The sequence below is a fragment of the Dromiciops gliroides genome, chromosome 1 (assembly GCF_019393635.1).
Source record: "Dromiciops gliroides isolate mDroGli1 chromosome 1, mDroGli1.pri, whole genome shotgun sequence".
NCBI lineage: Eukaryota > Metazoa > Chordata > Mammalia > Microbiotheria > Microbiotheriidae > Dromiciops > Dromiciops gliroides.
This window is the reverse complement of record NC_057861.1, coordinates 664,177,657-664,466,014: the sequence shown is the minus strand read 5'-3', so window position 1 is coordinate 664,466,014 and position 288,358 is coordinate 664,177,657. Positions and strand designations below refer to the sequence as shown.

The following is a 288,358-nucleotide window of genomic DNA, read 5'->3' as shown; positions in this document are numbered from 1 at the left end:
TTTTTATGTGACCCTGGGTAGATAGGCATATAAAATAGGTATACATAACCTTTTACTGTTGCCAATTTTTTGTGACCCCCACATTCAGTTATGTGACCCACAGTTTAAGAAGCCTTGGACTGGATGACCTCTAAGATTTCTTTCAGAACTAAGACTTTCATTCTATGATCCTGTCAATTAATAAATTAAGCATTTATTAAGTCAATCCTCTATGCCAGGCACCATTTTAGGTGTCAGAGATACAGAGACAAAAGTGAAATAACTCCTGCTTTCTAGGAGCCTACAGTCCTTTGGGTGAAAAAGCATGAACACATAGAAGTATAGAATGCATACATACACAGATATACAAAGAAACACACAAGATAGTGGTAAGAACAGGTAGAAAGGTAGAAAGTGAGGTTAGCTTTGAAAGACGCTATAGATTCTAAGAGGTAGACATGAAGAGGGAGTTCATTCCATGCATGAGGAAAACTCCATGTAAAGGTAGAGAGATAGGAGCTGGGATACTAAGTATGAGGGACAGCAAGGAGGCCAGTTTGGAAGTGGCATAGAGAATGTGAAGGATAATAATGCTGAATAAACCAAGAAAGAGAGGATGAAGATGGATTGTGAAGGATGTTTAATGCCTCAAATTGATCTTAGATTGAATAAAGAGCCACTGAAGATACTGTTGCAGAAGAGAGACATAGTCAGACCTATTCTTTATGAATATCATTTTAGTAGTTTTGTTGAGAATGGATTAGAGAGGAGAGAATCTAGAAGCTTTCATAATAGTCCAGGCAAGAGACTAGAGAATGCATGGGTATTTAGGGTGAAGAAGAGTTGAGTTGAGGATAATTCCAGGGTTGCAAGTCTGGATAGCATGAAGGATAGTGGTGTTCTCAACAGAAATAGGGGAAGACAAAAAGTTCTGTTTTGTATAATTTAGTTTGACATATCCATGGAAATTTCAGTTGGAAACATCCAATAGATCATTGGAATTTGGCTCTGACCTTATCACTCACTCAGCCAGAACTGTTCTCTTCAATGTTATGTGGAAGTACCCCTGAGATAAATGTCTGTTTTCTATGAGTTACCTTACCAATGAACACAGTAAGCCTGTTTGCTGAAAGGAACCAATCTGGAGCCTGCCGCAAGCCAACGTCTTGCTCACTCTCAGATGCCTTTGCCAGTGTTCATTGTCTGTCCTTGCTTAGCCGTACTCTACCTCTCCCCACCCCAAACTGGCTGAAACCAGCCTTTTGGTTAACTGTTCCTGCAAAACATCCAGTTTCTATATTTTATGTTCACCTGTTCCTGGGAAAGATTGTCCATTATTTTCCCCAGCCCCTCCTTAAGCCTCCCTTTCATGGTTTTCAACTATAAATCTCCTCTGCCTCTCCTGCGGTATGGGCTCCTTTGTACTTTGTACTGGGGGTACAAATTAGACATTAGTGTCTAATTTTCCTCCTAATAAAACTTTTATGCTTTCAACCCAGATTGGACTCCTCTGCATTTTGAAGGGTAGGCTTCGCTCATTCATGGTCACTAATGATAAGTAGAGAGCTAGAGCATTTGTTAAGTAGGGTACTATGTACCAGATACTCTGTTAAGTGCAGGGGATAAAAATAAATACAAAGTGGATCTCGACCTCAAGTAGCTCATATTCTAATGGGGGAAAACAACACATAAAATGGAATTGGAAAGTGACCATTGAGATAGGAGGATGGACACAGAGCAGTATACCTGAAAATGCCTAGGAAGGATGGCGGAGGCCTGGAGCTGAGCAATACAAAGCCAAAAATGGTTTATTGGAGCCCAAGGTGGCTCCAGGGGTGGAAAATTATTCTCAATAGTGATAGAATGGATATCATGACACTTAGTGAATTACAAGTTGCATGGCTGGAGATGTCAGGGAAGTTAAGTCTGAAATGCCACATCTGATGGTCTTCTCCCCTCTCTTCAGCATTCACCTCTGTTGTGGTAAATATACAAAGGAATACAGAGATCTTTCTAACATGCTTACTTGGAGGCCCAGATTTTTTTCACCCATTTTTCCTGGATGCATTTTTTTTCCAGGTTTATATAACACTGCTTTTCTCTCTTGGTTTTCCATCTTATCGGCCTGACCACTCCTCAGACACTTTTTTTTTCCTGGCTCATAATCTATATAAGACCCCTAAATTGTTGTCTAAATTTGCTTCTTTATAATTTCTAGCTCTTGCTCCCAATTCTGCTTTCTTGGGTCAAATATATACTGAGACTACAGTTATAGGGAGAGAAATGGAGGCAGTGAGTGCCAAACACTTTTTATGAGTTTATCAGTGAAGAGAAGGAGAAATATAAAGCAATAGTTTAATGGGGTTGTGTCAGTGGCTGGAGCCAACTCATAGGGATGACGATCTTTTTTTTGCATGAACATTTACACCTCAGAAATTGGCAAAATGCAAATAAGGGCTTAGTTTATTTTTTTTGTTGAATGTCTAAACCTAGGAAGATGATGGGGAATATGTTAATATTCATATGTACTTTGTCTCCCAGAGAGGTAGTTGTTAAGAGTTGGGGAGACCTGAGTGTATTTTTAGGTAGCAGGGAAGGACCAGATTGAAAATTAGTAAAAGGGGATAATTCTTTGAACAATCTATTTAAGAAGAATGTAGGGAGTGGGATCAAGGGTATGAGTAGAAATGTTGGTCTTGGTGAGGCACATAATTGACCTATATGGTGAAGAAAGAGATAACCACTTTATTAGAGATTTTAGTAAAGGAGGAGAGAAAGTGAAAAGTTAAGGAGCTTGGAGTTACAAAGTAGAAGATAAGAAGTATCATGAGGAAATTGTTCTCTGTTTTTTCCAGTGAAGTATGAGACTGAGGCCCTGTGTTGAGAGAGAAGAGAGTGGAGGTATAAGGCTTGATGAAAACATTCCTTTTGCACACAAATTTTTAGGAATACAACTACTATGGCAAGGTGTCACATGCGTGTAAGTATCAATGGAGCCCTGCAGAGAGAACCTACAAGAAGAGAACCTTTTTTGACTAGGGAGTTCTTTTCATTTTTTATTTACAGAAAAGCACAGAGCTCTTTCTAAAATGCTTACTTGGAGGCCCAGATATTTTTTCCTTGAAGAAATGAACAAAAACCCCACTCACATAACTGCATGTACTGTTATATTGGAAGCAATTTCCTCTCGACTGTATTATAACCCGACCCAAGCCTAGGCTAATCTTTCCCCATGATTCTAATGGCAGGAAACCAGACTACCAATTTCATGCAGATGTCATGAAAGGCAGCCTTGCAAGCAGCTGGAAGAAACAGGTGCATGGCATTCTAGAGACAATTAACATATATAATTGAATAAATGTTGGTAGTTACAAAAGTGATTAAGAATAAAAGAAGCCCTCTGCTAAACTCCCAACAAAAGCACTGATGGTAATCACCACCAATTTGAGCACACTTTGTGAAGATTTCTTAAAGTGGGGAAGATTTCTATTGAATATTACCTTTTGCCATGTAATTTGCATAGGTATCTTCAATGCTCAAGTTGTTTATAGTTTCCTGGAGTCTCCCTGCATGGGTCGCAGACATCATTGCAATAGTAGTATCAGCAGTTTTGAATCAGTGGGATTCCTCTTGAATATTTATAGACAGATTTCAAAAGTATATGTACCAACTTTCTCTCTCTCTCTGTCAAGGCCCAAACTGCCTTTTAAAATGACTAGATTTACTCATGTGCTAATGGTATCCCTATTTTATGTAGAAGAATTGACTTTTTGTCAAAAATCGACTCTTTGTTATTGTAAATTTCAAATTTGCCATCACGATTGGAAACAAATTGTTATGGAATCAATGTGGACTGTAGCAGTCATGCATCATCGCATGCAATCAGATTGTTTTTCTGCTTGATATTATCTCCTAGCTGCCTTCCTCACATCTGCCTCCCCAGTACTGATGGCCAATTTCATGTCATGGCTATCCTCATGCAGTGATTAGTTCCATATTTGGGGCCTGGCAAATCCAGCAGCAAAAGTGAAAGTAATGAAATACATGACTGACTTTCATCTTTCTTGCCTCTGTTGGAGAGACAGCATGATGTGGTAGGAAAAGCGCTGGATATGGGGTTTGAAAAGACCTATGCTCAAATTTTGCTTCTGACAGTTACTGGTTGTGTGACTGTGAACAAGTTACTCAACTACTTTGAGTTTCATTTCTTTAACTTCAGCAAAATGAGCATGATACTAGCCCTCTCACTGAATTTTAAGGATTAAATGAGATAAGAAATGTAAAATGCTTTGAGTACTATACAGTTTCTATGTCTTAGTCAGAAGGTTCTTTTCATTGCATGCCAAGGCTAACAAAAGATAGTACTTTTTGTTGGTAGTGCCCTGTAATATTCCTTTCATTTTGGGGGGTGGGGCAATGAGGGTTAAATGACTTGCCCAAGGTCACACAGCTAGTAAGTGTCAAGTGTCTGAGGCCGCATTTGAACTCAAGACCTCCTGAATCCAGGGCTGGTGCTTTATGCACTGCACCACCTAGCTGCCCTATTCCTTTCATTTTTAATATAAAAGGCTTGTGTGTGGATGTGTGTGTGTGTTCTATCTTGAATTGGTTTGTACCAATGAAAATAATAATAATGATGATGATAAATGATATTAATATAGTCCTTTTAGGATTGCAAATCACTTTACATATATGCAAGCTGACTTGCAGATGAAATAACCTATACACACATATACATAATGTATATCTCTATATCTCTTTATTTATCTCTACTTACAGGCTTCTTTTAGAATATGACCTTTTTGAGAGTAAAGACTGTTTTACTTTTCTATCTATATTCCTCAATAAGTGTTTCTTTATTATCTTATCTGAATCTAATAAGTTTTCAACTTATTATCTTATCTTATTTATTGTGTTTATTAATTATCTTATCTGAATCTAAAACATCTGAATCTAATCCTATGAGGTGAGCACTATTTTCATCTCCATTTTACAGCTGAGAAAACTGAGACTTAGCTAAAATGACTTGCTTAAGGTCACACAGCCAGTAGGTTTCTGAAGTAGGATTGAAACTACAGACTTCATGACTCCTATCACAGAACTCTTTCTACTTGTGTCTACTAATTAGAATACTGTCACAAAAATGGTTACTTTTGTTATTCTTAGTTCAGAGTTCCAGGACTCATAGGGGATATATAGCTCAATTCAGTTATTGATGCTACAATTTAGATATGTTACCAAAAGGTAGCAGTAGATTTTCATAATGGCACATGTCCCAAGTGAGAATTCACAAATGGATCATGAGTTATGAATACATTTATATGTGTATTTGTATATGTACACATACATGTGTATATACATACATGCATACATACATACATTTATTTGTGTGTCGCTATCATCTATCTGTCTATCACTAATTATACATCTAGACCTTGAGTAATGTTTCAACTAAATGTAAGACTTTCAGGATGTTTATTGAGGTTTGTAGAAACAGTATTGATCTGACTTTGAGCATTGAGTTCTGGATCATTCATTATAAGGCCTCTTCCATGAGATCCACTCTTCCACAAAAGAGATTGGTCTAGCCATTCACAAGGGAAAAGAAAGACGATAAAATCCCATATTGATCAGATCATGGCATGCAGTTCTATAGGCTCACCACAGCATAGCATTGAGTTAATCTGTCCGTATATAGATCTTAGATGAATACTGCAGGTGGACAATGATTTGGACCCAGAATCAAACAGGACAAAGAGGTCAAACCGATTGATATTTGGAAAACTGTGTGGTGCTTTCAATGATCCCAAGCAGCTGATCCATTTTCTTAACACCAATACTCTCCTGATGATGGTATATTGTTATTATGATGGTATATGGTTATAATGATATTGAATCATGGTAGGCATGACTGACACTTAGAAGGGCAGTATGAAGGTACTTAGTTTTGTAAACAGGCTGTAATTTCAATACCAATGATAACTTGCACTAGAGAAAAAGTATAAAAGGCATCTTCAAAGACATGCAGAGTATGATTGTAGATTTAAAATTCAGAGGCTATGTTCTGTTCTAAGGTATGCAATTTGCCAGCTGGGTGACCCTCCTGGGGAAGTAACTTAGTATTTCTGGGCCTCAGTTTCCCCATTTGTAAAATGATTACCTCTATGATTCTGTCCCACTCTCAAATTTAGGGTATATGGATGGCTGGAGAAGGATGTGAGGCAGTCATATATCGAGAGTAAGGTAGAACTTCTAGATAGACCTAGAACCACACCACTACTACCCCAATATTAAAAGAAAAGAAAGATCAGCATGGTGCAGTGGAAAGGGGATTGGATTTGGAGTCAGGGAGTCTGGGTTCAAATGCTGGTCCTGCCTCTTGCTACCTGGGACCTTAGGCAAGTCAGGAAACCTTTCTAGGTCCCCATTTCCTCATCTGTAAAGTGCGGTGTTTGGAGCAGATAATCTTTAAGGTCCCTTCCAGCTTTAAATCTAGGTTTTGGTGACAATAGTCCAGAATATTGGATGGATCCATCCTGGGGGTTTTAAGTAAAGGCATCAACTAGGATGAGAAAACATAAGGGATGGTGAGAAGAATCTATCTTGATGAGATCATAGGTCCAGCAAAGTCTCATAGCATGAAAATAATTAGAAATACAAGGATGCACATTTCCCTCAAGTTCTTGTTTTTGTTTCTGTTCTTCTTGTCATTTGTGTTGTTCCATAATAAATTTATATATTGTGTTGAGGTTATTAAAGAACTTTACGTGGATTAGTTATCTCACCTAAGAAAATTAGACATAATTTTCCCTTTTTCCTCTTTTACATAATATACTTAGGTTAAAGAGTTGAGAATCCCAAACCTAAAGAGTACCACTTGAGGGGCTAGGAGAGTTAAGAATACAACTGAAATTGTGTGTGACAGCAACCAGGGAGGAAATGGCCTGGGGCCAGAGAAAGGGAGCAGTGAGGAGAGAGGGAGAAAAAAAATAAAGGAGGAAGGAAGCGTGGGAGGCAGTGAGAGATGTGGGTTAGTGACTGACATTAAGGAGACCATATTATCAGAAAGACAGAACATTGCAATTTCTAAAACTGCTTTCCTCATTATAATTTTTATGTCTAGGTTTCTTCAGGTTTAGCCAGAACTAACACCCTTAATATCTGATTATTGTGGTCTGGGAGGAAGGAGTTATGCCTACCTATTCTACCCTGCCCTTTAAATTCAGGCATGAGAAGCTGTGTAAAATATGTCTCCTTGACTCTTCCCTATAGATAAAGTTCTTGCCCTCTTTATCTTGAATTTATACAGGATCATGGGGCAGCCAGGTGGTGCTGTGGATAGAGCATTGACTCTGAAGTTGGGAGGACCTGAATTCAAACCTCACCTCAGATACTTACTAGCTGTGTGACTGTGGGCAAGTCACTTAACTCTAATAGCCTTAAATATCTGGGGCCATCTCCAGTTGTCCTGAGATATATCTTGCCATTGGACCCAGATGGCTCTGGAGGAGAAAGTGAGGCTGGTGACTTTGTACAGCCCTCCCTCACTTAAATCCAATTCACTGCAAGTCATGGCATCACCTCCCAATGTCATGGTCTTCTTTGAGATTGAAGGGCAAACAAAGACAAGAAGTTAAGTTAAAAGAGAGATTTTCCTCCCTCTTTGCTCATATATCTAATTAATCTTTTTAAAAATTAAAATATATTTTATTGGTACCTTTTGTTTTTTTATATCACCTACATTTCCCACTGTATCCTTACCCACTTTCCCTTCCAGGGAGCCATGCCTTTTAAAAAAGAAGTAAAAAAAGAGGGGAAAAATAATTTTTAGTAAAACTAACAAAAACATCAAAAGCCTGACATATGTAGGGTTCTGAAGCCACAGTCTTCCACCTTGGCAAAGAACAGGGTGCTTCCTTCTAATAGGTCTGCTATGGGGGACCAAGCTTAGACATTCTAATTTTTCAACATTCAGTTTCTATTGCTTTATTGTTGTTCTTTTCATTTATATCATTGTAGTAATTGTGCATATTGTTTTCCTGGTTCTGTGTACTTCATTCTGGCTCAGTATCTATAAGTGCTCCCATGCCTTTCCATATTCATTATATATTCATTGTTTCATACAGCACTGTAATGTTCTATTACATTCATGTACCAGAACTTGTTTAGCTGTTCTTCAATGGGCATCCACTTTGTTTCCAACTCTTTTCTAGTAAAAAAAATGCTGCTATAAATATTTTGATGTGCATGGAGCCTTTCTTTTTGTTATTAATCTCCTTGGTCACTTACTTATTCTTTATTTCAATGCCCACACACATGTGTACCTTGCCTCATCCCATAAGCCTGGCCCTACTTCTTCCTCTGTCTAATTTCTTTTATCATAAGGGAAACTATTGGCCATGAGGGTTAAGTGACTTGCTCAGGGTCACACGGCTAGTAAGTGTCAAGTGTCTGAGACCAGATTTGAACTCAGGTCCTCCTGAATCCAGGATGAATCTAGGGCCGGTGCTTTATTCACTGCGCCACCTAGCTGCCCCCTACAAGGAAAACTATTGCTAGTGTTTATAGCATTCCCTCCTTAGATTGATAAATTTGAACCTCTTCCCTTTTCTTGCTAATGAAAATCTGTTTTTGGCTTAATTATATGATTTAGAGCTCAAGGGGTCCTTACAGATAATTTAATCCCAAACTTTTATTTCACTGATGAAAACAAGGCCAAGAGAAGCCAAAGTTGCCCCAAATCACACAGGTAGAAAGTAGCATTGCTAAGATTTGAACTCGGCTTCTTTGGCACCCAATCCCAATCCCCTTTCTACAAGAAGAAACATAGTAAGATTAGGGATGGGCTGGTTTACAGGGTTAGAACCATAACTCTCTTCCTCGGTTAGAATGATGATTTTCTTATGTCATCATTGCCTTTTTTTTCTTTGGTAAAGTAACTCTCTTGGGTCTAATGCTCATAGACCCTGCCTTAGCTATTTATCACAATCAGAAGATATAGGATACTAATCAATTCTCACTAAGGTGTTAGCTGATAAGAACTTAGGAGATCATCCTCATTTGCATTTTAATAGGAGATGTGGGAAGAGGGAAAAAAATCTTCAAAAGCCAAAGTCAAGAATAAGTATCCTTCAGATTCTCCTCAGGTTATGTCAGGTGTTGACTGCCAATTTTTCTGACTACTCATGCCTGGCCATACCTCTCTGGAGATGGACCTGGTGTTTCACACAATCACTCTTTCCCTCTGGTTTTATCCTTGTTTGTTCTTGGATATATGACCTTCCCAATGTGATAGCTTGGGATTGCTGCTTTCTAACTCCTCTGACTAGCAGCAGCAGTCATATTTTTTTCTTTTAGTGTTTTTTCAACTCTACTTAGAATCTAAGTATTCTGGATTTATCTGTCCTGGTGAGACATTTTCTTTCCACTTACTCCCTCCATCTCTCCCTCTCTCCTTCCCTTCATTCCTTTCCCTCCTTCCTTTCCTTTGCTTTTCTTCCTTCCTTCCTTCCTTCCTTCCTTCCTTCCTTCCTGCCTGCCTACCTGCCTGCCTTCCTACCTTCCTTTCTTCCCTCCCCCTCTTTCCTTCCTTCCTCCTTGCCTTTTTCCCTCCCTTCCATCTTCCCTTTCTCCCTCCCTTCTTCTCCCCTCCCTTTTCCCCTTCTTTTGTTTATTAATTCATTCCTTATTTCTTTCCTCCCCCTTCCTCCCTTTCTTCCCTCTCACATCTATATATCTTTCTGTCTTTTTCTGTATTTCTTCTACAATTCTTATCTGATTTGCTGCTATGGCAAAGTATCTGAACCTCCTCCAAGAGGAGTTCAATGAAAACATTGGTTTTCCCCTTAAAACCCTGAAGACCTAGTTATAGTTATAGTTATAGTTATAGATTCTTCTTCAGGCATAATAATCTATCATTCAATTCAATACAATATTTATTAATGCCTATTATGTGTAAGTCACTGAGTTAAGTATTGGACATATGAAGACAAATAAGACATAACATTTTAACTAGGAATTTTTGGACCTGGGGCAAGAACCACAAATCAAACAAAGGTCAAATTAAATAGGCATCCTCTAAGGGATGGATGCACAAGCCATACCATGAGAGAGATGGAGATGCCAGGATCATCATAAAATCAAGGCTAGGGAGGCTGTTTCCTTTCACCCACCATCTAGATCAAGAGGACCTCTAAGTAGCTTCTTATTGAAACCAATCTTAAGATCTAGACATAAATCCTAATTAGTTTTTTTTTTCTTCCCTCTCTGTAGGAGGGGTGTTGTAGGGTTGATTTCTACAAGAGAAAGCTAGAAGAATGCTTGAATGTCACTTTTTTCCTCCATAACCCATTAAAACACCTTCAAAGTATCAGGTTAGATCTGGAAGGTACACTAGGGTTTATCTAGCCCAATTTATTTATTTGACAAAAAAGCAAACTTAGGCCCCAAGAGAATGACTCTTTCAAACCTCCATAGGAAGGCTAATTTAACTCATTGAAACTGAGACTCAGCTGAGTTGCATGGAACCTTTAGAATCTAAGACTGTCTGAGTTGGATGGGATTTTAGAGATGTCATTTTCCTCCCAGCTCAGCTTTTGACTTTCTTAGTTCTTGGGGCCAAGCCACCTTGAAACATCCATCTTCTTCTTTGACCTTCTCACCTATTAATATCACTCTTCCATGCCAGCCCCCTTTTCCCATTGATGAGTTCCTGGGCCTCTTTTTTGGAAGAGGGCATATATTGGCCAAACTGCATTTACCTTCTGCTTTTGATTTATGGATTTTGAGATTAATCCTCTTCTTGGATACTCCTATCATGCTTCCTCCCCACTGCTTTTCAACTGCCATTTATATGTTATCTCCCCATATTAGAATATAAGTTTCTTATAGTCAGGACCTGTCTTTCTTCTTATATGTATATCCTTAGCTCTCAGAATGGTGACTGGCATATAGTAAGCCCTTAATAAATGTGTGTTGCCTCATTTTGCCTTACTTTGCTGAGAGGACATATAGGCCAACCACCTTTATTTTGCAGAGAAGAAATCAAAATCTAAAGTTAGTGTCAGAGCAATATCTAAATTACAGTTCTCTGTAATACCCTTTTATCCTGTCTCAAAGGTAGGAATTTACTGGCTTATACTGAGCAGTGATCCCTAGTTTTGTGATTCCTGACAAGCAAGTCATGCAGAACGGGGGTCTCTCAATCCTTTTGGTATACTCTGATCCCAAGCTAACTATCACCACCACCACAGGCAGCCAGATGGTGCAGTGGCAATGGACCCTGGAGTCAGGAAGACTTGATCTCAAATCCTGCCTCAGACACTAGCTATGTGATCCTGGGCAAATCACTGAACCTCTGTTTGCCTCAGTTTTCTCATTTCTACAATGAGGATAACATCTACCCCCTGCACATAGTATCTACCTCTCAGAATTGTTCTGAGGCTCAAATGAGATAATATTTGTAAAGTGTTTAGCACAGTGCCTGGTGCATAGCAGGTACAATATAAAAATGCTATTATGATTATTATTAATTGATAATAGAATAAACAGGAAATGATTAATAGAGGGAAGAGATTAGAATTAAGAGGGGTTGAGTAAGGCTTCCAGTAAAATATGAAGTTTTAATTATTACTTATAGGAAGCAAGGGAGGTCAATAGGTAGAGCAAAGTAGGGAGAGCCTTCCAGGTATAGAATACAGTCAGAGAAAATGCCCAGAGCATTATTTGTGCCATCATCATTGTCATCGTTATCACCACTACCACCACTCCTGGAAATTTTAAACAACTAGGGAGGGCAAATTTTCTATGAAAATAAAAGTGCCCCAGGCACAGAAGCAGTAGAGATATTCCTTGTTTTGCTTGATGGTGTCACATTATTTCATTTGAGTTTTTTGAATTCTGCTTTTTCAAATAAATCATTTGAAATGATTCTATCATGTTTACATATGATAGTTTATTCAGCAAATGTCCAATTGCTGAACATTATGTATACATATAATGTCATATTATGTTACATATGTGTATAATCAACAATTGGACATTTGCTGAATAAACTATAGTGTCTAAACATTATATCTATATGTATATATGCATATACATACACACATCTATCTATCTATCTCCCTCCCTTTTCCCCTTTAGGACTATACTCATGATTACTTTAGTGATTCTTTTACTCTTACATATCATCCTCCAGAACCCAACCAATTTGCTATTATTTCTGAAATATATAGGCATACCTATTTTATGCTATCCCTTACCTTTGAGTGTTAACACCTTTTAGTTGTTTCTCAGTTGTTTTAATTTTCATAGCTTGATTACAGTGAAGCTGAGCTTTTTTAAAGTAGATATTTACAATATATAAATACTAAAGTCTCTGGTTATATGCTTTGTTCATTTATTCAATGTGGATCAAATAGTCTTGAATATTTGTATTAGTGCCATGTAGATATATGGTGCGGAATTTTTATCTTTAACAGAACACAATATAATCAAGATTAAAAGAAAAATAACAGATTGGGGGAAAAGATTTGCAGCAAATGAGCAAGCCAATCTATTTGCTGCAAACATATCTTCCCAATCTGTTATTTTTCTTTTTATCTTGTGTGGCTCAGGAGAATTTGCCTTGTCCCTCTATCACTTTGAATTATTGTTTTCCCTTGAGATTAAGTAGATGATTCAGTGAGAGACAGGCAAAACAATGTCTAATGATCCTGGCATAAGAGCATGATTGCTCCTCCCCTTCTTCCTCTGGGATTTCAATCAGCTTTTCTTTGCATTGGAGCAGAAGCCATGGAATAAAATTAAAGGGCATTATCCCGCTGTATGTTGTAGCAACCTCTTTTCACTTACTCCTTTCCTTTTCCTCTTTTACAATTCAAGTTTGTGGAAAAGAAATGTGACTGGTGACTGTGAACCACATAGTGAGTCAAGGACACCATCACCACTGGCAGCCATTGTCAATGACAGCCTGGAATAGTGGTGGTAACAGGTAGTCATGAAGAGAAAAAATATAAAGGTCTTCTGAGACTTCCAACTAATGTGACTTTTGTTGAGCTGATGAGATAGAAAATTTTTAGTCTTTAAGTCAATGGTGAAGAGTGGAAGACTCTCTCATCCATGCTTCACTTTTTTTGCCCATGATGCTGAGATAGGGAGTAAGCTCACTCTTATATTCCATTTCCATGAGCTTTAGGTTTATGTCTTTGGGATTTCCCCCAGTTTAATGATCTGAGTGAGCAACAAGGAAGAATACTTTTTGATCTGGTTTCTTATTTTTAAATTAATCTATGGACAATAAACTATGTGGTCAAAGTATGTTAAGTCTATGAATGCAATTAGAAGTCAAGTGAGAGAGAGGAATCCAGAGGTAGGGTGGAAGCTATGGCATAGTTGCAGACTACAGATGTCATTATTTAAAAGATTTTTTTTGCAATGATCCACTTAATCCCCAGATTCAATTTAGACCTGACTAGTAAGGGGTCAATCCAAGCTACTTTAGCTCTGGTCTTGGGAAAGTACCATAGATGTTTGTAGGGTGATTATTTTCTTTTGGCTAGTGTGGATACTGGAGTCTATTAGGAAAGGGCTGTCATGTACATGCATTGCATAGTAAATGACAAGTTTGGTTTAGTGGTTTAAATGGAGCGAGGCACCCATAGGGTGGATAATTTAGTTATTTTATTCCCTCATATGATAATTAATAAAGTGACATAATATCCTTCTGTAGGTCCAAGGAATAGTGCAGCTAAAGTGGTCCAGGTTAGGGGGTCAGTGTTACTCTTGATTTTACTGACCTCTGTTATGTAGAACTTAAAGCCAACAACAACCTTTCTTCAACTGTTTGAACCAAAAATAATTCAACTTTTATTCTATCTTACTCAGATTAATTTTATCCTGTTTCATTGAGAAAATGCATCTACCCTCCATAATTATATTATTTTCTTCTAAATTTTATAGTTTATTATGTTTAATTATATCTGGAATATATTATATGTGAGATATAGATCTAATTTTTTTATAATTTTCCTGAAAAGAGGTTATTAAATAATTTCCAAGAGTTTATTAGACAATGAATTCTTTCCCCAAATTTTTCCATGGGCTTATTTAACACTAATCTTTTGTTTTTATTTAATTCTATTTTGGGATTTACTTTTCTTTCTCTCTCTCTCTCTCTCTCTCTCTCTCTCTCCACTATAAGATAACCAGATAATTTTTTAATCTAAAATACTTTGTAACCCTGTTTCTTAACCTAGAGTCCATGAAAATATATTTAATAACTCCATGTCAATATAATTGCTTTTATTTATGATTGTATGTATTTTATCATGCATTTGAAATATTATTTTTTTAAGGTGCCCATAGAGTTTACCAGACTGCCAAAGCTGTCCATGATACAAAAACATTAAGAAGTCATTTAAAATCAGGGAGAGCAAGAACATCCTCAACTACTATTTCTTTTTCAAATTAACTATTGTCTGTTATTAAATATACATGTTTCTAGTTTTAGGTTCTATAAAATAACTAATTTTATTTTTATTGGTTTTATTTTAAATCTATAAACTAACTATGAATTTTTTCCTATTTTTTTACCATGTTGATCTGACCTCTTTGACCTATTATATGTCTCACAAATTCTTTTGATATTTTTGGTTTCTTTCAGGATATATTTTTATAGTTAAATTCATAAAGGTCTCATATGTGTCTACTCTGATATTTGATTTTCTTTTTTAATAAACATTTTTATTTATAATTTTGAGTTCCAATTTTTATCACTCTTTCCCTCCCTCCCCTCACCCTTCCCCAAGGTATGGGTTATACATATATGATATACGTACATATACATATATGACTATGGAAAACATTACCGGATTTGTCATTTTGTATAAGAAAATTTGATTAAAAGAAAAAAATGAAAGAAAGTGAAAAATAGCATCCTTCAGTCTGTTCCATCAATATCACTTCTTTCCTTGGAGGTGGATAGTATGTCTCATCAATAGTCCTTTGGGATTGTCTTGGGTCATTGTGTTGTTGAGAACAGTCAAGTCATTCACAGTTCTTCATCAAACTATATTGCTACCTCTGTGCACAATGTTCTCTTGGTTCAGCTAATTTCATTATACATCATTTCATACATGTCTTTCCAGGCCTTCCTGAAGTCATCCTGCTTGTCATTTCTTATAGCACAAAAATATTCCATCACCATCATATAACACAGTTTGTTTAGCCATTCCCCAATTGATGGGCATTCATTTGGTTACCAATTCTTAGCTACCACAAAAAGAGCTGCTATAAATATTTTTGTACAAATAGGTTTTTTTCTCTTTTGGGGGACTGATTTTGTTTTCATAAATAAATTTTCTTTTTTGTAATATTTTATTGGATTTTATTGATAATAAATAAAATACAAATTATTTCTAGTTTTATTTTATAGCCTGAAACATGCTAAACTCATTTATTATCTCAATTAATTTAGTTATTGCTGAACTTGATGGAATTTCTAGGTCATTAATTATATATCAATACTTCATGGATCTATCTTACTATCGCATATTCCTTCAGTGAATGCAGCCCTTAATTCCTTTACAATTTACAAACATTATTCAAGAAACACTAGGATCAAACAATTTATTGGTTAATTTGGTAATGAGCCTTTATAACTTTATCTAGACTAGCCCTTGAATATCAAGCACACAGTTCATAACTAGGCCCATATTTGAAACTTTTCTAGCTTACTAGAATGTTCCTGGGACTAGATTCTGCTGAGATATCCTCCAAGACCCCTTACATACAGCATTAAAAAATTAGAGTAGGACATTAGTGGAGGAAACAATCATGTAATTTACAAATAATGATATTTCATCACATTTATTTTCTATATTACTTTTTTTTTTGGTGAGGCAATTGGAGTTAAGTGACTTGCCCAGGGTCACACAGCTAGTAAGTGCTATATTACTTTTAAAATTTATTTTTTTCCTATTTTATTGTCATTGCTAGAATTTCTAATACCGAATAAAGTAGAAGTGCTGAAAATGAACACCATTATACTTTTTAAATAATTGGCTTTGGACTTCAAGGAGAAACATTCAATTACTTTGAGGGGAAAGTATCCCCCTGTTCCTATCTTTTTGGTCTCTGAGGGTAGAGGTAGAAGCAATGGGTGGAAATTGCCAAACATTAAATTTTGTCTTGAAGTAACTCCATAATAGAAAAACTTCATAATAGTCAGTTTTCCACAGTAGACTGAGCTGTTTGTGGAACTGGCACATCCTCTATTATTAGAAGTCTGTTAGCAGGGACTGCATGATAATATATATTGAGGACATAGTATGAAGGATTTTTGGTCAGTCATAGGTTGGCACAAAGGGCTCCTGAGGTTCCTTCAGTTCTAAGTTCGTGTGATTCTTATGGTGTCATTAGCTTTTCTGTTATGCATGGAACTACCAAATAACTTAGTGTCTACAAATTAAATATTGATATGTATTCCTTATTTACAATTCCTTTCAAAATCATATAATATCTTTATCTCTTGTAATATTTTCTGATAAACTCACAGTTGCAAGATATATGTTAGATTAACCTTTGAATTTTAACCATCGCTTTCTGTACTAAATGAGTTTCCTATAAGAAGCATATTGATAGATTATCTTTTCTAATTCATTCCATAACTCTTTTTAATAAGGAAACTGACTCTATTTGTAATTATAATATGCTTTAAATCTAATTTTTCTTCTGGGCATTTTTATGTTGTCCATTTTTGTTCTTAATGTTAAGGGAATGGAATAAATTTCATTTTTATATAACTTTTTATGGGTAAAACTAATTGATGAAAATGTATTACTTTAAAAATAGCAAATCTGTGTAATTCTCTGTAGCCTGACACTTTATTTTTGGTTAAAGATGGGAGGAATTTGTTTTTGGAATATTGACTATTCTTTTCTCTTTCCCCACCCCCATTTCTTTCTTTTTATCTGTTTCCCTCTATTATTTCTTATCAGTTGTTAATCATTTCTTGAGTATAACCCTTAGTACATTTTAATTCTTTAAAAACCATGATATACAGTAAATTGTATGCTAATTTGATTCTCTTTTATTTTACAAAAATATATACTAAACTGCTTATTTTCTTCATCAGAGATGAAAGACTTCCCTCACTGTAACTACTTTATATGATAGCTAGCTAGGTCCCTATATATAGAGGGCTGAACAGGAAAATCTGGTCAACTTGAGTAACTTTAAAAATGTTATTTGGGTCCTTGACTATGAGTGAATGACTCTGCCTTCTAGATAGCTGGAAAATATCCCCATGTTTTAGCATTGGAGTTATTTTGTTATCTCAGGTTATTTCAATTCAGAGCTGTCCCTTTGTACTGATCTACAAAAAGAGAAAGACAGATCAGCTATAGCCAGTAGGGACACACCCAGAGAAATATGGGTACAGAGTAGTGAGCATAAGCCTGAGAAAGAGAACAAAGAAAAGACTTGAGTCCCTGGAAAGGTGTGATACATGTCCTTTAGCAGAGTATGCATAGTACTGCCCTCCCTAGCCTATGGTGGAATGTTAAGAATTCCTGTTCATCTCTATGTCAAAGCATTGGCAACATCTTTTAGTTCATGGACCTAAGAGAAAGCCTGATATAAAAGTTAGTTGGTTGACCTTGAAGTTCAAAAGACTGGAGTTCAAATCCTGTCTAAGATGGTTACTAGCTCTTTGACTCTGGGAAAGTCATGACACTTCTTTTGGCCTCAGTATCCTTATTTTTAAAATGAAGAGATTGGATTAGATGGTTTCTGAGGTACATTACAGCACTAAATTTATGATACTATTACCTCGATTCCAATCCTAACTCTGCTAGTTACTACCTATGTGGTTTGGGGCAGGTCACTTGTCATCTCTGGACCTCAATCTTTTTATCTGCAAAATGACAGAAGGGAAAACAGACTTGAAGGTTTCCAAGGTCCATTTCAGTTCTAAATCTATGATCCTATGATTTTGCTTGCCCTATCTCCATCAGAATGGAAAGTTTATTGAACTTGGTGTTAGGAGACATCTAGTTTAGAATTTCACCACCAATCATTATTAGGTATATAACTAGTGGAAAGTGATTTAACCCCTCTAATCAATTCTTAGTTTACTTATCTATAAAATTAAAAAACCTATCAGTTATTGTGAGGATCAAAAGAAATAATGCAGGTAAAGAACTTTGCAAATCTTAAAATTTATGGAAATGCCAATTATTATAATGGAGTAGGCAATATTTGTAAGAATTAATAGGATTATTAATCTACAGCTGGAAGGGACCTCAGAAGTTATTTACTCCAACCCTTTCATTTTACAGAAAAGAAAAAGGCCTGGGAGGTTGTGACTTATCCGAAGTCATATAGATAGTAAGTGTTAGAGGCAGGATTTGAACCCAAGTCCTGTGATTCCAGAACTAATCCTTTTTCCCCCCTACAAAACTGCTGCACTGTGAAAATATGTGAAGAGGACTTTGTAGCTATAAAATATGAATGCTATTGCTATTATTATAAAGAATGAAGAGAGAAGTGAAAGCTTTGTCTAGAAATTTTCATTTTTTAAAAGTTTTTATTTTTTTCTAAACTGAAAAGGCTGCCCTCTGGCATATCTCTCAGCAAAGATTTTTTAAAAATAAGATTATGTCTAGGGGATCTGTTATGTAGCAATGCATTAGGTCAAAAGGGTAGCCCAATAAGAGAGGAACTTTGTTGAAAAAGGTGCCCCTGAATAGTTTTGTTCTTTGTACTGTGCCTATGATAGAAAACATAAAGTCACTTTAAGAGGGGCAGTTGCTCATAGCCCAAATGAGGCTTAAAAAATAGACAGGAATAGAAGATCTATAGTCCAGAGATCTCAGGAGATAGGCCACCTTGTGTCCATGCATCTTGCAAATTGTCTGATGTGCTTAGAGGAGATAGCCCAAGTGGAGTCATGGCTCTAGCTTTATTTTTGTGGTCAAAGGAATGGGCTCTGGCAGAGCTCAGGGAAGAGTTACAAAATGGGAAGTAAAGTTTGTTCCTTCAAAGCAGAAAAAAAATGACTTCAGAAAGGTTATAATGCAATGGTTCAATAGGATTTTACTTCCCAGTGAAGCACATATAGCATAATAGTATCCCAAGGAAGCCAAATGAATCAGATAAATATTAGAAGATAGTTGAAGATTGGAATGGAAATAGTGTTTTTCTTGCCAGAGGTTGCCTCAGTTCTGACACAATTTTTGTTTTAAGATTTATTCTTGATTCTTACTTTTCCTTCCCCTGACCTCCTACCTCATTCATTGCCACATTTTGTTTATTAACTGCAGTAGCATATATCACATCGCTCCATTTGTATTTGTTCACAGTGTCACTACTTTAGTGCAGGACCTTATCACTTCTTCCCTAGAAATTACAAGTCTCTTAACTGAACTTTAGGTTTCTATTTTTTCACTTTTCAAATTCAGTTATCTTCAAAGTAGGGTATATGTATTCCAAAGGGGTGCTCAAGATGATCCATTGTTGTGTAGGAAGAACATATTAGAACATCTATTTTATTTTAAAATGAAAAAAAATGCTTTACTAATATTTAATAAGTGGATTGACACTGGCAACCCTACTCAGTTCATATGTGAGATGATGACATACAGTAACTGAGATACTCTTAGGAAAGAGTGAGAATTCTACAATGAAAAGGGATTGATAATAGTACCTTCATTCATTCACTTAAAAAAATCATTCAGAAATTACACACCAAAAGGGGTTAAATATAGCAGTTAGAATGGACAAAATAATTATGTTATAATGATCATTAATTATATTATGAATTATAATTATACATTGTAATTAATTATAACATATCTAAAATTCTGCTATAATTAGCAAAACAGGAAAAGGGTCATATGTGAAACTGTAGATATCTATAATGTACAGCTTACTTTTCTTTAAAGTCTATAATGAGTTCAACCTATATTGTTTAAAGTCATCTTGTTTATTTGTGCTTCTTTTTGAATGTCATCATATTCTTTTCTCTTTGTTTTTAATGAAGAAAAGTCAATGTCCTTCTTTTCTTTTTCTTTTACTACCTCCTTTTTATCCCAACTCACCCTCCCAACTATCATTTGGGAATGAAGGAAAAACAAAATCCTTATAACAAATATTCTTATTCATATTAAACCAATTGTCACATTGATTGTGTCATTTAAATTTATGTCTTATATTATGTATTTTAAATACATCATCTTCTTGTCAAGAGGTGAGTAACATGCTCTAGTTTAAAAATGCTGGAATTGTGGTTTCTCATTACATTGATCAGTCTTTTACGTTGATTTTCTTCATAATGTCATTGTACCAATTGTTCCCTTGGTTCTGTTAATTTCATTCTACATCAGTTCATCAGGTTTTTCTAGTTTCTTTTCAAATCATCATTTCTTATGTTAAAATAATATTCCATTAAGAGTTCACATGGGAGGGGGAAGCTAGGTGGCACAGTGAATAAAGCACTGGCCCTGGATTCAGGAGGACCTGAGTTCAAATCTGGCCTCAGACACTTGACACTTACTAGTTGTTTGACCCTAGGCAAGTGACTTAACCCTCATTGCCCTGCACACACACACACACACACACACACACACACACACACACACACACACACACACACACGAGTTCACATGGGAAAGGAGCTGGATGGGTAACTGGGACAATAAATAAAACAGAAAGGAGAAAAGAGTAGGCAATAGTAAGAGAGTGGCAGCAACCAGCAGAGGAGAAGTACTGGAAAATATTTTTGTTTTCCACCTCCTTTACATCTCTGGAACTATAAGTAAGTAAATGAATGAATGAATATATATATATATATATATGTATATATATATGTATATATATGTATATATATACACACATATACATATATATACACACACATATATGATACATACATATGTTTATATGTATATATATATACATACATGTATGTGTGTATGCATCTATCTATCTATTTATATCTATATCTATATATCTATCTATATTGCCATTACAGAGGGAAGGGGGCATATCGATAAACTCCTCTGTGGCTCCAAAAAAAAAAGAGTTCACATGCCATCATTTGTTTAGCACTTCCCCAGTTGATGAGCATGCCCTTAGTTTCTAGGGTTTTTTGGGGGTTTTTTTTGGTACTACAAAAAGTTCTGCTATAAATATCTCTTACACATGTGTATTTTTTCCCTTTTTCTTTGATCTTTTTAAGGAATAGGCCTAGTAGTGGCATAGTGGTAAAGCTATATGTGCAGTTTAATGATTTTTTTCAGCATAGTTCCAAATTACTTTTCAAAATTGTTGGATTAACTTAATAACAATGCATTGGTATTCCTCTTTCCCCATAGCACCTTTAATAGTTGTTTTTTACTTTCTTGTTATCTTTACTAACCTGATTGCTATGGGATGAAATTCAGAGTTGTTTTACTTTCCATTTTTCTAATTATTAGTGATTTGACAAATTTTTCTGTTTATCAGTAACCTCAATTTCTTTCTTTGAAAAGTTAGAGTTCACATCTATTGATCATTTGTCAAATGGAGAATGCCTTTTGTACATATAAGTTCCTTATATATTGTGTCATGTCCTAAGTTTTAGGGAACTTAGCTGGGGTTTCTAATGTATTGCTACTTTTAAATTAGAAGCTATAGCACCAGTCTTTGTCATTAAGCATTTATTAAAGCATATTAAATGTTAGTAAAGAGAGAGCACATGGCTCCGAAAGTTCAGAAGCCCTACATTACCTAGGAGAGAGAGAGAGAGAGAGAAAGAGAGAGAGAGAGAGAGAGAGAGAGAGAGAGAGAGAGAGAGAGAGAGAGAGAGCGCGCGCCACATGGTTGCCTCCTCCAGCATCCCAGGCCAAGAGAACAAATTCAAGAGTGTAAGCTCCCTGTGGTCCAGAGGAGAGGAGGCCCTTACACACTGCTCAAAGCTAATTGGCTAGCATCATTCAAATATATTGTTTTACTGGACTTAAGGGTGGTTCATATTAAAATGAGCAATAACTGCTGAGGTTAGAGTCCAGAGGACAGACCCTTTTAGGGGAAAGGCTTTCAGGTAGGTGTGGTTTTAATCTCTATTATCTCTATTCACATTTTGAAGACCAACTTTACTGACTCTGGGCTAGCTCTGAAACAGATCTGGCAAGGCTCCAAATGGGGGCCTCTGGGACACCCATTATTTTCTCACAATATTTTGAATCTGAGATATTTATCCTGAGGAACTTGCTGAAAAGTTTTCCCAATTAGCCACTTTTCTTCTAATTTTGACTGGATGGTTTTTATTTGTGCAAACCTTTAATTTTATGTATTCAACTTTATCCATTGTATCTTTCTTTTATTTATCTATCTCTTTAACATTCTTTAAATTTTTTTGAGTTCCAAATGCTCTCCCTCTCTTCTGCCCCTCCCACACCAATTGAGAAACCAAGCAATGTGATATCAATCATACATGTGAAGTTATGCAAAACATTTCCATATTAGTCATGTTGCAAAAACAAACAAGCAAGCAAGCAAACAAACAACAACAAACCAACCCACCAACAATAAAAAGGAAGAAACATAAAAAAGTGAAAAAAGTATGCTTTAATCTATACCCAGATTTCATTAGTTGTGTCTGGAAGTGGATAGCATTTTTCTTCATTAGTCCTTTGGAACTGTCTTGGATCATTTTTTTCATCACAGTATCTAAATCTTTTACAATTGATCATTTTTACAATACTGCTGTTACTATATAGCTCTCTTGGTTCTGCTCATTCACTTTGCTTCAGTTCATTTAAGTCTTCCCAGGTTTTTCTGAAATCATTCTATGCGTTATTTCTTACAGCACAATAATATTCCATCACAATAATATACTGCAACTGGTTTAGCCATTCCCTAATTGATGAGTAGCTGCTCAATTTCTAATTCTTTACCACCATAAAAGAACTGCTATAAACATTTTTGTATGTGTAGGTCCTTTTCCCTTTTCTTCGATCTCTTTGGGATAACAACAAAGTAATGGTATTGCTGGGTCAGTGAGTATGGGCAGTTTTATAACTTTTTGGACATAGTTCCAGAATAATTGGACCATTTCACAACTCCACCAATAGTGCCTTAATGTCCCTATTTTTTCACATCTCTTCCAGAATTTATCATTTTCCTTTTCTGTCATGTTAGCCAATCTGATAAGTGTGAGGTCTTATCTCAGTTTCTCTGATCAGTAGAGATTTAGAACATTTTTTCAAGTGACTATTGATTGTTTTGATTTCTTTTTCTGAAAACTGTTCCTATCATATTTATCAATTGGAGAATACTTTAAAAATATGTATATAAATTAGGTTCAGTTCCTTATATATTTGGGAAATGAATGCTTTATCAGAGAAACCGGATGTATATTCCACCCCTCCCCAGTTTCCTGCTTTTCTTTTAATTTTGGCTGCATTGTTTTTGTTTGTGCAAAACCTGTTTAATTTCATGTAATCAAAACTACTCATTTTACATTCCATGATCTTCTCTATCTTTTATTTGATCACAAACTCTTCCCTTATTTACAGGTTTGACAGGCAAACTTTTTATGCTCTCCTAATTTACTTAAGATATCACCCATTATGTCTAAATAATTGACCCATTTTGACCTTATTTTGGTATGCAGTGTGAAATGTTGGTCTATGCTTAGTTTTTCCCAAACCAATTTCCAGTCTTCCCAACAATTTTTTTAAAAAATCAAATGGTGATTTTTTGAATTTATCAAACAATAAATTACTATGGTCATTTACTCCTGTGTATTGTGCACTTAATCTATTCTACTGATTCACCACTCTATTTCTTAGCCAGTACAGATTGTTTTTATAATTGCCACTTTGTAATATAGTTTGAAATTTGGTACTGTCAGACCTCTTTCCTTAACATTTTTTCCCATTGATTTCCCTGGAATTCATCACTTTTGTTCTCCCAAATTAGTTATTATTTTTTTTCTAGCTCTATAAAATATTTTTTGGTTGTTTGATTGATATGGCCCTGAATAAATAAATTAGCTTAGGTAGAATTGTCATTTTTATTATATTAGCTTGGCCTAACCATGAGCAGTTAACATTTCTCCAATTGTTTATGTCAGGGGTTCTTAAAATTTTTCCTCTTGTGACTTCTTTCTTTCTTTCTTTTTTTGTTGGCTTTATTTATTTATTTAAAATTTTCAGTTCCAAATTCTATCCCCCTCTCATTACCCCCCCCCAAGGTTGCAAGCAATCAATATAGGTTATACATGTGCAATTATGTAAAACATCAAATTAGTCATTTTACATCAAAACAAGAGAAAGCACAAAATAGCATGCTTCAATCTGTGTTCAATCAATATCATTTCTTTCTCTGGAGGTGGATAGTATGCTTCATCATTAGTCCTTTGGGATTGTCTTAGATCATTGTATTGCTGAGAGGAGTTTAGTCATTTAATTGTTCATAGAGATAAAATGCTGTCATTGTTCACAATGTTCTCCTGGTTCTGCTCACTTCACTATACATCAGTTCATATGAGTCTTTCCAGGTTTTTCCGAAATCATTTTGCTTGTCATTTCTTATAGCATAATAATATTCCATTAAAATCATATACCACAGCTTGTTCAGTTGTTCCCCAATTGATGGGAATTCCTTTGATTTCCAATTCTTAGCCACCACAAAGAGTTGTAAATATTTTCGGTACAATTTTTTCCCCTTTTTCTCTTTTTCACAGTTAACTGTTTACCACCTTTCTATTCCCCATTATATTTACTCTATTATCTGTCTTCTTTCAACCTGTCCCTCCTCAAAAGGGATGTGCTTTTGACTGCCCCCTCCTCAAATCTGCCCTCCCTTCTTTTATCCATCCCTCCTTAATCCCCTCCTACTTTTCTGCAGGGTTAAATAGATTACTTTAACCAATTGAGTATGTATGATATTCCCTCCTTGAGCCAACTCTGATGAGATTAAGGTCTTTGAGCCAATTCTGATGAACAAAATGTTCATTCACTGCCCTTCACCTCCCCCATCTCTCTACCCTTTCCTTTTTCTTTCATGAGGGATTTCACCCCATTCTAACTCTCCCCTTTCCTCTTCCCCAGTGCATTCCTCTCACACCTCAATTTTACCCTAAAGATGTCATCATAGGGCAGCTAGGTCACACAGTGGACTCAGGAGGATCCCAGCCCAAATCCAGCCTCAGACACAAGACACCTATTGCATGACCCCAAGCATGCCACCCAACTCCAACCACCCCACAAACAAAAGGTAAACAAAAAATAAATACAGATATCATCCCTTAATAATCAATTCCCACCTGTGCCCTCTGTCTAAATGTATTTATATCATCTGCCCTAACACTAAGAAAGTTCTTATGAGTTAGACATATCATCTTCCCATGTAGGAATGTAAACACATTATCCTATTAACATCCCTTATGATTTCCTTTTCCTGTTTACCTTTTTATACTTCTCTAGGGTCTTGTATTTGAAAGTCAAATTTTCCATTCAGTTCAGGTCTTTTCATCACAAATATCTGAAAGTTGTCTTTTTTTATTGAAGTCCCATTTCCCCCATGAAAGATTATACTCAGTTTGGCTGGATATGTGATTCTTGGTTGTAATTCCAGTTCCTTTGCCCTCTGGAATATCATATTCTAATCCCTCTGATCCTTTACTGTAGAAGCTGCTAGATCTTGTGCTATCCTCACTGTGGCTCCACAGTACTTGAATTCTTTCTTTTTGGCAGCATGCAATATTTTCTCCTTGACCTGGGAGCTCTGGAATTTGGCTATAATATTCCCGGGAGTTTTCCTTTTGGGATCTCTTTCAGGAGGTGATTGGTGGATTCTTTCAATGTCTATTTTACCTTTTGCTTTGCTTTTAGAATATCAGGGCAATTTTCCCTGACAATTTCCTGGAAGATGATGTCTAAGCTCTTTCCTTGATCATAGTTTTCAGGTAGTCAATAATTTTCAAATTATCCCCCCCTGGATCTATTTTCCAGATCAGCTGTTTTTCCAAGGAGATATTTCACATTTCCCTTTATTTTTTAATTCATTTGGATTTGTTTTAATGTGTATTGATTTCTCATAAAATCATTAGCTTCTATTTGCTCATTCCTAATTTTTAAGCAATGATTTTCTTCAGAGAGATTCTGTACCTCCTCCTTTTCCATTTGGTCAATTTGGCTTTTCAAGCTGCTGACTTCTTTTCATGACCCCCCGCATCACTCTCATTTCTCTTTCCATTTTTTCCTCTATCTCTCGTACTTTATCTTCAAAGCTGTTGACTTTTTTTTTCATGACCCTCCTACATCATTCTCCTTTTTCTTTCCATTTTTTTCCTCTACCTTTCTTACTTTATCTTCAAAGTCCTTTGTGAGTGTCTCTATGTCCTGAGACCAATTCATATTGTTCTTGGAAGCTTTGGATGTAGGGGTCCTCATGTTGCTATCCTCTTCTGAGGGTACACCTCGATCTTCCTTGTCACTAAAGAAACTTTCTATGGTCCTCACCTTTCTCTGTCTGTTCATCTTGCCTGTCATTTAATTGACTTTTAACTCCTTAAAGTGGGGAACTGTTTCCAGGGTATACTGTCCCAAACTTGGGGGCGGGTACCAGGTGGTATGATTTAAAGAGGGACAGGTTCTTCACTTACCTGGCCTGTTCCCTGGTCCGTAGATAACCCCAGGCCAACTTGTTAATTAACCAGGCAGCAAAACTTTGTGTGCTGTGGTGCTTAGCTCCGACAAGCCTTTGCCCCTCCCCCACTGGGCCACCTCTATTCAATTCTATTTCCTGGTTCCCAGCAGGGTTGAAAAAGCCAAGTTCCACCTCAGCATAAGCAGAGACCCCTGTAATCTCCCCCCTTCCAACTGCTTAGCCTTCTACCCAGACTGTGACCTTAGTTCTAGACATTACTGGTGTTGCAGCTGATTCAGAGGCTCTGGGGGGTCTCTTTCCCTGGCTTGCCCTGCCTGGAATGAGACCTCTGTCAGTGTGAATGTGGGGTTGGGCTCCACTCTGCCATTGCTCAGCAGCCCCCTTCTTCTGCCCTTCTAAGTCATCTTTGGCTGGAAAATGAACTCAGCCCATTCTTTTGTGGGTTTTGCTGCTCCAGGAATTCTCCTATGGCATTATTTGGAGTTTTTTTGGAGTGATTGTGTTGTGAGTTTCTGAGAGCTTATTGCCTTTCCTCCACCATCTTGGCTCTGTCCCAGAAAATTCTGCGACCTCCTTTTACCTGAGAAATTTGTACATGACCCTATATATACAGGTATATAAAATACGTATACATAACATTTTACTGTTGCCAAATTTTTCACTACCCTCACATTCGGTGACATGACTCCATATGGGGTCATGACCCACTCTTTAAGAAGTTAGGTTTATATCCATCTTTATTTGCATTAAAAGTATTTTATAATTGTGTTCCTATAAACTCTGGGTTTATCTTGTCAGGTAAACTCCTAAGTATTTTAGAATGTCTGCAGTTATTTTAAGTGGAATTTGTCCATATTATCTTTTTCAATTCTTTCTTTACCTTTTTTGGTCATGAGATCTTCCCATATACATAAATATAAAAAGTAATGTAGGGGCAGCTAGGTGGTACAGTGGATAAAGCACTGGCCCTGGATTCAGGAAGACCTGAGTTCAAATCTGGCCTCAGACACTTGACACTTACTAGCTGTGTGACCCTGGGCAAGTCACTTAACCCTCTTTGCCCTGAAAAAAAAAAGTAATGTATTCCTTGATTCTCTACTTTAATATCAATTAATATTATAATGCCTTTATGCATAGTTTTGCTACTTTTCATGTCTAAAATCTGGATTGTTAGCCTTTTTCAGTTGATCTGAAACATGATAGAATCTGCTTCAGCCCTTCATTTTAATTCCTTGTGAACTTCCATGCTTCAAGTGTATAAACAACTTATTGTTGGATTCTGCTTTAAAATCCACTTTCCTACTCTCTCTTGGTGGGTTCATCCCTTGCCTGTCCTTTTATAGTTTTTCATCTATTTGTTCCTGACAACTTCTTTACAAAGAAAAAAAAATGGTTTGCCTGATATTTGAAGAGGAGTTTGTCTAAAACTTATTATCTATAAATTATATAATATGACTCAGTTCTGTTTCCCCTTGCTTTCTCCCCAAATAACAGATTTTTAGTCTTTCTTGCTTTTTGATATCGCAATGACCACTTTACCCCCTCTGACATTGGAGTTTGATGTGCTTATGATTGTTTCATCACCTATCCTGCCCTCCTCTTAAATTTCCTTCTACATGTCCTCTCTTATTTCTCTGTTCAGTTTAATTTCCCCCTCCAGTTTTTGGTAGTTATTTTCTGGCCTTGTCTTCTGCTCTGGTTTTGGCCAAGGCTACTTAGATTATGGGTCATGTGTGGGCTGCCTGGACAGTAGTATAGTCCTGTCTCCTCCTTTGTATTGTATCCCAGGCTAGATGCTGCTTTGTTCCTGTCTCCCCCCTCATATGGCACCCTTGGATCACCCCACTTTTGGCACCGTTTCTTTAGTGCTATGTCCTGCCTTGGATAAACACACTTGGTTGTCTGCCCTTTGACCCTGTCTCTTTTCTTAGAAAAGGCCCTATAGTCACCCCTACACTGGGTAGTGATGCAGCAGTTTATGGACTGAGCTATTTTCCCACTTCTTCCACCTACCCTAGCTTGTTTCCATTCCCCTTTTCCACAGGGTTCTGGTAATCTTTTTGTATGGTACTCTACTGGATGGAGGAGTTTATAGCTGGTTCTCTTTGGTTTTCTTATTGTTACTCTTGGTGAACTTTGACATCTTTATTGAGGGATCTTCATGGAAGAATCTTGGAGGTTTATGAGGGGAGCTTGGATATTTTAGTTCCTAACACACTGCCATTTACCCACAATCCCTTCTTTCACTTCTAGAATATTGTAACATATTGTACTGTGGATCTATAGATTATATTATCTAGATTTAACTAAACTAACGTTCAGAATATGGACAATTGCTTATACAGATTCCAATAAAGAAACCTGGTATTGAAGATAATATAGGAAAGAGGAATGTTTGTGAACAATAAAAAAAATGGAAGACCTCTGTTTTATTTCTTGTACAATGATAAAAATGATAAAAACAATGATGATCTAATAGATCTGACAAAAAATTGGCCCAACAAATTCAACATTTTCCTGAATATTATTAGAAACATGGGTTTATATCCACTGTCATTAACAATGAACCTTGCCCTGAGTGGATATTGTGCTATGGGATATTATCTAATGCTAGGACAAATCCATTATGATTTGTAAGACATTGTAAAACCAAGCTTTTGTTGTCAAAAATTCTGTGTATGTCACCCACTAGAGCTTTCATATATGTACACGTTAGAAAGTGAATTTTCTAAGCTGCTTAAAAATTTCTTAACAAAGAGGTTTAGTAGTTTTCAAAACAATTTATTGTAAATATAAAAGCTCAACTCTTTCCAAATATTTTGTTAGAACAACTGGTTGACATGAAGGCAGATGGAAATTTAGTAGCCAAATTTCACCAAAACCCTTTGCTTAATTATTGGGTAGGATTGAAAAATCAATATTATGATTTAGCAAATGTAGCCAGTGATGCACTTCTTTCACTTGGAGTCATATATTTTTGTGAAATCTCTTTTTCAGCCATGATAGCCATGTAGACTTAATATAAAAGTTGAACATAGAAAATTTAAATAGTAGTACCAAAAAGTGTAAAACTAAGATTTTTTAAAAGAAGCATATTCAATCAAATTATTCTGACTAAAATATCTTAATAACATCATGTTAATGAAAACCAAAAGGTTTTTATTCTGTTAACAAAATAAAACTTACTTTTAAATATTTTTCACCTTTATCTCTTCTTGTAAAATATTTTTGTGTATTTTTTATGATGTACATCATAAACAAGTATACATAAGTAATGTGAATAGTTAGGAGATGTTTTAAAATTGTATTATTTCTCGTCTCCCTGACCATTTCCCTGTTTTAGTCAAACTAGTAAGTTTATAAAGAGCCAGTATAAAGGGGCAATAGCAGAAAATAAAATTGTAAAGAGGAACCTGGAAGTTGCATATAAACCATCCCAAAGATTCAAGAAGCCTAATTTACAAACTGTATTATATATAAATCAAAATTCACGTCCTCATAATATGTACTGGACCAGGGGGGGAGCCATCTAGGCACTGCTATAAGGGTTCTAGTCTTACATAAATTCCAGACAAATCCCAGACTTCCACAGCTCCAGGCCCTCCAACTATCAAAAACATGCTGATGATTTTGAGATATTGACTTTTAAGTTTTACCAATAATGTTGAGATGATTTGGATATGTCAATAAACTAACCCTAAGGTGTCACTTACAGGAGTTAGTCTATTTCCTCCCCAAACCTTGTAAAAATGAAACCTCAAACACTTGTCCCCCAACCCCTCTTCCTTCTACATCTGGTCCATGCTGTCCATGCTCCTAATTCTAATCCATGCTTACATGAGTGATATTATCTGCCTCTCTCCCTCTCTGTCCCCTTCCCCATATTGCCTCCTTTTCTTTACCATTCTGTCCCCTGTCCCTAGGTTGCTTCCCTCTGAACTTCCCTTACCACCTGTCTCTGTACTCTTTGTAGCTATCAAAGTGATTCCTTCCTTGTTTCCTGCTGCCATTCATGGTCTTTCCTGTCTGCCACAGTTTCCTAATTTCACAGTTTTATAACATAATTATTAATTTAGGATAACTCTCTCTGACTGGGACTAAAGTATTTCTCATGGAGTGTGCTTGGAGATTAGGCCCTTTCCAGTGACACATTTGTCCTGGCCCATTCCAATGGGTCATAGATTCTGTGTGCTTAAAGACTTGCTGCTTTGGGATGACTCAAAAAGCCATGTAGAATAAAGAGAACCTTTGGTTCAGTTAGGTTGGGGGTGGTGTCCTGAGTAAACCCACATTTCATATTCTTATAGAGATGCTCTAGAGTCAATGGAGACTTCAATTGGAATTTACACTTCAATTGTGTGAATGATCTCTTTTGATAAGATATGGGTTGGGGGCAGGGTTTGTGAATACTGGGTCAATTGCATTTGTCTCTCTCCTGCCCCTGCCATTAGCTTCCCAGAAAAATGGGATCTTAGAGTTAGAAGGGATTGCTGAAGTCATCTGAAGTTTGACTTGTACTTCAGACAATATATTGACATCAGTTCAGAGGATTATAGATTTAGGGCTTGAAAGGACCTTAGAGGTAATTGAATCAACTCCCTCATTTTACAGATGAGGAAACTGTTAAGCAACTTGCCCAGGGTCACATAGTGCCAGAGAAAGGAATGGAACCCAGGTCTTCATGAGAACAGTTTCAGCACTCCATCCATTATGCCATGATGCTTTTATGGGTTCCATTGGATGACTTGCAACAAAGGGGAACCCAGCATGTCTCAAGACAGCCAACACAACCTGTAGACTAATAAACTTCTATGACCAAGCAAGTTAAGAGACAAGGCCTTGTTTACATTCAAGAGAAATCCCTTTATCAGATAACATGTGACTTAAGCAGGAATCTAGTTCATTTTTAATGTCTAGAATGTCTCTCAAATCTATTTTTGGGGGGATTGTCCCTGCAGTTTTACATACTGGGCTCACTCCAGGTTTCTTTAGAGTCTCTGAGAAGCTACTGCAGTCAGGCTCCAGGTCCCTCAGACCATGACTCAACTAGAATGGGGGTTACTGTTCCTGAGCCTCATGGCCATGGCTGAAGGGCTTCGGAAGGGGAATGATGTGCTCAATGTCTGCAGGGGTGCTAAGCACCACAAGTTCCAGCCTGGCCAAGAAGATAACCTTCATAACCAGTGTAGCCCATGGAAGAAAAGAGCCTGCTGCACAGCAAACACCAGCGTTGCCACACATGAAGACACCTCCTACCTGTACTGCTTCAACTATAACCACTGTGGGATGATGACCCCAGCCTGCAAACACCACTTTATCCAGGACATGTGTCTCTATGAGTGCTCCCCGAACCTAGGACCCTGGATCCAGCTGGTGACCTCATGTCGTAGGAAGGAACAGATCCTGAATGTTCCCCTGTGCAGGGACGATTGTAATCAGTGGTGCCAAACCTCCTTTCCTGCAAAGAGAACTGGAACAAAGGTTGGAATTGGACATCAGGGATTAACGAGTGCCCAGTTAAGGCTGCCTGCCACCCTTACACCTTTTACTTCCCAACACCAGCCTCCCTATTTGAGAATATTTGGAGTCATTCTTATAAAGCAAGCTCTTTTGCCCGGGGCAGTGGCAAATGTATCCAGATGTGGTTTGACCCAGCCCAGGGAAACCCCAATGAAGCTGTGGCTAAATACTATGCTTTTGGCTCTGCCCCAGGCATCTTCAGTTGGAAGACCAGTTTGCCCTTCTTGATTTTGATACTACTATTGCTTCTCTGGGCTTAACCCTCATCAGGAAAGAAATCTCACCAATCTACATGTAAAACCATAGCCAAAATTACTCCCAGTGTGAGACCCTTGGACTCCAGCTTCCTGCCTGACACAGCCTGGCTCTCCTGAAACCCTGGCTTCCTCCCAATCTGGATTCTTCCCCCTCAAACCTGATCTGGAAACCTCCAACCCCCTACACATTGGATTTCACAGACCCCACACCACTACTGAGTGGGGCAGGGAGAGGGAGTGCCTTCCTTTCTCCCCACTTTTAAGTGACTCCAGGTCCAGTCTCCTACCTTTTTCTCTGCATAGCAAAATCCACCCTTTCCTTCTTCCTTCTTTTCTTTAGGGGAAATTAAATATGGTTTCTGCCCTCTCTAAAGTGAAATCCTCCTTAATACTATTCCTTTCAAGTAGGGATTATTTCATTGATTATATTTGTATCCCTAGTACCTGGTACTACATATGTTCATACCTGGTCCATATGTGTTTAATAAGTTTAATAAATGTTGATTGATCAAAAAAAAATACATACTGGGCTCAAAATCCCAAAAGGAAGTTACATGAAAATCAAGCTCCTGAGAGATGAAAGATAATTAGGCTGAACATCAGGTGACCTACAGTTATTTTTGCTGAATCATGTTTGACCTCCATCAAGGCACTTATTCCTGAAACCTTATCTATATAAGGGTAATCTTTGGTCTTCATCTCTGGAGCCTGCCTGCCTTTCTAGAGTCTAGCAGTAGATTAGATAATACTGGCAAAAAGGTTTCTAACTGCTAGGATGTTAGAATACCCTTGACTCCCCACTTAGAATAGGCCTGAAAATTGTTCCATAATAGCTGCTATTAAAGTGTCTTAATATGACCATTCCTAATGAAAAGTATGAAATATCAGCTGAAGATTATAATGAGCAACTAATAGGTTGGGAAGGGAAGATGGAAGATGTGGGAGGTAGAGGGGAAAGGAAAGAGTATAATAGGAAGGGAAGGGAAACATTACTGAACCATTTTTCTTTTAACAAATTTTTGTTAGGGACATGACCATATTTAACTTTTTTGTCTCGTTGTTGGCTTATCTTTTTGTCTATCTGTGACTCTATTTTTCTTCCCTTCCCCACCCCACTGTCCACCCTAGAAGCGGCTACTATTAGATAAACACACACACACACACACACACACACACACACACACGTAAAATCATTCCATACATATTTCTACTTATCAGTTCTTCCTCTGGATGCACATAGCATCTTTGTAAGTCCTTTGTAGTTAATTTGTGCATTTATAATAGTCAAAATGACTTAGTTGCCCAAAATTGTTCTTAAACTAATATTGCTGTTACTGTATACCATGTTCTTTTAGTTCTGCTCATTATTTAGTGCAAGTCTATCCATGTTTTTCTCAAATCATTAAGATCATCATTTATTATAGCACAGTAGTATTCCATCATGATTATATACAACAACTTCTTTAGCCATTTCCCAATTGATGGGCATCCCTGAATTTCCAGTTCTTTGCCACCACAAAGAGAATGATATTTTAGCACATATGGGTTTTTTCCCTTCTTCCCTAATCATTTCTTTTTGTCAGGGCAATGAGGGTTAAGTGACTTGCCCAGGGTCACACAGCTAGTAAGTGTCAAGTGTCTGAGGCTGGATTTGAACTCCGTTCCTTCTGAATCCAGGGCTGGTGCTTTATCCATTGCACCACCTAGCTGCACCCCCAATCATCTTTTAAAATAGACCTAGTAGTGGTATTACTGTGCCTCTATTTTTCTCTCTTAATTGTTTTGTTGAAATGAAATAGGACCCCTGAGGGAATGGACTCTTCCCTAGGAAGGAATAAATTCAAGGGTACAGGCTGACTTTGGGAGTGTCTAAGGCCAAGAAAGATTAATGACTAATGATACCAAAGCTTAGACATGCTGAGGGAGTTATCAGAGGTGGTGGTAGTGAGGAAGATATGGACCAATGAGGTTGAATTCTGCAAAGAAGGAGTGGCTACATTCTTGAACTTCTTGAGGTACAAAATGGTGTTCCTACTATTCACAACATGCCAAGTTCTATAGACTCCTTGCTAATCCTAGAACACAATTCTCCATCTTCTAACCAAGAGAATTTTGACTGGTTCTCTCCAATGCCTGGAACTTTTTCCTTCTTTACCTCTGCTTCCTGGAATTCCTGGCTTCTATTCAAGTCACCATTAGAGTCTCAACTTTTGAAAAAAAAGCTTTTCTTAGTCTTCCATAATATTAGTACCTTCCCTTTGAAACTATCTTCCATTTATCCTGAATATATCTTGGTTGTACATGGTTCTTTGAATTTTGTCCCCCCCCCCCCCGCCCACTAGATTGTGAGCTCTTGGAAGGCAGATGCTGTTTTTGCCTTTATTTGTATCTCCAACACTTGCTGTATAACATTTGCTTAATAAATGTTTGTGGACTTGACTTCTGGGTGCCACACATTAGCAGACATACATTTTAGTGAGTCAAGAGGAAAGGTAACCCACATGATGAAGAATCTGTAATTAAAGTGATACAAGGATCAGCTGAAGGACCTAGAATTGTTTAGCCTGGAGATATTAAATAGAAAATCATGATAGTTCAACTTGACAACCTATTTCCAGGTGTAGTAACCACCATCAGTATTCCCTACATGTAATCTGACTGCTTTAATCTGAATTTACATACTTCCTCTTGCTTTATCTCATCGGAAAGGGAAAACAGCTGATTATCATACTCTGTAAAGGGACTATGTAAATTTTACTAGAGTAATATTATAGGTGTGCTCTGCTTTATGAAAAATGAGGTATACAAAATTCAAATGAAAAAACCATGCATTGAACACCCACTTAAGTTTAACACTGTGCTTACTTACAATAGTTTGGGAATTTTTCTGTATCCACATATATATGTATGTGTATATATACACATACATACACAAATATGTATCTGTCTTTTTTGTACATTGTATATTCTCTCTCATTAGATCATCATGAATTCTTTGAGGGCAAGGATTTTTTTTTTTGCCATTCTTTGTATCCCCACTGTTTAAGATAGTGCCTGGCATATAGTAGGCACATGATAAAAACATGTTGACTTGAGAGCTGATCACCCCAATTTTCATGTATTTTTAAAGTGTAGGGATAATTAGAATTTTGTTAAGATTTGGGGTATTTGAACACAAAACCTTAGGAACCATTGAAGTCTTTTACTATCTTTGAGTGAAGTAAGCAGAACCAGGAGAACATTGTACACAGTGACAGAAAGATTGTACAATGAAGAACTGTGAATGACTTAGCTATTCTCAGCAATGTAATGATAATAGACCATCCCAAAGCACTAGTGATGAAGCATACTATCTGTTTCCAGAGAAAGAACTGATATTGTTTGAATACATTCTGAAGTATGTTATTCTTTCACTTTATTTCTTTTATTATTTTTCTTTTATTCAAGTCTTCCCATACAAAATGACTAATATAGAGATGTTTTACATGATTGCACATCTATAACCTAAATATGATTGATTACCTCTTCTGGGAGGAGGGAGGGGAGGAAGAGAGAGAATTTGAAACTCAAAATTTAAAGAAAAACAAATGTTAAAAATTGTTTTAACATGTAATTGGGGGGAAAAGAATACACACACACTATATATATATATACATATATGTATATAATATATATATATAATTTTGCAGTGCAAAAATATTTTGAAAATTCAGTTCAGCATACATTTAATGGTCACCTCTATTGTTCAATACTAGATATATACTGCCACTTATCAATGCAAATAGGATATCAGAATGGTGGTTGTGCTTTTCCCTGCTCCAGATATCAAAGGGTTGTGGCAAGTTGACCATGGTTTAGACATGTCATTCCCCTCCTTGATAAGGTTCAGTGGCTCCTTATTACATCTAGGATAAAAATACAAGCTCGGGGGGCAGCTAGGTGGCACAGTGGATAAAGCACTGGCCCTGGATTCAGGAGTACCTGAGTTCAAATCTGGCCTCAGACACTTGACACTTACTAGCTGTGTGACCCTGGGCAAGTCACTTAACCCCCTTTGCCCCACAAAAAACCCCACAAAAACCAAAAACCAAAACAAAACAAGCTCATCTGTTTGGTATTTCTAGACCTTCACAGTCTGGCTCCTACCTATCTTTCAAAATCGATTTCCTTCTCCTCCTCTTCCTCTCCCTCCTCCTCCTCCTGCTCCTTCCTCTTCCTCCTCTTCTTCATCCTCTTCCTCTTCCTCCTCCTCTTTCTTCTTCCCCTCTACATTTCAGTCAAGCTTCATAACTTGCATTGATAGCATTCCATCTCACACCTCTGTACCTTTGTACTGGTTTTCCTTCATGCTTCAAATGCCCTTTCCTGGTTGCTCTAGTTGTTAGTTTTTCACCTTTGAAATTACTTTGCTTTCATTTTTATTTTGTAAATATTTTCTGTTTACTTGTCTGCTTATATGTTGCATGCCCCTGTTCCCCCCAATCTCCTGAAAGTAGAATGGAAAATCCTTCTGTACAGGGACTGTTCCATGCTTGGCTTTGTGTTCTCAGTGTCTGGCACAGTATCTGCTGCATAAGAAACACTTAATGATGTTTGTTGAATTGAATCCAACTAAAGCTATACGTGAATGTGTCTTCCTTGGTGTAGTAAAGCTCCAAGGGAAAGACAGGAGAAGCCTCTGGACAAGGGAGAAATAGGAAAGAGATAGAGGTCAGTGGGTAGAGACAGTGGTCTAGGAAGCTGCTGGGAGGGAAGCAAGGGCTGATGAAGGTTAGGTTTTTTCTGTCACATAGGAGATTGGTGGAGGCTTGTGACACATGGTAGAAACCAAGAGTGAGTTTCTTATGAACACTCTGCCAGAACAATGTCTAGGGGTTTATTACATGTTAGGGAGAGAAATCCCCAATAGACAGATAAGAGCTCTGGGAACACTCTCCTCCCTCCAAGAGAAATCATCATTACCAGGAGAGATACTGGTGGTAAGAAAAGTGGGAGAAGACAATGGGAAGATGGGAATTTAGCCAGAAGAAGCTGCAGCATAGCTCTGACCCCAGGAGGATATTGGGCACAGCCCATTAGAATTCAAAGAGAGTAGCACTAATGCGCTCTTCATTCCAGCTTACTTGTCATTCTATATACCTTCCATTCCATCTCCTGCTTCTTTGTCTTTGTTCAGGCTGCCCTTCCTCTTAATTTCAACCTCTTGGGTTCTCAGATTTTCCTCGAGCTCAGCCTCAGCTTTTTTTTGATCTCTCCAGCTATTAGTGCTCTACCCCACATCCCCCTACTCCAGAAATAACTTAGTATATAATTTGGATTTGCTTATTTATGTACATTTCTTTAACAAAATTTGAGCTCCTTGGGGTTAGGGGCTGTTTTGTCCTTGTATTTGTATCCTCAGACTGTATAGAGTGCTTTTTAGAGATGGGGAGAGTTTAACAAATATTTTTCAGATGGAATTGAATTGAATGTTGTGGATAATGTGACAAAGCCAAAAGAATGTTCTTTTCTCTGGGAAAGGCTTTGTTGTGAACTCCTTGAGATCAGGGACTGTCTTTTGCCCTTTTATCTATCTTCAACACTTAGCATAGTGCTTGGCACATAGTCAACACAAATAAATATGTATTGATTTATTTACTGACAAGTACTATTATCCTTTGGTGCTTGAATGTGGGTTGTAGTTATTTTCATTGAAGCATAAATAAAAGTCTTCTCTCTTGGAGTCTTGTGACAACATGTGGGTTGACATCAAACAGGATGTCAAAAGGTTATAGGGGTGGGGTGAAAGAAATGTACAAATGAAAAGCTCGTTCAAGTGTGCCAAGGCCCTTCTTGACAGGAAAAAACCTATTGCAGAAGGATTTTCACTTTTATTACCTAGTGTTTTATTGTTTACACAGTATTTTCACATCCACTGTCTCTTTTGGTCTTCACAACAATCCAGTGAGAGGAGTTGGACAAATATTATTTGTATTTAACAAACAAAGAACAGAGCCCTAGAGAGTTTGTGATATCTGAACTCATATGCTCAAATAAGTGGTGAGATTAGTATATAGATCACAAAGATCTGCTTCATATTTTATGATCTGTTTAGGGAACTTGCAAAGGTAATGATAGATATATCACTCTGTTAAATAAAATAATAAATATAAACAGTTTATATGTATACTTTAAAAACTAGTCTTATCCTTGGGTACCATGTCTTCCTTCTTGGCCAGGAGATGAAATATTTATCTTTAATTATTTTGGTAAAATTATGTTTGCTTTAATGAAACAAGCAGTCATGCAAGGCCTATGTAACAAATATGCATAGTCAAGCAAAGTAAATAACCACAATGGCTATGTCCAAAAATATATGCCTCATACTGCTCCTTGCACAAAAATATTTTGTTTATATTCTTGGGGTATAAGAACTGTAAATGATCTGTTCCTTTTTTCAGAATCTTTTATTCTTTAAGATATCTTGAGAATCAATTCCTGAGCCCTTTTAAAGGAGCATTACTTGAAACAAGTATTTCCTCTGAATGAATTTATTCAGATCAAACTGCTCTACCCAGTTTCATATTGTTAAGTGCCATTACCATTTCCCAATATGACACTGAGCTAGGAAATAAGGTGGCAGGGTCCAAATGTAGTGGATTCATTATCATCGCAGCCTCATCTATAAATAATTTTGGGATAATCTTGCTTAGTTGGTTCTGTAATTAAAATTTCTATAGGTTCTATTTCTTCAACTCCCGTTGGCTATTTTGTGAAAGGATATTCTTTGTAATGTTCTGATATTGTCCTTATTTAACCTTTTCCAAAAAGTTTACACATTAAAGCAGAATTTCCCTCACTTGCCAAGTTTATCAACTTGGGAAGGAAATAAAGTTTATGCTATCTGTGGTAGTTTCTGGGCTCTTTTAGCAAATGTTTTATATCCATTAAATTTTGTTTTACCGTCATTCTTTTATAAACACCCCCTTTTTAGCTAGTAATATTGTTTGGATTTTGAAGAATTGCTTGAACTGAGTATGTTTTTTTTTTGAGGGGGGGCAGTGAGGGTTAAGTGACTTGCCCAGGGTCACACAGCTAGTTAAGTGTCAAGTGTCTGAGGCCAGATTTGAACTGAGGTCCTCCTGCATCCAAGGCCAGTGCTTTACTCATTGTGCCACCTAGCTGCCCTCTGAATATGTCTTTAGTCTTATACATTTCCTATTTTTCAGAGCCACAGCTTTTTAAGATAGCTTAGGTTGAAACTTCTATGCACTCTTTTCTTGTGTTTAGTCTTCTACTAATTTTGTGTTTATTTTGTCTATTCTGCCTGCAGATAATTTAGCTGTACATGCACAAATGATTCTAACATTAGTGATATATTGGCATTCAGTTGATTGCTATACCCCAGCCTTCTAATTCATACTTTATTCCTTTATTATTCTTTAAGTACTACCAAAAGAACATGCTACCACAATTGACTGTGAGGCTTCTTAAATGCCTCACAAAAGCACCAAAAAATAATAGAAATACCAAAGAAGAGAAGAATGTCTAAAAAACCCTAAGAAAATAAAAACCAACCAAAATTTTAAAAAAGGAACAAAGGAAAAAGTGCTTACATGATTTTTAAGATTGTAGAGTAATTAAGTCAATTAAAGAACCACCTGCAATTGAGACAGGAACTGAAATAATTTGACATTCTAAGAGATTTCTGAAAATAGATAAATTCCATGAAATTAAGGAAAGATTGGAATTGCAAAGAAAATCTTGAGAACCAACAAGAGAATAGTTTTAAGAAAGTTTAAAAAATTCACAAGGTAATTATTCATGTTTTTCAAAATCATTAAAAAAGAATGTGAGTTAATTAAGAAAATAATTTGTATGGAATATAGAATAGAATGACTGAAAAACAACAACATACAGTTAACAGTCATCAGACTAACTATAGTAGAGAATGGAATTATACATAATGAAGATCTGTGAGAAATGTAGGGTCAACAAATCACTGAATCAGCTAAACTATTGGAAAACATATGGAATCAATTAACACAACAGATGGAATGATTATAATATGGTACTGTCCGAATTGCTGTCATACAAAGAACTTAGATAAAAATAATATGGATTCTATATTTACTGAAATCATCAGAATAATTTCCCCAGAAATGTGAAATAACTGGAAAGAATATCACGCTTATAGTAAAAATAAAGAATTCATAAGATCTGAACAAGGAATACCCCCACATTTTAACACGCCTAGATACTTCATAGTTAAATCTCAACACTACAATTATGAAGAAAGAGTACCAGAAGCTACCTGAAGTAATAAATAAATCACAATTAATGAGTAAGTTGCTTGTTGAAGACTAATACCTACATGCCCAGTAGGGGAACTTTCCATGGAAGACAAGAGATGACTGAATTTCTTGAAATTTTAAACTACAAGCATTTGGATTTGAACACCAAATTATCTGTCTAGAAAAAAAAACACTAATCAGCATACTATTATGAAAAGAGAAAAATATTTGAGAAAGAAAAAAAAATTAAATTTTAAAAGGAGACATATCCTCTTTAAGTAATTGTTCAAACAACAAACAAATCTCTTAGCCAAAAAGGTGTTTAAAATAAACAATATAAAGCAGTTACTAATGAAATGGGAAGACCCTCAAATTATTGTTTTGACTAGATTCCTTAGTGGATTTATAAAGGTATTTTGAAGAAATAGGGGAAAACAATAGGGAAAAGTGAGAAAGAAGTTAAGGGAAATACAAGAACAAAGGTTTTGCTTTTGGCAAAGGGGAATTTCAAATTGAAATTACCAACAGAATAATTAATCTAAGAGAGACTAAGTTTTTTTTTTTAGAGTGGCTTTGTTTAATTTAGTAATATAAATAATATGAATAAGTGAGCATGTATTTTCACTTAAATAATCAAAATATTTGAAACAAGAAAATTATAAAAAATACAAAAGTAATACTCATCTTGACAATTTAATATTTATAAGTAAAATGCAAAAGTTGTTTAGTATCTGTAACAAGGTAACATAATCTCAAAAGAGAAAATAAAGAATAATAGTTAATTTTTAAATGTTTTGAATTTTACTAAGTCATTTATATCTGTAAATCAGACAATAAAATTTTAGACACTGAGCTAAGAACTGGGGATACAAAGAAAATAAAAAGATTATCCCTGCTCTCAAGGAGCTGACAATCTAATGGGGGAGACAATATGCAAATTACTATGTACAAACAAGCTACATACAGGATAATTTGGAAATAATTAAAGGAAAGGCACCAGAATTAAGGAGGAAGGCATTGAGAAGAATTTCCTTTAGAAGGTGGGATTTTAGCTGAACCTTGATGGAAACTAGAGTAACCAGGAGGCAGAAATGAGGAGCAAGAATATTCCAGGCATGGATGATAGCCATTCTGGTGACTCATCTCTATTGGGACATCCTTTCCACTACTCTTCCTGAACATTTCTTCATTGTAAAGCATTGCAGCCTACACATGCTTTCCTTGTACCTCTTCATTGTCCTTTGGAGGACCTTCAACTTTAATTCTTTGGGTAATGTAGTATAATATGACTTATAACCTCAAATACTACTGGAAGAATACTGCTGTTAAAAAGAGGGACATTAGTTTCTGGGAGATGGCTAGAATTGTTGAAGAACTGCAACTTTCACCCAACCATATTTGCTTTCTTTACTTGTATTCAGTTCTGGGTAATGCTGATTGTGTATTTGCATCTTTAAGTATAAGATATACATTGCAGCTAGAGGGTTTACTGCACAGAATAAAAAAGAGCTAAGTTCAAATTTCGCCCCAGATACCTACTAGTTGTATGACCCTGGGGAAGTCAATTAACCTCTCTCAGCCTCACCCTCCTTATCTGTAAAATGAGGATAATAATGGCCTCTACCTCACAGGGTTGTTGTGAGAATCAAATGGGATAATGCATTTAAGAGTGCTTTGAAAACTGTCATGTGCCCTATATGTGCCAACTATTATTATTTATGGGGTTAATGCTATGGGTCTTCCATCTAATGGTCCATTAGTCCATAATAATAGTCCATAATAATAATAATAATCCACTAATAGTCCATAATAGACATTCTTCATACACTTGCATTTTTCTGCATGGATAGTTTGGTTGGATTCTTTTGAGTCATTATATATGTCATTTAGGGGGTTCTGTATTTTTCTAGGTCTTTCACATAATTCATACAATGTTTTCAGCAGATAGGAACATCTGGAGGACATCATTTCTCTTAGGGATTCCTTCTATGATTTGGAATCTTCACTGGATATTCTATAGCAAGCATATTACTATATTTTGTGCATTTATTAATATTAATAAGAGGATCATTAAATGAATTAATGAATAACATTAATTAAGCACTTATAATGTGCAAGTCACTGTGCAAAGCATTTGATATATAAATAGAACAGGAAGATAATCTTGAAGGATTGCCTCTCAGAGCTCACATAGGGGAGACTGAATATTAAACAGTTATGACTGTTGCTAAATCTTTCAAGGAATCTAATATTATTTTGACATATGAATATACAATGCCTCAATGGATATGAACCTTTTAAGTGGCACCTTTGTTTTACTGAATTAAAGGCTTTAAAAGAAAAAAACACAACACAATACACAAAAAGACCAATTGCATCTTGCATTCTTGACATCTTTCAGTCAAAAGAATTCACGAAAATATAATCTGCTACAGAATATCATTTGTAAAAGTCTTCCTCTACCCCTATACTTTGATTAAGTAAACCCTTGATGGCTGTGTAGATTATTCTTAAGAAACAAATGATAATCAATCATCATAACTATAATGGCAAAATGTATGGTACCTACTTTGCTGGGCTATTATGAAGAAAATTCTCTGTCAAGTTTAAGGTACTATATACAGGTTATGATGAACAGGATACTATCAGAAAAACCTGGAAAGACCTATGTGAATTGAAGCAGAGTGAAATGTACTATATACAAAATAACAGCAATAGTGTAAGATGATCTGCTGGGAAGCATATGGTTATTATCAGCAAGGCAATGATCCAATATAACTCTGAAGGATTTATGAAAATTGCAACCCATCTACAGAGAAAGAACTGATAGTATCTGAAAACAGATGGAAACACATTTAAAAAAATGTTTTTCCTCTTTGACAATTCCTTAATCTGAAGTTTTGGGTTTTTTTTTTTTTTACTGTTTTCTCTCACAACCTAACTAATGTGGGAATGTTTTCCATGACTACTCATGTATAACTTATTTTGAATTGCTTGAGTTCTTGTGTGTGGGGGGGGTGGGAATGGAGGGAGGAAGAGAAGTTGGAACACAAAGCTTTAAAAAATTGATGTTAAAATTTGTTTTTGCATATATTTTGGAAAATAAAATTCTATTCAAAAATAATGGAAAAAATGATAAAATTGGAAATAAACATATAGGCTGGAAGTTATTGATTCTCTACTAATTCTATGCTACCACAAAAAAGGTGCTATCATATTTTGGTATATATTATAATTTTCTTCTTTATTTGATATCTTTGATGAATGAATCCAGTAGTAGTATCAATGGGTCAAAGGGAATTCACAATTTAATTGTTTTTAGGGCATAAATTGCTTCCCAGAATGGCTAGACCAGTTCACATTTCTACCGAATATACCTGTTTTCCCATAACCCTCTGGCATTTGTCATTTTCCATTTTTTTTCCAACCTTGACAATGTTATGGAGGTGAAGTAGAACTTCAGAGTAATTTTAGTTTTCATTTATCTAATTAGTAGAATTAGAGAATTTTTCACATACCTATTGATAGCTTGTATTTCTTCCTCTGAAAACTTCATGTTCATATCTGTTGACTATCATTTGGGAAATGACTATTATTCTTATAAATTCAAATCAATTATCTATATGTACATATATTAGAAATGAGACTTTTATCAGAGAAACTTGCTAAAAAGATTTTTCTCATTTACTTGATTCTCATCTAATTTTAACTGCATTAGTTTTATTTGTACAAAAGCTTTTTAATTTTATGTAGCTGAAACTTTCCATTTTACCTTTCATGGTCCTATCTCTTCTATGGTCATGAATTCTTTCTTTATCTATAGCTTTGACATATAATTTCTTCCATGCTTTGCTAATTTAGGAGAATTTATTTTATGTCTAACTTTGGCACACATTTGGAGCTTATCTTGGTATAAGCTATGAGATGATGTTCTACACCTACTTTTTGCCAGATTACTTTTCATTTTTTTCCAACAGTTTTTTCTAATAGTGAGTTATTGCCACAATAGATGTGTATGTAAATACAGCCATTTTTGCCTATGGCCACCATTACATTAATTGAGTATTAAAGTATATATTGATTTAAATTCAAGAGATATATGAAGTTCTCAGTAGAATTTTTCTGACTTCTCATATTCAGGACCAGATATTGGTATATTAGCTGTGATTTTTTTATAGCAACCTTTTCACATACTTATCATGAACACTGCAAATTAAGACTACCAAGTGTCCTGTAAAATGATATTTCATTGTTGTTGTTGCTGCCTTTGGCTGTGATACAAATAATTCTATTAACTCTTTAATTTACTTGATCATCTCTGTGCTGCTACTTTCTTTTCTCTTTTGGCTTTATTATGTGAGGATATAGAGGAAAACCTAATTTAATTGTCATAGTGGTATGTCCACTAGGTAAATGGACAATGATTTCACATAAATTTATAGATATTCTAAAAATGGCGTGATTCTCAGCATCCTCCTGATCTCTTTTTTGTCACTCTGTCATTATCACTATAAAAGTCAAAAGAGGTCATGCAGAACCAAACATCATTTAATATGCTTGATTTCATTGTATATCAACATTAAAGAATTTGCATAAAGCAGTTTACCTATTAATGAAAGATTCTATGTAATTAACTAGGTTAGTTTTGATAAAGTATAGTAGTCTATTGCCAGAACTGTGATTAAAGTGTTCCTGGCATATTAGCACCTGCCAGAGATTTTGGCCTGCCGATGTTAATCTTCAAGAATCTAGGATAACCTCAATACCATGATGGGAACTCAAATTAGGATAATTATTAATTTTATTTTTTAATTCTTATTTATTTTTGTGGAGCAATGAGGGTTAAGTGACTTGCCCAGGGTCACACAGCTAGTTAGTGTCATGTGTCTGAAGCTGGATTTGAACTCAGGTCCTCCTGAATCCAGGGCCAATGCTTTATCCACTGTGCCACCAAGATGCCCCCAAATTAGGATAATTAAAAGAAATTATTTTAAACATAATCCATGAGTTTGATTATACATGAAAAGCTTGATATCTCTAAAATTAAAAGAAATAGAAATGGGGGCATTTCTCCCAATAAATATATCAAATAAACATCTCACATTCTGTATCTATAATAAACTGATGTATAAAATAATACACTCTCCTTAAGAGTAATTATCATAGAACATGAATACACAATTTAAAAAGGAGAAAATGTACTTACTAACCACATGTAAAAATTCTCAGATTCTTCATTTATAAGAGTCAACATTTAGGTACGGTTAGATTTTCTTTTCGAAAGAGAAGATTATCAATATTGATGGGCTTTGGGGAAAACAGGAATTCTGATACGCTGTGGATGGGACTGTAGCCTAGTCCAAGTTTTTTGATGTCATTGTTCAGTGAGTCACAGGACTGATTATGTACTTTGACTTAGCTATTCCATTGCAAGGACCTTATTCAATCAAAAATATCAGAAACAGCTGAAAATGATCTATCTGTATAGAAATATTCATAACTATTCTATTTCTTATAGCAAAAAGGAAACAACTTTGATATCTAATAATTGGAAAGTGGATGAATAAATTATGGCATATGAAAGTAATGGAATATTAGGAGGCCATCAAAATGATAAATATCTAACATTCAAGAAAATATGGAAAGATCTTTACAAGGTGAAGCAGAGCAAAATCAGTAGAGCCAGCATTACATACACACTATTACAACTGTAGTGATTTTCTAAAAAACATTTTAAAAAATTATAAAAAAAAAGAAAATAGAAGAAAGAAGTGAACTAGGGTCAAAAGTAGCAGAACAAGTAATTCTAGAAGGGAACACAGAAAAAAGCATGTTATTTTCTTGTTTTAATTTGTTAATTCATTTGGTTCCATTTAGTTTATGGCTAAGGATTTCAGATAAACTTTTTGCCTCCTACTTTGTAAGTTTATTGAGCCTTTTATTTTGTTAATGGATCTAAAGTTTATAACATGAAATATTAATTTGAATTCAAATATACATGTATAGATTTTTTTCTATGTGCAGAATATTGAGGATATGAAGGAAAACAAAAAGAATCCCTGATGTTAAAGATCTTGCGTTTGTAATAAGGGTGAGGGGGAGTTGCTATTAGATTTTTATGCAAAAATCTGCAAAGCCACATAGAGAAATGTGGTCATGGGATGTAGTTCTTGGTCATGAAGAACTTGAAGACAAGAAGAGATAGAGGAGTTAAAGGACACAGAGAAATGGAGAAGGCACCATGATCAGTGCAGTCTCTCTCCATAAGTGGCCTGCCCTTGACTACATGCCACTACTCCACTAATTATCACAGTGCCTGGTGCATAGTGGTTGGTGAATAAGTTCCTGATGACTCATTGACAGTGAACAAGCTTTATTGGAACAAAATTTATTGGAGCCAATCTAGATGAGTAGTTGAATCTGCAGGAAGTCAGAGAGAAGATTAGAGATCTTCACTGCCTGTGGCAGTGGAAGTGGAAAGTGCATTCAAGGTAATGAGTATTTATATAGCACCTAGTATGTGGCAGGCACTCTACTTTTTTCTTTTTTAACAATATATTTTATATGTTTTATTAAATATTTCCCAATTATATGTCCATTTTAAACATTCATTTAAAAAATGTTGAGTTCCAAATTTTCTTCTTCCCTCCCACTCCTGCCACACCTCCTGAAAAAGCAAGCAATATGCTATCAATTATACATGTGAAGTCAGGCAAAATATACTTCCATATTAGCCATGTTGCAAAATAAAACACATACACACAATGTGTCCAACTCCAGAGAAAACTAGTGGAGTCTGAATGCAAATAGAAGCATACTATTTTCCTATTTTTTTGGGGGGGTTGTTTTCTTTCACACCATGACTAATATGGAAATATATTTTGCATGACTGTACATGTACAACCTATATCTAATTACTCACCTTCTCAGTGAGCGGGGAGGAGAAGGAAGGAGGAAGAGAATTTAGAACTCAAAATTTTTTTTAAAATGAATGTTAAAATTGTTTTTTATGTAATTGAGAAAATATTAAATGTTAAAACACAGACAAAACCAAAGAAAAATAAAGTAAAAAAGTATGTTTCAATCTGTACTCAGAGTCTATCAATTCTCTTTCTGGAGACAGATAGCAATTTTAATCTTGGATCCTTTGAAATTGTCTTAGATCATTGTCTTTATCAGAGTAGCTAAGTCTTTCACAGTTGATCATTTTTACAATATTACTGTTACTATGTATAATAGTTTCTGTGTTCTGCTCTCTTCACTATACATTAGTTCATATAAGTCTTCTCAGGTTTTCTGAAACCATCCTGCTTGTCATTTCTTATAGCACAATAGTATTCCATCACAACCATATATCACAATTTATTCAGCCATTCCCCAATTGATGGGCATTCCTTTCATTTCCAATTCTTTTCTACTACAAAAAGTTGCTATAAGTATTTTTTTTTTTTTACAGATATGCCCTTTTTGCTTTCCTTTGATTTCTTTGGGATACTCACCTGGTAGTGGTATTGCTGGGTCCAAATTTTTTAGCTCTTTAGACATAGCTCCAAATTGTTCTCTCAGATGGTCAGACTAGTTCACAATTCCACAAAGTGTACATTAGTATTTTGATTTTTTCACATCTCCTCAAACATTTGTCATTTTCCTTTTCTGTCATTTTAACCAATTTGATAGGTATGAGATTGTCTATCAGATTTATTTTCACTTGCATTTTTTTTTTGTGGGGCAATGGGGTTAAGTGACTTGCCCAAGGTCACACAGCTAGTAAGTGTCAAGTGTCTGAGGCCGGATTTGAACTCAGGTACTCCTGAATCCAGGGCCAGTGATTTATCCACTGTGCCATCTAGCTGCCCCCTGAATTTTTAAATTAATAGTGATTAAGAGCTTTTTTTCTCCAAGTGACTAGTGATGGCTTACGTTTTTTTTTTTTCTGAAAACTGCTTGTTCACATTCTTTGACTATCAGTGGGGAATGACATTTATTTTTATAAATCATACATTTTACTTTCTGCAACCCTCTCTATCTTTTGTTTGGTGATAAATATTTCCCTTAACCATTTATCTAACGAGTAAATTTTCTCATGCTCTCTTAATTTACTTATGATATTATCCTTTGTGTCTAATTTATCAGTTTTGACCTTATCTTGGTATACAGTGTGGGATATTGGTCTATAACTACTTCTTGCCAAACTGCTTTCCAGTATTTTCAGAACTTTTTGTCAAATGGTGAGTTTGGAAGGTGGAAGGTGAAATGGAGTTTGTTTGTTTGTTTGTTTGTTTTTTTGGTGAGGCAATTGGGGTTAAGTGACTTGCCCAGGGTCACATAGCTAGTAAGTGTTAAGTGTCTGAGGCCGGATTTGAACTCAGGTCCTCCTGACTCCAGAGCTGGTGCTCTATCCAGTGTGCCACCTAGCTGTCCCAAAATGAAGTTTCTAACCCCAAAGCTTGGGTTTACCAAACAATAGATTACTATGTTCATTTATTCTTATGTGTTGTGTACCTAATCTATTCCACTGATCCACTACCATATTTCTAAGCCTGTATCAGATAATTGTCACTTTTAAATGTAGTTTGCAATTGATATCCTTCATATTCTTGACCTTTTATATTACAGATGAAATTTATTATTTTTTCTAGCTCTATAAAATAATTCATTGGTAAATTGATTGGTATAGCACTAAATAAGGAAATTAATTTAGGTAAAATCGTCATTTTTATTATATTGAGCCAGCCTACCCAAGAGCAATGAATAATTCTCTTATTATTTAGAACTGTATTTGTGTGAAAAGTGTTTGTAATTGTGTTCATATCATGCCTGGGTTTGTCTTGGCAGGAAGACTCCCAAGTATTTTCTATTTTCTACTGTTATTTTAATTGAAATTTTCTATCTCTTCCTGCTAGGTTTTGTTGGTAGTATATAGAAATGCTGAGGACTTATGTGGGTTTATTTTATATCCTGAAACTTTATTAAAGTTGTTAATTGTTTCAACTAGTTTTTTTTTGGGGGGGGAAATGAAGCAATTGGGTTTAAGTGACCTGCCCAGGGTCAAACAGCTAGTAAGTGCCAAGTGTCTGAGGCCACATTTGAACTCTGGTCTTCCTGACTCCAGGGCTGGTGCTCAATCTACTGTGCCACCTAGCTTCCCTTCAACTAGTTTTAAAATTAATTCTTTAGGGTTCTCTAAGTATACCACCAAACCATTTACATTCCATATACAATAGGATATCTCTCTCCCTCTGATTCTAGGATTTTCCATTACAGTTTATTGATTATGGCTTTCAGGTAGGCCAATCATTTACAATTTTTCTTTTCTCCATCTTTTTAAGGTCAATTATTTTTCCAATAAGACATTTCGCATTTTTTTCTATTTCTTCATTCTTTTGATTTTAATTGTTTCTTGATTGTTCATGGAGTCATTAGCTTTCACTTGTCCAAATTTAATTTTTAAGGAATTATTTTCTTCAGTGACTTTTTTTGTACCTTTTCCTCCAATAAACCATAAGCCTTTGTACCTCTCTTCTCTCTCTCTTTTTTTGGTAGCAATTTTGGTCAAGGAGTTATTTTTATCAATGAAGTTTTTTTTTTAATCTTTTTCCATTGGCAAATTCTGGTTTTTAAGGTATTATTTTCTTTAGTATCTTTGTGCCTCTTTTGCCCAACTTTTAATTGTGTTCTCATAATTTTCTTCCCTCACTTTCATTACATTACTTTATTTTCCCTCTATTATTTGATTTTGAAAATCATTTTTCTCTCTTCTAGTAAGTCTTGTTGGGTTTACGTTCAATTCACAGCAAGTTTTTTCTTTGAAGCTTTGCTTGTAGCTAGTTTCATTTCATTGTCTTCTTTTGAGTTTGTGTCTTGATCTCCCTTCTCACCACAGTAGACTTTATGGGCAGGTTCTTTTGTTGTTGTTGTTGTTGTCTGCTCATATTTCCACCATATGTTTTTGCTTTAAACTTTATGTTAAAGTTGGGCTCTGTTCCTGGTATATGTGTGGGAAGAAGGGACACTGTTTGAAGGTTTAGGGTTTGTTTGTTTTTGCACTGCTATTTTCAGAGCTAGTTATGGGGCTTTGGAAGTTTTTGGTGCTTCCAACATGGTGTGATCTAGGGAGATGTGTGGTCCTGGCTATCCTGGTCTGTATTCTGGTCCTTACCTAGTAAGGGCCCTGAGCCTTTGGGATTGTAGTCAGTACTGCTTCTCAGGGTCTCTGCTCTCAGATATCCAACTCCCTTTTGTTAAAACCAGTTGAAACCAGGTGAAATACTGCTCTAAAGAGACCCCACTCCCTTGGGCCTAGAGGCAATACTGCATTTCAAGTCTTTTGCTCCCTTGGGCCAGGAAGCAACAGTTCCTGTTACTCATGGCCCCTGCTCCCTCTTTACCAAAAGCACTCTTCTATGTTCTTGAACTATGACACAGAAGTGGGTATAAGCAATGGATTTTTTTCAAATAACACTTGGTCCCATGCTCAGTGCTGACATAGGGGTCCCATGTAATTTCTTTCTGACCAGTTGCCAGGATCCCTTACTCTCTCTGGCTTGAGAGTTGCTGCTCCTTTTGTTGCCACCACTTAGTCTCACCACTGGTATTGTCTCCACATGAGCTCTGGGTCAGCTTCCACCCCTGTGTCATAGATCTTTCCTTCCAAACTCCTAAATTGTTTTGGCCTGGAAGAATGTCTCATCCTGACCTTTTGTTGGCTCTGCCACTCCAGAATTTGATTTGAGGCATTGTTTTAAAGTTGCTTGGAGGGAAATAGTAAGAGTGCAGCTAAGTGTTTCCTCTACTCAGCCATCTTGGCTCTACCCCCAGAAGTCAGCCTTGTACATTTTATAAATATTTTCTCCTGGCTGTTCTATGAACCAGACACTCCATTTCTTGGCTCTGGGTATTGTCTCTGACTGTCCTCCATGCCTGGAATGTTCTCCTTCCTCTGCTCTACCTACTGACCTCCCTGGCTTTCTTTAGGTGCCAAATATAATCCTGTCTCCTCCAGGAAGCATTCCCCAACACCACTTTACTCCAGTATTTCCCCTCTGTTAAAGATTCAATATATAACTTACTTTGTATATATTTGTTTACATGTTGTCTCCCCCAATAGAATTTTAACTCTCTGAGGGCAAAGACTGTCTTTTACTTCTATTTGTATCCTCAGCACTTAGCACAGTGCCTGACACATAGTAGGTGCTTAATAAATATTGATTGATTGATTCTTATAGTTGCAAGACATGAACCAGACTATTGGGACACCAGCAAGTGCCATTGCCAAATTCTTCATCGTGTTAACTAAAAAGGGATGATGTAATAGTCTTTCACACTGGAGTCATATTGCAAATAGATAATTATGGTAGTATTGATTAGTAAAACCAATGAGGATATTTTAGAGTTAGATAGGATTGGATCACTGTGGGAAATAAGTAACTTATTATAAGATATGGCTACACCTAGATAAATAGGCTTAAAGTTTCACATAGAAAAGTAAATTTCTCATACTTCATCAGTGTAGCAATGTCTCACCTACGTAATATCCTTTGCAGCAATGCCAAACTCTCTAAAATTACAATAGATTATAGAATCCTCTTATCACATATGTAGTTCCCTCTGATGTTGGGTGGGGCTTATAACCAGTAGTGATGAGTGTGGGATTTCCCATAAGCAGTTTTTTTTTTTTTGATGAGCAGGGTCAGGTTCATGACTAGCCCTAGGGCAGATATATAGGAACCAACAGATGCATTAGAGAAGAAAATGGGAAACCACTTCAGTATCTTTGCCAAGAAAACCCCATACAGGGTCTTGACAAGTCAGACATAACTGAACAACTGAACAATAAGAAGAGCAACAATTTAGACTAAGATCCTCTGACTTCATTGCCAGCATTCATGTTTACTACAGCAATCTCCATGTTCTATACCAGTATCTAAAACTAACTATAACAAGCCTTACCTAGATATTCTACTAGCACCTCAAACTCAACATATTCCAAACTGAGCTTATTATCTTTCCCTTTAAAATTGATCTTCCTTTAGCTTAATTATATCTATCTACATCATGTTTATTATCTTGATTTTATCTTTAACTCTTTCCTCTCTTTTTTCACCACATATGTACAACAGGTTATGATATTATGCCAATTACATCTCTGTAATGTTTCTCACAGCTGTTTCATCCTGTTTATCCCACTCACAACAACCTATTATAGGCTGTCATTGCCACACACAGAGACTACTGCAATAGAATTTTAATGGCTTCCATTATTTCCATTTTCCTCCCATATCCAAATTCTTCCATCATACCACTACAAGAATAACTCATATATTTTTTGTTTGTTTGTTGTTGTTGTTGGTTTTCTTTTTTGCAGGGCAATGAGGGTTAAGTGACTTGCCCAAGGTCACACAGCTAGTGAGTGTCAAGTATCTGAGGCCAGATTTGAACTCAGGTCCTCCTGAATCCAGGGCCAGTGCTTTATCCTCTGTGCCACCTAGCTGCCCCCAAGAATAACTTACCTTAACCATAGATTAACTGACATTCAAGTCAAACAATTTTCAGAGGCACTCTGTTGCTTCCTGAATAAAATTAAAACTCTTCTGCCTAGGAATAGAGTATTTCTATAATCTGGCATTGCCTAATTTTTCTAATTTCATATAATACTGCTTTCTAACACACACTGTTTTTGTTAAGTGTAAGTGCTCACTGCCCCATCCTTTCCTGTATTTATTCTTATGTCCTATTCCTACAATATCATCAATTCTTCACTTTGCTTATTGAATTCCTACCTATACTTTTAAGCCTAATTAATATGTTTCCATTAAGAAGTCTTCCCTGATCCCCCTGTTTGATACTAATCATTGCTCATAGCATTTTGTTGTGAATCCCTTCTCATGTCTAGATTCCCCTAACACAGTCTAAGATGCCACCATACTCCCAATGGCCAAGGTTGAAATCTAGATATCATTCTCAAAACTTAGATTATTTCCAATTTATCCTGTGTATAACTTATTTATAAATAGTTGTTTTCATATTGTCTCCCTCATTAGACTGTGAGTTCCTTGAGATTTGGGAACATTTTTTTTGGTCTTTCTTTATATCCCCAGTGTTTAGCTCTGGCACATAGTAGGTATTGAATAGTCAATAAAATTTAATCAATAAATCTGTTGACTTGAATGCATATGGTATATAACCTGGGGCATTCTGATTGTCTGTGTGTCTTATATGACAATTAGAATGTAAGCTCCATAAGTGCAAACACTGTCTTCTATATAATCTATTGCAGTGGTACTCCGCAAATAGCAGATACTCATTAAATATTTGTTGCATAAATTGATGAACATGAATGATATAGTCACTCATTTTCAATTTTAATAATGTCTAATACAATTTTAAACAACAAGGACAATTAGAATATACATATATTTTAAAATAAATGATATAACTATTAAATTTGATTTGTTACTCCTTCAGTACCTCTTTCCATTTTTTTCTATCAAATTACCTCCTCTGTATTTGCATATGGATTTTTCCTTCTATAGACCTGTAGTAAATACATACATTGTTCAGGTTTTGCTTCTCTTCATATCACTTCATATGTCTTTCCAAGTTTCTTTATAGTCTACATATTTATCATTTTAAATGGCATCAAAGTATTTCATCACATTGGAATGATATATGTTATGCTGTAGTTTTTCGGCAATTCACCAACTGTTATACATTAAGGTTGTTTCAAGTTTTTTTGCAATTACACATAATGTTGTCACATATATCTTTGAACAGATACTTTCATTTCCTTTATGGTAACATTTTTAGAGCATATTTCCAATAATTGGACCAAAGCATACTATTATTTTCGTCATTTTTGTGTACTGCCAGAATGCCCTCCAAAAATATCCCATAAATTTTCAATTTAGCCAGCAATATACTCAGACTCTTGTTTCTCTGCAATGGCCCTCACCTCTTCACCCCACATTCAAGAATTGGGTTTTTGTCATTTCTAGGTATTTTTGTCAATTTGTTGAGTGTAAAGTTGTTTCTCACAGTTATATGTATATGTATACACACACACACACACACACACACACACACATATATATATATGTAAAAATTTTCTTAAAAAGTAGGTCTGACTGTGTCACAAAACCACTTAATAATTTCTAGCAACTCTTAATTACTTCAAGGATAAAATATAAAATCTCTGGCATTTAAAGCTCTTTATAACCTGATCTATTTCTATTTTTCTGTCATCATATAGATTACTCTCCTCTAATCATTATAGTGTCTAGCCATACTGACCCACTTCTCCTTATTTGCTGGACCTGCCATCTCCCAGTGACTTTGCATGGGCTCCCCTCCATGCCTGGAATGTCCTCCTTACTTCCACATCTTAGGATCTCTGCCTTTCTTCACACCTTAACTCAAATGTTACCATTTCTAGGAGGCTTTTCCAAGTTCCTCAAATTCCTCATGCCTCATACTTCAAAAAAATAATCCTTTGTATTTTGTACAAACCCATTTGTGCAAATGTCTTCCACCTTAGAAGGTAAGGTCCTTGAGAGCAGGGACTATTTATTTAGCATCCTAAACTCTTAGCATGGTACTTAGCACACAGTCAGGACTTGATAATGCCCTTTTATAGAATTTATGTAACTATCTATCTATCTGTTTATTTATAGTAAGGACTTGATAATGCTCATTTATAGAATTTTTTTTTCAAATGATGATTTATGGCATATGTTTCCTCTTTTGTGAATGATCTATTTTTTCTGACTTGTCATCCAACAGAGAATGGGTATGATTGGATATTTGTCCTTGACTATCTGTTAGCTCAGCTTACAGGAGTAACATGCTAGAGTAACACCCCATTCTCCCTCTCCACCTTCTTCCCTCAGTTCTGGTTCACTCAATTTGCATCCACAAGACAATTCCTTTTTCCTCTCTTCTCTGTTCAAATCCTGAAATGATGGCTTCTGTCCAGCAATGCAACTGCTTGGTTCTTCTAGCCAGACTTTTTTGGTTTGTTTCTTTAAAACAACAATAACTAGAAGCTGACCTAAAAGTTGTTGTGTTGTTTATTTTTCTTAGCAGTGATAGGGAAGCTGGTTCCCTAGCTTGTGTCTACTCTGTTATCTTAACAGAAGTTCCCTTTTTTTGTGGATTAATTCTTTTTTTTGGGGAGGGGGGGTGAGGCAATTGGGGTTAAGTGACTTGCCCAGGGTCACACAGCTAGTAAATGTCAAGTGTCTGAGGCCAGATTTGAACTCGGGTCCTCCTGACTCCAGGGCTGGTGCTGTATCCACTGCACCACCTAGCTGCCCTGTGGGATTAATTCTTAAGGAAAGGATTTATGATATTTAGGATTGTGACCTCAGAATGGCATGCACCTGAATAAAGTGGGATGGATTCCTGTTTAAATTCAGATTGGATTCTAAATGGTTTCTGAGGTGCCTTCTACCTTTGAAATTCTATATTGTCCTATAATATATATTTTTTTAAATAGCATTCCACTTAGAATTAGAAGAGACCTTTGAAGTAATCTAGTCTAACTCCCTCAATAATAGATGATGAAACAGGCCTAGAAAGCCTTAAGTGCCCAAATCAAGATCATATGGGGAATAAGTAGCAGAGACAAGATTTGAACCCCGCTTTTATGATTGCAAATAGAGCACTCATGCCATAGTGCCTTCCTCTCCACTGACTACTTCACATCAATGTCACTGAGTATCAAAATATATGTTGACTTAATTTGTAGGAGTTTAGAACTTGTCAAGTACTCTTTAGTATGCCTCTACTTCATCCCCTACAATAGTTTTTGGTACCAAAGTTGCAATTATCATTTTAATAGTCTACTTATGTACATTATTGGTACTGCTAAAGGAATGCCCCAGTGTTACTTTGAGTTCACAATGTAACTTATATACATGAATCTGAGCTCTTTCTCATTTTATTGTGACTTCTTTATATTTGGGGGGAATTTAATTTGTAAAGAAAATAGCAATATGGTTGTGGTTAGGTTCCTCTGGTGGGATAGAAATATCATCTTGAGAATATCAACAGTTAAATTTATATTTGTCTAAAAACTTTCACTCTTAGCATCCTTTCCCACTATTCCACCACTCTCACAATGAAGGCAATATTGAACTGAGGGTCATTTTGGGGATATTTTTATAAATTTCTTTAGTTATTGTAGTGAAAAAATGTATGATCTAGTTGTCAAACTTCTGGTGTTGAACCTATTTGCACTTACGTAGGCTGTTCTTAGATGGCAGACACAGTCAATAGGTGAACCCTTCCTAGAAGTCTTTCTTTCTTGGTAGGCCCTTCTGACTTATAATTCTGATAGCATTAGTCTTCAAGAACACACAATAAACTTTATATTAGCTATCAGTAAAACTTTAGTGGAGTAATGATTAAGGTAGAGAATATAAAATCCATCTGTATTTAATATTTATGAATTTTAACAAAGCATAATCTCCCATCATTCAAACTCTTACTTTATTTTCTTCTTCAGAAACCATTTTTTTCCCTCACCATGATCTCTGCAATCATTCTATGCCTTATTACTTTCCCAGGCTGTTACCACTGCTCTTTCTTACTCTTCTTCCCTCCCAGTCTTGACAACTGAACAACTTAGTTCAATTCTATGCTATTTTCTATTCTTAAATTTATCAATCCCTTGTACTATTGTGGCTCTCATCTTACCAAACTTTAATCAAAGATTTTTTTCTCATTATCTTCTTTTTCTTCTACTCATGTGCTACTAAATGGAGCTGGGGGAAGTCATGAATTTAAATAATCTAATTTCAACTGGGTCTTTATTGAAGCAAAGCAATCCTTTTACTTCTCCCTGATTCTTTATCTTAATCACCAAAATAGCTGTTCCAAACATTCTCCTCTCTCCTCTGTGCGACTACTCCGGTGATTTCTTGGCTTAGGTCCTTGCCTTATATTTTACTGAGAAAATCAAGGCCATTCTATCTTGAATTGAATCTCATAGGCATCTCAAATTCAACAGATCCCAAAAGGAATTTATTATTTATTATTTTTCCTCCTTAATTCTCTCCAATTCAAAACTTTCCTATTTCTGTTAAGGACTATATTATCCCTCTAGTCAATTAGGCTTGCAATCTCCATGCCTTCCCTGCCTCTTCACATCCACAAATATCCAATCTGTTGTCAAGTCTTATTTCTACTTTTATAACATCTATCATATATGTATATATATTCCCTTTTCTCCAATTACACAGTCACCATCCTAGAATAGGCCCATACCTTTCATGCCTCAACTGTTGTACAAGCATTACAGTTGTTCCCACATCTTTAAGTCTCTTTGCCACTCCAGAATATTTTCCACTCAGTGGGAAAATGATTTTCTTAAATTGTAGGTCTTTCCATGTCACAACATCTACTCAATTAACTCTCTGGGACTTCTGGGATCAAATACAAATTACTATGTTTAGCATTTAAAGCTATCCAACTGACTTCTTCCCATATTCTCAATCTTCTTATACATTATTCCCCTCTACCCACTATGGGATCTAGACATATTGCCCTACTTATTCAGTATGTATATATATATATATATATATATGTATATATATATATATATATATATATATATATGTATATATATATATATGTATATATATATATATAACACATTCATCTCTGATCTCCTTTTTTATACTGCCTGTCCTTTGTGCATAGAATAAACTCCTCCTTCACTTGCTTGGTTTCCTTTTAGATTCAGTTCATGTCACCATCTATATAAACCAATTCCTGGTCACACCAGCTGTTAGTACACCCTTTCTCCAATCCACCTTGGATTTACTTTGTAACTAGTGTGAATATACTTATAAATGTGTATGCCATCTTCCCTATTAGAATGTAAGCTTTTTAAGACTGTATCATTTGTGTCTTTGTATCCCTAGTGCTTGCCATAGTGCCTGACATATAGTAGTAATTTAATAAATATTAGTTGATTGATTGACTAATAGAGTAAAACACAGCTTAAATGGTCTCTTAAGAGAAAGCATCATTTATATGATCTCTAAAGTCTCCAGCTCAAAATCCTGTGATCCATGGAAGTCATAAGTAGGCTGCAACATGTTAGCAATGGATTGGCATGAAAAAAGTTCCTAGGAAGACATCGTTTTGCATGTGTACCATGAGAGTTAAAGGTAAGTCTATCATATAGTAGAGGGTAAAATGTGATGCATGAAAACCTGCACTGTAATCTTTAGGATGCAAAGAGAATGTGAACAAAACTTTTAGGATGTTAGGTAAATGATCATTTGGAGTTTTGTCTGGAAACAGGAATGATTTTCACAAAGGCAGGAGAGCAGGGAAGGATTGTATGATCTCTGGTTAAAGGAGTAGACATTTCAATTAAATCATAGATAGATCTTCAGAGTTTCAGAGAAAATGGATGGTTATAAGTTTAATTTCTATAGTTGGAAATTGTTAAAGTTGTCATTGCATGGTTGGTTGTTGTCTTTCAACCATGAAAAGGACTACAATGATATCACTATGGGGACAAGGTAAAGTGTTTCTGACTATGACTGATCAGACTAATATGAATTCAGAAGGCTTTACCACAGGTCAGGCACAAATAGTCCATATGAGCATTTGGAGTGGAAAAAAATCATTGAATAATAAGAATGATAACATCCTTATACATTTTTTTTTACCAGACCTTTGATTTAATCAGTATAAAGAGCTCCCAATGAGGAGTTTCTTATGCCATTCAGATCTGCAACTGTCTGACAATTTATAGTCTTAGAGGGTGGTTGCCTGGGACATTGAGATGCTAAGTGACTTATCTGGGATCATCTAGCTCACACATGTCAGAGACAGGACTTGAACCCAGATCTTTAAGGCCTTGAGGCCAGTTCTCTGTTTGCTACTTCATTCTGCTTTTCATGTAGAATTTTAAAGCTCACAAAGTTTTCTTCTTCTGACAATCATGTGTAGTAGATAAAGCAAGGACTATCATTCTCATTTTATAGATGAGGAAACTAGTCTCACAGAGGTGAAATGATTCAAAACATGAGTAAATCAATTTAACTCTCTGCACTCCAAGCATCTCATCTATAAAATCCAGGCTTTTGTCTAGATCATTGGTGCTAAACTCATGCAGAAATGGATCCCTGATGACTGCATATGGTTTAGAAAACTACAAATTAACATAATCTATGTTTATTTTATTTTTATTTTGTTAAATGTTTCCTAATTATATTTTAATATAGTTAGAGAAACAATGTGGAGTTTGGATGACTGAGTTTGATCCCTCTGAAACCTCAAAGATTCTTTTTCTATGCTGTCTATGTTCCCATAATCCTATTGAGGATTCTTTGCATCTTTAAGGAGAAAGCAAAATTTAGTAGAGGCTGTGTTCAATTCTAGGGCTGTTTGTCCAGAGGCTCCCCTTTGTCCTTTTCCATAATGTGGTCTACTCATTTATAGCAAACATTCAGAATGAAACAAAAATCCATTTATCATTTTTTTCTGGAGACAAAACTCATTATAAAAAATAGAGAACAAATAAACAAGATTTAAGGGTAAGCAGTGCCAGTTAGCTAGGCAATAGTGAGAGGAAGGAAATGGAGAGGTGATAAATTAACACAGTCCTATGTGGCAGCAAATTTGGTACAGGCAGGCCACTACTTAAGGGGCTCAGAGAGCCAGACACAGCTCCAACTGCTCACGATTACATTCAGTTTGGGGTAGCAGTGTCTGTCCCTTACAATGACCATGAAATCTCCTTTCCCTTTCTACTCCCATTCTCTCAGAGAGTCTCAAAAGGTCCCTCAGCTTCCTCAGTCTTTCATGGCTTCCTCTTTCCATGATCCTTCAGTCCCTCTTTTCAACTAAAAGGTAAAAAAAATTACACTTCCTCTTAGGCCCATTTCCAATAATAGGCCATAATCCTTGCATTTTGAAAAATCTCACTTTTTAGAAGTTAAATCTATCATTACAAGGCAGTTTTAACCACTTGTATTTTCTAGTCACACAAACACACAGGTATCAATTTATTTAAAGACATTCATTACTCTCTGAGATTCTCAGATGAAAGGCTGGGTTTACATGTAAAGGGTGATTGCCATTATTTCTTCCCTGCAGGAAAGAATTTTATATCTTTTGTTTTGCTGTGCATTGCCTTGTCAGATATTGGATTAAGAATCTGTTAATCCAGTCTTTTCAGTTGCCCAATATCCAATCACACTGACAGCCTCTGTGTGATGGACCGTACATCAATCTATTGTTAAGTCGACTGCAAAAACATTGATTTAATAAAAACACTGCGGATTTCAATGGCATTGAATAGACATGATCTTTGTCCAGTGCATAATTTAGGGGAAGAATATAGTTTGGTGGCTAAAATAATTTTTCCTGATTTTAATCTTGCTTTTAAATTATCTTCCTGAATGACTAATGGAAGGTCTATTAAAGTTCTGTCACCTCAGTTTTCCCATGAATGAAATGTGGAGCCAAGAGTGATGGTAGAGCTGGTAGGAATTTTCTCTGGGTCTGCATAAAGCCCATTGCAGCAGCTGGACACTTTTCTCTAGCTTATGTCTTATATCCCCTTCTCCTCTTCATTGTATGATATTTTAGGCTCAGGTTTGAAGCACTTGCCCCTGGTCAGACTTCGGACTCTTCAACTACCTCTGCCCCTTAAGACACAAGAGTTCTGCTTCCTGCCACTGATTAGTTAAGTGCTCTCAAAGTTACCAAACTTGCCAATATCTCAGTTTCTACACATGTAGAATGAGAGACAGTATGTTCTAGTGGATAGGGAACTAGTCTTCTGTTATGAAGACCTAGATTCAAGTGTTGTCTCAATCACACATTGGCTGTATGAATCCTGATGAAATCACTTAGCCTTTCTGTGCTCTAGGGACTGTTTTTTTAAACTCTGGGGTCATGTAAGTGAATGTGAGGGTTGTGAAAAATTGGGCAACAGTAAAAGTTTATGTATGCCTGTTTTACATACCTATATATCCAGGGGTGAGCAAAAAGAGGTCGTGAGAAGGAAAAGTTTAAGAAGCCCTGCTCTAGGCAAATTGCTAAGTTGCAGAAAGTAGATAGGCACTGTTAGAGTTTCCTCAATGGTAATTCTCTATAGAAATGAAATCATGGATCTTTCCCCCAACTGTTATACTCCACCCCACGCTCCCCAATCCCCACACCCCCAACATAATAATGAGAAATTTGGGCAAGATGGTGCCTGTCTGAATTCCCTTCAACCTCCATGAGCCTATGATATTTTATCTTGTGGCACTGAGATACATAAATGCCAGCTGCTGTCTTATCCCTTAAACTGTCTTTGACCTTCAGGGGCTCTTTTATATTGGTGCTTGCTATCTTTTCTTTATATTTTACATTAGTTTTCATTTCTGTTTTATGTGGTACAGGTCATATCAACACAATGGTTATATTTTAGTCTGTGCCCCCAAACAAGGAAAATCAAATATCTCTTCTTTCTGTCTATATTCTTATCATTTCCTTTTGGCTCCCCCAACCTTCTATTAGTTCTAGATGGATCCAGTCCTTTGATCTAAGAAAATGGAGTATAAGGAAGGCCAACAGCTCCATATTAAAAATACACATAGTGCCCATTATCCCAAGGCACAGATATTTAGGTAAATGTGAGAATCCCAACACCTTTCTCAGGAGAACAAGGTCCACCATACACATAGAGCAATTAGAACAATATTTTTCTTCATGTATCTAATCATCCAGTCCCTGAGACCATCTAAGGATTAAACCAAAGTCATAGTTGGTATCTAAGATTAGAGTAATAGAGCATTCAGGATGCAGGAGTCAGGATTCTACTGCATTCCTATTAGATCTTCTTCTATTTCTCCAGAACAGAGCCAAACTGGAAGCAATGAGATTCAATTTCTATAATTTCTGACATTCTCTAAGTTTCTCAACCAGTCTAATCATGATGCTGCTTTTTGCTGTTATTTTCATAAGACAAAAGTGAGGAGGAAGAGATACCGTGGGAAGGAGCCTATAAAGCCCTTCCTCAATGAGTTTAATTTCAGAAGAAAGAAAATAAAAACCAACAGCAGTTGGTCTTGAATATTTATATATGCAATGGTCAAAAGCTTAATAATAGATACATTAGGAAATACAATAGATAATGGAAATAATTAATAAACCAATAATGTATTATAGTTTATCTCATTTAACTAGAGGTTATGACTGAACAAGCAAAAAAGTATAAGGCAGTTTGTAGTCTGAATTAAACAAGGATTGTAGGGATATTTGTTGTTTTATATGAAAATTATGACCCTTTACCTAGTTATCAAGTTTCCAGGAAATTAAAGGCTGGTGATTGAAGATTATATTAAGGATTGACCCTAGAAAAGAAAAATCTGGGTTAAAGACCAGAAAGACACACCAAAAATGGACATTGGGGCTGAAAGATGCTCCAATTTAAGTTATTTTATCAAAGATGGACTTCAAAGCAGGAAGATCAAACTTTAAAAGAAGCTTCAAATAGAAGGTAGGGCACAGTGACTTCATAGATCTTAAATGACACCTATGGGAACCTCTAATATAAAAGGACTAAGCGAAATTGGGGTCTGAGGATAAGGAAGATGCTATTGGCGCATATATAGAAGCTGTCAAAGAGTTCTGTTACATGTTCTATAAATGTACCTTTTCTTAGTACTGTATGTAAAGCACTGTCACTGTGTTTTTTCCCAGGGGGAGAAGTTTAGAAGATGCTAATAGTGATGGTGAATAGTGAAATCTAGCTAATTAATGAGTTTGATGATGAAATTCCATGCACATTACTTTCTCCTGACCTTTGCTTCTCTGGTCCCCTATATTTCTCAGAATTGTGTTAGTTTGAGGGCACTGAAGATGTCATATACATCTGGTTAAGCAAGGATATGACAATTGAGAATCTTTCTATAAATTATTACAATCCTTTCCACACTTGCATGTAGAATAGACCTGAAGAAACACATCACTTAAAAAGTTCTTGTTGTTCAGTTATTATCCAGTTATGTCTGACTCTTCATGATCCCATTTGGAGTTTTCTTGTCAGAGATAATACAATGGTTTACCATTTCCTTTTCCAGCTCATTTTACAGTTGAGGAAATTGAGGCAAACAGGGTTAAATGACTTGCCTAAGGTCACACAGCTAGTAAATGTCTGAGGCTATATTTGAATTCAGAAAGATGAGTCTTCCTGACTCCAGGCCTAGCACTCTTTTCACTGTGTCACCTAGCTGCCTATCAAATAGATTTAAAAGGACTCTTTCACTGTGCAACACTCTCCAATATTTTTTATCGTGAAAGCTAGAAGGGATTGCCCTAGGCGAAGACCTCAAAACACAAAGAATAAGTTGGATGGCTTGGAGTGTTTGCTTAACAATACCCTCTGGATGGTAAGCTACAGTTCTTCCTTGTAGACATCTCAGCTTCCAACTGACAAAATTTTGAATTTACTGTGACAACCAAGGCCTAAGATACAAGTATTGCTTTTCATCCCAACCAGTACAGAAAATCTACAGTAAAATTTTGCCAGTGTCAAGGTTCAGCTTTTTGTGAAGGAGTTTCTTGACTACTGAAAAATAGTTGGGGAAGCTCCCATAATCAAGGAAGCAGGAAAGCAAGAATTTAAGTCCCTCTGTCTGTCTGTCTGTCTGTCTGTCTGTCTATCTATCTATCTATCTATCTATCTATCTATCTATCTATTTATCTATCATGTCTCTCCAATAATAAACAAGAGACTATTTTAATCAAGGATAATAGCATTTCTAGAAGGATATATTGCAAAGGTTATTTTTAGTGCTTTAAAATACAGAAATGAAGGACCTGACAATGGATTTATAGACAAAAATATAATAATTATAGTTGCTGCTATAGTTCCGGTTAGTATTGAAAAAATGGTTTCTTGTGATGCTATGTTAATTGAAGGATGTCATTCTAAGCTAAATAATATGACTTTTGTGGGGTGAATCTGGACCTGTCAGCTAGATGGGCAACTAGATGCTACAGTAGGGAGAGTACCGGGCCTATACTCATGAAGACTCATCTTCCCAAGTTCAAATATGGCCTCAGACACTAACTGTTTAATCCTGGGCAAGTCACTTAACCCTGTTTGCCTCAGTTTCCTCATCTGTAAAATGGGCTGGAGAAGGAAATAGCAAGCCACTCCAATATCTTTGCCAAGAAAACCTCAAATGAGGTCACAGAGAGTTGGACATAACTTAAAAATGACTTAATACCAACAAAAAATGACTGGATCTGTCATTTTATTTGTGTAGGGAACACAAGGTAATGAAATTCCCTCTACAAATGTAGATTATATTTTTATCAAATAGTCTTCATGGGCTATCTGGGAATACTGGGAGGTTGGTCAGGGTTACACAGTAGTAACTAAACCTAGGTATTTCTGACTCTTAGATGTCCTTTCTATCCATGAAGTCAAACTACTTCTTATGAGCAAAAATGCATGGAAAAAAAAATCTCCACCAATGTTAGTTTTTAATTTAGTAGAATCCTACCTAGTAGCATTCTAACCATGTTAGGTCTATCAGGCACAGAAGCCCTTGATGATGAAGCATAAGGGAGTTTCATATTCTAGTAATTAAGTTAGCATTCCATTAAAGATTAATGTGGGCATCCCTTATGGATGGAAACCATGTCTGATAAACACCCTGAATCTTTAATTGGGATATGGAAGCATTGTCAGGGAATGATAATTGACACCACAAGGTGCCTTGTTGAACAAAATCCCATTATTCTCCATTATATTAGAAACCTGTTCACATTCCATGCTTGCCAAGGTAGATAATGCTTACATTTATGTGACTCTGACTTATCAAATACATGGCTCACATGAAGTTCATGTTCACCCTTGTTCTGGCACAAGTGATTACAAGTTGAGACAGAGGAGGGACATTCAGAGATGTCCCTCATGAAACAAGAGCTCAGATATGCCTGAGCTAAAGCATGGGGGTAGTAGAGGGGATGCTGGGCTCAAAGCCAGAAACACAAGGATCTAAATTTCACTATGAACATTTAGGGGCTGTGTGACCATGAACAAGTCATTTAATTTCTCTGAGATTTAGGGTTTTTTTAATCTATAAAATGAGGATTATAATATACAATACCTATTTTATAGGGTTATTGTGATGCTCAAATAAGATGTAGATAAAGAACTTTGTAAAAACTGAAGTGTTATATGCCATCTATTATTATTAAATAGTTGGAAACCATAGGCATAGGTACATAGAATATAGAGCTGGACATTTTGGATATTTTTTACTCCAACAACTTTTTTTGTACATATGAGGAAATTCACCCTGAGAAATGAAGTGACATGCACTCAGTGCATCTAGGTTTAAATTCTGTCTCTGATGCTTACCATCTATATCAACTTGTTCAAGTTCATTTGCCCGGGCTTCAATTTCCTCATCTGTAAAATAAGGGGGTGGTGGTTGGATTAGATGGCCTTTTATATCCATTCTAGACTGACATCTATAATTCTCTTTCTTCTCTTCTTGAATGTTGATGACCCTTTATATTCTATGATCCAGTGCCTCTGATCTCCTTGCTAGTCCTCATAGAAGACACCCCATATCTTGACTGTGCTTTTTCACTGGTGGTCTCCCATGTCATGTGTGGTTTTCCTTCTTGCCTCTGCCTCTTGGCTTCTCTAGCTTCCTTTAAATCTCTGCTAAAATCCCCCTTTCTTGGTCCTCCTTTAATATGAATATCTTCACTTTGAGATTGCCTCCAATTTACCACATATATCTTGTTTGTACATGGTTGTTTCCCTCATTAGACCATGAGCTTCTTGAAGCCTTTTGTTATTATTTCTTTCTTTGAATCTTCAGTGTTTAAAATAACACTGGACATACAGTAAGCTTTGATACATGTTTGTTTATGAGTTATTTCTATAAAAGTTGAGTGTATGAATTGTTCGAAGAGGACTGGTGTCTCTGGTGTGAGGGCTTGCCAGGTCCTTTTCAGAGTTACTCATCCACCTTTGTTGTCTACCTGGCAGTCAACTCTTGTCTGTGGCTCCAAGAAGCTATAGCATGGGCAGCAGCCACATCATGGTTTCATCAGACAGTCTAAACCAGGTTGAGGGTAATCAGTGGGCCTCAAATCCATTGGTCAGTTGGGTGGTGTGTCCACCCCAAGCATGTAATGACTCTCCTTGGTAGAATGGGTGAATGAGAACGATTTGTTTCAACTGCTATGAAGGTGTATGAAGCAGGCACTGTGGAGCACTTAGAGAAGACACCATGGTCATTCACTGCCATCGCCATTGATATTGACTTTTGTGTGAGAAAATAATAATTAATAGTCCATTTCTTGGGGGACACAGATCTTTCTTTCTTAATCCCTTTTCTTCACTACTCCAGAAAGTCCAGTTGTCCTTGAGAGACACCATCAAATCTCCTCTGGGACAAACCCAAGGGAGCAAAAGGAATGGAGATAGATTCTTTGGTCTAGATTGCTGAAGGACTGATTCCACACTTAGATAATGGACTTTACCTTGAATAACTTGAATGAGGGGGTTTTGCATTTCTTTCCCTGATGTCATCTCTAATGTTCATTTTAATATAAACCCCCTTTAAGTAATGTCAACCAAGAGATCTGAATGATGCTAACCAATTAGATTTGTTTGATGTATATTACCCAGTTAGCTTTGTATAACGACCCACCTCTATTGAAAGAGGATAAAAAGTCCTTGGAAGATGCCACAAAAAGGCTTCTAAGGGGTTCTGGGGCATCTTTTGGGTCCTTCATGGTACTCTGAGACCACATGGTCTCTGTCTCTCTTGTTCTCTCTCTTGGATCTCCTTGAAACCACATACTGTCTCCCTGGAAGACCACATGGGTCTCTTGGGGGATTATCTCCTACTTGCACTAACTGGCATCCTGAAGCTCTCTCCCTGACTCCACTATCATGTGGCCTGGGACAATGAGAAATTGGGGAGACATGCTCAATCCTTTACTGGTATAATAATATAAATTAATATATGCTTGGCCCAAACTAATTTTTATAGTAGCTATTTTTCAGTGACACTTGCCACTGGACTCTGATGACTATATAGGAAAGAGAAAGGATGACAATTTTTTGCAACTCTGCCTTACTTTAATCCAATTTCCACACAAAGTTAGACAAACCCCATTATGTCACTGGTTCTCTTTGAAAATGAAGGACAAATAACAAATTCAAAGATTCTTAATCTGGTATCTTTTGACCTTCAAGGGGTCAATAAATAGACTTCAGAGGTTCTATAGACTTGGATGAGGAAAAAAAGTATAGCTTTATTTCCACTAACCTCTGACCAAAATGTAGAAATTTAATTTCCAACTGAAATTCCTTGAATTATTTAAAACTATTATTTTGGGAAGAGGTTCATCCATTTCACCAAAATGCCAAAGGGGTCCATGACACAAAAGAGCTTAAGTGCTCTTGGCATAATCCTATTTTGGAGTGAAAATCATAGAATTTAGGTCTGGAAGGGAATTTAGAGATAATTTAGCCTACCTTCCTCATTTTACACGTAATGGGTATATTCATTATCACCCTTGGCTAGAGCATGCCCTATGGAGCATTGCTAAAGCTGGGCCTCTTCCAGAGCCACATGTGCTTTCCTTGGAGTTAGGCCTCTTTTTTTGATGATACATTTGCTTTGGTCTTTTCCTATGAGCCATGTGTGCTGGCTTAGTGCTGGAACACATGGCACTTTTGGATGATGAAGCAATTTCTTGGCTCCCTTGATGGTAAAATAGGGGAGGGGACTACATCAAAAAAGAGAGAACACTAAGGCAGGATGATCTACCCATGTAGTATAACTGAAAAGGAGCGACTCTGACTTCTGTTGGTCCTGTACTTTATCTGGAACATGTATCATGGAACTTTAATTCTCTGGGATTCTGCATGAAGTGACTTTAAAAACACATCTTGCTCAAGTGAGCTTCAGCCTGAACTTCAAGCCTCTTAATGCCTCTTCTAGTTTATCTTTTTTTTGTCTCTGAGCCTAGCTGACCAAATGAAATCAGGAGAGACAAATTTTCTGTATCGGGTAACTCATGAGTTTGAGAGCTACTAGATTCCTTAGTGCAGACCAACTGTACCTTGGGAGGATCTTCCTGAAACTACTATAATTATTTTTGGGAAAGATAAGTAGTGACAGGAAGAGGACTCCAACCCCTGTTTTGCCTCACCAAAAACATTTTACTCTGAGGTAACTATTTGGACAGTGCACCAAGGATTGAGGAAAAGGAATAGTCTCACAAAATTTCCGATGTTTTGATTTTTAAATATTAACCTCATAGTAGATTATAATGGTAGTTACATTAGTGTTTCAAACTTAAGACTAAAATGCTTAATTTTTATAAACCTTTCATCTTTTTGACATTTCTTTTGTGTGGAGAAAATAGCTGCCTTATACTGGATCTATCAGCAGCTAGGTGGTGCAGTGGATAGAGTGCTAGGCCTGGAGTGAGGAAGACCTGAATTCAAATCTGGCCTCAGACACTTGCTCTGTAATCCTGGACAAGTCAATTAGCCTTAGTTCCTTCATCCGTAGAATGATCTGGAGAAGGAAATGGCAAATCACTCCAGTGTCTTTGCCAAAAAGTCAGACATTACTGAAATAACTGAATAATATTGGATCTATATTGTATATTGAATATCTTCGTATTCATTTTTGAAGAGACCCTACACGTAATCAAAACCTAAACTTCAAATGGTTTTCCCCTGGGGCTTAAAGGTGGAAGTTGGTGGAATGGAATAAAGGGCCCCAAGATTCCAAGAAGAATCTGATCCCACTCTTTAGGGGTAAAAGTCTCTAGGTTGAACCTCGTTTAAGTTCATGTGTCTACAGCTAAAGACCCATTTAGAGTAGGAGAGCAAAAACCTCAGTTCTCCCCCCTACTCTTACCCTGGGTTCAGAAATAGGTTTTTTTTTTTGGGGGGGGAGTCATGTAAAGATAAAACATATCTAGGAAGTTGAAGTGATCTGCCCCAGCTCAGACAGGATTTCAGTAGTTGAGCCAAGTTCTTGGACACTAGACTTTGTGCTCTTTCCACTACAATAAATCGAGCAATCAACAAACATTTATTGACTGCCTACTATATTCTATGCACTGTTATACACCATGTTTTCTCTTTATAAGTGATAGTTAAAATAAGTAATATGGTGATAAATGTAAAAATCAGCTCTCCAAAAATGGACAACCAACTTTTAAATTTAATTTGCATTATAACATTTTCTATCTCACTTTCTTAAGTGTAAAAATCAACAAAACAATAAATCAATCCCTGATTTGTAGTGTTAGCCAGTTTCTGAAGTGTGAATGTTCACACTGAAAATTTAACGATTGGCTCAATACAAACTGAGTCCAGTATGCCCTTGTATCTTAAAACCATAGAAAATAGATGTGACCATTGAGGAAGAAAATAGAAATAGAAAAGAAAAAAGTGATAGATATAACCTTGTGGAATGCTTCCATTTAGAAGACAGAAGGAGTGAATAGCAGTGACTAAAGAGTAGTCAGAGAACAGTTTCATAAAAGTTAAGGAAAGAGAGGTTCAAGAAAGGAGTATTAGTGTTTAAAGCTACAGAGAAGTGGAAAATAACAGGGACTGAGAATTTCCAGTAGATTTAAGATCAGGAACTTGCCTCTGATATGCAGTATCAGAGGGATGGTGTGTTTCAGTAAGGTGGAAGCCAGATCAAAAAAGATTAAGGAGCAAGAAAGCATGGTAGAGTGGGAAAAGTAGTAGATCTGGGCATCAGGAGACATAGGGCTTGGTTCCATTTTTCTAACTAAATAGCTAACTAAACAGCTATGTGACTTCAGATGTGTCACATGATCTCTCCATTTGTAGGGGTTAGGAAATGATGAGTTTGAGTCTCAGTTTCCTCATCTCTAAAGCATGGAGTTTCAACTAGATGAGCTCTCCATTATCTTACAATTCTACCATTCCATAATAGATGAAGTAGAGTGAATTAGCATAGACTTCTCTTCCAAGAAGTTTATCCCTGAAAGAAAGGAATAAGACCTAGGGGGAAAAACTTTAAGATTCATAAAGTCCATTTAATTATTAGTGATGTGAAACTGAGAAAGGGCTGAGATACTGTAACCTTATGGAAGTCCTACTGAATCACAGAACATCAAAGCCGGAAGGTATTTTAGAGGTAATCTAAATCCAACTAAACAGGAACACAGTCTATTGCATCCCACCATGATGCCAGATGTTTCACTTGCTATTGTGACATCTGTATCACAGATTAAGGAAATGTCTATTCATAAACCAATTTGCTCACTCAGACCCAAACAACTCTGTTCTTAGGGAGCTATTTACTTTAGACGCAGTTTACCCTTGGATAAGAGGCTAGAATTGACTTCCTAAACAATAACCATGCTAGGGAAGGGTTGTGATATGGTGGATTTCCAATGAGGCTTTTTCTTTTAATCTCTCCTGGGTTTTCTGATATGCCTCTCCCACTCTCTCAATGACCTTTGGGAGAAGCCTATTTATTCCCTATACATATCCCTTCCCAATGTAATGAAGGCTTGCGTGTTATGAAGTCCATGTGTGGCAGGGAACTGTCCCCTTACCTGTGGTATGGAGGGGCCATTATGTGGCTCAGAGGGAGACAGACAGAAGCTTCTTCTTCTCCCACCCTTCTCCAAAGGAGATTTTAATTCCTTTCTGAGGGGAATCAAGAGATCAGGAGCAGAGCCTTCTCTGTTTTCCTCAGAGAGAAGATGAATTGGGTTGGAATTACACCTATTTTCTCCCTTAAATATTGTCAGTCTAGGGGATATGATTAATTTCAAGCTAACTTCAGATTTCTATATTATTAGGGGAAAACAGGACTCCACACTTTATATCAAACGGTTTGATTCCCTTCCCCTTAAATATCAGTTTTACAATGAACACAATAGAAAAAAATAAAGAAACTAATTTATCCATATCATAACAAAATATAAATCAGAGAAATTATTCAAAAGAGATCATCTATCTTTGATTGAGATGTCATATTGATAATGGCTGATCATAGCTTTAGAGCTGGAAGGGGCATGAGAGAAAATCCATTTAGTTCAACTATATATTTTAAAGAAAAGGAAACTGAGGCTTAGAGCAATTAGATAGCTTTCCTATGATCTCAAAGGTAGTAAGTGTGAAAGGGGAAATTTAAACTTGGTCTTCTTGATTTCAAGTCTAGCATTGTAGCCACTATACTGCTTTGCCTTGAAGGTAAAGGAATATACAAGAATTAAGACTTGAATATGTGGGTCTAGAATAAGAACAAAAACAGCTTTACTTTCAGCTCCACTCATGACTCCCTGGATTTCTGTACCATTTTGAAGCAGTTTTTTTATTCACTTAGTCAATTAACATTTACTAAGCACCTACTATGTACCAGGGAGTGGTGCTGTGTTGTGCTAGAATATGCCTGACATATACCAGTAGTATGACCTTGGCTAAGTCACTTGACTCTTTAGAGACAAAAGCAACTCTCTAAGGCTATAAACTACAGAGAGGTTGCAGACTGGGGATTTTCCTCATCAGGAAATTCCTACATTGATGAAGTCAGATGTTTGGACAGAACAATGACAACTGATGTTTATATAGCTCCTTAAGATCTCCAAAGTGCTTCACACCCATATACTCCATCACTGGATGGGTTTGTGGGTTTGCTAGCTTGTTCCTTCTTGTCCTGTGCTCCAGCTGTGTACATTCATTACTGCAACATTTGGTTAAGCACAGCAAGATAACCTTCATGTATCAAAGCCTTCTATCTCAAACCCTTCTCCTGGGACTGTAACAGATGGTTTGGGGATTTATAGAAAAAGGAACTTGAGATATTTTCCATCTTAGCTTTTCCTTGCTGGAGAGACCCACTGAAATGTAGGTCTTGTTGCTTCTGAATTCATTTCTCCCCTTTGGGAAATTGGAACATTCAGAGAGATCAACATTCCATAAGATAGACAGCTCCTAATCTAAGAGCCTGGAGAATTACATGGGAATTTATATCTGGGCTTGGGGAATGGGGAGGGCTAGTCAGAACAACTTTAGCATACTACTTAATTTCTGCTTATAAATAGAGTTGTAAAGGGATGAAAATGAGGCTGAGTAGATTAAGAAGCATCTCATTCACACTGCCACTATTCTCTCCTGGGGCAAAACACAGAACAAAACCTAAGGAACAAGGCCAAAGTCTCCTGAGAATATGCTAATCACCAGTGAAGGATAAAGCATACAATAATAACTCATGGACCATGTAATGATGAACTTTCAGCATTGCTGAAACAGTCCCCTAGTGCATTAAATTTGCCATTGCTTTTTAGGCATCAACTATGAGCATCCTTTAAAATTTTAAAGTGAATATGTATCCGTTTAATTGTCAAAACTAGAAGTCATTCATTCTATTTTAAAGACAGATCAATGGAAAACAGTGATGTAGGCCTCTGTGCAAATTTTAATGTGAGATTAGGGAAGGACTGCAAATGGCTGCTTTGCACTGGAGAATAGCACGTTTATTTCTAAAGGAGGTAGCATTGTGCTATATTTTCTAATTTTAGATACGTTTAAAATTTTGACAGTAATTTTCAGAAAGTATTTATTGAACACCTGTATGTACCTTACACTTAATCAAGCAATCAACAAGCATTTATTAAATGATTACTTCATGCCCCGTATTGTGCTAAATGCTCGAGATACCAAAAAAAAAAAAAAAAGTCAAAGCATTCTTACCCTCAAGGTACTCACAGTCTAAAGGGGGGAACATATAAACAAATAGGTAAATAGAATATAAGATACACACAGAATAAAAGGAAGGTAACCTTAGGAAGGCTTTAGCAGCTGGGAGGGATGGGGATCAAGAAAGGCCTCCTTATTATAGTGCCTAGAACTTAACAAATGTTTGTTAGACTGAACTGAACATTATAAGACAGTAAATGATTAAGTAACTAAGTGCCTGAATGAGTAGTGCACTCAATGCTACTAGGGGATGTAATATTAGGGCAAATTCTCTGCCTGGAAAATTATCTGCTGGACCATATTATAGATGTATGGCTTCCTTGTATATGAAGTCTTGAACAAAAGGCCCTGAGTGAGTATTAACCTTTGTGCTTTAGATCCCAGTGACTCATAAAGGAGAACTAAGAGTTAAATAAAAAATCCAGGGCATGAACAGATTTTTGTCTTTTTTTTTTTTTTTTTTTTTTTTTTTTGGTATGAGCTCATGACCAGCTGGACAGGGAAGAATTTTTCAGAAGTAGAGCCAAAGTCATGAACTGAGCATGACAAAATGAAACCAGGCCTTTTGTGAACCAAGATGCCCTTATATAGAAGTTGTGATAAATATTTAACTATCCATTTCTACACTTTTCTAACTAATCCCTGGAATGTTCCTTTCAGTTGGACAAATCAGTCACTATTCTCTTGGTAATAAAGGAGATTAAAGGCGGTAAAAGAGTGAAGAGTTCTCAGTTCAATGATATCTTTTTATCACTATGAGTATAGAGCCAAAGTCAACCCCATTTCCTTATCTACTTTCTTTGCCCCTTCAACTAGTGACAATTTCCCAATGTTCAAATTTCCCAATGCAAACATATGGAAGCAGAATTAATTGATAAACACAACACCTTACTTTCCTGAAACATGAGGGAATATCCCTATTACATGTTGGAGATTGTACTTTTCTTGTACAAAAAAGACAGGTGGGAAGCCATCTTTGAAGTTGACTCCTAACCAAACATTTCTAGATGCTTCACCACCCCTAGACTTAGAGCACCATGGTACCCCTTCTTGTCTTGCACTGGCTTTAATATATTTGCTTTACATGTGGAGGTTTTTACTCTGAGCCATGATCTTGGTTATTTTTTAAAGTGTTTTGATAACTATAATTCAGTATAATTGATTTCCTTTGTAATCCTATATATTTTATTTTATGCATTTAAAAACATTATTTTGAGAAGGGTTCCATAGGGTTTGCCAGGCTGCTTAAGGGGTCCATGACACACAAACAGATTACTTAGCTTTGATTTAATTTCTCATTTAGATTTGTATGTATGGTGCATGGATTGCTCTTTTTCCCCCTATTTACTACAGGAGCTAGTTTACCATATAATCACTCATATGGAGACAACTGTACCATCAAATGCATAATTTTAAATGGTTGGGAGCAACTGATCAAGTCTTTCTATTTGAAAAATCCTAGCACTCAAACAAATAACTGCAGTGAGTGGCCCTAATTCAATCCTTTTGAATTCTGTTAGCCTCCTGTATTTGGGGAAAGCTTTGTAATGCGTAAAGTACTTTTTGTTCATGAAAAGAAATGCATGTAAATACCTATAATCAGAAGCAGTATGGTGTCATGGAAAGCATGCCCCAGTGGAATTGTCCTACAAATAATTAGTTGTCTGACTTTGCCCAAGTCACTTAATTTCACTGGCCCACAGTTTTCCCATCTGCAAAATGCATGGGCTGGAGCTGTAACATCTCTATGGAGCCTGTGTGGTCTAAAATTCTATTCTATTTAGTTGCTAGTGTTTTTCTCGGAGTTGAGCAAACTGTGGTAGGCATTATAAGAGAACTTAATACCCTCTTCTCCTCCATCTATGTTCTTAAAATTATTTTTTTAAATTTTAAAGTAGCTTCTTTACCTCTGAATGAGAAGGATAAATAAAAAGTTTAGTTGCTTTTGGTTCCTTGAAGTTAGAATTATGGAGGGCTAACATCCTCCAAGGGCAAAAAAATAATTTTACCTGGGATCGAAAGTTCATAGGATCATAGATTGAGAGCTACAAGGGACATGAGAAGTCTTTTGACCAATCTATAACTGACAAAGAATCCTTTTTTATAACATTCCATACAAGTGGTTATCTTTACTTTGAAGTCTTCCAGTGAGGGTAAAACTGCTATTTCCAAAAGCAACTCATTTGATCATTGAAGAGTTCTGGTTATTAGAACATTTATCCTTATATCAAGTCTAAATCTATATGCTTATAAAATAATATTTTATTTTCCTCCCAATTACATATAAAAGTAATTTAACATTCTTTTTTTGTTTTGAGTTCCAAATTTTTTCTCCTTTCCCTTCATCCCTCCTTAAAACAGTAAGTAAATATAATAGAACATTTCCATATTAGTCATTTTGTGTAAGAAAACTCAAATGAAAGAAAGGAAGGAAGGAAGGAAAGTATTATGTTTTGGTCTGTATTCAGACATCATCAGTTCTTTCTCTAGAGGCAGATAGCATTTTTCATCATGAGTCCATTCGGATTGTCTTGGATCATGTATTGTTGAGAAAAGCAAAATCATTCACATTTGCTTATTGTACAATATTGATAGTATTGTATACAATATTCTCCCAGTTCTGTTTATTTCTCTCTGCATCAGGTCATGTAAGTTTTTTGCAGATTCTCCTCAAAGCATCTTGCTCATTACTTCTTATAGTGCAATAATAATCTATTACAGGGGCAGTTAGGTGGCACAGTGGATAGAGCACCAGCCCTGGAGTCAAGAGTACCTGAGTTCAAATCTGGCTGCAGACACTTGACACTTACTAGCTGTGTGACCCTGGGCAAGTCACTTAACCCCAATTGCTTCACAAAAAAAAAATCTATTACAATCATACGTCGAAATGTGTAACTTCTGCTTCAATTTCATTTCTTTGGTAGTAAGAAAGACAATTATTATCTTTTCTCACACATGACAGACAGCCCTTCAGATACTTGAAGATAGCTATATTGTTTCCAGTGAATCTTCTCTTCAACCTAAATGCCCTCAGTTCCTTTAAGTGATTGCAAGGTGATATAATATCAAGGATCCTTATTCTGATTTTCCTTTTCTGGATACTCTCCCACTTTTCATTCTTTCCCCAAGTAGGTGCCTCGCAATGGAGCAGTGTGATGTAGTACAAACAAAAACAAAGCAACAAACAGCAATAAACCCCAAACATCACCTTGAGTGACCTTGGAGCCTGTCACTTAATTTCTCGGGATCTCATTTCCCTTATCTATAAAGGTCTCTTCTAGTTCTAAACATATCATCTTGTCACTTGAACACCATATTCTAGATGTCGTCTGATGAAAACAGAGTACAATGGAACTATCATTTCCTTTATCCTGGCCAATATGCTTCTTTTAGTAAAGCCTAAGTTTTTAGTGGATTTTTTTGGTTGCCACATCACACTGTTAGATCACATTTAATCTGCAATTTACTAATGTTCTTCTTTCTTTTTCATATGAATTTTCAGCTGAGCTCCACTTATTTTGCACTTTTCAGTTGATTTTGTAAACACAAGTGAAGGATTAAATTTTATCCATATTTCATTCAGTCTTAATACATTTGGACCACCATTCAAGCCTGCTGATATCTTTCTAGAGTCCAATCCTGTCATTTTTTGTTATTTATTATCTCTCCCAGCATCATGCTATCACTTAACTTCATAAGTACGCCATCAATACCTTCATCTAAGTTACTGATGAACATTTGGTGAGAAGGTTATTTAAAATATGAATGATCTTGCATAGTATAATGTTTGTTGAAATGAATTGAATTGTGGTAGAGGCTGGGTCATACTATGAAAGGAATGAAAGTTTAATGGAAGAAAAATAATCTGATTATTTTATTATTAATTATTTTAATTATTATTAAATGATGAATCAGAGAAAGGCATAGGATACCCCTGAACCATGGAAATCAGAACCAAAAATTATCATCAGTTAGAGCCATTGAAACAAAAGATGATATTTTTAATGGCTATTTGTTTTTTGTGCACCATTAGGCATAAATCTATCCACATTTAAATGCAGTTAAGTATTGTTTTTTGCATATTAAACATCTTTCTTAGAAAACAATTACTAAAAAGTTTTTTTTAACATTTGTAGAAGTTGGAACTCTTACTTGTTTTATAAACAATTTGTACACATAAGGTTATTTTCTCTCCATCTTAATTGAGTTGGGCTCTTTTTTATTAAAACAATCTGCAGTGTTTCTCTCACATTTAACCTTTGTTCTTCATCCAAATATACCCATAGGCTTATGGCATCTTGCTCTGTCTTTTTCTACTCAGTGATTTATTCTGATACTTTCCCAGGGCTCCCTCTCCAATCGACTTCTAGTCCACCTACGCTGCCGTGCTGCTGAGTGGCATTTTGCCATTTCATTTTCACGGCTTCTGTCTAATCCACAACACCCGTATATCTTGCCAAAGCTTGTACATCTGAATCTCCTATCTATCTTCAGCAAAATTGGAACCTGATTTCTCCTAGTGATTTAACCAATGTGTATTAAAGGCCATGTATTCATGTGGGGTTTTGTTTTGTAGACATTAGAAGCACAAAAATATTCCTTAAAATACACTACAAAGTTCACCCTAATCAAAACACCTGTTTTTGAACATTCTTCCCCCCTCTTACCTCTCTATTTCTCAAAACCTTCATTTCTTCTGTTTGTCAGATACTGAGTCTGTGTGTTTTTTAAACTCATCTATATGTTGTCCCAGGTGTATTCTTGACTTTCTTTGTACACATAAGAACATCTCTTTGAATGTTGGTACTCTTTTTACTGACACAAATTTTAAATTATTTTAATATTATAAAGTAAAGGGTTTCATGAATTGCTAAGCTCAGAAAAACTAATCACTTACTGAACAATACTCTGGGGACTTACCTTTCCAAACTTGGTCCTCAGATTCCATTCTGTTACCAACCCTAGACTTGAAGTCTCTCCAAACTTGTAGGAAAATTCTTTCTAAAGTTTATGTTTCACTGGCATAACCTTCTAGAATAAGAGATACATTCACACCTACATACAGGCAGTTACATAGAACATGTTGCCTTTTTGTAATTTGCTCTAGTTTTTAAGATTTTTAAGTGAATATGGAATCTCAATGTTTATTCCTTTCTAATTCAATCAAACAGTCAACAAACATTTTTAGAACACCAGACTATGTAACAGGCAGACTAGTAAATTCTGGAGATTTAAAGAAAGGCAAAAAAAAAAAAAATAGTCCCTACTCTTATGGAGCTCACAGTTTAATGGGGGAAACAACATAAAAATAACTAAGTACAAACAAGATATAAAGAGGATAAATTGAAGATAATCAACACAGGGAAGACACTGTCATTGAGGGGGAGCCAGAAAGGCTTCTTGCAGAGTGAAAGAATTTAGTTAATACTCACAGGAATCCAGGTAAGCCAGGAAACACAGATGAGGAGAGAATGCATTTTAGGCATGTAGGATAGGCAGTGAATATTTCCAGACTTAGGAGAAGGGAGTATCTCATGCTGGAAAAAGCAATGAAGTCAGTGTCAAGGAATTGTAGAGTACATAGGAATGTGTGGGAAATAAAGTGTAAGACAGAAAAGTTAGGGATGAGTCAGATTAAGAACGACTTTGAATGTCTAACAGTGGATCTTATATTAATCCTAGAGGTGATAAGGAGCCAGTAGAATTTATTGACTAAGAGAACAGCATGGGTGGGATCATACTTTAGGAAGATCAAATTTATAGCTGAATGGAGGAGAAACTGGAGTAGTAAGAGACTTGAGGCAAGACCAGGAGACCAGCTAGAAAGCTATTTCAGTCTTTCAGGTTTGATGTGATTGGGTTTGTATATGGGTGGTGCAGGTGTCAGAAAAGAAAAAAAGGGGAATATACAGAAGAGGCTACAGAGGTAAAACTATAGGCCTTTGCAATATATTGACTGCAAGAGAGTAATAATTCAAGGACGACTCTGGGTAGATTGCAGGAGAGTGGTACCCTTGACAATAATAGGAAAGTTAGGAATAAGGAAGAGATGTGGAGGGGGAGGATATGAGTTCATTGTTGGAAATGCTGAACTTAAGAAGTCTATAGGACATTCAGTTTGAAATGTCCAAATGGTATTTGGAGATGCAAGACTTAAGGTCAGGAAAGAGGTTAGCACTGAACAATAAATCTTAGAAGCATTTGCATAAAGATGATAATTAAATCTATCAGATCTGATAAGATCATCAGGCAAAAGAGTAAAAAGGAAGAAGAGAAGAGGGCTCAGGATAGAACTTTGGGGTATACCCATGGTTAGCAGTTATGACCTGGTACACATTACACATTACACAGTATAGAGGAAAATCTCACACTCTACATTATACATATTACTCTAAATAAGAGAAAGAGAATATTATGAAATGCAAAATGGATGATTTTATTACATTACATTAATTTGTATTAAAATGGATGATTTTGATTGCATTAAAGTAAAAAGGTTCTTGTACAGATTAGAAAGGAGAAACTGGGAAAGAATTTCTATAGCCAGTATTTCTGACAAAGGCCTCGTTTCTAAAATATATTAGTAACTAAATCCAATTTATAAGAATCCAAGTCATTTCCAGTTGAGAAATGGTACATAGTAAGTCACACAGTACATGGTAAGTTACACTGTACATGCCATGTTACATGTTATACATTACATGCTACAGCTACACATTACACATTTCAGGTATACATTACATGGTACACTCACACATTGCATATTACATATTACACATTACATGCTACACCACACATGTTACATGATACACACTACATGGCATGTATTACACGGTATATGATACGCATTACACAACACATGGTACATGGTACACATTACATGATACACATCACACATTACATAGTATAGGGGAAAATCTCACAATCAGTGTGTACCATGTACAATACTCTAAATAAGAGAGAGAATATTATGAAATGCAAAATGGGTGATTTTGATTATATTACATTAATTTGTATTAAAATGGATGATTTTGATAGCATTAAAGTAAAAAGGTTTTTTATACAATCAGATTAGAAAGGAGAAGCTAGGAAAGAATTTTTATAGCAAGTATTTTTGACAAAGGCTTCATTTCTAAAACATGTTAGTAAGTAATTCCAATTTATAAGAATTCAAGTCATTACCAGTTGAAAAATGGTACATGGTAAGTTACACGCTACATGGCATGTTACATGTTACATGTTACATACTACACAGCACACATTACACATCACATGGTACATGGCACACATTACACACTACATGGTACAAGCTACATATTAAACATACACACATTGCATGATATGTTACATGTTACACATTACATATTGCATGATGCACGTTATACATTCTACATGACCTGGATGAAGATCTATCAAAGGAGACTGATAAGGAACCTTCCTCTATTGATCAGCTACAATTCTGTATATATCTTATTTGGAAATTGTTATTTACATGTTATTTTCCCCATTAAACTGTGAGCTTCTTGAAAGCAGAAACTGGCTTTTGAGTGGCTTTATAACTCCAAAAGTTAGTATAGTGCCTGGCACATAGTAGATTTTTAATAAATATTTACTGACCGACTGACCAGGAGTGATACAACAGATAAAGGAATCAAGATTTAGTAGTATCATGAAACCTATAAAGAAGAAAGTATTAAGCAGAAAAGGCCTATAGGTAACATAAGAGGATTTAAAGAAGTGAAGAAAGATGACTGAGAAGAGGTCATTAAGTTTGGAAATTATGAAATCATGAACCCAAATTCTCTTTATTTTTGTGGTTTAGAAATAACTTGGTATAATAACTTTGTACTGTCTTTGATGTTTCATTCTTTTTTTTTTCTTGCAGGGCAATGAGGGTTAAGTGACTTGCCCAGGGTCACACAGCTAGTAAGTGTCAAGTGTCTGAGGCTGGATTTGAACTCAGGTCCTCCTGACTCCAGGGCTGGTGCTTGATCCACTGTGCCACCTGGCTGCCCCCATGTTTCATTTCTTTTTAATGGCATAGACTGACATTACCTCTACCTTCTACTTCAGTAAATATGTGCAGGAATAGAATTAGAACAATGGAAAGATGGTATAATATAAAGCAGAGGAATCAGACCTAGGTGAGCCCCTTGAACATCCAGAAAAATACTCTAGTCAGGTGAACCCAATTAAAGTGTAAATAGAAAGTGTTGACCAGAATAAATACTGCCCCCCCCAATAAAACACAATTAAGAATGTGTGGGTTTCCAAATCAACATATTGCCAGTAGGGATTTGTTTCCATTTGAGTTTGACACCACTGTTGTAAAGCACAATGATCTAAGTTACTTCAACATATCTCAAAATTCATGATGCTTGAGTCTTGGGAGCCACAAAATCTGGATTTTTCTTTATAATTTATATTTATACCTGTATATGTGTATGTATGTTTATATATGTTCATATATATGGGCATAAGAGTAGGAGATGTGAATAGACCGCTGATGATGATTACTGATGTAAATTAGAATTATGTGGTAGGTGAGATAGAATTACAGCTGCTAGGGATAAGGAAGAATTTTCTTAATTTGGTGTGGTGAGTTAATGGATATGGCATAAACTCAGAAAGATTAGAGACACTAATATACATAGAGCATAAGGATCCATTTTTTTAAGGAGGGATGCATTTGTTTTCAGACTTCATGGAACATTTGGAATATTAGAACTGGCTTTCCCTAACAGCATTCCATCTGAAATAGCTATAGATAGATAGGAATAGTTCATATAATCTTACTCTAGTCCTGGCCCAAATAGGAATATGGTCCCAGGGATTCCTGTCCATGATATAGGGTTCAGTAATCTATAACCCTGGTCAACATATGCTTACTGACAATATGTCTGTGGATAAAAGTTAATGATCCATGAGTATTAGAATCAAGCAAAAGCATAAAATGGGTAAACATATGCTCACCTGAAGTTCTTCCTAGTGTCATGGGAAAGTCTACATGGAAAAAAAAGATTTCTTATTTATTGTCAGGTTCTCTAAATGTTCTTATTTGGATGTGGAACTGTGCTTATTGCCCTAAACCCTAGAATACTATGAAGTCATTTCAAATAAATCCAGAGCTATTCAAAGGAAATAGACTTATCTATCAATACTGGAAAATAAAGTGAATGAAAAATACATCTTCATTAGATTATGACATACAATTGAATGGGCAACCCATTGTGTCAGTCCATCAGTATATGTATCTTGGCCAGGTACAGAGAACAGGACAATTAGTTGAGCACAGAATTTAATAGGATAAGGAGATTGAGATGGAAGGGATTTAGCAAATCATGTAGTTCTTGCTTCCATGAAGATTCATTTTTAGCACCATTATAATCATTGTGATACTGCAGATGGTAAAAGAATAAGCATGATGGCAGAGGGACCCCAAAGCAATAAAAAAGATGGGCTGTATATTATTAGGGATGCCATCTATGAGAAATGGAATAAAAGTTATCATCAATGAAATGTACCACAAAACAAGAAAGTGGGCCAGTCATGCATTGCCACTGAGCACTAAGAGATGGTTTACCTTGGTGATATTTTGATTCCACAGCCCAATTCAAAGAGTCTAAGGAAGGTGTAGTATGGTTCCTCTCTTGTTAATTTAGAGACATGGAAAAAATGCACAGTCTGAGAAATTATGCCTGGATTATAATCTATACCAGTAGTAGAAGAATTCATGCCAGAGAAATCACAGATCCAACAAAGTATAAAATATATATATTCAAAGTTGATATGATCTTATTTTGTAACACATTTGTACATAACAAGCATTCTTATTTATCTTTCTTAATGTTTTCTAGTTTTAATTTCACTGTCAGATGATGTGAATGAAGCTCTACATTAGTCATAATATTATAAATGCTAGTCTGCTTCTTTGATTTAAAAATGCCTAACTATTTTTTGCATTACACCTTTTCAATAGACAACATTCTGCTTTTAATCCATTTTATAATATGTTATTTTATGTGTGAATTTAAACCATTTATATTCAACACTATAATTTGTTGTATTTGACTTAAACTAAATGTTTTCTTAAATTCTTTTTTATTTTATCAGAAGTAAATGTAAACTTTATATTTTGTTATTTTAAGCACAAAATAGCCATTATCTTTAAAATTTGGTTTTCCCTCTCTCCCTTTCCCTTTGTCCTATCCAAACACATTTATGTTTTTTTTTTTGTCTCTCAAATATTACATTTTTTTGTTGTTGTTAGTAATTTTTCAATTGTATCCAACATCTTTGTGACTCTGTTTGGAGTTTACTCAGCAAAGATACTGGACTGGTTTCCCATTTCCTTCTCTAGTTCATTTTACAAACAAGGTTAAGTGACTTGCCCAGCATTACCCAGCTAGTGTCTGAAACCAGATTTGAAGTCAGGAAGATGTCTTCTTAACTCCAGGCCCAGAACTGCACCACTTTTTCTGACTTCTTTTAATATTAAGCCCAAATATAGCATTTGATCGTTTAATCACTGTAGTTATTTTTATCTATGGATATTCATACATTAAAGTAACAAAAAGTTAATCACTAATAAAAAGAATGTTGTACTAGGAATAACGTTCATTTTTTTAAAATCAGCATTTAAAAATGATTTTTGAGGGAGTTCTTGGCTAGCTAGGTTCTCTTATAGCCTCTTTCTCTATCACCTTTCTCAAAATCTTCATCTATTTTTTTTTTATTGAGAAGTCCCAATTATAGACCTAATTTGGCAAAGAGATTATACTCTTAATTTTGTGACTGCTCTGGGTTGGGGTGAGGGTATGCAAAGCTAACAGAATTTATCTACCACAGTGTAAATAAAGCAAATGAATGTATAGAAGGAAATGAATCAAGCACAGCAAAAACTGGAAAGGTGTCTACAATCTATAAGTACCTTCTAGGAAATGAGCTTTATCTACTCAATAGCATGTGAGATAAATAAGACTTTTCACTTTCAGGCTCTTGCATGCAGATTGTTGTTACCTTTATTTTCTGTTCATACATCCTGGAGAAAAAGCACAGATGGAAGAACAAGCTGTGTGAAATAAAAGAAACTTTCAGAGGTCATCAAGTTGCAATTCAGGCAAAGGATGAATATATTGCCAGGCATTTCCTTAACCAGCTAGCTAATGTAACAAAGCACTTTTCATAGGGAGGCAAAGCTATAGTCTATTCTTAAGGCACTAGAAATCTCTGTAAAATGAATTTCTTGACAGGGAGCCCAGTTAATCCCAAACACTCTGAAATTTTACATAGAAGCATTCACCATTTCCAATGGGTCTACTGCACCTGAAATATAAAATTTGTCTGAATTATTTTATATTAATATCAAGGCAATGGCTAAGCTACCATTTTATTTTTTTGCTTTGTGAGCAGTCTGTGAGGATGTAGTTAAACTTAAAGGGCACATTAATTTGAACATACAATCAGTAATCTTTGTCAAAAGTGCTCTTCAAACTCAATTTGTGAAGAAATCATTAAAAGTAAACAACCTAGAAATAGGAAGCACTAATGATAAACACCTTAAATGTCACCTGTGGATATCAGTTATTGGTAGGGTGACTATTAAAAGCTTTCTCTTTAGAATAGAAATGCTTCTAAATGAACCATATTAGATAATAGGCGAGTCAAGATATAATGTTATCTTAAAAAATTGAACTAGTAAGTGAGGCCTTACTAAGTTCAGCATTTATTTGTAATGTTTCATTTAAAAAAATGACTACTTTCAACTCCCTCAAGGGTCTCTATGCAATGAAAGGGGCCCTGCTACCTCCAAAGGCCACCCATTCTACATTTAGAGAGTCCTAATTGATAGGAGGTTACTTTTTAAATCAAGTCTAAGTTTGTTTCTTTGTAACTTCCGTCAATTTCTTCTAGTTCTATATTCTGGGGATAGCAGAGAGTGGAGAGGTGTAGGAGCAAACAGAGCAAGTCTGTGATTCTACACAGAAGCCCTTAACATATTGCAAAATAGCTATTAACATTCCACCCCAATCCTAAAACCAAACCTTCCTCTTATTCAGGCAAAACAGCCCCAACAATTTTTTTTTTTTTTTTTTTTTGCGCAGGGCAATGAGGGTTAAGTGACTTGCTCAGGGTCACACAGCTAGTAAGTGTCAAGTGTGTGAGGTTGGATTTCAACTCAGTTCCTCCTGAATCCAGGGCCAGTGCTTTATCCACTTCACCACCTAGCTGCCCCAGCCCCACTGCTTTTTAACTGATGATCAAGTGATAAGAGCTCAAGCCTTTTAACTATCCTGATTCCCTGCCTTTAGATGCTTCCCAGTTTATCATCATCCTTCTTTTTTTGGGGGGGGGGGGCGGGGGCAGCTAGGTGGCACAGTAGATAAAGCACCGGCCCTGGATTCAGGAAGACCTGAGTTCAAATGTGGCCTCAGACACTTGACACTTACTAGGTGTGTGACCCTGGGCAAGTCACTTAACCCTCATTGCCCAGCCCTTCCCCCTCCAAAGAAAAATACCACTCCTCCCAAATTAACACAAATGTAGTCAGACCATATATGCCAGAGGCATGGCCATGAACATGACTGTAAAATTACCTGGGTTTGAGCAGACCCTGTAACTCATGTAGAATATCAAAAGAAAATCCCACATTCTATGGAGAGTATAGAGTTATGAACAATGTTGTAATTAGAAGACAATATCGATCTCTGCTATGTATACACATCATGCATAAAGTATTGTCTCATGCCTTGGTAACATGGTCCCTGATAATCCAAGATTATATCCAAGTGCCTACTGGGAAACCATTTTAATAGCACTGGAGAGTGCTTCACTCTGCATGGGCTACATTTACCACCACTCAGATATCATCTCTATGGCAGGGAAGGTCATGACATTAGACTGAACTGAACTAAACTAAATTAGAATAAGAACCACAACACATCCTTATTCTTTTTTATAACAGTATCCTTACAAACTATGCCCTTTGTAATAATTTGTTCATGTCAAATAAGTCATTTTGTGACCCTGATACCTAAGGTGAGGTTAGCAGATATCAGTCACCTTTTAGATTTGGCATAATGAAGAGGCCAGAAATGACGCCTTAGTTCACTAAAGGAGAGAGGGAGAGCATGGTTTGATCCAGTATCTTCAGGAGAAAGAGGGTATTCATCTATGGTACCTGGCAACACAAGATCAGTGGGTTGCTTGGGGGTAAACTGTCTAGTGGGATACACTCAGTTCTGTTGAATCTCAAGGAATGAGGTGGGTTTGAAGGAAAAAGAAGAGAAATAACTAAAGGCAGACAGAATATACAGGAGATAAAACTCTTAGTCCTCTGAAACATCAATTTATCCCCTTCCATTTTAGGGGAAATTCCAACTTCCAGGTTCAATTCTTGCCTCTGGTAAATACTGGCTGTGTGAGCCTGGTTGTCATGTAATTTCTTTACTTCTAGGGAACCCTCTAAGACAACAATTTGCAGAAATATTGCCAACCTACCTTGGTAGAGAAAGTTTCCTCATCAGAGAGTTTCTTATGTCAATGAAATTATGTCTAGTCATTATCTTTATCTTTTCATTTTGTGTTTATCATTCTGCATTATTATGTAAATCACTCCCCACCATTTTCATTGAATTCTTCGTGTGTTATTCCTTAGGGTATAATAGAATTATATCCTTCTGTTATATTTTTCTATCATTCTCTTATGTTTGGGAACACTGTTCTCTTCTCACTAATAACTAGCTGCCATTTATATGGGGCCTACTATATACCAGGGACTTTACAAATATCACATTTCATCTTCACGACTCTGGATGGTATGTGTTATTATCATCCATATTTTATAGTTGAAAAAAGTGAGGCAAACATGAAGTAGTACCCAAGGTCACACAGCCAGTAAGAATTCAAGGATTTTTGGTCTTCCTGAGTCCAAGACAAGTGGTCTATCCTCTGAGCCACCTAACACCTAACTTTACCACCTTTTGTTATTACAAATAGTGCTGCTCTAAGTGAGGAACTTCTTTACTATTTTCATGTTGATGAATGGCCTCAGAATTTTGTGAATTTGCTTTTCTCTGATTATTTATAATTTTGAACTGATTTCTAAATGATGGAGGATAGTTTGCATTTATTTCTTTTGGGGATCTGCTTGTTTATATACTTTAACTAGTAATCTATTGGGGAATAATAGCCTGAATTTTAAAGATTTGTGTCAGTTCCTTTGACACTGTAAGGGGCTAAAATTCTAGCTATACTATCTAAAATCTAATGAGTGGTCACAAATAAATTATAAGCTTTAGCAAGAGTATTTAAGTGTTTAAGTATTTATTAAAAAGCATTAGGAAGAGAGAGAAAGGTAAAAATCTAACTATTTCCGACCAGGCATGGCGAGACGAGGTCAGGAACAAAAAGGACCCAACATCTCCTGTGAAACTAGGAACATCCACCTCCCTCCCCTGCCCCCACGCATAAACAGCTCCAAGTTAATTGGCTGACAGCTTTGATAGACAGCACCCACGAGCAAGCATCACTTCCTGACGCCAGGGACTGACCGCATGGCTTGCCCTCAGATGCCTTTTCCTCATGGTGGAGCTTTCCTACAGTCACTCTTCAGCAGGTGCCATCACTCTAATTCTCACAACACAATGGCATTTTTTTAAAGTGGGGCAGTGAGGCTTAAATGACTTGCCCAGGGTCATACACCTAGTAAGTGTCAAGTGTCTGAGGCCAGATTTGAACTCAGGTCCTCCTGAATCCAGGGCCGGTGCTTTAGCCACTGTGCCATCTAGCTGCCCCCAACACAATGGCATTTTTGAGCAACATATTTTCCCCAATTCTTGCATTTTCTTTTTCTGACTCATGTATAGTGTCTCCTCCAAAGAGAAAGTAGGAAAGTATTTGATGTACAAGATGAAGTAGGATAGTCACATATTTCCTACACAATAAAGATGTACAAAACTACACAATGAAAAGACTTATTGTAACTTATAAATCCTATTATATTCCCTGAGGAGGTAGATAATTTTTTAAAAATATTAAAACATGAGTCAATTAGTGGGGCTGCTGAATAATCATTTCACTTCCACTGCCTCTCTACATTGACCAAAGAATTCCCCAAGGTACCTGTCTTCTGGGAATTTAGGGAAACACTTGGCCATATCCTCCTGTCTGTCTGTGATCATTTCCTCTGAGAAGCATGTAATAGTTGTAGGGAATACCCTCTGGGGTGCAGCTAGCACTTGCTGAAGGAACTAGAATCTTCCGACCTTTTAGACTTACAAGGTTGCTTCCTAAGTGGTAAAATGTCTGTCAGAATCATTGTTTGGCCACATCAGTTCAAAGCAAGAAATGCAAAGAATGAGATGGGTCCTTGAGATTGTAACTTACACTCACCTAGATGAACTGTTATGTGCTAAAATCTGTTGTGTTGTGGTGTGAAATAGGGGAGAAGAGCTCTTCTCCCGTCACTCAGAGGAAGTTTTAGAGAGTTCCATGCCACGTGTTTTAAAGAGTGGGAAAAGAGAGAGCTAAAAGAATTTTCTCCTTTAAAGTCTACTGACTGAATAGCTTTTCCCAGCTCAGTGGCCAATGAATACTTTTTGACACAGTTCCTTCCTGTTGCTGTTCTTTGAAAGGTAGCTAGGTTAAATTAACTTCCAGCTATTTACTTATTGTTAATATGTCTGGTATATTTTTTGTTCTTGGTTTTTGTCAGTAGTATACAAAAATACTTTGACAGTGGGTATTATTGCTTTACTCCTTAATGGGAAATTATTCAGTGTTTTCCTACATTACAAATAATTCCAGGTTTTGGTCTTAGATAAATATTCTTAAGTCATATTAAAGAAAGGTCCTTTCATGGTTATACTTTATAGTGTTTTTAAAACAAAAATTACTTATATTTTCTTGAATTTTTTCTTTTATATAATCATTTGATTTTACTTTAATATGATTTATTGTCTCGTTTGCATAATTTTGAACCATTCTTAACATTAAAGGTGCACATTCAACCTGATCAAGATTAATGATTTTTAAATATATCTTGGCAAATACTCTTTGTAAATCTTTTATTTTACTTTTTTGCATCGATGTTCATTAATGATATTAGTCTCTAATTCCTTTCCTCTCATTCATTACTCCCTGGTTTGGGAATTAGGATTATATTGCCTCAAAGAAAGAGCTTGGTAGAATGTTTTTACTGTACATTTTATAAAGGAATTTATATGCCACAGAGATGGTTTGTTCTTGAGATGTTTGATTTATTTCAATTGTAAATTCATTTGTACTCTGTAGGTTTCTTTTTTCTTTCATGGAAATTAATTTATGGGTTATTCAGTTTTTGTCTTAAATCAGCTTATTTGACTTACTATTCATTTTTTGTTTATTTTCCATTTTATTTTTCTATTTTCCATTTAATTTTGGTTTTCAGTTTTGTTGCTACATACTTATTTCATATAATCTTTTTATTTTTTCTGTCATCAGTTTTCTGCTGATTTCCATTTTTTAATTTGAGAATGTCTTTCTTTGTATTATTGTAATTTTTACATTAAATTAGCTAATAGTTTGCCAATTTCAACTTTTTTTTACCAAGTTCAATTTTAATTTTTAATTTTATCATGCCTTTAATTTTAAAAACATCTTTTTCCATGGGTAAGCTTGGGGATTGCAATTCTGTTTTTTTTTTCTAGTTTTTTTGAGTTACATGATCTCTTCATGACTTTTGTTAATATCAGTGTTCAAGTGTTAATAGATAGATATCTTTTTGTAAAAACTATTTTAACCAACTCCAAATATTTTGGGATGTTCAGTATTATTCTCTTTTACTAAATTCCTAGCCATTGCATTTTTAATTACCCTTGTAATAGCTGTAACAGACAGCTAGGTGGTATAATGGATATCGTGATAGAGTTGTAGTCAGAAAGACTTGAGTTCATCTTCTCAATCTGATACTTCCTGTGTAACCCTTGGCAAATCAATTAACATATTTCACTCTTAATTTCCTCTCTTGTTAAATGAGTCTAATATAACACTTACCTCACAGGTTTGTTGGGAGGATCTAATGAGATAACCTATGTAAAACACTCAGTAAACTTTTAGGCACTATATAAATATTAATTTTTATATGACTTATGAGTTATAATGAATTTATTGACTCCTCAATGTAAACATTTAGTCATCCATTTCTTGTTTTCAAAGCTAGATGACTTGTAAAAATCTCAGCTACTTTGTAAATTTTCATATTAAAGATCTTGTCCAATTCTGTATTTCATAGCAGAAAAAACAATTGTCTGAATTCACCAAAGAACTTCTTTTTCTCTAGTTTTTCAGAATTGGTACTTTTATGGTACTGTTATTTCCTTTGCTTGTTGGTATATCATATTTGTGCCTCTTCTATTTCTCAATACCTGTGAGAAGTCTTGTACAATTTGAATTGGTGCCTGTTGCTATATGAATAGTTTCTTCATAGTTACTTATAAGATTTGTTCTTTAGGATTGAAGATATGTATCACCAAATGATTGTACTTATGGGTTAAATTTAGGGTTCCTATCTGCCTCCTGTGAATATCATTGATATGCACTCTATACTTTGTTTTCAATACTTCTAAGCAGTTTTCTTGAGTTATTTGCCAGAATGTGACACCAAGAACATGTTTTATATTTTTTCTTGTGGAACACATTGATTTTGCCCTCTGGGTTTATTAATTCAATATTTTTGGAGATATAAAGTCTTCTTCCAATTTTGCCATATTTTTGTTCTGTTTGCTCTTCTGTTGCTGTATTTTCTATTTTTCTTGAGCTGTTGGAATACTATACTTTTTACTAAAATTTGTGACTGTATTCTCTATGTTCCTAATTCTCATGCTCATCTCAAATCTTTCAACAATTTTAAGACTAGTTTACAGATAATAGATCTCACATAATTTCTCTAAAGTAACTTTATAGTGTGTTCATTCTCTTTTCTAGAGGAATAGTTACGTTTTATCTTTCATTTTTACTTAATTTTTTTCATTTCTGAATTCTCTCTCTCCCTTTCCCACCCAGTAAGAAGGCAAGAAATATAATACCTATTATACATATGGTTATGCAAAACATATTTCCATATACAGCATCTTGTGGGGGGAAAAGTAAGAAAAAAAGTGAAAGAAAATATGCTTCAATATGTACTCAGCTTTCAACAGTTCTCTACCTCTGGAGGCAGTTAACATTTTTAATCATGTTTAAAGGAACAATTGTTGATGCAATCTCTGGAGATTTATCTTTGTTTTCTTTCATCCTGTAGCTTTTTTCTCTGCACAGAGACTTTTTTCCTTATTCATTTTTTATTTCTCTTATACTAATTTTGCTGTTGCTCTCATTCTTTTATTACTATTTTCTTTGTTATTTTTGGTATATTTGTTTGAAATTCTGCAAGGGAATTAATATTGGTTAAAACCACTTATCTTGCCATCTTGGCTAAACTCCATTAACATGATGTTTGCCACAAAATCAAAGACTTCATTTAACAAGGCTGTCTTTGTGTTATAATATAGGTTGTAGGAGCATTAGGGGAATCCATTTCAACAATTATGCCATCTGTGAAGGTATCCACAACATAGACTTTGCCTAGTGAATTTGATGAGATTTCAGAAGGTGTGGTTGAAAAAAAAAATCAGGCTGTCCAAGCAGAATTGTTTCAAATTAAAGTTAAATTCAATTCAATAAATAGTTGTTAAACACTGTCTATGTATATAGAATACACTAGGAAGAGGAACTTTATAGTCAATCTAATTAGAAAAGCCATACAAACTTACCTGTTCTCTGAATTTCATATGGCATTGGTCCTATCTCCTCAGTTACTATGTCAGGGAGTAACTTTTGTCTGGATGCATATTACTTGACAATATCTATATGTCCATAGACGTGTTTGTCCAACTTATCTGTTGTAGAAAAGATGAGTAAAGAGTATATAAAGACATATTAGCAGGATCCATCCATATTTACCATCAATAAGTCTTGGTACAGTTTATCAGGACATATCTTGAGATTTTCAATAGTTCAGTTTCCATCTATCTCAATAGATAGTAAGGAAATTTACAGTTTTGAGTTCCAAATTCTATCCCTCCTTACCCTTTCTCCTTCCTGAGATGATAAGTAATCAAATATAGATTATATATGTGCAATTATGTAAAACATTACCATATTTGTCATATGTAGTCAATATTTAATGAATTCTCTGACATATTATAATTATCCATCCATATGTCTCTATCCATCCATCTATCTGTCTATCTACCATCTATCACCTATCTTTATAGCTATCAGCTTTTAAAGTAAGAAATGAATTTCCACAGGTCAAAATTCCACATATAGGAGACATACTACCCAGCAGTTGGAAGAATGATAATGGATAATATCTTGTAAAGGCTTATTGTCCTGGTTATCACAACACTTCATCTATTGGGTAGAATTAGGACAAAACTCAACTATTTACTTGACTATCCTGCCTTAGAACAATGTTGAATAACATAAAGTTTTCTAGTCTACTTTCTCCAATTATTTTCTTTCTGATTTTCCACATTGACTCATTTAATTTGTTCTCTTTAAGACACTTTCAAGTATTCCATAGTGTGCCTAACCATGGGTGTTTAAAAACACTGCAATTTCCTTGTATACTCACCAAAGAGGAAGTCAAGATGAAGTGGGATTAGTTTAGGATCAGTTTGAGCAAATTTTCTTAATGAAGGACCCAAATAGAACTTTTTGTCTATAAAACCATCTTTTGATGTCTATCTCAAGGATAGGCTCTAGTGTTTTGTTTGGCCTGTGTTTTGCTTGAAAAATGATATGAAATAATATAATAACTTGTTGAGGATTTTTGTATGTCAGTAGAAAAACAAGTCCTGTTGCAATTTGATCAGTGTTACTTTTGCAAAAATAATTTGTTTCAGTCATTGCCGTTGTTTCTGTTGAATATGGTAATACCATTAATATGGCATCTTTCAAAGCCAATTTAGAGAATTTATCAATATGTTATGGGAACTAGAATAGCCAAGGTTTTTTGTTTGTTTTTGTTTTATGTATGGTAGAGTGGTGGAAGATAAGGCCAATATGAGATTATTTTGGTGGGTTATTTTTTAGTTTGCTTTTATGCATTAGTTTGGGTTTTTGATCATTGAATGAAAGTCTTATTTTCCAAAGTGGCTAAGAACAAAAGCTTACAAAATACTGTCTTAATCTTCTTTAGCTAGTAAAGATTAACAAGTTATGCTTAAAATTGCAAAACAATACATTCTTTAATCTATGTATGATTAGGCAAATCAAATTTTTCCAGGGTGTGCTGAGCACATTGTCATCAAGAAACAAGGGCGGGGCAGCTAGGTGGCCAGTGGATAGAGCACCAGCCCGGGAGTCAGGAGTACCTGAGTTTAAATCCGGCCTCAGACACTTGACACTTACTAGCTGTGTGACCCTGGGCAAGTCACTTAACTCCAATTGCCTCACTCAAAAACAAAACAAACAAAAACAAAACAAAACAAAACAAAAGAAACAAGGGCATAATGGGCAGCTAGGTGGTGCAGTAGATAAAGCACTGGCTCTGGGTTCACCCTGGATTCAGGAGGACCTGAGTTCAAATCCAGCCTCAGACACATGACACTTGCTAGCTGTATGACCCTAGTCACTTAACCCTCATTGCCCTGCAAAAAAAATTAAAAAGGGGCATCTAGGTGGCACAGTGGATAAAGCACCGGCCTTGGATTCAGGAGGACCTGAGTTCAAATCCGGCCTCAGGTACTTGACACTTCCCAGCTGTGTGACACTGGGCAAGTCACTTAACCCTCATTGCCCCGCAAAAAAAAAATAAAATAAAATAAAAAAAGAAACAAGGGCATGAACCTGATTGTCTCTTAGATTAACTTCCTTTTGTGAAATATTTGCATATGTTAAAATGTTATTTAGAATTTTATTTTTTCCAAATTACATGTAGAATACAAATTTTGACATAATTTTTTTTAAACTTTATGTTCCAAATTCTCTTCCTCCCTCCTTCTCCCCCTCCTGTCCCAGAACTCAAGGAATTCAATATAAGCAATCCATGAGCAGTCATGCAAAATATTTCTACAATAGCCAGGTTGTGAAAGAAAACAGACAAAAACAAAACTTCAGATAAAGGAACTAAAAAAAATTATGATTTAATCTGTATTCAAATACCATCAGTTCTCTTGCTCTAGATGGATTGCATTTTTCATAAGACCTTCAGAGTTGTCTTGGATCATCGCATTGCTGAAAATAACTGAGTCATTCACAGCAGATAATCTCAGAATAATACTGTTCTTTTATATATAGGACATTTCACTTTGCACCAGCTCATGCAGGTCCTTCCAGGTCTTTTGTTGTTATTGTTTCTTCTTTTTTTGTTTTTTCAGGGTAATGAGGTTTAAATGACTTGACCAGGGTCACAAAGCTAGTAAGTATCAAGTGCCTGAGGCTAGATTTGAACTCAGGTCTTCCTAAATCCAATGCCGGTGCTTTATCCACTGCACCACCTAGCTGCCCCCCTTCCAGGTCTTTCTGATAGCATCCTTCTGAACATTATTTATAGTAAACTACATTTATATAGTACTTTAAAGAGAAACCCATGAGGTTGATTATTGCAACAACAATAATAGATAACATTTATATAGTACCTTATGCTTGACAAAGAATTTTCTTCACAATAGTCCAGAAAAGTAAGTACCATACATTTTGCCATCATCATCAATCAATCAATCAATCAATCAATCAATCAATCATCATCCTCATCCATCAATCCTCCTCCTCATCCTATCAATTGGCATTATTGTTTGGGTTTTTGGGGGTTTTTTTTGAGGCAATTGGGGTTAAGCGACTTGCCCAAAGTCACACAGCTAGTGTTAAATGTCTGAGGTTGGATTTGAACTCATGTCCTCCTGAATCCAGGGTAAATCCAGGGCCAATGCTTTAGCTACTGTACCACCTAGCTGCCCCCAATCCCCTTGTTTCTTGATAACAATGTGCTCAGCACACCCTGGAAAAATTTGATGTGCCTATCTACTGCACCACCTAGCTGCCCCAATTGGCATCATTGTCAATCATCTTCTTCATTCAATCCTCCTCATCAGTCCTCATCAATTAGTCCTCCTCCTCCAATCATCATCAATCAAACAATCAATCAATCAATCATCATCATCTTACATAACTCTTGCCTCTGCTACAATTTTTTTTCACAATTACTATTGTAAACTATTTCCCTCCATCCTATTCCCTTCCCATGATATTTACTCTATTTTCTATCTTTTTTTACCCTATCCCTCATCAAAAGTGTTTTGCTTCTGAGTATTCCCTCCTATTCTCTGCCTTCCCTTCTTTCACCCCTCCCTCCTTATCCCCTTTCCCTCCTACTTTCCTGGAGGGTTAGATAGATTACTCCACCCTATTGAATGTGTATGTTATTCCCTCCGTGAGCCAACTCTGATGAGATTAAGGTCTTTGAGCTAATTCTGATGAGTGTGAGGCTCATTCACTTAACCACACCTCCCCTCTCTCTCCCCCACTCCATAAGCCCTTTCCTACTTCTTTCATCTGATATTTCACACCATTTTACCACTCCCCTATCCCCTCCCCCAGTGTATTCCTCTCCCCCACTTAATTTTACCCTAAAGATGTCATCATGGGACAGCTAGGTGACACAGTAAACAAAGTACCCACCTTGGACCCAGGAGGACCGGAGTCCAAATATGGCCTCAGACATAAGACACTCACCAACCCCATGACCCCAGGCATGACACTCAACCCCAACCGTCCCATAAAAAACCCCAAAAATAATAAAAAAGGAATAAATGCTTTACAGATATCATACCTTCATAATCAATTCCCACCTGTGCCCTCTGTCTAAATTTATTCCTATCATCTGCCCTAATAATGAGAAAGCTCTTATGTGTTAGATCTATCATCTTCCCATGTAGGAATGTAAACAGTTTAACCTTTTAACATCCCTCATGATTTCTTTTTCTTGTTTACCTTGTTATGCTTCTCTAGGATCTTGAATTTGAAAGTCATATTTTCTATTCAGTTCAGGTCTTTTCATCATGAATACCTGAAAATTCTTTTTTTTTTTTAAATTGAAGTCCTATTTTTTCCCCTTAAAGATTATACTCAGTTTTGCTGGGTAGGTGATTTTTGGTTGTAATCCCAATTACCTTTGACCTACAGAATATCATATTCCATGTCCTCAGATCCTTTAATGTAGAAGCTGCTAGATCCTGTGGTTCCACAGTATTTGAATTTGTAACGATTGGAATAACGCCACCTGCTGGATACTAATGTCAAAGCGTCGGTTCATGAGGACAAAAAAAAAAAAAAAATCGCCCCTCTGAACAAAACTTTCCTCTCTTCCTTTTCTATATTGTTGTTCACATATTATTAGTTAGCAATAGTTATTATATTCTTTTTACTGTTCCGTCAAGGAAACATTTTGTTTCTTGAGGAACAACAGGGGGGACTGTAACGATTGGAATAACGCCACCTGCTGGATACTTACTGTAGAAGAGGTCTGCCCATGAAGGGAAGGTCTTTGAGGGCAAGACCAGGAGTCTTTTCTTCAGGAGTCAGGAAGTGACGCGGACTAGTGGGAGGAGGAAGGAAGAGACTGGCGCTCAGTCTCGCTCTTTTTCCTCTGGACTCTGGTGGAGAAGGGAGCTAGAAATGTGCTCTCCCTTTAATAGATAGAAATCTAGGCCTTTTTCTCTCTCTTTACCAAATTCTTATTCTCCTTAATAAATGCTTAAAAGTCTAACTCTTGCTAAAGCTTATAATTTATTGGCGACCACTCATTAGATATTTTAGACAGTTTAGCTAGAATTTTAGCCCTTAACAAATTGTTTCTTTCTGACTGCTTAAAATATTCTCTCCTTGACATGGGAGCTCTTGGATTTGGCTATAATATTACTGGAACTTTTCATTTGGGGATCTCTTTCAGGAGGTGGTTGGTGGATTCTTTCAATTTCTAGTTTACCTTCTGCTTCCAGAATATCAGGGCAATTTTCCGTGACAATATCTTGTAAGATGATGTCTAAGCTCTTTTTTTATCATATTTTTCCAGCAGTCCAATAATTTTCAAATTATCGCTCCTGGCTCTGTTTTCCAAATCAGCAATTTTTCCAACAAGATATTTCACTTTGCGCCTTCTATATTTTTTATTCATTTGGATTTGCTTTATTGTGTCTTGGTTTCTCATAAAGTCACTAGCTTCCATTTGTTCAATCCTAATTCTCAGGCAATTATTTTCTTCAGAAAGCTTTTCCATTTGGCTTTTCAAGTTGTTGACTTTTTTCTCATGACCCTCCTGCATCACTCTTATTTCTCTTTCCATTTTTCCTCTACCTCTCTAATTTTGTCTTCAGAGTCCTTTTTGAGTGCCTCTGTGGCCTGAGACCAATTCATATTTTTCTTGGAAGCTTTGGATGTAGGAGCCCTGATATTGCTATCCTCTTCTGATGGTGCACCTTGATCTTCCTTGTCACTAAAGAAACTTTCTATGGTCTGCATCTTTCTCTGTCTGCTCATATTGCCTGCCTATTTCTTGACTTTTACCTCCTTCTTAAAGTGGGACACTATTTCCAAGCTGCACTGTCCCAAGCTTCAGGGTGTCCCAGGTTGTATGATTTAAGGATGGGCTGGCCTATGCTCTGGTATGTATATAACCCCAGGCCAACTTGCTAATTAACCAGGAAACAAAGTTTTGTTTGCTGTGGTTGTTAGCTCCAAGGATCTTGTGCTCCACCCTCATGTGGGCTGCTGCCACTCAAGATTTCTTCCTTCCCCACTGGGGTAGAACAACTGAATTCTACTTCAGTTCCAGAAGAAACCCTTGTATTCACCCCTTCCCTGGTTCCCTCCTCCAGCCATTCAGACCTCTCACCAGACTGTTATCTCAGTTCCAGATGACGCAGGTGCTCCAGCTGATTTGGAGGCTCTGGGAATAAATTTCTCTGGTGTAGCCTGCCTGTGGCTGTAACTGTGTTGGCACAGAGTTGGGCTCTACTCCAAGCCCCATACAGTAGCCCTCTCCTCTAAATTTCTAAGTCCTCTTTCACTGGGAAATGATCTCAGCCCATCCTTTTGTGGGTTATGCTGCTCCAGAAATTGTCTTATGGTTGTGTGTGGAGTTTATTGGAGTAATTATGTCAGGAGTTCTGAGTGCTTACTGCCTTTCTTTCACCATCTTGGCTTCACCAACCCTATGTTAAAAATGACATGTTAATATTTACAATTGCCAAATGGATTTATTTTTTCAAACATATGGATAAAATGATGTTACTGTGTTTTCCTTTTTTATTATTATTTTTATTTATTTAAGTTTTCAACCTTTGTTTAGATGTTTTCAAATTTCAAATTTTTTCTCCCTCCCTCCCCTTTCTGCCCCCCTCCCCTAGACAGCAGGTAATCTGATATATAACATTAAACATATTTCTGCATTAATCATGTTATACAAGAAGAATCAGAGCAAGAAGGAAAAACCTCAAAAAAGAAAAACAACAGCATGAAAAACAAAAGAGATAATATGGTCCAATTAGTGTCCATATTCCACAGTTTCTTTTCTTTTTCTTTCTGGATTTGGAGAGCCTTTCTCATCATGAGTCCTTTGGAACTTTCTTGTACCACATTGGATTGGTGAGAAGAATCTAGTCTATCACAGTTGATGAACACACAATGTTGATGATACTGTGGACAATGTTCTCCTGGTTCTGCTCATCTCACTCATCATCAGCTCATGTGAGACTCTCCAGGTTTCTCTGAACTCCTCCTACTCATCGTTTCTTACAGCACAATAGTATTCCATTACATTCATATACCACAACTTGTCTAGCCATTCCCCAATTGATGGGCATCCCTTCAACTTCCAATTCCTTGACACCACAAAAAGAGCAGCTACAAATATTTTTGTACATGTGGCTCCTTTTCCCTTTTCCATGATCTCTTTGGGAAAAAGACCCAAAAGTGGTATTGCTGGGTCAAAGGGTATGCACAGCTTTATAGCCCTTTGGGCATAATTCCAAATTGCTCTCCAGAATGGTTGGATCAGTTCACAGCTCCACCAACAATGCATTAGCTTTCCAATTTTTCCACAGCTTCTCCAGCATTTATTATTTTCCTTTTTTGTCATTTTAGCCAATCTGATAAATGTCAGATGGTACCTCAGAGTTATTTTAATTTGCATCTCTCTAATCAATAGTGACTTAGAGCATTTTTTCATATGGGACTAGATAGCTTTGATTTATTCATCAGAATACTGCCTGTTCATATCCTTTGACCATTTCTCAATTGGGGAATGACTTGGATTCTTATAAATTTGATTTAGTTCCCTATATATTTTAGAAATGAGGCCTTTATCAGAAGTACTGGCCATAAAAATTGTTTCCCAGCTTTCTGCATCCCTTCTAATTTTGGATTCTTTGCTTCTCTTTATACAAAAACTTTTAAATTTAATGTAATCAAAATCATCCATTTTGCATTTCATAATATTCTCTATCTCTTGTTTGGTCATACACTGTTTTCCTTTCCAAAGATCTGATAGGTAGAATATTTCTTTCTCTCCTAATTTACCTATGGTATCACCTCTTATATCTAAATAATGAACCCATTTTGACCTTATTTTAGCATAAGGTGTAAGATGTTGTTCTATGCCTAATTTCTGCCATACTATCTTCCAGTTTTCCCAGCAGTTTTTTATCAAATACTGAGTTCCTATCCCAGACACTGGAGTCTTTGGGTTTATCAAACACTACATACATTACTAATGTCATTTACTACTGTGTCTCCTGTGCCTAACCTATTCCATTGATCCTCCACTCTATTTCTTAGCCAGTACCAGATAGTTTTGATGACTGCCACTTTATAGTGAAGCTCTAGATTTAGTACAACTAACCCACCTTCCTGTGCATTTTTAATTATTTCCCTTGATACTCTTGATTTTTTGTTTTTCCAGATTAATGTTGTTATTATTTTTTCTAGCTTCATAAAATAATTTTTAGGTAGTCTGATTGGTATGGCACTGAATAAGTAAATTAATTTAGGTAGAATTGTCATTTTTACTATATTAGCTTTGCCTGTCCATGAGCAATTGATATCTTTCCAATTATTTAGAGCTGAAAAAATAGGTTGAAGAAGGAGTTCTACCAAATTAATTTTATGATACAAATATGGTGGTGATACCAAAACCAGGCCGAGCAAAAACAGAGAAAGAAAATTATAGACCAGTTTCCCTAATGAATATTGATGCTAAAATCTTAAGTAAAATATTAGCAAGGAGATTACAGCAAGTGATCACCAGGATAATACACTATGACCAGGTTGGATTTATACCAGGAATGCAGGGCTGGTTCAACATTAGGGAAACTATTAACAGAATCAACCACATCAATAAGACAACTAACCAAAATCATATGATTATCTCAATAGATGCAGAGAAAGCTTTTGACAAGATATAGCACCCATTCCTAATAAAACCCCTAGAGAGCTTAGGAATAGGTGGAGCTTTCCTTAAAATAGTAAGCAGTATCTACCTAAAACCATCAGCAAGCATTATGTGTAATGGAGATAAGTTAGTGGCCTTCCCAATAAGATCAGGGGTGAAACAGGGATGTCCATTATCACCCCTGTTATTTAATATTGTACTAGAAATGTTAGCATTAGCAATCAGAGAAGAAAAAGGAATTAAAGGAATTAGATTATGCAAGGAGGAAACAAAACTATCACTCTTTGCAGATGATATGATGGTATACTTAAAGAATCCTAGAGAATCAACTCAAAAATTACTTAAAACAATTAACTTTAGCAAAGTAGCAAGATATGAAATAAATCCACATAAATCATCAGCATTTATATACATGACCAACAAAGTCCAGCAGCAAGAGATAGAAAGAGAAATTCCATTTAAAGTAACTTTAGATAATATAAAATATTTGGGAGTCTACTTGCCAAGACAAACCCAGGAATTCTATGAACACAGTTACCAAACACTTTTCACACAAATCAAATCAGATCTAAATACTGTGTTTTTCTAACAAACTAGGATCACTTCTTAGCAGATAAGCTTTGGTAACTCCTTTTTCTTGTTTGTCCTTTGTTCTGCAAGAGGAGCATGACCTTGGGAAGTGATGTTATGACTTTTAGTGAATTGGGTTTAAGTGAGGGAGGGCTTTGCAGAGTCACTAGCCTTAATCATTTCTCCAAAGCCATCTGGATCCGCAAAATAGACATCAGGACAATTGGAGGTGGCCCCAGAAGTTTGAGGCAATCAGGATTAAGTGACTTTCACAGAGTCATACAGCTAGTGTCAAGAATCTGAGGCTGGATTTGAATTCAGGTCCTCCTGACTCCAGGATCACCATTACTCTCAAAAGTCACAGAACTTGAAGTGGGAAGGCAAGTAATCTTTTCATAATGTTTCCCTCTACCTTGTTAAAAAGAATTTGCTTTTCATTTACCAATGCATCATCAAATTTGTTGGGTGTATTTTTATTATGAAGTCCCACATATTAGGAATGTAATTTCTATCAATATGCCATTTATTATATAAGAAAAACACAAGAAAATGTGTTTGGATTTCTTTCAGAGCTCATTACAATGGGATTTTGTCTAATTTCTATCGTATTCTTCTTAAAAAAAGACAAACGAGCTCAAATAATCTGCATCAAAATTTCAGTGACATACTTACTCCAAAATTTAAAGAGATATTAGGCTATCTTACTAAAACCCAATCAGTCATTTCCTCATTATGCTCTCTGAAAATATATTGGAACTGCTACCTAAAGGCATTCACAGAAATACTAGGACAGAACAGTGTAACAGAGAAAGTGCCAAATTTTAAAGAATAAAAGATCTGATTTTAAATGCTGAACTTAGCTCTTAAGGCTGCCAAAATATTATTATTTTTTTTTATCTGTTAGTGTGTGAAAAGCATCCAAGATCTGTAAGATAGAGTACAAGGCAAGAGTATTACTGTTTCATTGAAATTTTGCTCCTTGAAATTTCAAGATTTTTCTTTAATAAAAGAGAGAGAAGTAGTATGTGCAATGTTAAGAATGCTGAGGTGCCCATGTGAATGAGTCATTTTTTTTCTTCAAGATGAAAATTAGGAGATACACTCATGGAGTAGTGCTACAACTTTATGGTGACTGATGAAGTAAGACTACTGTATTTTTCATTTAACTTAAACATTCCAAAACTAATTAAAAATAAAATATTTCTTTTTCATGTGAAAAATCAATGGGATGTGAATTATTATAGTCTGTTGTAATAGAAATGAGTCCCAAGACTTGGGTTAAATTTCTAATTCTGCTACTTCTTCGTAATGTAACAGTAAGCAAGGCATGAATCATCTCTATGTTTCCTTATTTTCAATATGGTTATGATATCACTCAGACTACCAACTTCACAGGTTTCAATTAATTAATCTTTATCAATGAATCTTCATTCAGTGAATCTTTATCTTCATTAAATTAATCTTTATTGTAGTATCAATTAACTACTAAGAGGCAGCATGATATAGTAGACAGAGGGGCCAAACTGTCTTGGAGTCAGGAAAACTTGGGTTCAAATTGTGTTTCTGATATACATATATGTGCGAATGTGTCTAACACTTTAAATTACATATGAGTAGCTATTTACATCAGTCTATATGGATGTAGGCATAAGTTTGCCAGAACACGCTCAGGAAATATTTGCCTTATCTCTTTTCCTGAGGGAATGGTCCAATGGAAATACTCTCCCTGGATATACCTGAATACCACTTTCTACACACAGGTGGAGGGCATTTCATTTTTAAAAATTTTTTTTAGTGAAGCACTTGGAGTTAAGTGACTTGCCCAGGGTCACACAGCTAGTAAGTGTTAAGTATCTGAGGCCAGATTTGAACTCAGGTACTCCTGACTCCAGGGCTGGTGCTCTATCCACTGCCCCACCTAGCTGGCCTGGTGGAGGGCATTTCTAAATTGTGAGTTCTCTGCACAGGGAAAATCAGAGATATAGACCAAAAAAAAAAAATAACCTACTGTTAACTACTCTTTGAAGAAAACTGTGCTTAATGTTAGAGGAGAGATGAAGTTTGTATAAGACACTATCCCTACCCTGTTACAGCTCAAAGAAAAGTATAAATAACTCTAACATAAATTATTAAATGATTGAATAATAAATTGTTTAGAGAGGTACAAAATAAAGTGCTATGTGATGTCCAAGAGGGAAAATTGTTACTTATTGAAGGTGATGGCATTTGTAATATACTTTAAAGGTTGTATAAAGATTTAACAGGCATAAAAGGGGAAAGAACATTTGAGGCAAAGCAAATATCATGAGCAAATGCATATGACATATTTAAGAGAGAATGATAGTTGCAGCAGAAAATAAATGAAAGAGAGTAACAAAATACAAAGATGTAAAAGTAGAGTGTAGCCAGAATTTGGAGGCCTTGAATGGCAAACAATAAAATTTGAATATTGTTCAGGAGACCATATGTAATAACTGAATAGTTTTGAGCAGAAAAATGGCACGACCAGATCTGTTTAAGAAAGAATATTGCAGAAAAAAAGAAAGATTACTTCAGCGATAGAGTATCATAATAACAAACAGTTATATAGTTTTTAAGGCTCTTAAATTCCTTAATAGACATTATTTAACTTGAACTTCACAACAAATTTATTATGTCGGGCTTGTTGGTATTATCACAATTTGAGAGATAAGCAAGCTTAAAGTCAGTGACATTCATTAAGTGACTAATCATAGTATCATAGGCAACATTTAAGTGCAGATCTTTTCTGCTTCAAAATTTGGCACGTTCTCTGTTATACTGTTCTGTCCTAGTATGAATTAAAGATAGATGGAAGGGGATAAAAATAAAAGTGGAGGGGCAGCTAGGTGGTGCAGTGGATAGAGCACTGGCCCTGGAGTCAGGAGGACCTGAGTTCAAATCCAGCCTCAGATACTTAACACTTACTAGCTGTGTGACCCTAGGCAATTTACTTAACCCCAACTGCCTCACCAAAAAACCAAAAAACCAAAAACAACAACAACAACAAGAAATAAAAGTGGAAAAGCCCATTTGAAAGTTATAGAAATCATCCATATGGGTGGCAAAAGGCATTCTAGTAGAATGGTATCTGCAAAAACAGAAAAGTGGGTCTGGCTATGAGAAATGTAGTGGAGGTAGAATAGATATGCATTAGTGATAGCTTAGATAGGGTTATTGAGGGAGAGAGAGGGACAGCTAGGTGGCAAAGTGGATAAAGTACCAGCCCTGGATTCAGGAGAACCTGAGTTCAAATCCAGCCTCAAGATACTTGACATTAACTGATTTGTGATCCTGGACAAGTCACTTAACCCTCATTGCCCCACCAAAAAAAAAAAAAAAGAGGGAGAGAGAACTGTTAAGGTAATACTTTTTGTTGAAGTTAATGCTATTTTTGTGAGTATAAGAAAACATAAAATATATAAATTTTTAAATATAATTTATCTTGAAGTATAATTGTAAAATTTTCTTTTTCAACAGATCCATATCTATGCTTTCTGCCCCTAAAGTTTATTTTTTCTTTTTTTTGATGGTATAGGAGATGAGAGTTAAGTTCAAAAACTGACTGGAATATGAATTATAATGGAGATTGGCTTTCTTATTTTATTTCAAAAGAGTTCCTTCACTCTACATCTCATCCATAATTGAGATTAAGAGTTGGCCACAATCACTTCTCCTTTCTTCATTTGTACACTTGCATTTTAAAAGATTGGTCTTTAGGCTTTAAGTGTTAATATTGCATTATTCAAATTCTCCAAACCATCTGTATTGGTAAAGCTGTCCAAATGCTTGTTGTGATCATAAAGGGTGCTTGTTTAAACTGAGAATGGATAGGCTTTAGACCTATGTTATCATTAGTCTAGGGAACTCCTCGGTGAAAAAGTTTGGTACCCTTTCTGCAAATTGTACAATTGCCTATAGCATTGAGAAGTTAAATGACTTTCTTATTCAGGGTCACACAGTTTCAGCAATGGGATCCGAATTCAGGTCTTCCTGACCCCAAAACAAACTCTCTATCTACTATAGCAAGTTGTCTCTCTGCAGAGAAAAAGAATGGTAAAGATAGAAGAGTAGGTTTAATGGATTCAGGATCTATCATGGTTGGCTTACATGAATGAACAAGCCAGAAAGAAATTAGGAAAGGTGAGTGCTAATACAATAATAGCAGCACACTCAGTCCTGTGGAATTCTGGTCAGGCTAGGGTTAGTCAAGATATTTCCAGATTGAGAGATAGGAATTCAGAATATTTTTTGGTAAAATAATATTTTGCACATGAAAAGTATTTTTCAAAGCTCACTTCAGCAGAACATATGATACAATTGAAAGAGCTTTATTCCTACTTCCTCTTAATTATGGAAAAGTTCATGTTATCCTATCCTAAAGTATGCCTATCCATGTATTTACTGATTTGACCATATTTTCTGTCTGATGCCTCTGCTCTGAGGGCATGAGTTGTTTGATTATTCTACCAACCATTTGGGTATAATATGGAAAAGAAGGAAAACATTTTGGACTTCAAACCTCAGTCATGCTCCCATTTCTTGGTTTTAGATCAAACACCAAGGAATCTTACAGATTTTTAACATTGATATTGTTCTTGGCCTTAAAGAGTTGAATATGAGGCTGTGAATACCTTTTGACACAGCAATACCACTACTAGGTCTGTATCTCAAAGAGATCATAAAAAAGGGAAAAGGACCCACATGTGCAAAAATATTTATCACAGCTCTCTTTGTGATGACAAAGAATTGGAAATTGAGAGGATATCCATCAATTGGTGAATGGCTGAACAAGTTGTGGTATATGAATGTAATGGAATGTTGTTGTGCTATAAGAAATGATGAGAAGGAAGATTTCAGAAAATCCTGGAAAGATTTAAGTGGACTGATGCTGAGTGAAGTGAGCAGAACCAGGAGAACATTATACACAGTAACAGCAACATGGTTTGATGATCAGCTGTGATAGACTCAACTTTTCTTAGCAATACAATGATCCGAGACAATTCCAAAGGACTTATGATGGAAAGTGTTCTCCACATCCAGAAAAAGAACCGTGGGATCTGAATGCAGATTGAACCATACGAGTTTTACTTTTTGTTTTTGATTTTCTTTTTTTGAGGCTTTCCCCTTTTGTTATGATTCTTCTCTCACAACACAACTAATGTGGAAATATGTTTAATGTGATTGTAGATATATAGCCTATATCAAATTGTTTGCCATCTTGGGAAGGGGGAAGAGAATAGAGGGAGGGCAGAAAATTAGGAACTCAAAATCTTATAAAAATGAATGGTGAGGGGGCAGATAGATGGCTCAGTGGATAAAGCACCAGCCCTGGATTCAGGAGGACCTGAGTTCAAATCTGGCCTCAGACACTTCACACTTACTAGCCGTGTGACCCTGGGCAGCTCACTTCACCCTCATTGCCTTGCAAAAAAAAAAAAAAAGAAATGGTGAAAACTATCTTTAAATGTAACTGGAAAAATAAAACATTATTAAGAAAACAAAACAAAAAAAGAGTTTAATAATGGAAAAAAATCCTTGCCACATAGCAAATGACAAGGATGATGTGTGCTATTGGAGAAAGACTACTGAATTCATAGTGGTAGGCCTTTATCAGTTAGGTTTAAGGGTCATAAAGGAGTAATTTGCTGAGTCTGTTTTTTCATTTTGTTTTTACAAAGAATGATGGGAAGACTATGTTTGGAACAATTTTGTAGGGCATTTCTATTAAAGTATGCATATTCTTTGCTATAATGAAGAATATTTTAATGGCGTGGCTATCTAGTTTACAATTCCCAAATTCTCTGTCATAACATGTTTCAATATCAGTGGGTCACTATGGTTCTTTATTCTTTTACAGAAAGAAGAAGGGACTTTAAGATAATTATTTCATTTAAAGATGATGATAATTTAAAATGGAAGCAGCCTGGTACAGTGGAACATGTGCTGACTTTGTCATCGGAGGAAATGAGCTCAAATCTCAGATTCATGACTTATTACTTGGGCGTCCTTGGGCAACTTACTCATCTGGGTCTCAGATTATACATTTGTAAAATACTGGGGGTGGGAAGAGTGCATTTCATAATCTTTACAGTTCCTTCTAGCATCACATCCCAAGATCCCTGATGGCTTTTTTAAAAGGTCAAGTGGCGTATGCTATCCTCTTTCAAATTTCTCATAAGTGTTAACAGATTTACCACACTGTAGTTGAAAACATCTCTCATGTGCCCTAGTCCAAGTAAGAAACTGGGTATAGAAATCAAATGATTGCTTGCCCTGATTCTATTCTCAGCTTCCAACTTTTGACCATTACCAGATTTTCTTCTTTCTGCTTATAGTCAACATAGTTTCATCACCCATGTTTCATTATAAGAGATAAAAATTACAGTCCTAGAACCATTCAGCCAAACTTGGGATACAGACTTTTTCATACTTGTCAAATCTATACAAAATTCAGGCAAGGGAAGGCAAAAGATGGCAACTGCAGATTTTCTGAGACACTTAGAAAGGGAAATTCAGAGAATATTTCCAATATTTTCACCTTAGAGCAGAAGTTGTTAACATGTTTTATGTTATAGACAACTTTAGAAGTCTGGTGAAGTGTATGAACCCCTTCTCCAAATAATTTCTTTTTAAAAATTCCCAATTTAAAGAGATGTCAAATTTCAGGCAGAGGTTAGTTAAAATGAAGATATATTTTTCAGTCCAAATCCATTAAACTCCTTAGATTTAATCATGGATCCCTTGGTCTGCAGATTATAGGTTAAGAGAAACTTTGCCTTAGTCTCTCTCAAGGGTAGAATCTTATTTCCATTACCTTCAATTACTCTAACAGCATAATTTGGGATCCTGATGGGTGGATTTTTCGTGTTGTTCAATCTTTCAGTCATGTCCAACTCTGTGATCCTCTGGACTATACTCTCCATAGGGTTTTCTTGGCAAAGATATTGGAATGGTTTTCCATTTTCTCCTTCAGTGGATTAAGACAAATAGTGACTTATTCAGGGTCACACAGCTAGTAAGTGTCTGAGGCAAGATTTTAACTCAGTTCTTCTGCCCAGTGCTCTATCCACTGAGCCACCTTAACTGCCTGGCTTTTTCATGGAAGTGTAGGAAAAAAATAAAGTTTTTCAGCCCACTGATAATTCACATTTCATTAGTTTTTTCGATGTATGAAGCATTTTTCTTTTCAAAACCTGTGAAGTAGGTATGAATATTATTGTCCCAATATTACAGATAAAGAGACTGAGTTCCAGGGAAAATAAACGGCTTGCTCATAAATGCACTAAGTGGTATAAAAGAAAGAATGTGAAACCAAGTCTCTCAATTCTAAGTTCTGCACTGTGCCAAAAATCATGCATAAATCATCTACTTATTCCTTGTGAATTGCTAACGTTATTGGCAAAGTATTTGCTCTAAAAAACTCTCCTGAAATATTATACATTCACAATATTCTTCCACATCTCTCACAGCTGATGGTGCTACTAATTGTTTTCTATGGAGGTACTACCTGAGAAAGGGTAAAGAGGAATAGAATATAGGATTGCCGAAAACAGGTCACGTGTATAGCATTTAGGATGGGAAGAAGGCATTCCAGACAATGAAGTAGATGAAAATCTTTAATGAATAGTCACCATCATGAATTTGGGTTATTTGTTGAATACTTTACAGTCAGCCTTGCAAATAATAACCCAAAGTTTTGCAGTCAATTGCACTAAATAGGGTACTTTGAAAATGATCACAAGAATAATAAAAACCCACATTACTATAGTGCTTTCAGATTTATAAAGCACTGGCACTGAAGCTATGAGCTGAATGGTCCTAGCTAATTTATTGAACTACTTTGTGCCTCAGTTCCCTATAATGGGGAGTAAAAGTGGGGGTAATAACATTTGTGTAATTTACCTCAAAGGAATGTTTGCAAAGAGGCCTTTTTTAAGCCTTAAAGTGCTACAGAAATATTGCTATCAATTTCCTGTTTCAATGTGTGATTCATCTCTTACAAAAGAAATACTTGAATACTTCTAAGGATCTGTGTCCTCTTCCATGTGACACTCTCTTAAATGGTGTAGACCACAATTCATCTCTACCTTCTTTGTTGGGAAGTTTTTGTCCACTGAATGTGCTAAGACCTTTTCCCAAGTATTTTCACATTCCCATAAAATGTTCCCAATTTATCTATTTGACTGGTCCACCTCCTTTTCAAGTAACACCTTCTTGGATCATGTTTTATGCTACTTCATGCATGAGCATAATCACTGATAATATAATTTAGTAGTTTTTGTTTTGGTCCTTTTGCAATTATTTAGTCACCCGGCATCACTCTGGTAATGCTTTTATTTACAAAAATGTAAGAATTCTGACATTAATTAAATTAAATTTAAAAATATTGGGGGTTTGTCAAAAGAACCATGGAACTTTACAAATAAAATGCATACTATTCCCCTCCTTCTCTTCAATTCTGGGTCCACCTAATTGTCCACCTGCAGTTTTGCAGCACAATGTGTAGAGCCCTGGGTCTGGAGTCAGGAAAGATATGAATCTGCCTCAGACATTTACTAGCTGTGTGACCCTTCGCATGTCACTTAACTGCTATTAAATTCAATTTTCTAGTCTCACAGGATTGTTATGAAGATAAAATGAGAACATCTATGTAAATCACTTTGCAAATCTTAAAACACCATATAAATGCTAACTATTAGCTATCCTTTGAGTACTTGTCCATACAATGGTTCCTAATAGACTTCTAATTCTATATTATGATTTGGAATATAGACACACTTCACCCATTTTTTCCCATATGGATTGCTAGACCAAGGTGTTTTGTATCACGATACATCTCATTTTGGAAGTTCTGTTATAGTCTGAAGTTTGATAAAATCAGGACAATGTCATCTGCATGATTTGGAGAGGGAAGGAAACGGAAAAAGTACTTACTAAATGTCTACTATATGTCAATCTCTGTGTTAAGTACTTACAAATTTGGCATTTGATTCTCATAATAACCTTGTGAGGTAAATTTTATTATTATTTTCACTTTACAGTTGAGGAAATTGAGACAAACAGAAGTGACTTGACTTATTCAGGGTCACACAACTAGTTTGTAAAGTTGGATTTGAACTTAGGTCTTCCTAACTCCAAGCCCAACACTCTATTTACCATATTACTTAGCTGCTTAACCTTCTATAAGGTTGCCATTGTTCATTTGGATTTCTCACAGAATATTCTCCATGACACCACCAAAATTGAAATTCACTTTCAGGAGATAGTTGTACAAAATTATTTGTGGTTGCATCTGTCAAGCAATTTTGTATGTTTGTGAGAGATGAAAGGAAAATCTTTTAAGGATATATCCATTTTGCTCTGAGTCAAATGTTTTCTTTTTCTAGATAATAACAAAAACATGTAATGATGTCAGATGCTTTAAACCTGTCAGTCAATTATGTGTCTGTACAGATGTGATCTATTATAGATAATTGTTTGCAAAATTTGTCTCATTTCTTATCACATTTTCATCAAGGATATCTTTGATAAATATATAGATAATTTCAAAAACATTTTATAGAGATGAATAACAAGGCAGACAGATATATAGGTATTGATGAATAGTCTGCTAATCATTTTTTGGAGGGAGCGTTAATATCATCTATATCTTTTTTTCTGATCAGTATCTTTCTCCTTTGGGATATCTTCAAATTCAGTGCCTCCAGCTTTACAAAATAGTGTCACCTTCAACTTACATTTCTTTTGTGTCTAGTTGGTTGTCTGTCCCCTTTTTCTATCTTTAACTTCTGTAGTACCATTTCTAAATGCTTATTTAGAATATTTAAGACTAAGGAATTAGAGTCTATGTATTGTTCCCCCCCACACACTGCCATGAGTGATAAAGATAGTTTATAGTAGAAATGCTGGCAGGTTTGTTCCATATTTTTAGTCTGTCATTCTTTCAATTTCATTTAAAAGTGGTATTGTCATAGTCTGGCTAAGTGCAGTCTCATGTACAACTTCCAGTGGTGTTCTTTCCTTCTTTACTGCGATTTGTTATTTTGTGAGGTGATGCTTATCATTATTTTATACTATCCTTCTCTGTAACATTTTGCAAAAATTATCTTCTAAACTGGTATTTCTCTCAGCCTCTGTGTCTCTGTTTATAAAGGAGATCAAGTGTTTGTTGACAAAGAAAGTTTTGGGGTTCTTTCGGCCATCTTGATGTACCATTGCTTTATTTTGGTCAAAAGTTTTTTAGTAATCATTTTTCTGTGTTTTCCTTGTTCTACTCATTTCTCATTTGGTGATAGTCAAAGACTTATTTGGATATGTCACCTTGAAACTGTTTTTATTATATTTTAGTATATTTTTAGATTTATCCTTTCTTCAAATTAGGAGTTGATTCTGGGCTTTCTTGTAGATAGATGATTAATTGAGTGCACACAGACAATTGACTCAGAAATGACTTCTCCATTAGTAAATAGTAATTTCCTATCCATTAAGGCAGAGTAAATTTCATTATTTCTGAACAGACCCACTATTTCATGACTCTCTTTTTAATTTCAAAAAGCCTTTATTAAGAGCCTACTATGTCTCAGACTGTTCTAAGTGATAGGACTAAAAAAGACAAAAATAAGATAGTGACTGTCCTCAAGGAGGTTTATATCAACTGGGTGAAAAATGTTTATGGGTAAGTAAATACAAGATATATACATAATTACTTCAAAGTAATGGGTAGGAGGCACCAACCAGCAATTAGAAAAATCAGGAAAGGTCTCTGTAGTAAAATGGCATTTGATATAGACCATGAAGAAATAATAATTACATTAATAAGCATGAGCATAATAATATGAATAGCTAGTGCTTACAGAACATTTTTAGGTTTGTGAAACATTTTACATGCCATCTGATTTGATCCTCACAATAACCCAGGGATATAAGTGCTATTATTTCCCCTATATTAGAGATGAGGAAATTGAGGCTGAGAGAAAATAAGTGATTCTCTCAAGCTCACACAACTAATTGGAGGTAGAATTTGAATATGGGTTTTATTTACTCCAGTGCTTGAAGAACACTGAAAGTTCTAACAGGTAAAAAGATAAACAAAAATAGAGAATAACAAGTAGAACAGTTAGGCAAGAGTGTAATAAGACTGTAAAGGTAGGATGGAGTCAACTGACAAAAGATTATTGAAGTCAGGTTTTTTGGTGTTTTTTTTTTTTGGTGAGGCAATTGGGGTTAAGTGACTTGCCCAGGGTCACACAGCTAGTAAGTGTCAAGGGTCTAAGGCCATATTTGAACTCAGGTCTTCCTAAATCCTGGGCCGGTGCTCTATCTGCTGTGCCACCTAGCTGCCCCAGAAGTCAGTTTTGATGATGATGATGACAGCAACTAAATGAGGTAAGTTTTGATGATGACGGTGATAATAATAATTAGTCATTTATATAGTGCTTTATTTTTTATAAAGTACTTTCCAAATATTATCTCATTTTTTTCCCTCACAGCAATCCTGGGAGTTCAGTGCTATTATAATTCCAATTTTACAGAAGAGGAGATTGGAGCAGATAGAAAATTTAGTGACTAATTGAGGTTGACACAGTTAGTAAGCATATAAGGCCGGTCTTCCTGACAGCAGGTCTAGCACTCTATCCATTGTGCCCCCTAGCTGACTTAATGGATGTCATATTCTTGAATAAAGAATTTGTGATATTTAGGTATGTGGATTCTCAGTTGTCTCTAAATTTTTGACCCTTTCCATTTATTAATGTTAAGCCATATTTTCCAACATAGGTTTCACCATCCTCTTATATGCTAACTTTGAAGTCAGAAATTACTGTTGCATATGTGGATTTGGTCTGGAGGAGCTTGTTGTGTTCCTTCTATAATTTGGATGCTGTTTTAATTTCTACAACAGATGTCTCATAGCTGAAATTGTGTTCATAGTGTTTTTCATGCTTATGTTCATTATGATCAATTTGAGTCAAGATGGGCACATGTTCCATGAAATTATATTTCTTCTTGGCATTGGATACACAATGAAATCATCTCCATAAATCCCATATTCCAGAGAAACTGGTGAAACATTATATATACATCATATATATATATGTACACATACACATGTATACATATGTGTGTGAGAGAAAGAGAGAGAGACAGAGAAAGAGGTGATTTCATTCGAATAAGAAACCAAATGGTTATACAACAAGTAAATGAACTTAGGTCTTTTCATTTAAAATCATCCAAATCTTTTAATTTTTGTTTTTATTAATGTTTACTAATATTTGAAGAAACAATCAATACCTTTTTCATTCAGCAATCTTCAAAGTTATCTGAATAAGGTCATCTAACACTAGGTAGCAGTTAGACAACCTTTAAGGTTCTTTTCTAGGCCCAACATTTCATAATTCCCTTAAAGACTCAGACATAAAAAGGCCAACTCAAAGGAAGCAGCTCAGGTCAGAAAATGAAAGGGATACACACACAATATACATACATACATATGTATGTGTATACACACATAATTATATATGTATGTACACATATATGCATACATACTTACACATATACTTATAGAGACAGAAAGACACAGAGATAGACATAGTGAGAGGCAAAGACACAGAGATAGAGACAAGCCGTCATCAGAAACAATATTCTCAGATAATTCTTCTAGAATTTCCCATTGTTTCATGGTCAATTTGGTTATTGTGAATTGTACTGCTCTCAATGTGCATAAACACAACAAGAAAAAATGATGAAAATGACTGTCACTGATGTGCTAACAACTGTTGTAAATGATGAGGAGATAGAAGAATTTTGGGGGGCGGGGCAATGAGGGTTAAGTGTCTTAGGTCACACAGCTAGTAAAAGTCAAATGTCTGAGGCTGAATTTTAACTCAGATCTTCCTGAATTCAGGGCCAGTACTTCATCCACTCTGCCACCTACCTGCCCTAAGATAGAGGCTTTCTATGAAAAATTTGATAATGTCCTCCAAATTAAATCAGTATACACTGTAATATGCAGTGACATAAAAAATATAGGCAGGGGAAAGGACGATGAAAATAAGTAAGAAAATATGGTTGAAGGTCAGGAAATAAAAGGTATGAATTTTTAAGAATAAAGATGAGAAGAAATAGTGTCATGCAATTAAAATTGCTTCTTCCTATCAAATTATTAAAGCTTTAAAAGTGACAAAGGAACAAAAATGATGAAGGAACAAAAATCAAAATTGATTATCATCATTTTTAAGAAAGTTCAACAAAAGTCAAATATTAACTATTTGAGGAAGCCAAATGAATCTAGAAATCACCCCACTCAGAAAAACATTTGCTCTCGTTATCAAGTATATATGCAATGGTATTACTAGTTAGACCATACAATCTTTTGCAGAGTCTTATAGGAGAGGATTCCACCCCCCCACACACACACACACTGAATTTAATCTATATTGGAGTTTTCAAATGAACTTGATTAAAATATTCATTGAAAAATACCAAAATGTCTTAATTTGTGGCTATAAATTAAATATTTTTTTGTTCACTAGTGAATGTCTGGGCATTCTTGTCCCTAGGATGAAAGTAGGCAGACCTATGAATGGGCTGGCCAGACTTCCTCCTAGGCCCACAGGTTAGGCCAGCCTCCATCCCTCCAAAACCATTGATTTGGGCACACCTGTCTCTTCACGATGGCTCTTGGGTTTCTTGTCTGTGTCTTGGGGCTGACAGCTGCCCGGGTGCTCACCTAGAACTTGAGACCTGGAGAGTCCATGTTTACCTTGTCCTCTGTAGGACTCAGGTTGATCAGTGAAGAGCTCAGGTCTCTTGGCTGCTCCGTGACTGGCAGAGGCTTGGATGGAACACTTTTGCCTACTTCCAGAGAGGGAAATAGGCTGATAAGAAGCTGTCCTTCATTGGCTGTGGCCATTGCTTGCATCAGAGGGAGCCACCACAGATCTCCTTCAGGGTTGTTTGAGAAGTCAGTGAGCTGCTGGATGAGAAGAGGCAGTCTTGGCATTGGCAGAACAGAAACTCATGTCTCTAGTCCAATCTGGACAAGCATGTTCTGGCACTGAGGGCTGAAGGTGTGGTAGAGGGGCTGACTTTGCTGCTGGCTGCAACTTGGTCACCTCCCCATCCTGGGAGCCATCTATTGGGAAGAGGCAAAGTTGAAAGCCAAGGGCAGCACCAGGAGGTGGGGTGTGTGTGTGTGTGTGTGTGTGTGTGTGTGTGTGTGTGTGTGTGTGTGTGAGATGGGTGAGAAGCCCCTGGCCTTCTTGTTATGAAAATACCATATCATAAACAGTGAGAAACAATGGACAGACAAATTAGTTTACACAAAACTTGGAATGAGTTCCAATTTAGTCAGATAGTTCTGACAACATTTAAGGATGTGACTGGAAGGACAACAAACAAAAATTGGAAAAAAAGTCTTTCAAGATGTTGATGGTAAATTTTTCCCCTTTTGTCAAAGACAGATCCAACACATTTTGTTTCTACTATCAGAGTACCAGATCTAAGGCACTAAAAATGGTAGTAAAGGAAACAAAGGTAGTATCTGCAACAAAATCAAATCAAGTATTCATAGATCTAGTATGCTGGAATCAACACAATTTTGAGGGTGAAGAAAAATTGATTTTAAAGATAGTTGAAAGATGGTTAGATACTGAATAATTGGAAAAGATCACAGATATTACAGAAAATTTTTTAAAAAGGTGACAAATATATAAACACTAACCCCACAGATCTACTATTTCATTTCTATAATATTATGAGAATATACATACATATCTAGGATAATTTTATAAAATATGGAACGAGATGATTTTTATAAAATATAATTTATATGATATATAATATACAGATTATAATTTATGAATTATAAATGTTATATTTTATATTATAATATAATTCACACAGTTGAGTTAAATGTACATAATATACAAGAACTTAACTGTGTTTATTGTGGGTTGAGTATTTCTTTAAAAAGCATTTCATTAGGGGGCAGCTAGGTGGCATAGAGGATAAAGCACAGGCTCTGGATTCAGGAGGACCTGAGTTCAAATCTCCCCTCTGACACTTGACACTTACTAGCTGTGTGATCCTGGGCAAGTCACTTAATCCTCATTGCCCCGCTAAAAAAAAACAAGCTAAACCAACCAACCAAACAAAAAAAAGCATTTCATTAAGTATAGCAAAAAAAAAGTTCTCCCCCAAAAAGGTATATCTGATGCATATGTTGAGATTATACAAAATTCCCTGAAAGATTCAACAACAGAAATAATGTTGTTAGAAAACTTTACAAATATTTCATTTGGCTCGCACAGTAACCTTGTGAGATGATCTATCTATCTATCACCTATCTATCTAATATACATATACACATGTATATGTCCTCTTGTGCTCATAATTGTTTATATTATAAAACTATATAAAATTTTAAAAGGATAAGATAAAGATTAAATAATATTTTATTCTATTAATAATAAGAAACCATTGAATAATTTTAAAATGTATTTTATTTTTAATTTATTGAATGAAACAAGCATTTCCATCATAGTATAATTAGAAAGATGATTGCATAGGTCATTCTTTGCCTCACTTCTTACCTAGACTTAATCATGGAATGGTCATTGCCTGAGGCAAACTGAGACCTGGGAAAGACCTCAGCTTAAAAAAGCCAAAGTCTCCCACTGCACTGGGGGACATCTCCAGACATCCTGATGTATATCTTACCACTGGACCTAGAGAGTCCAGGCTGGAGGAGAGAGTGAGGCTCCTAATTTTGCACAGCCCTTCCTCACTTGAATCCAATTCACTGCAAGTCATGACATCACTTCATTTTCCAGAAAACAGCAATTTTTTTTCACATATACAACAAAATTATCATGTAAATTTCTTTTTTTCTCCTTTTTTCTTCCCTACATTCCACCCTAAAGATGACTACCATTAGATGCAAATAGGTATACATCATATATACATATATATACTCACACACACATGTGTGTGTATATATGCACATAAATACATGCACATATACATACACACAGTTATAGGCATACATATATTTGTATGTATGTACATATATAACATATATGCATACATATGAACATATATATGCTTACACACATATATAATTATTCTAACATCTATTTATCAGTTCTTTCTTTGGATGTAGATAGCATCTTTCTACACATGTCCTTTCTACTACTATTTCTATTTCAAAAGATGATTAGGGACAAAGAAAAATAACCTACATATTTAAAAACATTTATAGCAACACTGTTTGTGGTGGCAAAGAACTTGAAGTTACAGGGAGGTCCATCAATTGGGGAAGGACTGAACAAGTTGTGGTATATGATTGTGATTGAATACTACTGTGCTATAAGAAATTATGAGATCAATAATTTTAGAAAAATGGGGGAAATTTTGCATGAAATAATGAAGAGCAGAATGAGCAGAACTGAGAGAACATTGCATATAATAACAACAATATTATTTTAAGAATGACTTTGAGTGAATAAATTATTTTGACTCTTATACGAACCATTAGAATTTATTGAATAGAAGAGTGACATAGTCAGGATGGAACTTTAGGAAAATCACCTTGACACCTGAGTGGAAGATTGCTAGGGCGAGGAAAAGACTTGGGGTAGAATAAACAAAAAAAGGAATTGATACAATAATACAGTTGAGAGGTAATAAGGGCCAGAACTAGGGTCATATACACAAATGTGCACATGCATATATACATACATACATACATATACATATACACAGAAACTAGAATTTATTTATGTAGGACAGAGGTTTCACATACATGGCCAGCATCCTAGAATAGTCCTGAGAATAGACTGAATAAGATTAAAATGTAATTGGGAGGCAGCTAGGTGGTGCAGTGGATAAAGCACTGGCCCTGGATTCAGGAGAGACCTGAGTTCAAATCTGGCCTCAAACATTTGACACTTACAAGCTGTGTGACTCTGGGCAAGTCACTTAACCCCCATTGCCCAACCAAAAAAAATTAATTGGGAAACATTTAACAAAATAAAAATACAACAGAATATGGATAATATTAATATGCAGTTTTCTAAGTCAATATGCAATCCACAGGGATCCTGATATACATCTTAATGGCTCTGTTTATATTAAAGGTTGACACTATTGGTGTAGGGAACCCCAGTGAGAAAATTTTCCTGGTACAGATTGGTACTTGTACAGATTACAGTTTTAGAGAGTTAACCAGGTGAGTCAAGAGGTTAAATTATGGTCTATCATAGATATAGACAGTATATTTCAGAGACAAGTATTTAACCCACATCTTCCTGATTCTGAGGGCTGACTCTTTATCCATTTAACCATAATGCCTTTCTAGATTTATGTATATACCTACATGTTTGTGAAAAAAAGATTGGAATATTTCCATGCATTTTTTTAACCGACCAGGCCTAAATTTCATGTTGGCTATGCTACCCTAACCATCAATGGAAAGGCCCTAAAATTTAGACTTTCCTCAAACACCAAATGGAAATGACAGAGTTCCCAAATATATACCATGTTACTCATATCAACAGTTGCATGCATTTGAATGATGCACTTTAAATATACCCTTTTAAAAAATGGATTATAGCTTTCAGAGTATACAAACATGTGCTCCAGATATTCTATTTATTATTAAAAACTTAAACCTTGTTTTGATTAAGTACATAAATCGGAGCTTATTCTATACTCCCCCCATACACACACCCTTAGTTGAGTTTACACATAAATGGGATAGGGCTGTTCACATATGAGAGTGAGGGCTAACTGATGGACAGAATGTGTTTTCCACTGGTATCCTGATTATGTCCAGAGAGAATGAAAAAGATCATCAGCATGTTGCTTACTGCCCCCCCCAATACTAAATTTATAACAACATAAGGATGTGTCACACAGAATAGATAAGTGTTGATTGTTTGCAATAAAAATCATCAGTGAGATTATACACATGAAACAGATAATTTGAGAGCACTTATACAAGAGATGAGAACCAACCTAAATAGAAAAATCTTAAATGAGAAAATACCCTAGGGGGCAGCCAGGTGGTGCAGTAAATAAAGCACTGGCCCTAGCTTCAGGTGGACCTGAATTCAAAGCTGGCCTCAGACACTTGACACTTACTAAGTGACTGGGCAAATCACTTAATCCCAAAAAGTACCCCAAAGTTTTGCTATTTCTGCTGCTGGATCACATCGGCACACCAAATATTGTCCCAGGAGGCTCTACTTTGGGACATTTACCCCAAAATTTTAGGGGGAAAGTAACCATTATTATCCCTGCCATCTAGTAATAACTCAGTATTTGGTTACTCTAGTCACACCTCATGTACAGCAAACTGAGAAGAAATCAGAATGTTTGCTGAACTCTCAGTTATTTTATTTTTTATTATTTGGATTAGTTTGCTCATGTCTTTTATGGCAACTTTATGATGGGCAGTAAACTGAGACTGCTGCTCCATTGCTTTTAAGTGACTCAGAAAGCATTCAAAAGTTCCTTTAGGTTAGCAGAGCAGCCAGGGTCACAAAGCTGAGTTGAGCTAGCTGATCTTGTTTCCAGTTTCCTGCTGACATTTAGTCTCTAGAGGCTATTTTCAAAGCATTGTCTAAAAGTCAGATCTTAGAGGCTCAGCAAAAGCCATCCTTCAGGCAGTTTTTGGGCAATTGGTGCCTGGAGCAGAGATCAGAAAAAATATATTTGAAAATATAGATTGAGACATAGTTCACATTACATTCCTCCCATGGCTACATTTCAGACTTCCTCGACCATTCCACTGCTCTTCATCCTTAAGCCTCACTCTAATCCCAGAATTTGGGCAGCTAGGTGGTGCAATGGATAGAGTGCTGGGTTTCAGGTCAGGGAGCCTCATCTTCCTGAGTTGAAATCTGGTCTCAGACACTAGCTATGATACCCTGGGCAAGTCACTTCACCCTGTTTGCCTCACTTTCCTCATTTGTTAAATGTCCTGGAGAAGGAAATGGCAAACCACTCCAGCATTATGTCTGCCAAGATAACTCCAAATTAGGTCATGAAGAGTCCAATAGGACTGAAAAATGACTGAACAACAGTCTTGGAATTCTCATCTCAAAATTGCTCTCCAACTTTTCTGGCCTTTCCCTCTGATTGAGTGGCTCTGCCCAGAACTTCTTTTTAAGAAATATTCCAAAACCAGCCATGCCTCATTTGTACCAAGCCTGTACTCTAGACTTCCTTTACTATACCCTGTGTTGGGTATCTTTGCCCCTTTTCGTTCTCTACCCCCTCCCCATGTATAACTTCTTTATATGTGTTGTCTTACCCCATTAGAATATAAACTCCTTGAGGGGAGGGTATATCTTTCTATTTTTATTTGTATTTCAAACAGCACAGTGCCAGGCACATATTGAACATTTCCATAAATGCTTGTTTACTTACTGACTGAATCCTGCCTCTTGAAGTTTTCCTAAATAGGCTCACCAAGGGTACATTTCTTCATTTTTTAAGCCACAATGAGAAACTGCAATCTTGACTCTTAGGTGCAGAGATCAACATTGAGAGTTTCAGTCTTGCCATTTTTATTCAGTGTTTTTTTGCTATATCAAGAATAAATAGGGGCAGCTAGGTGGCACAGTGGATAAAGCACCGGCCCTGGATTCAGGAATACCTGAGTTCAAATCCGGCCTCAGACACTTGACACTTACTAGTTGTGTGACCCTGGGCAAGTCACTTAACCCCCATTGCCCCGCAAAAAAAAAAAAAAAAGAATAAATAGGCTGATTTGTAGCTTTTTAATTTATGTCTATTCCCAAGGATTGGGAATTAGATTCAGTCAGTAGTGGGTTATACTGAGATGACCCTATTCATGCAATTGGAATGATTTTTCTTTCTCTCCCACTAACAATAGCATTTCAGAAATCATGTAGGTGTATTAAATGTATCTAATGATTCAGTCCTGTTCTGATGAGAATCAGGGTGGCACAGTAGAAAGGACTCTAGCTTTAAAGTTGGAGGTTCTAGCTTTGAATCCAAGCACTGTTGCTTACTATCTGTGTGAACTTCAACAAAGCATTGAACATCTCTGAGCCTTATTTCCTTGCATGTCAAATGAAGGGTTGGATTAGTTGGCTGTGAAGATGGCCTTTGTTAGCCCCACATCAATGACCCTATTCATTATTAGGTATTGAAATGATCTTATAGTCTCGAAGGCTTTGTTAATGGAGTATAAGATTGAGAAGAATTTACTAAGGTTAAGAGACTTAACAATATGAGCCTGATGATAGATTGTCAGTCTACCAACAGAGAACCAGTTATCCTGGTTCAAAGTGATTCTCAACCAAAAGGTTGTCTACCACAAGACAATACACTATAGTAAACAATCATTAAGCACCTACTATGTGTTATGCACTGTGCCAAGCGTTGGGGATATGAATAAGAAAAAAATGACTATCTCTTCCCTCTAGGAGCTTACAACACAGGAAGAACAGCTAAAAAGAAGGTGGAGTGGTACAAGGAGATCTGGCATAGGGACATGACATTCTATGGAGACCAAACCAAATAGAACTGCTGATACAAAGTAGAGAATTATTTGTAAAATTCAGATCCCATGGGGGGCAGCTAGGTGGTGCAGTGGACAAAGGACCAGCCCTGGATTCCGAAGTACCTGAGTTCAAATCCGGCCTCAGACACTTGACACTTACTAGCTGTGTGACCCTGGGCAAGTCACACACATGCAAAAAATTCAGATCCCAGCCCTCTATATAGGAATGTTAGGGGTGGGAGGGGAGAGAATGCTGAGGGAGTTGAAATATTGAGTATCCAAAACTGAGTTATCAGTGTGATGATGAGGTTGCAGTTTATTTTTTAATGTAATAAACATTTTTATTTATACTCTTGAGTTCCAATTTTTATCTTTTCTTCCCTCCTTCCCCTCCCCCCTCCCTAAGGTGGTAATCAATTGACTATGGGTAAAACATGTATGATTATGTGAAATTACCATATTTGTCATTTTGTACAAGAAAATTTCATTAAGAGAAAAAAATGAAAGAAAATGACAAATAACATTCGTCAATATGTTCCATCAATATCAGTTCTTTCTTTGGAGGTGGATAGTATGTTTCATCAATAGTCCTTTGTGATTGTCTTGGATCATTGTATTGTTGAGATTAGTCAAGTTATTCACAGTTCTTCATCAAACAATATTTCTGTCTCTGTGCACAATGTTCTCTTGGTTCTGCTCACTTCACTATACCTCATTTCATACATGTTTTCCAGGCTTTTCTGAAGTCATCCTGCTTGTCATTTGTTATAGCACAACAATATTCCATCATCATCATATACCACAGTTTGTTTAGCCATTCCCCAATTAATGGGCCTTCCCTTGATTTCCAATTCTTAGCCACCACAAAAAGAACTGATATAAATATTTTTGTACAAATGGGTCTTTTTCTCTTTTTGGGGATGTCTTTAGGATATAAACCTAGCAGTGATATTGCTGGATCAAAGGGTATGCATAGTTCTATAGCTCTTTGGGCATAGTTCCAAATTACTCCCCAGAATGTTTGGATCTTTTCACCACTCCACCAACAGTGGATTACTGACCTGGCTTTCTCACATCCCCTCCAACATCCACTATTTTCCTTTTCTTATATTTGCCACTCTGACAGATGTGAGATGATATCTTAGAGTTGTTTTAATTTGCATTTCTCTCATCAATAGTGATCTAGGGCATTTTTTTTTTTGGTGAGGCAATTGGGGTTAAGTGACTTGCCCAGGGTCACACAGCCAGTAAGTGTTAAGTGTCTGAAGCCGAATTTGAACTCAGGTCCTCCTGGCTCCAGGGCCGGTGCTCTATCCACTGAGCCATCTAGCTGCCCCTAGAGCATTTTTTCATATGATTATAGATAGCTTTGATTTCTTTTGCTGAAAACTATCTGTTCATATCCTTCGACCATTTATTAATTGGGGAATGACTTGTATTTTTTATAAATTTGACTCTGTTCTCTATGCATTTGAGAAATGAGGCCTTTATTAGAGATATTTGTTTCAAAAATTGTTTCCCAGTTTTCTGCTTCCCTTATAATCTTGATTACATTAGTTTTGTTTGTGCAAAAGTTTTTTTAATTTTATATAATCAAAATAATATATTTTACATTTTGTTTTGCTCTCTAAATCTTCTTTGGTCCTAAATTTTTCCTCTGCCCATAAATTTGACAGATAAATGATTGCATACTCTCTTAACTGGCTTATGGTATCATCCTTTATGTGTAAGTCATACTCATTTTTTAAATTATAAAAGTATTTTATTATTTTCCAGTTACATGTATAGAAAATTTTCAACATTTGTTTTTATAAAATTTCTGGTTTCAAATTTTCTCCCTCTGTCTCTTCCCTCCCTCCTCCCCAAGACAGCAAGTAATCTGATATAGGTTATATATGTACAATCACATTGAACATATTTCTGTATTATTCATGCTGTGAAAGAATCAGAGCAAAAAGGAAAAACATCAGAAAAGAAAAACAACAGCACCAAAACCAGAAGAAATAGTATGGTTCAATCTTCATCCATACTCCACAGTTCTTTTTTTTCTGGATTTGGAGAGCATTTTCCTTCATGAGTCCTTTGGAGCTATCTTGTACCATTGTATTGCTGAGAAGAATCAAGTCTATCACAGTTGATCCACACATAATGTTGATGATGCTGTGTACAATGTTCTGCTGGTTCCGCTTATATCACTCGGCATCAGTTCAATGAAAGTCCTTCCAGGTTTCTCTGAAATCTGCCTCCTTATCGATTCTTACAGCACAGTAGTATTCCATTATATTCATATACCACAACTTGTTCAGCCATTCCCCAATTGATGGGCAACTCCTCAATTTCCAATTCCTTGCCACCACAAAAAGAACAGCTATAAATATTTTTATACATGTGGGTCCTTTTCCCTTTTCCATGATCTCCCTCGGGAAAAGATTTAATAGTGGTAGATATACACAGCTTTATAGCCCTTTGGACATAGTTCCAAATTGTACTCCAGAATGGTTGGATCAGTTCACAGCTCTACCAACAATGCATTAGTGTTGTTCAAATTTTTCCACAGCTTCTCCAGCATTAATTATTTTCCTTTTTTTGTCATATTAGTCAATCTAATAGGTGTCAGGTTGTACCTCAGAGTTGTTTTAATTTTCATTTCTCTAATCAACATTGATTTAGAGCATTTTTTCATATGGCAATAGATAGCTTTGATTTCTTCATCAAAAAACTGCCTGATCATATCATTTGACCATTTCTCAATTGGAGAATAACTTGGATTCTCATAAATTTGATTTAGTTCTCAATATATTTTAGAAATGAGGCCTTTATCAAAAGTACTGGCTATAAAAATTGTTTCTCAGCTTTCTGCCTCCCTTCTAATTTTGGATGCATTGCTTCTGTTTGTATAAAATCTTTTAAATTTAATGTTATCAAAAACATCCATCTTGCATTTCATAATATTCTCTATCTCTTGTTTGGCCATAAGTTGTTCTGAGAGGTAAACTATTCCTTCCTCTCCTAATTTACCTATGGCATCACCCTTTATGTCTATATCATGTACCCATTTTGACCTTATTTTAGTATACAGCATAAGATGTTGGTCTATGCCTAGTTTCCGCCATACTGTCTTCCAGTTTTCCCATTAATTTTTGTCAAATGCTGAGTTCCTATCCCCAGAAGCTGGAGTCTTTGGGTTTATTGAACAGTACATTACTAAAGTCATTTACTACTGTGTCTCTTGTGCCTAACCTATTCCATTGATCCTCCACTCTATTTCTTAGACAGTACCAAATAGTTTGATGACTGCTGCTTTATAGTAGAGCTTCAGATTTGGTACAGCTAACCCACCTTCCTGTGCATTTTTTTCATTATTTCCCTTGATATTCTCGACCTTTTGTTTTTCCAGATGAATTTTGTTATTATCTTTTCTAAGTCTATAAAATAATTTTAGGTAGTCTGCTGTGTATGATACTGAATAAGTAAATTAATTTAGGCAGAAGTGTCATTTTTATTATATTAGCTCAGCCTATCCATGAGCAATTAATATTTTTCCACTTATTTAGATCTGATTTGATTTGCGTGAAAAGTGTTTGGTAATTGTGTTCATAGAGTTCCTGGTTTTGTCTTGGCAAGTAGACTCCCAAGTATTTTATATTGTCTACTATTACTTTAAATGGAATTTCTCTTTCTATCTCTTGCTGCTGGATTTTGTTCCTCATGTACCCATTTTGACCTTATTTTAGCATATGGTGTGAGCTGTTGGTCTATTCCTAATTTTTGCCATACTGTTTTCCAGTTTTCCCAGAAGTTTGTGTCAAAAAATAAGTTTTTGTTCCAAAAGCTTGGATGTTTGGGTTTATCATATACTAGACTACTATAGTCATTTACTATACTGTAATTTCTATATATTCTATTCCACTGATCTACCTTTCTATTTCTTAGCCAGTCCCATATTGTTTTGATAATTACCACTTTATAATACAGTTTGAGATCTGGTACTGCTAGATGACCTTCTTTCATACGTTTTTTTGTTTTTGTTTTTTTAGTGAGGCAATCAAGGTTAAGTGACTTGCCCAGGGTCACACAGCTAGTAAGTGTTTAGTGTCTGAGGCCGGATTTAAACTCAGGTACTCCTGACTCCAGGGCCAGTGCCCTATCCACTGTGCCACCTAGCTGCCCACTCTTTCATACTTTAAAAAAAAATTGATTCCCATGATATCCTGAACTTTTGCTTTAACAGATGAATTTTGTTTTTATATTTTCTAGCTCTATAAAATATTTTTTATAATTTGATTGGTTTAGCACTAAATAAATAAATTAACTTAGGTAGGATTGTCATTTTTATTATATTGGCTCTGCCTACCAATAACCAATTAATATTTTTCCAATTGTTTAGATCTGACTTTATTTCTGTGAAAAGTGTTTTGTGGTCCTGTTCATAGAGTTGCTGTGTTTGTCTTGGCAGGTAGACTCCCAAATATTTTATATTGGTCACAGGTATTTTAAATGGAATTTCTCTTTCTATCTGTTGTTGCTGGACTTTTTTGGTAATATATAGAAATGCTGATAATTTATGTGGGTTTATTTTGTATCCTGAAACTTTGCTAAAGTTGTCAATAATTTCAAGTAGCTTTTTAGTTGATTCTCTAAGATTTTCTAAGTATAACATAATAACATCTGCAAAGAGTGATGGTTTTGTTTCCTCTAATTCCTTTAATATCTTTTTATTCTTTTATTGCTATAGCTAACATTTCTAGTACAGTATTAAATAATAGAGGTGATAGTAGGCATCCTTGCTTCACCCCTAATTGTACTGGGAAGGCTTTTAGGTTATCCCAATTAGAGATAATGCTTGCTGATGGTTTTAGATAAATAGTACTTATCATTTTAAGGTAAGCTCCTTTTATTCCTATACTCTCTAGTGTTTTTAATAGGAATGGGAGCTGTATTTTGTCAAAGGCCTTTTCTGCATCTATTGAGACAATAATATGATTTCTGTTGCTTTTGTTATTGAAATAGTCAGTTATGCTGATAGTCTTCCTAATATTGAACCAGCCCTGCATTCCTTGTATAAATCACACGTGTTCTTAATATATGATCCTTGTGATATATTGTTGTAATCTTTTTGCTAGTGTTTTATTTAAAATATTTGCATTAATAGTTATTAGTGAGATTGGTCTATAATTTTCTTTCTTTGTTTTGGCTCTTCCTGGTTCAGGTATCAGCACCACATTTGTCTTATAAAAGGAAATTGGTAGGACTCCTTCACTTATTTTTTCCAATAATTTGTATAGTATTGGGATTAAGATTAATTGTTCTTTAAATATTTGATAGAATTCACTTGCTAAAGTTAACAAAGTCTTTCTGGTGGCTGGCCCTGGAGGAGTAATTTTGTTTCCAATATACCCATGTGTGTGTGTGTGGGGGGGCATTGGGAGGGGACAGGGTGGGTCCTGCTCCTGGGTTGCTATGGTAACCAGTCACCATGCTAGCAGTCCCTAGAAGGGGAATTTTGTTGTGATCTACTGAGCATTGGAATTCCCTGCTGCTGGTTTGCCCTGGAAACAGTCTCTCTGCTGGGAGGTCTTAGGGGCAGGAACTTGCTGTTGACCAGTCTTGGGCAGGGCTTCACTACTGGTCATCAGTGGGGTCAATCCTTCCCTGTGCTAGCTTTCGGGTGCCTAGTGAGGGTCTGTGCTATGCTGCCCAGACTGCTCACCTGCCCAGGGTGCTGCTGGTTTACAGGTTGGTGGAGCCTCACTGGTAGATTACCCCAGGCTCAGAGCCCTGCTTCAGGCCCCCTGCTGTGAGCCCAGAAGCTGCTGCTGCTGCTGTTCCTCCTGGACTTCAATTCCCTTCTACCCAGGTAAGACAGATCTTTCCTGCCAAACTGGTAGGCAGCTTCCCTGCTCCTGGGATGATTCAGAGGTGGTTTTTTGTTGGTTTGGAGTGGAAATTTCAAAGAGCTCCAGTGGGTTGTTAACTCATTCAGCCATCTTGGCACAGGAAGTCTTAATCAGTTTATCTTAAGTGACTCATGAAATTCTGCCACCAGGTGACTAGTGAAGGCATGATTTTTTCAAAGTATCAAACTATGACAAGGAAGATAGTTTAAATTTCATCAAAAATTAACTTAGCCTTTATTGAAGACAAAAGACCTTATAGTAAATAGGGAAACAAACATATGATGAAGACCCGATTATTAAACCTCTATAATTCTCATTTTGCTTTGTTTTCTTTTTCTTTGAAACATTTCTTCTGCCCAGAAGCTTGGTCCATTCTCTCCAGATTTCTCTTTATGATAGTTGGGAAAAGTGACTCTGGGTCTAGAGTATTACTAAAATGATCAGTAAGGAGATTTACTGAGTCAGGCTTGGAGTTTCATCTGAACTTTCTGTCTTCTGAGTGAGAAATAACAACATATAGTAGGGAAAATGCTGAATTCATTTAGGCAGAACTGGGTTAAGGTACCCTTTCAATAATTAGTAAACGCACAAGCATGGGTAAGTCACTTAGATTCTCTTTGCCTCAGTTTCCTCACCTCTAAAATGGGGGAAATAATACCTTTTTTAGTAGATATTTCAGGAAATAAATGTGAGGCTCAAATGAATCAATACCTGTCAAGTGTGTGTGTGTGTGTGTGTGTGTATGTGTGTGTATGTGTGTGTTTGTGTGTGTGCCCTATTAGATTTATTGTAAGATTATTTTGTATAGAATCAGATTTAGACTAACATCTCACCTCATAAAAAGATAAGTTGCAAATGGGTATGTGACCTAGATATAAAAAAAAACACATTATAAACAACTTAGAAAAAGATAGGAAAAATAACTTATCATATCTACAGATTGGAGAAAAAGTTTTTGTGTAAAAGAAGGAATAGAGAAAATCACAGGAGATAAAATGGATAATTTGGTTACATATAATTTTTTTAAGTCCACAAACAAATCTAATAAAACTAAGATCAAAACAGAAACAACTAGTGAGCTCTCAAACTCATGACAGGATCACTCCAAAAAACATCCAAATAACGCCATAGGAAAATGCCTGGAGAGGCAAAACTCACAGAAGAATGTGCTGAAATCATCTTCTAACCAAAAACAGCTTGGCAGGTCAGAAGGAGGGAGATGCTGTGCTAATACAGGAGTTGAGCCCAACCCCACAGTCACCCTGACACAGATCCAGTCCCAGGAAGGCCTCACCAGAGAAGGAGACCTCCAGAGCCTCTGAATCAGCTGAAGTGCCAGTGTTGTCTGGAACTAAGCTCACGGTCTGGTGAGTGGGCTTAGCCCTGGTCAGGGGGGAAGACTACAGGGGTCTATGCTGGTGCTAAGGCAAAACTTGTATTTAACACCCCTGCTGAGAACCAGGAGGTAGGCTTGAGTAGCAGTGGCCCAGGTGGGGGAGGGGCACAGGCTCTTCAGAGCTAACAACCACAACACACAAAGCTGGTTGATTAGCAAGTTGGTCTGGGGTCATCTAAGGACCAGATAACAGGCCAAGAGAGTGAAGAACCTGATTCTCCTTAAATCATACTACCTGGGACTTCTTAAGCTTGGGATACTGCAGCCTGGAAACAGTTCCCCACTTTAAGGAGCTAAAAGTCTAGTAAAAGAAAGGCAAGATGAGCTGACAGAGAAAGGTGAGGACCATAGAAAGTTTCTTCAGTAACAAGGAAGACCGAGGTTTACCCTCAGAGGAAGATGTCAACATCAGGGCCCCTATATCTAAAGCTTCCAAGAAAAATACAAATTGGTCTCAGGCCATAGAGGTGCTCAAAAAGGACTTTGAAGATAAAGTTAGAGAGGTAGAGGAAAAAAAATGGAAAGAGAAATGAGGGTGATTCAGGAAAGACATGAGAAAAAAGTCAACAGTTTGAAAGGCCAAATTGGCCAAATGGAAAACGAAGTACAAAAGCTCTCTGATGAAAATAATTGCCTAAGAATGAGGATTGAACAAATGGAAGCCAGTGACTTTATGAGAAGCCAAGACACAATAAAGCAAATCCAAATGAATAAAAAAATAGAGGGCAATGTGAAATATTTTCTGGGAAAAACTGCTGACCTGGAAAATAGGTCCAAGAGAGATCATTTGAAAATTATTGGTCTATCTGAAAACCATGATCAAGGAAAGAGCTTATGCACCATCTTCCAAAATATTCTCAGGGAAAATTGCCCTGAAATTCTAGAAGAAGAAGCTAAAATAGAAATTGAAAGAATTCACCTATAACCTCCAGAAAGAGATCCCAAAAGGAAAACTCCTAGGAATATTATAGCCAAATTCCAGAGCTCCCAGGTCAAGGAGAAAATATTGCAAGCTGCCAAAAAGAAAGAATTCAAGTACTGTGGTGCCCAAGTCAGGATATCACAAGATCTAGCAGCTTCTACATTAAAGAACCGGAGGGCATGGAATATGATATTCCAAAGGGCAAAGGAAATAGGATTACACCCAAGAATCACCTACCCAGCAAAACTCAGCATTATCTTTCAGCAGAAAAAATGGGACTTTAATGAAAAAGAAGGCTTTCGGATATTTGTGATAAAAAGACCTGAACTGAATGGCAAATTTGACTTTCAAATACAAGACCCTAGAGAACCATAAAAAATTGGAGCTAGGGGACATACCTGGGGTCGTACAGTGGGCGACTGTCTTGTGTCTGAGGCCAGGTTTTGGCTGGGATTCCCCTGGGTCCAGGGGTGATGCTTTGTCCACTGTGTCACTTAGCTAGATGATGACATCTTTAGGGTTAAATTGAGGAGTGAAGGGAATTCACTGGGGGAGGGGGAAGGGCAGAAGTGAAATCCTACATGAAAGTAACAGGAAAAGGCTTATGGAGTAGGGGAAGAGATGGGAGGAGTAGGGCAGTAAACTAATTTTACACTCATCAGAAAAGGCTCAAAGACCTTAAACTCATCAGAGCTGCCTCAAGGAGGAGGGACTAGCAGACACACCCAACTGGGTGTAGTAATCTGTTTAATCTGGGCAGTAAATGAGTAAACTCATCAGAATTGGCTCAAAGACCTCAATCTCATTAGAATTGGCTCAAAGAGGGACTAATGTACACACTCAATTGGGTGGAGTAATCTCTCTAACCCTGTAGGAAAACAGGAGGGGAAGGGGATAAAGAGAGAGGGGCAAAAGATGGAAGGGCAGAGTGGGGGGAGGGGACAGACAGAAGCAAATGCCTTTTGAAGAGTGATAGGATGAAAGAAGATGGATAATAGAATAAATATCATGGGGAAGGGAATAGGATGGAAGGGAAACAGTTAACAATACTAATCATGAAAAAGAGAAAAGGGGGAAAATTGTACAAAAAATATTTATAGCAACTCTTGGTGGAGGCTAAGAATTGAGAATCAAGGGAATGTCCATCAATTGAGGAATGATGGAAAAAGCTGTGTTATATGATTGTAGTGGAATGGTCTTGTGCTACAGGAAATGACAAACAGGATGATCCCCCCAAAACCTTGAAAGACTAATGAACATTGATGTATAGTGAAGTGAACAGAGCTGGGAGGACATTGTGCATAATGACAACAGTATTGTTCAATGAGCAATTGTGAATGAATGACAACTACTCTCAGCAATGCAATGATCCAAGACAATCCCAAGAAACTAATGAGGAAGCTTACTATGCACCCCTATAGAAAGAACTGATAAAAAGAACACTTGTGGATTGTAAATATATAACCTGATTGTGATCTTGTGGAGGGGGGAGGAAAAGGAGGGAGGGAGGGAGAAAAATTTGGAACTCTAAATCTTATGAAAATGAATGTTGAAAACTACCCTTATATGTAACTGGAAAATATAATAAATGTTTGTTGCTGAAAAAAAAAAAGAAACAACTAACTTGCAAGATCTTTTTCTGCACGTTTCTCTGAGAATGGTCTTATTTCCAAGATTTGTAAGGAAAAGGTTTAAGCTTATTAAAATAAGACCCATTTTCTAGTTGTTAAATAGTCTAAGATTATAACTATTAATAGACTGGAAAGAAATTCAAGCTACCAATAGCCATAAAAAAAATATTCCAAATCACTAGTTATTAGAGAAATACAAGTAAAGTAATTCTGAGATTCAACCTCATTCCTATAAGACTGGCAAAGTTGACAAAAAAGGGAAGTGACAAACATTGGAGGGACTGTGGGAAATTAAATATATTGAAGTATGATTGCTGGACCTGTGAAATCTATACAACCATTCTGGAAAGCAAATTGGGAAGAAAAAAAATTAGATAAAAAGTTACCAAAGAGTACATATGCTTTGATCCAGCTATAGTACCTCTAGGCCTACACCCAAAAAAGATCAAAGGAAGATAAAAAGATCCTTTATATGCAAAAATATGTACTAGAAAAAAACAAAACAAAAGTAAAACAAACCAAAGCCAGAAGCTATGGTTATGTCCATCAACTGAGGAACAGCTCAATGTGTATATTAATGTGATGGACCATTATTGTGCTATAAAGAATGAGAAAATAGATGATTTCAAAGAACACGTAAAAGATTATATGAACTGATTTAGAATGAAATCAGCCGAAGTAGGAAATCCATATATGAGTCTATCATCTATCTATCTATCTATGTCTATCTGAAGGTGAACATATATGTATATATCTGTATGCATATATAGATAATTTATATTATAAAAACTGTTTTGAAGGCTTCTATAAACTGATCAGTAGAACAATTTATTTATTAACAACACTGTAATAACAGACTTTGAAAGCTACAAGAACTCTGATCAATATAATGACTATTCATTATTCCAGAGGACTGATAATGAAACTTGCTATCCATTAAAGAGAGTTGATGGATTTGGGGTATAGAAAATAATATTAATATTTTTGTGTACATCCATTGAAAGATTTTGTTTTGCTTACCTAGCTGTTTTTGTTATAATATTTCTTTTCTTTTCTTTTTTCAATAAGGTAGGGGTTGCAGGGAGACAAATTAGATTTCTGTTAATTAAAAAATAGAGAGGTAGGGGATGCTGTAGATGAGAAATGTTGAATATACTTTCAAATGAGGTCACTGCATTATTAACTTTACTTAATTGTTTTACTTTATTACTTTACTTTATTACCTCTTAGGAAGTAGGGGGAATCTTTAAATGTTTATAATATAAAAGCCAAATACATCAATAAAGTATTAAAAGTGCTATATACATATGTTATGTTGTTTCAGTACTCTGCACATAGAAGATGCTTTCTGAATGCTTATTGAATAGTTATATCAGAACTTCTTTTAATAATAATAATAGAATTTGCACAGTCAAATTTATACCACTACAAAACACTTGACATTTATCTCATTTGTTCCATACAACAACTCTGTGAGTTTATGTGCTATTATTACCCCCATTTTATAGATGAGGAAACTGAGCCTGTTGACATTATATGTATTTCCACTTTTGATTTACAACATCTCATTGGACCACAGTGTGAAAATGCTTGCACATTTCCTATCAAAATATTTCTACCTAAACAAAGTATTAAAATGTGGAGACTTAAACAGACATCTACACTGTGCTAAGATGATCAGACATTTAGATTTCTAATAGTCTACTTGAAATTCTGTAACTGATATTTTTTCAGTAACAGTGAGACCATCATTTAATTGTTCTACCTTTTTAATATCTGTTGTAGGCTACTACAGTAGCTATTCACAATTGAAGGCTAATATTAATGAAACTAACTTTATAGTAATAAAAATAACTATACTGATAAAGAAGTACTGTTAATGATACAGAGAGTACAGTCTAATGAGAATAGATGGCACTGGGAATCAGAGTTTCTGGGTTCTTTGGTCAGCCACCATTTAGCAATGTGACTTCAGAAAAATAATTTAACTTCTCTAGATCTTGGTTTCCTCAGTTATGAAATGAGGCATTATCATGGACTTCTCCAGCTCTAAAATTTGATGAAGGAATAATAGCTTATGTGTATATGGTATTTCACATAGAACATCCTTCAAAATAATTCCATGAGATAGGTATTAATGTTATCCTTTTACATATGAGAGTGCTGAGAAGTATTTTTCTTGAAGTGCAATAAATAATACCTATCAGAGGTTGTATTTGAATGAAGGGCTCTTAATTCTAAGACTAGAGTTCTTTTTAAATGAACCACGTTACTTGTCAACATGCACAATAGGGAATTTCCTGACTAGAAGAAACCAGAATACTGTTGGTGCCAGTATTAAGAATATTTTCATATTTTTGTAAGCTTTGTAATATTTCTTCCTTCTTGGATATCACCTCTTGGCACACTAGGCAGTAATTGGGCATAGTGCTTCTTTATTGTTCACCAAACAATTATGTGGCTAATGAGTGACATTTTCCAGACTGTATTGTTTCCAAGAAAAAAAAAAAACCAACAACTGCATGTTTATTTTGAAATTTCTGTTACTGTTTTCTGTGTAGTGATTTAAGGCATGGTGAAGATAACTACTATTTATTTTTAAAAAATATGTTTGGAGATGTTTTGTTCATAAGAAACAGATCTTTAAAATTTTGATTGATTCTTTGGCTGTAGAGTTAAAGAAAGAAGCCAAGTGAATGCAAGGGAAGCTATTCCCTACAGTTTAAGTCAAGATGGGAAAGAAGAAAATCAGAGTTCCTAGAGAGATAATGAGCTGTCCATGGTACTATATAGTCTCTATTTCTTATCCTTGCCACAGTTTCACTTCATGGCAAAGCACTTATCTTTTGAGTTTAATGAGTTCAGTAACAATTCAGACAGTACTGAGAGAAGCCCAGCAAGAAACATGTTCTGCAGTATCAATACCTGTAGTATGTGAGAAGAGTTCATTTAGGTAACCTGACTACCTTGTTAGACCATGGAAAGAAAGTCTACATTTCAGTGTAAGTTGTCATTTACCACTGCACAGATGAGAAGCTTATACAAGGATTTTTGCCCAAGAGAAGCAGTTTTATTGGGGTTTTTTTGGTTTGTTTTTTGTTTTGGCAATTGGGGTTAAGTGACTTGCCCAGGGTCACACAGCTAGTAATTGTTAAGTGTCTGAGGTCAGATTTGAACTCAGGTCCTCCTGAATGCAGGGCCAGTGCTCTATCCACTGCACCACCTACCTGCCCCGAAGCAGTTTTATTGTAAGGTGCTACAATCCTTAAGAGCAATCAGTTAATTTGATCATAACATTTTGTTGAATTGTTTGGAGAAAATGCTTAGAAGTTAATTGTTTCTCCCTGGAGGATAAGTCCTTGTGTTTGTTGGAAACCTTTACTTTAAGTGATATCTATTTTCTTATATCTACTCTGAACTAGTAGGTTAAACAGTCATATTTTACAAAGTAAGCTTAATTTTCTTAAGATATGATAGAAAGTTATATTCTACAGCAAAAAAGGATTTGGTGGTAACTGATGCAAATTGTAGGCATGTGACTACTGCAAACAAGGTTTTATAGCATTTGGAAGGAAACTTAGAAATAATAAAGTTCAATCCTTATATTTTTCAGAGGAAAAAAATAATGCCCCATAGAGTTTCAGCTTCTTGACCTAAGACACATATTAGCTTAGTTAGAATCTCTGACTGGAGGTACAGAAGGAAATAAAAATGGATATGTATGTCCTGATGACCTAACCCCTTTACTAAGACAGACAGTATTGGGGCAGCTAGGTGGAGCAGGGACAGCTAGGTGGAGCAGTGGATAAAGCACTGGCCCTGGATTCAGGAGTACCTGAGTTCAAATCTGGTCTCAGACACTTGACACTTACTAGCTGTATGACCCTGGGCAAGTCACTTAACCCCCATTGCCCCACAAAAAAAGAGACAGACAGTATTATAGGTGCTCTCTTCTGTTTGTTTTATAGAAGAAATAGTCTCTATCCTTTAATTGCATCCTCTCTAAATATAGGAAAATTCATGGTATTCTTCATGGCAATTAAAGAAGTAAGAAATCTGCCTCATCCCCTCAGTTCCCTACACTATAGGAAGACCATAAAGGTAATTATGAACATATTGTAAAGTCTTGATTCATTCCAGAAGCATCTTCAATACAAGACACCCCCCCCACCCCTGAAATCCCCACCTCATCTCATTCTACAATAAACTAGAAACAAATACCAAGGATAAAGAGGTAATGGAGGAAATTGGAGAGGAAAATTTTCTGAACTTCAGAGATTTGACTTCATCAATTACTGCTTTAATAGTTTTATGATCATAGCTTTATTTTTTATTAAGAATACTCAGTTCAGGGACATGACACTCTCTCTGGTAAATCACCAAGTATAATAAACATGTTTACAGAAATAAATACATTTGTTTCTATAGCTACACATCCTCTGAATCACAGAGTGATGAGGAAGGGCATTCAAACACCATTACAGGAAGTTGCGAAGACATTACTGTCTTTGGGGAATTAGATATACTATTTTTAAAATTTCTGTACTACCGTCAAATACCAGAGTGTTTTCAGTCAGTCTTGTTCAGTAAAGCTTTAATTATTGTTGGTGCAATAATCCTTATGGTGTCATCAAGCAAAAAGCTACAAGGCCTCTGTAAAAACCTGGAATGCATCATAGAAAGTTGACAGTCACTCATCTCTTAGTCAATAAGTGAATGGAATATTGAAAGCATAAATTAAACAAAGCAAAATCCTATTTTGCCTCTATTCTTGGGCACAACACAAATATTCCAGCAATACCGTAAGGCAGGGACTCTATCAGCTCTCTCTCTCTCTCTCTCTCTCTCCTCTCTCTCTCTCTCTCTCTCTCTCTCTCTCTCTCTCTCTCTCTCTCTCTCTCTCTTTCTCTCTCAATAGATAAAGGGACTTAATCTCTGATTTCATTGTATACTGAATTCTTAGATGAGGAAGTTTCTGCTAATGAGCCTTGGCATCTTCTCTGCAACATGAACTCTTAGAGATTTACATAGAGTAGTGGGAAGTTCAGTGACTTGGCCAATTTCAATAGCCTGTATGTATCAAAGGCACAACATGAATGCAGCTTTTCCTGGATCAGATTTATCTACCCTATGTTGGGCTACCACTCTTAGGGGGTGGAGAGAGAGAGAGAGAGAGAGAGAGAGAGAGAGAGAGAGAGAGAGAGAGAGAGAGAGAGAGAGAGAGAGAGCGCACGAGCGAGCGAGCACACAAGTGAGCTAGTGCAAGCACACCCTACATGTGTCAGTGGATAGTGTACTAGGTCTGGAGTCAGGAAGACTCTTCTTCCTGAGTTCAAATATGCCTTCAGACACTTACTAGCTGTTTGATCCTGGGCAAATCACTTATCACTGCTTCAGTTTCCTCATCTGTAAAATAAGCTAGAGAAGGAAATGTCAAATCACTCCAATATCTCTGACAAGAAACCCCAAATGGGGCCACAAAGAATCAAACACAACTGAAATGACTGAACAACAACACAGAATTCTCCTGTGAATATATCAGGGTAAATTGTGTTCCTCCTTTCAGAGTTCTTTTAGAGGAAGTTCCATTTTCTTTTTCGAGATTGGATTTTTAAAGATCTGTTTAGTCTTCTTTTAGTCTATCTTCTATATTTTCTTTTCAAAATAAGACTTATTGATATTTTATCTCATATGACCATTGTATCTCATGTATCCCTTCCAAGTCCCCTCCCCAAGATTCATCCTACATGAGAAATGGCATTTTGTTTTTTTAAAGAGTAAAAACGTCAACACAACTGATTAATGCATTGTAAAAGTTGGAAAATATGTGCAATGTTAAGTACCAATCTTTATAATTTTGTTACATTTACTTTTGATTTTTGTTGTGTAATTGTTCTTTCCATTTTCATCATTGTGATTACTGTGTATATTGTTTTTTCTCTGCTTACTTCATTCTGCATCAGTTAATATAGATATTTCCATAATTCTCAATTCATAACACATATTTTCTTATGTAAACAATTCATTCCATTGATAAACTACAATTTGTCTAGCCATTAACCAATATATGGACATCTTGTTTGTTTCTAATTCTCAGCTTTCACAAAAAGTGCCACTATAAATATTGTGGACTGTATGGGGTCTTTTCTTTTCTTTTTCTTTTTTTTTTTTTTTTTTTGGTGAGGCAATTGAGGTTAAGTGACTTGCTCAGGATCACACAGCTAGTAAGTGTCAAGTGTCTGAGGCCATATTTGAACTCAGGTCCTCCTGAATCTAGGGCCAGTGCTTTATCCACTGCACTACCTTGCTGCCCCTATGGGATATTTTCTTACTGATAGCTTCCTTTGGGTATAAGCTCAGTAATGGAGTCTCTAGTTAAAAGGTTATGGACATTTTATTCACTTTATTTGCAAAATTCTAAATTGCTAATAAAGTGGTTTTTCCACTTCACAGCTCCACCAAAAATATATTAGATTTCCTATATTCCCACAACTCCTCCAACATTGATAATTGCTATTTTTGGTCATTGTTGCTGATTTATAGGGTGCGAGGTGAAACCTTAGGATTGTTTTGATTTTTGTTTCTCTTATTAGGGATCTGAAGAATTTTTTTATGTTGCTGTGAATACTTTGTAGTTCTTTTGAGGTATGTTTGTTCAAATCTTTTGGATATTAATCCTAGTGGGGAATGCATATTAGCCACATATATTTATTAATTATTTATGTAGCTTGGATATCAAAACCTTATCAGAATATGATACAAAGATTTTCCCATTCAACCATTTCTCTTTTTTATCCTAGATGTATTCATGTTATCTTTGAATGTTTTTCAGTTTCAAGAAATCAGTTATTGATTTTATCTCTTGTAATTTCCTCCATCTCTTGTTTACTTAAGAATACATCTCTTACACATAGCTTTGAGAAGTATATGATCTATTTATTTTTTATTTTAATACTATGCTATTTAATATTGAACCCATATATTCATTTAGAATATTGTGCTGTGTGATATAAGGTGTTCTTCTCAGTCTAATTTCTACCACATTGCTTTCCAGCTTTCTAGAACTTTTTCATCAAATAGAGAGTTTTCCCATGACTAACTTATCAAATACTGCATTGTTGAATTCAATTGCTTCTGACTGTCCCTTGTCTAGTCTGTTCCATTGATCTATCTTTCTATTCTTTAACCAATAGCAGATGTTTTTGATGACTGTTGCTTTAAACATAGTTTGAGATGTGGGAGTATTACTCCCTTTTTGCACTTAGTTTTCATAACTTTCCTTGACATTCTCTTTCTCTCTTTATATATATATATATACACATGTATATTTACAAATGAATTTTCTCATTATTTTGTTAAATTTTTTCTTGGTTATATGTTTGGTATAGCATTAAATGTATAAATAAATTTTGGTAGCATTATAATTTTGTTATATTAGCATGGCATAGACATGAGCACTGAATATTCCTTCAGCTATTTAGTTTTTTAAAATTTCTTTAAGAAATGATATAACTGAATTTATACAGGTATTTTGTGTCCTTTGAGAGTTTAATCCACATATATTTAATGCATTTTCTAGTTATTTGGAATGGGATTTCCCTTCCTATTATTGTTTCCTGTGTTTTGTTATTATAATATAAAATACTCTTGAGTTTTGAAGATTTATTTGGTAGCCTGCAACTTTGATAATGAAGCAATTAATTGTATCAATTAGATCTTTGCTGATTTTCATGGGATTTTCCAAGTAAACTATCATATCATCAAAAAATGGAGATGGTTTTCTCTTCTTTACCCCATTATTTCTGTTGCCTTATTGCCATTCTTATAATTTCCAGAATTATACAAAATAATAGTCAAGTGGTTGAGTATTCTTGGAATACTCTAGTATTTGTAGAAAAGGCTATAGCATAACCCCATTTCTTGTGATGCTTGCTTTTGATTTTAAATAGATGCTTTTAAAGACATTAAAAAGGTCCTTCTATGCTTATACTTTTTAAGGATTTTAGAATTAAAAAATGTTGTAGTTTGTAAAAGGCTCTTTTCCCACCCCATCTGTTAGATGATCCTGTCATTTTGGATATTTTTCCTTTTAATTTTCTATAGTTTTGTTGCTTTCAATTTTATTAATTTCTCCTTTAATTTTCAGGATTTCTAATTTAGTATTTAATTGGGGATTTTTAACTTGTTCTTTTTCTAGCTTTTTAAGTTGCATGCCCAATTCATTGATCTCCTCTTTCTCTTTTTTATTCATGTAAGCAGTTAGAGCTATAAATAAAGGCACAACATGAATGCAGCTTTTCCTGGATCAGATTTATCTACCCTATGTAAGCACTGCTTTGGCTGCATACCATAGATTTTAGTATGTTGTCTCATTATTGTCATTATCTTGGAATAAGTTATTGATTGTTTATATGATTTGTTGCTTAACCCACTCATTCTTTACAATGAAATTATTTAGTTTCTAATTAAGTTTCAGTCTACCTTTCCATGGCTCATCATGTAATTTTTATTGCATCATGATCTGAGAAGGATGCATTCACTATTTCTGCCTTTCTACATTTGACTATGATGGTTTTGTGCCCTAATACATGGTCAATTTTTGAATATGTGCCATGTGCTGCTGAGACGAAGGTATATTCCTTTCTATCCCCATTCAGTTTTCTCCAGACATCTATTGTATCTAACTTTTCTAACATTCTATTCACATCTTTAACTTCTTTCTTATTTATTTTGTGGCTAGATTTATCTTATTCTGAGAGGAGAAGATTCAGATCCCTCACTATTGTAGTTTTGTTGTGATTTCCTCTTGTAACTCATTTAACTTCTCCTCTAAGTATTTGGATGCTTTCCCCATTGGTGCATATATGTTTAATATTTATATTATTTCATTATCTATTGTACATTTTAGCAAGATGTAGTTTCCTTCTTTATGTCTTTTAGTTAGAGCTATTTTTTGCTTTTGCTTTGTCTGAGATAAGGATTGCTATCCCTGCCTTTTTGACTTCAGCTGAAGCATAATATATTCTGTTCCAACCTTTTACCTTTACTCTGTGTGTATCTCTCTGCTTCAAATCTGTTTCTTGTAAGCAGCATATTGTAGGATTCTGGTTTTTAATCCACTCTGCTATTCACTTCCATTTTATCCCAGAGTTCATCCCATTCACATTCACAGTTATTATTACTATCTGTCTATTTCTCTCCATTCTATTTACCCCCTTTGTACTTTCCCCCCCATTCTTTCACCCTATTCCTCCTCACCAATGTTTTGCTTCTTACCCCTGCTTTCCCCAATATGCCCTCCATGATATCAGTCCCCCTCCCTTTTCTTTACCTTTTTCTCCCCTGCTTCTGCCTTCCCTTCTATCAGTTCAACCTTTTCCCCTTTCCCTTTTACTTCCCTAAAGAATATGCTAAGTTTCTTTATCCAAATGAACATATATGTTATTCCCTCTTTGAATCAAATCTAGTGAGAGTAAGGTTGAAACAGTGTTCACCCCTCCCTTCTTTTCCTCTATTGTAATAGGTTTTTTGTACCTCTTCATATGATGTAATTCACCCCATTCCACCTCCCCTTTCCTCTTCTCCCCATAAACTCTTTTTTTTCCACCCCTTAATTTTCTTTTTATCATCACATCAAAGACAATTTATATTTATACTCTCTGTGTATAATCCTTCTGTCTGCCCATATATATACATATACATATACATATACATATACATATACATATACATATACATATATATATATATATATATATATACACACAGTTCTAAAGGGTCATAAGTATATAAGTATTATTTTCCCATGTAGGAATGTAAACAGTTTAACCTTATTGAATAACTTCCCTCCCACCCCCTCCCACCCCCCAGTTTACCTTTTTAAACTTATCTTAAGGCTTGTATGTTAAAATCAAATTTTCTATTCAGTTCTGGTCTTTTTTATCAGGAAACCTTGAAAGTCCCTGATTTCACTGAATGTTCATCTTTTCCCCTGAAAGAGAATACACAGTTTTGCTGGGTAATAGATTCATGGCTGCAATCCAAGCTCCTTTGCCCTTTGGAATATCATATTCCAAGCCTTGTGATCCTTTAATATTGAAGCTGCCAGGTCCTGACCAATCTTGACTGTGGCTCCATGATATTTAAATTGCGTCTTTCTGGCTGCTTGGAGTATTTTTTCCTTTACCTGATAATTCTGGAATTTGGCTACAATATTCCTTGGAGTTTTCCTTTTGGGGTCTCTTTCAAGAGGTGATTAGTGGATTCTTTCAATGATGATTTCATCCTCTGATTCTATAATATCAGGGCAATTCTCCTTGATAGTTTCCTGGAATATGGTGTCTAGACTCTTTTTCTGATCATGACTTTCAGGCAGTCCAATGATTCTTAAATCATCTCTCCTGCATCTGTTTTCCAGGTCGGTTGTCTTTCCAATGAGGTATTTCACATTTTCTTCAATTTTTTTCATTCTTTTGATTCTATTTGACTGATTCCTGGTATCTCATGGGGTCATTAGCATCCAATTGTCCAGTTCAAATTTTTAAGGCATTTTTTTTTATTCAGTCAGATTATGTACTTCCTTTTCCATTTGACCAAATGAATTTTTTAAGGAATTGTTTCTTCAGTCAATCTTTGTGCTTCCTTTTCCAAGCTGCCGATTCTTTTTTTGATAATTTTCTCGTGTTGCTTTCATTTCTCTCCCCATTTTTTCTTCCACTTCTCTCAATTGATTTAAAAATCCTTTTTGAGCTCTTCCAAGAAGGCTTTTTGGTCTTGAGACCAGTTCTTCTTCCCTCTTGAGTCTTTACATGTAGGCAATTTGAGAGTATTGTCCTCATCTGAGTTTGTGTTTGGCTCTTCCATATCAACACAGAAGCTCTCAATGGTGAGAGCTCTTTTTTGTATCTTATTCATATTGCAGCCTACTATTAGTTTTTTTAAAGTTGAGGTCCACTCTTTGGGCACTAGGGTCACTGTTTCAATCTTCTTGTGCTGGGAGATAGGGGCTGTGTCACTGGCTTTCTACTTTGAGGCCTCTATGACTTATGGATTTCTCACTGCCCTGGGTTTGCTCCCTGTGTTTACTCCCTGTGCTTGTGCCCGGCACATGCTGGAATAGCTAGGCCTGGTCACGCTTGTCCTGTGAGTGGCTCCCTAGTTGACAGCCCGACCTCTCAACTGGTGCTGGTGGATCTCCCCACTGGCCCACTGTGCTACCAGACCACTGAGTCAAGATCAAGGGGCCTCAGTTGCTCCACTGTGTCTTATCCTTCCTGCTGACTTGCCCCAACCCCCTCCATGCTGTGCTGAGGTGCAGTGCACTCCTTCCCTGCCCAAGTGAGACAGACTTTTTCTGAAGTCTTTTAAATTCTCTCAGGCTGGAAAATTGTGTGTGTGTCTCTCTCTTTTTGTATGTTCTGTGGTTTCAGAATTTGTTTAGAGGCTTGATTTAATGTTCTTTTTGAGGGAACCAAAGGAGAGCTCAGGCAGTTTCCTGTCTTCTCTAATGATCTCGTATATTAACTTCTTTAAAAGTTTGATAGAATTCTTCTGTGAATCCATCAAGTACAGGATATTTTTCAATGGTAAATTAATTTTCTTTTTTGATATTGGGATATTTAAGATCTTTATCTGATCTTCTGATAGTTTGGGTAATTTATATTTTTGAAGGTATACCTCTAATTCTTTTGTGTTCTTAGTTTTATTGGCATATAAGTATGCCTAAATATATTCTAAGTATAATTTCTATTTCTTCTGGTTTTGCTGTGTTTTGACCTATTCATTTGCTATTTTATTGATTTGATTTTCTGCTCCCTTCTCTTTAACCAAATTCACTAAAGGTTTATCAATTTTAGTAGTATTTTCAAAGAACCTGCTTTTAGTTTTATTGATAATTTCTATGGGTTTCTTGTTTCCAATTTATCTATTCCCCCCTCTAATTTTTAATATATCATCTTTTGTACTTATTTTAGATTTATTTGTTGATTTTCTAATTTAAAATGCATATTCAGTTAATTTAATTTTTTTATTTTGTTAATGTATGATTACAAGAATATGATTTCTCCCCTGGGCATTGCTTTAGCTGTATCTCTGAGATTTTAGTACATTGTTTTATTGTTATAAGTTTCTTTTACATAATTATTAATCGTTTTTATGATTTGTTCTTTGACCCTGTAATTATTTAATATTTATTTGTTAAGTCTCCATTTGGGTCTGTATACTTTTTTGTTAGGTCCCGGGAGCATTTTCCATTTTTATTTCATTATGATCTATAAGGGATATAGTGACTATTTATGCCCTTTTCCATTAGTTTGCAACATCTCTATACAGTAGTATGTGATCAGTCGTTGTAAAAATTCCATGTGGTGGAGATAAATGGGTGGGTTCTTGGTCTCATTTAGAAGAAACATTAAGTCATTTAACTAATTTCTCCAAATATTTGTTTAGTTCCAGTTTCTCTTTTCTTTATATTTCTGTTCAATTTATCCCAAATTTATAGAATGATATTGAGGACTTTTGTTAATATTGTGTTACTGGCTATATCTTTTTGAAACTCAGATTTTTCCTTAATGATTTTGAATGCTAAAGAATTTGAAGTATGTGAATTTATTACTGGTATTGATTTGTTGTCCATGGTTTCCCCATAATATAGTTTCCTTGTTTGTTTCTTTTTATTTTTTGAGTGTTTGTTTTTGCTTTGTATGATAGCATTAAGAAATTCCTGCTTTTTTTGGATTCACTTGATGTAAAGTAATTTTTTTCCATATTCAGTTTTATTTTGAGTTAGTCTGTTTTTTAAATGCATTTCTTGAAAGCAACAGATTGTTCAGTTTTATGCATTCTGTCACTTTTCCCATTTATTGGATTGTTTATTCCTTTCACATTTAAAGTTATGAGTTAGGTTAATATTTTCCTACATCTGTCTCTAACTTTGAGGTTCTTTTAAGTTATATTTCCCCCCTTTTCTGCTGTAAACACAGTATTATGTTCCTTAAATTATTTTACTTTAATCTTTTTTTAAAAAAAGATAGCCTTAAAAAAAATTAAAAAAAAAGATAGCCTTGTTCCCACTGGGTGTCTTATCCCCCCACCCCATCCCAATTCTCTTTTCTTGTTTTTACCCTTTTCCATATTGGATTTTATTAACTCTCATTTGCTTTTATCTTGTTTTATGTTTCATTACCCTCTTTTTTACTTTTAGGTAGCCATATGGATTCTCCTTTTCTTGTCTCCCCTTCAACTTGTCCTATTTATTAGTTTTAAAATTTATTTTTATGCTTCTTTCCTGAAAGGTATTTCTTTCACTCTCTTCTTTATCCATATTCTTCTTCTATTTACTCTGCATTCTTTCATTCACAACCCCTATAATGATCTGGCCTCTCTCTTTGTTCCACATTATTTATATAATCAGAGCATCTAATGTATCCATTTTAGGCTCTTCCCTCTAGCTATTTTGTGCCACTGATTTGTAGGGATTCCCCAATGGATTCTCCCTTTCTTTTGTGCCTCATTCTTAGGATAGTACCAGTTATTGCAGGTGTTAGAGAGGACACTGATCTGTGTTAGGGCCACCTCAACCCTACTGATGTATACCTCCTCATGTAGACTTTTTTTCCTATATTTGCCTAGAAATCTCTTCATATTCTTACTTTCCCAAGCCTCCACATTCCAGTTGTCTCAAGGGGCTTCATCTCCCCCCATCATAAGACCAGTAGACTTTTGAAACACTAAAGCCCCCAGATTTCATCAAATAGAAGGTCTTCATTTCTCTTCACTCATAGGAGTATTTATCAGTGGACCTGTCTCTTACCTCCAAACTAAAGCCTTCTACTTTGCTTACTTTTTTTTTCTTTTCCTTTTTTTTTTTTTTTTTTTTGCAGGGCAATGAGAGTTTAGTGACTTGCCTAGGGTCACACAGCTAGTAATCATCAAATGTCTCAACCTGGATTTTTACTCAGATCCTCCTGAATCCAGGGCCAGTGCTTTATCCACTGGGCCACCTAGCTTACCCCTACCTACTTGTTAAATATTCCCCTACTCACCTACTCCCTGGTAGGCTCTAAAGATTTATCAATTTTGCCTTTTTAAAGAATCATATTTATATTTTATTGATGATTTTTAGTTTTTTCTTCCAGTTTATAAATTTATTTTGTAATTTTTAATATTTTATTCTTTGTGCTCATTTTAGACTTATTTGTTGGCTTTCTAGTTTTTCTTTTATTTTTTTAGAATAATAAGCATATTGGGGCAGCTACATGGCACAGCGGATAAAGCACCAGCCCTGGATTCAGGAGGACCTGACTTCAAATCTATCCCAGACACTTGACACTTACTAGCTGTGTGATCCTAGGCAAGTCATTTAACTCACATTGCCCCACAAAAACAAATAAACAAACAAAATAATAAATATTTGTATTTGTAATTTTGGTATCCAATTTTTATCCCTCTTCCCCTCCTTCCCCTCCCCCTCCCTAAGGTGATAAACAACCAAATATGGGTCTTACATGTGCAATTATGTAAAACATTACCATATTGGCCATTTTGTAAAAGAAAACTTGAATAAAAGAAAAAAATGAAAGAAAGTGAAAAATAGCATGCTTCAGTCTATGTTCAATCAATATGAGTTCTTTCTTTGGCAGTGGATAGTATGTTTCATCAATAGTCCTTTGGGATTGTCTTGGATCATTGTATTGTTGAGAATAATCAAGTCATTCACAGGTCTTCATTGAACAATATTGCTGTCTCTGTGCACAATATTCCCTTGCTTCTGCACACTTCACTATACATCAGTTCATACAAGTCATTTCAGGCTTTTCTGAAGTAATCCTGATTGTCATTTGTTATAACACAATAATATTCCATCACCATCATATACCACACCTTGTTTAGCCATTCCCCAATTGATATGCATTCCTTTGATTTACAACTCTTAGGCACCACAAAAAGAACTGCTATAAATATTTTTGTACAAATAGGTCTTTTTCTCTTTTGGGGGATGTCTTTGGGATATAAATCTAGCAGTGGTATTCCTGGATCAAAGGGTATGCACAGTTCTATAGTCCTTTGGGCATAGTTCCTAATTGCTCCAAATATATATTAATTAGACCTCTCCTTTTTATTTTGTTAATATGTTTGCATGGATATGACTTTTTCTTTGGATGACTATTTTAGGTGCTAGAAATTTTGGTATGTTTCATCATTGTCATTTCCTTTCATGAAATTATGAAAGGTTTCCATGCTTTGTTCTTTGACCTACTCATTATTTATTATTTTATTGTTATATATCCATTTAGGTTTATGTCTTTTATTCATGCTTCCTGAACTGATTACTATTTTTAATTTCATTGTGGTCTGGAAAAAAACATTTGCATTATGTCTGTAAAAGACTTTTTAAAAATAATTTTTAACCTTTTATATTTGTTTGAAGTACCTTTATCCCCTTAAAACATGGTTGGTTTTTGTGAATGTCCCATGTGTTATTAAAAAATAAACATATTCTTTATTGGTCCCATCCTGAAGATGCTATCAGCCTTTTAGCTCTGGGTTCTCCAGCAATTTGTTCAATTCTATTTCCTTTCATACATTCTATAGCTTATCTAAACTGACCTTATTGCTCTTCATAAATGAAACTTCATCTTCCATCTTTTTGCCTTTTCACTGGTGTTACCCTGTACTTGGAATAAATTCTTTTCTCAATTCTACCTCTTATAATTCTTAGTTTTCCTCAAGATAGTTTAAGTGCTATATTTTTGGGTAAGAAGGAACTGAAGTCTTCTGTGAATGCAAGTTTAGACCTATCCTCTCATTGGAACTATGTAATAAACAATCAATATGTGACTGTGAAATGTGGGACCACTGAAAAAATAGTTTTTATTGCATATTCATGTGCTAAGAACTATTGCTAAATTGTTCTGGTTAGTTAAATAAAACCTTGTCTTTACCTGAGTTTTTGTGTCACAGCTGATGTCTGTCTGTCTGTCTGTCTCCCTCCCTCCCTCCCTTTCTCCTTCCTTCCTTCCTTCCTTCTATCATGGGGAAATGGGGTAGTTCCCCATGACCCTTCCTTCCTTCCTTCCTTCCTTCCTTCCTTCCTTCCTTCCTTCCTTCCTTCCTTCCTTCCTTCCTTCCTTCCTTCCTTCCTTCCTTCCTTCCTTCCTTCCTTCCTTCTTCCTTTCTCTTCTCTCCTCTCCTTACGTCTTAAATATTTTATTATCCTTGCCCTACCTATTATCTCCTCTCCTTTCCTTTCCTCCCATTTTCCTCTCTCCTCCCCCTTTCTTTTTTCATTGGTGGAGACTTATATGTAGGCCAAAATATATTTATCTTTGCTATTGAATAGATATGACTCAAGGAAAACTCTGGCTAAGGATGTAAGTCATAGGTATAGTTGAAGAGCCTTTAAAATTTAGCCTATATCAACCAATCCAGAAATATCAGTCATATATTATACTAAAATACATGAAATTATTGAGTGATTGTGCTATAAAAGAAAAAAGTGTCATGTAAAATAATGAAAAATCTGAAAATAGTAGAACAACAAACTTCCATTTATTTCCATTTTATGATTTTGACAATAGCTCCAGTAAGCCCTTTATCATCAAATATGTTTTCCCTTTGGAGGGGAAGTATGACACTTGTGTTTTTGAAGTCTGAGAACTCCAGTTGAAATTTGGCTCTATCATTTCTTCTGTTACTTTGGGCAAACCCCTTAACCCCTCAGCCTCAGTTCCTCATTTGTATAAAGAAGGATGGACGAAAGGAGATTTTAAAAGACAAATGTGCCTTTTAAAGGGAGAACATTTTGGTACTGGAGGTGAATGCATGGAGGTAGGAAAGAGAGTATTAAATTTAAATAGTAAATCATGTTTGCCTAATCATAGAGCTCATGATGGGGGAGTAGGTGGAAAGAAGGCTGGAAAAGTAGCAGGAGTTTGCTAGTGGAGGGCCATAAATACTGGTTAAAGCATATGTCTATTCTATAGGCAAAAGTGTTACTTAACATCTTTGAATATGGGTGTAACACAGTTACACCTACGTGGATATTTACCAATCAAAACTTGTAATACAAGGTATTCTTTGCATCACATATAATGAAAATGAACGAATGAACAAAAACCTTGTTAAAATTCCTACTCTGTTCCAAGAACTCCGTTAAGTGCCAAGTGTACAAATGGAAAGGCAAGGCATCTTTTGCTTTTATGGAGCTCCCATTTTTTTCGGGTTCATCTGCAGACCAGATGGAAAGACCTGGTATTGACAGTGGTACAGCTGCAGGGCAGATGGAAGAGCAGCTATGTATGAATACTAGACATGAATAATTAGGAAAATGTTTTTGGAGGATTCTGTTGTTTGCTCCTTTTGTAGAAGTCTCTTCTTAGTGCCTGCTTGTATTTTAGCACTTCCTAACTTAGAAGATGTTATTTTCTCTGTTTATCTTCTTTGTTTTTGGAATGACTGATACTGATTCATAATTTTTAGTAAACTACCTCTCAAATTTATCTTTCTTGTCCAAATAACTAAAATACTTAAGTTCTTTTTCTTTCTTTCTTTCTTTCTTACTTTCTTTCTTTCTTTCTTTCTTTCTTTCTTTCTTTCTTTCTTTCTTTCTTTCTTCCTTTTTTTTTTTGCTTTCTCTTAATGCAGAAGAATTATATTTGGCTCATTCTAAAAAAGTAATACATTGCTGATGTGGTCATTTTTTATTTTCTTAGAGATAGGGTACACTAATTCATCTGCTTTTGCCCAATCCCCTTTATCTTATTTGATTGAATCAGTCTTATGAAATGACCTGTCCATTTATTAAAAACCATTTATTTATTTGTTTGTTCACTTAACACATTTGTTAAACTCAGCACTATTCATGACTCAGGTGTTGCTAAATTTCTTTTTTGAAAGGCTGGTTGATGACATGCGTACAATGGTTTAGTAGATAATCATGACCTGATTCCAAGGAATGAGATTACTTGATAAATTTTATCCCACTCTCCCTGCAACACTCAGTTTTGGGACTTGTCTTCAAAATAATAGTTACGCAGAATGCTCCTTCAATTAGTCTACTTCCACAGTCAGTCATGTTTCCAACAAGTCTACCTTTTTATCCCAACAGCATTGGCACCTATCTTATTGGGAACATTCATTGGTGCCTCCCAGCCTCAATCTATCACCACACTCCTTGATTAGCTCTTGGCTACACCAAGTACCTATCAGAGTATGGGATCTGAAGCTTTTGGACAATCACAAATGAGTAAATCCCTTTCTTACTCTCTTTTTTGGGGGTGTTATTTGTGGAGGTTGGGATAAGAATGACTCATTAAAAGTGAGTAGTTATGATTGATCTATGCTTTTTAACCCAGATTTCATTATATTATATTTTCCCCTGAACCCATATCCTTCCAAACTTAACTATCACTGTTGAGGGTACAATTTTCTTTCTAGTCATCCCAATTCACAACCTTAGGGTTATCTTCAATTCTTCACTCTTTCTCATCCAAAATATTCAATCAGTTGTAAAAACTTATTATTTCTACCTCTATAACATATCTCAAATATATCCCCTTTCCTTTACTCCCAAAGTCACCAATCGATTTCAGGCTCTTATTAAGACTACAAGCCACATTCCCCAACTTTTTGCTCTAGTACTATTAGGGTATGAAACGAAAACCTTTACAGTAAATATAATCTAAAAATAAAACTACCGACTAAATTTATTTAATTTATGGAGGTCATATGCAAAGGTAGTTACTGAACTCAATAACCCTGAAATTATACTCAAACAATAACTAAACAATTTAATTATAATATTCTGTCAAATTGTCCTTATCTGAATAGCTAAAATACTTAAATTATTTTGCTTTCTCTTAATAAAGAACAATTACATTTGGCTTATTCCAAAAAGGAATACATTGTTATCAATCATCATTTTTTTACTTCCTTAGAAATAGGGCAAGGCAATTGCTCTGCTTTTGACTAATCCCCTTTATCTTATTTGATTGGACCAATGAAACTGAAAAAAAATCAGTTTGGTACTTTAAAAAGGAAGAGTCAAACTGGTTGTATTTAGCTCTATAATTATGGTAATTGTGTATTACATCAATAAAAGAGCTCATTGTCACATTTTTTAAATTTTACAGTGGTTTGGTAAAAAATAAGATAGAATTAGTCGAAAAAATGAGTTCAGGTTAAGATATAGGCATTGGATAATTCATTAATTAAATAGATCATACTGATGGCATGGCAATATTAAAGTAATCCTTATATACAGGGTGATAAATAAATGCACATGAGTCTTATTAAAGAGATTGATTTTGCCATTACAGTTTAATTTAGCTGGGCGTGACTGCTTTTATTCATCCAAGAATATGCAAGGTTGAATAACTAAGACTGCAGTTAAACTGGAATGTGTGGGTTTGAAGTTATCTTCTACATCATGACGGATGTAACTGTTTATTTTTAAGTCTGGTATATAAGCAGCAACGTAGTTTTATCTCAAAGATCTATTATATACTGTTGCAAGTAGAATAATCATGAAGAACTTTGACCACTGTTTGTATGTTTATGTGTGTCTCTAAAAGATTGAGATGTAATGTAGATATCTTGCCCTGTACACCCACAGTTCTGTTATTGGCATAATCATGTTCCAATAGCCATTAAAAATAGGTAATGGAATAGCTCAGTATTAGGCAGTAGTACAAAAGCAGTAATATTACTCACTATCAGTATTCAGCACACAGGAAAGGGGGGAATATTTTGTTTGTTTTTTGATTTGTAGCACTACAGCATCATCTGTCATTTTATATAAATTAAGTAATATCAACAGGGAGAAAGAGGCCTTTCTTTGGAGTCAGAATTCTTTTGTTCCAATCTTGCTTCTTCTAGGAAGTACCGGTATGGACTTCAATAATTCACTTAACTCTCTGAGCCTCATTTTCCTCATATTCTAAGTGAGGTAGTTGATTTATTTGGATGATCTCTAAGGTTCCTTTTACTTCTAAATCTGAAAATGTTAGGATAGACACATTCCCTCTTTTTCTTTTCTGAGTCACAGGGGCCACCTGTCTTTGTTTTTCCTAAATCATCAATAGATCATAATCTTTGGTCCTTTGGTCTATCATTAGTTAGAGAATCTTGCTGAAGCAGGTCTAAGGAATTCATATCTAGAATAACAAACCTTCAAAATATTTATAGCCAGAATAAACCTTAGCCACATAAATTTAAGGGTTTTTTGGATAAAATATACCTTTTATAATTTATAGAATTATCTATTTACTGTTACAAGAAAACAATGATAAAGAACACTAGATTAAAAGTCAGAAACTCTGTATTATAATTCTATTACTTACACTAGATAGGTTTAGAGGCTTAGAATGATACTTTCTCTACTTCTAACTTACATCTTTTCCAAAGTAGGATGGTGAACTAACTAGATGTTTTCACTTTTGAATGCAAAATCTGTCATCAAAGTTAAAAATTTGAACAAAATTTTCAAAACCTAAGGACTATTTAGTGTTCAAACCCAAAATATTTAGCATTCTAATGATATTTTAAATAAGTTCTCAGATTTCTTCAGAGATATAGTAAGTTAGAATGTAATTATATCTCTTGATCAGAAGTGTTGTGCCCAGCATGTCTATCTGTCAACCTTCATGGCTTCCTGTGTCAAAAGCCCTTTAAATCCTATACAACTGACTACAGATACTTCAAAAGGAAGCATAATCTAAGGCAGAACCTCATCAAAACAATTTTATTGACCATCCTATCTGGCTCTGTCAATGGCATCACATATACTCCTTGGCAACATTTTAATAACAGGCTTGATTTGGATCTTGCAATTTGAGAATGTCCTTGGATAATCTTGTTTCCTTAGTATCTGTCTTTCTCCTCTACAATGTTCCCATTCAGTGTTTGTGAGTGTCTTGATCTGGATACTCTCCTTTAGATTTTATACTACTTCTGATCTCTGGCTTGGAGAATTATGACTAGTCCTCAAATCTTCCCTGACAGCAGCTGAAATACAGATCTTAATAACATCTGTCCCTGGTTTTCAGCTTCCTCCTTGTGACTGTTTACAACCCCTCTTCTGTAAGGAAGGTTAACTCTAGGTGTCTGAACAGCAGGTACTAAGACTGAAAACTTTATCTGCTCCAAATTTCTCTGTTTATGTTGAAAGCATCAGTGGAAAGCATCAGAGGTCCCTTTACATTTCCATTTTTAAACACTAATTTCTTTCTGATAGTCTTATGTAACTAAAATTCACAAAAGCACTGTGATCTCTGGAGAATCAATATTGAGGATGGCTCAAAAGGAAATTAGGTGAAAAGCATCATGGGAATAATTAGACAACATCATATTACCATTGTTCAATTTGACATAAAAGTAGCATAAAATATAACATTCAGAAAGTGTATGATCAAAAAGGAACATGAGACAATCATGCAGCAAGAGTGAGGGGTGACAGATCAGTAGTTCAGTTGTTTCACTGATATTTACAAAATATTTGCAGTCCTAGAGAAAAGACCCCAAAGCATTGGGGAAATCATGTGTGCATGATTCCTAGTAGAAAAGGACAATAATTACATAAGATGCAAAGTCATGGATGGACTGCAGTCAATCACCTTAGTAGTATTGCCTGCAAAAATGATGTAATGGCTACCCTGAAGTTATGAATTATAATTAGGCACATACATGATCTAAACGCAGATAAGCAGTGCAATGGATAGAGTTCCAGGACTGGAATCAGGAAGACTCATTTTTTAGTTCAAATCTGACCTCAGACACTAAATATGTGACCCTGGGAAAGTTACAACCCTGTTTACTAAACTAATCTGGTATTTTTGCCAAGAAAACCCCAAATTCAGTTACAAGAAGTTGGATGTGATTGAAATGACCAAACAACTGCAAAAGATGACCTGCTCAACTCATTTCAAATACTAATGCTGTTGGTTTATAATAATTCCTTCTTCTTTACACTGTCTTTCAACAACTACTAACTCTGAGAGACCTCAAAATGAGGACTTACTCTTCTGTCTTTCACCCTTGACTTGCTTGCCTAATGATGAGACATTTAGTCTGAAGCCAGACATTTCAAATAGCTGACAGTTAGCCTGCAGTTCGCTTCAAAGTGTCACCTTTCTTCTCTGGTCTTTGTACCCCACCTCCCAATCCTCGATTTGACTTAAGGATTGTTTTGCCGGGAGGATGAACAAACTCATAAGTAATCCCTACTTCTGCTAGAGCAGAAAGGCAAGGGTTCCCTGCCAGGAGACCAAACCAACTTCTTATTGTTTGTGATTTGTTTCTTTCTCTGTCTCTCTCTGTCTCTCTGTCTCTGTCTCTCTCTCTCTCTCTACATATATATATATATATATATATATATATGTGTGTGTGTGTGTGTGTATTATATATTATACATACACAAGCAAACATTTTGAGCAGTGAGTGATAGAGATTACTCTGGGGTGTAAAATGATTTAAATTCCTTGATTTGGGAAAAAATATTAGTGATCATTAAAAAAAAAATACATTGAGGGGGCAGCTAGGTTGCACAGTGGATAAAGCACCTACCCTGGATTCAGGAGGACCTGAGTTCAAATCCGACCTCAGACACTTGACACTAGCTGTGTGACCCTGGGCAAGTCACTCATTGCCCTGCCCCACCCCAAATATACTGAGCTTGAACCCCTATAAAATAATCCACAAGGAAGCTTGCCGCTTAGAATTATAAGTGTGCCCCTAATACAAGTCATTAGCATTTCATTGTGTGCCACTTTATCACTGGGAACCAGTCTGATTCAGACAGACTGGAATGGACTTCACAACACTATTATGAAGAGTATGTGGACATGAATAATGTTAAAAGCATCATGAAGTGTCACAAAAATTAGGTGCCTCTTGTATCAGGGCACCTCTGATTACTGTTTTTATTTGTGGAGCCTTGCATTCAATAAGTGCCCAGTGCAGTTGATACTGTAGCTGAACATCATTTCCCTGCAAATGCTTCTGAATTTCTGTAATATTATCATATTGGTGCATCTGGGAAAGGAAAGAAGTTTTGTCATTTGTCTTGCATTTTTGAAGCAGAGCAGTTAATCAGGCCCTTTTCGTACAGGTAGACTGTAGCTTGCTCATCTCAAGTGATAAAGAAATTGAGCAGTTTCCGTTAAAATTCTGAATATATTCCTATACTGTTGGAAATGAAAATCACTTTTAGGCATCCATGCTTCAGGGTCAGTGAATCTTCTACAAATGGAAAGTATGTTCTTCCTTCCTATCAGGTCATACCATTTGCTTTCTTTTTATATTGTTGGGAATGGTCAAACATTCCCCAATTGTTTCAACTATCAAGAGTTGAACCGAAGCTGGAGATTTTCCTTCTATTAAGTAGAGAATTGAGGCAAGTTTCCATATAACTCATTTTTTTTAAATGGCCAACAAACTCTTGCCTCAATTATCTAGATATTTCAGTTGAAAGTTTCTACATACAAGTTTTCCACATAAAGGCCTTGATTCTCTGCTATACTTTAATAAAAAATTCACAACTGGGGATTCAGGAAAATTGGAGAAAAATGTTCACAACTTACAACTAGAAAAGAACTAAATTATCCCTATTAAGAATTTTTCAAAAGGTAGCACTTTCACATAGTAAGACAGGCTAAATCTATTTCCAAGGAACTATTGGAATCTGTTTAATTTGTTTCAAGCTCTACACCGCCAGTAGAAATTTCTGGCCCCCAGGCTGCATCCAGATTCAAATTAATGGTATCTGATGTAGGGAGTAAATTTCAAAAGGCAGTATCTCTATCTAGTTGGAAAATACACTAGCAGGCTTTTGCCAGAATATCTTAAAAGGTCACAATGTTACTTTATTAGACTTTGTGGTACTATATTTATCTGTGGGTTTATGCATTTGCATCACTTTTCTGAGAGTTTTTGTACTCCACTAAAATTTATTTCTTTGTATGTCATTCTCTTTCTCTGTATAGTTGTGTGCCCATGTCTTTCTGTGCATGTGTTTATTTTTGTGAAGCACAAATTGACTCTGTGCTCACTCTTCCAATCTATATTCCAACTAGCAGACCTGATAATCAGGTCTGTCTCCTCAGAGATATAGAGGTAACTCTAAAGAGGGTTGTTTATTATGATAGCTCAGAAGACTCATCCAGGCTACTTCCCTTCACGTTCTCACTAGTTAATATGTCCCTACCGACATCTAATCAGTGCTCTAATTTTTTTTAATGTTCAGTTATTTCAGTCAAGTCTGACTCTTTGTGATTCCATTTGGGGTTTTCTTGGCAGAGTCACTGGAGTGGTTTGCCATTTCCTTCTCCAGCTCATTTTACAGATGAGGAAACTGAGGCAGAATTAAGTGACTTAAAGGGTCATACATATAGTAAGTGTCTGAGGTCAGATTTGAACTCAGAAAGATGAGTCTTCCTGCCTCTAGGCCTGGCATTCTATCTACTGTGCCACCTACTTGCCCAGTGCCCTAATTGAAATCAACCAATTACTCTATCCTCAATATCCCCTGATCAGTGATTACTACCCTAATATATATTAGGCAATTACAATTAATTAGTTTTCCCAAAGGAATATTTACTGAGAAAGTATAGCAAGGACAGGATATAAACCATCCTCCCTCAAACCAGGGCACACTATATCATCTACATAGCCACTTGCATCATTGTGATCAAACTTAGAACAGTTGCTACAAACATCCCTTCTATCAAGTTCACTTCAGGTGTGACATGAATGACAAATGTTTTATTCCTTTGCTTGGAAGATGGCTGCCAGGTCTATCTCCTACTGGGCTGGGTCCAGCAAGTTCCTTCTTCAGGCTTTGCTCCTTACTGATCTCAGCTGCAACATCTACTAGCAGACTTTGCCATGCATCATAGTTGCGAGAGCTCTGGTGGCATTTCTGACCTTTGGAATTCACATGATCATAATCTTGTCTGTTCTATCTTTAATCTTTCCTCACCTAGGATTAAAAAAGAATCAACATGGGGGGCAGCTAGATGGTGCAGTGGATAAAGCACTGGCCTTGGATTCAGGAGGACCTGAATTCAAATCCAGCCTCAGACACTAGACACTAGCTGTGTGACCCTGGACAAGTCACTTGACCCTATCTGCCCTGCAAAAAACAAAACAAAAAACAAACAACAAACAAACAAAAAAAGAATCAACACAACAGGGGACAGAAGATACTTAGGCACCACTCATTCACTACCTTATGGTAGCTATGTGGATAGTAGATAAGCCAGTTACAGAAGCACCTACTGCTGCTGCTTCCTCTCTCCCCACCCAGACGTTCACAGTATTTCTTTCTCATTACTTTTAAGCTACCAGGGTGGGAATTGAGTGAACTACACTGACTCCATCTTGTGGCTTAATTCTGCATCTAGCTCAGAGCCCTGCAGGGGCTCCCGACTCCTTTTTTCTATTCAAGTATGGGTCTAGTCCAACTTCGGTGACAAAAATTTATTTGATTGTGGGAGTTGGGAGAAAACTTGATTACATTGTTTGAACCTAACCTTGAATGACTGGGAAGCTGGATGACCTCTACCTGCTTCTTAGAGACCCTTACTGAACGACCCATGTTATGCTGACCAGAAACCTGATCAGATCCAAAGACTGACGCAAGGAGTTTTCTCACAATTAGACATCTCAAGCAACTCAGATGTCTTATATGAAAACTAGCCCTGTACCAGTCAATGAGTTATTATTGTTATGTTCCTTTTATTGAATACAGACACTCAGAGGAATGGGACACCTCTTTTTAGAATCGCAAATATTTGTGTTCCCCTTCCTAACTTGGAAAATCCTAATTTTTCCTCCAATTAGAAATCAGCTTACCTAATTTTGTGTCCTGGTTGTTTTCTTTTAATTAATTGGTCTTGATTATTTTCACTGCATAAAAGTCTATCTCCTCTTGTATGTGGGGTCTATAGTCAAAGCTGAGGATACCTGATCCCTATTTGTTATGCAAACTGTTTGCATTGCTTAATAAGTTGATATGCTTAAATGTGAACCTTTGTTTCCTCAGCCATTTCGTATTTCATCTGCCACATTAAGGACAGAGAGTTCTTATTTTGAGAAACAGTCTAGATACTAGCATATGCTCTCAATTTAGATAGGAAAAGGGACTGTCACCTCCTTCACACATTTCTAGAAGTAGGTTCACCAAGCCTTCATGTGGTATATTATCACAGGCACACAATATTAGAAAGAATCGATATACTTAGAGCCCTTTTCCCCATTGTTAAGTGATCTCTGTTACATGTGTATAGAATCAGATTGTGATAGAATTTAGAGCTGGAATTTGGATGAATTCTAAACCCTACCCCTCATTTTATAGATAAAACTGAGGCCCAGATAAGTGTACACTCCACACTGGTACATCAGTGTAAAATTGGTCATTCATCCAAGGTTTTACCAGAAGTAAGCAGAAGAGCTAAGATTAAAACCTACGTCCTCTGATTTTGAATTCAGTGTTCTTTCCTCTACCCTGTGCCTATTATTAGTTGTCAGGATATTTGGCTTTGAACTGAGCATGGGGAAAATTCATGGCTTTGGGGAGTGCAAATTTTATTTATTTTATAATAAGAGAATCAGCACCTATATATCTACCAGCTTGATGGTAGCATTGGCAACTGTTTTTTAAAAGCTACTTCAGAGCCAGAAGGTAGAAAATTGCTAGGAGCTTAAGAAGGGGAAGGAAATATTAGAAAGAATAATGGAGAGCGTGGCTGCTTGCAGCAGGGGCTGCTGAGATTTAGCTGCCTGTTCTGGGTCCAGCACTGCAGCTCCTACATCTGCAAGCAGCACCATGGCCACTGCCATTTTCATACCTATTTATGCTTCACATTATTGGAAGTTGAAAGCTTTTTGGGTGGTGTAACATCTTATGTAGAAGGGGTATGAATATTGTGAGTCAGGATGCCTCAAAGTAAGAAACTTTTGGATTTTTCCTGTATAAATATTCTCATTCTGGAACTGGAAATTAGTATTTTGGTGGAAGAGTTGACAGGTTAGAATATCTGAGCAGCATGAGATTCAGCTGAATCTTCTGTTGCTCAGCTGTTTCCATAGTAGTACTGCAAACTCTCCACCCTCAGGCAACTGCCCTTGGCTTTCTTGTTAGATCAGTGGAGAAGAGAATGGGGGAGGGGTCTATTTCCTTGGCATATTGTTGATTCCCTCTGTTGGCTTGCTGAGTTGTCATTTGGCATCTGATCAGGCATCAAATGAAAAACAACCAATGACAATGTGCAGGTTGACAAGTCCGTCAGGTGGTGACCTTTGTTGGAAAAGGAAGGAATGATTCTCTCTCTCTCATTTTTATGTGTCACAAAATATTTCAGAAGCCTCCTTAGGTAAAAGTCTTGCACATAGCCTGCTCCCTGCCTACCTGGCAGGCTTATTTGGAATTTTAACTGAGTTAATATGCTGAAAGCGTATTGTAAACTTTAAAGTGTTACACACGTAATAGATTATCATTAAGGTTTATAACTTCCTTGCAGCAAGCTGGTAGCATCAGTTTTTAGAGGCTACTTCAGAGCCAGAAAGTAGAAAATTATTAGGAACTTGGAAGAGGAATGAAATATTAGGAAGAGCAATGGAGAGTGCCGCTGCTTACTGCCTTATGAGACTGCTGAGATCTGTGTGCCGCAGCTTCTACTTCTGCTGACATCAACGTGGCTGCCACCACTTCCGTGATGGTGAGGGCTCTGGGTTTCAACAATGACAAAAGACAGAACTGGTAGGATTCAAATAGCCCTATTCTGTGTCCAAAGTGCCTTGGAGAAAAACCCTACACCCACCTGACCAAAGAAAGGTATGTAAAAGAATGCAAAATGTGTGCCAGCCAGTGTACAGTGTTCCACTGGTGCCCCAGTGTTTGCATGAATTTAAAGAAGACTGAAGTGCACCAAACCCATAACAAGCTAAAGTTTGTCTAAACTTCCTTTTGGACCTAAAATACAGCCTACTTATTCAGATCTATGAAGCTGAACTGACTTTTAAGTATCACATGCCTAAGACTGATGTGAACTAAGAATATTGCACCCAGAATGTTGAGAGTTTTCTAACTCTGATGGAACTTGGCCATTGGGTATTCTTGGGAAGGGTACAGCTAGCAATGACATGCTCCTGAAATTGGCCAGGATCCCTTACTACAAACAGAATTGTCCTCACATTTATTACTTCTGGGTGAAAGGAGAATGTAAAAGGGAAGAGAAATCTCCATACAGACATGAGAAGCCTACAGATCCTGATGATCCCGTTCCTAACCAGAACATCAAAGATCACTATTATGGTATTAATGATCCTGTGGCAGATAAGCTTCTAAAATGGTCTCTTACAATGCCTAGTCTAGACCTGCCAGATGATAAAACTATTACCATAATAGATGTTGGTGGCCTGGGAGATACAATCAGTGAGACTGATCTCAGAAATCACTTTTACCAATCTGGTGAGATCTGAGTGATAACAGATGTACAGAGGCAGCAGTGTGCTTTTATCCATTTTGCTACAAGGCAAGCTGCTGAGAAATAATTCAACCAACTGAATGCAAATGGGTATAGGATTAATGTGAAATGGGGAAGATCCTAGTCAGCCAGAGGAAAAGAAAGGAAAAGGGAGGAATCACAGATTCTGGAATTAAGCTGGAGCTTGCCATGGGACTTCCTGTAGCTCTTCCTCCTCCTCTAACAGCTGAAGATGATGTCTCTGTCAATTATTTTAAATCTCCTTCCCCTTGGTCATCTAGCAGTGGTTAATATTGCCCTGTACCCTTCTTCCCAATTGGACCTTCAACCCAGCAGTTTTTGGATCACACATATTCCATCCAATGGGACCACTACCTCCTTTCATGTGAGCTTCAGGGCCATCCACTATCCTTCTCAGGATCCCAGAGGATGGGGACTCATGCAAGTAAGCACAGCAGTCCTTAATATCCTACTAACAGTGATTAGGCTCTGAGGAGGAAAGATTCTTTAGAAATATAATAAATAAATCTTGGAGTATTTTTTCTTTTGTAAGTTTCCATGGTAGCATATATCATGCTAAGATATGAGCAAACCGAAAGCTGGCACTGAATTTCCAAATACAAGGCAGGTAGAAGAGCCTTGGTAAACAGATATTAAGAAATCATCTGGTCACTAGTTCACTTCTTAATCATACAGAAAAAAGAGGGTCAGGGTGAATTTGAAGTTTCTGAGAACCTTTAAACGATTTGTATTTCTAATTGTATATGTTTCTTTGTGTAGTTTGGTATTTAGCAAACTTTTGACAATATTTTAAAAATAATTTTTTCTAGTACCAGCCATTGTGGAGAGTCAAGTAAATATGATTTCCTGCTTACCCCAAGTCAAACCTTGAAAGTCAAACACTCCTACATATGTTTTCCCCTCTCTAATCCTGCTCTTTCTAAAGTAAAGGAAATTCTGCCAACAAAACAGATTCAGTCTTTTTATTTGTGTGTGTGTGTGTGAGGCAGTTGGGATTAAGTGACTTGCCCAAGTTCACACAACTAAGTGTCAAATGTCTGAGGCTGGATTTGAATTCAGGTTCTCCTGACTTCAAGGAGGGTGCTCTATCCACTGAAACACCTAGCTGCCCCCAGATTTAGTCTTAAAAAGTTTCTGCTTATATTAAACCCTCCAAAGTGACTGATCTCTTCACAAAAATGTGGCATTTGTGTTGCAAATTCATGCTTCTTTTCATGTGGGACATGTTAACCTTTCTAACTGTGAAATGGACAAATCTTTGATTTTGATTGCATAAGTGAGCTGGGATTTATGGGAGTGTCTTTGTTTAACATACTCTTTCATGTGTTTCTATCTCATTTTCAGAAGCTGAATAGAAGGCTGTCTACTGCTTTGTTTTTTTATGGAAATGTTGCTTGGCTGTAACTGAATTGTAGATAAGTGAAAAATGAAAGAAAATATACCTATTCTAAATGTTAGATTTTTTGAAAAAAGGTGACTAAAATGGACAAGCTTTTCTGAGAGAGAGAGAGAGAGAGAGAGAGAGAGAGAGAGAACGAGAGAGAGAGAGAGAACGAGAGAGAGAGAACGAGAGAGAGAGAACGAGAGAGAGAACGAGAACAATGGCAACATTAATCAACATTAATACCAGAAGGTTTGTTATCTTTAAAAATAAATAGTTCTGAAGACCAAGCATTGAGATTAGTGGAGTCCAATTTCCTTTGGATTACACTCAAGGAAAAGAAACGCTAATAAAAATGGTTCATGGAAGAAAAAATATCTTGAAAAGAGCTGTTCTGTTCTGTTTCTAGCTGCTTAGACCACTGAAGTAATGAGCTAGGCCCAGAACTATGTAGGAGAAGAATCAGCTGCATCACATTTAGGAAATTGTCCATTGCTTTCAATGATCCTATTATGCTCAATGCTGCAAAACCTCATCTCTTTAGTTATGATATTCTCCCAGTGATACTATGTGGTTGAAAAGCATGGGAACCATGATCTTGGAGGAACTAAAATTTTAAGTTACCTAGAGGGCAATGTGAAAGATTCATGGTGAATGTAAGCAGCCTGATGCACATTACCAATGACAACTTGAGTGTAAGCAGTAACATAGAATACATATTTAGAGAATGTATTCACAGAAAAGGAGATATGTAGTCAAAAGATAAAACATATAAACAGCCCATATAACCCATTGATATCCCCCTGAAATTGTCAATATTGCTATATGCCAGTGGTTCTTTGATTTCCTCATCATGGCTTCTACATGAAGCCTTTTTTTCCTCTGTTCCACTCTTTACAATGGTTAGTACATTCCTCTCAAACTAACTTATATCTCCTTGTTAATATTCTTATAAATTTACCAGCTGTCTTTCTTAGGTAGTTTGTAAACTCCTTGGGAGCAGGGACTGTTTTTGTAGTTCCAGAGCCCAGCACATAGTAGGTTCTTAATAAATGCTTATTAGTTGATTGCATACTCCTTTCCTTGATACTGATAATAACTCACTTGTTCCTGCCCATTATGTGTAAGTCATGCCCAGCTCTTTCTCTAAACCCAACACAGTGGTATCTTAATGACCTGGACAACCCTATCACTTTCTCTCAAAACTATACAAACAATGGAAAACACAGTTACTATCACTACAGAATCAAAGTTGAAGATTACCCTGAGATATTTAAAAGGAAGAATCTCCCAAGGTTTGGGATGTCTCCTTCATGGAGGAATCATAGAAAAACATATACAAAAACTTCCCAGGATGACAAAAGGCATGAATGGTGTTTCTAACTACCCAAATGGAGGGATTTCCCACACATGGATCTTCTAGTTTAAAATAAAATGAACATACTTTAAAAAAGCATTTTCCTATTCCCAATGGTTAAATAGTCAAGGGATATGAACAGGTCGTGTTAAGAGGAAGAATTCAAAGTTATCTATAGTCATGTAAAAATTCTCTCACTAATAATTAAAGAAATGGAAATTTTAGCAACTCTGAGGTACCCCCTCATACCTTTCAGATTAGATATGATGACAGAAAAGGAAAATGACAAATTCTGAAGGGAATCTGGGAAAATAGGTACACTAATGCACTGCTCCTGGAGCAGTGAAGTAGTCCAACCATTCTGGAGAACAATGTGAAACCATGGCCAAAGGGCTATATAGCTGTGTTTACTCTTTGACTCAGCAATACCACTAGTAGGTCTGTACTCCAAGGAGATCAAAGAAAAAGGAAAAGGACCCATATATTCAAAAATATTTATAGCAGCTCTTTTTGTGGTGGCAAAGAATTGGAAATTGAGGGGGTGACCATCAATTGGAGAGTAGCTGAACAAGTTATAGTATATGAATGTAATTGAATACTATTATGTTGTGAAAAATGATGAAAGGGGTGGTTTCAGAAAAAAAAATCATCAACTGATGCAAAGTGAAGTGAACAAAACTAGGAGAATAAATGTACATAGTAAGCAATATTATAAAGATAATTAACTGTGAAAAACTAACACCAATCAATGCAATGATCCAGCATAACTCCAAATTCTCATGATATAAAATGCTATCTGTTTCCAAATAGAAAATTTGATGGACTCATCATGTAGATTAAATTTTTTTTTCCTTTCTTCAGTTTTCTTGCTTTTTTGGACCGTGGTTAAAACAGAAATATTTTTAGTAGGACTTAATGTGTATTACGGGTGTCATATCTTTTTCTTTCTTATTAGGTGGGGGAAGAAGTGGAAGGAAGGAAGAAATTTGGAACTGAATATAAAAATAAATTTTAAAAAATAGTCATCAAGATAAAACATAGTCTAAAAGTTCATAAGGTGACTAAAAAAAACATATAGTCAAACCATCTTTTGTTATAGGGATGGATGTCTTCCTCTTATGATTACATGGTTCTGGTAGCATTTGCCTGGTTGCTAAATAAGCCGGTTAATTATAATCTCTTGAGACCTCCTTATTCATGTACATCACTCTAATGAGCCTGGATCCTTTCTTGATCGTGCCTTTGAACACAGAAACAGGCCTGCCACCTATCCCCTGTTCTCTGATGAGCTGTGATATTAAATGTTTTGAAATAAACTTTTGAAATGAAAAAAATACTATCTACCACCTAGAAAATAAGCACAAGAAAAGATATGATAAATGTATGCATAATATACTACAGTAGCTACTACAGTGATAGAAATACTCCAACATTTCCTCACTCTGGGCATTTCTTCCCCTGACTTAGATCACAAATCTTTTTAAAATTTTTTTTTCAAATTATGCAGACACCAAAAAGAAGGATTTTAACATAGAAATCAGAACAGCAAAAGAAAATAGTACATGGAGATACAAATCTCCATACCACTTGTTTTTTTTTTAAATACACAGTAATTTCATATTACATTGCTTGTTTTGTTTATCTGTACTTCTTTCTAAAATTCCTTCTACCTAATCCTGTGCATTTAAAAAAAAAATAAAAGGTTCCAGTGGTTCTCTTTCTGGGAGCTATTGTTGGAAGTTGGCAAGTTGACTGGCTGACTTTTTGTATAGTTTTAAGGTAGAAGAAGGCCTGCATTATAGGGTTTTTTTTGTTTTTGTTTTTGTTTTTTGCTGGGCAATGAGGGTTAAGTGACTTGCCCAGGGTCAGACAGCTAATAAGTGTCAAGTGTCTGAGGTCAGATTTGAACTCAGGTCCTTCTGAGTCCAGGACCGCTGCTTTATCCACTGCACCATCTAGCTGCCCTTATATATTTTAATTGTGTTTATCATTATTTGATCTAATGTTATTTTTTTCCAGTTTTTGCTGGGATATATGGGATCTCAGCAGTCTGCTTCCATTTAGGCAGCTTTCCTGGACAAAAATTTACTAGATGGAGATCTTTCTCCACTCTTCCACACAGTAGAAGAAAATATTTGTGAGCTGCTTGAATGGAAAATTTCAACACCTTTCAGGAAAAATTCTGGTCATATGTCTCTGTGAACTGAAGTAAACTGACATCACAAATGTTTTCCATCCTCAAAGCACTGAGATAGTCTGGGGGCAGCTAGGTGGCACAGTGGATAAAGCACTGGCCCAGACCTGAGACACTTGACACTAGCTGCATGACCCTGGGCAAGTCACTTAACTCTTATTGCCTCGCCAAAATAATAAATAAAGAGATAGTCTGATGTAGTTTTTGGAACACTAGTCTGTAGGTCAAGAAGATGAGTTGAAATCCTGTCTCAGATATTATTTAGATATGTTACCCTGGACAAGTTGCTAAAATATTTTGAATCTCATCTATAAAATGGACATACTAATTGTAGTACATATCTTACAGGGATATGAGGATCAAATATAATACTATAGGTTAAATACTTTAAAAACCTAAAGCACCATATAGATTCCAGGTGTTCCAAATTACTTTGAAACTTGAAGAGCTCACAATATACTGTAATAACATTGAAGAACCCAAAGTTACCTCCATGTCATCAAGAAGCACTGGATGGAGAAGGACTTCAGTGGAGGTGTAGTTTATTGCTTATTTATTCCTATTTTGGGTTTATTCTGGTCTCTGCCTTGCAGTTACTCTTTGAGTACACTCTGGTACATAGAAGTCTTCAATTCCTCCGGGTCTGGCTATTTAAAGCTCCCATGACATATCACCCTACACCCCCTTCTTGACTCAGAGATATGTTTACATGTGGTAAAGGGATGAGGTGTGTAGATACATCTCTAAAATCAGTTTAACCCTTCATTAGTACCTTGGGATTTTATTCTAGAACTTTTCTGATTATTGAAATGGAGAAGGCAAGTCTTTCTTTTACACATAAAGATATAATAAAAATAATAGCTTATATTTGTATACCACTCTGAAGTTTATATGGCATTCTCAAAACAGCCCTATGAGTGTGACAGTGCAAGTTTTATAATCCTCATTTTGTAGATGTAGTAAAAAGCTTCAGAGAGATTAAATGACTTGTCCAAAGTCAAACAGCTAGTGAATATCAGAGCTGGTATTGGAAATCGGGTCTTTGGATCCCAACCCCAGTATTCTTTTCATTAAATATAAAGGTACTTTATTTTTAAAAATTTTTTTTACATATAAGGTATTTTATTTTTTTCCGTTACATGTAAAGATAGTTCTCAACTTTTGTTTATACAAGCTTTACAATTTCAGATTTTTCTCCCTCCCTCCCCCTAGACAGCAGGTAATCTGATATAGGTTATATCTATATATCTAAGAACTGTGGCATATAGGTACTTTTATTTTTAAAAAATAATTTCAAATTTTAAAGAACTTCAAACTTTGATAAACTTACTGAGTTATTTCTCTGATTCAGTCCAGGGGACACATACCCCATTTATATGTGCGTTCTTTATACAATATTTTTCAGTCTCTAGGGGCCACTAAAACTTTGTGTTTAACTTATATAAAGTTATTTGGGAAGTAGTTTCTATGAGAATCGATATTCCCCCTCACCCTTCTAAAGAGTTTTATTTTGTTTCCTCCCCAAGAATAATTGACTTTTATGAGAGTCACAGCCCCAGATACCAGTTTCAATCCTGTATGTACCTCAGGAACTTTTATTATCTTTAATGCCAACAAATGTCATTCTTTTAGGAGTCTGATATTTCTGGCAGATTAATTTTTGATGGATTGTCTTAGTCTTCAATCAACTGTATGTATTTTTTATACCAGTAGAAAATGTTCCCCTGAGAGTTCGTGCATATTTTTGATGGCATTAAATATAACATAGATTGCTTTAGTTGAACTATTCTTATATATTGCCCATCACAATAATTATAAGCAATCACATGGAGCAAACGTGATTATTCTGTGATGATTGCTAGGTTATAAAACCAATGAAACATCATAGGTATTGCTTTAGAGGTTTACTTTATCTTTTTTTAGACTTTAAAAAAAATCTTATGAAGCAGATAGATTGGTTGCATGATAAATCTCTTTAATCACCTAAATACCTTTACTTTTGTAAAGATGAAATGCTGAGAATAAAATGGTAAAAAGGGACAATCCCCCCCCCATTAATTTAGAGTTGGGAGGGTGACAGACTCATTTTTGAAACATCTGGAATCTGGAGAGTAGAACACCCTGGGCAAAGAGTTGCTTAAAAGGGACAGAAGACAAGGAGAGAAAACAGACTAGTTATTAGGTAGGACACTATGGATCATTCTAGTAACTAGTTTGGCATTTATATGTGCTCTCTCTCTACTTACATGTGTATGTATAGCTTCCTTTTTTCCTCAGGAGAATGCAAGGTCCTTGAAGGCAGGAATTGTTTGGCTTTTACTGTTGTGTCCTCTATGCCCAGTGCATTGCTTCAAGCATAAGAGCATTTAGTAAATACTATTGACTTGAGTTGGGTTCATGAGATATATGACCTAATTCTATTCATTCAGTATTTGTTGTCTGTCTGCTGTGCTAAGTACTAGGCACTATGAGGAATATAAAGATATGTGCAACATGGACCTTACCTTTAAGGAGCTTATCATCTAAAGGGAGGGACTAAAAAGGAGACCAGCTGGAATTTATATAGTACTTTATATTTCTTGTCTCATGTAATTTGATTTTATAGCAATAATGCCCAGTGATGATGATGAAGTTAGTACTATATTGCAGAAGAGGAAACTGAGTCAGAGAGGATCAGTGTTTTGTCCCATGTTAAATAGCTGGGAAATGTCAGATCTCAGACTCAAAAACAGATCTTCTGACTCCAAGTATGGTGATTACTGTATTGTGTTACTGAATAAGCACTATACCTCCATACTCTGCACATTTACAAGAGCTATCCTCCCCATGCTTGGAATGCCCTACCCCCTAATTTCAGCCCTGTACTTTCCTGGCTTCTTTCAAGACTCAGCTCAAATGCCACCGTTTACAGAAGCTCCCCCCACCCCGCACCCCCCCACATCTCAGCAGTTATTGTCTTCCTTTGTTAGATTATCTTCATGTACTCTGTATATATTTTGTATGTTCCTAGAAATTTATATATTGTCTCCTCATTTAGAATATGTTTCCTAAAGGCAGAGGCTGTTTTCTTTCCCCTCTTTAATTCTCAGACTTAACACTTTGTCTGGAACATTGAAAGTATTTATTAAATGTTTGTTGACTGATTGACATTGACTGACTAAAGAATGAGCCTCTGCAGAAACAAAGAGAACAGAGAGGCATAGGAAAAAGAAAGGTATGAGGGCGGGGAGGAGTTGAGGTTTCCAGCCTAAGTCTATTTAATGGGAATTTTTAATTTTTAATTTCCTTTTATTCCTCTTACAACCTTGGGTTAATATTAACCTCATCTGACCAAAACCTGTTCCATAGGATGTGAAAAAATATTCAAAGCCTTAAACACCCCTTAGATAAGAAAGCCAGAGAAATATCTCAACTGTTCCTGTCTTTTTGGCAACATGGAAACATTCCTTCTTAATTAATCTATTTGTGAACCCTCTAAATACAGTTTAATCTGTAACCTGAGTTAGTTTAGCTATAGAGTTTTTGAATGAATTTTGTTTCCTTTGGGGGTATATAAGATTTCATACCCTGTTTAACTAATTTTGTTCAACTTTTGTGACAATTGAAGGAAGCAGGGTATTATGGATCTAGCATTTCTTTAAGTCTTATGACCTAAGAGGAATGTACAAGATTATCATATGTAAATGAATTATTTCTGTCACTTTGATGTACTTTTGCCCAGAAGTGGGTTTGTGGGAGTCCTAATGGGAGTTCAGGTTTTCTCTGAGGCCTAAACCTATGCTTGAGCATAATAATAAAACCTAGGTTTTTATCTGTAACTTCTGTGTTGTGGTAAATACATTTTGGCAGCAGTTTCCTACCACATGAATTCAGAGAGGAGACACTTCTCCCATAGCATCTATTTTATAGTTTTGTCAAGGCCTAGATCTTGATCATGATAAAAATGAAAGCCCTGATCTCATAACCCAAACAGGTAATATGTAGGAAATGAAAAATGAATATCCAGTGAACTGGGAAAGATTCACATTGGATAGTTTTTAGATAGCTTAAAGGTACTTAACAGATAGTCCTCATAATTTACAACACATGGTGCTTTCCTAGAGACAGTAGCTATTGTATTAGAATGATTTTTCAATGGATCACAGAATGTGGGTTTTGAAATTCACATAGGTAAATATTTAAAATCTAGAATTCAATTTTAAACTACATGGAAAAAGTAAGCTGTCTCCTCATTCTTTCACCTAATGTCCTTGTTCAATTTAATCTCATTGTTTGAAGGACATTTCTGTATGCTCATACTTTTTTTCTATTATTCATTGGTTATCAATTCCACCATGGATCATTTTTAAAACTTTTTATCCTCAACCTTAGATTCATGCTTCTATTCACTCTATGATGTGCTAGCCAGATGAGATAGTGATGTTGCATCACAAACTGGTCTGGGGATCAAGAGACCTGGGTTCTGGTCTCTGCTTTGCCACTAAACTAGCTCTTAGTGACCATGGGCATATCCCTTCATCTCTCTGATACTCTGTTTCTTCCTTTAGAAAATAGTAAAGTCAGATTAGCTATATTATAAGGTCCTTCCAGTGCTAACATTCTACATTTCTATGATACTGTAACCTGCCAGCATGCATTCATCATTATTTGGTGCTAGATGGAAAGAACAATGCTAAGTGAAGATAAAGCCAATTTTAAGCTATGTCAAAGTCATCTCGACCTGACCTATCCATTTTTCTTCAGACATCTAATTTGTTCTTATTAGCAAATGGTTTTCATTATTTTCCAAGTTACCCGATAATTACTGAAAGGAAGGAAATGTTCTCAGCGCTTGGACAAAGAAACTTAGGGGCAATATGATATAATAGCTAGTACAGTGAAGTTGGAACCAGGAGATGGTTAAAATCCCACAAGTTAGCTGTGTAACCTGTGTATGTCACTTCACTTCTTGATGATTCAGTTTTTTCATCTGTAAAATGGGGCTAATGTCTCATGCCTTCATAGATGAAATTTGTTATAGCTTTTCTTGACATATTCAAATATATGAACAAAACCCAAAGGCAGACAGGACAAATCAACCACAACAAAATCAACAACATCCAACAAAGGAAAACAAAACAAAGAAAACAATCCCCTACAACTCCTGAAACCATTTAAGTAAAACAACACAAAAAGTGGTCATGAATGATTATAATACAACAATATTTGTCTTTCATTTACTAATTGTTAAAAGAAATATTCTTTGCCTTTAACAAATTAGTATTAACATAGTTTATCATATCTGTAATGATTTTTTCTTCTGTTTGATATTATTTTCATTGCCCACATTGTCCATGTACATCCATTATTCTGTTGTTTCTCCTCTTCTCCCTACTCTACAACGCTTTAAGTCTTCTTAAATGTCTTTATATTATTTACTCAGTTCTCACTGAAAAATGTTCTATGACATTAACATGTATTGGAATCTAGTTTATTTGGCCATCCCCTAATCATTGGTCACATGTTTTCAGGCTTTTCTATTATGTGCTTAGAAAATACAGCAAATATTGCCATTAAGAACATGTTTGTATAGATAGATCTTTTATTAAACTACTACTTTAGGCTATACATCTAAAAGATTGCTAAGTGAAAGGGTACAAACAGCTTTTCAACACTTTTTTTACAATTTGAAATTGTTTCATTAGACATTCTGAAGGGCCTTGGAATAAAAATAGTTTTGCTTATGACTCTTGTTGATGTGATTAAATAATTTTTCTCCTTCTGCTATCCTTTCTTTAATTTCAAGTGCATGGTTTAATGAAAGAGTGAGGTGCAATTTTTCCAAACCCCACTTAAATATGCAGGGGCTACTCCATCCTTTCATTTCTTTGTATCAGTTAAATCTTGGTCATGTCCAGTTCTCTTTATAAGGTCTTTATGGTAAAATAGGCAAAAGTAATTTCAAGCCAGTCAGTTCATACTATTTATCTATATTATGTGCTTCAAGTGTTCCATAGTTTTTTCTAAAGATTTAGCTTCCTGAACTTAGCCTTTTCCCCAGATAATTAGAATATATTCTTCCTATTATTTTTCTTTGATTTACTTCTCCTGTATGTTCAACAGGATCCATGGCCCTGGCTTCATGCCAACATAGCCATCTAATGTTATTGTTGTTTGGTTGCATCTGACTCTTTGTGATGACATTTGGGGTTTTCTTGGCAAAGATACTACATTCATTGGCCATTTCGTTCTCTAGCTCATTTTTATAGATGAGAAACTGAGGTAAACAGAGTTAAATAGCTTTCTTAGGATCACACAGCTAGTAAGTGTCTGAGGCCAGATTTGAACTCAGAGGAGTATTCCTAACTTCAGGCTTAGTATTCTATCCACTGTCCCACTTATTTGTCCATGCCATATAAGTAGAAAATGTAAAACTCTAGAAAATTTTATGATTAGACTTGTCCATTCTGACTGTGCACAGATGATTGTGAGTGTTCTTATAAAAGAATATGATGTTATCCTTATGGATCCTGATTTGACTGCTTCAACAATAGTGTTTAGATAGTGTAGTGGATATAGCAATATAGATGGGCAGACATTTGTCCCCATGGATACAAGAAACTCACCCAGAATGAGGAGGGAGTTGTGTAGGGGAAAGTACTAGCTCAAAGTGGGGTGTCAAGCACAGAAGTTTTATACACTAAAAAGAAGGTTTATTGAGGATAGCAAATCAGTGTCAGATGTGAGAGGAGCCATTCTTTAGAATGAAATTATTTAGTTTCCAATTGATTTTCATTCTACTTTTCCCTGGCTCTTTCTTACATGTAATTTTTTTTTTACTTTTTTTTTTTTTTTTTTTTGGTGAGGCAATTGGGGTTAAGTGACTTGCCCAGGGTCACACAGCTAGTATGTGTTAAGTGTCTGAGGCTGGATTTGAACTCAGGTACTCCTGGCTCCAGGGCTGGTGCTCTATCCACTGCGCCATCTAGCTGCCCCTACATGTAATTTTTATTGCACCATGATCTGAGAAGGATGCATTTACTATTTCTGCCTTTCTACATTTGACTATGATGTTTTTGTGCCCTAATACATGGTCAATTTTTGAAAATGTTCCATGTACTGCTGAGAAAAAGGTATATTCCTTTCTATCCCCATTCAATTTTCTTCAGACATCTATCATGTCTAACTTTTCTAGTAATCTATTCACCTCTTTCACTTCTTTCTTATTTATTTTTCAGCTAGATTTATCTAATTCTGAGAGGGGGAGATTCAGATCCCCCACTAGTATAGTATTACTGTCTAATTGAGAGGAGCCATTCTTAATCCAGCCCATCTGTAATGAACAAATTCCTGGGATCACTTATCAGTGCCAGGCTTGGGTGGGAGGAAAGACCAGAGATTGAGTGAGGGTTCAAGTTGACTATCTAAGGCAACAGAAAAAGTGGATCACAGGCTGCTGCAATTGGCCAGGAGTTTTACTCAGTCAGAAGCTGTGAGCATTAACTGCCTGACAAAGTGTTAAAAATAAGTCAGAAAAGCAAATAATTATGAAACTGCAATACTTATAAGGTTTATTAGCATTAAGACAACTTAACCTAAGTGATTCCCTATTAGAGTCTCCTTATAATTATAACATCAAATAATATATTTCAATGACCACAATTATCATAATATACATATATTTTTTATTTGTATGAAGGATGTAGAATCATAGTACATTATATATGCATTAGACAAGTAGAAATACAAAGGAGTTATTAATCATAGCAAATATTTATATGCTACACATTATGCTATTACAATTATGGTCTCATTTCATCCTCACAACAATACTGGGAGGTATGTGCTTTATAGATAAAGAACCCAAGGTAAATAGAGGTGAAGTGACTTGCCCAGGGTAGGCTAGATTTGAACTCAGGTCTTCATGACTCCAACCTTGGTTCTCTATCCACTGTTCTACTTAGCTGTTAATAGTGAATACAGGGAAGACCTCACTTCATTTAAGAGGAGATATTTGAGTCAGTTGGGAAATAAATAGGTAGAAAAAGGGACAGAAGATATTGCAGGCCTAGGGAAAAGTAAAATTAAATGGGAGAACACAGCACATAGTTGTGGGATAGAGAATAGGGCCATGATATTATCCAATCAGAGGAAGAAATTGTCATTGAAATAATCCACCAATCACCTCCTGAAAGAGACCCCAAAGAAAAACTCCAAGGAATATTGTAGCCAAATTCCAGAATTATTAGGTGAAGGAGAAAATACTCCAAGCAGCCAGAAAGAAGCAATTTAAATATCATGGAGCCACGGTCAGGATTGCTCAGGACCTAGCAGCTTCAACATTAAAAGATCACAAGTCTTGGAATATGATATTCCGGAAGGCAAAGGAGCTTGGACTGCAGCCAAGAATCTATTACCCAGCAAAACTGAGAATTCACTTTCAGGGGAAAAGAGGATATTCAATGACACTGGGGATTTTCAACGTTTCTTGAGGAAAAGACCAGAACTGAATAGAAAATTCGATCTTAACATACAACACTCAAGAGAAGTTTAAAAAGGTAAACGGAAAAAAAAGTTACTCAATTAGTTTGAACTGTTTATATCCCTACATGGGAAGATAATACTTATAACTCTTGAGAACTGTAAATGTATTTGGGCAGACAGAAAGATTATACACAGAGGGTATAAATATAAATTATCTTTGATGTGATGACATGAAGGAAATTAAGGGGTAAAAAGGGAGTTTATAGGGAGAAAAAGAAAGGGGAGGTGGAATGGGGTGAATTATATCATATGAAGAGGTGAAAAAAAACTATTATAATAGAGGGAAAGAAGGGAGGGGTAAACATTGTTTCAACTCTACTCTCATTAGATTGGATTCAAAGAGAGAATAGCATATACATTCATTTGGATAAAGAAACTTAGTTTATTCTTTAGGGAAATAAAAGTGGAAGGGGAAGGGGGGACTGATAGAAGGGAGGGCAAATGAAAGGGAGAAAAGGGTAAAGAAAAGGGATGGGGTGATAAAAAGGGAGGGCAGATTGGGGGAGGCGGGGCAAGAAGCAAAATGTTGGTGAGGAGGAATAGGGTGAAAGAATGGGGGGAAAGTACAAAGGGGGTAAATAGAATGGAGGGGAATAGACAGTAGTAATAACTGTGAATGCTGGGATGAATGCTGCTACAAAACAGAAGCAAATTGCAGAATGGTTTAAAAACCAGAATCCTACAATATGCTGCTTATAAGAAACACATTTGAAGCAGAGAGATACACACAGAGTAAAGGTAAAGGGCTGGAGCAGAATATATTATGCTTCAGCTAAAGTAAAAAAAAAAAAAAAGCAGGGGTATCAATCCTTATCTCAGACAAAGCACAGGCAAAAATAGATCTCATTAAAAGAGATAAGGAAGGAAACTACATCTTGCTAAAAGGCACTATAGATAATGAGGCAATATCAATATTAAATACGTATGTGCCAAGTGGCATAGCATCCAAATTCTTAGAGGAGAATTTAAATGAGTTACAAGAGGAATTAGACAGTAATACTATACTAGTAGGGGATCTGAATCTTCCCTTCTCAGAATTAGATAAATCTAGCTGAAAAATAAATAAGAAAGAAGTGAAAGAGGTGAATAGAATACTAGAAAAGTTAGGCATGATAGATGTCTGGAGAAAATTGAATGGAATGTACCATTTTTGCAGCGGTATATGGCACATTTTCAAAAATTGACCATGTATTAGGGCACAAAAACCTCATAGTCATATGTAGAAAGGTAGAAATAGTAAATGCATCCTTCTCAGATCATGATGCAATAAAAATTACATGTAAGAAAGAGCCAGGGAAAAGTAGAATGAAAATCAATTGGAAACTAAATAATTTCATTCTAAAGAATTAAAGGGTCAAAGAACAAATCATAGAAACAATTAATAACTTCATCCAAGAGAATGATAATAATGAGACAACATATCAAAATCTATGGGATGCAGCCAAAGCTGTGCTTAGGGGAAAATTTATACCTCTAACTGCTTACATGAATAAAAAGGAGAAAGAGTAGATCAATGAATTTGGCATGAAACTTAAAAAGCTAGAAAAAGAACAAGTTAGAAATCCCTAATTAGATACTAAACTAGAGATCCTGAAAATTAAAGGAGAAATTAATAAAATTGAAAGCAAGAAAACTATAGAATTAATAAACCTAAGATCTGGTTTTATGAAAAAAACAATAAAATAGATAAACATTTGGTTAATTTGATTTAGAAAAAGAAAGAAGAAAACCAAATTACCAGTATCAAAAATGAAAGGGGTGATTCTACCACCAATGAAGTGGAAATTAAAGCAATAATTAGGAATTATTTTGCCCAACTATATGCCAATAAATTTGACAATCTAAAAGAAATGGATAAATATTTACAAAAATACAAACTGCTCAGGTTAACTGAAGAGGAAATAAAATCCTTAAATAAGCCCATAATAGAAAAAGAAAATGAACAAGCCATTAATGAACTCTCTAAGAAAAAATCCCCAGGTCAAGATGGGTTTACAGGTGAATTCTACGAAACATATAAAGAACAATTAATTCCAATACTATTCAAATTATTTGGAAAATTAGGTGGAGTTCTACCAAATTCATTTTATGATACAGATATTGTGGTGATACCAAAACCAGGCAGAGCAAAAATAGAGAAAGAAAATTATAGACCAATTTCCCTAATGAATATTGATGCTAAAATCTTAAATAAGATATTAGCAAGGAGATTACAGCAAGTGATCACCTGGATAATACACTATGACCAAGTGGGATTTATAAGAGGAATGCAGGGCTGGTTCAACATTAGGAAAACTATCAACATAATCAACTACATCAATGAGAAAACTAACCAAAATCATATGATTATCTCAATAGATGCAGAGAAAGCTTTTGACAAGATATAGCACCCATTCCTAATAAAAACACTAGAGAGCTTAGGAATAGGTGGAGCTTTCCTTAAAATAGTAAGCAGTATCTACCTAAAACCATCAGCAAGCATTATATGTAATGGAGATAAATTAGAGGCATTCCCAATAAGATCAGGGGTGAAACAGGGATGTCCATTATCACCCCTATTATTTAATATTGTACTAGAAATGTTAGCTTTAGCAATCAGAGAAGAAAAATGAATTAAAGGAATTGGAATAGGCAAGGAGGAAACAAAACTATCACTCTTTGCAGGTGATATGATGGTATACTTAGAGAATCCTAAAGAATCAACTCAAAAATTACTTGAAACAATTAACAACTTTAGCAAAGTATCAGGATATAAAATAAATCCACATAAATCATCGGCATTTCTATACATGACCAACAAAGTCCAGCAGCAAGAGATAGAAAGAGAAATTCCATTTAAAGTAACGGTAGAGAATATAAAATACTTGGGAGTCTACTTGCCAAGATAAACCCAGGAACTCTATGAACACAACTACCAAACATTCTTCACACAAATCAAATCAGATCTAAATAATTGGAAAGATATCAATTGCTCATGGATAGGCAGAGCTAATATAGTAAAAATGACGATACTGCCTAAATTAATTTACTTATTCCGTGCCATACCAATCAAACTACCTAAAAATTATTTTATAGAGCTAGAAAAATACTAACAAAATTCATCTGGAAAAACAAAAAGTCAAGAATATAAACGGAAATAATGAAAAATAAATGCACAGCATGGTGGGCTAGCTGTACCAAACCTGGAGCTTTACTATAAAGCGGAAGTCATCAAAACTATCTGGTACTGGCTAAGAAATAGAGTGGAGGATAAATGGAATAGGCTAGGCACAGGAGACACAGCAGTAAATGACATTAGTAATGTAGTGTGTGATAAACCCAAAGACTTCCCAGCTTCTGGGATAGGAATTCAGTATTTGACAAAAACTGCTGGGAAAACTGGAAGATAGTATGGAAGAAATTAGGCATAGACCAACATCTTACACCTTATATTAAAATAAGGTAAAACGGTTATATGATTTAGACATAAGAGATAATGCCATACATAAATTAGGAGACGAAGGAATAGTCTACTTTTCAGATCATTGGAAAGGAGAACAGTTTATGACCAAACAAGTGATGGAGAATATTATGAAATGCAAAATGAATGATTTTGATTACATTAAATTAAAATGTTTTTGTACAAATAGAAGCAATGCACCCCAAATTAGAAGGGATGCAGAAAGCTGGGAAACAATTTTTATGGCCAGTACTTCTAGATAAAGGTCTCATTTCTAAAATATATAGGGAACTAAATCAAATTTATATGAATCCAAGTCATTCCCCAATTGAGAAATGGTCAAAGGATATGAACAGGCAGTTTTCTGATGAAGAAATCAAAGCTATCTATTCTCATATGAAAAAATGCTCTAAATCACTATTGATTAGAGAGATGCAAATTTAAGCAACTCTGAGGTAGCATCTGACACCTATCAGATTGGCTAATATGACAAAAAAGGAAAATAATAAATGTTGGAGAAGCTGTGGGAAAATTGGAACACTAATGCATTGTTGGTGGAGCTGTGAACTGATCCAACCATTCTGGAGAGCAATATGGAATTATGCCCAAAGGGCTATAAAGCCGTGCATATTGCCCTTTGACCCAGCAATACCACTCTTACATCTTTTTCCTAAAGAGATCATGGAAAAGGGAAAAGGAACTACACGTACAAAAATATTTATAGCTGCTCTTTTTGTGGTAGCAAGGAATTGGAAATTGAGGGGTTGCACATTAATTGGGGAATGGCTGGACAAGTTGTGGTATATGAATGTAATGGAATTCTATTGTGCTTTAAGAAACAATGAGCAGGAGGAGTTCAGAGAGACCTGGAAGGACTTGCATGTACTATTGATGAGTGAAATGAGCAGAACCAGAAGAACATTGTACACAGTATCATCAACATTGTGTGTTGATCTACTGTTATGGACTAGATTCTTCTTACCATTGCAATGGTACAGGAGAATTCCAGGGGACTCATGATGTAAGGGGATCTCCAAATCAAGAAAAAAAAGAACTGTGGAGTATAGATGCTGATTGGACCATACTATTTCCTTTGTTTTTGGTGCTGTTGTTTTTCTATTTTGAGGTCTTTCCTTATTACTCTGATTCTTCTCTTATAACATGACTAATGCAGAAATAAGTTTAATGTTATTATATATATAACCTATATCAGATTACCTGCTGTCTAGGGGAGGGAGGAGGGAGGGGAGGGAGGGAGAAAAATTTGAAATTGGAAAGCATGTATAAACAAATGTTGAGAACTATCTTTACATGTAACTGGAAAAACATAAAAAACCTTTATGAGAAACAAAAACAAAAATCAAAGTTATAGAAGGGTTCATAGATGTAAATAGAACAGGGGTTCTTAGCCTATTCTTAGCCAAGGGACCCCTTCTCAAAAGAATGCTTTTAAATGCGTAGCATTTAAAATATTATTGTAAATTCAATCAATTATGTTGAAATAGTTATCACAATATCAATAAATATATTTAGAGACCTCATATTAAGAAACCCTGTCATAGAACATGTTCCAGGTTTGATGTTATATGTTCTATGCAGGCCAGTAGTAGTAACAAACTATGGAGAGCCTTGAAAGGCAATGGAATTCAAGCTTTATCCTGTCAACCATGAGTCACTGAAGTGCACAGAAAAGAGACATAACTGGACCTATTCTGTTATTGATGTGAAGAATTAGTAGAAGGTGAAGTAGAGGCAGCAAGGCCTCTTAGTAGAATATTAAAATAGTTCAAGCAGATGGCACATAATAAATCTTAATAAATGCTTATTCACCGGCGACTTTTCAACCTTCTCTCATAGGCACTTTCTACATGTATTTTGTCAATGACTTAGATGAAATGATAGGTAGCACAATTCAAATTTTCAGATGATAAGAAGTTGTTAGAGTTACTGGCTATAAGAACTGGACATCCAATAAAGATTGCAACAGTCAAGAGCAATGGCCTGAATCTAATACTATCAAACTTAACAGAAATAAGGTAATATCTTATACTAGGTTTCAAAACAATAAATTCTGAAAGTATTTGATGATATATGGCTAGGTATACAAAGTGGTATGGGGGGATAAGAACTGACATGGAAACGATCTGAGGCTTTTAATGGACTACAAGCTCAACATGAGTCAATTGTGTCAAAATCAAATATAGCCTTAGGGAACATGGGTAGAACCAAAAAAAGGGAGAGTTCTAGTCTTGGACTTTGTTCTGGTCAGACTACATTTAAAAGACTGTGTTCAGCTCTGTGCACCATATTTTACTAAGGATATGGACAAACAAGGTGTCCAAGAAGGTCTCTCCAAGATGGTGAGGAAACTGGAAACCATGCCACAAGAACATTCAATGGTTACAGGAACTGGGTATATTTAGTGAGGGGAAGAGAAGACATAGCCAGAGCCACAACTAACATAATGGGGGTAAATAGGGGTTTGCCTATTTAAGGGGATGCTGTGATCTAGGAGGACGATGTACTCCTTTCTTGGATGGGGTTCTTCTTACTTAGAGGAATGCATTTCCATACTTTCTCCCACAAGGGACTACCATCTGTGAGCCTCATTTTATGGATCTCTTGAGATATGAGGCACAACTACCTAGAGAGGAGTTATTAGGAAAGGGTCACTGCTTATCAGTGCAACTGGATCTACAGTTCTACTTAACTCTATACCACCATGTCTTACACATGTGAATGCACACACACACACACACACACACACTCCTCTCTGACTTTGTGCCACTTGCAGGCTCATCTGGATTTTTGGAAGAATCATCTATAACTTGGGACTTGGCAGTCACTCATGATAATTATCTCCAAATATGGGAAATATTGTCATGTGGAGGAGGGCTTAGAGTTGAAGTTGAAAAAATATTTATTTTTGGTTTAGGGAGAAAAAAAAACTACTAACACTTAGAGCTTTTCAAAAATATAATAAGCTATGGAGGTTGATAGTGGATTTTCCCTCATTTTCCTCACTAGAAGTTTGTAATTGGAGAATGCATGGTCATTTGATGGTAAATTTTGAAAAAAAGATTTTTTGGTCAGGTATGGCTCACTGAGCTAGATGTTCTCTGATGTTTACTTCCAATTTGAAGATTTCATGATTTGTACCATAGTGGTGTAGAAATGTGTCATATTCTCCTACTAGACTAAAAATTTGAGGGCAAGAATTGTCTTTTCTGTTAATTTTTTATGCTTAAGTCATGTCCAGTGGTCAGCACAAGGCCTTTCATATGGCAGACCCAACAAATGAATTAATAATAACTACTAACCTGGATATAGGACTTTAAGGTTTACAAAATATTTTACGGATGATATTATGGCATTCGTTCTTCACAATAACCCTGTGAGATAGCTGCTTTTGGTATTATCATACTCATTTTAGTTTCATGATAATTAAAGTTCTATTTTTGTTTGTTTTTTGTTTTTGTTTTTGTGGGGCAAAGAGGGTTAAGTGACTTGCCTAGGGTCACACAACTATCAAGTATCAAGTGTCTGAACACGGATTTGAATTCAGGTCCTCCTGAATCCGGGGCCGGTGCTTTATCCACTGTGCCACCTAGCTACCCCAAATGATAATTAAAGTTCAGAGGTTGTGACTTGTCAATGATAACAGAGCTATCAAGTATTTGAGATGTAGTCTGCTCACCCTATATCTTCCTCCATAGTCCAGATGTAGTACTTTTTATATAACATTGCTAATATTCCTAACTTACTCATAGGGTTGTGAATTTTAAGGTGTTTTCTCCCCCATGGATAGTCAGTCATTTTACAAATGAGTTTCCATAGGGAGAATTTTATTTTCAATAGCTCCATTCACTTAGACTTTTGCCCAGTTCTTCTTTGTGACCAATGACAAAAATATACTGAAAGGCTGGAGAGTTGGTGTTAGAATTATACTATGTAGTCCATAGCTATGTGACAATGAGCTGTGATAGTTAAAGCCCATTATAGTTAATTTTAGGGCCACATCTCCTGGTTATGCTTCTTCCTCTGTCTCCTCTACCCTCCATCCCTTACGCTCCTATAGCCTGAATACATTTAAGTGCCTTCCTGAAATCTTTTGAATTATGTGACTAGGTCAAGATGAGTGTTTTCTTGCACATTTCATATCCCTACTCTGTTTTGTTGGAAGTATTTGCCTTTAAGTATATCCTTCTATCTATTTTCAATTCAACACAAATGTCTCTGACATCTCATCTCTCACAAACTTCCCTAATCCTGAGGCTTCAAGAAAGGAGTAAGGTTGAGTAATTCTTTACCCTGAAAATTCTAGAGATCTTGGCCTGCTAAGGTTGAACTAAGATGCTTCTCTTAGTCAGCCCATGCCCTGATCACCCTTCCTCCCCCAAGGCTGTGTAAAAATTTTAAGTTCTAGTTGTTCCTATTAGAAGAGCTAATAGTTTAATAACTCTCCTCAATTCACCTGGAAAGAAAGCTATCTGTGCATTAACATGGGAGGTTGAATTAAAGTAAACACGTTTCTTTTAAGTATTTAGCTTGAAGGTTGGCATTTCATCTTGAAGAATTATAGTCCCTTATTGGGAAATAAAATACTGCTTTCCTCTTTCCAGTACAAAAATAATATGGACTCTTTTTTTTCCATTTGAAAACAGTTTTCATTCATGTGCAGAAATAAAAATATAAAGTAAGGCAAAGAAGGCATTTATTCTGTATAGGAAACTTACTATAATTCATAGGCCAGACTACTACCCCAGAGAAGATTATGTAGTTAGTTGAGAGTCACAAACTTTGATCAAAATACTACCAAACCATATACTTAAATACTTTAGGGCTCATTGATTTTAGTGGGTGGATAGGCCCTTTAACAATGCAGATCATATTTCTCCTATGCCTTAGTACATGATCTTAGTTACTTGTTGTTGCTGAAAAATATTACCACACTACAATCAACTTACTGATAACCCTTTCTGAATTGGTCTAATCCATGGGTTATATTTTGCTCTTTATTATTTTGTGAAAGTCTAACCTGATATTTATATCCAAATATCATTGAGAGACTATGTTAGAATATGTATTTCTGCATCAGGGTTCATCTTGGGATTGTTGAAAATACCTGATAATTTGTTAGATAAATTGTAACCGGGGGCAGCTAGGTGGTGCAGTGGATAGAGCACCGGCCCTGGAGTCAGGAGGACCTGAATTCAAATCCAGCCTCAGACACTTAACACTTACTGGCTGGGCAAGTCACTTAACCCCAATTGCCTCACTTAAAAAAATGTAAGCTATATTCCTTCCTATTCAATCCCAGGACCACCTCCTTGTCCATCTGCCACGTCTATCCAGGCAAGGGGTCATTAGGGCCTAAACTAGGTGGTAACCATGTGAGTAGAGAGGAGGGTACAAGAGCAATTTCCTGGATATTTGAAAAGAGAGTGAAAAGACAAAGAAAATATCGAAGTTGTGAAGAGGATTTCTTATGAACTCAGTTCAGAAGAGTAGTAGGGGGACAGCTAGGTGGTGCAGTGGGTAAAGCACCGGCCCTGGATTCAGGAGGACTTGAGTTCAAATCTGGCCTCAGACACTTGACACTTAATTAGCTGTGTGACCCTGGGCAAGTCACTTAACCCCCATTGCCCCTCACAGAAAACAACATGCAAAAAAAAAAAGAGTAGTAGGTTTGTGAGGTAGGGAGGTAATGATTTTTATTTTGAATGTGTGGGCTACCCAGTCTGAACTGTCTACTAGACAGTTGGTAAAGGAGTAGTATATCTCAGGAAAGAGAGTAGATCTTAATATGTAGATCGAAGAGTGATCTGCAATAGAGATTAGAATTGAATACATGAGAGCTAATAAAATCATCAGGTTAGAGACTGTAGAAAAAAAAAAAGTGAAGAGGGCCCTGGACAGAAGTTTCGGGGTATCCATAAAATTATTTGTTGTGACAGGAATGAACAACCAGAAAAGAATAGAGAGAAGTCAAATAGGTGAGCAGGGAGGAACGAGAGAGTGAAATGTCGTAACAACTCAAAGAGGACAGATATTACAGGAGGTGAAAGTGGTCAAAAATGTCATATGATACAGAAAGTTTAAGAAAGATCAGAAGTGAGAAAAAACTATAGATTTAACAATTGAGACGTTATTAGTGTCTTTGAAGACACAAATTTCTGTTGAGTAAGGAGATCAGAATCCAGATTGAAGAAGGTTTAGATGAGAGTGAAAGGAGAGGCAGGAGACCTAAATGGAAGGATGACCTACAGGTTCTTCTGGGAGAGATAAATAAAAGAGTTGTCAGAGTTGGTTTCATTTTATTTATGAAGACAATAAGAAACATAATTTCATGTCAATAAGAAGACTGGAGATTTAATTTCAGCTTGAGTTGCATGATGTCTAATAAGAAAATTGATGATTCTCTAAACCCAGTCACATTAGCTATTTCCATGGGTAATAATCACTACAAGAAAACAAAAATTGATTTGATTTCTGCATTCTAGGAGGATAAAAATAACGAGCATACCATACATTTATGTAATTATAATTGAAAAACGCTTTTATATGTATTATGTTAGTTGAAACTCAGTGACCCTTTCATATAGATAGTGGTGGTATTAGTATTTTCATTTTACAGATGAATAAATTGAGACTCAGATCAGACTCATCTAAGATCTCACAGTTGGTAATTTCATCCCTACTCCCACCCCATTAATTCACTTCCTCTTACAATCATGATTCCTTTCCCAGCACTTAACTGAAACTATTTTCTCCAAGGTAAAATAATGTTCTCTTAATCCCCAAATCCACTGGTCTTTTCTCATTATTTTCCTTGACTTCTCTTTGGCATTTGGCATTCCCTCCTTGACACGCTTTATTTCATTGGTTCCTATGATCATAGTTGCTTATAGTTCTACTCTTACTGTCTGTCAGTTTCCCCCCTGAACCTCCCCTCCCTCCCTCTCTCTCTCTCTCTTTTGTGGGGCAAGGGGGGTTAAATGCCTTGCCCAGGGTCACACAACCAGTAAGCATCAAGTGTCTGAGGTCAGATTTGAACTCAGGTCCTCCTAAATCCAGGGCTGGTGCTTTATTCACTGTACCACCTAGCTGCCCCTTCCCCATCTCTTTAGATAGTTCCTCATTTTTCTAGCTTTTAAATGTAGATGTCTTCCAAGAATTTGTTCCATATTATCTTTTATTCTCTTTACATTTTTATTTATTGTTCTTGTAAATTCCCCACAGCGATCCTGCTAAATATTGCCCACTGACTAGTAGTGTCATTACATGAATCTCACACCACAAACTCAGTGTGAATAAAATTGAACTCATCACCTTCCCTCATATCCTGCTTTTCCTGTCTACTTTATTTCTTTCAAAGCAATACCATTTTCCCTAAAGCCTTGACATAAAAGCTTAATCTTTGACTCATACCTTTGAATAAACCAACACTTGGTAAGGGTGCTAGGTCCTTTCACATTTCCCTTATCATCTAATCCAATCAGTCGCTGTCCTGTGGTTTCTATATCAATGAGGTCTCATATCTTGCTCCACTCTCACTATTCCCACTGTAATCATCCTAGCACAAGACTCATCTTTCCTTAACTTGACTATTGTAATAGTCTCTTAATTGATTTTCCTGCTTCTATTATGTCCCAACTCTAATCTATCACCCACTCTGCTCTCATGAATAATCTTTTTAATGCATTTGTTTATTTCAACTGCATTCACCAGAGCTCTGGAATCTCATATCTCAAACATCTAGATGATTGTAATTACCTCGTAATTGATATTATTGGCTCTCTTATAGCCTCATTCCATTCCATCATTTGTTCTTCTAGTGAAGTAATATTCCAAATGTACTTTTCTGATGTGCTTACTCCTCTACTCAAAAACCTTCAGTGGTTCCCCATTACATACTGAATTAAGTCAAAACCCTTGAATCTGACATTGAAAATCCTTCACAATATAGCACCAATTTACCTTTTCTGTCTTATTTCCTATAACTCCTCTTCTATCATTTGACCAAATTGGATTTTACTCACATCATCCACTTTGCATGGAATGGACTTCAACACCCATCATAATTTCTTGAATTTGTACAATTCTTCCAATGCCTAACTTAGATGCCACTTTCTCCATGAAAACTCTAAATCTCTTTAAGTAAAAATTATCTCTTCTTTTTCCCCAAATTTCTCATAGGACTTTGAATGGATCCCTCCTTTATACTTATCTTAACTTCCCTTTTTATCATATCTACATTTGCCCCTATTAGACTGAATTTTTTGAGAGCAGGTTCTATGTTTTATTTATCACTGTATTCAATACCCTAGTCCAGGGCCTTGCATGTGCTAGATGCTTAACATATGTGTCCTGAATGAAGTAGCAATAAATTTTAAAGTATTCTATTCTTCCTCCATCATTCTTTCAAGCTATATAAACGACATTTAAAATTTCAAACCACCCACCAAAACAAAATAATACACATAAAATTTCATGGCACCAAAAACAAAAAGGAAGAAATGGAGATTTGAGTCATATTTGACATCTTCCTTCTTCCCTAACAAGCTCAGTATTTCTATTCGTTGTCTAAATCACTTTGAAGGGGCTGGTTTTTTTCTGTCCCTTTTCCTTCCTTCACCCTCTACCCTGGACATTATAGAGTCAGAATATAATTTTTAATGGAATAAAAGTGTATGATAGTAGTGAGTCTACACTTCATAAGTGATCAGGACCCTGGACAAAATTATTTCTCCTTCAACTCAACAACGCATAACAAGCTCCTAAATCTTATTGAGGGATATAATTTATTCAGTATCATTGGCTCATTAACCATCCTGCTATCACATACCTTCTTTTATCTTCCTTTTTTGCTGTTGCTTTATTTCTCACTTTCAGTAAAAGACATAAATTTCAACAGAGTTTGCTTAAACTCTGTTGTGTAAGCACACAGATAAAAACAAGTGTAGCATCAACTTTGTATTCCATTGCTTCTAGGGCAGAAAAGCATAATTTATTTTTTTGTATTTTATTCCTCCAAGCCCAGTCTTAATGGCTAACATTTGAGTCCTGCAGGATAAATATCTTGGCTGTCAGCTGTAGCAGAGAACACAGTGAGACAGTCTAAGCTTAAATTAAATGTGGTTCTTGATGGACAGAAGACTTCTCACCTTTGCCTGGATCTATAGATTGATGTCTTACCTACCATCAACTTGAAATCTTTTTACATTCTTTCTTGCCAATTTGGGGTCCTCTCTTTCACAACTTGAGTACTTATCTGTCCCTAACCCTCACCCTCACCTTTATTAAAAAGAGTTGCTGATTAAAGGCCTCTGTGTCCTGGAGACAGGTGAAAGGAGTACTGGCATGGTTTTTGTCATTTCCCTCCTCTAGCTACCTTCAAAATGCCAATCCTACATTCTGCTTTTTTACCTGTCTCTCCATCTTCCCCCTAGAGCAAAGGTTCTTTAGCTGGGGTTTGTGAACATAGTTTAAATATAGTTTTCTTTGTAATCTTATGCATTTGAACATGTTATTCTGAGAAGTGGTCCATAGGATGTACCAGCTAGACAAAGAGTCCATGACCCCAAAAGTTTACAAACCCTTGCTCTATATGCTTTTCCTATTGAATAGCAAACTGAGCAAATGAAGCTATGTCAGAGTAGGAGCTAAAATTATAGCAGTTCTTTTTGTAGTGACACACGCTTGGAAACAAAGGGAGTGTCAATCAATTAGGAAATGGCTGAACAAATTATAGTATTTGAATGTATTGAGATTATTGCAAAGTAAGAAGTGACAAAAGGGATGGCTTAAGAGAAACAATGGAAGAAATATAGGAAGAATGATGCAAAGTGTGAGGAACCAGGACAATAATTTATACAGTAAAACTAACATTGTAAAGAAAAACAAAACAACTTTGAATGATTTAAGAAGTCTGATCAATGCAACAACCACCAATTATTGGGGGGGATTATAGGGAGAAGATGAGAGCTGATGATAGTGTCACACAAAAATAAAAGAAACAAAAGAGGGTAATTAAAGCACTTTAAAAATGCACAGAAGATAACAGAAGGAAGTCCAGAAACAGACCAGCAAGTCAGTTTTGAACATAACATGATGAATTTATTATATACTTTAAAAAGCAAGCTGTACTTTATAGAGATTTGTGGTTTCACACCTAATCCTCTTTTTCTTTGTTGTTTTATATATGGAAATGTTATTATCTTAGTGTTCATTAAATTTATAATTAAAAAAAGAAGAGGACTAAAGTCTTTCCCACTCTGGTTACCTTAGCCACATATTGATGATATTAGGAAAATCCTTAATTCACCTAAGTGGTTTCACCTTTGAAGTTTATGTCTTTTTTTTAATGCAATAATCAGTCTTAAGATATATACTGTATATTGGCAACATTAAATGTTCAAAAACTAGGCAATTCTCACTGAATTTAAGAATTTAAAACTCATTTTAATTAAACTACAAAGGGAAATAGACAAAGGCATAGGAATAGATTTCAGTTCATGGAAGGGAATGAGGTAGGAGGATTGTGATTATGTGATTTGGCATAAAGCCACGACAGGGAAATTACTACCAGGAGATTTTTAGTCAGCACAAAGAATTAAGACCTTTCCTTTGCATCTCACGTAAGAGGTAGTGATAGATACTGCTCAACTGATAAGGATTTTTTTTATGTATGGATAATTGCTATTAGCAAGTTATTTTCATAGGTGGTGGGTATCAAAGGGAAGGACCAAATGTCTTATCTGGGAAAGTACAGTTCTCCTTTGCTAAATAGAATTCTCCTGATTCTTTTTTTTTTAAAGGTGAACTGAGTGAACTGGTCAGACAATCATCATAATAACTCTCCAGAAAAGGCATTTCATTGTGCAAATATTCCAGGCTTGATGGACAGTGACAAAAAAAAACCAAAGTTCTTACCGTGTACTAAGAATGCTTTTACCTATGATATTCTATTTAAGTTGCTATTATTGAAAAATAGCGTTTATCCCAGCTCAAGAAGAAAAGACTATTTTGGTATAGCTTCATTCCTAAAATATAGTGAGAATTAAATAAAAATAGCTGTAATATAGCTATTCCCATAAATAGAAACAGAATATGATAGAAGAGGGCTTTTTTTAGCATCTGGTAAATATAACTAGCATAGAGGCAACATGTTACCATGGAGAGAATAATAGAAGAGGAGTAAGGAGACTTAGTTTATAGACATAACCTTGCCCCTCATCCATTATATATCCTTGGAGAGGTCATTTAATCTCCACAGGCCTTATTGTCCTTTTCTATAAAATGAGAGGTTGGGCTACTTTCAGTGCAACAGACATTACATACTTATCAAGTATTTTGCACACTGTTGGTGCTACAAAGACAAAATAAAATAGCCTCCGCCTTTAGGGACTTAAATTCTTCTACAGCAGAGGTTCTTAACTGTTTTGTATCATGCACCCCTTTGGAAGTCTGGTAGAGTCTACAGATATCTTTTCAGAATAATGTTTTCATGCCATATCACAAAACAAATTTCATTGAATTACACGTATCAAAATATTTTTAAAAGTTTACAAACCCCACGTTGACTCCTGTTCTAGTGGGATATGACACATGCACTGCTTATTAAATTAAAAGTAAAATTAGGAAATTTCAAGAACCATAGATTTTAGTAACTGTGGAAATTAGGAAAGGCCTTATATAAGATGAGGAACCTGTTACATTAACCATATCTAGAAAAAAGAAAAAAAATAATTCAGAGAAAGGATCAGAGGACCCCAGGCAATATATCAGAACAATGACTCACTCTGATCCTACATTTCTCTTTCAAATTTCACTTTTCTTATTATCATAAGCATTTTTTGAGAATTTATCACCCTGTCTCTTGCCTGGGCTAGAAGTGCACCATCCACTCATGGCCCTAATCATACTACTTATTAGCACAGAGGTTTGACCTGTTTCAATTCTGACCTGAAACAGTTTGTTTCTCATTAGTAAACCTGGTGTTAACCAACTCTAGAGAGTTCATCATTTTGGTGCCAGACGTAGAGTGAACATCTGACCAATATAGACTACTGCATATGTCAGAACTCCAGAGCTCAAATGATCCATCCACCAGTCTTAGTATCTCTGGTAATAGGGAATACAGCCTTATGTTATCATATCAGGTGTAGTGCATATTATCCTTGTTCCCTCTTCTCTTTACTATTCTTCCACTTTGATACTTTGGTGGACCCATGATCTCATTAATGTTGACATCCCCCCCAATTTAGATGAAATGCCTTCCCTTCCTTTATGTTTCTTATTTCTCCTATAAATATTTCATGAATTACCTGCTAACCATATGAGGGGGAGATAGGGAGAGAATAATTTATACAGCACTTACTGTGCACCAGGCATTCTGCTTAGTGGTTTACATATATTATCTCATTTCATCCTCACAATTGTGAGAGGAAAGTGCTGTTGTTATCTCCATTTTATAGTTGAGGAAATAGAAACAAATAGAAGTTAAATGACTTGTCCAAGGTCTCACAGATTATAAGTTTAACGGAACATTCAAAAGCAATTTTCCTGACTCCAGGATTAGTGCTTTATCCAATATAACACCTAGGTGTCTCTAAGAGTCCACCATCTCATTGTTCTAATATTTCAGGGTAACAATGTAACTCATGCTATCTATTGTCTTTCCCTCTCTCTACACGATTGGCTTATTTTCTTCTTGCACATATACTTCATGATATATTTCTTGTAATTTTAATATGCATAAGTCATTGTCAATAGTTTGATCATCATGTTTACACACACCATTCATTTTTTCATTGCCCTTTGGTTCACCTGCTATTTTGTTGTGCCTAATAAATATTAAGTAGATCATTATTGATTTAATGACATTGCAATATTCACCAGAAAATAATCACTGTTCAAAACTTAAACCAGTAAAAAGCCTGGAATCACTGAAAGTATTGGATGATTTTCAAAATCTAATTTATCCTTCTTTCCTCCTCTTAATATGATCCATTTTATATCCTCAGTTCCCAGATTACTGTCCAAGGGTAATCTTACACATGCCCTAGAAATTCCTCCCATTTAAGTCTCACTCTTTCCCATTAAGTCATCATCAATATCTATACACCATATCTCAAAATAATCTCTGCCTCCAGATGTTATTGCTCCTTTGATGCTTAATTCTAATTCTATTCTTTTGCTGGCCAACTGAGACACAAAATTGGAGGATCATCTCAGCTAGCTCATAAGCTTTAGCAGGTAAAACTCCTGAGTCTCAGTTTCTTTTCTCTCATAGAGCATCATAGATTTTGAGGTAAAAAAAAGATTTAAGAGGTATTGTAACATAATATCATTTTCCATAAAAAGGAAATAAATCTAAGGAATTCAAATTACCTGGTCAAGTTCACAAAGTAGCAAGTGGTATGGTCAGAATTTAAACACAGGCCTTGTTCCCAAATTCAGCAGTTTCCAATTGTACCATGCTTAAGGGCTCACTAACATCCTTATTTATGTAAAATCTAATGCTTATTGCTTATATTTAATTTACCGTTATCAAGATTATAATAGTAGTTGTCGATAAAGTCTGATTTTGAGATTTTGTAATCTGAATTCTAGTCACTTAGGAATGTAACACACACATATAATAATGTCCTCATGAATTAACCAACTTCTATACCATTTCACCTGAACATTGTTTCTATGGGATCACTAAATGTCATTTAGTAGGACATGCCTTCATTTATTTATATCCCACATGCACATCAATATAGGGCCTTGCACTTATTAGTAGCTCAGCAAACTCTCGTTGAATGAATATATTAACAAATGGATGAATACTGAATTTTAACCTCTTCACTAAAAGTAAGACATTGGGTCTCAAAATTTTGAAAATATATGTGATAGATTAAAGATGTCTCACATTGGAAAGGAGACTTCCAACAGACAATTGTTTTAAAAACACAGACTTTGAACAGACTAGCCCTCACCCATCCCCTTGTTCCTTTCTTTCTTTTTTTCCAAAAAGTTGTTTCTTAAGCATCTCTTTCATATATCCATTTGCCTCTGTTCTTATATAAAGATTTATCTAATACCATATTATTTTGAATATCACAAACAGCCAGGGAAACTAGAAGGGGATCTGAAATTTCACCTTCCAAAGCTCAGTGTGATATATCTTCTGATTTTGGACTGGACTATACATGGTAACACATCATTTATTTTGCCTACCCATTCTCCAGACAATGACTCATGTGACTTAGAAAGTCCTGTGGAATAAGTTTTTCAGTCATCCTAGCATATAGTCATCTCTACCTTTTTTCTTGGATCTTGTGAGGAGGCATTTCAAACTAACTTAGTTTTCCAAATAAGTGAAGTGTGTATGCACCAAAACCTTTTTTATGATAAAAATTTGATATATTCCTTTGCCTCTATTATTTACTCTCTCTGTAGTATGTCTCCTCTTCATCTCTCTCTGCCCAAATACTTTCCATCCCTTAAGATCCAACTCAAATAACACCTCTGTCATTTTCCCTGATTCCTCTGATATTACTTTTTTAGAGCCTTAGTTGCAGCCCTTGCCATAGACTGCTTTGTGTTTTAGATAACCGTGTACAATGTCTCATTTTCCCCATCATATTTTGAATTTATTTTGTATGGGGGATGCCTTCATCTACATATCACTACCTGACCCAATGCTTAGTATGGTGACTTGAGAAATGCCTAATAACTTTTTTTTTGAATGAAAGGATGGTCATTATTATTTTCATAGATTGCTGTGGTGCTATGCTACAGTAATGCCTTCAATTATTATTGAGGGGTAAGGAACTCTTTGTCTTCACCCTGAATAGCCTCACGTTGCTATACCTTTTCTTTTCTTTTCTTTTCTTTTCTTTTCTTTTCTTTTCTTTTCTTTTCTTTTCTTTTCTTTTCTTTTCTTTTCTTTTCTTTTCTTTTCTTTCTTTCTTTCTTTCTTTCTTTCTTTCTTTCTTTCTTTCTTTCTTTCTTTCTTTCTTTCTTTCTTTCTTTCTTTCTTTCTTTCTTTTCTTCCTTCCTTCCTTCCTTCCTTCCTTCCTTCCTTCCTTCCTTCCTTCCTTCCTTCCTTCCTTCTTTCCTTCCTTCCTTTCTTTTTTTGTAGGGCAGTGAGGTTTAAGTGGCTTGCCCAGGGTCACACAGCTAGAAAGTATCAAGTGTCTGAGGCCGGATTTGAACTCAGGTCCTCCTGAATCCAGGGCCAGTGTTTTATCTACTGTACCACCTAGCTGCCCCTGCTATGCCTTTTCTTTTCTTTTCCCTAATGAATAGCATTATTTATTTATTTAAGTTTTCAACCTTTGTTTAGATAAGATTTCAAATTTCAATTTTTTTCCTCCCTCCCTCCCCTCCCTGCCCCCTCCCTAGACAGCAGGTAATCTGATATATAACATTAAACATATTTTTGCATTAGTCATGTTATACAAGAAGAATCAGAACAAGAAGGAAAAACCTCAAAAACAAAAAACAGTACCAAAAACAAAAGAGATAGTATGGTCCAATCATCATCCATATTCCACAGTTTCTTTTTTTTCTGGATTTAGAGAACCTTTTCCATCATGAGTCCTTTGGAATTTTCTTGTACCATTGGATTGGTGAGAAGAATTTAGTCTATCACAGTTGATCAACAAACAATTTTGATGATACTGTGCACAATGTTCTCCTGGTTCTGCTCATCTCACTCATCATCATCCCATGCAAGACCCTCCAGGTTTCTCTGAACTCCTCCTGCTCATCGTTTCTTACAGCACAATAGTATTCCATTACATTCATATACCACAACTTGTCCAGCCATTCCCCAAATGATGTGCATCCCCTCAACTTCCAATTCCTTGCCACCACATAAAGCCTGCTATGCCTTTTCAATCCTTGTGACTGCTTTTTCTGGTATTTATGCTGCTTCATCTCAATGATATCTCAGATTTCTAGATGTTATTTCTTGCTGTGTTCACCTCTTTCTCATCTCTTCCACTTTGCCACTTCTAATCTGTTGTGTCTTAGGAAATTAGGCAACCAAAGAAGTCAGAATAGCATCTCAAGTAAGGGTAAATTCTTGAGTGGGGGGGGTCTCAGGTTGCTATCCATAAGGAAAATGTATAAACTTAATTGCATTCTCTTTGTAACATCATTTTGGCTGCTCATGGACTTTTAAAAATTTTTTCTCTTTTGATTCCCATAGGAGTTTGCAATCTTGGGAGTTTTCAGATAAATGACTTAGTAAATGTGCTTTTTCAGTCTTTCTTGATGTCTCCCCCCCCCCCACCCCACTCCCAACCCTGGACTCAATTCCTAAACAATTGTTGGTGATGTTCTATTCATTCTCATTGACTTGTAATTCACTCACTCTGCATGTCTTTATAAGCTTCACAGAAAAGTGGCAAAGCTGGAAATTGGGAACCATAGCAACTTGAAGAATAATTTCTGGATGTATACAGAACATTTCAGAAGTTAAAAAAGTAAGAAAGATACAATCTGGTATAAATAGTAAAGTCATTCCTACTAGCCCTGTGTAGATACAGGTATAACATTCTTTATACATCTCCACCCTGTTATGGAGTTCTACCTTGTCTTGGAAATTTCATAGAATCAAATAAAATCAGTGATTTATAGCTCTTTACATCTAGTACATAATGTCATTGGATTGCTTTGTGTTTCTTCTCTGAGTATGTTTCATGAAACACCAGGTATACAAACACACACATATGTTTGTGTGTGTTTGTATATTCTTCTCCGTAATTAAGAAACATATTTAACATGTTTTAGTGAATAGAGCTATTAACAGCAGTGAGGCTTAACAAAATTTAAAAAGACAGGATGAAATTTGGGTTAGATTTTCCAAAAGATTAATCTAAGCCAGAGATTGAAATTGCATCCTACTTTTCAAAGCTTCACTAATGCTATATCTGAGGCTTAATACACACCAATAATATCCTTAATACATTGAAATATTGATGAAGTAACTCAGTGGTGGAGTGGTGATAGGGTAAGGTGATAATAAAGAGATAATGATAACTGAGGTTACAAGGTGTTATATATATATAAGTTTTGCCTACTTTATAATTTTGAAATTTTATCTGCAAATATCTGAAGTTAAAATAAATCTATGTAATTTTGAGAAAGAAGGCATGGAAATTATAATAAATAATATTTCCCTTGATAAAGAATGCATTTATTTATAGAATATAATAATCATATCAGGAGTATAAATGAATTTTCATATTAATCATCCCTCAGGGAGCCATAGGATTATAACTCATACTTGTTTCTAACCATCTATATCCTCCAGAGATTGCTTTTCTTCTCAACTGACTTCCCTAGTTCATAAATGTCAATTCCCTGATTCTTCTCTATAAATCTCCAAACTTTTTTTTCATTATCACTAGAGATCTCTGCAATAAGATGGAAACCATTAATTTACTAAAATTGAGAAAATAATGAAATGACCATTGATACCCGCAATGGTTAACTTCCCCCCACACACCCACATATTTGAAGATTATATGTCATGGAATGTCTGGAACAAATGATTTCTCTTCAGAAAAAAATTGCTTCTTTTTATTCAGTCTGTGAATGTTTAGCTCATTGTTTTGTTGACTACTTGGATGACATCTTTCAAGAAACTGACATTGATTTGCAAATCCCTACTCTAGGGAAGATTTTCCACACCATTAATTTCACAGAATCAAAATAAGTATCCAGTTGTTGAATAAAGAAATTTTGGGTGAATTTTAAAGAATTTAAGCAATATCATATTACATCATCTGATATTGAACAAGCACTTGTTAAGCCCTTACTATGTGCAAAGAACTGTGCTTAAACACTGAAGGTTAGAAAGAAGTCAGAAAAAGTCATTGTCCTTGAAGAACATACATTCTAATGGGTGAATCATCATTCAAATAACTAGGTACATAAAAGACATAAAATGTAAGTGAAAGGCAAACTCAATGGGCAAAGCATTGGCAACTAGTATGGATAAAAAGGTCATCTGTGGAAGTTGATACTTGAGCTAAATCTTGAAGGAAGCCAGAGAACTAAGAAAAAAAGTGGAGGTTGGGTATGGAGTGTGGCAGAGGTCAGTTTTATTTAGATTTTACTGAATCTCAACAGATCAGGCAGGACTTTAGCTAAGGTATGGTTGAAATCCAACTCATCAAAACAGTGATACTGTCTTGGTTATATTGTGTTTTATTAAAAAAAAATATCTGCTCTATACAGAAAACTATGGTACAGGTTAAGAAGACCACAATAATACTGTGCCTATCCTTATCCTTAAGGAGGTTACAATCTAACATTTAAAAGAAGTGTTTAAGGTCTCAGTTTAAATTAGATTAAATTATTTTGGTTGGCAGAAGGGATATAGTACCTTTAAGGGTAAATATTCTGGAAAAACCTACATGAAGCAGTTTGTAAGCTGAATCCTTTGCAGTGTGAGGCAGCTGGGATTCTAAGTGATTGTTAGCACCCTGGTAAACCATCACAAAAGATGGGCTAAACCAGATTGAGGGTAACCCACAGACTTCTAACCCATTGGTGAGTTAGGAGAATGTTGACCTGCGGTTTGTGCAGACTTTCCTTGATTGAATGGGAAGACAAGAACAATTTGTTCCATTGGCCATGGAGGTGGCTGAAGCACATGCTATGGAGTGCTTAGAGCTTGGTAAGACACTGAAGCCACCAAGGTCATCCACTGCATCCCAGGGCACTTGACTTTGATAACTCAGGAAAAGAAAGTGGGGCTGCCAACTTTATGCAGCTCTGTCTTACTTAAATCCAATACACCTAAGAGTCAAGCCATCATCCATGGTCTTCTTTTAAAATGATCTTCTTTAAAAATGAAGGACAAACAACAATGTAGGCCTCCATCAGTCAGGGACAGCCATAGATCAGCACCTTGAAGAGCCACAGGCCACAGTGTGGCTGTGCAGTTCGATACGGGAACCGCAGCTCCTGAGTGACTTATAACAGGTAACTGCTGCATCCCGTGTTGTATCTACCCCATGAGGAGTAGCTGGAGTGTCCTCTCCAGGGTGGACCTGAGTTCAAATCTGGCCTCAGATACTTAACACTTACTAGCTGTGTGACCCTGGGCAAGTCACTTAACCCCAATTGCCTCACTAAAAAAAAAAGAAATGAAAGGGAACCTATAAAATATAGTATCAACAGAATATCAGTACAAGAAAGAATCTTAGAGACTAATTTCTATTGAATACAGAACTTTTTCTACAAGATTCTGACAAATGGTCCAGCTTCTACTTGAAGACCTCAAATGATGGGGGTATTCACTGCCTCCTGAGTTAGCGCATGCTTCTTTTGGACAGCTCTTAATGGTACTCTTCATTTTACAAATGAGAAAATTCAGGTCCTAGTGGAGAAATGATTTGCACCAAGATTACAGAGCTTATTAGTGACAAAGTTGGAACTAGAAATATTTTATAGTGCTCTTTTGTTCTACTACATATCAAAATTGATATGAGCATAATGGGCAAGTCTTGGGGAAAATTTAACTACGCACTAAGGAGAGGATAGAAAGATACCATCTGGTTGGGAAAAAAAAGAAAGCAAATTTTTAAAAATCACAGAAACTTCTCATTAGTCATCATTCTATTATAAATGCCAGCTTCTTTTTTTTCTCATTTTTGAAAATTAGGTAGCTAGATGGTACAGTGGATAAAGCACTGTACCTGGAGAAAGGAAGACCTGAATTCAAATCTGTCTCTAGACACTCACAAGTTGGGTATTCCTAGCCTAGTCACTAAATTTGTTTCCGTCTGAGTTTCCCCACTGAGAAAATGGGGATAATAATAATACTTACCTCACAAGGCTGTTGTGAGGACCAAATTAGTTAACATGTATAGCTGGATATTAGAGAAATAATGTTATAGAAAAAAAGAAGAGGTAGGTTTTCCAATAACCAGAAAATGAAAAACAAAATGAAATACCTTTACTATTAATAGATGTTACAGTCCAGGCAAGGTGAATAAAATTACCTCATAGTACAATGTTGTCTTTGGAGATAAGCAGTCTAGGGGAGCTTTTGCATTCAGAAAACAGAAACTTATCTCCCACCTGAGGCAGGGCAGTTGCAATGTTTAGGCAAACCACCCTGTGGGTCTGGAAGACAATTCTCTCCTGGGGCTCATTAAGAGTCTGGGGCCCTGAATTATGAAAAGAGCAAATATAGACTGAAATGCCAGGCTAGAACCAGCTGGTCTGTGGATATCCAAGGACAAAGATTAGAGAAACTATCAGTATCTGAGCAAAAATACAGGGTCAAAGAGTCTACAAAAGGGAAAGTCAGAAAACAAAGGAATGTTAGGAAGCTGACCCTTTATATGATCTAACATGACTCCCTAAATTTTAAAACTTCTTATTGAAAGACCCACCATATCAGGTCTCTCCATTGGGCTGTAAGCACATAGAACTGGGGGCAAACTTTCTTTAAATAAGCTTACTTTAATGGAATTGTTTGCTTTAAAGACTGATGTCTTTAGCTATTCTAATAATGAATCATATTTTAGATAATAAATGCTAGGAAAATCATTCTTATTTCTCATCTTGGCCTAACTACAATTATTTCTTGATTAAGATAATTAATACTAGCTGCATGTATGAATTATAGGGATATGATTTTATTTGGAGGCAGTAATTAAGATTGAACCTTCCACATACTGCTCATGAACCACCCTCAAATCCAGTAAACCAATAGATTTGAATGATGCTAGCCAATTAGCTTTGAGCAGTGTGGGAGAGGCATAAGCTGACGCTCTTGGCTTGGAACTTGGAGGAGGTGGCTGTGCTGAGCCCTTTCTCTTCTCTCCTTCCTCTCTCTCTCTCTCTCTCTCTCTCTCTCTCTCTCTCTCTCTCTCTCTCTCTCTCTCTCTCTCTCTCTCCTGAACTTTCTGAGCCATGTGTTCTCTTTACAGATATCTAATATGCTTTAATAAATGCCTAATGCCCCCCCCAAAAAAAAATTTAACCTTCAAAAAGAGAGGCATGAAAGAGACACTAGGGCATGGTGAAATAGTATGGGACTTGCAATGTGGTGACTGGTTTTAAGTCCTGCTTCAGACATTTAAGAGCTATGTGATTGAAGACCAATCATATCACCCTTTAAAACCTCAATTTCCTCATCTGTAAAATGCAAATGATACTAGAACTACATATGTTTCAGAGTCAATATGAAGAACTGTGATTTTTAATAGTCATATGCAAGTTATTACTTTATTTCAACACATTTTTCTTGATCAACTATTATTTGCAAAGCACTTCATCTATGATCTGAGTATAATAGAAAAAATGTAATACCTATACAAAATAACTATTCTATTAAATTTAATGTGATAAATATCATAAAAAAGGTTGAAAAAATACTTTGGTCATTCATATGAGGGAGAAGTCATTTTGATTTTGGGAAATCAAGGAAAGCTTCAAGTTAGAGATGGTATTTTAATTCTTCATTGAAGAATCTGTAGGGGACATGAGCAAAGGGAAAGTATGGTGGATTTCCAGCATCTAGTCTAGTTTGACTAGAGGATATCACAGGGAGCAATAGATGATAAGACTGAAAAGGAAGATTGGGGTTAGCTTCCCTAAACTTTGAAATCCATATTACAGAATTTTTATTCTATTTGTCATCCATTAGTGGCCTTAAAACCATGGAAGGTATTTGAACAGGAGAGAGTGATGTAGTTGGCACTCATAAAATTAAAGACTTTGAGTTGGAAGGGACATTAGAAATCATGTAGTCCAACCTTATTTAAAGATGGTCACAATGATCCCCAGAAAGGAGAAAATGATTTAGCTAAGGACACTTAAGTAGTACATCAGAAAACCACGATTTAGAACCAGATCCTTTGTCTTCATCACTAATACTATTACAGGGTACCATATGGCTACTCTAGCTTCCCTTAGGAAAATGACCATTGTGTGAAGGATAGTTTGGAAGAGAGAGACAGTAGGATTGGGAAGACCTCATCTTCCAGCAAGATTAGATCAACTCTGAAAGTCACTCCACCCTAATTCCCCATAGCTCTGGGATGCCTCCTTCCCTCTGAGTGGAGAAGATAGAAAGTAGACATTGAAGAGTTCCTTCCAAATAGTCCATTTAAGCAAGGTTCTAGCATAGCCATCTCATCATTTTGCACCTTCCTGAAGGTCTTCATCTTGCTGCAGCCTCTACCTTTCTGGCAACTTTTCTCTCCTTACCCACTCTTTTATTTTCTTTATATGTGTTGTCTTCTTCCCTCAGGTTGTGAGCTCCTTAAGTGGTGAGATTATCTTTTGCCTTTCTTTGAATCCCCAATGTTTAGCAAAACACCTGGCACATAATAGGTATCTGATAAATGTTTAGGGCAAATAGGTGATGCAGTGGATAGAGCACCAAGCCTGGAGTCCCAAAAACGTATGTTAAAATCTGGCATCATCTACTTACTAGCTGTGTGAACCTGGGCAAGTGACTTATCCTTGTTTGCCTTAGTTTCTTCACCTGTAAAATAAGCTGGAGAAGGAAATGGCAAACCACTACAGTATCTTAGCCAAGAAAATCCCACCTGGGGGGCAGCTAGGTGGCGCAGTGGATAAGGCACTGGCCCTGAATTCAGGAAAACTTGAGTTCAAAACCAGCCTCAGACACTTGACACTTACTAGCTGTGTGACCCTGGGCAAGTCACTTAACTCCCTGTTGCCCCACCAAAAAAAAAAAAATCCCAGCTGGGTCACGGAGAATCACATGTGACTGAAACTTCTGAACAACAACAAAAATTAATGTTTATTGACTGACTTACCTCTTAGGAAGCTATCGCAATAGCAATTAGAATAAATAAAATGGGACATAGGAAAAAAGTGTGGTGAAGCATAAAGAGCACAATATTTGGAATCAGAAGACCCAAGTTCAAATCTTGTTTTTTCCATGTATTAGCTGTGATCACTTTGCACCTCAGCATTGCTGTTTCTTCAACTCCAATGTGGAAAAATTGGGATAAAAAGACTCAAAGATATCTCTTTCTCACTCTCAGTTCCAGCTTGAAACCTATGATCTTATGATTCTCTGATGTAAGAGAAATCAGGGAGATAAAATACACAAGACTTTATAATAAAGACAAATGTAATGCATTTGCATCCACTTTCTTTGTGGGCTCGAGATAATGTTTTATTTGTCCAAATACTTTTGAAAAATAGTTCATGATCACAAATTATCAATAGAAAACCAAATAAATATAAAAATATTCAGCAGCAAATTTCATTGATGTAATAAGTACTTAGAGAGACAGCATTTTTCTTTACCTTTGCTAATTGATATTTTGAAACATATTGTCATATTATCCAGAAGAATAATTGCAAGTCTAATGAAAACAGAACAAAAAGTAACAGAGGTCATAAGATCTTTGCTCTTCTCTGTTTACACATACATTGTTCAGAAATCTTCATGGTACCTGGTTCAAATATAAACATTGTTTTAGTGTATTACAATGACACTATTTAAAAATCATTTGATTTTATATTAAAGATGTGAAAATTGGCAGCAGTCCCACCCCAGCTGAATTGTTTCAAAAAGGAAATTGTATACTTAAAATAATTCCACCTAGGAAACAAAAAATGGTTGTATGTTGCATGATCATGCTGCCTATTCCACAAAATGTCAACCAAACATGGTGACTCAGAGTAAACTTAAAGTGAGTTTCACTGACTCATTCCTTTTATTCAATAAACATGCATTTCAACATACTAACCATTAAGTACTAGCCATTTGCCAGAAACTGTGCTGGTAGAAGACAAAATAAAAATTCCTGCTCTCAAGTGGCTTATATTCTCCTGGGGCAAAAGAGCCACATAAATTCTGTAGGGACTTAACAAATGCATGCTGAATGAATGGTGATAAGGTATAGGAGGATAGGAATTTGACTTGCATTAGAGACATTAGGCCATTCCCACTGACCAACTCTTATAAGCATTTCTTACAACAGGAAAGAAAAGCTTTGAAAATAAAGCATAAAACATAAAAAGGGTATAGGTGAAGTAAGGGCGACTGTGTACTTTTAGACATCCCTGATACCTCTCTGCCCTGTCAAGTTCACCAATCCATGGGTATTCATTCCATTTAGTGCCATGGAAGAAGCTATTAACTTCAAAGCAGACAAATGTTTCTTCCCAAGTATATATTAATGTGATCTTATTCATTGTGATTCATCCAACATGAACATTTTGTTAATGTAATATGTAAAGCAACTCAGTTCAATTCAACAAGCATTTTATTAAGTTCCTACTCTGTATCAAGCACTGAACTGGGTGCTAGGGATAGAAGGACAAGCAAATTAGAAATGTCCTCGAGGAGATTACATTGTACTTATATGAAGAAAATGGCTAAATTTTATATAACTCTTTCTACTGTTTAAAATTGTGAGAAAGATAGGGATCAGAGATTTAAATTTGGAAGAGACCTTAGAGGCTAGCAAGTCCAACCTCATTATTTTACAAATGAAGAAACTGAAGCACAGAGAGGTTAAGTAGACTTGCCCAGGGATATAGCTAGTAAGTATCTAAGGCAGAATTTGAACCCCAAACTTTCTGACTCTAAGTCAGTACTCTATGCACTTTTCTCCACTGATCTTTTTTGAAATCCATTCATTCATCAAGGACAAGTACAACTAGAAAAGGCTGGTCGCATATATGTCAGTTCAGTTAATAAATATTTATTAATTACCATCTATGTAACAGGCAGTATTCTAAATAATAAGAATACAAAAAGAAGCAAAAGACATTCTCTGCTCTTAAGGATCTCACAATCTAATATGAGGCACAAGAAGAAAATAAATATATATGAGCAAGCCATATGATAAATAAAAAATAACTTAAAGACAGAAAACATTAGAAGTAAGAGGTGTTGGGAAAGACTTCTTATAGGAGATTTTAGTTGGGACTTAAAGGAAGTCAGGATGAGGAGAGAGAACATTTCAGTCATGGGGGGCAGCTAGAAAAAAATGCCCAGATCTTAGAACTGGAATATCTTGTTCAATAACTAGGAGGTCACTGTCACTGGATCTGTGTATATGTTGGGGAATAAAGCATAAGAAGACTAGGAATGCAAGAGGGGGCTATGTTATAAAGGCCTTTGAATTCCAGAGGATTTTGTATTCGATTCTGGAGGGTATAAGAAGCCACTAGATTTTATTGAGTGGCAAGGAATAGGGAAGAAGGGAGGCAGTGACAAGGTCAGATGTGCACTTACTTTAGGAAAATCACTTTAGAGGCTGAATAAAAGATAATTTGGAGTGGGAAGAGATTTGAGTTGATGAGGATCTGCACTAGAGGAGATAAGGCAGTATATTGGAGGATGTTGCCAAGGTGAAATAGGCCTTGTCAAGAGATTAGATATGGGGGACTAAGGGACAGGAAAGTTGAGCATGACACCTAGGCTGCAAGTCTGAGAGACTGAGAGGGTGGTATCACCCTTAACAGTAATAGAGAAGTTAGGTGGTAGGGAGGTTTTAGGGGAAAAGATGAGTTCAATTTTGGATATGTTGCGTTTAAGATGTCTGTAAGATGTCTTCAAGGAAATTGGAAATGTGAGTTTGGAGACTAGCAGAGAGGTTAGAGCAGGAAAGGTGCATTGATCAATGTAGAGATGGTAATTACACCCATGAGAACTGATGAAATCATCAAATGAAGTAGTATAAAGGGAGAAGAGAAGAAGACTCAGGGATGAATCCGGTCAGTCACCTACATTTATTTAGAGGGGATAATATGGATAAAGATTTTCCAAAGGAGAATTAAAATGAACAGTCTGATATGTAGGAGAATGAGTGGGGTCCCTAGAGAGAAGATAATATCAAGGAAGAGATGACAATCAAAATTGTCAAAGACTGCAGAAAGGGGGAAGATAATGAGGACTGAGGAAAAGCCTTTGGATTTGGCATTCAAGATATCAATGGCAACTTTGAAGAGAGTGTTTTGTGGTAGAATGATGAGGTCAGAAGTTGAGTTTTAAGGGGTTAAGAAGAGAGTGAGAAGTGTGGTGGGTGAAAGATGAAATGACTGAGGAAACAAAGGTTTAAGCTTTTGAGCTTATTGATTTAGTAAGCAGTACATGCCAATTGATCAACAGAGATCAGGTCCCCTCAGCTTTGGTGCTGGACCCCAAACACAGGGGGAGACTTTCATATATTAAAAATAATTAAGGTAGAAAGACCAATTAATTAAATGGAAAAAAATGAACCAGGATACAAAATTAGGTCACCTGATGTCTAACTGGAGAAAAGATTAGGGACTTTCCAGGTTGTGAGGGAAAGAGCAAACAAGTGCAGTTCCCTAAAATCAGAAAAGAAAGAGGTGCCCACTACCTCCAAGTATCTGTATTCAGTCAAAGGTTTCCCAGGATCACACAATTAGATGAGACATCTGGGACTCAAAATCTGCTAATTAAATGGACATTGGGAGTGGGTTACTAGGATACAAGGAGACGGTGTTAGTAACTGTTGATGATAATTATTTTATTGCTTTGGCCTTTTCTTTCATAGTGTTTATGTTTATATTTTCTTGGTTACTTTGGTGACATGTAAATCTCCTGTCTCAAAATCAGTCCATTTTGAGCCCTCTAAGTAGTTCAATCTGTGTCCTGACTTACATAATTCTGATTATATATTTTAATTAATATGTAAAAAACCTCATAAATCTGACTTATTAATAAGTGATTCCATGGTGGGGGTGGAGAAGGGGCTGCCCATTCCCCCTCTGAATCAAAAAGGGGAATTGAAATAATTGAGGGGATTAGAACATTTTAAGTGATAGTGGAAATTGAATGAACCACACTGACTCCATCTAGTGACTCAGTTCTGGATTCAGCTCTGTTCCCTTTCTTTTCAATTATGGGTCCAATGCCAAAGCTGAGGAAGGTGACTGGTCCTGAATTGTTATGTAATTAGCATGCATTGCTTAATAAATTGTTATGATGAGAAACTCGAACCTTTTTTCCCTCAGTCATTTCATCTTTCACCAATCACAGAAGAATGAAAATGAAATATTATTAGAAACAATTATAGATTTCAAGCATGCTGGATGAATTCCTAGAGGAAAGAGGATAGAAAGACATGTACAAGAACTGAAAATGATGAGTATAAATGGACTACAACCAGTATCAGTAAGGTAGGAGAACTGTTGAACTGTTGGAGGTATTGCTTAATAATGATTTCTTTGGATCTATTGTTTTTCAATAAGTTTAGGGAAGTGACAAAATTTGCCTGGATGGAGGATGTAAAAGAAAACTTGGGACAAATGTTTAACTTTTTAAAAAAGTTTAAACTTTTATTAAAAGGCAGTTCTGAACTATTTGGAGAATAAGGAGAGAGGAAATACAGAGGCTTATATGGCAGGAGAAAATATTTAGCCCAGGAACAACTAAGAGACAGAAAGGCATAATTGGTATTCTGAATGAATAGTAGGTAGGGATTAAGATAACAAAATTGTTAATTCTACTTCCAAATATATTGTCAATTAACAAGCATTTATTAAACACTTCTATGTTCAAGGAACTGTGCAGTGTTGGGTATTCAAAGAAAGTCAAAGATCCCACAGTCCTCATCCTCAGATAGCTGACATTCCAGTGGAGGAAAAAATAAGCAAATCTCTATATACACATATGATATATAGAATAGAAAGGAAGTAATTTGGGAGGGAAGTCATGAAGAGTGGTAGGAAGATGGAGAATGGCCTCTTGCTGAAAGTGGGATTTGAGCTGTCTTGAAAGAAGACAGGAAAACCAGTAGACAGAGGTGAGAAAGGAAAAGTATTTCAGGAATGGGAGAAAGCAAGTGAAACAGGCATGGGTTAAGGAAATAGAGTTTTCTGTACTAGGAACAGAAATGAGAAGGTGTTGCTGGTTAGTGAAGTACATGGATGGAAATAAAGTATGAGATGTCTGGAAAGACATAAAGCTCCAAATATGAAAAGCTCCAATTGCCAAACAGCATTTCACATGTGATTCTGGAGGTAAAAGGGAGCCACCTGAGTTTATTATGGACGTTGAGAGGAAGTGACTTGGTCACACTGGAGTTTTAGGGAAATGACTTTGGCAGCTTAATGGTGAATGGGCTAGATTAGAGAGTGAATTGAGGCAGAGGGATAAACCAGAATGGTGCATGCATGAAGTGGTGAGGAATCATTGAAGGTTGGTTTTGGTGTCATAGGAGACAAGGGGACTCATATAAGAGATTTTGTGATAGTACTAATGAAAAGATTTGACAACAGGTTAAATAAGTGGAATGAGTGTGAGTGATGATTCAACAGTGTCAGTGAACTTGGTAGCCTGGGTGACTGGGAGGAAGGTGGCACCCTTAATAATAATGGGAAATTTCAGAAGGAACAGTTTGGGAGAATAATTATGAATTCCATTTCATTTCTTGCATTCATCTACCTCACATAGTCACCATCTCAGTTTTAGCATCATCAGCCCTCACATGGAATGCTTTATTAGCCTATTTTGTCTCTTTGCCTCTTTTCCTTCACTTCTTCATTTTATACTCCACATGGCTATGAAAACAATCTTCCTAAGGCATAGGTCTGACCATGTTACTCTCCTACTCAGAAAACTTCAATGACTTCTGATTGATTCCAGGATATACTACAAACTTCATACCTGGGTATGTAAATCCCACCACAATCTGATTATCATGTACCTTGCTACCCTTATTTTTTTACTAATCCTCTTCATGAAGCCTACATTTTAGCCATACCAGACCATAAAATATTTTTAAATTATTTATTTAAATTAAATTTATTAAAATATTTAAATTTTAAATATTTGATATCTGGGAATTCACACAAACCATACCCCCATTCCATTCTTTTTTTTTTTTTCTGGGTAAGTGGGGTTAAGTGGCCTGCCCAAGGTGACACAGCTAGTAAGTGTCAAGTGTCTGAGGCCAGATTTGAACTCAGGTCCTCCTGAATCCAGGGCCAGTGCTTTATCCACTGTGCCACCTAACTGCCCCACCACCACCACTCCATTCTTAGAATGTATTCTCTTGGAATAAAAAAAAAATCAGTTGTATAAGTCATCAGAGGATATCTGGACCAAATCATAAATGAAAACACAGGTCCCAGTACAATATACTTGGCATGTGATCAAATAACCTTTGTCTGAAAACCCCCAATAAGGGGAAATGTGCTGTTTTTTTAAAGCAGATTATTTCACTTCTGAAGAACATTTCATTTTTTAGGTTGGATTAGAGTTGAATCTTGAAGGAAGACATATTTTGCTTCATTGCAACTTTGGCTTTTGTAAAGCCAAAAGTTTGCTTTCTTGTGTCTTTCACAAGATACTCCCAGTTCTCTCTGAGGACAGATTTTCTTTCTTCATTTGCAGTCTTTCAAATTTTTGAAGATAGTTATTATTTCTTAACTTTCCTTCTCTAACCCAGACTTCTTTTTTTTTCAAGCTAAATATCCCGTGTTTTCTCCTTCTTCTCTCTCTCTCTCTCTCTCTCTCTCTCTCTCTCTCTCTCTCTCTCTCTCTCTCTCTCTCTCTCTCTCTCTCCCTCCCTCCCTCCCTCCCTCCCTCTCTCCCTCCCTCCCTCCCTCCCTCCCTCTCATTTTCTTTTCTTTTCTTTTCTTTTCTTTTGTGGAGCAATAGGGGTTAAGTGACTTGCCCAGGGTCACACAGCTAGTCAGTGCCAAGTGTCTGAGGCAAAATTTGAACTCAGGTGCTCCTGATCCAGGGCTGGTGCTTTATCCACTGTGCCACCTAGCTGCCCCTCCATGTTTTCTTAATGGGTCATCATGTAGCATGGACTCATGTCCCTTTTGTTTTACCTCCATTAAACAAATGGAAGGTTGGGTGAACATATCACACATGTTATTGTGGGGATTCTGTGATTACTTGACCACTGGTATCTAGTCTAAATCTAACATTCTATAATACTGTGATTCCGTGACACTCTCTAGCTAATCTTTGTTTATCAAGACAAAGAGCAACACACCATTCTAGATAAGGTTTCACTATCATAGAGTCCAATGGCACAATCACCTCTTTAATTGTGGGAACTATGTCTCAATGCAGCTTCAGATTTCATTAATTTCATGGTCCCCCTGTTGACTAATAATAAGTTTACAATTCACTAAAATCCCTAGATCTCTTTCAGACAAACTTCCATCCAGTCTTGCTTCCCCCATCTCTTGCAGCTGATTATTTGAACCCAACTGTGAAACTTGACATTTATCTTTAATGATAAATTCCAGCCTATTTGATTTGGTCTAGTGGTTTGTATTTTCAATATATTTATAAATTTTGACTTGCAAACTGTGTATAGGATAGGAATATTTATGTTTTGTGTTCTGCTCCAGGTGTTTAGCTGCTATGTGATCCTGAGCAAGTCCTTCAAACTCTGAGATTCAATTTCTTCATCTATAAAATGGGGATTATAATAATAACACTTAGGTCACAGGGTTTATCTCAAATGAGATAAAAGATATATAGTGATTTCCAAGCCTAAATTCACTATACAAACTCTAGTTATTATCGCCATTATCAGTGGTAGTATTCTTATCAGTAGTACTGACTACCCTAGCTTTGTGTCAATCTGACACTATGACACAATGACAAAGTATGTCATTAATAAAAAAATATATAATGTACAAGACCAATCACGTATTTTTGGGACACTACACTAGAGACCTCCTTCCAAGGTGACATTGAACTACTCATAATTGGTTCTAGCTACTTAATCCATCCTGAATCCATTTAATTATATAACTGTTTAGTTCATTATTATTTATATTGTTTATATATTATTTATTATGTTGTATTATTTGTTATATATTATTTATACCTCATATTATTCAAGTAAAATAATGCAAGTTGCTTTATTAAATGTTTAGCTAAAATCTATATAAACTATAGCTATGCCATTCCCTTGATTTATCAATTTAGTAACTTTGTCAAAAAAGTAAATTAAGTTAATCTAGCTGGACTTTTTTTTTTTGTGGTCACCATTTCCATTTCTAAATGTCCACAAACCAGATCAGTATTTTAATGGAGCATCTAGAATCTTACTGGTAATTTAAGTTAATTTCAATGACTTCTACCTTGTAGACTCCATTCTCTTCATTTAAAAATAACCACAGAATTGTTCCTCTGCAATTTCTTAGTTTCTACTTCATTTTTCATATTTTTTCAAGAATATCTGACAGTGACTCATTAATTACATCTGTAAGGGGAAGGTGTTTCTCAGGAAATTTCTGATTAATTGGATGAGTTCCTCCAAATCAAGCTGTGTCCATGAATACTTATCTCAGCCAGGACCAAAGCACATAGTAGAGGGAGACATTTTCTTGAACTTTACTGGTGAGCATAGCTCAGTTACCCCAAATCTTGTGTGGAGGAAGGGAGATTTTAAATTCCCTAGGCAAAATGACCTTGGAAACTCCTCTTCTAGATAAAGAAAGGATATTTTCTGAGAAGCACTTGTCTGGGAGTTGCCCTGTAGATAACCTCATGTTAACAGGTTCCCAAGTTGAAGAGTATGGATCAGATCTTGGTGTAGCATGTGCCTTAGAGAAAAGTGAGGATGATACTTGTAAGTCCTGCTCTGTTACTTGATTGGAAAGCAAAATTAATGGATTTTCAGATTGTATAGCTATAATTGAAAGGGGATTTCTTAGTCAACAGCTGTTCTCTACTTCATTTTACCTTTTGTGGGGAGTCTAAACCACAGGATCATACTATTATTAGACTAAGGAGAAACCATAGAGCTTTGTGAAAAAGAGACTGACTGGAATGTTAAAAGGTCATACTGCTGATACTCAGTTCATGTCTTGGAGGTGCTTTTCAACTATCTGAATGTTGTATATGTTTATTCTATAGCTCCTATAAGTCCATTACACCATGTGTATTTTCTGTGTGACAGAGTAAAAGATGTTCTGTCCCTAATAGACATGAGACAAGCTGGAATCCTCTCATTTACATTTTAGGAAACTTAGATATGAGTTTATTAGGAGATTTTTTTTGGAACAACTCAAAATAGGGGCATTGGACCAAAGGGATATAATAGTCCCCTTAGGTCAGCCCTCAAGATGAGTCCCAGTCTATGTGAAGACAAGGTCTTGAGGGAATGGTGTTCTAGGCAATGGTATACATATCTGTCATTAAAATGTCTCACACTTATGATTTGCCTGGGGCAGACATTAAGAGTAGCTAGGTTATCCCTTATTATATCCTTATTTATTTTGGGTCTCAATTCCCTGTTAACTCTGTTTCTTCTTTGCCACTCCCAAGATTGATCTCCTTGGAAGAGGAAAAAAAAGGAATAGGAAATGACACTCTTCCTTTTTTCTCTCTTGTCAATTTTTAATCATCTCTAAGAAACATTCACTTCTTTGAACTACAGCAGCATAGCTAAAACAAAGGAATAAACAAACTGCATATTTTTGTAATCCTTCCATTTCCTTGCCAATTCTAGCTCATTCTTCAGCAGTCCTGACACTATTCTTCTAGTAGTATGTCATGCTTTTAGAATTCATCCTTTGTTACTTGCTTTTGCTTCCCTCTTCCAAACCTGTCTTTCTTAAATCTAAATTGATTGTTGAGTTCTCTGTAAATTCACATTGTACTCTTTGAAAAGCTCCTCTTTTTCTTCCTTATTTGAATTGTTTCTCTGTGTCTTCAGAGTTATATTCTCCAGAATGTATTTTCTCTCTTTTTTTGGCTTCCCCTACAGTTTTTTTAGTCTCTGTGATCATTTATTTCCTCTTAGATTTTTGAATTGTAATCTCTCCAAATATGTAGTTCATGTTGGATTATTCTTGGCTTTAATCTCCTCTCTCATAATCTGAGATGAAAAGGTCACTTTGTCCCAGGATGTCCTCATCATTTCCACAACCAGTTCTTCCCTACTGGTGAAAATCATATCCAGAATAGAATTTCCCCTCATTGATCATTCTGATTTTCAGTGGAGGACATTATCATTAAGGCAAGTCACAAAGTTATTAGTTTGGGACAGAGCCAAGATGGCAGAGTTAGGAGGCATTATGGCTGAACTCCCTTCCACAGATGCCTCCAAACAGACCTAGAAAATATACCAGTCTGAATCATGTTGGGAAAATTCAGAAAAAGTCATGGTGAGTCACTTATCAAGCCTGGCAAAAGGAAGCACAGAGAGATCTGTGTATACTGGGGATGGAGTTGGACTAGGAACATGCTGCTAGCTGAGCACTCCAGAGTCCAAGGAGAAGCTGTACACCAGGCCTGTACCAAGGTACCCCAAGCCCATACTGATGCACTGTGAAGGAGACAGATACCAACTGGCAACTTTTTTGTTCAGTCCTCAATTCTAAGTCATAGATCCAAGTCAGACTGAGAAAGACACCTGCAGATGAGGTGGTGCTACTGGGTAATGAGGCTCTAGGTAGTATAACAAAAAAAAGAAAATTTAGAAGCAAGCAACAGATGTATAGCTCAGCTTCCAGGAAGAGATCAATGTCTCCATTCCAGGAGCTAGCTCAGCCTTCATATTACAATGAACTAGGCCTAGAACAGAACAAGAGGAAGAGAGAAGAATAAAATGTTTGGAGGAAGTTATTCAGGCACAGAGGATAGAGTGCTGGGTAAGACTCATCTTTCTGAGTTCAAATATGGCCTCAGACACTTACTATCTATGTGATCCTAGGTAAGTCCCTTAATCCTGTTTGCCTCAGTTTCCTCATCAGTAAAATGAGCTGGAGATGGAAATAGCAAACCTCTCCAGTATCTCTACAAAGAAAACCCCAAATGGGGTGAAAAAGAGTCAGGTATGACTAAAATTACACTCCAGCTTCCCATTCAAACAAAGGCCCGTCTTTTCAACATTGACCTTTACCCAATGATTGGTGATGGCATATGACTGAGTTATGGAATAGTATAATCTTTGAAAGGTTAAAGTTACAGGTTACTGAAAACGCAGTGGAAAATCAGATCCTGGGCATGATTACCCAATACCAACAAAGGTTTATGTGGAATAAATATAAATGATATCATCAGACATATCTACCTAGAAAATAAGGTGGGTTGATCATGTAGAAAGAACAAATGATAACTTTTGGACAGCTTAATTGTGTGCTTCATTTTGTATCCAATAGTCTCCAGAGATTGGAGGAAAATCATCAATATACTGTATGAACTGAGATCCATGTGGAGGGTTAGGAGAGGGAATTGGCAAATTACAAGGGATCATTTGGGGCAATAGCGTTGTAATCCACACCATTGGAGTGAGTGACTTAATTTATAAGATCTCAGGTTCATCAACATACTGAAAGGGAAAATTAGTGTATCAAATGGACATAAGGGTCTCTTTTGGTTATTCATTCCTGAGATAAACATGCATACCCTAACTTGGTACCACCCTGATCTTTGTGATAGCTGCCTAATGTTCAGGCTTGGTACCTGTAGAGCACAGTGAGACTGAGTAAACATTATACCTTGGGACACATGACACCTTGTAATCCATTGCTCTGCACTAAGACCCACATGCATTAAAGTTTACAAAACACTTTATATACATATGAGACACATAGCAAAGTCTGACAAAAAAGAATACTTTAAGAATAGCTCTTAAGCATCATCATGTTTATTTCAGAAAGATCTGTATTCCATTGTAATATCAAACATTCACTGTTTCACCCTAGGCAGGTCATTTAATCTCTCTGTGCCCCAGTTTTCTCATTTATAAAATAGGGGCAATAATAACACCTGCCTCATGGGGTTTCTCTGAAGATCAAATGAGATAATCCTATGGCAAGAACTGTGAAGCTAAAAGCACTATATAACTACTATGTATAATTATTATTGTTATTGTTATTGCTATTATTATTATCTCAGTTTCAGAAGTCAGAGTTCTTTTTCTCTGTGGGTTGGCGAATGAGCTACAAATAAGAAGAGCAATTGGACCAATGTCATCAGCACCTGCAGAGCACATTTATATCTGTGTATTTACTCCTCTGGAGTCCTTGGATAACTCAGTTTTAGAGCTCGTTTCATTTGGAAGCGAATTAACTTGGGAAGTAGGATCTGTGAAAATGGGCTAAAGATGTGCATTTATATCTCATTCCATTGATTTCTTAGCTTGTAATAAATGTGCCCATTACTGAAGCCTCTGGGCATATCCTTGTACAAAATACTATAATACATATATTTAAGTAGCTAATCATTCTCTTCTTATGGATGACCCAAGAATGAACCTTATGCTAACTCACAATAACTTCGAGACTCTTGTAGGCTCACTGACTATTCAAATGACAGAAAACAATGGCCAGCTTTCTTTCATGGTGAAATATCCACTAGTCAAATATCTCACAAAGTCATGGATCTTAAAATAGTTATTGTTGTATTTATATACAACTACAGCTAGTTGATGAAGTGCTTCCCCCACTAAAACCCTCAGGATACAGTCATATAGTTTAGAATGAGAACATATTTTGTAATTTGCTAGAGAAGTTGGCACATATCTTTGATTTAATTAATGCAGGAGGCTCCTTTAACATATCACAGCTCCTGTTTGCCTAACAAGGGGGACTTTGTATGTTTCAGTGATTGAATAAAAGTCACTAGACTGTGATCAGCCTTGTGATGAGGCTCTAACAACTTCACTAGATATAGGTATTGGGATCACAGTCCATCGTTAGTTCCACAATTGGAGTCTTTTATGGCTTCCTGGGATAAATGGGATTACCATTGCATTCAAGAACTCAGACCCATATCTACACTACCATAGTGGGAGCCATTGGGGTAACAATTTAGTGGAAGAGTCAATATGAAGACAAATCATTATCTCTGATTTGTAGTTGTAGGGACAGATGCTCACAAAGCTATTACAAAGTATATATCAGTTCTAGCACTCTGTTTCCCTTTATTTATTCTTTCTTATATATCTATACAATTTTTATGCTAATAGGTTATGGCCACAGAGGTATAACTAGAATTTTGTTAAACCTAGGACAAAGCTATTTAGCATAGGGTTAGGTAGTAGAGTGAGGGTGAGTGGATAGAAGGAGAACAGTGCAGGGAGGTGGGGCAGAGTTGGTGTATACAACAATATGATCATGGATGTAATCACATGGAGAGGGAGAGAAGTTTGTTTTTAATGCAATAGGTTTACTTATTTATTTTAGAAGTAGGTCATAGTTATAGGACCTTGTAGTGGTGGTTTTGCCACTAAGCCAGTGGAGACTTGTGAGACAAAGCATGACAGGCAAACATGAAGGGGGAAGGGGTCACTGTAGGGAGAAGTTATGCAATCCTGTGGATTAAACAAATGAGTAAAATGAATGCACTTTGTTGGAGATAGCATGTCCACCTAAATGTTAGTTTCCTGGAGCCTTGTTCTCACAGGGCTAGTAATAGCTTTGGATGACACAGATTTCTGATGGTATAATCCGAGCATGGAACAACATAGATCTAAAGCTGAAAGGGAACTTGGTGTCCATCTAGTGCAATCCCCTTGTTTGATAAATGAGAAGACCTAAAGCTACTGAGGTTCAGTGATTTGTCCTAGGTCACAAGGCACTTTTTATCTATCATGCAAATATTTTTAATGTACCTAGGTATTTACATGGTGTCTTCCCTAACTAGATGTTAAAGCTCCTTGAGAACAGGGTGGTTCTATTTCTGGTACCTAGTACAGAGCCTGTCACATATTAGACTCCTAAAAAATACCAGTTGATTGAGTTAGGATTCTTGAGACCAGAAAAATCTAAGTATGTACTCTGACTTCCAAGGAATGTAAAGTTCAAGGTCAAATTCATCTATTTTTTCCCCAATTCAAACTACTGTCACCTCCTTGAATACGTCCCCTCAGAATCAAATGAAGATAGCCCTGAACCTTGACTAAAAGAATGCTGGGAATAGCAGTGTCCTGCTGATTACTAACCCTGGTTCCAGGGTTAGAGGTTTTCCTACCTCTGAAGTAAACATTAAGGAGAGCAATTCCTATAGAAAAGGGACCTATCATCCTTGTCGCTGACCAAGTGCTAACAATGGACAGTTTAACTCAAGAGTCTTTATCTTTCCCTAGCTCTAGCCCTTCTATTAGCCTTCATCCAGGGTTTCTATTCTTGTGGAGAAGGAGCTAGCCATCCCCTTCAATCACTGACACCCATGAGACAGCAAGCCTGGTGAATCAAGTCATCACCACAATCACAACTTCCATTTCCAACTACTTACCAATTGCTACTGATGTGCTGGTGTTTCATCCCTTGCCTCCTCAGCTGGGTGGCATAATAGAGGACTGAGCCTGGAATTAGGAAGGCTTGAGTCCAAATCCCATTTCAGACACCTACTAGTTGTGTGACCCTGTGGAAATAACTTATTCCCTACCTCAGTTTCCTTGGGTATAAAATGGGGGTAGTAATGGCATCTGCCTTCCAGGGTGGTTGTAAGGATCAAAGGAGATAAAATTTGTAAATGCTTAGCATGATATCTAGGACATAACATGTGCTAAATAAATCCTTATTCCCTTCCTGAGTAGTCACAGCCACTGAAGACACAGAAAAGAAAGTTTTCACTGCCAAAGTCCTTGACACTTTCTGCTGGTTCAGCATGAAAAAAAAATCATATGATTATATCAGTTAAAATGACAATAAAGAAGATGCATTATCATCAGACTTACTACTCTACTATGAGGACCATGTATTGACTTGAAGCTGAAGTCTTTTATATATGTTAACTTCCCCATTAAAATTCGATATCTTTGAGAACAGAGAATATCTTGCTTTGTGTGTGTGTGTACTTCCATCACTTAGCACATTGCTTTGCACATAGTGCTTCATCAATGCTTTTTTCATTTATTCATTCATTCCAGATGACAAGTAGAAAAGTTCTTATCAGTCCCCTTTTTCTATTGCTGAATTTTACAACTTGCAAACTGCTTAGAGTTTGCATAAAAATGACTCTATTAGAAATGAAACACTTAAGAGAAGGATTTTTCAAGTCACAGAATCTTCAAACTTCAGTATATATTGAAAACCAGTAGGTTAGGAGCTTTTTCTCATTTTGCTTAGCTCATAGACATCATTCAGTAAAACTCGGTAAATCTCTGTGTGATGCACTTGCTCTTTACCCCAATATACTGAGAATGCATGACCTGGAAGTCGGGTCCCTTGGCTTAAAATCCAGGACTCATTTCACTGTACCTCTTCCTCTTTGGGATCAAGGGTAAGGTGGTTTGTCCTGTTGTTTCCAAGAGTGACATTTACAATTTTACTCTCATTTGCTTTCTATTGACAATCTGTTGTTGCTAGATAAGTCAAGTTTTTAGTAGGATCTTCAAAAATGTTTATTGATTGATTAACCTATTGTCACAATAGATCAGATAACCACAAGGTGCCTGTGAACAGTAGCAATCCTCTACAATCCCTCCAGACCACTGGCTTTACTCCTAGCAGGTCTTCCTAGGCATTTGTTTCTATTGTCTGTCATGATTCATAGAGTCACAGAATCAGAACCTTGGATGGTTATCAAAAGACATCTAATCCAAAACACAAATTTATTTTAATTTCTTTCATAATATCTCTAATAAATGGCAATTAACTGCTTGGATACCTGGACGCTTTCAGTAATGATTAAGAATCTACACCTCCTAAGGCAGTCCATTCAACTTTTGGATAATTTCAATTGTTAGAAAGTATTCTCCCCAGTAACCCCCTTATATTGAGCATAAATTTTCTTCTTATAAATTTTGCCCCATAGTTTTTAGTTCTACCCTACTGTAGGGCTAAGAAGAAACAAGTCAAAAGCTTCTTCTTTATTACAGCCCTTGAAGAAAGCTTTGTTAGTTGTTTTGTTTTTTTTTCTTGGACTAGGCAATGGGGGTTAAGTGACTTGCCCAGGATCACACAGGTAGTGTCAAGTTTCTGAGACAGGATTTGAACTCAGGCCCTCCTGAATCCAGGGCCAGTGCTTTATCCATTGTGCCACCTAGCTGCCCCCTTTGTTGGTTTTTAATGTTGGTTTATTCCAGGCTAAATATCTACAGTTTCCTTAACCAATGACATTGACTCTAGTCTCCTAAAATGCCAGTTATCAATCTTTAAATGTATTCCTGCTTGTTAATAATACCAAACATGGTGCTTAAAACTGATTATAATATACTGGACCTGGTCTCAGCAGGGCTTAGCACTATAAAACTCTGACCTCCTTCCTGGATGTGATGCTTCTCAAAATGTTCCCTGATTGTATACATTATTTTGACTTCTTTTTAACACTGGTGACCAGTACTAAGTCTGTAGCACCCCCAAACACCCACAGTTTTCTCCTGAATTGTAATCTAGCCTTGTTTCCCCAATATTGTATTTCTCCAACTGTTTTTTAAACCCAAGTGTAAGCATTTATTTTTATCTCTATTTTATTTAATCTATCTATATTCTCTATTTTTTCTAGATTTTTGAGATCTTTCTGGCTCTTCTTTCTATCATTTAATGTATTTGCTATTCCTTCAGGCTTTATGTCATGCACAAATTAAGCCTTCATTTAAATAATTATTTTAGAACATTGAATAGTACAAGGCCAAAGAAAAATGTCCTGGGGAACTCTATATTTCTCTTCAAGTTGACACTGACCCATCATTGACTCTTCTTTGGATTCAATACTAATTCTAAATCCACCTGACTATGATATAATTTAGCCCCCATCTTTCTATCTTATCCACAAGGATAGAATAAGAGACTTTATTATGTTTTACTGAAATTTAGGTAGAGTAGGTCATATTCTTAATCTACCCTTTCATTAACACCATTAGAAAAAATGCCATTAATCTGTTTTTGATGAAGCCATGTTGGTTCTATTTTTAAATATTACAAAAAATCTTTTCATAATACATCTCAGAATTTTTCCAGAAATATAAATTGAACCACCACAAGAATAGCTTGTTGACTACTTAAAAATGTGATATTTGCTTATCTCCATTCCTATGACAATTTTTGCTTTTCTCAGATTTTTTTGAGAGATCACTTACACAGAAACAGAATTCCCAGTTGTTGTTGGTTTTTTTTTCCCACTACTCTTAGATATGGTTCATCTGCAACTTGTGACTTGAACTAATTGAGCTGGGTATGTTCTTATCATCTCTTCTCTTTTCTTTGGTTTCAATTCTCTATTATCATTTTTGTTCCCAATATAAAAATCATTTTGTGTTGTAGTGAAAACAATAATAAAAAAAGTTGAATATTCTTGTATTTTTTGGTAATCGTTTATTGTTGTAGCTGTAAGAATTGATTGTGATTTGGGGGACACCATCTTTGGCTAATATTGGAAAGCCTTGGGTACTCCCTGGCTCACTCCGTCCAGCAGGGTTATGCACGGAAAACCAGAGCCTTGGCTCCCTCTGTCAAGTGGGAGTACGCAAGGAAACCCGTGCCCCGGCCGGCCTTGTGTGCTGTCCCTAGAGGTGCCAGCGAATTGGCTTGGGGTGTATGGGTGGTTGGCCCAGGTTTCCTGTGAGAGAAGGGTTTTTATTCTGAGGGGTAGAGAATATGAGGGAAGGAAACGAGAGGAAGGAGACCAGAGGGAGATGAGAAGAGAGAGAAGAGTTCACAGTGGCAGGCAAGAAAGTTAAACATGGATGCACAGGGGGATAGAGAGAGTTAAACTAGAAGCAGGTGAGTCCAGTGGGCAAGTTTACAGGTCGTGTTTCCTGCTTGTCTTTGTCCTTATTTCTAAATTTATTCCTATCAATAACCCCCCCCTTTTTTAAAAAGAGGCTTTTTAATCTCCTTTCTTATCAGTCTAGGAGAAACAATTGGAGAGGGGGCAGTGTGGAAGAGAGGAGGCTGGGGACCTAGAGGCCCCCCATTGTTTTCTGAGTCTAGCCTCCCAATTAACTCTTCTCATATTAAATTTTGCCCTTACAGATTGGTGGCCTGTACAGGAATTAACAAACCTGGGGGGATCTTTTAAACCCCCCCTTACATAGCACACACTTTGGGCAGTGGTCCCACCCTTTCCTTAATGGTGGGTGCTTTTAGGGGAAGCAATCAGGGTTAAGTGACTTGCCAAGGCACATACAGCCAGTAAGTTTCTGAGGCTGTATTTGAACTCAGGTTCTTCTGACTCTAGGGCAGGTGCTCTATCCACTGCACCACCTAGCTGCCCTTTGATGGTCCTATTTTTTCCTCATCATATCCTTCAAAAATTCTAGCACACTTATTAGCATTCTTAAAGGGACTAAACACTGTTATATTGATCTTTTATTTGCTCTTGCTTCTATTTCTATACAATGGCAATAACAACAAAAACCTTTCTAAATCCTAATTTATAATCATCATCAAGGGAAAAAATCAGTAATTATATAAAAGCAGGAATAAAACAATATGTAACATCCAAATGAAGTTATGCCATATGGTTTAACAAAAATAAAAGAAATGAAAACACAGTAAAAAGTGTTTTTGTTTAATATCTATTCTGAATGACTTTTCTTTTTATAGTTTTATTCAATGTCTTTTCTCTTCTGAACCTACTGGTCTCACTTTCAGTCTATTCATATGCCTTCATATTTCTTTATTTTCTTCATATTTTTCATTTTTATGGTTCCATGATATTCCCTTATTCCATTACCTTAATAAGTTTCAATACTTCAGTGGGAAGATAGCTGAGTGAAATATTGTATATAAACCCAGCTCCCCCTCATCATCTCAGAACATCTAGAAATGATTCAAATAAATTAAAAGACCAACAACAAATAAAAGAGGGGAAAGGAAGGAAACTCCCTCATGGAAAAAAAAGTATCAGAGAAGCTAAGGAAATAAGTACAAAAAAAGCTCCCAATACAATTGTACACAGGAATGATAGGAGAAAACTGAAGAAACTCTCAGCTGAATATGAGCTCCCAGAAGGAAGACATTATTTGTGTTATTATCTATGTATCAAGAACTTCTAGCACAATATTTTGCATAGAGTACAAATTTTGTTAAGGCTTACAGAATTTATCAGCTGTTCTGCTTTTGTCAGAGGAAGGGTTACAGGAGATTTCCTGATAGTTCAGTTCCATTATCAACACTATATTATGCTTTCTGCCAAGTTTGTGATATTTGCTGAACTACCTATTTATTCCTTCTGTCCAAGTGGTTTGCAGTATTGTCTCATTTCAATATTATTTCTGTTTTTCTCATGCTTATGTCTCTGCCAAATATACTATGGTGTTCATCCTCTGTCAAATTGATGAATTTTTTCACAAGCATTATATTTTCTTTTCATATAGTGCTGTTCTACAAACATTTTACACAGTCTCTTCCTTTAGAAAATATGCCTATCCATGAGCAATTGATACTTCTTTTAATTGTTTAGATCTGACTACATTTGTATGAAAAGTGTTTTATAATTGTGTTCATATAGTTCCTGGGTTTGTCTTGGCAGGTAGACTCCCAAGTATTTTATATTGTCTATGGTTATTTTAAATGGAAATCCTCATTCTCTTTCTGCTGGGATTTGTTGGTAACATAAAAATGTTGGACACCATCATTTTTGCCACTATATGCTTCTCAAATTCGCCTTCTTGATATCCCAACATTCAATCATTAGCAATAACGAGAATATCACCTGAGGTTGTAAATTTCATGACCACAATTGCTAAATCTCTATCAATATTTGTAAGGTAACTTTTGCTGATACCAACTGTTCTGACCAATGGTTTTCATGTGTTAGAAATGTTCACCCTATTTTAAAAGCCCCAAGGAGCTCTTCAGAATTTCCCAAAGTTGTGTCCTAAGAAGCCATCAGACCTCATTAGTGTTCTTCTTGGGTTTACAATAAACAAAGTGGCATCACTTAGTAGGCAGTTACCAACTGTCATGGGTTATTTCTCTCCACATTGCACGTGTATATCTTTGCCATACAAGAAATTCCTTACTTCTCAGATAGTCCAGGAGAAAAACCTCATAGGGTTGATGTGAATATCAAATCAAATTTGTAAATTGCTTTGCAAACCTTAACGCGTTATATAAATGTTAGCTACTATAATGGGAGAAGTTGCTTATAAAAAGACTATGCCACATATCAAAAATTATGTAAAAAGGAAATTACACTGGGTTTTGCTGGAGCCAATTTATTAAATTTTCATTGTGGGTGTTTATATCTGGTAAATCACAAATGCTATAAATTGGGTCTTTATTTGGTTGTTTGTTGTCCTTTGTACTCAAAAAAGACCAAAATGATGTCACTATGTCGAGGACAACACACAGCATGTCTGACTGTGGCTGGTCAGACCAATAAAAGTTTGGAAAGCTCTACCACAGGTTGGGCACAAATAATCCATATGAACATTTATAGTAGACCTGTCTCCAAATTTGCACATCTCATATTTCTTTTGAGCTACTGCAAGTCGGCTTTGCTCATAGAGAATAGCATCACTTTCTTTGATGCAGGTACATCATATTGGGCAGTACTGTGACAGTGTCTCCTCCTGTGTTTCACAATCATTTCCAAAGTTCTTGAGATATTGAGACTCTTGTTTCACTTCTTCTGACCGCCATGTGAGCACTTTCTTTGGGTGAATTCTCTGTAGGATAGTCTTTCAGACAAACATATGTTTGTCATTTAAACATGGGCAGCCCAGCAGAGTTGTACTCTCTGCAATAGTTTGAATTCTTGGCAATTCAGCTCGAGAACTCAGTATCAGGTACCTTATCTTGCCAGGTGATCTTCAAGATCTTCCTAAGTCAATTCAAATACAAGTGATTCATTTTCCTGGCATAGTGCTAATCTACTGTCCAGGTTTCACAGGTATACAACAATGAGGTCAGCATAATGGTTCTACAGATACTCAGTATGGTAGACAATCTACTATCTCTTCTCTCCCACACTTTCCTTTGAAGCCTCCCAAATACTGATCTAGTTCTGGCAATGTGTGCATCAACCTTGTCATCTCTGTGGGTATCCCTGGAAATTATTCTGCCAAGGCATTCAACATTTCTCCATTTGTTGTAACCAATGGTTCCACATATGGATGGTGTGGTTATGGCTAGTGGACAACCTCTGTTTTTTTGGTGTTCATTAATTTTTAGGCCAAAATTAGAACAAGCAACAGAGAATTGATCCATACTTTGTTGCATGTTATCCTCAGAGCTGCATTGAGTATGCAATCATCTGCAGACAAAAAGCCATGCATAAATTCTCCCTCAAACTTCAGGCTTGCTCTGTAGCCATTTCAAGTTAAATAATTTACTGTAGTGTAGTACCTGACCTTGATGCCATTTTCAACTTCATTGAAGGTATCCAGCAACATTGCTGAAACCATCATGCTAAGAAGCACGAGAGCAAGTGAGAAGCCCTGCTGGACTCCATTGGTGATTGGGAAAGCATGAGAGCTTCATTGATTATCCAAGGCCTGTGTAAACATGCTGTCATGAAACTGTTGTACAATACTGAAAAACTTCTCCAGGCAAACAAATTTTGACATAATTTTCCAAAAGCCCTAACAACTGATAGGATCAAAGGCCTTCGTCAGAGCAATGTTAATTTGCTTATATGACCAAGGTCTAGATTTATTTATTTTTTATTATCTAGACTTAAGAAAGTAATGGAGACTATGTTATCATTACATATTAAACTTAAAAACATCTCCTTGCTTTCAAAGTATCTGTTGTTAAACATTTACTAGCCCATCCCTAAGGCCACCTTTCCCATTTTCATATTGATGTTTCTTCCTGGGACAGAGCCATGTAGTCCATTACAAAGAAGACAGATCCATGGCTTTGTTTCCTAGAAGCTAAAAAGCTGCTTTGTAAGCCTCTGTTTGTGTATCCCTTTGTCATGTTGAAAGTATTCAGAGTTTGGACTTGAGCTAGTCATATATCATAAGTGTTTGGCAGCTACATGTGTCAATTGAACATTATGAAGTCCAAAGACAAACTTCCCCCCCCCCCCCAGCTGTGAGCTTTGGCCTCTATTGTCCTCCAATTTCACTCCAATGTCCAGCACTAAGGTGGGGTCAGAGGAGGGATAATAACCATATTTTACCTACAAAAAATAATAAAAGTGTGGGCACAGAGAAATATCTGAAATATTTTTTTATTATTTTTACCTGTTAAATCCTCAACCCAACTTGAATGGAGATGGTCAAAGCAAATTTTCAGGGATTACTTATTAATAATTTAAAAGGCCTGATTCCTCTTGTTAAGTATAATGTATTGTTCAATGAACTCCCTAGCAAGTTTTTCACAGGTCACTTTGGATGGTTTATGGTAGCTTGCACCATCCTTTCAATATGACCATTTGCTTGATGACAATGTGACACAGCAATTATGCCTTCAAGTCCCCTTTCCAAAATTATTTAATTCATCTGAATGTTGTAAAAAATATTAGTGCGCCCAATAACTCCCGTGTTGCAAATAATTTTCATGAAATTTAATTAAAGCACAAGACTAAATAGGACTAGTACCATTTAGAAGATTTTGCCATAATCATACAGCTTTTTTTCCCTAATTTCAGGAGTCAAGAACTGGAAGAGAACTCTATTGCTTAACCAATAAGTAAATTGATGTGAAATGACTTGGCCAAGACTTCACAGCTAAAAAGTGACAAAGACAATTCTCAAACACAAGCCTTCTGGCTGCAAATCCAATGTTCTTTAAAAGGCTCCTGAGAAAAGGATTATTGACTAATATTTATTGAATATATTGCACAGAAAACCGGGACTTATAGTTGGTTATACTAAGTAGAGTGGCTTGGCTACATTTCTATGCAGTAATTTAAATTTCAAAATCAATTCCAAGCCCCTAGAAATTGCTTTTAGCTAATAACTTTGTCAGAAAAAAATTTCCTTGCTATACTGTGTGTAGTGTACCCAACATAATATAAACAACAGCCTCCAGAATAGCAACAAGGCTCCCCCATAAAATACACCTTTATAGGCAGATATCTCATGTTGATGGGTTTGTGAGCTGTCAGTTGTAAAAAGAGTAGCATGGAGGAAGGCAGACAGCTTGTGCATTAGTGAAGTGACTGCTGTGTATGTATGTGGTGGTACTAATGTCAGGGAGGGGGTACCTCTGGCAGACAAACAATGAAATAGAGTGTATGAGGTTGCTCTCCAAATTCAGTAACCCCCGTTCTTTTATTCTATACTCTTCCTCTGGTCTCCTGACCATAATGATAGCTTATATCTCTACTTCAGTTTATAATTTACCAATCTTTCTTCATAACAACCCTGTGAAACTAGTTAGTCAAAATATTATCTGCATTTTTACAAAGAGGAAATTAAAGGGCAGAGATGTTAGATAACTTGTCTAGGGCTTTATTGGGTGGATCCAAGATGGCAGAGAAAAACCAGCAAGTTGCCTGAGCTCTCCCAAATTTCCCTGAAAAACACACAAACAAACAAAAATGTTTAAATAAGTCTCTAAATGGGTTCTGGAGCTACAGAACCTACAAAAAGAGAGAGTGAAACAATCTTCTGGCTTAAAATAATCTAGAAGGACTTCATAAAAGATCTATCTTGCTTGGGTAAAAGGGAAGCTCTGTACAACACAGAGTGTGTCTTGTCATTTAAAGCCATTGAAAGAATCCATTGATCATCTCCTAAAAGAGATTTGAAAAGGAAAATCCCAGAATTATCTGGTGAAGGAGACAATACTTAAAGCAGCCAGAAAGAAACAATTTAAATATCAATGAGCCACAATCAGGTTTGCATAGGACATGGCAGCATCAACCTAAGAGGATCAGAGGGCTTAGAATATGACATTCTGGAGGGCAAAGGAGCTTGGATTGCAACCAAAAATCTAATAGGCAGCAAAATTAATCATAACCTTTCAGGTGAAAAGTTGGACATTCAAAAAAATTGGGGGCTAAAAATTTCCTGTTGAAAACTCCAGAACTGAACAGAAAAATTAATCTTTAAATACAAGAAAAGCATTAAAATGTAAAAAAGGAGAAAACAAAACAAAACAAAACATGTTATTCAATAAGGTTAAAATGTTTATATCTCTACAGGGAAAGAAAATACTCATAATTCTTGAGAAATATATCTCTATTAGGTTAGATAGAAGAAGCATACATAGACAGAGGGGTTTTATGTGATGATATTTAAAATATATTAAGGGGTAATAAAAAGGATTATCCTGGAAAAAGAGGAAAGAATGGAGTAAATCACATAACATGAAGAGGCACAAAAGACCTATTAAAATAGAGGGAAAGAAAGGAAGAGTAAGTATTGTTTCAACCTTACTCTCATAAGATTTGGCTCAAAGAGAGAAAAAAAAAATACATACTCAGGTATAGACATTTATCTTAGGGGCAGCTAGATGGCGCAGTGGTAAAGCACCGGCCCTGGATTCAGGAGTACCTGAGTTCAAATCCGGCCTCAGACACTTGACACTTACTAGCTGTGTGACCCTGGGCAAGTCACTTAACCCCAATTGCCCTGCAAAAAAAAAAAAAAAAACAAAACAAAAACAAAAACAAAAACAAAAACAAAAACAAAACAAAGACATTTATCTTATCCTATTGGAAAGTAAGAGGGAAAGGGAGAAAGAAAAGGGAGGTGGTAGCCAGAAGCAAAACACTGGTGAAAAGGGAAAGGGCAAAAGGAGAGAAAAAAGTTTAAAAAGGGGGGGGAATAGGATGGAGTGGATTACAAATCAGAGTCCTACAGTATGTTGCTTTTAAGAAACACATTTGAAGAAGAGAGATACACACAGGGTAAACATAAGGGGCAGGAATGGAATCTACTATGCTTCAGCTGAAATAATTTTTTTTAAAAAAGCAATACTGATCTCATACAAAGCAAAAGCAAAAATACATATAATTAAAAGGACAAGGAAGGAAACTACATCTTGATAAAAGGTACGATAGACAATGAAGTAATATCAGTACTAAACATATATGCCCCATATAAATTCTTAGAGAAGTCAAGTGAGTTACAGGAAGAAATAGACAGCAAAACTATACTAGTGGGGGACTTCAAGATCCCCCTCTCAGAACTAGATAATTCTAATCATAAACAAGAAAGAAGTTAAGGAGGTGAATAGAATTTTAGAAAAATTAAATATGATAGACCTCTGGAGAAAACTGAATGGGCATAAAAAGTAATTTACCAGGGCAGCTAGGTGGTGCAGTGGATAAAGCACTGGCCCCTGGATTCAGGAGGACCTGAGTTCAAACACAGCTTCAGACACTTTACACTTACTAGCTGTGTGACCCTGGGCAAGTTACTTAACTCTCATTGTCCCACCCCCCAAAAAGAAAGTAATATACATTTTTCTCAGCAGTAGTACATGGAACCTACAAGAAAATGACCATTTATTAGGGCATAAAAGGCACAGTCAAATGCAGAAAGGCACAAATAGTAAATGCTTATTTTTCACAATCATATCGTGATGCAATAAAACTTATGTATAATAAATAGCCATGGAAAGATAGACCAAAAATTAATTGGAAACTAAATAATTTCATCCTAAAGAATGAGTTGGTCAAACAACACAACATACCAAAACTTATATGATGCAGCTGAAGCAGTTCTTTTGAGAAATTTTATATCTCTAATACATACATGAATAAAACATAGAAGATAACAATTAATTGAGCATGCAACTAAAAAAGCTAGAAAAAGAACAAGTTTAAAATTCCCAATTAAATACCAAAAGCAAAGGAGAGATTAATAAAATAAAAAGTAATAAAACTATAGAACTAATAAATAAAACTAAGAGCTAGTTTTATGAAAAAATAGATAAACATTTGCTTAACTTGATTTGAAAAAGAAAACCAAATGACCAGTATCAAAAATGAAAAATATGAATGCATCACCAATGAAAAGGAAATTAAAGAAATAACTAGGAGTTATTTTGCCCAGTGATATACCAATAAATTTAACAATATAAAAGAAATGGATGAATATTTACAAAAATATAATTTGCCCAGGTTAAAAGAACGGGACAAAAAATGCTTACCCCATTTTAGAAAAAGAAATTAAACAAGATAACTTGCTTAGAGTCACAGAGACAAGGTCAGGAAGATGAAGGTTTGAATCCTATCTCACCTCTTCATTAGCTCTATGACCCTTGGCAAGTCAGTTGAATTCTCCAAGCCTCTGTTTTCACATTTGTAAAATGAAAGGATTGGACTTAATCACTTTTTATACTTTGTCCTGCTCTAAATCTTTTATCAAATATTACAACTAGGGCTTACAAACAGGTCTTACTCTAAGCAGCATGTTTTTTTGTGTGTATACATATATATCATTTGTATTTATACATGCTATATATCTATACACATATGTATATAGATTTGTATGTATGTGTGTATAGATAGATAGTTATAGCTGCAAATATAGATAGTTTCTCGGCTCTGCTTGCTTCACTCCACATCAAGTGATATAGATATTTTCTTGTTTCTCTGTATCCATAACATATTATTTCTTTTAAAAATAATAACAAACATTTTTATTTAAAGTTTTGAGATCCAAATTCTCTTTCTCTTTATCTCCCTTCTCTGACCCCTCCCTAAGACAGTAAGCAATGAGATATAGGTTATACATGTGCAATTATGTAAAACATTATCATATTAGTTATTCTTATAACACAATAATATTCTGTTACTGTTATGTACCTTAGTTTGCTTATATATTTCACATTTGATAGCATTTACTTCCAAATCCACTTCCATCTATTTCCAATTCTTTGCTACCCCCAAAAGTGCTACTATAAATATTTTGGTATATTTAGGGACTTACTTTTTTATTAATGGCCTCCTTGGAGTTTAAGCTTGTAAACGAATCTCTGTGTCAAAGGAAATGGGAATCTTAGCTATCTCATTTGTATCATTCTAAATTGCTTTCTGAAACAGTTCTGCTGATTCACAACTCCACCAATAATGCGCTACTCTCCCTATCTTTTTTTAGTACCTTCAACAATGATTATTATCATTTTTGTCATCTCTGTTATTTTTCTGAGTATGAGATCAAATCTTATGGTTGTTTTGATTTTATTTTCTCTTGTTAGATATTTGGAACAGTCTTTCATTTAGTAATCAATAGTGTATAATTTCTCATTTGAAACATAAGGAAATCAACTATAATTTCTCTTTCTAACTATCTGAATCTTTGTGTTTTGCATTTATTTCTTGTATACAACAAACTGTAAGTTTTTGTTTCTTAATTAGTTCTCTTCTAACTTTCCATTTTATGGGCAAGTTCATGCCATTCACATTCATGATAATTGGAAGTGTTTTCCCCTTTACATCATCTTAATGTAACATTCCTTGTAATATCTCTTCTTTGCTATCCTCCATTTTAGAAGGAAAATTGGAAGGGGAAGAGTATAAAATTTAAAAGTCAAAATCAGTAGCTTATATTGTTTCAAACAATATGATCCTACCTTATACCCCACTCTTTTTTCTTTTAACCCAGACCAAAATTATTTGGCTTCATTCTTTTCTTCCCCTTTAATAATCAGCATTATATAGCTATAAATTGTTACTTATTTTCTTTGTGACTATCCCATCTCTGACTCTATACTCTTTTCCCATACCCACCTCCTTCCTTTCCTTATGTTAGGATAGTCCTGTGATTATTTTTATTTTATTTCTATCATTTTCCCCTTTTTATAGCAATAATAATTTTTTCCCAGCACAGATGACTACTGTTCATGAGAAAATATCTTTATTTCCATTTCCAAGTTTGAATAATCTATTTTGTTCAACTTATGAAAACTAGTAAATTACTTCCATCTTGCTCTCCACTTCTTATATTTTATATTTTGGGGGGTCATATTTTATTTATTTCTTCAATGTCTAATCTTTTAACTTGTTTAATTTATTATCTCACTGACACTTAAGTATGCTGATATCACAAAGGGACAATGCTTTCTTTCTCCTTATAAGGAAGGAAGGGAGGAAGGAAAGAAAGAAGAGAGGCAGTGAGGGAACGAGGAAAGGAAAGAGTTAATGGAGGGAGAGGTAAAGAAGAAAATCCATCATGGAGAGTTAGAGGGAAGATAGGCTGGCAGGAATGACGGAAGGAAAGATGGAAACTAGTATTTGTTGAAATATTGTATTTCAGACCTTCTTACAGACAAAAGTAGGATACAAAGATGAGCAAGATAAGTTCTCTGTTTTCATGGAGTCTAGGCTATATGAGGAGAGGTCAAATGTATGTACATAATTATAAAAAGAGGATTATTTTATCATCCTTGAAACAAAGACAAAAGAGGGAAAGACAGAGGAATTAATTTTAAGGAAAATGTTACATTGCTTTAAATGGAATGGAGTCTGTTTCTAAGATCAAATCACTCATGTTCAAAGAGGGGTGGTTCACTGTCACTCTTTCTTTGATTGCATACCAGCAATGACAATAGATAGTAAAATGGGATAAATACTCAGAAGTCAAGCAGATTTCTATAGAAATTCTGGTTAAAAAATCTTAAATTGCTTCAGGAAGAGTGTGAGAATTGAGCCACCAAGTATTGTATGGCAATGGGGGTGATCTATAGCACCCAGAAACCAAACCATTCAAAACCTTAGAGATCCAAATTAACCTCTAGAATTGCCTCAGAATTGTAGACAGTGAAGATCATAGACTACAGCCAATACCACTCACTACTTATGTAAGCCTTGCTGTAATTGAATGCAGCTCAAGTTCTTTAAATAAAATCTACATCTGCTAGGAAGTCAATCCAGTTTTCTGTTGACAAAGATAAACATTGTAATAGTCCTTAATGATCCAAGTTCCACTGAAGATGACTGAAAAGATGGCTTCTCTCTAGATTACAGTGCCGAAGGAGAAAAAGTCTTCCAATATATTTCATTCTGTGAACTGGCTTTTGGCCATTTGCTACCCCTGGAGTCAGCCAGAACAATATTTTGCAAAATAAGGAGAAAATTGGAGAGAAAACTTTTGAGCCAATAAAATATAGTGTTTTAGAGGAAAACATATTTGAACTATTTAGGTAAAAGAAAATGTTAGACTCTATAATTGTGTTATAAATTCTGTACCCTTTCCAACCCCATAAGGTGAGAAAATGTAAGTGTAAAAACTTCCTTTTCATAAGAGACACATACTCCATCCGCCTTCTACCTCTCAAAAAAAATTGCCTAACTCTAAGAAAGTGTCTTTTCAGAAGTACTGACTTAGAACTCAGTTTTCATCTTTCTTTTCTTCCCATGTAACATAATTCACCAATGGTGGAGAATAAATGTATAGTATAAGAGGCTGTAAGGAGTGTTGAGCAATTGTAAGGGGAGAAGGTAAATTTTAATATGCCTTTCTTTATTCAGTGGTGTGATGTCAGTCTTCCCTTCAGAAGACCATGTAAAGTTTTAAATTTGGGCAAGTATTTTTATGCCTTCTTTAGGAGTAACCTGGTGTTTTCTACAAAACATTGGCTGCCAATATTTATGTAAAAGGGAAATGGGAAGAATTAGAAAAACTTGAGAGAGGAGGTTGACAGATTTGGTTAATTATGATGGTAGTGGGGGAGTAAGCCCTACTTGGCATGGTGAGCTGAAATCAGCAAATGATATTAATAATAAGGTAATAATAACCTGTTGTAATTATTATCATGTTAAAATTTACAAAATGTCATCACATCCTTAATAACCTCATGGGGTTGTCATAGCAAGCATCTAATTGGACCACAACAATAAAATGTATCTGTACCATTTTGTGCTGTTTTTTATTATGGCTTAAGATTTTGCTTATCCACCATTTTTATGAGAAGTCCTAGTTTAATATTTTAAATGACTTTTTATTAAGTAAAAATGATTTTTAAAAACTTATTTCATCTAAAAGGTCGCAATTGTTGATTTCCTGTTATATTTTATGTATAGACTGTTTCTATTCATCAACCAGCAGCAGTCACCAAGCAAGCATAGATACCACTTGCCCTAGCATCACTTTTTATTTTGGAGATGTCTCCATGACAATGTTCTGTTTTGTATCCATCACTGATGGCAACTAAATATCCAGAAATGTCACATGTGAATGCAAGAAAAGGAAGTTGAGTGGTTTAAGAAACCCTTTAGCTCTAGAGGCTTTGATCATCAGCAATTTTTTGGTGGGGTAACTTTCTGTTTTGGAGTTTCTCAAAAATGTTTTTAGTCACCTTAAAAAAGTGATTTCCAGGGGCAGCTAGGTGGGGCAGTCGATAAAGCACCAGCCCTGGAGTCAGGAGGACCCGAGTTCAAATCTGGCCTCAGACACTTGACACATACTAGCTGTGTGACCCCGGGCAAGTCACTTAACCCCCATTGCCCCGCAAAAAAAAAAAAGAAAAGAAAAAAAATTGATTTTAACTTAACTGATCCTCAGAAATATTTTTGCAGATAAAGAAAATTGACACCATTTCTTCCCATCGTTTTAATAATTCTCCCCGCTTTCTCCCATTAAACCAAATTGGTAGCCCACATGCTATGGTATTAAGAAAATTGAATCTGAAGTAAAAGGACCTGAACAGAAATGCCACCTTTAACATTTACTACCTCTGTGACCTTGGACAAATCTCTTAATCTCTTTATGCTTTAGTTTCTTCATCTAGAAAATTTGGGAGTTAGGCTAGGTGGAGTCCAAAGTCCCTTCCAGCATTAGATCTCTGAGCTGATGAATTTAAGTTTAATGTTCAACAGTGAAAAAATAAACAAACAAAACCTTTTTTATGGTTAATCAGTGACTGGCTTAGCATATTTTTCTTTCATTGAATCTGTTCTTACCTCTAAAATTGGTATTTTTGTTTGTTTTTCAGTTTAGCAGTGTCTCCCCCCACACACACCCCGCCCCACCTTGGTGTTTGCTGTCCCATTCATGAAAAAGCAAAATTTTTTGGTTACAGAAATTTATAATACTTGTAAAGGGGCAATAAATTTTAAATCAATACAAGGCAAATAATATTTTTTAATTGATGTTTCTGAAGATAGCTTTCAGATTTTGAACATATTTTGATGTCCCCTTAAGAAAGATCTCATCTTTTAGGTTCAGAAACTAAAATTTTAACTTTTTTAATATGGAGCAAAAGATAATTGAAAATCACAAACAAGGTAATTTAGGTTGTCTTGAAAAAAATTACCTCGGGGGAGGGATATCAGTCCACTGGTCTTCTTCCTTACCATACTGGGCTTCATTATACAACCTGAATAATCAGATCCAATTTCATCTAAATTCCACATTTCTGGAAATTTTGGTTTAGGTCATCCATCACTGTATAAAGCAGGCCTTATAGGCAAAAAACCCTATATAATAGATTTAGTCATTATACAAAATATTTCGACTTGGAGATAACCCATATTCTGCTTGTTTAACAAGAACAGAAGTTTATCAAACATTTGTTTTTTTATGGTTCTCCCTAATATTATAGAAACCATAAGCAGCATGGAACAAGAATCATATGTCCAATCAATTAATGGTAAAATAACAAGTAATACAGTACAAGTGAGAGGTCCAAACCTTGCCCTAATAATGTATTTAATGCCAAAAATAGACTTCATATGCTTCTTAATTAGTGGCATAAAATTTTGTAGCTGAGGTTTAAAAGTTAGCTTTCTACATTACATAATAAAAACTCTTTGCATTATTGACCTAGTTATGAGGTATTTTGAAATTTTAAGAAATTCACAACATATACAATATGTAAATCACTTGAGAAAACAAGATTAGAAACAATAATGATGTTTACCAAATGACACCTGGTGCACAACTGACAGAACATTGTGTTATAAATGGAGAGTTTTATGAGATGATTAAACACATGGGTATATGTTCCAAGTAGTCCTGCTACACAGTCCATAAAGTGGCTAGCAGGAATAAACCATCTAATGACTTCTAACCATCCATTCCAGCACAGATTCCTATCATCTAAACCAAGTGATACTTCACTATTACTATATCTATGATGTGCTAACATTTATCTAGGACTTTTCATTTTGTAAAATGTTTTACATAAAATAACTCATGATTCTCATAGTAATTCTGTAAGGCAGGTGCTATTATTGTCCACATTTTACAAATGAAGAAACTGAGTCTGACAAAGATTAGATGACCTGTCCAGAATCATAAAACTATTGTGTCTAAAACAGGATTTGAACTAAAGACTTCTTTAGTCCAAGTCCAGTAATCTATTATTTTACCTAGCTCTCTTTCAGATCATAATTTACATCAAAATTTTGTTATCCAATATTAGTGAGTGATCGAGAAATGCCATTTTGATTTTCGTTTTTAATAGAATTTTATTTTCCAAAATATATGTAAAAACAAAATTTTAACATCAGTTTTTAAAAAATTTTCTGTTCCAACTTCTCTCCCCCCCTCCATTCACACCCCCCATCCACAAGAACTAATGCAATTCAAAATAAGTTATACACAAGTAGTCATGGAAAAATCCCCATATTAGCTAGTTGTGAGAGAAAACAGTAAAAAAACAAAAAACAAACAAACAAAAAAAACCTTCAGATTAAGAAATTGTGAAAGAGGAAAGGGAAAAAAATTTAAATGTGCTCCATCTGTTTCAGATACTATCAGTTTGTTCTCTTCAGATGGGCTGCAATCTTCATAAGTCTTTCAGGATTATATTGGATCATTACCTTGCTGAAAATAACCACATGCTTCCCAGCAGATCATCCCCCACTATTGCTGCTATTCTGTATACAGTACATTTCACTCTGCTTCAGTTCATGTAGGTCTTTCCCGGTTTTTCTGATAGTATCCTGTTCATCAAAACCTGTACATAGTACCTTAAGCTTGACAGAGAATTTTCTTCATTAAAGCCCAGCAAAGTAGGTACCATATGTTTTGCCATTATAATCCATCATTGTAACTATTTTCCTCCATCCCACTCCCTTCCCATGACATTTACTCCATCTTCTTTTTACCTATTCCTCCTCAGAGGTGCCTTACGTCTGACTATCCTCTCCCTCGCTTTACACTCCCTTTTTTTGCCCTTCCTTCCTTATCCTCTTCCCTTCCTATTTTCCTACAGGGTTAAATAGATCGCCCCTCCCAATTGGGTATGAAAGCTATTCCCTCCATGAGCCCACTCCAATGAGATCAGGGTCCCTGAGCTAATTATGTGTTCTAAATTTTTCTTCCTTCCTCCCTCCTCAACCCTCCCTATGAGATCAAGCAATTCAATATGTCATACTTATGCAGTAATGCAGAACATCTTCACCTTACTCAAAAGTGTTTTGCTTTTTACTGCTCTCTCCCCCAATCTGCCCTTTCCTCCTTCCCTTCTCTCCCCGCAACTTTTTCCCTTCCTCCCCCCAGGGCAAAAATATATTACTATACCTACTTGAGTATGTATGTTAGTTCTTCTTTGAGCCAATTCTAATGATATTAAGGTTCACTCACTCCCCAACTCCTTCCCCCTCTTCTACTCTCCTCCATAAGCTTTTTTCTTGTTTCCTTCATGTGACCTACCTCTCCCCAGACCATCTCTCCCATTCTCCCTCCCCCAGTTTATTCCTCCTACAATTCAACCCTATTTTAATGATGTCATCATGGATTAGTTAGGTGGCACAGTGGACAAAGCACCAGCCTTGGACCCAGGAGTCCCCAAGCCCAATTCCAGCCCCAGACATAAGACACCCCACCCTGTCTGCCCTACAAAGAACAAAACATAAATGCTTTACAGATATCATCCCTTCATATTCAGTTCAGCCCTGTCATCTGTGAATTTCTTACTGAGATAGTTCTTATGATTTCAAAGTATTATCTTCCCATGTAGGAATATAAACAGTTTGATCTTTTAATATCCCTCATGAAGTCTTTTTTCTGTTTACCTTTTTATGCTTCTCCAGGGTCTTGTTTTTGAAAGTCAGATTTTCTATTCAGTTTAGGTCTTTTCATCACAAATGCTTGAAAGTCCTCTTTGTCATTGAAATCCCATTTTTGCCTCTGAAAAATTATACTCAGTTTTGCTGAGTATGTGATTTTTGGCTAAAGTCCCAGTTCCTTTGTCCTCTGGAATATCATATTCCATGCTCTTTAGTCCTTTACTGTAGAAGCTGCTAGATCTTGCTTTATCCTTATTGGAGCTCCACGGTATTTGAATTCCTTTTTTTCTAGCTGCTTGCAGTATTTTCTCCTTGACCTGGGAGTTCTGGAATTTGGCTATAATATTCCTTTTGGGATCTCTTTCAGGAGGTGATCAGTGGATTCTTTCAATTTCTATTTTAGCTTCTGCTTCTAGAATATCAGGGCAATTTTCCCTTACAGTCTCTTGGAGGATGGTGTCTAAGCTTTGGTTTTGGTCATGGTTTTCAGGTAGTCCAATGATTTTCAAATTATCTCTCCTAGATTTATTTTCTAGATCAGCTGTTTTTCCAAGGAGATATTTCACATTGACCTCTTATTTTTTCATTCAATTGGATTTGCTTTACTGTGTCCTGGTTTCTCATAAGGTCACTAGCTTCCATTTATTCAATCCTAATTCTTAGGCAGTTATTTTCATCTGATAGTTTTTTAATCTCCTTTTCCATTTGGCTTTTCAAACTGTTGACTTTTTTCTCATGACTCTCCTGCATCACTCTCATTTCCCTTTCCATTCTTTCCTCCTTTTCTCTACATCTTTTTATTTCTCCTACTTTCTCTTCAAAGTCCCTTTTGAGAGCTTCCATGGCCTGAGACCAGTTCATATTTTTCTTGGAAGCTTTGGATGTTGGAGCTTTGACTCTGTTATTATCTTCTTCTTCTTCTAATGTTGTATTGTGGTCTACCTTACCCCCAAAGAAGTTTTTGATGGTCTTCTGCTTTCTCTGCCTACTCATCCTGGCTGACTATTTCTTGGCTTTTAACTCCTTCTTAAAGTTCAGTGCTGCTTCCAGGACACACTGTTGAAGCTACAGCATGTCCCAGGGGATGATTGGGCTTCTTCTCAGCCTGCCTGGCCTTGCTTTCATTTGATTTTAAACTCTCTATTGGGGGTGGGGGTGGGGGTGTGGGGGGGGGCTGCTTCTTGGCTCCACTCCTGTTCTCAGCTTCAGAGGGTCCCAGGTGTTTTGGGTTGAGGGGGGGGCAGGTTTTAATCTCACCTGGCCTGTTCTCAGGTCTGGAGATAACCTCAGGCCTACTTACTAAGGAACCAACCAGCAAAGCTTTCTGTGGTGTGGTTCTCAGCTTCAGATGAGACTGTTCCCCTGCTCCCCTCCCTGACCTGGGCCTCCCACCACTCAGGATTTCTTCCTGTTTTCCTGCTGGGGTGGGACAGTCGAATCCTTACCCTCAGTCTACTGTTACCCCTGCTCTTACCCCCCTGGGCCAGCCTTTTAGTCTGACCGCATGCTCAGTTTCAGAAGACACTGGTGTTGCAGCTGATTCAGAGGCATTGGGGCAAATTCCTCTAGTGGGTGTCTGGTGTGTAGGCCTGATTGTGGGGTTAGGCTTTATTTGTGGCCCAGCACGGCCCCCTGAAATCTATCTATAGCTGGAGAAAACTCTCAGCCCATATTTTTGTGTGTTTTTCTGCCCCAAGTGGTCTTTTATTGCTATTTTTGGGGTGATTGTATCAGGAGCACTGTGGGTTTAATGTCTTTCCTCCACCATCTTGGCTCCACCCCCTGCCATTTTGATTTTAATCAAACATCAAAAATACATGTAAGACACCAAGAAATTTGTTTGATAAAATAGCTGTATATCAATATTATTCTCTGTAAAAACATTCTCAACTAATACTAATTGTCAATTAATCACACCAACTATGTATTAAATACCAAGATAAATCCTGAGAATTATTCATATTTTATAAATGAGGAAACTAAAACTCAGAGGAGGTAAAATACCTTGTTCTTGTTCATGCAACTTATAAGTGGTAGAAATAATCTTCAAAATAAGGTCATCTGACTCCCAGGCCAGAGCTTCTTCTATCATACTGTGGGCTACCATCCTGCCAGCATGAAAGGGAACATTCTTTTTCTTCTAATAATCAATAGTAAAACCTGTTTTGAAGAATATACTGTGTAAATGACCCTGCTTATGTTTCTAGAAACTTTCTAGAAACCAAATATATCTTTCTAGAAACTAAATATATCAACACATTTGTAAGGAAAAAAAAGTTCAAATATGGTTCTGGTGATAGACTGTTTGTCTTATGGTTATGACCCTAGCTAAGATTGAATAGGCCAATCACCAGACTGATAAATTTTTTCAGTGACATAAACTCTCAAAGGTTGCTATTGCAATGAAAGGTTGCAGTATGGATTAGTGGATGGAGGACCTATATTTTCAAAATCATGGCTCTTTGAAAAATTCTTACCTATAGATGGGAAAATGAGACTTGGGGAAATTGACACTTGCTCAGCATTAGTGTCAGAGTCAGGACTTGAATCCAGATCTTTTGAATCCAAGACCAGAGAAGAAGATGTACTGCTAGTTCTGCTAGCTCAATTCTGGTTCTTGTTCCATAATTTTAACATATATAATAATTAGAGCCAATATCCAAGTATAAATTTAAGCATCTTTAATTGGAAACATACTTTAAGAAGAAAGGTGAACTGCTAACCAGGTCAGCATCCTTTGGTCTTTGGGCCACTTGAACAATAGCTAAACTCAATTATAGAATGCTTTAAAGCTAGTGTTTGCTAATGAGGTTCACAGTGCATTAAGATTCGTTAATGTAAATGAAAATGCTGGGACCAACAAACTGAGACCTTAATTTCTCAAAATTAGTGCCCCAGTTATTTCTAATTCTACTGCTAGAATGTTTATTATCTTCTCCTTTCCCTGTGGTGAAATAGCCAGCGGGTTTGAAAGAAGTATTGTGGGACTATGGTTACGGGAGAAAAATGAGTCTCTCCTTAAAGTAACCCTTTCTTCTCATTCTATACTTTCTTCCCTTTGTGCTAAATGCTTTGAAAATGTGCAGAATGCAAAACAGTAAGTTCAAGTGAATTAAAATCAACAAATGTTTAGGCCCTGTGCTAAGTACCAATACTGGAGATATAAAGGCAAAGATAAAGCCAAATTTGTCCTCAAAAAGCTTATTTTGTACTTGTAGGATACAACATGGGTGGATAAATGTAAATGCAAAATATATGCAGAGCAAGACAAATTATTCCTTTGTGTTTCAAATTGACACAGGCATTGCACAAACATGTCTAATTCAATTTTTTTAAAGTTACTACTAAGTACAATGTACTATAGCAGGTGCTAGAGATACAAAGATGAGAGGAAAGCCAGTCCAGGAAGTTACCTCCTATTGGAGGCATACAAACATGTGCATAGATAAATTGAGGGAGTTGAGGAAACTAATTGACCACAATTAGAAAAGATTCTGAGTAGGAGGCAGTGCTGAGGATGAACTTTGAAAGAAGCAAGGGAAAGCAAAAGTTGGAAGTGAAAAGGGAGACTATTCAAGGCTTGGGACACAACCAGTGAAAATGTTCAGAGTTGAGAGATGAAGTGTATGGTCAAGGAATAGCAAAGAAACCAGTATTATTAGATTCCATAGTATATGTAGGCAGTGAGGCATAAGAAAACTGGGATGGTAGGAAGGGGTCAGATTATAAAAGACTTTAAAAGCTAAACTATATTTTATATTTAATACAGAAGTTAATAGAGTCGCTGGGGTTTATGGAACAGATGGGTGGTATGGTCAGTCCTAGACTTTAGGAAAAGCAATTTGACAGCTAAGTGAAGAATAGATCTCAGTGGGGAGAGGCGAGTTAGGGTGAACAACCAGTAGGCTATTGCAGAAGCTTAGATGCATCATCATGAGATGATGAGGGCTTGCACAAGGCTGATGCCAATGTCAGAGGAAAGAGATATTGTTAAGTTATAATGAGATTTGACCATTGAATAGATAGAAGAGAATGGGGATGAGAGAGAGTGAAGAACTGAGCATGGCATTTAGGTTGCAAGTCTAGGTAACTGGGACTACAGTAGTATCCTTGACAATGAGATAAGTTAGGTAAAGAAGAAGGTTTGTAAAGAAAGATATTGAATTTAGTTTTAGACATGCTGAGTTTAAAATGTCCAGGAAACATTCAGTTTGATATGTCTGAAAGGCAGTTGTAGATGAAAACTGGAGGTCAAGAGAGAAATTAAGACTGAACAAGCAGGTTTGAGAATTATCTGCACAGATGTGATGATGAAAACCATGAAAACTGATGAGATTAGCAAGTGAAATAATAGAAAGAGAGAAGAGGACCCAGAACAGAGCCTCTGTTTTAAAATGAATAGAATTATAAAGGAAATCAATTTGGATGAAATACAACTATCAGAATATTAAAAAGAACAACATATGTTTCACTTTACCATTCACAGAATACACTCAGGTCCTAATAAAATCTTTTTATTAGATAACAATGTAAATAAAGTCATCATATAACATTTAAAAAACAACAACAGCAAAAAGTTCACGGGTTCCACATTAATAACTCCTTTTTTAAGGAGTTATTTCTTTAAACTTTAATAATAATTCCTTTAAAAAGATTGTTTATTTAAACTAAAGCAAACAGACTTGGGGAAAATAGAATATCTAGATAAAGATGGTAAAGTCTATTCCTGTTTTTTGAGAGGACACCAGGGAATTGAAGCTTTTTTCCTCTTCTGAGACCACATGATAACAAATCTATAGCTAGGGCCAGAATCTCCCATCTTATATCAAGTAACAGGTGCTCCCTAAGCACCATTGGCTTGTGGTCTAATAGTTTAGTGTTGGTGACTGTTTGCAGGCCAGTATATATTTATTTTCCCACAGCCACAAAGTTGCACATGGCAATAACAATTCATATTTACATTGTACTTAAAGGGTAACAAAATATATTGCATTCACAATAGCCCTATGAGGTGTGGAAATTTATTTTGATTTGGGTCCCCTACCTTTGGGCTGAGATTAGAAAGCCTTAGGCCCTCAGGGTCTCTTCTGTGTGGGAGGGGCTGGTGCCCCTCCCTCTCTGCTTCAGTTGAGCCAAAAAGCCCTGTGGACTGTACAAGACACCAGGTCAGATAGCTGGGGGGGTTGGAGCCCCAGCTCCCTCCACCCTGAGAGAATCTACCCCAGAGATCCCAGGCTCATCCAGGCTGGGCTCTGGTGTAGCCCCTGCTGAGGTCCCTGGGTGCATAGCAGGGGGCACGGGTCCCTGGAGCCCTAGGTGTGGTAAGCACAGGAGGCTCGAGTACCCCCCCCCAGCTGCAGCCTGAGGGCGGCTGGTGGATTAGCTTGGTGTGTGTGGGGGGCGCAAAAAGCCCCGAAATTTGAGTGGAGAGAAGTAAGATATATAAACTGGAGATTAGAGGGATGGAGAAGGGGGGCTGACAAGATTAGAGGGGTGGCAAAGGCAGCAGAGGGCAGACTGGCAGAGCAGACAGACAGACAGACAGAACAGGAGGCAGTGGAGAGCACAGAAGCGGTCAGCACAAGGTACAGGTTGGAGAAAGGGAAGATTAAGAGAACAGAAGGACACTGGAGCACTAAGAGAACGGAAGGAGAGGTCTGTGAGAGAGAAACACAGGGGTTCAGTGGTGGCAGTATGGAGAGGAAAGTTAGACGCAGGGGGATAGCCAAAGTGAAAGGGGTTCGGAGTTAGTGAAAGGAGTTGAGCAGTGAAAGTGGAACATACCTTGAGGCAAGAGGTGACAACAGCCCTTATTGTATTAAAAAAGTTCCAGGTGCAGCAGGTGGAAAGAGACGCACTGGAAATGTACATTTTATTTCCCTGTATTCCTAATTTTAAATAGTATCTCATAAATAAACTCTGCTTTGACTATTTAGTTAAGAGGCTTCTTAATATTTTGCTTATCAGTTTGGGAGCAGTGTGGAGGACTTTATAAATGGCCCACATTAAATTAATAGAATAAGATAGCCAGTCAGTCAAAAGTCCCCAGATTAGTCCTCCAGTCAGATTAGTCCCCCCAAATTAGCCCTAGTCAGCTAAAATATCTCCACATTTGAATGGCGACCGCGGCAGGACTTACAGCCCAATTATAATTTTTCTAAACTTATAATTTTTCATAAGTCCAATTATATAATTTTCCAGATTAGATTAAATAGCTAATAATTAATTTTTTTACAGAGGTAAGTAATATAAGTACTATTTTCTCCATTTTACAGAGGAGTAAACTAAGCCTCAGAGTTACCCAAAGTCACATCACACAGAAAGCATCCAGAGGAGATCAATCAGATTAGTAGATGGTCGTTTAATCATGTTATGTAAAAATAGATTGAAGGAAGTGGGGCTATTAAAAGGGGGAAAAAACTTGGAGAACATCATTCATCAAAGGTTTGGGAAAAAAAGATTTGCACCTTTTCTCATTGACCATAGAATGTAAAATGAGCAACAATAGTTGGAAGTGTCAAGGAAGCTAATTAAGTCTAGCTTTAATAATCAGAGCATTTAAAATAGAATGGTCTACCTCAGAATATTATAGACTTTATTGGAGACCTTGGAGAAGAAGTTGGATCATCACTTTGGGAATATGTTATGGAGAGTACTTTCTTTCAAGTACTGTGCAAATTAAACTAGATGGTCACTGAGGACCCTTCTGTCTGAAATTCTGTAAGGATAGTATTGTCTTTAATCCAAGTCTTGTTGATTAACTTCAAATCTAGGATTCTCTCCATTTGACTACACCATACAGTATAAAAATGGTACCTTTTACTGTTGAATAGGTCCCCAGTTCAGTACATAGAAACCCTTTTGACTCAGAGAATGTACCAGAAAAATCATCAACTAAAGTTTTTCTTCAAAGCATCAACATGGTGTGAAGCTGACTTTAGGTTCCTGAATGCTGTGCCAATAGAATGTAAGCTCTACAAATATAGCAACTTTATTTGTGGTAGCTAAGGATTGGAAATCAAAGGAATGCCCATCATTTGGGGAATGACTAAACAAATTGTGGTATATAGTGGTGATGAAAGAGATGTATTGTGAAGTGAGCAGAACCAAGAGAACATTGTATGCAGAGACAGCAGTATTGTTCAATGAAGAACTGTGAATGACTTGACTATTCTCAACAATACAATGATCCAAGACAATATCAAAGGACTATCCACATCCAAAGAAAGAATTGATATTGATGGAACAAATTGAAGCATGCTATTTTTCACATTCTTGTGATTCTTTTATGATTAAGTTTGCTTGTACAAAGTGACAAGTAAGGTGATGTTTTACATGATCATACACGTATGGCCCATATCAGATTGTTTGCCACCTTGGGGAGAGAGGTGGGGAGGGATTCCATAGTATATGTAGGCAGTGAGGCATAAGAAAACTGGGATGGTAGGAAGGGGTCAGATTATAAAAGACTTTAAAAGCTAAACAATATTTTATATTTAATACAGAAGTTAATACTGTTCTACTGTATTATGGAAATGTTTGTTTCATTTAAGTTCAGAATAAAATAAATACGTAAAATAAAGAATGTAAGCTCTGACAGTTACTACTGAATCTCAAAGGCATGGACTAATGGCATGGTAACTGACTGTCCTCCAAGAACCAGTCTTCTCCAGTGCACTTGAAGAGGACACTTGAAAACCTTCCTTGAAGAGGCTCATCACCAGCAGGCAGGTCACAAAGAATTTTTCAGTCCTAGTTACTCATGCAGGAGTTGTTTGTGATCTTTGTTGGTGTAGGAAAGTATACCAATAAGTAATGTTGTGCCCCACATTTTTCTGGAAGCTGATCTCAAAGCCTTCCTAAAACTTCTTTAGCTTTGATCCTGGCTGAGCTCTGAAAGGAGAAGTTAAAGAGGTAGGAGAAACAAATTTTCGAATCACTGGAGGATATTATCCAAAATACTTTTGAGAAAGACATTGATTTATTTTAAAGGGTTATGCTGGCATCTATCCTTTCTGTGACTTCAGTTGATATAGTCAAATCCATAACCAATAGAATTGTTGCCAAATCATCTGCTAAGTATTGAGGGACTAATATGTATTGTATGTAATATTCCTTTTTATGACAATCACTACAAAGTCTTTGCGTGTTTTATTCAATAGGAGAGTGAATATTTGCATGAAACAACTTCAAGCTGCTAATCTAGAGTGCAATTGTGCATGCTCAAATTTAAAGAGTTTTGAATAAAAGAGATAAATACAGCAAGTAGTAAATATCTTTTAAAGAGGAGAATAAGTCCTGTTTCTCACACATCCCAACATGCCTATTTAAAAAAAATGGAGGGGGAATCTGTACTATAGTACAGAAGGAAAGATTTGTAAGGATTGAATTTGCAAAAAGCTGGTCAGTGCTGTTTCAAATACCACAGTATCCTCTTCAATGTGCCCTTGTATTATCTGCCAAATTTCACTTTACCATGAGACTTTTGTACAAACAAAATTGGTATCACTAAATACATATGTGCATTTTTTCCGTATTTCTTTTTAGACATTTTTAGACATATTTCTTTAAAGACATTGATACTATGCAAACTTCACTTCCCAATATATCTGTCCTAGTCACATGGGGGGCAATTTCTTGTAACAAAGAAATAAAAAAAACACACCAAAAAAACCAGCAGTTCAGCAAACATTATCACCTGTAAACTGATCCCAACTCTATGCAGAGTTCCACACTCATAGCCCACCACTTCTACAAAAGAGAGGAGGTTATTCTTATAACATTTTTAGTGGCCAAAATTGGTCATTATATCATGCAACGTGGCCATTTCACTTAGTTTTCATTTTTATTTGGTTGGTCTTTCCAGTTGTTCATCTTTAATTTCATAAGAGGACTAATGATATTACAAGGGTTATATCTTGACTTATAAATGAATTAAAATTAAGTGAGGCAGAAATACACAAAGTGGTCAGCTCCACTGTCTTTTTCAGAGTCACAAAGGTCCAGTGATAAAACAAAAGTCCAGATGACCCGGGATGGCTTGGGATAGTCTTTGTGCATATTGTTTAATGGGCTTGTTTCAAGGATACATTATTTGATGAGATGTTCAAATTTTTCTTCATTCCATCCCTCCCTTAAAACAAAAGGCACATTTATAGATTTGATGTGAACTGGAACAACCGCTGGATGTAAATGAATTGACACTTCCTTGTAAACTATCAAGGCCTAAGACAATACCATGAAAAATCTGGTGAAAGCTTTCAATAACTGGGTTTTTCAAATGATGATTGCCTTACATAATAATTGGAACCCACTACTTCTGAGACGCCTCTTGAGATGCTTGGCTGGAAACTTCTTTGTAAGAAAGTCATAATGTGTATTCATAGTACATGATTGCATCCAGCCATGTCAATAGGGAGATCATTATAATATCAAGACTACAAAGTGCCCTCAATAAGTTTTTAAAGGGCCTTATAAGGAAATATAGAAGGTATCATTGCCAATTATTGATCCAGTACAAATAGATTCCATTCCCATCTTGCTTTTATAACCATTGATGAACATAGTTGTAAATGCTACACTATTTTCATATATATTCTCTTGGCTCTTTGAATGTAATGCAATTCCAGGGTTTTATCATCCTCTAAATATTACAAATACGACTGTAACAAGTGTGTGAACCACTATGATATGGGGTTTCCTTTTGGTGAATTTCAAGTGGTTTAATAACTTAATATATATTTTTCTTTTTTTGTGCGTGGGGGGCAGTGAGGGTTAAGTGACTTGCCCAAGGTCACACAGCTAGTAAGTGTTAAATGTCTGAGGCCAGATTTGAACTCATTCATTGCGCCACCTAGCTGCCTTTATATATTATTCTTAATATAATATACTATATCATGAATCTGAAAGCAGAGCTCTAGCATAATTTTCTTTTAAAAATTCTAATATATTTTTGTTTATTTCATTTAAAATTGCCCAATTAGATTAATATTTAACATTTGAACTTGCCATTTTCCAGCTGTGTGACCCTGGGCAAGTCATTTAACCCTCATTGCCCTGCCAAAAAACAAAATCAAACAAACAACCCCCCAAAATTAACATTTGTTCATTAACATTTAAATTTCATTTTTTTAAATTTAAGTTCCAATTTTTCTCCCTTTCCTGTCCCCCCATTGAGAAGGCAAGCACTATGATATTAAGATACATGTGAAGTTATGCAAAACATATTTCTATATTATCCATGTTGTAAAATAAAGCACTCTCACACACAAACAAGAAAAACAAAGAAAATGTAAATATGTGTGTGTATATATGTATGTATGTACATATGTATGTATGTATGTATGTGTGTATATATATATATATATATATATATATATATATATATATATATATATTTCAGTTTTCTCTCAGAGTTCGCCAGTCTCTCTGTGTAGGTAGATAGCATTTTTGTCACAGCTTCTTTGTAATTATCTCCTATCATTGTCCTTATCAGAGTAGGTAAGTTTAACAGTTGATCATTCTTGCTATCTTATTTATATAATGTTTTACTGGTTCTGCTGACTTCACTCTGCATCAATTTATATGTCTTCCTAGGTTTGTCTGAAACTGGCCTACTTTGTCATTTCTTATAGCACAATAATATAGTATTTTGCCACAATCATATACTACCTTTTGATCAGCCCTTCCCCAATTGATGGGCATCCCCTCGATTCCCAGTTCTTTGCCACTACAAAAATAATTGCTATAAATATTTTCTACAAACAGATCTATTGCCTCCATTTGAAAAATCTCTTTGGTAGCAGTGGTACTCCCAGGTCACAGGGTATGCAGTTTATATAATTAATCTATAAATTATATAATTAATTTATTCCACTGATACACTACTCTATTTCTTATATGGTGCCAGATTTTAAAAACATACTACTTTATAATATAATTTGAAATCTGGTACCTCTAGGCCAGTTTCTTTTATTTTTTTTCATTAATTCCCTTGATCGTCAAGAACTTTTGCCCTTCAAGCTTATGATTTTTTCTAGCTATATAAAATAATTATTTTGAAGTTTGATTGGTATGGCACTGAATAAGCAAATTAACTTAGGTTGAATTGTCATTTTTATTATATTGGTTCAGCCTACACTTGAGCAATTAGTATTTCTCCAGTTATTTATATCTGTCTTGATTTGTGTGAAAAGTTTTTTTATAATTATGCTCATATAGCTCCTCGGTTTATCTTGGCAGGTAGACACCCAAGTATTTTTATTATGTGCAGTTATTTTAAATGCAATTTCTCTTTTCATCTCTTCTTGCTAGGCTTTGTTGGTAGTTTATAGAAATGCTAATGATTTTTGTGCAATTATTTTGTATTATGGAACTTTGCTAACAGTGTTAATTGTTTCAACTACATTTTTAGTTGAATATCTAGAGTTCTCCAAGTATATCACCATATCATCTGCAAAGAGTGATAGGTTTGTTTCCTCATTTCCTATTTTTAAATCCCCCAATCTTTTTTTCTTGTCTTATTGCTTTTAGTGACATTTCTTTTTCTTTTTTCTTTTTTCAGGTTTCAGACAGGTTTCTCTAATTTTATTTTCTTTCTTTCTTTCTTTCTTTCTTTCTTTCTTTCTTTCTTTCTTTCTTTCTTTCTTTCTTTCTTTCTTTCTTTCTTTCTTTCTTTCTTTCTTTCTTTCTTTCTTTCTTTCTTTCTTTCTTTCTTTGTGGGGCAATGGGGGCTAAGTGACTTGCCCAGGGCCCACACAGCTAGTGTCAAGTGTCTGAGGCCAGATTTGACCTCAGGTACTCCTGAATCCAGGGCCAGTGCTTTATCCACTGCACCACCTAGCTGCCCCCCAATCTTATTTTTTTTTGGTGGGGCAATTGGGGTTAAGTGACTTGCCCAGGGTCACACAGCTAGTAAGTGTTAAGTGCCTGAGGCCGAATTTGAACTCAGGTACTCCTGAATCCAGGGCTGGTGCTTTATCCACTGAGCCACCTACCTGCCCTATCTTATTTTCTTAAATTTTGAGTTCCCCTTTTCCCACCATGAGGCAGTAAGCAATCATATATAGGTTATGTATGTACAATTATGTAAAGCATTTCCTTATTAGTCATTTTATATGAGAAGACAAAAAAAATTAGAGAAAGTGAAAAATATCATAATTCAGTGTGTATTGAATCTATATCAGTTCTTTCTCTGGAGGTGGAAAATATACTTCATCATTAGTCCTTTAGGATTGTCTTGGTTCATTATGTTGCTGAGAATAGCTAAGTTATTCACAGTTCTTCATCAAACAATATGACTGTTTTGTTAACAATGTTCTCCTGGTTCTGTTCACTTCACTTTACATCAGTTCATGTAAGTCTTTCCAGTTTTTTTCTGAAATCAGTCTGCTTGTCATTTCTTATAGCACAATAATATTTCATTAAAATCACATACCATGGCTTTTTTAGCCATACCCCAATCGATAAGCATCCCTTTGATTTCCAGTTCTTAGCCACAACAAAATAAGGTGCTGTAAATATTTTTGTACAAATAGTTCCTTTTCCTTTTTTTGGATGTATATGGTATTGCTTAATCAAAGGGTATATGAAATTTTATAGCCCTTTAGGCATAGTTACAAATTGCTTTCCAGAATGGTTGGATCAGTTCACAACTCTACCAACAGTGAATTAGTTTCCCAGTTTTCCCACATCCCCTCCAAAATCCAACATTCAACATTTTCTTTTTTGTCATATTAGCCTTTCAGATAGATGTGAGGTGGTTCCTCAGACTTGTTTAATTTGCATTTCTTTGATCAATTGTGTTTTACAGCTTTGTTTCCAAATGACTATAGATGGCTTGGATGTCTTTGTCTGATAACTGCCTGTTCATATCCTTTAACCACTTATGAATTGAATACTGACTTGTAATTTTATAAATTTTCCTCAGTTCTCTATATATTTGGGAAATATATCAGAGATATTTGTTTCAAAAATTCTTTCCCAGTTTTTTGCTTTCTTTACACTTTTGGTTGCATTGGTTTTGTTTGTGCAAAAGTTTTTAAATTTTATATAATCAAAATTATCTATTTTACACTTTAATTTAATTTAAACATTATGCTTTCTATATCTTATTTGCTACTAAATTATTTCCTTATTCATAAATATGACAGATAAATTATTCCATGCTCTCTTAATTTGCTTATGGTATCATCCTTTATATGTAAATGATGCACCCATTTTGACTTTATTTTAGTATACATTGTGAGATGTTGATCTATACCCTATTTCTACCATACTGTTTTCTAGCTTTGCCAGCAGTGTTTGTCAAATAATGAGGTATTTTTTTTTCTAAAAGCTTGGTCATTTACTGTGTGTGTGTGTGTTTAATTTTTTTGCGGGGCAATGGGGGTTAAGTGACTTGCCCAGGGTCACACAGCCAGCAAGTGTCAAGTGTCTGAGGCTGGATCTGAACTCAGAAACTCCCAAATCCAGGGCCAGTGCTCCATCTACTGTGCCATCTAGCTGCCCCCGCTCATTTACTATGTATCATTTACTATAGGGTAATTTGTACCTATTCTATTCCACCGATCCACTTCTCTCTTTCTTAGCCAGTACCAGATTGTTTTGATAATTACCACTTTATAATAGTTTGATATCTGGTATGGTTATACCATACCACTTTCTTTCACATTTTTGTATTGATCCTGTTGATATCCTTGTGCTTTTGTTCTTCCAGATGAATTTTGTTATTAATTTTCTAGATCTATAAAACAATTTTTGATAGTTTGATTGGTATGTAAGGGCTAAAATTCTAGCTAGTCTGTCTAAAATATTTAATGAGTGGTCGCCAATAAATTATAAGCTTTAGCAAGAGTTAGACTTTTAAGCATTTATTAAGGAGAATAAGAATTTGGTAAAGAGAGAGAAAGGCCTAGATTCCTATCTATTAAAGGGAGAGCACATTTCTAGCTCCACTCTCCACCAGAGTCCAAAGGAAAGAGTGCGAGACTGAGCGCCAGTCTCTTCCTTCCTCCTCCCACTCGCCCGCGTCACTTCCTCATGCCAAAGAAAAGACTCCTGGTCTTGCCCTCAAAGACCTTCCCTTCATGGGCGGAACTCTTCTACAGTAAGTCTCCAGCAGGTGGCATCATTCCAATCGTTACAGGTATGGCACTGAATAATTAGAATAATTTATGTAGTATTGTTATTTCTATTACATTGGCTCAACCTACCCACAAGCAATTAATATTTTTAGTTGTTTAGGTCTGATTTTATTTGTATGAGAAGTGTTTTATAATTGTGTTTATTTAGTTCCTAGATTTCTCTTGGCAGGTAGACTCCCAAGTATTTTGTATTGTCTACAGTTATTTGTTTTGTTTTGATTTTGTTTTTGTTTTGGCAGGGAAATGAGGATTAAGTGACTTGCCCAGGGTCACATAGCTAGTGAGTGTCAAGTGTCTGTGTCCAGATTTGAACTCAGGTCCTCCTGAATCCAGCCGGTGCTCTATCCACTGTGTCGCCTAGCTGCCCCCCTACAGTTATTATTATTTTTTTTTAGTGAGGCAATTGGGGTTAAGTGACATGCCCAGGGTCACACAGCTAGTGAGTGTTAAGTGTCTGAGACTGGATTTGAACCCAGGTACTCCTGACTCCAGGGCTGGTGATCTATCCACTGTGCCACCTAGCTGCCCCCCTACAGTTATTTTTTTAATAAACATTTTAAAGTTTTGAGCTCCCATGCCCCAAAGGTTATAAAACTATGAATACCATTTGACCTAGAAATACCACTAGTAGGTCTATTTCCCAAAGAGATCATAAAAAATGGAAAAGGACCCATATGTACAAAAAAAATTATAGCTGATCTTTTTGTAGTGGCAAATAATTGGAAATTGAGAGGATGCCCATCAATTGGGGAATGGCTGAACAAGTTGTGGTGTATTAATATAATGGAATACTGTTGTGCTATAAGAAATGAGGAACAGGCAGATTTCAGAAAAAAAAAAACCTGGAAAGACTTATATGAACTTATTCTGAGTGAATTGAGCAGAACCAAGAAAACATTGTACTAATAACAGCAACATTTTATGATGATAAACTGTGATAGAATTAACTCTTCTCAGCAATACGATGATGAAAAACAATTCTAAAAGACTCATGATGGAAAATGTTCTTCACATCCAGAAAAAGAACTATGGAGTCTGAATGCAGATTGAAGCATACTATTTTAACTTTTGATGTTATTGTTGTTTCTTGTTTCTTGTGATTTTTCCCTTTTGTTCTGATTCTCACAACATGACTAATGTGGATATTTGTTTAATGTGATTGTACATATATACAATAACATATCTAATTACTTGCCATCTTGGGAAGGAGGAAGGAAGGAGAAAATTTGGAACTCAAAATTTTACAAAATGAATTTTGAAAACTATCTTTACATGTAATTAAAAAACTATTATTAAGAAATAAAATTTTGAATTCCAAATCCTATCCCTCCTTCTTTCCCTCCCTCCCCTCCCCATTCCCTGAGGTATTTAGCAATCAGATATATGTTATACATGTGTAATTATGAAAACATTACCATATTAGTCATTTTGTATAAGAAAACACAAATAAAAGAACAAAATGAAACAATGAGAATAAAAAATAGCATGCTTCAGTCTGTGTTTATTCAAAATCAGTAATTTCTTTGGAGATGGATAGTGCGCTTCATCATGAGTCCTTTGGGATTATTTTGGATCATTGTATTGCTGAGAATAGTTGTCATTCACAGTTTTTCAACAAACAATATTGCTGTCACTGTGCCCAGCATTCTCCTGGTTCTGCTCACTTCACTATACCTCAGTTCATATAAGTCTTTCCAGGCCTTCTGAAGTCATCTTGCTCATCATTTCTTACAACACAATAATATTCCATCACAATTATAACTTTCTCTTTTTTTCTTTCTTTCTTTCTTTCCTTCTTTCTTTCTTTCTTTCTTTCTTTCCTTCTTTCTTTCTTTCTTTCTTTTTTCTTTTTTCTTTCTTTCTTTCTTTCTTTCTTTCTTTCTTTCTTTCTTTCTTTCTTTCTTTCTTTCTTTCTTTCTTTCTTTCTTTCTTCCTTTCTTTCTTTCTTCCTTTCTTTCTTCCTTCCTTTCTTTCTTCCTTTCTTTCTTTCTTCCTTTCTTTCTTTCTTCCTTTCTTTCTTTCTTCCTTTCTTTCTTTCTTCCTTTCTTTCTTTCTTCCTTTCTTTCTTTCTTCCTTTCTTTTTCTTTCTCTTTTTTTTTGGGGGGTGAGGCATTTGGGGTTAAGCAACTTGCCCTGGGTCACACAGGCAATGTGTCAAGTGTCTGAGGCCAGATTTGAACTCAGGTCCTCCTAAATTCAGGGTCAGTGCTTTATCCACTGTACCACCTAGCTGCTCCAATTATAACTCCAATTATAACAGCTTGTTTAGTCATTCCCCAACTGATGGGCATTCCTTTGATTTCTAATTTTTAGCCACCACTAAAAGAGCTGCTATAAATATTTTTGTACAAAAAGGTCTTTTTCTCTTTTTAGGGAATATCTTTGGAATATAAAACTAACAGTGGTATTGCTAGATCATAGGGTATGTACAGTTTTATAGCCCTTTGGGCACAGTTCCAAATTGCTCTCCAGAATGGTTGGATGCCTTCACAACTCCACGAATAGTGGATTAGCATACTAGTTTTCCTACATCCTCTCCAACATCTAACATTTACCTCTTTTTGTTATATTAGCTATTCTGATAGTTATGAGGTGGTAACATAGAGTCATTTTAATTTGCATTTCTCAGCTCAATAATGATTTAGAGGTTTTTTTTTTTTATGTGACTATAGGAAGCTTTGATTTCTTTGTCTGAAAACTGCCTGTTCCTATCCTTTGACCATTTATCAATTGGGGAATGATTTTTATTTTTATAAATTTGCCTCAGTTCTCTATATATTTAAGAAATGAGGCCTTTATACTTGTTTACAAAATCTATAATTTTTTAAAAATGGAATTTCACTTTCTATCTCTTCCTACTAGACTTTGTTGGTAATATATAGAAATGCTAATGATTTATGTGGATTTATTTTGCATCCTACAACTTTGCTAAAGTTGTTAATAATTTCAAGTAATTTTTAGTTGTTTCTCTAGATTTTTCTAAGTATAATATATCATCTACAAAGAGTGATAGTTTTGTTTCCTCATTGCCTATTCTAATTCCTTTAATTTCTTTTTCTTCTCTTATTGCTATAGCTAACATTTCTAGTATAATTTTAAAAAGTAAAGGTGATAATAGAAATAATTTCTTCACCCCTGATTATGCTGGGAAGGCTTTTAACTTATCTCCATAATGCTTGCTGATGGTTTTAGATAAATATTAGTTATCATTTTCTGGTAAGCTTCATTTATACCTATGCTCTCTGGTGTTTTTAATAGGAACGGGTGCTATATTTTGTCAAAAGCTTTTTTCTCTATCTATTGAGATAATCATATGATTTGTGGGTTTTGTTATTGATACAGTCAATTGTAGTGATAGTTTTCCTAATGTTGAATGAGCCATGAATTCCTGGTATAAATCCCACCTAATTGTAGTATATAATCTTTGTGATCTATTACTGTAATCTCTTTGCTAGTATTTTATTTAAAATGTTTGCATTGATATTCATTATGAAAAGTGGTCTATAGTTTTCTTTCTCCCTGGATTTGGTTTTAAAACCACATTTGTACCATAAAAGGGATTTGGTGGAACTCTTTTATCAATTTTTTTCAAATAGTTTATGTATTATTGGGATTAATTATTCCTCAATTTTTGGTAGAATTCAATTGTAAATCTATTGGGTCCTGGGGATGTTTTTCTTAAGGAGCTCATTTATATCTTGTTCAATTTCTTTTTCATATATGTGTGTGTGTGTGTGTGTGTGTGTGTGTGTGTGTGTATATATGTAATATTCATCCATTTTATTTAGATTGTCAGGTTTACTGGCATATAATTGGGAACAACTTTTAATAATTGCTTTAATTTCATCTTCATTAGTGGTAAATTTCAATTTTTATCCTAGTAATTTGGTTTTCTTTATTTAAAAAAAAATCAAATTAACCAATGTTTAATCTATTTTATGGTTTTTCCATGAAACCACCTCCTAGTTTTAATTATTAATAGGCAAACACTCTTGGCCTACATTCTGAGGATAGTCATTAGAAATGGTTTTTGCTTCTGAACTCTCACTGGCTAAGTCCCTATTTCAGGCTATCAAAAAATTCAAATTTCATAAGACTTGCTATTAAGTTGGGCATGGAAAAGTCATAGAATAGCACAATTTTCCTGAATATATTCCTCCAATGATATGGGAAAGTCATTAGCTGGAAAAATAATAAAGAAATCCAAAGACAAATATCAGTAAACACCTTCATCCATCTCAGAACTGAACAAAATGAAAAGCCAGAAGCCTTGAATACTGGAATAGATTTCCCACCAGGAAAACAAGCATGAGGTCAGGTGAATAGGTTAAAATCCTATAGCAATGTCTAGACAATGAAGGGTATAATTTGGATGGAAGGTTGAAACAATGCCCAGATAGATAAAGGAGATCTGGGTGATAGGAAAGAAATACTGTAGTAAATCCTGGGCCAGGAAAGCCTAGGGAGGGTAAAAACCTATGGTATCTCATTTCAGGAAAGCTACATGGGAGAATAGATGTTCTTAACTGTACCATAGCTGGGTCCCTCTGACTGTAGAGCTCTGTCTGAGGATGTTGAACTTTGCCAGTGATTTGAGCACATACATATCAAGGGAGGTAGAAGCCAATGGCAATGGCAGGAGCACAGGAAATCAACTCAGTACTAACCAAGGTCCGACAACCACATCCAAAAATGTCAGAGGGACTGAAATCTGTCTCTGGCAAAAAAAAAAATACAATTCAAGAACTTAGGCTGGTGACTTGGGTAAATAGAAAAAGACACTAAACATTATGAAGAGATGCCCTAAAATGTAACTTAGAAAAGAGTAACTCCACAACAACTATAAAAACAGCCTCAGAGAAAAAGAAAAATAGGTTTGCATACAAGGACCAGGATAGTATTTGGGGGAAAATTAGTCAAGAATAAAAATAGAATTATAAATAAAATAAGAATTTGGGAGAAAAGTAAAAGAAGAAACAAATTTGAATAGAAGGTAGAATATCTTATAGAAGTAAATGATGCCCTGAATAATAGAATAGATCAAAGAAGACTCCTAATGACAAGAAACATTAGGAAAACATAACAATTTTTTTTTACTTTGAATAGAATTTTATTTTCTAAAATATATGTAAAAACAAATTTTAACATCAGTTGTTTAAAACTTTGTGTTCCAACTTCTCTTCCTCCCTCCATTCCCACCCCCTACCCACAAGAACTCATGCAATTCAAAATAAATTTTTAAAAAATTGACTTGATAAGAGATAAACCAATGACCAATATTATAAATGAAAAAAATATATAAGAGGAAATGAAGAGTAATTTTCAAAAAACAATTAGAATTTTTGGCTTAAATTATAGGCCAACAAAACTGATCATTTTAATAGAATAGAACTTTAAAACACATGAAATGTACAGGTCAAGAGAACAAAAAATAGAGAATTCTTAAAAATTTCAGGGAAAAACATTGAATAATCTATTAATAGACTGTTGGGGGGAGAGAGCAGGATCATATAGATTTACGAGTGAATTCTAGAATTCAAACAAAATTATTCAAATATTACATTAATTACTTGAAAATTTGAAAAAATAAAGGAATCCTAGTAAACTTATTCTCTAATACAAATATAGTCATGTACCTAAGCCATGGAGACAAAAAGAAAAAATAGACTAAAATCTAATACATTCACGCAAAATAATGAATAAGATATTAGCAAAGAGGCTACAGCATCATGACTGTAAGACTATATATATATATATATACATGATCACATGGTTAGAGTTATATTAGTAATACATGTTAAATATCAAGATAATTATAAACACAGTTAACCATATTAATGACAAAAATTAAAATCACATGATTATATAAATAGTGATATAAAGCATATTTTTTTCACAAATGCACACCCATTTCTATTAAAAACATCAAACAGCATAACAACAAATGGACTTTTCTTTAATATGACAAATAGCACCTATCTAAAATCGAGAGCCAGAATTATCTGTAATGGAGTTATGTACTAGTCATAGAACTAAAATAAGAGAAAGAAATACATGGAGTAAACATCAGCAAAGTAGAAAGAAAATGTTTACTTTTCAGATAGTATCATGTTGGACTTAGAGAACCCTATTTAATTGCATATTAATTAAATAATAAAGAGTAGATATCAGTATATAGAACAAACCACATGTGTCTATATAAATTTTCATATATATATACATATATGTTAAGTAAGAGCTATAAAAATTCTACTAAAATGATTATAAAATGTACAAAATATATTGGATTCCAACTAACAAGACCCAAACAGAAATTATTTGAATACAACTATGAACAATACAACCATTCAACACTCTTTCCAGAAATGAGCATATGCCTAAATAAATGCAGAGATGTTAATTGTTCATGGTTAGGTCATACCAGTTTAGTAAAAAATAAAATCCTACTAAAATTAATTTACTCACTCAGTACTATACTAAATTACCAAAGGATTATCCTTTTTTTTTTCTGGTGAGGCATTTGGGGTTAAGTGACTTGCCCAGGGTCACACAGCTAGTAAGTGTCAAGCATCTGAGGCTGGATTTGAACTCAGGTCCTCCTGAATCCAGGGCCAGTGCTCTATCCACTGTGCCACCTAGCTGCCCCTCAAAGGATTATTTTACTGAGCTAAAGAAAGTAATAACAAAATTCATCTGGCAGAACAAAAGATGTAGTTGAACAAAGAAAAAAAAAGTTGGGAAGGAAGTAGGGCTCATAGGACCAGTATTCAAATTGTACTACAATACAACAACATCAAAGCTCTTTGATACTAATAAAAAGTAAAACATATAATCAGTGGGATTAATATGGATATAAGATCCAGAATCAAGGAAACACAGTAGCATAGGGTTTTTTGTTTTTGTTTTTGTTTTTTTTGCAGGGCAATTGGGGGTTAAGTGACTTGACCAGGGTCACACAGCTAGTAAGTGTCAAGTGTAAGAGGCCGGATTTGAACTCAGGTACTCCTGAATCCAGGGCCGGTGCTTTTTCCACTGCGCCACCTAGCTGCCCCTCAGTAGCATAGTTCTTAATAAACTTGTTTTATATTTTAAGCACTTAGCTAGTTTTGGGGCACACAATAAGTGCTTACAAAATGCTTTTTCATTCATTCATTCATATATACATATATTCATTCAAATTAAGGCATATGAATGTAATGTAATCCCATTGTACAGTGAGAAATCATGAAAGGGAAAATTTCAGAGAAACTCAGGAAGTCATATATGAACTGATTCAGAGTTAAGTGAGAACAACTAGGAGTGAAGTTTTCACAATGACTCTAACAATGTAAAGAAAAACAATACTGAGAGGCTTAAGAACTCTTCTCCATAAAATGACTAATCATAACTCCAGAAGACTAATGATGAAGTATGCTATACAATTCCTGACAAATAGGTGATAAGCTACAGTTTCATAATAAGTATGCTCACTGTGTGGATTTGTTTTGTTCAACTCTGATGACTTATTGCAAGGTAAGATTTAGGTACTATGTGGGGTGTGGTAGTGATTCAAAAAAAGAAAGGAAGGAAGGAAGGAAGGAAGGAAGGAAGGAAGGAAGGAAGGAAGGAAGGAAGGAAGGAAGGAAGGAAGGAAGGAAGGAAGAAAAATAGAGTCAATGGAGCAATTAAGAGAAGGGAATGGAAAAGTACAAACATTTATTATCTTCTTTGTGCTAGACACTATGCTAAGTGCTTTGCAAATATCTCATTTCATCCTCACAACCCTGGGAAGTAGGTGTTTTTACAATTCCCCTTTTCCACAGATGAGGAAACTAAGGCAGATAAATATTAAATGACTTGGCCAGGGTCTAAGTCAGGATTTGAATTCAGGTGTTCCTGTCTTCAGGTCCGACATTCTTTTCACTAGGCCACTTAGCTGCACAGAAAAGACAAGGAAGCTCAGATGACAATATATAACAATGGGAGTTTTAGAACATAGTTGATGGCTTCAATATTTATGATAAAAAATATACAGTCCTTGTTTTCTGTATATGGAAACATCATGTTTCATGGCAGTTGTCAAATTCAGAATAAGAAAACAAAAATAAAATTCAGTTTAGTTAAATGCTTTTTGTTGACAGACTTTTGGAGGGATTTATCATGAATCTATGTACAAAAAAATACACCACAATATAGTAGATAAGAAATTTCCCAAGGGGCAGTGTCAAAAGAGTTTACACAGCTCTATAATACCAGAAGCAATGCCTTTACAATGCTGTTGATGCTTTGTGTGTGTGTAAAATTTAAATCTTCTAATGTTGGCATTTCCATTAATTTTCACTGGATGTCTCCATGCCTGCAATGTTTCTATCCTCACTTCTGCACCCTGGCTTCCTTTAAATCTCAGATAAAATCCCCTTTCTGCAAGAAGTCATCTCCACCCCAAGTCCTTTAGAACTGGTGCCTTTCCTTTAAGACTACTTCTAATTTGCCTTGTATATATCATGTTTGTACATAGCTTTTTGCATGGTATCCCCCTTTAGAATGTGAACACCTTGAGAACAGTGACTGTTTCTTTTTATCCTCAGAATTTATCTCAATGCCTAACATGAAGTAACTGCTTACTGCTTATTGATGGACTCTTAGTAAACTACATATACTTTCAATTATCCTAATATTAAATCAAATACTTTAAAGATCTAAATCAGAGGTAGTGAGGGATCTCATTGTGGGATATATATTAGGAACCAAGTAGCTGTCAGAAGATCGGCATACTCCTGTTTAGAACCCTTTTCTCCCATCTTATTTATCTTGTGATAATAGAAGCCTTATTATTAACATCCAACTTTAAGAAACATGCTTTCATCACCAGAATACATTATGTATTAGACATTAGTAAAATGGCAAGAATGGACAGGTATTCACAATAATTGAACTCTCTGCAAAACAACTTAAGTATCCTTCAATTTCCATTATTCAAAAATAAAAATCATTAAGGAATTCAAAGGGAATAAAATTACCAAATAATAGGGAGACCATTACATTTCTCTCAAGACTGACTGGAGTTCATAGTACTTAAATCTTGTAAAATTTGTACCCGGGCAAGAAGATGTTTTATCATAGATGCATTAGAAATTTTGAAATTGGAAAAACCTTTGTGGTGGCAGTAAATCCATTATAGAAAAGCCACCTGGGGGTGGCTAGGTGGCACAGTGATTCAGGAGGAGTTGAGTTCAAACCTGGCTCCAGACACTTGCAACGAGCTGTGTGACCCTGGGCAAGTCACTTAACCTTCACTGCCCCACAAAACAAAACAAAACAAAACAAAACAAAACAAAACAAAACAAAACAAAACAAAACAAACAAACAAACAAAGAAAAGAAAAGTCACCATCCACAGAGCCTCCCTGTTGGTGACAGTATAAATGAAGGAAAATGAGAGGTGGCTACTAGATTGAGAATGAGATGAAAGGAATATATGGTGAGAACTTTCTTACCTTATGTGTTCATACCAAAAAGAGAGTTTCTTAGGAGATTTATGAGTCTGTAAGAGATGGTACACATTTTTATATGACTGGATTTCCTTTGTTGGGGAAATGATTGTGCTTCTTTATTTTCCCTAGTTATTTACCATGATATCCTGTTTCAGTGAAATGATTTTCTATTTAATTTAAGGTCCCTCTCTGGTCTGTGGGTAGAGTTGCCCTAGAATAGGGGCTCAAGCCATATTTACATAAGTATAACTCCATATACTCCATATTTGACGCAGATAACAAGAAGTTGAAGAGTTGATTGGGATCTCCATTATAACCACATTCCCAAATGATTTTCCTTGACCTTCAAATGCATAACTTTATTTTTAGACAGCAGGAAGAGGAGAGATTTCTAAGCAATATAATATGTCTGATGGAAGTCCTCTTTCCAGGCCATGAAGGAAGGATCCATTTATATACATGTCTGAGGATGGTTCAAGTATTGATATGTAATAATGTGTCTGTGGCAGCAAAGGATTTTTTATATATCTTCAAAAATTTAAGGTAATAAGTATTTAGTGTTGTCCTAGGAAGAGTTGATTGAGCATCTGTACAGATTCATAGATGTAGACCTTAGAAGACCTCAGAGTTCACTTTGTCTAACTCCCATTTGCTAAAAATAAAGAAACTTATTTTTGTATATATTCATATATAGTGTAAAATAGTAGAGCTGAGATTCACCAGGGATTCTGGCAGTGCAAAGTGCTGTTTTAAATTCTCTCATTTTGGCATAACAATATTTAGCATTTTATATACTTTAAGGTCTATAAAGCATTTCACAAATATTATCTTATTGGATCTTCACAACAACCCTGGGAGATAAGTAGTATTATGATCCTCATTTTATAGATAAGGAAACTGAAGCTGGGAGAGGCAAAATGACATGCCCAGGGTCATACAACTAGTATGTGTCTAAGGCAAGTTTTGAACTCAGATTTTCCTGATTCCAAGTCCAGCATTCCATACACTGTGCCAAACTTATAATATTCTAGAAGCCTTTTATTGCAAGGTACTGACATCATTCGCTGTATATGGCACAATAATTTTTACAAAATACTTTCTTAAAATGACTATGTGAGGTGGGTAAAACTAGTATTTGCATTTTCAGAGGAGGAACAAATTTATTGAAGTTTTTTGGAAGCAGGATAGTACAGTGGTAAGAGTGCTGCGTGTTCAAATCCTGGCTCTTCTACTTTTGTTATTGTTGTTGTTGTGATATTGGCTAGGACATAGGATTTCTCTCGGCTTCCATTTCCATATTTGTAAAAAGAGGAACTTGGACAATCTGACTGCTCAGGTCACTTTCAACTCTGAACCTATAAGGTTAGGGATAACTCATTCATAGATACATAACTACTAGGCATAAGAGCTGGGATTTGAAGCTGGGTATCTCAATTCAGCATCTAGAGCTTTTTCCCCAGCACTACTGCTGATCTGTTTATTTTTTTTTCTTCTACACTTACTGGATGTGCGACATTCACTTTTCATGATGCATACTTTTATCATCCTCTATTCAAAGCCCATCATAAAATGTAATAAAGGAGAAACCAAATAGTGCCTGGTTTTCTTTGATGAATGGATTTAGAGGAGAAATCTTATGCAACAAACTCATTCTTCAGGCTTCAGACCAGATTTAAAAGTCTTTTCAACATAGCTTCTTAAGACTTTGAATATAAACCTATTTGAATTACTAGTCAGGAAATGTCTGAAACATTTATTCCTTTAATAATGAAATTTTTGTGTTTTTTAAAGGAAATCAAACAACTTTTCCAAGGAGTCATCAACAGAGTATTATAGTGAAGGATGAAGAACAGGTAAGAATTGTACTTACTGTGAGATGAAAAAAATGTTCATTAGGTTGTCATATTTATTAAAAGGTAGATAAAATATTCCTGGTGCATATAGTTCCATAAGGATCTCAGGACCTAAAACCAACACATCCCTGCCTCCTCTTCACTCCTTTTCTCAATTCCTTTTCTCCTTTTGTTTTCTTCCCTTTCTTTCCTTCTTGTCAGCAAATACTGTGAATGAGCACTGGCTCTGGAACAAAGAGACTGAGTTCAAATCCTGTCTCTAAGGATCATTCTAAGTGAGTCATTGGGGAAATCACTTCATTTCCCTGGGCCTCAGTTTCCTTATCTTTAAAATGAGAAGAGTGAAGTGGATGATTTCTGAGGTCCCCTCCAGCTCTCTATCTATGATCCTACAATCCTTGCATAGTGAGAATGATGAACCTACAGAAAAGAAGAAAGAAATATAGGGTGAGAAGCTATTTTAGGGACCTAAGTTGATTATCCCTGGACTTTCCTGTGTGTTTCTAAGCTCTCACAGACACACAAGTGTCCTAGCTAGAAATTCAGAGTCCCTAAGGAAAAATACCAGAAAATCTGCCTTTACCTTGGGCTAATTGCAAACTAAAAGATTTGGGCTATTTGAGCAGTATTCATTGTTGTATAACTGTCCCCTCTACAATTATCTTTTCCACCAACTCTTATCCTTTTTTTATAATAGTCAGGAATTGGAGGTGGGGGAGGGAGCTGTGGGATGGGTCTCCAGACTCCAGAGAAAATGAAAAGGAAGAGGAGACAGTGTTACTCTCCTGCTCTAAGGAAAGCATAGAGTTTCTATGTCATTTCAGGGGTGGGGGAGAAGCAAATTCAAGTTAGGAGTTTGCATTCTGTTTGATGGGAAAATCATGATGAAAAATACTATTCAAATCCCCCCAAAATAGACAAAGCAAAATAGAGGCTTTATTCATAATTTATTTCTCTTCCTTGGTGGCCATATACCTACATACATACACAGACACATATATACAAATGGATATGTATATACATGCATACACATATATATTTAATATATTCATGGACATTCATAACAAAACATACTCTAATCTCTTCTTTTAAAATAGCTTACTTTTTATGGAACTCACCAATCCCTGAAAACACATTAGGAATGATTAAATAATACTTGCTTGTCTCCTGATCCCTAAGCTGCTTAGTCTAGGTGGCATTTTAAATGACACAATTAAGACCTTCATTTCAAAAATAACAAACTGGTTAAACATGATTATTAGATCAAAGAAAACCCCTACTTAAATCTTTGTCCTATTTCTAATTAGGGGTCTATGGAGGTGAACTTGCCTAGGTTGTTGAAGGTTACATCAAAGGAGCAAAAGCTCTTGGCAAGTCCTGGTAAACTGGAAAGGCCTTTATTAATAATAATTTATATTCATAAATAGGTAGAACCTTTATAGAACACTTTAAGGTTTACAAAGCACTATAGGTGTATACCATTACATTTGTTCCTCACAACATCCTTGGTAGGTAGGTATTAGCATTAGGTCCATTAACATCATAATGATAATAATGAAAATGATAATATTTATTGAGTGACTGTTATGTGCCAGGCACTGTGCTAAGTGCTATATAAGTATTAACTATTTTATCCTCACAACAACCCTGTGAGGGAGATGCTATCATTATTCTCATTTTATAGTTGAGGAAATGGAGGCAATTAGTGGCTAAGTGACTTGCCCAAGTTAGTAGTTAGTATCTGAGGGGGTATTTTAACTCAAGCCTTCCTGACTCCAAGCCCAGGACTCTATAGACTGCTCAAATGAGCTGCCCTTTTACTGTAGACCTGATAATGAATTGTTTCTTTTTTTTTCCCCTGGAAGATAACAACTTACTACCTGTATGATCTTGGGTGGATAGGTCCCTGAACCTATCTAGGCTTCAGTTTCCTCATTTGTAAAAGAAGTAGGTTAGCCAAGATGACCTTGGAGATCTCTCCGAGCCCTCAACCTATGATGGCGACCAGTCCAGCTAAATATGAAGAGGCTTATGGTAGCCAGAAGGTCATGGATTCTTGAACCTATCTAAAAGGTCCCGGGATGCATTGCTAGCTGAAAAAAAAAACCTTCATGGATGAAATTATAGATTTTTGCTATATTGAGGAGTCAAGGAGAAATGGCAACTAAACTCTACTCCAAATACCAGGAAATTGGCAGTTATTATAGCGCAGTGGGAAAGAGCCAGATTTAGAATCACAAGACCACTTCCCAGCTCTGTAATTTCTTATCTGGGTAGCTTCAGACAAGTCACTTAGCCTTCCTAGGCCTCAGTTTCCTCAGTCCTATTCATAAGGAGTTAGATAGACTAGGCAACATCTAAAATCCCTAACAGTTCTAAATCGATGATTCTCTATGATACCTGTTTTTTGGGGGGGGGGGGGGGTTGGTGAGGCAATTGGGGTTAAGTGACTTGCCTAGGGTCACACAGCTAGTTAAGTGTTAAGTGTCTAAGGTCAGATTTGAACTCAGGTGCTCCTGATTCCAGGGCCGCTGCTCTATCCACTGCACCACCTAGCTGCCCCAACCTGTTTTCTTTCTTAACTCAGAGTCTTAATGTTCCATGCGGCTCATTTACATGACTATTCTTTCAAATTAAACTTTAATTGTATCTTATTTTGCTGAAAATTTTTTCTTCTATTTCTGGCCTTGAAGCATCTTAAGTTTAGCAGTCACATCCATTTAACACTGCATTTCCTTTTTCCTGGTGTGGTGTGATTTCATAGTTTCATTACACAATTTGCATGGCTCTTTCTTACTGCTCTTCATTTCCTAGTAAATCATCTCCTAGTAAAAGAGAAATTGCATGTGTTTCATTTCATGATTTTTCTTTCTTTCAGAATAAGCCTTAAAAATTCCTTTCTATTACTCTTTGGGAGGGAAACTTTATACTTCATTTATTCATTCATTAACTATATATGAAAAAAAGAATATTTCATTTTCAGCAGCTGAATATATCAGATTAACTAAAAGCCTCTCAATTAGATAGAAGCCTCTCCTTAATAAGATATTTGCAAAGCCATAATATTATTGTTAGTAATAGTCATTCATATTTATATGGCTCTATATGGTTAAAAAGGGTTTTTTTATTCATTATATCATTTGAGCTTTACAACAATTCTATGAGGTGGGTGCCACATATACTGTTCCTATTTCACAGATATAGACTTCAAGAACAGAGACTTGCCCAAGGTCACTGAGTTAGTAAGTGCTGGAGTCTTTAATAATTTTTTCTGATTTCACATAAAGTGATATTGAAATCAGTTCCAATATTCAACACAAGCTACAATAAAAAGAGAAAATATATACTTCCTACCATAAATCTGTTAATGTCATACAGATGACTTGTCAAATTTCCTGCCCTAGGATCCTTGGCTTTGGATTTGTGAGCATTGACCATATGTAACCTGGACTCAGGCCTATTTTGCTAGTTTCTGACCTTCATCTTATGCCTTACCTGGTGCAGACCCTTTCTTCCCACCCCAGTTTTCCTACCCTAAAAAAGCTCTGAGAATAGAATCAAGTCTTGCTGTCAAAACCCTCCTCCCTGGCCATCATTCTACTAGGTGAACTTTTTTTTTCTTTTTTCTCTATTGGAATGCAAGTGCCTTGAGAGCAGGAACTACCCATGTGTGTTTGCAAGGGTATCCTCAGAGCTTACCATAGTCAGAGTCACTCAGTAATTGCTTAACAAATAGGAATACCTTCCTTTTAGATTCTTTAGTTTGAAGAGAACAAAACAAAGATAATTACTTTGTAATTGTCTTTCTGATTGTAGACTTTCTTAAAATCACATTGAATTTCTTCATTAAGAAGGGTTATCCTGGGTTTTGCTGTTTGTATGCTCAGAGTTTCACTGGAAGACACCCATGAACTGAATGAGTCAGCTACGTGAAGATAACACAAAGTGTTATTTTGTGGAAGTGAAAATTTAACATGTGCTTCCTGGACGATCAATAATTCAGTTTATTCAAACTCCAGTGAATGTTCCCAAACTTGCAATCTTCTTAGAAACAGCAAAAGGATGCCAAACAAAATGTTGTGTTTAAGGATTTGGGCAGTGACCACAAGAACAAAGTCCTGGGTAGAGTTTTGCCCAAATACAAAGATCCATCTCATGAGGTGGTGAGCTCCCCATGACTATAAGCCTTCAAGCAAAGGCTGGATGACCGCTTTGGGGGGATCTTGCTCAGGTATAATTTGGAGAGGATGATCTATGATATGGTCCACCTTTGAGGTTGCATGAATATCCTTGAAATTTTCATTTCATATTCTTACCATGTTCATGTGGTGTTCACTTATTTTTAGTCATGTCTGACTCTTCTTGACCCCATTTAGAATTTTCTTGGGAAAGAGACTGGAATGGTTTGCCGTTTCCTTCTCCTGCTCATTTTACAGATGAGGAAACTGAGGCAAATGAGGTTAAGTGACCTGCCCAGGGTCACACAGTTCTTCCTGACTCCAGGTCTGGTACGCTATCTACTGTATTACTGACCTGCCTTCCTCCGTACCCCGATATTCATGTTCTGTTATATCCAGAAATATTTAGTATGGAAAAGTAATAGGTGGGATCCTAGAGTTTATGTGAATTTGCAAGTCATTTAGTCAGACTCATTTTATGAGTAAAATAATTGTCACACAAAGAGGTTAAATGATTTTTGTTTTCCTCAAAAACATAACTAGGACTAGAATCCTCTACAGAAGCACATCACACTCCTAATTCTAAATGTCCTGAGAAAAACTATAGTGGGCCTTAAATCATTTGGTAATTTAGTAAGAGTTTTCAGAATATTGGAATATTATAAGCTGCTATATGCAATATAGACTTGGAGATAGTAAACTAAATTTTTGAAACTTTATAAATTTGTTGAGATTATACACTTGTTCAAGATGAATTATTCACCTTGTTGAATTTTTATTAGCTATATAATTATCTTGTCTGCCTGGAGAAAGTGACAAAAACAAGGGAGAACCATCCAGTTTCAGTGTAAGAAAGACAGGCCCTACTGGCTGTCTGTCTTTCTTCTTTCTCTTTGTTAAGCATACATTCATACATTTCTCCTATTTTTTTCTTTTCCTTTTTTTTTTTAAATTTACAGGGCAATGAGGATTAAGTGACTTGCCCAGGGTCACACAGCTAGTAAGTGTCAAGTGTCTGAGGCCGGATTTGAACTCAGGTCCTCCTGAATCCAGGGCCAGTGCTTTATCCACTGTGGCATCTAGATGCTCCCTCTCCTATTTTTTCAAAGTATAATTGCAATTACCTTTATTTATACAATTAAGAAACGTAAATTTCTGTTTTGGGGCTTAGGATTTACCCCTTTGATTTCAAAGGTTTATAAATAATTCATTTTTTTCATTTATGGAAGAGAATAAAAGTATTTGAAAAATAAATTTGAGTTTTAGGATCTAAATTTAAAGGGTTTTTTTTTTCCCTTGGGCTATCAGCTATTGCTTTTAGTGCATTTTCTTGTTTGTGAGAGGCAGTGTGATGGGTAGTGCTTTTGTTGCTTAGCAATGTTCAAATATCAAGTAAGCTTGACTTGTAATCAGGCAGGTCTGGGTTTGCGTCCCACTTTATACACTTCTTAGCTATGGGGCCCTGGGTAAGTTAAATCCCCTTAACCTCATAATCTTTCAAATGAAAATAATGTTACCTGTAGCATTTACCTCCCAGGGTTCTTGTGAGAGCCAATTGAGAGAGCCTATGAAAAGTGCTCTGTAACACTTAATGCACTATATAAATGTCAGCTCTTCTTCTTCTTCCTTTGAACCCCCAAAGATAGTAAGCAAGTTTTTTCCTAAGCCTTCAGAGATGAGAAATATGGAAGGGTGTGGAGATGGATAAGATGAGAAAAGGGGTAATGATAAATATAGGCACTGTTAATTCATAGTCGTTGATGAAATATAATTGTTTCAGAAAAGTGTTTCGCAGAACCCTTTCATTAGCTCTGTTGTTGATTTGGGGGCACCATGGTTTAGGAAGGATATTGGCAAACTAGAGAGCACCCAAAATGAAGGAAAACAAGAAAATGAAATGCCCTAAGGTTATGCCATATGAGCTTTGGTACTTAGAAATCAGGGAAGTTTAGCCTCTATTGGAAGAGATTTAAGGGATATATAAATGGCATGAAAGGCTATCCTGTGGGAGAGGGATTGGATTGATTTTACTTGCCCCCAGAGGGCAGAAAGAAGTAAGAACCCAGGGTTGTAAGTTGAAAATCGACTTGATGTCAGAAAAATTTTTGTAACCATTAGAGCTTTCAAAAAATGCTTCAAGAGATAGCTCCTTCCTCCTTGCCAGAGCGTTTAAAGCAAAGGCTGGGTACCCATTTTGGGGATGTGTTATTGAAGGATTCTTATCTAGTTAAAGTTTGTACCAGACAACTTTTGAAGGCTCCTTCCATATCTGAGATACTGTGATAGTCGTCGTCCTCGTTTCAACACAAGTTTATGAAAACAGTAAAGCAAAAACTGTGTAGGGTGATGGAGGTTTTCCTTAGCCACAATATAGCACTGAAGTATACAAACTTTGCCACTAACATCCATGTGAACTAGAAGTTTCTGCTGAGCGAATAGAGAACGCTGACCTTGCCTCCCTCCTTAACCTACTTTTTGTTTGCATCAAATCCAGATGAAGCTAAAGCACACAGGAGGGTGTCAGAGTGTCTGTCTGTACCTTAAGCTAGTTGGTTATCTATAACTGGAGGCTTTGATATCTGGGAGACTTAAGGATTGAAAAGGAAACACCTAATCTTAGCTTAGGGCACTTGGTCTTATTTTTATTAACTGGGTATAGAGGATGAAACTGAAAAGCTGTTAACTAACCTAATACAGTATTTGCCACTATAGTTAGCAGATTGGAACTCTTCAAGATGAAATGGAGGTGAAGAGATGAGCAGAGATGATCAACTCATGGGAACAACTGACCTGATGAGGAGCAGGCCAGGTGAACATAGTTTAATGATGCACCTTATAAACACACCTCAGCAGCAAGGAGATGGCCTCCTGCGTACAGCTTAGTGATATTACTGGAATATATGTCAGGGAGGAGATATCCTGCAGCATTGGAAGTGTTAGGTACCCCTTCTCATGTATTCCTTACATTCGGGCCCTGCATGTGTGTGATCCCTATGTATGATGAATTTCCCAAATGAAGATAAGTATATATGTGGGTGTGTGCCCTATGATCTTTTGCAAATCTTACTAAGCAAATTCATTAAATGCCTCTACTTTGAGTTAATTGGGTCCTCGGATTGTGTCAGCACACCTGTGGAGTCTCGTGAGTGATTGTTTTGAGTGGATGTGGACCTTCAGAGTTCTAGCTCTCCTGGGGGCTCCAGAACTGGGGTGGGGGTGATGTTTGCATGGGATGCCATAGTTTCTATAAACATATTATGGGTATAAGTAGATAATGCATTTATTCAACATTTACTATATTAATAGTACTGTGCTAAGTCATATAAAGCCTACCCTTAAAAAGCTTATGATTCACAGTGGGAAATGGAATGGGGAAGGGTGAGGAGGAGAAATACTTGCTCCAGGAAGTGCCATGGTAACTTGGATCCTGGAAAGGTAAGAATGAAACTCACCTATCAAAGCCCAGCATGGTTCCAGAGACAGAGTCTGATTTTCTAAAGAGGGAAGAGGTAAAGATGAGGTTATAAAAAGTTTGCTGTTGTTGTTCAGTCAACTTGTGACCTGATTTGGGGTTTTCTTGGCAAAGATATTGGAGTGCTTTGCCATTTCCTTCTCCAGACCATTTTACAGATGAGGGAACTGAGGCAAACAAGGGTTGAGTGACTTGTCCAGAGTCACATAGCTAGTAAATGTCTGAGTCTGGATTTGAATTCAGATCTTCCTGACTCCAGGGCTGGTGCTCTATCCACTGCGAAAAAAGTTTATTCTTTATTAAAGAAGAGATTGTGTGCTTTAACTTTAATTAATTAGTACAAATGGTACTCACTAGATTTGACCAACTTTTTTGCCATTTTTTTATTTGCAAAGGGATAATCACTTCAGTATTATTTTTTAGCTCTGCTATCTTCCCTCTTTGTCACGTCATGAGAATCTTCAAATAAAAACAACTAACACAGTAATTGTATTTTGCAAATCACTTTACTTGCTCTTTACAACAACTCTAAATGTAGAAAGTTGGGAGCTAGTCCTAAATCATTTCTTCTTTTTAAATCACCCGTGTTTAAAAGTGTCCCCATTCTGAAAGAAGGTGTTTATTTTTTCCTGTCTTTCTAATTATTTATTTAAAACACTTTTAAGCTCAATTCTACTCATAACCTTCCTTTTTCAAGCTTATTAATAAAGCTGTGTTCAAGAACAAATACCAAAATCTGTGCTTCTCCATTAAAATTCTGTTTTTAAGTATTTTGCTCTTCTCCCTTCCCATAGCCTCCTTTGATTAGTAAGTCTGTATCATAATTTGTTCCCTGTCTCCTTTCATTATTTATGCATAACAGTATGACCACGGATTTCAAAATCAACATCTCTATAACCAACGTTTTCTGTTGACTCAAACATAGACACTGCTAAACTTATGAGCTCAAAAAATAATCCTATAAACCAGCAAGAGACAACATGTTGTTCTTAGACACATTTTTGGTCATAATATTAAATTTCACTAGAAAACAACTAGTGAACAGAGAGATTTGGCATTAGCAACTCAGAGAAGTGTCCTAAAATGACAGAAAAGAATTTTAAATATGGCATCAAGAAAATATGTGACTTATTAGCAATAAAACAATGGATCGATGGAGGACAGAAGCATATGCCTGTAGGCAAACATAGAATTCATTCAAATATATAAATCCTTATGAAGACTTAATGGAGGGTAACACAAAGGCACCTACAGAAAGAAGAGAAAAAAGATGGGATCATCAAAGTATGGCTTCAAATCAATCTATTTGAGGGTGGGGAAGAGGAAGGGAGTGAGGAAAATAAAGGACAAAGAAGATTAATGAGACAAAGAAAAGAGAATGGGAGATAGAAAACAGGATCATGTAGCTCTGCACAAAACGTACTAGGCCCCCAGTTTTGAAGAGACTGAATCTTATGCCAAGAGAGCTGCCAGACTGGCTGTCTAGGTCATACTTTGTAGCTCAGCTAAACAGACAAATTATAGTAAAGAGAGAAAGCTAACTTCTTTGGGTTCAGTTCCATTTGACCTTAAAGTGACATAGTCATAAAGAGAACACATAGAAGTGGAGAAAAAAGTAAACAGATAAAATACCCAAGAAAGAGATGTAGACAGTCATGTTAAAGACTGATAGAAAGACAAAGGAGACGAATTCATTTTCAGCTTTTTTCATCTCAGAAAGCAGAACACCTTGGATCCTTCATGATATTAACACTTAGTAAAACTTTATTCACCAGTTGTTATCTGACTGACTTAGGAAGAAGGTTAGTACACAATTCAGTATCCCCCGGCTTCCTTGATCCAACTCAATTCAGTTTATTCTTTCAGAGACTTATATAACAATGACTCCCTTCCTTCCTGGACCAAAAAATGGTAAGTGGCTCTTCATCCTTCTACACCGCAACATATTCCCTTTTATCTATATTAATTGGATTTGATTTCTTCACTGGGCTGTTCCTTAAAAAACAAAGCCAGCCTATATTCAATCAGTGACCCATTTCTAGTCATTTAATTCTTAAAACTAAGCTTTTCTGCAAATGGGAAGGGTAAACAAATGTTTTATCCCAGAATTTTTTCTACCTCCTTCACATTGAAGACCCCTCCTTCATTCCGTGAATCCTGCTGTAATATGCAAACTCTCCCAAATGGCAGAGAGAGAGGTCACAAGGACATAGATTTGGAACTGAAACAAAACTTGAAGGTCATCTAGTCATGGAATCATAGATTTAAAACTCAAAGGCACCCCACAGTTATCTCATTCAATACCCTCATTTAAAATATGGGGAAACTTAGGCCTGTAAAGGTAAAGTGACTTGTCCAAGATCCCCCATAGGAGTTCTAGGGACTGCTGACTATGACGGCTGTGATTCATTCTGTATTGTCTGGTCTGTGATTTCTATGACCTTTCTTACAATATGCAAAAGGACATGTTTACTTCCCAGAATTTTTAAACTGCAAGTACCATCCTTCTTCTGGGGAATATAAATGACTTGATTTTGCTTGCTAGAAAATGCACACACACATTTATACCTAGTTATATTAATAATTGAGGCCTCGCTTCCTCCCAAGTTCTGATCCTTGTGTATTAGAAGTTTATTGCCTTCTCTCCTATACGATCCAAGTTAGCATTTATATGTAGGCTCCTAAGGGAAAAAGCTATAAACATCTCTGCCAATGGGCCTTTGAGCCTCAGTTGAGACAATGATCCAAGACCATTCCCTTGGCTCAGGCAATTTAGACATAGAATTCCTTGGGAAGACTCATGTCCATATTCACTACATGTTAACTGTTTAATATTCTCTATACTTATACTTTACATCCAATAATTCATATTTTCTTTTGTTTTCATTTGTGAAACTGGGCAAGGAATTTTTTCCCATTATATCTCCATAGATAAGAATCCACCTGGGCCCAAACATCCCGATTACACCTAGGATGATCACTAAATTACTCCCCATTCCCCTTATTCACTTATCTTGAGAAGATAGTGGAATATTCCAATTTTATGCTTCTCACCCAGCTCGACCAATTATACTGCTCAGCAGCCAAAGCATGGGCCTAGAAAAAGAGGTTCTTCACCAATCACAATTTCAGAATCTCTCAAAAGGAAGACACATTTCTAACATAATCTGATACTGGACCTTTCTGGAGTGGAGGAGGAGGAAACAAACCAAAACCCAAAGAAGTCATTTTGGGGAGCCTGGATAACATCACCCCAAGGTGCAGAGATTGAGAGCACTGTAGCATTCCCTCCTCCCCTTTTCTGGCCTCATGAAGTCACAGTCAGCTATACAGAACATCTTTGACAAATCTTATTTGGAAAATCTATGACTTTTCTCCTTTTTCCTTCCCTAGTGCAGATGCTGAGTTACTATATAATCACTCACTTGGAGAGGCCTTTGCTGCCACATCAAGGAATTGAAGTGGGCAAGAAAACTAATCAAGTCTTCTCAATTAAAAAACTCCTGCACAGATACCAAGCCCTCATTCAAGTCGTTTTAGTGTGTGGCCTTAAATCAACAGGTACTAAGGAGCAGAGCCAGGATTCAAAACCAAATTCTCTGACTCCAAGTAGAGTGTTATGTCCACTTTTTTATACAGACTCTTAAAACTGCCTTAGCATTTATTACTATTGAGTTGCCTCTAAGAACCACTGCAGGATCCAAAGAAAGTAAGTATTCCAAAGATACTAAAACACTAAGGTAGCCGAAATGAATGAAATGTCTATTTTTGTCAGAACACCCTTGGCATAATACTTTCTTTTCTGTGATCTGTGATTTTATCAATATAGGGAACTTCTAGTGAGGAAACTCTCTTTCACTGATTTAGACAGTCAGATCGTCTATCATTTATAGTCTTAAAAAATTTCCTGGTTGCACTGAGAAGTTAAGTTATTTGCCCATGGTTACCCAGTTAGTACATGTTAGGGGTAGGACTTGAACCCAGAGCCTCCTAATTTCAAAGCTACCCTTCTATCCAATAATCCTGTCTATGTTTCATAGATGGATTATATGGGAATGGGGGATAACAAAAGTCCATAGGGTTTAACAATAATGGATGGCTATATAACATTTTAAGTTTTACAAAATACTTTCCTCATAATAAAACTGTGAGGTAGGTAGTACAATATCTCTATTTTACAGATACAAAAATAGGCTCTGAGAGGAGGTGTCTTGCCTGACATCATATATCTGATTCCCTCCTCCTGGATTGCTGCCTTGTTGTGGGAGAGGGGTTTGTATAGCTCAATGAAACTATGAGCTATCCCATGCAGGGTTACCCAAGACAGACAGGGTATGGTGGAAAGTTCAGACAAAAAGTGATCCACTGGCAAACCACTTCAGTGTCTTTGCCAAGAAAACCCTATGGACAGCATTAAAATGACAAAAGATACGACATCAGAAGATGAGTTCCTTAGATAGGAAGATGTTCAACATCTGCTGGGGAAGAGCAGAAGACAACTACAAGTAGTTACAGAAAGAATGAAGTGGCTGGATGAAAGAAGAAAGGAAGCTCAGTTGTGGATGTGTCTGGGGCTAAAAGAAAATCTGATGCTGCAAAGATTAATGTTTCATTAGAAGGTGAGATCTATAAACCAAGGGAAGCAGGACATGGTCTAACAAGAGATGGAAGGTTTAAAGTCTAAAGGCAAAAGGAAAAGAGGATGGCAGCAGAAGAGATGGGCAGATAGTGTCATGGAAGCAACGTACATGAGTTTGGACAGATTTTGGGAGATAGAGGAGGATAGAAGGACCTGGTAACCTATGGTTCATGGGGTCATGAAGACAATGACTGAACAACAGCAAAATACAGACAAAATCCTGGTAGTATTCTTTCTTCTAGATTATATTGTTTTTTCTAAAACTCAATAAAAAGAATAAACCTAAAATTAAATGAATAAAATGAATATACAAATGAACAAATAGGATAGTAAATAAATGAAGGAATGAAGGAGAAGGATGAATAAAGATCTTTTCTAGATGAAGAAAAGAAAACGTGATCTCTTAAGCTCTAGAATAAATGTAAGTTTGGTCTTTGTTTATTAAGGCATTTAGAAAGACTTACTGATGCAGCAAATAGTTGGCTTCATGGATAGAAGCCAAGGCTACATTATTGGGCCTGAAGTCAGGAAGATAAGTTCATAATCCTGCCTTAGATGCTTAATAGCTGTGTAACCCTGGACAAGATGCTTGACCCCTCTCCCCTTCAGTTTCCATTCACCTCTAACAGCTATTCCAGCTCTAAATTATTGATCCTAAGATGCTAACACTAGTTGGTAAAGTTGTAGAGGGTAAAACTGACCCAAATGTTAAGTCCTTTCTCCCTACTAGATAGGAACAGAGCTGAATCAATACCATAACTTTTTGATCACTTCCTTGGGGGAAGATTTAGGGTTTGATCCTCTTTTTTGTCAGCAGGACATTATTCCCATATTTCTGGATGCTGAGTAATATACCAGGAATAAAACTCTATATTTGTGGTCTCTGATTAGGATAGTAGACAGTCTAGAAATTTGTAACCAAGGTCCATGAACTAATCCATTTTTTTGGGAGGGTGAGGCAATTGGCATTAAGTAACTTGCCCAGGGTCATGCAGCTAGTAATTGTTAAGTTTGAGGCAGGATTTGAACTCACATCTTCCTGAAGCCAGGGCCGATGCTCTATCCACTGTGCCACCTAGCTGCCCTGAATCAAAAATATTTTCATTTCTTTTTTACAGGGCAATGAGGTTTAAGTGACTTGCTCAGGGTCATACAGCTAGTAAGTGTCAAGTGTCTGAGGCCAGAATTGAACTCAGGTCTTCCTGAATCCAGGACTGGTGCTTTATCCACTGCACCATCTAACTGCTCCTGATAATGTATTTTAATAAAATTGGTTTCCTTCTAAATTCTATGCATCTTATTTTATGCATGTAAACACATTATTCTGAGAAGTGATCCATTGCCCTTACCAGACCATCATTGGAGGTCCATAAAGTGAAAAAAATCTAAGAATCATTTCTTTGTCTATTTCATATGTATGGACACTGGCCAGAATGCTGTGTCCATGGACATGAAGACTCCCTCAGGTTTTTGCTTGTTGCAATTGCTGCCTAGGAAAATTTGAAGTGAAAAATGGGAGGTCTACAAAGGGCTCTACAGAAGCCCTATTTGCTTCTTGCAAGGAAAGAATGGTAAATTAGTTCAGGTCATTAAAAAAACACATACCCTTGACTTGCTTGTCAGTTATATTCCCAGAAATCCAAAGCACATGTGTAATGCAAAAGATACAGCTCTAGAATATGTACATAGGAGGCAAATGAAAAATGGCCAAGTACATAAATGGATGAATGAATGAATGAATGAATGAATGAATGAATAAATAAAATGCTGGCCTCCAAAATTTTGGGAAACATTTAGTATCCTTCATTAGCTCTGCCCAAGGGAATATCATAGTGAGAAAACTCCCAGGATTTTTGTCTACATAATCCACAATGAGAGCTGCCTCATTTTCTCTTATATTGATTATTTTAGGTAGCTTGCAATAAAATTTGTTGATGGAACTGGCATCATTCCATCCAATTTGGTCTTCTAAATGCAAGTCTATCCCACTGAGAAACTGAAAAGGAAAGCAGATGAACAATTAAAGTCCGATAAAAATGCATTTAAATTTGTCTGTGGAAACAGCTGAGATGTATGCAAACCATGTACTTTTATTTTGGTCACCTGTTCCAAAGCTAGAAAAATCATGGTTTTTTTTTCCCTAAAATACTTTTCTAGATCAAAGCCTCCTCAGTCAATGAATACCATTTCCATCATGTTTTGCTTTTACAGCCATCTTCTGGCTGACACTTGAGGTTTCTCTAATTTCCCACTACTTTCCCTTTCTAGCCTTAAGACAGAACATTTCCAGCCATGTACTCTTTGCTTCTTGAATATACTTTGTCCCTGCTCACATTGGTCCTTTTACCTGGAATTCCAGGAGTAGAACAAAAATGCCAGAGCCCTATACACAACATTCATCAATCCAACCAAGGCCTTTGATATTATCAGTCATGAGGGCTTGTGGAAGATCATGGTAAAGTTTGGTTGCCTGGAGAAGTTCATCAGTATTGTACAGCAGTTTCATGACAGCATGCTTGCACAAGTTCTGGATAATGGACAATACTTATGCACTTTCCCATTCACCAGTGGAATGAAAGGGCTGTGTGCTTACTCCTATGCTTTTTAGTGTAATGTTTTCAGAAATGTTCTTGGATGCATCCAGTGAAGATGAAAATGGCATCAAGGTCAGCTACCACATTGATGATAAATTACTTAATTTGAAAAGGGTACAAATCAAAACTAAGGTAGAGGGAGAATTGGTGCATGATTTTTTTTTAATTTGCAGATAACTGAACACTCAATGAAGCCTCTAAGGCTGAGATCTAACAAAGTGTAAATCTATTCTCTACCACTTGTGCTAATTTTGGCCTGACAATCAACACCCAGAAAACAGAGGTTCTTCATCAGCCAGTACCACACCATCCATATATGGAACCATTGGTTACAACAAATGGAGAAATTGTGAATGCTACAGATAAGCTGACAATATACTTTCCAGGTATGAACACATAGATGATGAGGCTGACTCATGCATTGACAGAGCTACCTCAGTGTTTGAGAGTCTCCAAAATAAAGTGTGGGAAAGAAGAGGTATTAGGTTTCCTATAAAACCAAAGGTCTACAGAGCCATTGTGCAGACTTTATTGTTGCATGCCTGTGAAACATGGACAGGATACCAGCTCCATGTCAAGAAACTGAATTGTTTTCATGTGAATGTCTTAGGAAAATTCTGAAAATCATCTGGCAAGATAAGGTACTTGATACAGAGGTCCTTTCTTGAGCTAAACTGCCAAACATTCAAACTCTAGTGCAGAGAACTTAACTCTGATGGGCTGGCTACATTATTCAAATGTCAACTGTGTGTTTGCCTAAAATACCATTTTATGGAGAATTCACACAAGGCAAGTGCTGACACTGAGGTCAGAAGAAGTGATGTGAAAAAAAAGAAAACAAAAGGAAAAAAAAGAAGTGATGCAAGGACACTCTTAAGGTCTCTCTGAAGAACTTTGAAATCATGAGACATTGGAGGCACTGGCACATGACTGCCTAACATATGTATCTGTATCAAAGAAGACACAGTGCTTCATGAGCATAACAAAATTGCTCAAAAGAAACATAAGCTATGCAAATTTAGGCATCTCCACTTCAAATATTTATATGGACTATTTGTGTCCACCCTGTGCAGAGCCTTCTGAGCTTGTATTACTCTGATTAGCCACAGTTGGACACACTGTACCTTGACTTCAACATAGTGATGTCATTTTGATCCTCTGATCACAAAGGACAACAACCAATACCTGAAATGCCCTTCTCTCCCACTTTTTACCTGCTGGATTTCTACTCATCAGTTAAAGCCCAACATTGGTGCCATCTTCTCTAATAAGACATATTCTAATGGTGAAAGCACTACATCCAGAATTGGAGATTGATTCTTAGCTCTGCTGTTTGTTTCTTGCATGACCTTGGATAGGCCACTTAATCTATCAATATGAAGTTTTTACTATATTCCAGGTGCTATACTATTAGGGACAAAAATAGAAAAATGAGACAGCCTATTGGGCTTACAATATATTTTAAGATAAGGAAATACAAAATATAAGTAAAATAGTTGTACAGTTATTGGAGGAGTGGAGTGAACACTAAAATTGGAGGAATTAGGAAAGTTTTCTTGAAGGAGATGGAATTTATGTTGAATTTTGGAGTTAAGGGTTCTAAGGAAGAAAAAGAGAGAAGGCATTCCAGGCATGGGGGACAGCCTGGGCAAAGGTTTAGAGGAAAAAAGATGTAATGTCATGGGTAGAGAACAGAAAGCAGGACAGTTTGACTGGAGTATAGAATGAAGGAAAGGGAGTAGTCTCTCTGATTCCCAGTTTTCTTATTTATAAAATGGAGTTCAACTAAATGATCTCATCCCACTTAGTTATAAATCATGTGTCTTTCTAATCTCAAGCTTTGCCTGATCTTCCCTGTGTCAATGACCTTCCCTCTCAGACCTCACAGAGCAAGCTATTTACTCCTCTCTAATGCATATTTCATGCTTTATTGTGCCCTATCATTTTATGTACTGTGTTCTATCTGCTTTTAGATCATGAGTTCCATGAAACCAGGGAGTGTGTCTGATTAGGTAGGTAGATGGCAAAGTGACTCTACACTTCATCTTGATGCCTCATCAGTGGAGGCAACTAAGTGACACAGTGGATAGAGTGCTAGGACTAGAGTCAAAAAGACAAATCTGGCTTCAGACAGCTTACTAGGTTTGCTTCATTTGCCTCATCTGATACATGTAGATAATAATAGTACCTACCTCTCAAGGTTGTTAAGAGAATTAAATAAGATAATATTTGTAAACTGTTTAACACAGTGCCTGGCACATAGTAGGTGACTGATAAATGTTTCTTCCCTCTCTGCTCTTTGTATTTTCCCCTTGTCCTTAGCATACTTCTCTTTCCAGAGGAGGCCCTTAAATCACAGGATCACAGAGTGAGAACAGTCCTCAGAGACCATCTATTACAATACAGATCATAGATCTAACCAGTAATTCCTTCTGAAATAGCCTCAAGAAGTGGTCATTCAGGATTTACTTGAAGAACTGCTGCTTCCTGGGATGATCCATCCCACATTCAGATATTCCTAATTATTAGGATTTTTCTTAGATCTCATATTTATTACTTTTTTCTTAGAAATTTGCTTTACTGTAAGTTCCATTCATTTTTCTTAATTCTGCCCTCTAAAGAAAAACAGAACAAAGTCAATACCTCTTTTGTATGATTACTCTGCAAATACTTGAACACAGTTATCATGTCTTCTACAAATCTTCTCAGAATAAATAACTCTGGACCCTTTGAGTTTTCTGATACAGCATGGCATGCTATTATTTTTCTCATTTTTCCTAAAATTTAATGCCAAGAAGTGAACACAGTATTCCAAATGCAGTCTGACATGTGAATTGTTATTTCTTTCATGCTAAATTCTATGCATCTCTTAATTTGCTAGGTTTTGGGTATGACATATGAAACTTCTGATTTATATTGAGTTTACAATTCTTTCAAATCCCATGTAGCCATGCCTTCTATGTCAGAACCTTAGTATAATACTCTGCATTTTGCTTGTTAATTTTTATTTTATTCAATTTTGCCACTGGACTTTCAAGATTTGGGTAATGAATCTGCCATATGTAGCACCCAGAATCTCCATTATTCAAGTGCTCCCCTAAATGCTCCGCTGAGTTTGAGGAGCATTACTTATACAGGTCAGCATCTATAAAATCCATAGCTCATGTGAAGTGTTACATTTGGCTTCATAAATCAAATTTCATAAATATAGTAATGGGGATATATAAGTAGAAGTTTGTCTTAAAAAGATCTGGGGCTTTTTGTATACCACAAGTCAATATCAGATAATGTTATGATATACCAGTAAAAACATTAATTGTTTCTGGTATAAGGAAGTATTAGTTCCTCTGTATTCTACTGTGGTCACATTCCAACTGGAATAATGTGTTCAGAACTAGGCACCAAAGTTTTAAAAGGATAATGATAAGGTGGAGAATATCGAGAGAAGGGAATATGGAATGGTGAAAATCCTTGAGTCTGGTCCATGAGAAGCTTGGGTAAAGGACCTATGAATACTTAGAGTAAGAAAGGGAAGTTTCTTGGGAGACGTGATGATTCTGTTGAAGTATTTGAAGAGCTACCATTTAGGAAAATGAAAGATCGGACTTGTTAGACTGTCCAATTGTATTGAATGAGGAGCAATGAGTCAGTTTCAAAGAGCCAAATTTAGGCTTGGTATCCCCCAAATACTTTCTAACAATTAAAGCTTTTTAGAAGTATAATGGACTATTTTGAGAGGTGATGAATTGTGTTTCATTGGAAATCTTCGAGAGGAGGCTGAATAGCCACTGGTCAAGTGTGTAACAGTGGAGATTACTTTCAGGTATAGGTTGAGAAGATGGCTTCTGAGTTCCTTTTAAACTCTCAAGTACTGTGATTCTGAGAAACTTTGCCATATATAATGGTGAGATTCAGCCAAATTTTCTCAATACCATTGTGTTGATTTACCATTCTAGTTTTCTTGTCAAAGAAGGGAATAAGGTTAGTCTGGACTGATCTGTTTGAGAGATTGATTGATCGATCAATTGATCGATGGAGATATATAGATATCTCTTGGGTTTTTGTCATCTTCATTTTCAAACATACTCCATCCTTCACTATCCAGTAAGCCATTCATTATAGCAAATATTTTTAAAGTAGACAATAAAAACAGTTCAGAAGTCATAACCAATATGTCACTACATCTGATTATATATTTGTGTGTGTGTGTGTGTGTGTGTATATATATATATATATATATATATATATATAGAGAGAGAGAGAGAGAGAGAGAGAGAGAGAGAGAGAGAGTTAGTTCTACTTTCACTTTTCCACTTCTGCAAAAAAGGGAGAGGGGTTAATTATGCTATTTGTTCTTCAGGGAGACACTTGAACATTCTGATTGAACAATTTCTTTTCGTTGCTGTGATTCTTTACATTTATATTGAAGTCACTGCATATGATCCTTCCTAGTGTAGGACATATTCTTGATGAAATCATAATGGCACTTTGTGTTCACCACTTCCCTTTCTATTCCTTTTTTTTTTTTTTTTTTTTTTTGCTGGGCAATTGGGATTAAGTGACTTGTCCAGGGTCACACAGCTAGTATGCATCAAGTGTCTGAGGTTGGATTTGAATTGAGGTCCTCCTGATTCCAGGGTGAATCCAGGGCCAGTGCTTTATCCACTGCACCAACTAGCTGCCCCCTTTCTATTTAATAATTTTTTCTAGAATTTTTTTCAGGCATACAGGTCAAGCTCACTGGTCTCTATTTTACAGATTCTGTGATCTTCTCTTTTTAGACTATTTTAATACCGTTAGCTGCCAGTCCTGTGGTACCTCCTGAGTATTCCAATCTTTTAATGCTCACCAAGAGTATTTTAAACATTGTATCTAGCAGTTTATTTAGTGTCCTGGAATGTAGGGCTCCCAGGATTAGTTGTGTGAATTCTTAAAACAGCTAGATATTTTCTATCTCATTTAACTTGAAATCTCACTCCCTTCTAATCATTTTAGTTCTACTCTTCCCAGTCCAAAGATATCTCTCCTTGGAAAAGAAAACGGAAGTGCAATGAGAGTTATATAGTTCATCTTTCTTTCCTTCATCCTGAACAATGACCTTGTCCATTCCTTGTTACTGTTATATATATATATATATATACCTTTTAAAAACATATTTAGCTTTCACAAATAGCTTCAACTCCTTTACCTAAGCTAGCTTTTATGACATTTTTTTTTTTTTTTTTTGCAGGCAACGGGGGTAAAGTGACTTGCCCACGGTCACACAGCTAGTAAGTGTCAAGTGTCTGAGGCCGGATTTGAACTCAGGTACTCCTGAATCCAGGGCCGGTGCTTAACCACTGCGCCATCTAGCTGCCCCCTGACATTTTTAAAAATAGAATAAAGCCACTATTTTTATTCATCTGCTTATTTCTTTCTTTTTTTTTTTTTTTTTTGGTGAGGCAATTGGGGTTAAGTGACTTGCTCAGGGTCACACAGCTAGCAAGTGTCTGAGGTCAGATTTGAACCCAGGTCCTCCTGAATCCAGGGCCAGTGCTTTATCCACTGTGCCACCTAGCTGCCCCTGCTTATTTCCTCTTGATTCCATCATCGTTATATTTCTTTTTAAAAATATGAGTTGGAACGATAAGTCTCTGTAGCTGGGGTAGATGAAAATGAGAGAATATAATGGAAGGGGGATAATTGGAAGGGATGGTGATTCTTTCTTAGCCTAGAATTCTATATCAATGGATGAAAAGAGAAGGAAAGTGAGAGTTGCCTTGTCATAGTATGGAGATGTATATTTTGAGTGAGGCTTGGATACTAAAGAGTCCTGGGAATACGAGAATATATCAATTATTTATGAAGTGTTATGGAATAAGCATATGCTTGCATAAAGCATGGCCTGAAAGTCACTCCTTTTGGTGAATATGACCAATGGTCCCCCTGGATATGCTCTACTGGTGGCATTTGCTTCCATATCATACCCATACTCTATGAAGACCTATGGGAAAAAGGGAGATTGGGCTTCATGGCTTCTCCTGAAGATAAAGTACTGGTAGCAAGGGATCTAATATAATAGCAGAATGCCATATTGCTAGAAGTTAAACAAAGATGATATAAGCATATACAAAGAAAAATGAGAAGTTGAACAAAATCAAACAATTATTTAAATCAAGAGCAATTTATCACAATTGTTGGGTCCTTTAGGAAATTTTAAAAAATTAGTCTAGCTTATACAGAAACTTATTCTACCTTTTAATTGTCCCTTTTGAATATGTTTATGTAAGGAAGAAATAATTTGATGATACTTCTACTGATCAGACTTTTCATTCCTGATTAATTTAAGATTCATTATATTACTATTATTTTAAATTTAAATTGAATGGGATCTTTCTTTTTCCTTACATATTTGCCTGGCTTAATTTTTACTGTGCAAAAGAAATTGTACTAGATTAAGATTTAGTATGTATTGAAATCTTTGTGTTTTTTAATCTAAAACATGAAAGAAAAAAATAGAATGTTAAAAATTCAGTTGAGAACATTTGCCATGCCTCTGTGCCACTTAGCCATATTCTCACCATGTTACCTGAAACTTTAAGCCACTCTCCTATTTCTGTCACTGTTAGAAAGCTGTTTGACCTTATTATATGAAAGGTCATAGATAGGAGCAGGGCACAATCTGTTTTCTTGTGAACCCAGCAAAGAAAAAAACCACAGATGACAGGAAGCACAATAAAAAAGTCTTTTTTCTAAAGCAATTGATCTATACACTTTGCTTAAATACATATAATTTATAGTGCTAGTAACTTTCTCTTTCCTCTGCATCCTGCATGCCAATAGTGGAAATCCTAAGTTTCTTACTTTTGTAAGACTCCAGAAGCAGTTGGTGTACGTAATTGGATTTGCAAAGTAAAGCTATCAACAACCGGTATGCATAATTTATTTCCAGGGAATCCAGTGTTAGCACAAGCCAATATCACCAATTTTAAAAGGAAATAGAATGAGAAGTGAGACAATATATAGGAAATGGATTTTTATTAGTAAATGCCTGCTCAGCTATCAAACTGCGTATGTATATTTCAGGTGAACTTCAAATTGCTCATCAGGTAGCATTGTATGTCTCTTGTGAGAAGTTTATTTTTGCTACCTCTTGGTGACAAGTTTGTAATAAAATCATTTTCCTATCCATTATTGGTCTGGTTCTGTGATATATATGTAACATCCCAAATCCTGCTTGTAAAAATCAACTACATATTTTGTTTCATATCCAGGTGCTCACTGGCCTCCACTTTTCCTAATTGATCACAAATTAGCATGGCAATGTAAAAGAACAGTTGCACAAAATAGGATTTTTTTCCCTTTTTTCTGTTTAGAATTTTATTTTCCAAGTTACATGTAAAAACAAATTTTGACATCAATTTTTTTTTTTAGCAACAAACATTTATTTTATTATTTCCAGTTACATGTAAGGGTAGTTTTCAACATTCATTTTCATAAGATTTAGAGTTCCAAATTTTTCTCCCTCCCTCCCTTTCCTCCCCCCTCCACAAGATCACAACCAGGTTATATATGTACAATCCACAAGTGGTTTTTTTTATCAGTTCTTTCTATAGGGATGCATAGTAAGCTTCTTCATTAGTTCCTTGGGATTGTCTTGGATCATTGCACTGCTGAGAGTAGTTAAGTCATTCACAAGTGCTCATTGAACAATACTGCTGTCACTACCCACAATGTCCTCCCCGCTCTGCTCACTTCACAATACATCGATGTTCATTAGTCTTTCCAGGTTTTTCAGGGATCATCCTGTTTTGTCATTTCCTGCAAATACTCTCATCCATCCATATGCTTCACTTTGCACAGGGAGATGAAACATATACATATTCACACACATGTACTTGAGTTTCATATCTACAAATATGTATCATATTCACATTATACATATGTGTATTTTGATGAGTGCATATTGATGCATGTACATGTAATAGGAGTTTATTACATGCCTAAACCAGAGTTGTCAAACCTGTGAACCGTAATAAAATGTTTTGGGGAAATATTTAACAAAATAAATTCAAATACAGCAGCCCACAGATCTGGTAATATGTGATTTTCTAAGTTAATATGCAGCCCACAGGGATCCTTAGTGATATCCCCTTTCTATTTGAGTTTGGTACTAATAGCCTAGACCACCTAACATGGAGCCATTCACTAGGGACTCCTTCACAAAGAATTCAGTGAGGATTTGATCACGTATGAACATTCTATATTTTCCTATTATGTTGTTAGAAGTAGCTTTTGTCTCCAAACTGTTGGTGCTTTAAAATGACCTGACACAGCACCTGTGAGGATTTTGGACCCATTTATGTGTGATGATTAATGTCACTCCTTCACTCACTTTTGGTGAATCTATGTGGATAAGGAAAGAAGGGGATTCATACGTAGTTGTTTTCATGTTGTTTCCCCCATTAGACTGTATGATTCTTGAGAACAAACACTGCCTTTTTTTGCATCCCTAGTGCTTAGCACAGTGCCTGACATATAGTAAGCACTTAATAAATGTGGACTGATTGACTACATGACACCATTCAATGGTTTATCACTAACCCTTCTTATAAGAACATATCATATGTCATAACATATAACAAGAACATAACATATGTCAACCAACTAGTTTATTTATGTCAAAGAAAACAAATGGAGCTTATATCTCAGAAAGACTATCAATGAAGACTACTTTCCCAAGGACCTGTATTGCCCCCGTATCTTCCATGAATTCACTCTTTGAATAAAGGTATTATACTCACAGTCTGTACAACTCCTTGGTGCCAGCTGAACCAGATTAAAGTATAATTGAGAAATATTTAACAAAAAAAAAATACAAGACAACATAGATAATATTAATTTGTGGTTTTCTAAGTCAATGTGCAGCCCAGAGGGATCCATTTCTATTTGTTTGACACCATCATCTTGGAAGATACTGCCCATGGGAATTCTTCAATTGGTGGTGCCTACAATTACTTCTGCAGGTATAAGAAGATGATACTCATCACTAATCCTCCTGTGGCTCTTCCAGGAGGCATTGTCACTCATCACCTCCCCATCTTATGTTCTCTTGTACTACCTAGCAGGTGAGATTACCAGCTTTTTATTTATCAGAGGAAGAAATTCATTCTGTCATCATGGGTTCTTTTCCAGTACCACAGATTAGAGAATGTTGGAATTTTCCTCCCTTTTGTGGCCTCCCTGTGTTACATCTCTAGCAGCACCAGAGTAGAGAGTCTACACTCCGAAGCCACCTCACCCCACCCCACCCTACATTGTGCTATGAAGTACGTATTTGGTCTCACACAATATTTGCCCAAGAACCCGAAACACACTATTGACCCTCTCATCTCCAAACTGTTCTATGTGGTGGACAGTAGCTTAAGATGTGTTGACTACCTTTTTTTTTCCTCTTCTCAGGCTTTTGAGTAGAATGTTTCCTGCCCATGTCAGTATGCTTGGGAATCTAGAAGCAGGAAAAAGCAACCTAACTTTTCTTTAATAACGTCTCTAGACCTTGGAGTCAATCAATCAATTAATATTTATGAAGTACCTACTTATGTCCTTGGCACTGTGTAAAAAAATAATTTAACTAATCCTACTCTAATCTAAAAAAATTATAACTGTGGGCTATATGAAAAATTATAACTTTAGAAAAATTATAATTGGGCTGTAAGTCCCTTCGTGTTGGCCATTCAAATGTCAATATTTTAAACTACTTGCTGGGCCCTAATTTAACGGGGGTACCTAATCTGGGGACTTTTGACTGGCTGGCTATCTGAATGCTATTAATTTCCTAAGCCAATCTGTTAGGGCCTTTTAAAAATTTCTCCACACTGCTCTGCTCCCAAATTGATAAGCAACCGATTAAGAAGCCTCTTAATTAAATAATGAAAGCAGGGATTATTTACAAAAATAAATCTAAGAGATAAAATATGCAAAGTTATATGAGAATTGACTGCTTTTAATATAATAAGGGCCATTGCCACCTCTTGCCTGAGGGTATGCTGTTTGGACATGTTCACCTCCACTCCTCTACAACTTTCACTCTTTTTCTCCTTCACTCCAGCTCCCCTGCTACACTTTCACTGCTCAGCTCCTTTCTTCTAACTCCAAGCCCCCTTCACTTTGTTGACCCTAACTCCGTCCTGTTGCGAACCCCCCTGCATCTCTTCTCTCACTGACCTCCTTCCGTTCTCCTAGTCCTCTGGCGTCCCACTTTCTGTCCGTTCTCTTTCTGTCCATCCTCCCTTTCTTTCTCCATTCTCCAAAGCATTTCTAGGGTCCCTTTTTATTAACTTTCTTTCTCAGGTGAAATTTGGGGCTGGCCACCCCGAGGGCCAACCAAGTCCCACGTTCCCCGTGCCTGCAGCTGGGGTTTGCTTCACCCAGCCCCAGCGTCCCTGAGGGTTTTCAGGGGCCTTTCCACTATGCACATGGGGCTGTGCCATGCCACACCTGTGGCTCTGGGTTTTTTGTCCCCACAGCTTAGCCTGGCTCAGAGTCCACCCCCCCCTGCCCCTGCAGCTGAAGCAGAGGGGGAGGGGCAGTGACAGCTCTGCTCTGGGAGCCTGAGGCTAATTTCAATGCCCACAGTACTGAGGTGAGAATACAAACACAGAAAAGAAATCATCCTTGACTTCAGTGAGAATAGGTGCATTCTATTGGAGGAGACAAAATTTAACTTTTTTGTTGTATACTGTGATGTAATTGCTTCATGGAATTCCAGATAAAGAAATTCATGCTACCAATATAGATTGGCATCTATTCTGCAAAATTTAGAGAACTCCTGAAGATCTGAAAGGTTTATTATTTGCCTAATGTAATACACCAGTATTTTTAAGAACTAGGACTTGATATCTAGTTTTTCCTCTCCCAGCTGATCTCTGTAGCTTCTGACATATTATCTGTATATATATATATATATATACATATGTATCTGAAAATATTTATAAAATAAGTCCATGAGTGCAATATTTAGAGTTAAGGTACTAGTGATTAGAAGGATGAGATAAGACCTCCTGTTGAAGGTGACATGAATTGTAGCTTTAAAAGAAATTATAGGGGCAACTAGGTGACTGTGGATAAAGCACTGACACCAGATTCAGGAGGACCTGAGTTCAAATTTGGCCTCAGACACTTGATGCTTACTAGCTGTATGACCTTGGGCAAGTCACCTAACCCTCATTGCCTCACAAGAAAGGAAGGAAGGAAGGAAGGAAGGAAGGAAGGAAGGAAGGAAGAAATTAGAGCAAAAAAAAAGAAATTAGAAATTCTGAGACACAGATGGACGGAACATATTCTAGAAATAGGGAACAGAGAGTCTCTTCAAAGACACAGACGTGGGAAATTAAGAATCATCAGGAAGGCTAGTTTGGCTGAATGGTAGAGTAAGCAAAAAATACATAATAAATATGGAAAGGCAGAACATTTGTGAAAGTTCTTTAAAAACCAGACAGAATAGATTATATTTAACTACAGTGTTAATATGGAAGTACTGGAGTTTATTGAGTGGTGACATGGCATGGTCATAATGGTGCTTTAGGAAAATTATTTTGGCAGCTTTGTGGAGAATAGATTAAAAAAGAGAGAGAGTTGAGGCAGGGGTACAGTTATGAGCCTCTAGTCCAAGTAAAAGGTGAAGAGGCCCCCAGTTGGGGTTATTTGAAAAGAGAGAAGGGACAGTTACAAGAACTGCTATGGAGATAGCAACTAATTGTCAGTATGAGTAGGAAAATGAGGAATTGAGAATGACTCTAAAGTTGTGAACATGGGTGACTAGAAGGATAGTGGTATTTGCAACCAAGCAAGATTATTCAAATTACTCAGAGATGATTTCCATTCATTTTAGGGTTATGGAAGTTGAACCAAGCATTCTCCTATATTGTCTTGGCCAGAAAGAATTAAGGGAAGGGGAAAAAATAGTTCATCTACATATGAATAAAGCAAGAAGGTAGCCAGAGAACTACGCAACACTAGGTGGCACTGTATAATAAAGGTCCAGGGGTCAGGATATTTCTGAATCTCAGAACAGCTCTTTTTACTCAATCCCCTCTCATTGACATCCCCTATGCTCAGTTAGGGCAAAGCCTCAGAGATCCCTGAATACAGGTCTCCTCCCCTTCCTGTAGGTTTGGAAATTGGTCACACCCCCAATTACAAGTAAAATAAATTTAAGATCTATTGCTGGTCAGAAGCCAGTATGTGGAAATAAAACACAGGAAAATAAAATAAAACAAAACAAAAAAGTTTGTTTCAATTCTACTTTGAGTTTGTTTTGTTTTATATTACAACAAATTCAGAGTGAATGACTTCTAAAATATGCTTCCAACAGGAGAGATTCTCTAACAATACCTAGGGATGGGAACATAGCCCAGAACTAGGAACACATTTTGTAGTTAATTTCCCTTTGGGTGGCTAGAGTTATAAGAGCTGTCCTACCACACATTCATATTGTGAACAAGTGGGAATAAGGAAATACATATGTCTGGGTCAACCACAAATACTTGTGTATAATGAAACTAGGCAAGTAAAAGCAAACAAACAAACAAAAAACCACCACCACCAACAACAACAAAAACAATGAAAACAACATAGCAGCATAAGAGAATAAGTTCAGAAACAAGGGGGAGGAAGACAAGGACAATTAACTTCCTCCACATTCCACATAAGCCATCCGCTTTTGACTGTAGCTCCAACAACATGGGTGAGCTACAACAGTAAAGAATTTTCTTTATAGTTCTCCATTCATGGTCATTGTTTTCACATCCATCCATGGGACTGGGAGGAGAAACCAACCATATCACCACCACTGTCCTGCACACTGCTGCTTTAAAAAAATACTCTCAGGACTTTTTGTCCCTCCTGTTATTGCATCAGAGATGCCATTACAGCTCTTCAGTTGCTGTTACTCCTGAGAGGAGAGGATAATACCTCTTTGATGCTGCTTTCTTCTACTTGCTCTTTTTCTCCTTTTGCAGGCCTAATCCAAATTCTTCCTTGATATTTAACATTGCATGATAATTCCTTGGCCAAAGAAATGGATGAAAAATCATAATCTCAGAAGCTGATGAGAGTTCAGACTACTCCCACCACCTCCAAAGAAGTGACTCTTCTCTCACCCTTAAAGACAAAAAGAGAAAAGGCCAGATGAATGGATAGATAGCTAGACATATGGACAGACAGAAGAATCCATCTCTTTTTATAATCAATCTTTTAGTATCATAATACTTTATCTTGATTCCCCTGCATTAATGTACTTTACCAGAAAATTGCATTATTTTCCAGCTTTTTTTTTAAAAATCAGGTTTTCATCATTCATTATTTTATTGCTTCTCTTTTGTACAGAATGATCTTCGGGTTCATAGGATATTTCTTTTATAACATGAGTTGGTAATATCATTCATCTTTTTTCTTCATAGCTAATCAAGCAAAGAAGGTTTGAAGATGACAATCACAATTTGTTCACCATTTGGGAAGAATATATTAGTAACAAACTGTTTATATGAACTATATGAAAAAATTTCCAAGGTTAGTCTGAGATATTTCTTTCTTTCTTTTTTTAAAATAAGTGCACTAAGTATTTGTTCTTGCATGCACAATAATACTATTTTTCAATCAACTTCTATTACAGTCATTTAGAAACATGCCAGAAACTGGAACAGAGGGGGACAGTGTGTTGCTAACAGTACTGCTGTTTCAAATACTTAATATTTTAATACAGTTTTCATCGTATTCTTTGGTGCCTTGTTTGGACTCCTTCAAAATAATTTCACTTCCCTTTTTTTGTTTTAAGTATATCACTAGATAAGAAGACAATGAATTTAGAATCAGATGGCCTGAGCTTATTTTGTAGCTCTGCCATGTGTCGGTGATAACTGGGAAAGTCATCTAGCCTTTCTGTCACCCAATTTGAGTCAGTCAGACAATAAACCTAGATTAAGTGCCATGCACTGGGGGTACAAAGAAAGG

At 36.0% G+C, this 288,358-nt stretch overlaps 1 protein-coding gene and 1 pseudogene across 1 annotated transcript; both read left to right on the top strand.

The window, feature by feature from the left end:
• The first annotated feature begins 31,671 nt into the window (after positions 1-31,671).
• LOC122737192 (folate receptor alpha-like) lies at positions 31,672-32,417 on the top strand. Its single transcript, XM_043979660.1, is given in 2 exon segments — positions 31,672-32,092; positions 32,095-32,417. Coding segments are annotated over 2 exon segments (741 nt in total). The 5' UTR covers positions 31,672-31,674.
• A 127,183-nt stretch (positions 32,418-159,600) lies between these two features.
• Positions 159,601-160,836, top strand: LOC122735937 (annotated as a pseudogene).
• Positions 160,837-288,358: the final 127,522 nt, after the last annotated feature.